Here is a 288,358-nt window from a genome sequence, read left to right as displayed (position 1 = left end):
GGACTGCTTTTATAAGCAATGTTCCCTTTCAGAGCAGGTACCATACAGTGCAGAATTTTAAATGTGTTTTCTTCTTTCTCTTGGCACAAGGAAAATTTGACTCCAGGCACCTACAGAGGTCTTGATCTGCTTTCTTTGCAGTGCATAAAATAACAAACCTTTCAAAATTTCTTTTCAAGCTGTGCAAGACCTACTGCAAAATCCAGCTCCATTGTTGAAGCAGGGGGAATTTATAATAAATAAACAAGGGAGTTGAGAAATTTGGCTGAAGAGGGAGAATTCATGAGCACAAGCATTGGATAGAGCTCTTATCATTTCTGAAATGTGCTGACCTTTGAACTCTCTCAGCAGGGGAGCAAAGGTGGACATGTGGAGTACACTTCTTTAGAAAGGTGTCTCAGAGAGTCGACAGGTGATTGTCACCTGTGAAAGACAAGTGTAAAAACCCTCACCCATCCCTAAGACATGAGCTGAATATTGGAATTGAGCACTGTCAAGAGACCAGGCCAAGTGTGGTTCTGTTTATGAGCATAGACAAATAGAAATCAGAGACATAAAGCTGTGAAAATGCAAAGAAGAGACTCAGTCTCCATGTGTGATGTAGTAGCTGCAAGGCAGTGAGATCTCTGAGCTTTTCACCCTCAAATTGTTTGGAGCCAACACGGTGCAGATTCTGCAAAGTCACAAGGTTTGACAAAGGTAGCTGAAATCACACCTGTGTTTGAGTCCTTTCCAATGACTGAGATGGATGTCCTGGAGGCAGAGATTCTAATTTGACTGTGCCTGCCTGTGGGCAGCTCAGGAGCCTGCTGAGGAACACAACAGGGATACAACATCTCGCTGTGTCCTAATGGCAGGACAGGTTCATCTGAAGAGGGCAAGCTATAAAATGCTGCTGTTGTAGGTAAAGAACGCCAAAAACTTATGTCCACTGCTCCTGGAGCCTTAAGCTCCAAGATAAAATTATTTGGCCTCCATGAAAGTTATCTAAAACTGCCAAGTGGTAAAGTAACTGTTTGTAGAGGACTGGAAGCATTTGCTGAATGCTGACTCATGGCTTCAGTCCCCTGTTGACAAACACACAACTCTGATTCCTGCTGTGTGAGATGAAAGGAGCAGAGAGATTTACACTCTGGCTACTTCTTTGACAGAGTCAACTAAATATTTGACTGAGTCAACTAAATAATCTAGTACATCTGTGTCTTCTCCTGTGGATACACCCAAATCATATTAATAAGCCATTATTTTTTGAGTAATCAAAACCAGCTAGCGTCTTCTGTCCCTCGCTGACCTCTGCATGAGCACTGATTCCAAATATATGCCCAAATCTCATATAACAAACATGACCAGGCAGTCTTTTGATGTCATTCCTGGCTTATGTAGAGCACAGCACCACAGCAATCCATTTCTAACCAGTTTTCATATGATCTATATGCTTTATCTCCATTGCTAATTCTTCTTTGAAATGACCATGTGTGCGTGCAACAAATAATCATGTGGCAGTGACAGCAATATGTTTGCAGACCTGCCCCAAAGAATCTGATAAATTCTTTTTTTTTTAATTGTGCTTTCAAAGTAAATCTACCCCAAGCTCCAATAAGTGGAACAGAAAATATCCTGCGTTATAGGTAACTTCTCCAGTCATCTGGAGACATATGCAGCAACCCATTGAAACTCATGGAGTGGATGATGGAACAAAATGACTCACTCTTGGGCTTTGACTAGTCTAGCAGAGATAATGTCATTATTCAAACATGACCAGCACTCCTGTCTAGCAGACGAGGCCTGCGGCATTGGAGTCAGAAGGGCTGGGTTGCTCTCCCAGTTCTGGTGTTGGCTTGCTGCTGGATTCTGGACAAGTCCTTCTTCTCCATTTGGAAAGAAAAGGGAAAAGGAAAATAATTGCATGGGTATGGAGAGTTTGGAAATCATATAAAGTAAGAGGAGCCGAGTGCAAGTGCTACAAAACAGTGTCTATGGCAGCGCTGTGGTATGTTTGCATGGGCCCAGGCCCACGCGTGGGCACGGACACAGGCTGCCTGCCAGGGAAGGAACTTGCTCATTGCCTTAAATTGGGCCCAAGCTCTTGTCCACGTGCATCTGCACAAGTGGGAATTGTAGATGATGCCTTAGGCTACGGTCCATCCCATCAAGAGTTATTCCAAGTTTCGCCTGTCCCAAACCCAAGCACAGGCATTTTAAGTTTGAGCTGCAGCCAACAGAGTGATGGGGTTATAAGCTATAGGTGCTTAATTGTGCTCTCAAACTGTTCTTTGCCCTTTGGTGTGAACTAACTTCCTTGGAGCCTCAGAACAACTGCAGGGGACTCCCTCACACTGGTGGGTTGAAGAAATTGCAGAGCACAAGGGAGAAGTGTGTCCTTGGTGGGAGAGCAGCCAAGGAGCCTCAGCCAGCCTGGTGCTTCCTGCAGGTGAGCGTGGAGAATGTGACTGCAATGTGGGCTGGAGACTCATCATTTGGGCTGCCAGGGGTCAGAGGATCAGTGCAATGTTAGCCACCCTGCCCCACCGTGGGGCTGCTGGCCATAGAAACAGCCAGCCTTAGGCAGGGTCATCCAGCTGGCTGTGCAGCAGAGCCAGCTCTTGGAGCAGAGGTTTCCTCGGAGAACAGCCCTGGCTGAGGAAATTTATCTGATTTTTTTTTCCTCTGGATAAACACTGAACCTGGGTTTCACTTGAAGGGCTTGCTTCCCGTTGAATTTGTTCTATCTTGTGCTTTCCTACAGGAATGACATTGCAAAAGATACCTCCTTCTCCTTTCTCTTAAATGCCTTTCCAGATTTGCACCATCCCAGCCCTACAGGCAGGCTGCCTATTCATACTTAAAGACACAGTACACAGAAACCAGAATTACAGCTGTGCAGCCCACGCACTCATGTCTGCAGGACAAACATGTGCATCAGTGGAGTCCAGGAGGCAATGAAGTTTTTTCCTTCCTTTTTTTTTTTCCTTTCAGGTGCTATATGATGAAATGGAGATATGTAACAACCACAGGAAGCATTTATTTTAAGTACAAGCTAATGCCATGAATGTTATTTGCATTACATGACAGCCCAATGAACCACAATATGAATAAGGAAAGGAAAAACTAGTGTTTTCATGACGGGTAAATCTCTCTGTTGCTTTCTCATGTTTCCTATCAATACCAATTTGCATTCCCTTGCAGACCATTAAGGATGTCAATAGGTAACAGAGAGCATCAGGGAGGGTCCAGAATTGCAAGAGGGCTTGTGAGGAGATGCTGACATATTTCTGGGAGGCAGGAAATGGGTGGGTACAGGAGTTGAAAAAGTAGGTGTTGGTCTGGCTGATATATATTTCCCTTGATGTATAGCTGGTAACTTAAGCCCATCAAAGTTAAATCAGTTTTGATATCATGAAAACAATGGTCTCTTTGTTCAGCTGCAAAAGAAAGACAAGCAGGCAGGCAAAAGCAAAATATTCTAGCACAAATATCCTGCTGGTTATCAGGCAGATAGAGAGAATCAGTCAGAGGATAACCTCTGTTTCAAATGGTCAGTGTCCTGGCAAATATCAGCATGAGTAACTGGAGTTCATCAACCTGTATTTACAATTGGATACAGAATGCTCTACCCCGACATGGAGTATTATCTTGCATTAAACTCTCAACCACCTGAGCACCTCAAGTGAAGTGTGATTAAGTGTCCTGCTGACCAGCTGCTCCTTCCAGCTGAGAGTAGCCTGCTTTTCAGCAGTGGGTAAAAATCACTTCTATGTAATGTCAAGTTGGCATCCTGCCAGGAAATAACCTTTCCCTCCTTTTACTCAGTGAGTCACAGACCTTCTCACGGCATCTATGACTGGGAGGCTCCCTTGGTCTCATCTGAAACTTGCTGCCTCCCAGACACGGTCCGGGAATATCACCAGTTTGGTCATAATCTCCTACTCTCACCTCCAAGGATTTCTGTGGGAGATTGCCTTGATTGTCTGCTCAGACTTTTCTTCAGCGTCACTCAGGCAGTGCGTGCAGAGGGGATGAGGAGATCTGAAGCTGGAGATCTGTAAGGAGCATGGAGAAGGTGAGCTAAGAGTAGCCACCAACTTTGCTATCTAGCCCACAGCAGGAGGCAATTTGGAAGGCCCAAAGGTACCTTCATGATGTCATGAAAAAACCCCGGAAGGTGTCCTTGTTGTATACAGGACAGGCAAGTAAAAAGTGACGTCTCAAAAGATGCATTGAACAACAATCCCTTGTTCACTCCCTATAAATAGAAGACCACCCACAGAGAAAGAGAAGTCATAATTTTCATTAACCAGAGGGCTAGTTTAGTCTCTACTGCTCAAATTGGATGACAATTTCTCCTGCACCCTAAATTACAGAGAGGCTGTAACTTCTGGATTAACTGGGTTTTGACATCCCCACCCCATTGCTCACCCCTTCCCTCCTGGCAAGGATGAGAGCAACAAGCACCACCCAACTCCTGTGTGAGGGTTATCCGACACAGGGAGCTTCGGTGGCTGTGTCAACGTGGTTTCTCTGCTCTGAGAGAAGAGGCCCATTTAGATCCAAGCCAGAGTCAACATGACTCATTGGCTCATACATCCTTCACTGCAGGGCTCAGGAGGTCACTGCAGGTTCAAGTCTCACACTGGGACTTGGAATGGTACTTCACACTGTGGGGAAGGGAGGGGAGATGCTGCGCTCCTGGAGGTGCTTCCTACTGCAGGAGAGAGAGATTTTAATCTGAGATCCCTGCTGGCAACTCTTCCAAAAGGGAATTAATTACACCAGGGCAAATACATCCCTGTTGGGGGCTCCTTTATCTTCAATGCGTCCGTCATGGGGCTGAATCTGTTGTTATTTTGGAGGAGCATTGTATGCAATTTCTTGGTTTTTTTGTTGTTGTTGGTTTGGGGTTCTTTATTATTTTTGGGCTTTTTTTGGGTGACCTGGTCTTCTGGCTCATGTCCACTCTGGCAGCCAAACAGGTTCCAGCAGCCAAAGGTGTGTGCGTTTGCATGAGCCCTTGCAGAGTTGCTGCACAAGTTTCTGGCCTTGCTAAATCACAACTTTGTTGCTTTGCGGACCTCTTTCTTTCACCTTCCTCCTAGGACTGGAGGAGTGGGGAAAGGGCTATACAAACCGTGTCTCTGCATTTCCCAACCATACAAAACCCTAACACAGAATAGGTGATGGGGGAGCTACACCGGTGTCCCCTTCCCTGCAACTCTAGCTCTTTGCTGCTTTTCCACTACCTGTCCTGATTTTAACACTGCTCCCTCTTTCCAAAGAAATGCATGAAGGTGCAGCAGCTCTGGGGCAGCTGCTCCCAAACAGCTACAGGCTCAGCAGGGGACAAGGGTACATCAGGTAGACTCTTTCCTGCTGTTATTTCAAAGGTCTTGCTGAACCTTGGTTAAATGGTCTCCTGCAGAGCTGAAGACAGCTGAGAAACACACAGAAAAGAGGGAGAATTTTCTCAGCAAGTTCTGATGGTTAAAGCCCCTTTTTCTTGATGAAGGAGAAGGAAGCATTCATCCCTCTAGATCAGCTTGGCTGACAGTGAAATACAGTCAAGTATGGGTGAAACCCAGGACTGTGTACAGGGAAGGGATGAAAGTCCTCATTTCTGAGCAAAAGGGATGACAAACTGAATGGTGAAGGTGAATGTCAGTGTTGTCTCATCACAGCTGGAATAACTCTGCTTTGGGAAAGGGGTCTCCATGGAGGTAATTCCAGCACCTGGTCTTAGAGCAACATCTAAAAATGAGAAAAAAACGGAGGCTGTCAGAATCTCTATTTGTAGAAATATGCTGAAATATGAAACAATTTTCCTTTCAGGCACAACATCTGGGTGTAGAGTAACCAGTAAAAAGTATCCAAACCTCAGCTCCTGCAGCTTCTCCCTCCCAAGTGGCCCCTTTTATCTGTCCTCTCAAAATGAATCCCAGAGAGGTTCTTCCATGACCACTTTGAATTTCCTTACATACTCTTTTTCAAGCACACCGGAGTTACCATTCACTCTAGTTGTCAATTATCCACTAATAATATTGAATCTATCCACTGATCAAAATTGACAGAGGGCGGAAAGAAGTATTGTGTTCCTACTATTATTGGGAAAATAGGCAACTAGGGTAGAGGGAAAATAAACCTTCTGAAGGGAAAAATTACAGCAGGGAAAACATTATTTTTAAACACCAGAAACTCCAGCCAAATAACATTATGTCTCAGAGTCCATGCTCAGTCGTTTCTGCTCTTCACACGACTGATAGTTTCTGAAGCAGTTTCACAGCAGATTTGTCTGGCTGCTGCCTGACTCTCTCAATCCTCATTTTCCTCTTAAGAATCATTGTTGCAGGACCATGGGAACAGAAATAGTTCAAGAGAACAATCCAAGGGACTACCACTTTGGGACAGACCTCATGGTAACTGGACTGCCAGTTCATTTCAAAGGGCAACAAAGTGGGTCAAAGTCATCATTTATATGAGGAGGACTAAAGATGGGTCAAATCAAGTTTGCATTGTTTGTCAGTGCACACAGATGACGCTGACTGGAGATTTTTATTTTATTTATTTATTTATACGCCATTACAGCTGAGGCCAGAGGTGAAACATGATGGTGTTAGTGCAATAAGAGCCATTGGCAGGATTTTGCCAGACTTGTTTTCCTGTCTGATTCACCACAGGATGGATGAAGGGGGATCTTCATTGAGACTTGCTCTGACAGAGTTAATGTATTTTACAAGGACAGCTGCCATCTCTCAAGGTCATTTTATCTCTTCGTTACATGAATTCTAGGAAAGCAAAGATTCTTTCCAAGTAAGTTGCTGGTTTATCCAAGTGATGGTGTTACAGAAATTGTTGTATAGGATCCAGGTTTTTCCAGGGTATAAGTGAGTATGTGTGGTGTTTAGATTTAGGCTGTGTGCTGCCAAGCTACTGACTCCTTTTTTCTTCCTTTTTTTCCTCATCCCACCCTCTCTCCCCTAAATCACAAGCCTAAGAAAAACAAATAAGAATAATAAATAAACAGATGAAAGTGGAAACATTCCCAAACCTGTTATCACAGAAGCAGTTTCTGTCCAGACCATGCTAGTTTCACAGCAAGCCTTGGAATTGTCAATTCTCATTACTTTCCAGGGTTGAGTGCAGGAGCAGAGAATTTCAATATCTGCTTTCCAGAATCAAACCCTCTGTTTAATGCGGTAGGGAAAGTTGAGATGAAATATAGGTCTCAGGGGACTTCTCCTGTGTGAAAGCTTATTACAGCTGTAACAAAACCTTCTAATCGGAACAGATTCTGTTACATGCATGATATTCTGGTGTTGGGCAGGGTGGGGGGACATGAGAAAAAGAAGACAAAAAGCTTTAAAAGCAATTAAATGACAACTGCATTCATTCCCTGCCTCCTCCTCACTGCTTTCATTTGCTGTTTACATAGGACGTTTTCTTTTCTGCATTTTCTGGGAGTCTTGTAATATTTTTAGGAGTTTTGCTGGGTCAGGTTGTTGAATGGTATTTTGCATTTACAAACTTGGAATCACCTGCCCAAATGGAAAACTGTTTAGTGGTGTTTGAAATACAGAATCCGTATTACCATAGCAGGAGAGCCTAGTGGGCTATCTAAACACAATATTCAGTTACAGCTGAAGACAGGGAACCACTTAAAATGTGTCACAATGTCCGATGTAATAATAAAGTTGTAGACAGAATAAACCCAAAGGCACAATTCCCGCCCAAAGCAAAGTGTCTCTGGGCCTGTGTTGGTGATATAAATGGCTTCGCTAAGCAATTAAGAAAAAAATTAGTGCCAGCCTCTAATGTAGACACATCCAAGTTGTTTTCCTCTGGTTTGCTTCAATGAATTATACAGGCTGTAAAAGAGACACAGAGAAATTGTGAAGGGGAAAAGAAAAATATGTAAGAAGATGAAGTACCTTGCTATTCTGCATTGTACTACCTCAGTTTCTTGTTCCTTGTGGTGTTCCAACAGGACAAGTCCACCTCACCATTTCCTTTGGGCATTTTTGGGCATGCTATGGGGGCTCTGAAGCAGGGGGGTTCACAGATCAGAAATAACATCTCTTCAGTTAGGAAAGCATGGAAATGAACTCTATCATGCAGAGACTTGAGAAAAGTCATCATTTTATGACTTGAGAAAAGAGTTGTGAGTAATACCCTTGGGTTCTGTGTACCTCCCTGGCCATGACTTGCTGGAGAAGGCTGGGCATACTTTTGCTTGATAGTGGTGAAGTATCTACACTTACCTGGGACAAACACACTGCAGTACTCAACACCAGTGAAGTCAAACCATGCTGAACTGTACCTAGATGAGGAACAATGAAAAGATGCTTCTGGCCTCTTAAGATTTGGATTCCTACCAGACTCTACTCCTTTGTCTGTTGTAGGGTCTTCTGAGTATGGATCATGTCTTGTTTCATATGTCTATTAGTTGGCATGACTTGAAGAAAGATTAGGAAGCTCCCTCTCCAAGGGCTACTGTGATACTACTAAAATAAAAGCAGCAAATGCCCTGGTGTTCTGAGGCAAATCTGAAATGGTGATTATGATCCAGGAAAGAGATCAAAAATCATCTGATCCCCTCTGCTCTTCTTGTGAAACACTGTCTGTGCACTGGGGTTTGAAGGGAGCAATCTCATTTTCCTTCATCTCTCCCATGGATAGATGCCTTTTTCCTCTCCTCTCCTTCCCCTTAAGAAATACAGGGTAGGGGCAGTAAAACTATAAAGCAGCCTATAAAGGTGCTTCATGCTGTAAAATGCAACTCAGATAATGAATGTTTCCAGCCCAGCCAGAGCACTCTCTGAGGGATATTTTTATCTCCACAGTGCCTGAGATTAACTGTACATTTGTCTTAATGGTATCACCCTTTAGTGTTAATGGAAGCTATGTGTGTAAATCCCTGACCATCCAAATGAGAATACACATTGAATGATCACAATAAATCAAAGTAAATGGAAGACCCCTGTAGAACAAATTCATCTCCAGAGTAGCTCCTGAGGCTTTTAGGAAGCTTGTGCCAAGCAGGCACAGCAAGAACAAACAGAGTAGATCATGTCACCTGCTTTATGATTTCAGAGTGCTCATAATGATGATACTTCCAGTTTGAACACAGCAATTTACTCTTTTGAAATGATTTTCAAAGGAAAAACACCACTGGGTTTGGTAACGTTGGGTTCTCTATAGTATTTGGAGAAATGAACTCAGCAGTTCTTTCCACTCTACTTTCATCTCAAAAATGAGATTGAAGGCCTGAAAAAAAATGATCACTACTGGAAAAGGGAAAATACATTTATTTTCAACAGCTTAGACCACTTTGAACTGATGAAATTTTGTGAAAATGGGTCTATTTTAAATACAACAGCTATTAAATTCTCAGCAACAAATCCAATTCCCTTTTCCAAGAAATACAGGCAAGAGAGACATTAGAAGAATAAAGAGACATAATGTTCTTCTGTGTGTAAAGTAGAAACAAATATCACACAGTATAATATATTAGTCTTTTGTGCTTCACTTAGGCACTATGGAAATGAAAGACAGACAAATCATTGTCCTTTTATAATTTGCAGATTTTTTTTTAGGTGAGGAACAATAACTTAAAGGGCACTGATGACAACAGGGATAAGTATGAGACAGGAATGGAGTTTCTTCTTCTGAAAGAATCTGCAACTATCCATATGCAGAGACAACCTAGAATTATATTTCAAACTTCATCAGCAACTCAGTGTTTGTTGAAAAATACATTAATTCCCACTGCCTGTATTTCTGAAGAACTGCTTGAGCAGAAAAATGAGAAGAGGGAAGGTGATTAATTTTGATGGTTTTCATCGTGAAAAAAGCATAATACAGAAGGGACGACAGAGAAGATTATTAACTATAAAGTAGAAATATTAGTATTTAGGTTGTTTGATGAGGGCACAGAAAATGTCCTCTTATGAAAAAATTACTCTGAAGTTCTCCTTCATGCTGGCTGCTCCCCTTCAGTCTTGCTACTTTGAGGACTGCTGTGCCTTATGGGTGACAAAGTCAATGCCAATCAATATCTTTCCCCTGTTAGGTGGAAGCAACCTTAAAAATTGCTCATCACAGCTTTGCAAGGAAGTATGAGAAAAATTCACCTCTCAATGTCTCCATCCAAGGTCTCTTGAATCTCAGATATAGCACAGACTACTGGGGAGTTAGGAAATCACCAGTCAAGTACCTGTCATTTTAAGAATATAGCATTTTTATGCTGGGTAAGTCTCATCTGGAATAATACACTAGGAAATAGAAGTTTGTTAAAGGCAACAAAGAACACTCAGGCTATAGCCCACTACACAGATTCTCTTTCCAGCTCTAGATGTGAATTGGAGATTTGCAGGCTGATGAAGGTGAATACCTCCCTCCCAGACATTCACTTTCCCTGTATGCATACTTTCTTTCAAAGCCTTCTCTTTTGATTGATGGGAAGAGGGCTTAGAAAAAAATTTTCTAGTTTCATGTCTAGCTTTTTCTTCAGCTGTCCTCCAACGTAACTCTAAAATTAATTCTTTGGCTGCTAACGGCTCTTAGAAAGATTTTGGCCATTTTCCATTCCTGGGGTTTCTCCATTCTTATTTCTTTGAGAACTTCTATGGGCTTTATACATTTAAATCCCTCCAGTTTTGTGTAGAAACTGTTTATGCATTTCCTTATTTACCTAGACAAATCTCGGCCACCAAGTGGTCCATGACTCCCTGATTCCTGAAGAAATGTAAAGGTGCTATCAAGAGCAAGAGGAAACACTTCTGCACTTTCAAACAATACTCCCTGCATTGTATCACTGCAGAAGTGAAACAGGCCAATGAGTTAAGATCTACATCTTAAACACACCCATGTTGCAAGCTGTTAAAATTTGACCCACTACTCTGAGTTAAATAGAAGTATCTGGAACTCAAAATATTTTGATATTTTGTAGTTGTTTCCATCCTCTTTCTCTGCTCTCTGGAAGCAACCAAGGATGAAAGCTCAAGAGCCAGCAGCCACAAAGGGCAGCTCTTGGCCCAAGAGACAATCAGGAAGCACTGAATTTGTTGAGATAAATTAAATTTCCGACCTGTTCCTGTAGCAGTGAGAGGATCACATAAGTCAGCTGGGAATTTGATGGAGGCCTGCATCTAAACAGAAAGAGTTTGTGCTGGAAATTCAGCTAGGCAAGTGCTGTTCATGTCCATCCATTGGCTCCAGTGGTTTTGCACTTAAAAAAACGGACTTACACAAAGATCTTTTCTGAAAACCTCAACACCATGGGGACTTAGCTGGGGGAGTAAACAAATGGGGCTTTTTGTTTCCTGAGGAGGAGGAGGAGGGCCTGCAGCTAAAAGGCAGCTCTCCCATGCTGCCCTCCCCCTTTGAGCTGCCAGCCCCACCTGTCAGGAGCAGGGTAACCAGAGAGATGAACAGCACAGCGGTATTTTTGCAGGATGAACGCACCGGGTCAGCTGGAGGCCTGCTGAAACCCAATATCAAGTTGTGGCTGCAGACAGGCACCGTGCGAGGCCTGCGGGAGGAGGGTGCTGAAGGATGGGTGGAGGGAAAGCAGGGCAGTCCCAAAGGAGGCAGAACTTTGCTTGGGAGACTTCTGTTTCCCTTTGGTGCCCCTGAAACTGAATAGTGGGGATTGTTGATTAAATGTGTGACATGGGCTGGTTGCAGGGGGAGGATGAGGGGAAGTGGAGGGGCAGGGACGGGGGCAGTAGGAACAGCACTCACAGGAACAAAGAGCACATGTGTGCACAAGCACTGTGTGCCAGTTCCCAGGGGAAGGGGGTCACTCAGAGGTATCTATTTCGTTCATTCACCTGCTTCTCTCCTTTTGTGCATAGTAAGCAGAAAACCATGTCACTTCAGCCTTCCGCCTTCTCAGCTCTCCTGGTACTGCCAGCACTGGACCAGCACGTTTATTCCAGAGAAACTTATTGTCCAGCCATGACAGAGTTTTCCCCATGCCTCTCATGCAGTCAGAAACTTGCTGCTGAAGGGGCTGCTTGGGGAATAAACACCTGCAAAGAGCCACAGCTGTGGCGTGAGCTGCTCTCCTAATGCTCTGTTTAGGATTACAGCACTCCGGAGTATCACATTACCCCAGTGGCTGCACTGAAACCTGGTATTAATTCACATTAGCAAGGATCAGATTTAGCATGTTGGGAGGGGGAGGACTGTTATTATTGTTTCTAAAACTGCTGGAGCAAACTCCTAGGATTGGTCTTTCATTAATACTGGCAATGGCCAGAGAAGCTTCTTTGTTCTTCCACACCCCTGGCCACTCACCCTATCTCCTCTTGCATGAATGCCTCTAAACACAGCTGCTTGTTTCCATGATGGGGTTACTTGCTTATTTTTATTTTTGGTGTACCAAAGTTAGTAACTTTCAAAGCAAATTTCTGGGTTTTGTGGAATTTATTTAGATTGCAGAGGTCTTCCAATACTAGGAGGAGAGTTCCAGTGGGGTGTGGGATCACCTCTTGTCAATACCCATGATGAATTATCCAAAGATTGGAAAAAGGGAAAGATGTTCTAAGCACTAAGAACAGTGAAATGCTGGGATGGATTTGTTAAAAGAGGGCATGAAGCCTTCATTGCCGGGTAATTTTGAGCATATCTGTTGAGTTGATCAGATTTTGTCTTTGTGTAGGGACATTCCACTTGCCCTTCAACGTGTCTTTCAACCTGCTTTTTTAATGCAGCCATTATAAGGGTGTGGTGGAGTTACTTTTCTTCCTTGCTTTCCCTACCCACACTGTCCCTTCTTTACTGAGTGTTGCTGAGGCTGCTTCTGTCTGAGGAGTGCAGGCATTCCCCAGGCTTATGGGTGGCACCTGGAGTGCTGTTTGCTGGAAGGCCTCATGATATAATCCTGGTGTTATTCCAAACCAAGGGCTATTTCATGTATGTATAATTGGCCCCTGATTTCAGATGTTGCTTCTTGAAGCCAAGGGAACATAATCATCAGTAGCAATAACCACTGTTCAGTACAGATAGGATTAAATATCACTGGAATGCCCACAGAGAGCTTTGGGACAAATTTGAAAAAGGAAGTGAAAAAAGAGTTTGACCTGAAGCTTTCCTTCAGAGGCTACAAATCTCACTCATGTTTGTTAATTTTATTTGCAGTTTCAGAGTTATCTTGAAATGTCATTATTATTAGCTGTGCTACCAAATTCAGAAAGTACCCATGTTTAGCTAGAGAGGGGTGGACCCAGATAATAAGGCCAGAGATGGGGCATGTGCTGTATACAATGCCGGGGTGAAGAACGAAGACTAGTACATCATCTACTGACTACTGTGTGATGTTTCTTTGTGGAGAGCACAGAATAGTTCTGGCAGTTGTTAGAGTGTCAGCCTCCTGCACAGAAATCTTGTACAGATCATCCAGATTTGTAAAGCCAGAAGAGGACATCTGAATATCAGGTTTCACTTCCTGTGTACAAACACAGATCTTCAAATTTCAGTTTATTACATGTCTATTGAATTTTTTGTTCCAGAAAAACAGTCAGGAGATAGGAAATCACATGCTTTTTGTGGTATTTTATTCCAGTTAAGCTGGTGAGTTCTGATTCTCTTCCCCTGCTCCCCCAGTGTGATCCCATGCCATCCTCATGGGAATGGTATACACTGCAGAGGATAGTCCATCTTCAGAGAACTTGCTGGCATCTCAAGATTAGCACCCTGCAAGACTGACCATCCATCTCATATACACCCCAGTGTCCCTCTCAGATGGCAAACTTTGTAGGCATTTTAGTCATCAATGAGCTTGGGATTATATTTAGTGAGTTCCAGTGCTGGCCTGTCAGACCCTGGTTCCTTCTGCTATCATAAAGTAGCTGCTCCTGTATGCTAGGGCAACTATCACGGCCAGTGTGGATATAGCTCTTGGTTTTTATTCCTCTGCTGGGTTTCCTGAGCCATACACGTCTCCTGCCGATGCTGTGTTTTTAGGATTATTGCTTTCTCCTGTGCTCTGACACCCAAGTTTATTAAAGTTCATTTTGTTTTCCCTGGAGGAAAAAGAAAGAGGAAAAAGAAAATCCTGTCTTCTATGTACACGTGTTTTTCTGAGGGCTTTCAGCATTACTGCACTGTTGTGTGTAAGTTGAAGGCAAGGCTCTGCTGAACAGGTTTATCTCTCCAGCATGTTATCACTCTCTAGACAACATGACTTCATACAGGGTGGAATTAATGGGCTTGTGATGGAGTCATAGTGCAGCTCCTCAAAGGCCAGTCTGTCTGGGAAACTCCAGGTATTTCTGACAAACCCTTGAAGTAATTAGGTGACTCCAGGAAAATCCAAGGACTTAGAGAACTCTGTTGGTGTGTTCTTCTAACCTGTGTTTGGATACATCCAAAAATTCATGCCTACCTCTTGTCTCTGCAGATCTAGGAGTCTGAGCACAATGAGTGTTTGGATGGCAAGGATGAAGCAACACAGGAGGCTTAGTCATTAGTGGGGACTATTTTCTTTCAGACAACATCAAACAGAGCAGGGTGTTGAGCTGTCCTGCCTGTGGATCTCGATGTGTTTATGAGAACAGAAAGTATCCCCATGGCAGGTGGGGAGGCTCCACGGAGAGAGCTGAGGGAGCTTTTCTGACCAGACATAACTACAGCTCTAGTTACTTCTGATCATTTAGGATCACTTGGCATTTTCCACAAGAAGAGAAGATGTCCAGTGTCTGGGGAGCATTCTTGTTAGATCAGTTATTTCGCTTCTGCTTGGATTTTCTGCTTTCACCTTCAGCTGCAGGCATACTTCTTTTGTTTTTCCTCTCCTGAGCTTTTGCAAACACCGTTCTGTGAAACAGCTACTTCCACTCATCTCTACATTTCATCGGGTAGCAAATATCTCTGCAATACAGTTCTTGGCTGAATTTGCTCAGAATGAAAGGTGTTGATGCATTGTCTCACACAGAGAAATACTGACAAACCAAACAAAAAAAGCTTTTCTAAAGATAGTACAGAAAGCAAGCTGCTGCAGAAAAGGTGAGAATCATCTAAAAATGAAAAACAGTCAAAATGAAGTAAATTTGTTCTTTTCATCAGAACATACACAACTGAGTAAGTTGCCTGTCATTACGGCATAGAAAATCTAACATCTGTGTAAGTGATGAAATTTCATAACCTCCCCTATATAACCTTGCTTGATTTTGACACTTGTGACTTATGACAGGTTTAGAGGTCAACCCTGAAGCGTGAGTATTGTTTCAATCGTGCTGCTCCCTCTCATGAATTACGTTAGCAAGGGCTTGGTCACAGTTATCTGTGCAACAAAGAAATATTGTAGTAGAAGTTGTAGCATGGTAGGATAGTTACTGTGGTGATGTAGTTAAAATGCCTGGGAGAGAGATTTTCATTGTTGAAAAGTCTACATAATAAAGTTTAATGTAGTCCATGGGACATGTTTTTTTCCTTAGGATTTATGAGTGGAGCTTGGTGAGTGCTATGTATTTTGGTCTGATCACCAAAATGGAAAATCAGAGAGGAAGAAAAGGCTCAACCAACACGATAATCTTTTGAGGTTTTGGATGAAAGGAAAAGGTTGATTTTGGACCTAAATGAAGTGTTTCATTGGGCTGAAATTGAAAGGCTTTTGCACTTACTAGTTACTTAGATAATTTAGAAACCTTTTCCCCCTTGCTTTTAAGTGCAATGTCTATTTTTAATTGTAAAATTTATTTTGCAAATACCTGAGAGATTTTGAAAAGTGTCAACACTGATATATTCTTTGGCCAAAAATATTCACCACATTCTGCTCAGTTTGGTGATCTCTTTTAGTCCTACTCTAACAACAGCTTTTGGCACACTAACTATTATTATTATTAATAATAACCATAATATCATCACCCAGCTGTGCTTAGAAGGCTTGGGCACCAGTCCCAGATCTGCTATGACAAATCTTTTCAGCTCTCTGGGCTTCTGTTTCACCTCCCACTCTTTGGCTCTCTTATCTAGTCAGATTTAAAGTCACAGGGTCAGGAGCTCTCATATATGGAGCCTGTTACGTACACACCAATGCTTGTGCTGCTGCTCCTGCTACACCCGCGTGAATGGTGGATTTTCTGCTCCATCCTCCCCCATCTATCAGCCCACTACAGAGATTTCTGAAGTGTCTCAGCCTCCTAAGACAGCTAGCTCCATGAGAGAAGGGAAAATGAGGGAGCAAAACCAATAAGGAAATTATTTTTGTTTGCATTCTCCGTGCAGAGCCCGAGTGGTTAGTCTGGGGAGTGGGTGAAACTGAACTGTGACCATGAGCATTGCAGCCACTCTTTGCTCAGCTGTGATTAACTTCTGTGTGAAGCAGAATAGTGTACACCCAAAATACTGTTTGCTTTGAAGACCAGCAAGGAGCTGAGGAGACTGAATGCAAATATGAAATAAAACTGAGAGAAAGGGAGTGAAAACTTGGCTTTTTTGGTTTTTTAACCAGGATACCTGTTTTGAGAGCCTCATTCCCTGTCAGTCTGTTACCAGGTAGAGGGGGGACCAAGTGCTCCCCTTCCTCCCTGCATCTGTAGCTATGTTCCTGTCTAGAGAGTAGGTTGGGGAATTAGATATATTGGAGAAGGAATCAGCAGTAAGCAAGACACAGAGCATTGAGCCAGTTTGAAAACTAGCACTTGCAGAGCTGCTGGTACAAAATCAGCACACCTTGGAGGCAAAATATTGGGAAAATAATTATCAGAAAGGACTCAAAGAACCTATATCATATTGTTTAATTTTCTCCTGTATCTGGGCCATCAGGTCTTCATGTATGTCTTTAGTAAATCCATTAGGATAGCATCAAAGATACCTGACTGCCTCATTTTCTTCTTCCATAGGATTTGACTGCCTAGCAACATGATTGTTGAACCTGTTGCATAACATATTTTGGAGGAAGAACTTGCAAGAATGTTGTGCAGAGCAGGAGACAGGGTTTGATAACAGACAGAAGGGCTGATCTGCTCTGTATTTCAGGTATTTTTTTTCTTGAATGTGCTTCCCAGAAAACAGGATTAAAAACTTGGGGATTTTGCTGCCACATGACACATGGAGTGTCCATTTTTATGACTTCTGTGAATAGATAGTGCTGCATCTGCCAAACAAGCATAGCCTCACTGCTGCCCTCTCCACCCCACTTTCTGCAGACCCAAGATCTGGTTATCCACACTTTCATGTGTGACAGCATTGCTGAATGCCATTCCCAGCACATCAGAGAAACACCTTGACAGGAAGAGCAGCTGCTGCTGGTGGCTCTGTTGACAGTGACGTGGAAACAGATTCAGAAGCTGTTTCTAGCATAGGGCTGCATTGTCAGCTTTCAGAATTTGGCCCCAACAAAGAGGTTCAAACTGAGCTTGGTTAAAGCTCCCTTATTTATGCTAAAGTCCAGAACTAAATCCTAATGTGTCAGAGGGTGGCTGTTTCTTACCTGTTGAAAAATTTCTCCAGGGACAAGTCACTAGGCCTGGCATCAAAAGAGTGATTTTTGAGCCTTAGAAATCTCTTTTGTGGGTTTTGTGCTAAGAGTGACTGAAACTTGCTACTGGTTCATTTCAACTACATCCACCGAACCGTAACTCACTACTGCATACAAGTTCAGCAGGAACATTCCCAAAACCCCCGTAGAAGAAATTTACGGTTGCTCAACGCTCTGTTACTGGCGGCCACAACTGTGTGTGCTCCACATGTCTTTGTAATCACTTAATGACTCATTTCCTTAATCTCTCATTTCCTATAGCCTTATTACAAGCAATTCATAAACCCAGATCCATAGCTGTTCTCTGGCTGTAGTCAGGAAGCACTGAACTGACTGCATCTGGTTGGTTGGCTGAAGTACCCCTCTCTATTCTCCTCTGAAACTTTCCACTGGACCCTGTCTTTTGCTGCAGTGACACCTACTGATGAGGTAAGACTGTATTAACTACACGGTCCCTTGATGCCAAATGCAGCCAGAGACCACTTCCTGGTACTAACCAGATGTTTCTGCTCTTTTGGAGCAAATTTCACACTGCATTGGAAGAAGTTTTGCGCAGTCTTGACTGTAACACACCAGTGGCCAGCAGACCTGAACAGAGATCAGTGCAGCAGGAGGAAATGGCACTTTGTGTCCAGGCTTCTCATTCAGCCATCAACCAACTAATGGCCTTGGGAAGCAAATCTTGCAACGCAACATCCCTGGGGATGCTATATGGCGCTGAGGAAGCAGCCAAACAGCCACCATGCCTTTGCTTTCCTCTGCAGATCCTTTTATTTTTCTGGAGAAATAACTACTGCCAGGAAGTTGTAACCCTGATACCTCCCCAAAACACCCCATGGTGACTGGGAGAAGGGGAGTCAAAGCCTGAGCTCCATTGCTTGGTGCTGCCAGGCCATGGGTTTCTCTTCTTGTGAAGTGTTTCCCTTTCAAAGATCAGTCTTTTCCCTATACAATTATTTGGAAAATTTCAGCTTCAGTTAAAACACTATAAACCAACCTGCAGCACCTCAAGAAGAGAAGAAATGGGGTTAGCACTCCAGAAGGGCAAGAGGAGAGTCAAAGAACAGGTGAAGGAAATAAGGACACTTTCTGATTGGAGACCTTGGCTTTAGCCCAGTTTGGCATGAATGTTATCTGTTCTCTAGTATACCTAAACTTTGATTCATGTGGGAGACATCATGATAAAGGAATGAGCATAGGATAGGATTAGATAGCATGGGATAGGTTAGGAATTGTCAAAACATTCCTCAATCTCCCCCTCTGCTTTGAGATCCTGTCTGGCTGGCACTGCAGGTTAACATCTTAAATCTGAGGCGAGCGACCCAGAGCCAATGGATAAGCACTGTAAAAACAGGGCTGGAAATCCATGATCCCTAAGCCTATCTGTCCTGTGAGGGAAAGGTCTTCAATAATTGCACAGAAGGTTTGGGACATAACAGGTCTGCACAACAGGAGGAGTACTGAAGAGGCTCTCTCTCACACTAGAAAACCTGGCTGCATTTTCGCCATTGTTTTGTAGGACTGCAATGCCTGAACATGAATTCCCCATGTGATTTTGGTGCAGAAGCAATGCATCTTCATCGTCCATCTTCCACTTCACCATCACCACACCACAAATGGGGCAAACACACTAAGAAGGTAAATGACCTACCCAATGTGTAAAAGAGGAGCTTCCTGAGATGTGACAAAGTAAAGCAGAATCCACCTACAGCCTGCAATAAGGCTTTTGCCAAAAGGTAAAGGACCTCAAATAGAGGTCAATTTTGTCAAATAGAAAGGATCTCAGGTACATGTTATTAACTACTGGCTGCATTATGTCAGGTACTATATGTTGTACCACCTCCTTCTGGATGGATTCTACTCACCTCTGCTGTCCACTTTTCATGTAAATTCAAGGTCTTCTGGGCAAGAATCTGAAATCGCAGTTTTGTTTCTGTGACTTCTCCTGTAGCACCCTCCAGAAAAGAGGCCCTGCCTTGAAAACTTGAGTCTTTCTGAGGATGGCAGGTGCTACAAAAAGAGAGAAATGGTGGATGCAAATCATCTCATCTTCGATGAAGCTCCATGGTGAGATGATTTGGGTCAGCAGTTTGAAAAGGTCTTCAGCTTTTAAAGAATTTCTGTCATGGCTGATGGGGACATAGACAAGGGGCACCAAACCACAGGGTTTCCACAGAGCCCACAAACATAAACAGCAAGATCCTTCATGGATACCAAGTAAATCACAGCTGATAGAGTTCAGGGGAAGAGAAAAATGTCATGGTGGTGCAGACAGATAGAAAGACAGACAGTAGAGTGGCTTTGTAGTGTCTAATTTGTTAGAATAATGCAACAAGACAGATCACATAACATGAAAGCCTTATCTAACTAGCCCTGTTCAGAACCTGACCTGGTGCTACAAAGAGCTCCAGTGTTGTCAGCTGAGAAACCACAGTGTTTGCCCTGAGATCTCACAGTACCCCAGCACAAGAAGCCATGGCATTGCAGCAGATTATCTGTGATTTCCAGTTTTTGCAGGCACAAGAGGTCAGTGCCACAGCGCCTGCAGGGAATGTGACTTTTCAGCTGTCTTGCTCTCTCCAGTAAACTTTGACCTTTGCTCAATCTAATATCAAAGAACCAATTATTCTCAACACTCATATATTTTTCTCCACAGACTCAATGCCACATGGTTGCTGGGGGCAAGGCATCATGCTAATCAAGGCAATAATTCAGGGGAAGGCAGTGGGGGGCTGTCATGATCAGGAGCCTGGGGTTCCACTTCTGCCTCTCAGCCACAAATATGGATTCAGTCATGCCTGCTTGTTACTTCCCTCTCCCCCAAGTCTGTGCCATGATCCTGTCCTGGCGTAGGCTATATAAAGAAATTAAAGGAGATACACCAGTGTATCCCACTATCTCTTGTCATACTCAAGTTTCCCTGTCACCTATAGGTCTCCTCTTAGAAGAGGCACTGTTGTCCAGTGCTTATTTATCTTTTCATTCCTCAGCACCCAGAATTAGCTCTCCTCTGTCCTTGTGCCTGCAGCAACTGGTGCCATTGGAAAAGTGACACTAGGAAAGTATCACTGCCTCGGTGGGATGGGGAAGAAAAGAGGAGGCTGCAGACCCATCCAAATATCCCACTGCTCACTCAGCGTCCACAGCCTCCTTTGGCCCTCACCTGCCACCACTGCATACCGTGAGCTCACAGCATCAGGATCAATGAAAAATCAAAGACCCGTCCAGGAAAGGTTCTTGCTTCCAGCAGCAGGCATATGGAGCTGACTATAATTTTCCCACCCAAAGGTGCTAATGTGCAAGAAAATGCATTAAATGTCACAAAGTGCTGACAACTTGGCTCACTGTGACCAGCAAAATCCTGAAGCTAAGGAGTGAACTCATTTCCCAGTTGTGTTGGGTATTAGCCCCAGCCCAGGATGTCAATGTAGATAAATATATCTTAGGCTTTAACTGAGCCCAGATGGGTCAGAAATTCAGTTTCAAGGGCATTAAACCAGCGACTTTCCCAGGTTAATGTGGTATCACACTAACCTAGGATAGATAGAGTAAAATGGCCTCAGATAGAGTAAAATGAGGAGAACTCATTTGGTCAACTTCTAGGAGGGAGATGTTTTACTGATATTGTATATGTTTTAATAGTGTTGTTGACTGTTCTGTCACTAAGTGTCAATGTCTTTTAAAGTGGAAAGTGTGGAGTGCCAAGTGAGTGTGCTGGAAATTCATTCATCCCCTGGAGACAGGTGGGGTTAATTCTGACTAGCACAAACCTAGTGGGGAGATGGAGAAAGAAGATAAACACATAGAAGAATTAGAAGTTGATAGATGTCTGCACAGTTAAACCTGACAGGTAGGATTGTGCTTCAGCTTAGTTTGTTTCCCTGTAGTTGTTCCAGATTTCTTTCTTGCAAACTAAAAAATCTACAAAGGGCCTGCAAGCCTCATATCCCACTTGTACTGCACGAAGGTGTTGACTGCACTTTAAAAGAGCTCAGGATTATTCAGCGGCACATCCTGGAGTGTAAATCCAGCTCAAATTTAACCTTAATCACTATGGGTAATCAATGGAAAGGGTTCAGTTCAGACGGCAAGGGTAAAAACAGCCAAGGCTGAAAGTGCTCAAGGCTTCTGAAGGAGCAAAACTTTGAGGCAGGGATGTTGGCTTAGACAAAACCATCGTATTTCAGGAAAAAATACTAAATGCTCAGATTATAAAGCATTCCAAAATGTATATGTGAGCAGTCTTTCTCTTTAATAGCAGGATATAAATGCTTCCTTTCTTTCCTTTTGTAAATATAGGAGAAAATGTCAACCTGGATTAATTTGATTTTGAATGAATAAAAAGTCAATAATCCCAATCCCAAAAGGAACTGCAAAACATGAGAGCAGAATATAAGAGCAGAAATGCAAAACACTACAACTGAAATGCTTGGTTGTCTCCTTCAACATAAGAGCCCTTAGAGAATCAGAGCTGTTCTACACCAAAAGCAAAAGTATTACATACCAGTGCTCTTAAAAAACAGAAAAACAAAAGGAGAAATTTAGAGGCTGAGAGACCTGAAAAGATAGAAAACAAATGTTCTGCCTTGTTGATATGTTTTTGGTGGGTTTTTTTGTTTGTTTGTTTTTTTTGTTGGGTTTTTTTTAAGGAAAGAAGCTACTGGAGAAACGGAAGAGGATGACCCCTGGTACCCAAATGGAAGATGGAAGTTAAACTCCATCTAATAAAGGCCCTGTGGAATGTGTATATTGGGGAAGAAATGAGGAAGAGAAACTTTTTCTTACCAGGACACACACATCTGAGCAGCTCCTAGGCGGGAAACATTCCTGTGGTGTGGTCCTGTTGTACGGGTGCTGTTGGGTAATAGGATCCTCCAGCCAATAAAGACAATGTGCTGCTGGTCCTGGCCCCCAACACCTTATCTCTCTGGGTCCATGGCCTTGCTTCTCCAAGGAATGATGCATCCCTGTGGATTTCTGGCCATGTTTGCCCAGTGTCACCATCACTGATGCTCCCCAGTCTTCAACTTTCTGGTCTAAATGGTGCATGCATTGAGGCTCCTGCATGTGTGAGTGTTTTAATTGAGTGTTTAGTGTTGGCTTGGAAGGTCAGGAAAGTTAGTCCCACAGGATTTATATTGAAAGCCTTCAATTCCTACAATTTTCTGCATCTGTCTCATACTTCTCTGTCTTTCATTTATTACACTTCATTAATTGTTTTTCTTTTCATTGGAGGCGTAGGTGAGAAAAAAGCAAGTGAACCACTTCCCACGGAAGCAAAAAGTGTCTCAAAGTTGCCCCATGAAATGGATCATTCCCTGATTTAGGAAGAGGCTGTGAACATATCCTGGCAAGTGCTGAGAGTGTTGCAGGGGCCAAGTCTCTCCCAATTATTTTGCCTCCCAAGATCTTGTCTCCTGGCTGGATCAGACCATGCGAGAAGGAAAATGATGAAAAGAGGAGGTGGGTGAGAGGAATGTATTTCTTACTTTGCTTCAGAGGCAACTCCATAAATCTCCACACATTAAGGTCTTCCATATGCGGATTTTCAGTATCAGCTTGTCACTCCAGGCTGTCTGACATGAACTGTTGGATAGGGCTGCTGTCTTCTCCAGGCCTCACTCACATCCCACCCAGATGCCAGAAAAGGTTGAAAAAAACACTGAAAAATGCAAAAGGTGACCATTCAGAGCATAGATGTTTTCCAAAGTTGCAACCTATTGACCTATTTTCATCAGGCTCAGTTGCATCGACTATATATCAGGTCTAGGGAACATCAACAGAAGAAGGAAAAGGATAGTCTAAAAAACAAAAATTATAATGGGGAATTTAAAGTGACCAAATACTACCTTCCTCAGTTCTCCCAGATCTTCCTGTAGATCTAGCTGCTACCTCAGGTTGGAGATTCCTGACTCATGTCACAAAAAGGTGCTTTAGAGTTCAGCAGGTGACTGCCTTCTATTTTCTTTGTCGGAGAAAAATATAAATGAATATGGGTTTATAAACCATTCTCTTCCTACTATTATATTCGTTATTATACTGTGCTTAAGTGCAAAAGTTACAGAAGCAGGTAGGAACAGAATGGGAGAAAAGCAGCATTGAAAACCTGAAGTGGGCTTTGAGATCTGCTCAAATCCCAGTAGCATAGGTCTCAGAAAGTTCACAAGTTTGCATCTGAAGCTCAGTTTTGCAGCTGCTTCTGCTCTTTATTGGATGCAAAAAATTGCTAAATCCTGGATCCTAGAACAGAGCATTAATTATCTTTCTGGATGCCAGTCCATAGCTTGTGTTCACCTAAGCTCTTGCTGATTAGGGGATGAGTAGGACCACTGGAGGTGCAACTACTGGATTGTTTATAAGCACTGGAGAGAAAGAAATGTATTATTTTTTCCTAAACTTCTGGATTTGTGGAAACAGATGTTTAAATGAATGTTGTAGGATTCATAGCCACAGGTTACTTTAGAAAACAAAGGCAGAGGTGGATTAAAACCCAGATATTTTTCAGGAGAACAGTCCTTCCATTGGTAAATAATGCAATGGCTTAAATCCGGCCTCCAGTTTAAGAAGTTCCTAAACAAGTGATTGTTGAGACGATATGATGGGGAAATGCTATCTTATATGTGACCTTTGAGCTCTCCTTTTAGACATACAATATGACTATGGGTCATATTGCAGAAAGTGTGTCCTGGTAGAGATGGCTGATCTCACATGAAATTTGGAGAAAGGTGAGGATGAAAAGTAAAATATGTCTTCTTTTTTACCATGTAAAGAACCTTGATTCAAACTAGGAGGTGGTCAAGTTTAAACTGGAAAGTTAGGGAAAGCTCTTAACTTCCTCCAAATAGCTGTATGTAGGGTTAGGCAAACACCCCAAACGAACATGGCCTTCCTCAGGGTTTTGTTGTCTCGGTACTCCCCTGGGAGCATGGCTGTGATATTTGAGAACCTATAGCTGCTGCAGCTAAGATCCAGCTGTGAAAGTGATGATATGCAGTAGTGACTAGGAATAGCAGGGAACCAAATTTCAGTGACCCAAATGCCTCTTGTAATTCTCTAAAAAATTCTTTCTTTGACTGCATTTAACAGCCAGACTTCCATTCAAAACCAATGGGGTGCACTGAGGGTGGCTTGTACCTGGGGATGCATGTGTCTTTCAAATTGATTTCCGGGGTGATGCAGGTTCTTTTGGGCTCTTCTCAGGCTTTGAATTCTGCCAACTACTATTAGTTAATACTTAAAAAAAAAAACAACCAGAAAAACAATTTACTTTGCTCCAATTGGCCTTAGCCCACCAACCAGTTGTACACAGAGTCAAATACAACTGTCAAGCGGTAATGTGTTTTGGTTTTTTTTCTTCTCCCTGATTATTCCTGGGCTGAAGCTGAGCTGATAACCTCAGAGACTGTCTTTTTGGGCTGGCTGCAGACCAAGAATGTAATTTCACAAAGAGGTGCTGAGTTTTCAGAAGCAAGGTTTCACTGCAATGTGGAATGAAGCTGGGAAGTTTTAAACACTGTCAAGGGACAGTGAATGCCCTCAACAGCTCCTGCCTCTCACTGAATTTCCCCACCTTTCTCCTGGACTGCAGAGTACCAATATGCTTTGTGGAAAACATGGGTTCAACTCAGGAAAACATGGGTTTCCTATTCACTTTTAAAGCTTTCCTGTCCAGAAATTCATTGAGTTGTGGGGCATAGCAAGTAAAATGGCTTATTTCTTGCATACCAGGACAGATCAGAGGAGCAACTATCCAACACAGTTTCCCTTTGGCAGGAGGGTGAGACTCCTTGGGCCAGCGGCATGAAATTTCCAGCTGAGTTCCTCTGAGGCTTGGGTGTCCATAGGAGCCCATAGCGCCTCTTGTTTCCTCTTGAAATCTTTGAGATAGTTCCCAAAATGCCCTATTTTTTTTGGCAGGGCACCAAGTTGCAGCAGCAGATAGTCCATGCCTCCCCATCCTCCCTTCCTGGGGTCAAAAGGCATGAGGGAGAAGCTGAACGTGGCAGATTTCCAGCCTAATCAGAGAGGCATGTTCCTGTCTTTGCTGACAGCTTTTCTATCCTCCCAAGTATGGTGTGGCCAAAGTGGAGACTGGGGCTGCTGGAGAGCCAGGTGCTAAAGGCTTTCCCTATCTATCTGGGTGCACAGCAGACTGGCTTGCATATGATGCAGATGATAATCTGCTCTCCATTAGCCTGCTTGGTGGATCTGCACCACAACTGCCCGCCTTGCGTGGTATTGCCACATTTCCAGACAAGTAAAAATGCAGCTAAAACTTTGAAGGTTTGTTTATAGCTCGAATTTTTCCTCAGCACATTTGCTCCTCTTCTTGTCTGCATGCAAATGTGTGTCAAGGGGGAAGGGAATGCTTCCTAAAAGAAATTAAAAAGTTCATGGAATGGTGTCTGCTGTCTTATCTGACAGTAGCTCACCACTCCAATGGAGAAAACCAGGTCTAGACATCAGTGTGTATGTGGAGGTGGGGGGTGAAGGAGAGGGAGAAAGGAGAAAAAAATTGCAATATTGTACTTTAAGTGGCTGATTTCCTTCCTCTCAAATACCAAACAATTTTTTTATGATGAAACCTGCTAACAGCTGGGGCTAATTTGGAGGTTATTTTTACGGCAAGAGCAGCAAGACAATAAAAGGTCAGTCCCAACTGCGGCTCAGTTCAAGCGTTTATTTCAGCAGACCCTCTGCAATAGTTGCGCTCTGAACTCTTCCATCCCCATTGCATCACCTCTGCCTGGTAGCTGCCTGTCATGGGGATGGGATCACAGGCCACATATCTCCTCCAAAGGATGTGGAGGCTGCTGTAGCTCCTTGCGTAGCAAATCACAAGGCAGGGCCAAGGCCTGCAGGGTTCACTTGGGGACTGTCTGGAAATGTCGTCAGTGCTTACACTTATATGTCACTGGATTTTCAAAACTTTTCTGCTTTGCTGTTGGCTGGTCCCTGTCTATCCAGGATCTTCCTCATCTGCTGTGGAGAAAGACTGTTGTCCCAAGGTTTCTCAGGCTTCATAGAAATTTAAGAACTTTTTACTGCTGCAAGATGCATGGCTCTGTCTATGTAATGAGACAGAAAGCAGCTCACTCCCAGGACTAGGAGGAGAGCTGGACTGCAGGACCTGAGCCTGGGGGCTTGACAAGGATTGAGGTTTTTGGGAAAGCCAGTTTTCCAGCCCTGAGCCCGGTGTACCCCTGTTCCCCAAGGAGCACCCATGGTGAGGCCTGGGGTGGAGCAGGAGTCCCACCAGCCATCAAGGGAGTCCCTCAGCCCGAGGCCCACGTTTGGCAGGGCGGAAGGAACGTGACAGACACAAGCTTAGACTCCTGGCACTGGCTGGAGCTTAAATAACCGCCATAGGCTGTTAAACCAAAGCCACTGGCTCTGGGGATGGAGGAGGGTACCAGCCTAAGGGCAAAGAAAGCCTCCTTTCACGAGTGAGAACCAGCACCTCTCGTGACGCTGCCATATAAAATCATGCAGCACCTGTTAGATCTTTTCTCGCTCTGCTCTCAAGACGCAGGAACAGCTTGGCTCTATAAAAGCCTCAATGTGTTTGTTTTCATTCTGAAGAGCTAATCCAAACCCCTCTCTTCCCAAAGGACAGGGAAGGAGGGGCTGGAGGGGGTATTTTTATTTTTTTCCTTCTGCTGGGGAAACAGGTTGGAGCTGTTAAAATAATTGGCAGCAGTAGATTCCTGCAGGTTTTGGCTGCATTTTAAAATAGAGAGGTTTTCTTCTTCTCCCTCTCTTCCCTTGTTTTTTGTCTTCTGATTTAGCCATAAAATTGCCACTTATTACATTAGCAGTTGCAGAAAGCAGGAGTTTTCCTCATTAGAGTGGCTCCTGCTCACAGTCTCTGGTAATATCATTTGGTTGGAAGGACCTTGCCAAAAGGCTATAAAACCAGCTGAGGACTCACACAGCAGTGTCAGGAGGTTGCTTTCTTGGTTACTTTGGTAACACAAAAGCAAAGCTTCCCTCTCTTTTCAGGACAGGGAGATAGGTTTAGTTTTGGGTCTATTTCTACCTCCTCTGTCTTGTGAAGGACTTTGCAAACAAGCAGCAGTGGGGGACATGGGAGGGCAGGAGAAGGCCCACAGCATGTGTCAGGTCTGTCACTGAGTGTTGTGGCTTCCAGGGAAGCCAGCTCAGCTATGTGCATCCCCACCTGCATCCTCCTGAAAACCATCAAGGGCCAGCAGCATGCAAGCCCACACCCTTCCCAATCCTTAGAGCACAAATGTCACTTACTGGTACCCACCTAAGGCAGGTGGTGAGTGCCGCCTTCCAGCTGGAACCAGACCCTTCCAGTGGTGGGCAGATGGCAGGGTCTATAGCCTTTGAAGCCCTGGAGCAGCATTGGTGGGAATAGGGAGCACTCCCTACCTCCTCACAGGTGTAATCAGACAGGCAGCTCACAAAAAAAAACCAAAACCTCTGCAGCTCACCAAGTTGTACCTGCAGCCCTTTTACCTAGATTAGAGTCTCAGCAGAGACCCAGTCTTCAGGGCTGTTTCTCCAGCAGCTCTATTGCTCTTTTTCTTAAATCCATTAAATTTGAAAGAGTGCTTCAGTCTTCAACAAAGTGGAAGCTGTTTTACCAGAGCAGATGAGATCATGTTCTGAGTTGAGTCCTACTACAACACCCTCATCCAAACCTACAGAATAATTCAGAAAAGAGGGGCAAAAGGGAGTCTTGCCCATATGCCCCACCAGTCTGCTAAAACTCCTCTTGATGACACAAACACACCTTGCAAAGCTCGGGAGAAAATATATCTGGAAGATTTTGTAACATTGCAACTCCTGCAGAGATGTGTCCTTATCAAAACTGTCTGGTCAGGCATACATTTAGACTCTTGGGGCCACAATGCATCTCTGGCATAGTCAGAATTACTGGCATTTCTGCCTTGCTTTTTACCTCCATGGACTTCAATCCAGCCAGCCAAACATATGCTGTATTGCAGTTGAACAAACCTTCCTCTGAAATGGGCCTAAATTTTACTGTGAGAGCTGGATACCTCCCACTTTGGGGCCAAGCTTGGATGGAATGCTGTGTTCCTTAGCAGGCTCCCCTCCTCTCTGAGCCAACAAGTGGCAAAGCCCAAGAGTTGCAGGTGGCCAGAGCTACAAAGCCCAGAAATACATCTGCTTCATTCCTTGCTGTGAAATTCTAGGAAATTCTTCAGTTTCTGAGAGTCCTGATTTAAAGAGCAGTTAGATACTGGCTCGTCATTAGACATGGTGCAGTTTCTTCAGTGGCTGTGTCTGGAAATGGAGCACAACAAGCAGGCAAAGGACAGACACTTGGCTGTACACCTACAGAATCCAGTCCTCTCTATCCCAAACTGGCAAAACTGACTGAAGCTTTCATTCTGGTATTCTACCCAATGCATGCCCATTGTAAACCTCCATTTGTTACAGCCCTGTCAGGAACAGTCCTCCCAGCACCTCCACACAATCAACCATCCAGTCAATCTTGTAAAAAACAGGCTGTCAGCACAAAGTTTCAGCAAAGGGGTCAGGAAGATTGTAGAGTCCTCTGCCCTTTCCTTTGTCAGCTCCTCCTACCCTTCCCTGAACTTTTCTTCTCTTTGGCAAGAAAATTTAGAAGTCAGTTCCATGACTTTATGGACAGATCTATATAAAACAGTGACTCAGTCTGCACTCACTTACTGGCAGAGATGTATCAGCTGCAAACAACTTTAAAATGGTGAAATAGAAAAATTACAATTAAACAGAAAAAGAAAACATTCTGGGCCAAATGTTTGGGGTGTAAAGTCTTCCTTATGTGTCAGCAGTTTCTGTTATTTAATATTAGAGATGGACCCAAAAAGTTTCTTTATGAGTCTCTTCTCTTTCAAAGCTCAAATATTGACTCTCATTTCTGTGTCTTTGTGCAGAACTCATTTCTACCTACTTTCAGTGGAAATCTCATATTAAAATAACACAATAGCAGTGGCTGGCAGTGTGGAGAAGGTGTAATTTACTCATTAGATATTTCTTAGCACCAAAATCCCAGCTGCAAGCAGGGATCTTAGTTGAGGATGGTCCAGAAAGGTTCTTGTTCTGAACACCTGGAGGATATTGTGCTGCTCATTGTCAAAAAATGCAATCATTTTTGGTCACTTTAAGTTACAAGTCTCAGGGAAGAAAAAACACTGGTAGTGATTTCAGATGCTTTTTTTCTCCTCCCAGAAATTAAAACCAGTGCCTGGACTGGTGCCTTTGAATGTATTTATCTTTTTTTAAATTAAAACAACCACTTAAAAAAAAAAAAAAAAAAAAAAAAGCACCAGTTACTGGCTTTTACTTTAGCTGAAATTTTCTGGCAAGTGTCATGCCAGGATTTTTTTTTTCTAATTTTTTTTTTTTTTTTTTTGTATGGGAACTTGAGGGGCAAGTTGGTGTGAGAAACTTTCCCAAATAATCTGTGTAAACCACACCAAAACCCAACAAACTCCACCAGTCTGGAAAGGTCTGGGAGTGAGAGGAAGGCACATCTGCAGACAGGCTGGGGACATCAGCAGTTTTCAGCTGGCTGCCAGCGGCAGCAACGGCTTCTGCATTCCCCCGGGCGACAGGGAGTTGGATTTGGTGGTTCTGGAACCAGCAGAACACCTGGTCTGGGCAGCTTTGGCTTCTTCACGGAGGATTTGAAGGGAGCCTGAGGAACTGGGGCACTCCTCGCTTGTGGGCAGTCTGGGCACCTGACGGCTGTGGGCTGCTGGGGAAATCCCGGCCAGCGCCTCCCAGCGCTGCAGGCAGGTGTCCAAACCTCTGGGCCAGAGGGCAGGTGAGTCCTTGAAACTTCACTGCGGACGCAGGAGAAATCCCCGGGGAAGGCAGGACTCCAGAGGGAAGTGAAAGAACTGAGATGCATCAGTACAAGCATCTTTGGTGACATGAATCAGGATGGAGCAGGCTCAGGGCTCAGGGCTGGACAGCACAACCTTCATGTTAAAATGGGCCTTTTTAGTGGGTTAGGAGGCATTTAGAAAAATTGGCAATTCTCATTGAAGGTCCACTTCCTGCATGACTTGGACAAAACAGCACACTGCCATCTACTCTGAGATTCTGTATCCCCATCACAAGAAAAGCAGCATTCTGTGCCAGTGCTTACGGAAGAGCCTCCTTCAAGCTTGGGCAAGGTACCAAGTGCTTCCACCTGCCCCCAGAGAGAGTTTGAAGCCTAAATACGCCCAGCATCAGCCTCAGAGGCACCATCATGTCTTTTCTCCCAGCTCCAGTCTGGAGAGGAAAACATGGTCCTACCTGTTCACCACCTTTCTCTTGGAGGTTGTGGTATCTCAGCCTGAAGCCAAGCCTCTTTCCTGCCGCTTCTTTTCTCCCCCTCTCCTTCCCAGTTTAACTTGTTTCCTGTTCTGACATTTGCAGCAAATGTGTGTCTCTTGCTTTGTCGTGTAAACTCCGTGTGACCATGGGAACAGTTCCTGACCCAGCTGGCAGCCTGCGTGCTCTCCTCATTAAACTTTGGCTCTCACCTCAACTGGATCTTAAGGAAACATCCAGGTGAGCACAGCTGGGAAAGCACTTCCATTCACCTTGAGGATGCACACAGCATTGCTTCCCAGTCTGCCTTTCACTGAGGGAGGCTTTATCCCATGTATCTGCTGAAACACCAACCTGCTCCCCATCACACTGCCTCTTCTCAGATCAATCCCATTCACAACTGCCTCCCCAAATCCTTTTTTCAGGGCACACAACCGGAAGAAAACCAGTAGAGTTCTGCAAGATGACTGGTACAGGGAAAGCTGTGCCAAATTAGAGAAGGCCAGAATTTATGGGCAATGGTATTTTGTGAAGCCTGAAACTTCTTATTGAAACTGTCAGAGCATCTGAAATCCTTTTGCCAGTCAAAACCAGTGGTGCACAGGGCCCTGGTCCCCAAATTTCTGCAGAAAACTTCAAAGCACTGTCATGTGGCTTGAAGGCCCACATGGATCCCGCCTGTTTGTTAGCCCAGACAGGTGATTTAGTGTTCCTCAGACACCTCCCTCACACCAGCTCACAAACCAGGCAGGCAAACAGCACTGACTGCAGTCAGCACCCACCTCTTGTGCTTGCACCTTCCTGGTGCACCAGGAGAGGAATGGGGAGGGAGACAGCAGGGCTTGCAAGCAGGAGCTGTGTTAGGGCTGTGTGCAGTGCTTGACAGAGGAGCAGAGCAGCTTTCAGCCCTTCCTGAGAGCTTGTGCAAAGCCAGGGAGCCCACCTGAGGGGATCAGCATCAGGTCACCTTGCATCCAGCTCCACCCTGCTGAGAAGCCAGGGTCATCCATGAATTTTCCCAAATCCCTATGTCATCCAGACCCCTGGAGTGCCTGGTGGGGGTGGCCTGTTAAGTCAAAAGGGCAGACCATTAGGGAATCACCACCTTCTGACCAAAGCATGCAAATCTTCCCTTAAGTACTTGGGAGAGGAGGTGAGTTGTGTTACTGGCCCTCCCAGCTGACTTGCTATGTCCAGCTGGGAGCTGCAATGAGCAAACTGGGGAAGGTTTTTGACCAAGGACATTAGTATCTCTTGCTGCTTTTGGAGGGCGCTGGCATTAGTCCAGAAGGAGGATCCAATGCCTGAGAGGGTCTGGGAGAGCCATTTTGTAACCACCAGCGTGAGAGTTACTGTGAAATAAACTCTCAGGGCTCCCCCCGGGAGGGCTGAGCAGCAGAGCGCTCTGTGCGTGTGCACGCACGGGCATGAACAGAGCGCTTTGCTGCACAGTGTCAGCGGCGTTCTGAAGAACATGGTTTTAGGCCATTCTGGGGATTTCCCAGCCCTGACAAAGAATTTAATTTCCCTCCACAGGATGGGAAAATTCAGCAGGGGATTGGTTGCTCAGGCCACTGAAGCAGAGCAGCTACGATGTGGAGGCAGGGTCTCCTGCCATCAGCAGCTGCACTGGGTCCAGTCACAGCAAGGAATGTGGGTTCATGGAGAGCACTTAGGTTCCTGACTTCTATGGGTTTGGGATTTAATTCCAATACCCCACCATGAATCCATCATAACAGACCTGCGGCTAGGCCTGCCTGCTTTATGTGCAGTAACAGCCCCCAGAACTGACACTAAAGGAAGGAGAGGGTGGCAGAAGGTCGTCTCCGTGGCTTAAGCTGGAGCGCAAGAGCTTCCACTGACAGGGCAGATGGCAAGGCCAAGCCTGCCAGACCACTACCCATTCCTAACAGAAGAGAAAATCTGCTTTTCAAATGAGAAATCTTCCAGATATGCACTGAAAAAAAGCAGAAACTGAAAATATGTGGGGGAGGGGAGAGGGAGGGAAAGTATGTGTGAAAGATAATTTCCCAGAAAAGAAAAAAGAAAGAAAGAAAGAAAAAAAATCCTTGGCACCGATTATGATAGTCCAGTTTCTTTGGGTAGGTTCTGAAAAGAATTTCACTTGCCTTGCAGAGTGAAAAGATCTTTGGAGAAAGCTTTGAAATGAACGTAAGTCCCAGTTCATGCTCCTTTCTGCAGCACCCCAGGACTGAGGGAACTCCATGCAGCTCTCTGTCACCAGTGCCCTGTGTGACCTTCAGCCACAAGCTTAGTTGATATAATGGGTGATAACAGGATGAAAAAATGTTTTGATTTAAAAGCCAAGATACAGTAAAAATATGTAGACTGGGGTTCATCTGAAACATATCCAGTAAAGCATCAATAACAAAAAGCTGTTTGTTTTATTGGGAAGTCAAATATAAATGCTCCAGCTAGTCCAAAAAAAGCCTTCTTGTTTAATATTCATGGCTCAAAAAGGTGGGGAGAAAAGTATTATCTCTATTTTTAAAAAGTTAAATATAGATATATATATGTAATGTTTCAAAACAAAAACATGAATAATTTTTTGAGATGTCAGACCAATTTAGTTCTTAACCTAAGAAATTCAATATGAGTGATGTTAGTTGAAATTGGTAAGTATTTTTGAAGGAAATTAATATATATATATATATATGTGCATATATATATAGGGAAGAATTAATCGGTTCAAAAAGCCAGCAGTACCTCCCAGCCTTGCAGGAGTTTGGGGATAGTTAAATCAGACATACGAAATCCACAGAAACTATGTGACAAGATGCCAGATAAGTGTCTCAGAAAGACAGGATTTGATTGTCATGGGCCTGTTCTCATGAAAAATAAAAGGCTCCAGTTTCTGTACAATTATGTACAGACAAGACATGTGTTTTCACTGCATGGCACCAAGCCTGGAGTATATTTTTTGCTCCTGAATTACAAGGAAAACTTGGCATGAGGATGACCCACACAGCAAGAAGTGGGCAGATTTAATACAGATGCATGGGATATTCTTTCAAATTCAAAAAACTTTTAGTGTCATAGCTGTTTTTCCTTTGACCCATCTACAGAATACCCTCATAGGGACCTTCAGAAACTGGGCTGGGATTTTTAGGTGTTACCACCATAGATTTATAATGGAAAAAAAAATTTCTTAGTGCCCTTCCACCTGTACCTGGGATTCTGCAGCAGCAGGGCTTTTGAACTACCACAGTCTGCAAGAGAAGGCAAGATTGAGCTGGACAAGGAGAGGATTTTCTGCCTCTGCCTGTAGCAGCTTTTGAGGTGCTCTTTGAGTGCTCCTTCACATGTGTTGCCTCCATTTCATTTCTTTCAAGCCTGCAAAAACAGGCGGGTGAAGGTGCTTTTGCATCATGATCTTGTTCAGGACAGTGGGAATCTATAGACACGAGGATGTAATTCTAATTCTAAGCTTCTCAGCAGCACCCACATGTCTGTGCAGCTCCTGCAACCATTAGGAGTAGCCACCAGGTTCGGAGAGTGTCAAAAATAGAGGTTTTGAACTTCTCTCTGCTAGTCCTCCCTTTCCTGCCTTCCACAGTGATTCCCTCAGGACCATTTTCCAGCTGAGGTATCCAGATCATGGTCAGCCCATGGCCAGCAGCACCACAAAGCCCTGATGGCTCTTCACTTCTCCAGGACATGCTGCTGAGTGTTTGCACCAGCAGCCTTCCCTGCCTGTGGACCTTTGCTGGCAAACAGCCCATTCACCATCTTTCATGAGTGGCAACATAACCAACACGGAGAATTAATTTTGCTCATTTAGAGAGGAGGTTGGCAGTTAGTACCAGGAACAGCCGTGCTTCTTTCAAGTTTAATCAAGGTCTACAAACAAGCCAGAGGAAGAGACAACAGGCATCACATAACAAGCTGACTTGTCTGACTCTGACATTTTCCTTCTGTATTCCCAAGGAACAGCCACTCCCAGGGAGAGCAGACAGCACAGTTACGCAGTGTTAGAAATATAACCTGAAACTGTAAAATAGAAGAGCCTCCCGTTTGGTGCAGGTCTCTGGATGATCTTTCCTTTTGAATGTCACACAAAGCAACCACAGAGACATGTGTCCTTTGAGAGTTAAAAACACCTAACCTGTCTCACTGAGGACAAAAATTCTAATTTAATTTGTGTTCAAAAACATCACTAACAGTAGTATGATCCTGTCCTGTCATATGAAGTTTCCAAGGACAGCATGAAAAGTTTGCTTGAATGCATTCAGAGTGGCCATGGGTGTGAAGTGTCACACACATAAGCACGTATCTATGTATGTATATATATGTACACACATACATATATATATATATATATATATATATATACACACACCACACTGCAACTGTGATGGACTGAAAAATCAGGCCCTCAATATTTATAACTTTGGCTCATATCCCAAGCAAAGCAGCCCTAGTGCAGAAGCTCTATTTGTGGCAATGGGATCTACACACTCCATTTTAGTTCTAATCCTAGGCAAGCTGGCAGACATAAGGTTTTATGGGAAGTAGAACAACTAATCCATGCTGAAGTGCACCACAGAAAGTTTCCTAAGTATAGCATCCCCTCAGAAATATGAGGGCTCAAATTAACCCCCTAAATCCTCTTTATCAAAGTCAGCCAAGCCCGGGGATGGTAAATTGATTATGTGGCCAGCTCCAGCAGATGAAGTACTTATGGGAGAGAGCTCTGAGGAAAGTGTAGAAAAAGGACTGAATTAGCAAAACTACTGACATGGAAATCTCCTGGAGCTTGAAGTATGAGCAGAGTTATGCTGAATCCACAGCTTCACACCAGAATTTGGGGACACTCGTGTCTTACTTGGACACCCTGATTGATTTGTGAGGAGCAGCAAGAGAAGTCCCTGGTTGAAGCAGAACCTTGGGAATGTGGATAATTATGACTCTGCAGTGTTATTTGCTGCCCCTTGGCATTATTGCACAGTGTGGGGTGTACTCTTTGTCCCCTAATATTCCCATCCAAATCCATGGCTGTGATCAGCTTTGCTCTAGTTTCTGGGCTGTACTAAATAATCAAAGAGAGGTTTCATTCCACTTTGTGAGTACTGGCTTCAGGCCAACAGTAAAGTGGAGGTCTGGTTACAAACTTTTTTAAACACAGAAATGTGGCCAGGTCCAGGCTTTCTGTTTGGACACATTGCTCCAAGTCAAGGAGAAATTTCCAGTTGTCTGGATGCTGAGTCAGCAGAAACATTGGGAATTAGCACAGAAGTTTTTTTATTTTATTTTTGTTTTGCTTCCCCTTCAAACCTTGAAACGGGCTCAAAGTTTTTTGCAGCTTTGGCCAGTGGTTCTCATGTCTTCCCAGATGAGATGTCCAACAGGAGATTGCCAAGTGCCCTGGGAGTTTTCTGTGACCCTGACCATTGGCCCAGAAAGGAGGGAGCTGGGCAGGGAGATGACACCTATCATGCTCATTTCATGTGGGATCCTGGAGGGACTGTCAAGCAAAGGTCTTTCTTATCAAAGTGCAACTCACAAAGGAGCAAAGAAGGGAGAGGAATGCAATGAAAACATCTGATATAGAAGAGCTTTTGATTAATATTTCTTTGCTGAACAATAGTTGCTTGTGGGAAATATTTTTATATTTTTAGTGAGTAATTATGAAGAATTAATGTTATCCAGAGGAAAATTTTCTGATAATGAAAAACCACAGATTTTGCCACACAAATTCAACCTCATGAATTCCTAAAGCAGGATCAAGTTCACCAGCTTCTCCCTTCCTAGTTCCCATGGAGTAAATAAGAAAGACTATAGAGCTGGGAATTGAAAATTAATTTTTTTCAGTACTGATGGCTGCCACAGAGACTTCTGCTTATACAACACTGATCCAAATCTGAAGGTCTGACCCAGAGAACAGCCATGGACTGAAAAATACCCCCACTTATCTTCAGATTTGAGATCTCAGTGAAGACTCTGAGTAGTCCCAAATTCACACAAGAAGGATTGGTACCATTTGAAAATTAAAGAAAAGATACTTCAAACAAATTAAAGGTGTGATTTGAGGCTACAAATAATAATAATTAAAAAAAACAAACAAAAAAACCAAAACAAAATATATCATGTAGAAAGGTCTCCTTGAAACCATTTATCAAGGATCTCAAACAAAATCTCTCATCTCCTTGACACTAAGAGCTAAGGACCTAAATAACTAGGAAGACTTGGCTGTAACTTCCTCTAAGCTCAGATCACCAGATTAAAAAAAGGGACAAAAATATGTGTCCCTTTTAGATTATTTTTGCCCTTCTTTTTCCTTTCTCTTTTTGTGTGTAGAACTTTTCAAGCCTCATGTGAACAGAGGAATAGTTGGGACAAAAAAGTGATGAATTTCCCAAGTCTCTGTTGGGGCAGAAGTTCTATGAACTACAGCCTGAACAGTTTTCATGCACCCTCAGAAACCTATAAATGTTTTCAAAGAATATTTACTAGCAACCTTTTCACTAACATTTGCCAAACTCATTTGAAAAGGGAAGCAAAGTTTGTGTCAGAGGAGCAATTCCTAGCAAGGGAGCCACAACCTCCTTTGAGCTGCCTTGAGGGGGGAGGGAGGGTGGAGTGGGTAGGGAAATGAAAAAGCAAGAAAAAAAGCAAAAGGAAGAGGAGGCAGAGAGGGAAAGAGGGGAATAGCATCTGTAAACCATAGTCTGCAACTTTGGCTCTGGAGCTCTAGATAATAAGACCACGGACTGACAAATTCCAAGAGTTTTTTTCTATTTATATTAGCTTATATTTATTTATTCAATATGTGAGGATGTGATTCCTTGCATTAATCATTACCTTGGTAGAGCTTTCCCTGATTCCTTTCCAAGAATAAAAGAAAAAAAAAATAGACCCAGAAAAATTTAGTGTAGATTGTAGTCTTTCATGGAATAAGCCCCCCTTGTAAGAAAGGGCAGGACAAGTTGTCGGGACAGCCCTGTAGTCTAGGGTTTTATTTATATCATTGTTGCTGGGAGATTTGCAAAAAGGCGTGCAGATGCTCTCCTCATGGAAACAAACAGGCCAAGTTTGTGTCAGATTTCAGAGAAGGCCTGGATAAACCTCTCTGAGCCATGTCACCCTTGAACTCAGTCCTGCATGTGGAATACCCCAGATTCCCACTTTGGTTTCTGTTCAAGGATAGGGTGTTTGAGAGCCCAGCCTTCCAGCCTGCCCTGCAACAGCCCTGCCCTGACTGCCCTGCCTTCCCTACCCATGGCAGATTCTCTGGAGATGCCCACTGGCCTAACAAGGTGTTCAGTGCCTTACCAGGGTCCTACACTCTGGTGTAAAGCAGAGCACGTTCCAATGTAAGTGCACCCTGATCTCGTTCAGACCCCAAAGGGGTAACTGAGATGAGTGATTGGAATCAGGCCCATTTTCCGAAAGAATGTGCAATTTCTGTGTTTAGAGCTGGAATTAATAAGAGCGTCCACTCAGTGCAAGCATGAGCAATTGTTTCCATTGGTTACCAGCAGCAGAGGAGGAAGGCAGCAGCTGGAGAGATGCCCTCCAAAAAACTGTTAGTGAAAAGGAAAGGTGAAAGTGAGGGTCCTGTACTGGCATCCATTTTCATACTGGCTGAGTTATAGCAGAGCCTTCAAAGAAAAGGAGGCTCTGCTCTGCACCAGGAAAATGTCTCAGGGGAGGAGTAGAATCAGGCTTGGATCAAATAGACAAGAGAAGTTCTGTGAGCTACCAGCTTAAGGGTAGATAGGATTCACCTAAGCTGGAGAAAATTCCTCTCTAGAACAACACAAATGGCAACTACAAGGAGAGAGAAAGGGAGAGCTGCAGGTGTGACTCAGTTTCCTGAATGGAGAAGCTTTTTGAAATGCTTACGGTTCTGTATGGGACTGTTAAAAGTTGCACCCCCAGTCTTTCCAGGCACTGAACCCTCTTCTTCTCCTCCATTCCTATAAAATTTATGTCTTCAAACAAACAATCTCTTCTACACCATAAACATTCATCAGCTGCCAGGATTGTAGGAAGGGAAGATAATGTATTCTGTGCTTCTTTTGTGCTGACGGGTGAAGATGGCTTAACTGATGATTTCTGGTATGCTTTTGGAGCAGGTGAAACTTTAGCACTATCTAAGCAATGAAGTCTTCCCCTCCTAGCAGAGACATGTATCCTGGCCAGCATTGCTCAGTTTAACCCATCAGCTTAAAATTCATCCTGCACTTTGAAGTGAGTCATCCAAGTGGGGAACAGAAATCTCCAAGGTACGCAGGCTTCTCCCTGCCCATGCAGAACAGCTCACCACAGCAGTCCTTCAGACACAGGGCCAGCGCAGGGCTGCGTGACTCAAAAAATCAGGTTTCCATCTCCTGCCTTGGGAGGCTAGTCCACTTTTAGGAAAGTTTTCCTCAAGCTAATTTTTCCTTTGCTTAGCCTTAACCCACTGCTCTTAAATCTCTGTGTCTTGCGTTAGCCCCCCTCCACCCTGGACCTCCCTGAATGACTGATGTTTCTTCTTGGATGATCTTCAGATATTTGCACATCATTATTTTTCTCTCCTGCTAAGAGGTCTTGTAGCCCATAGTAATGCTTTTGTGTCATAGTGCCTTGGGTTTTGTGTTTATCTGAAGCAATTTTCTTGTTTTCTTTTTAAGAAAAAAAATGTCAGAAAATATAAATGGAAATCAAAATCAACTGGAGTCACTCACGAGTCAGGATGCCATCTGCCAAAAAGTCTTCCAGGGTGCTTTTGTTTATGGCTGACTTTCAAAACTGCAAATGAAGCAGCATAATGAAAATATTGGCACCACCTTATCTTTTTTCTACACTAATGTAAAGACACGTGAACACACCAGGGATTAATGGGTGTGATACTTTGACCCTGTGGGAGCTCAGCTGGGAATAAGCAAACACCCTTTCGTCGTAACTTTCTTTCCTAGAACTTCCTCTGGTTCATTAGTAATCATCCTCACCATCATTTTATATGTCTAGAATGCCAGGCATCCCAAAGGATACTTATGTCCTTAACACAGTATCCATTTGTTTTTATACTAGGAAATACTATTGCAAAGGATTCCCACATCTCATTTAGGAAATATCGACTCCTTGAACAGGAGGATACGTTAACAAGAAGACCTAAAAATCATGACAGGGCCAATGGGGGAATGCCCAGGGAAAAGGTTAAACACCTATGGTTAGACAAGGGAATCACATTCTAATATTGATTTCTCTCCAGTCCTTCCAAACAAGTTTGGATACCTAGTATCTTGGATACCTCTGATATCTTGGACTTCATATGTCCCTTGTAGATATCTAAAATTAGGGTAGGAAGAAACACCAAAATATGAGAGCTGTACTTTAACTGTCCTCTGTAAAATGGGCAATTAACAGCAATGAGTACTAAGAGGAGAAATATCCTACAAACATTAAAAAATGCTCATATACTTCTGACATCAAGGCCACAGAACTAGCTGTGTTAGATGGACTGAATTGTAGTTAATGTCCTCTTTTTTTTCTCTTTTGTTGGTTCTGTGTCTTAAATCCTTTGTACAGAAAAGATGAAATTCCTGTATTAAATATTCCAGTCCTTCCTATAGAGTGGCTCATGATGGCTATTTTGCCAGCAACACTGAGAAGCTCTGAAGCCTGGTACCTCTACAGCAACTACAGGTTCATGATTTCCAGACATGGTTCTGTGGATTTCTCCTAAGAGGAGCATGAATCGTGACGGCAGTAAAATAGTTCACCTCTGACAAGGCCTCTTGGACATTTCTAATAATCAGTGCCTTGGCTGGAACACCCATAAAATAACCCACAAACTGAAAGGGACGTCACTACTGTAGGAGGGGTGGGGAGGTGGCCGTGAGATGGAAATTGGCCAGGATCTGAGAGTTAATGATGCTGACAACTTGGAATTTTCAGGAAGAAATTTTATCTCCATTTATCCCCATCAGCTGCAATGGCCATACCCATAGCATGACACTCCAGGCCCCAACTGTTTAGACATTATTGCTTGCTGACTTTTTTTCCCCTGCAACATATTGCATTCTTTCTAAACATCTGTTTGCACAGAGAGATGTGTTGAAAAGACTGTGGTTATTCATTTAATCACATTTTGACATGGCATCACTGAGTGATTATATTAGCAAAGCCGATGAGTTTTCTTTACAAAGGGAAGCCCCATGGAACAACATGAAACAGTCATTGTTGTAATTTTGCTGGAACGAAAGAGGGGAAAAACTCAAACCCAAAAAAAGCCCTTGCTCACGGCATGTCTCCACCCAGCAACGAGAGGCAAGTCAGAGATTTCTGAACAAGTCCTAATTAAGGCAGTAAGTTCACAGAGCAACAGACTGCCTGGTCTCGAAGTAGCTGGATTGGCTGGATTCGTGTGCCTGACAGTGTAAAACCCCATTGTTCCTTCGGAACAGAAGTGGCTGGGGCACAGCACTGCATGATTGCAGCTGGACTTGTGCACTCACATCAGATGTGGGGAGAAGCTGAGAGTTATGTCGTGATCTGGACTTCAGGAAACCTGTGCTGTGCTCCAGATCTGGAGCAACCGATTTGCTGTTTGTAAAAAACTCCACAATGCAGCTGTGCACAGTTCCAGCATGAATTCAGTACTTCAGCCTCCTCTCCCATGTAGAGGCAAGGAGGGTGATTTGAGGCAAACCCCTGAAGGTCCTGAACTGTGAGGAACTTCCAGCTAAAATAAACGTGAATGACTGCCATTAACAGCTCGTTTGATTGTATAATCTGCTATTCTTTTGGGTCTGCAGCCTTTCTGTGGACTCCAAGCTCTGCATCTCTAGGAAGCATGATTTCAGAGCATTTTCCTATCCTTACAGAGAAGATCCAGAAGAAATCCTTAAGCTAACCCTCCTCTTTCTTTTTCTCTCTTTTTTTAGATTGAAAAGTAGAACAGATTTAGGAGAGCTTTGTTTCTGCTGCTTTCACTGTGAATTTATTGCTCATGAAAGGAACTAGGCTGATAGCTCCAGCAGTTTCGTTTCATTCTCAGAGAACAGCTACAGAGGAAGACACTGGCGGATCCCCCAGGGCCAGGCTCCAGCACTCGTGCAGAGAGTCAGCAGATGCCCATCTTCACCACAAACCCAGTTCTCCTTCTGAGCTGGCAGGCTGGGCCGGGACAGCCACGTCAATGCTACGTGCCATGGCACAGACAGATCCCCTCTCCTGCAGCTGTCACCGGGAGGGTTGAGGCAGGGGGCAGGGGGCAACGTTTTATATGTGCTGAAATCTACTTTAAATCCAGTTCCAGGAGGGCAGATGGCCCTCCAAGGCCAAAATCTGAGACTCCATGAAGTTAAGACTATCTTAAAAGCTTGTCCTCAATTCAACCATAAGTCCACAAATTCTTTTGTGTTCTCTTCTTCTGAAGGAGAGGTAAATATGTTCTATGAGAGAATTTCAGGCTAAAAATTACACCTTGTATAGTACTACACTAGAAGACACATTAGATAATGTGCTAGTTTCTGGTTTTCAGAGTGCACTGCTTCCTCCCCACAGCATCCCACTGACAATCCCAATAGAGACTAATGGTACAGACATATGTCCCCTCTGCCAGCAGCTGTGCTGATGGGAGAAATCTCTACCCCTTGTACTTGTCACACCTCTCCTGCTAACAGCTTCTTCCACTGCATGTTCCCTTACTCATTTCAGCCACAAGGAGCTAGTTTAGAAAACTACTTAAATAACGAGGTCTTCATTTTTTGTTGGAACGAAAGACCTCATTTTTGTTTTAATCAAAGAAGTTTGGAGAATTTTTACTCAAGCAGCTCTGCTGCTGGGTGGTTCAACATCAAGAATATGTGTCCACAGCCTGGACCCCTTTTCTCCTCCAAGGGGCTCATGCTTAAATAGTGCAATGGATGCAGGTCCCTGGGAAATGCATTGGGGACAGGTGCTCTGCTGCTCATTGCTTTGTTTCTTCTTCCTCACTTCCCTGGACTGCTAATCCCAGTTCTTCTCCCTTTTTGAGGTTGAATGGAAAGGTTTCCCATGAAGATGGGGATGCTAACTTGATGTCCTTCAGAAGGTGGTTTCATAGTAATCCTGGATTTCTATTTATTTATTAGATTTCCAGCAATGGAAGAGCTTTCAGGAGCAAGGATCATCAGGAGATCACAAACTTGCAGCAGAATATCTGTGCAGTTGTTTTCTTTCTGGTGGAGTATCTATCCTGTGTGTGGAAGACACACTGAGCAGGAGGGATCCTGTGTGCACACAAGGGTGGCCCAGGCTGCCTCGTGCTTCACGCAGCTGTGACAGCAGGGGAGCATCTGTGAGCCAGTGGACAACGCTCATGGCAGGAAAATCCACCTGTCTGTATCTGACACAATGGTATTTCCTGTTCCTTTAGTCTGTGGGTCAAGCAGAGGTGTGACTATGCAGAGTCCCCCACAGGGAGAGAAGCCATGTAAGCGAGCCAACATGTGCTGGCTCATGGGATCTATTAAAATGCATTTCTTTCTACTTTTCTTAGCAGCCCAGTCCTTCTTCTGTCACATGCCTTGACAAAATGCTGTTTCATGTGTCAAAGTGGAGCAATTATTCTACACATATATTCATCTTCAAGGACAGTTTGAGTCATTTGAGGTTTTCTCAAGGCTTTGAGGTAGCAACTGATATCTCACAGAAGAGCTCCAGCTTGCAAATACAGCACTGGGCAAGTCAATATGCTTGAAACTCTTGGATGCATGTCAGGAGCTCACTTCTTTGTGAGGCTTGGCTATAGCTCCCAGGCTCTCTCCCAGGGAAATCATCAGGATCTCTCTCCTATGTGTCTGCAAGTTTGTATTTTGCTTTGGCCTGAGCATCCATACTGATATCATACTTGTAAATCAACCGCCCCCCCTCTCTGTAGGTGAATGGAGGAATCAGCAGGAAGCTAATTGCATCATTTAACTCCTCATCCTCCTCAGATGTCAATCAGCTTTCTGCTTTTGTGACCCAGAGTTCAGTTGTCTTCAGGTTTATTTTCATTTTAATTTTTGTGCTAATTAAATTTGGATTCCAGGTTTTAAAAAAGCACAAATGGTACTGCTGAGGCTGGGAATCAGGAGTTGTATTGTTGTTATCTGAGTCCAGCCAGAGGGTAAATGATACCAACTTTGCTGTAAGCTTAAAAGGCCAAAAAACAAAAAGGGAGAGAAAACACAAGATACCTCCCAGCTTGCAGTTTTCCTAGCTTGTCAGTTCAATTTTTGGAGGGGGTTCTCCCTGTGCTCTGGCACTCTGCAAGGTTTATGTAAATCAGCATATGTTTCCCCACATCTGTGTATCTTACCATACACGTGCCAGCACAGCATATGTTCACATCACTGCTTACATGTGTGTGAATGCTGCATGTGTAAGACACGGAAAAGAAATGGGGGAGTATGGCCAAGCTGCTCTGCTCTGCTATACCATGGAAGCTGTTAAAGGTGCTGAATAAGGTTTGGTCCAGCTGTGACATGTTCTACATGCACAAGATAAAGGTTAACTCCAAGTGACCTCTCTGCAGAAGTGCCTGCTCACCTTCCTTTTAGCTGGACAGTTTTAGTCAGGAATAGATATACAGGTGGTCTTCCATTGTGTTAGAAGCTGCACAAGTCAAAAACCAGGGCACAAGAATTGCCAGCCAGAGTAAAAAAGGAGAGGGAAGAAATAATGTTAGAGGAGCTCAGAAACAAAATCTCCTGGCCACCTGTTCTAGCTTTTTGTCACACAACCTTCTTTCTGAGCACACAAAAAATGGACATGCCTTTCCAAAGGCACACGGAGGTCAGACCAAGGCACCCTCCTCCACACCTTGTTGTGTGACCTGGACCATGTTGGGCCTCTGGTTGCTACCAAGCAAAAGAATGATGTGAGCAGTCCCTAATCTGCCCCGGGGCAGAGTCAGCCGGCACTGCTCAAGCAGCTGACCCAGGTGCTATGAGCTAATCCACATGACTTTTGCTTGCAGCAGAGCTGACTGCCAGCAGAGCTCCAGGAGAGGTAATCTTTGGCTGGAGGGCTGTGCCGAGCATCTGCAAGCTGTAATGGCTTCAACCAGCACAGCCACTTGCTGGCTGAACATCTGCTGGTAGCTATTTATAAAAGGCAACACATGCATACACACATACATACACACATACACACACACACACACACACATACATACATACACATACATACATACACACACATACATACATACATACACACACACACACACACATACATACACACACACACACACACACACACACACATACATACATACACATACATACATACATACACACATACATACACACACATACATACACACATACATACATACACATACATACATACACACACACACACACACACACACACACACATACATACATACACATACATACACACATACATACATACATACATACATACATTGACACTGTCATGTGCCTGGCTGAGCATGACACCAGGCTCCACCTGCTCCCTGGAACTGGGCTTGTCTTTCTCCTTCTTCCCTTTATTCTCCCCAACCGTCTCAGTCAGCTGTGCTGTAGGAAAACCACTGGTTCATCTCAAGGTGGGATGGTGGAGAGTAGAGAGGGGAGCAAGGAGAGGCTTGCACTGGGGCATTTCTCACCCTGTTGTCTCTCTCCTCATGTGGTTCACGTGTACTCACATGGTCTATTGTGAGGCCACAGGCCAGGGGCAGGGAGAGCCTCAGATGGATCTGATCACTGGAGCAGGATTCTGTGGGAAGCTTTGTGTTCAGTTGCAGGATGCTCATCTTAGGTAATTGCTCAAGCTCCAGCCAAGTCCCTATCTGCAGGGAGCTGCACTTCCATTCCATAACACCTTGGCATTATCCTGCTCTCATGAGTCAAACCATTGAGCAAGTCAGGACTGAAGAAACATGGAAGGAATTATCTTTATAGATCAGCTTGTTCAATAGCTCCAGCTTCCCTGACTTTTCCTTGTGGGATGTTTTCCTTTCAAAGTGATGAAGATTATTAGGCCTGTGGGCAAGTCATGATGGCTCTCTTTAGAAAGGGCTGGGAGTGACGGATGACTTTTCTCTGTCTTCCTCCACCTCCAAATTAATAACGGTACACCATAATTTGTCTCCCTGGATCCTTTTCCCAGTCTTAGCTAGATCTCAAGAAATGTATTTGAACTAGGAAAAAAGGCAAGCTCTTTCTGAGAAGAGGGAATCTAAGGAATAATGATAATAAAATATTATCTGTTACTATTCCAGGCAGAATAACTCACCACAGTTGGGGTCCAAACTCTTCAGGAAGGAGTTAATCAGAACAGTGTCTTGGAACCTTGGGATATTTTAGAAGAAAAAGACTGTTCATGCAAGGAGACTGGACAGGAGCTGGTTGTTGGATGGTAGCAACACATGGATCACATAGCGTTAAGCTTGCATCACTCTTTCCATTATAAATCCTGAGCCAGTCTGGGCTCCAAACTATCAGCTCAAAGATGAGCAATATTTATTTTCAAATATTGTGCAAAATACTTTGAGTCTTTTTGGAATCCCAGGGTGATGGGGAGGGGGAAGGCAAAGCATGCTGGATGCTTTCCTCTTTTGCAGAGTGTCCAAACTGTTTTGTTGCTGAAGTTCCAGACCAAAATGGGCTTAATTTTAAGCAAATATTTATTCTTTCTTCAGTCGGGAGGGGTGAGGCAGAAATAAAAGCATCAGTGTTTGACCTCTAGCAAGCAAGTTCAGGCTGTGCAAAAACTGCATGTGGTAGATGAACCAGACTCCAGAATTAAGCAGAGAGAGAAAGCTAGGGGAGTACCCTGCAGTGGCCTGGAGTTCAAACTAACAGAAGTATTATTTTGTAAGAGCTTTTAAAGGACACCTTCAGATGGTGCCTGTCTTTGTAAGGGTCCAGCAAATGACAGCTTCTCTTCCAAAGCCACCATCTAATTCTGATTTTATTGAACTGGACAGTTTAAATGAGTCTCAGTTTTTCCAGCAGGACAAAGAGTCAGTAGAAGTCCAAAGCTGACAGGCTGATGAAGAGCATGAAGGAAAGGAATTCCTCACTCCTTCTATTTTCTTTCACAAGAACAATCATTAGGAGCAAATAATTACCCAGCAGCGCCCAAGGAAGGTGGTTCCTTGCAAGTATTTGTAATGTAAGTATTAAATCTATGATTACTTCTGAAGATTCAGGCTTCTTTAGACTCTTCAGTGAGGACACCCACCTTCTAACGAAGTGGTTGCTGATGCTAACTCAGACTTGGAATTGTGTTACTCATGTTACTATCCTGCTTTCTAAAATTCCCCACTCACTTCTGATTTGAATATGCCATTTTATATCCCTGTTTGCTGTGGAAGACCAGGAGAAAAGCCGGTCCTACACACCACAGAATAGAATTTCTCTTGAAGCTATCATTGGTTCCGGAAGGTTTCCCATAGTTGGTGGTGTTTGCATGTAAAAGATCAAACCACAGAATTATTTGAAGTCTGTGGGACTATCCTCATGTTCCTCTGAGTAATTGTTGCTTCTGATGACCAGTTTGAGTGGGAGCAGCAGGCAATATTTATCCTTACTCTTATTCAATCCCTCTGCTACCTGGTAGTGTACAGCTGTTAATTGCTACTACAGCTGGGTCCCCAGCCTCTGGAACTCATTTTGGGCCCATGTACCTCAAGTTTTGTACTAACACCTGGCTGCAGTGAGCAGCCAGCTGATTTTTACTCAGCAGCTGAGCAGCAACAGTTTACACAAATGTAACAGAAATGCACAATTTATTTTCAATTCAGAAGGCTTCTCTTTGGAGTCAAGGTGGGATTATGGCCATTTTCCAAGGAGCCACAAAGAATTGAAGACACTGCCCAGGTCTGTATCCATTTCCCAGGAAAAATGGGACAATCTGAAGGCATTAGAGTCTGGGTCAAGGTCATTAGGCCCAATCTGGGAGCACTAGCTCTTCTTACTAGCTGAGGCAACATTAAGGTTTTACACTTAAGCAAAATTCTTCACTGTCATTACACCCTGGACCTACACAAACAATTCTGCTGTCTGACTCCATTCAGCTTTGGAAACTTTCTACAGACTAGAACAGATTTGGATCACACCTACAAAGCCTTCCACTGGAGCTTGATTCAAGTCCATAGGTTCAGATTTCAGAGTTCAGCTGAGATATTACACCTCAGGCAGTGTCTTACACATGGACAGCAGCAGGTCTGGCAGGCAGCAGCTGGCCTGTGCTAATCATCAGAATCTACTGACACAAACCTCAGTGTACTCCCTTTGCTGATGTGATCTATCTGCCTTTAATGCAGTGGTGATAAAAACAAAGGCATTGTCTTTCGGGGAACCTCTTGATGGTAGTTCCAGCTCTTGATTGCATGATTCATGTGATCTCAGAAAGAAATGTAAATTAAATATATCAAATGATAAATTTGTAAATAGTAATATATTTTAGAGACTGTATTTATAGAGAAAGCATCCATTCCATTAAGAGGAAAAAACCCTCATTCATTTCTGCCCTCTTTTCTGCAAAAGTAAACTGTTTACTGTTTGCTTTCATTTACTGAATTGCTTTCATTTACAACAAGGATCTTTGACATCCCAAGCCCCTTATCTGTCTCTCTTCCTTTTTCCTTAGAAACACAAATATTCTTTTCTGCACTAAAAGCTATTGTACAACACTAAAGGCACATAGTAGAGCTAGCAATTTTTTACCCAAGCTTTCTGTGGCACCACATGTCCTTATTGCAGTCTGTACTACAGGACCACTGAATAGAAACCACATATTTCTTTGGTGGGAAGTGTGAGCTGGAGTGTTGCAGTAGGCAGCTGACATGGGACAGATCTGCAGAAACGATAAAGTCACTGCAGTTCTACTCAATGCTGCAGCTTGTGTTTAACCTCTGCACTCCCTGCAGGCTTTTGTTCTGTTGCTATCAGTTAGCGTGATTCATTTGGGTTTTCAACTTGGATTCAGCAGACCAAGTTTAATCAAACAGCTTTTTCCTCCTTGATTAGAGAAGCAAAGTGTATTTGACACTTTGCAGGAGATACTGTGCTACCAGAGAGTTAAAAAAAGACTCTGAATCTGGGGTATTTATCATGTCAAAGGGAAGATGAATTACTCTAATTTATGCCTTAGGAATTACTGCCTATCTTTATGAGGCAGAGAGGTGGTGGCAGCACACAAGTGTGCCCTGATACCACTTTCTCCTCACTTACAGTGTTAGACAGTATTTTTTTGAGAGGGTGGTGTTTTAATTTTTAGGAGTAAGAATATTTTGGAAGAATGTAGACTTCACTTTTGGAAGAATCTAGATCTTTCTCTTTAAGATACCAGTATCAGAGTTCCAGTCTCTTACTGAACAATTTCTCATAATCCCACTGGGAAAGAACAATGTCCTTAGTGGGAAGTTTTCCCCTTACAATTCCTTCTCCTTTCCTAGACCATCTTCTCTTCCAAGCTGAGAAGTCAGCAGCAAAATCTTTGGGGACATAGAGTGCAATACTCATGATTCCAGCTTCTTATTTCTCGCCACTGCAGGAGCTGGGACAACAGCCTGCAATGTCCAGCAATTAAAGAAAAATAAATGTGGGATCAGTCTTAAAATGGTCACATACTCTGTGTTACACAGACTACTGCCAGGATCTGCAAATATTTGTGTGATCAGGCTCCACAGGGTTTAGAGCAGTAAGGACTGAGTTGCTTTCCCACAACCCCCCTTCTCCCTCCCTCTCTATTACTCCTCCACCCCTGCTGTTTCCCAGTCCTCCCAGGTTTCAGGACAAGATACAAAAAAATTTATTATTCAGTCAAAACTCTTGGGTGACCTTGGAGGTATAAACGTCTGGCCAAATGACATCCTAGCATTTGCTCAAGCACACCCTTCCCTATTCCACATCTCCTGTAGATCCTGTGGGTTGCAGTTATGTTTTTAATATTATTCTTTTCTCTCCCCCTCCACCCTAGAGCAATTAAGTTAATTTTTTTTCCCTTTCAAGGCTCGTGTCAATGAACAGTCAAAGAGTGAGACATGAACCTGCGTAGAGGAACCTCTGGCAAAACCTTTGAATGCTGTGTGAGAAGAGAAATGTCAGGAGCAGTTAGCAAAAAATGAACAGCCCTGATCCAGCTCTGTGACTCTTCTCCTGCCAAGTTCTCCAGTGCTCACTGGATGATCCAGCACAGCTTTGACAAGGCTCTCTGTTAAAGATTTCTTCCTCCTGTTTACCTGCTCTCTGGCTTAATTGGGAAACTTTGAGTTCAATAGGAAATGGTCAGTAAGTCTCCAGGCACGCTAGCAACAGCAGGCTAGAGTCAAAACAAATCCAGGCCCACCACCACAACAAGGTGGTGGCCCTGATCCAGGAGAGACTGGGGAGGCAGGAGGAGAGTCACTGCTCTGAGCTTTCTCTGAGCTGCACTGTGTGTTGGACGTGGAGCTGTGCCTCCCTACAGCAAGGACGGCAGCTGGCACTGGGAATGGTGAAAGCAGCCTGCTTCCAGTGTGCAGTGACCGCTTTCCTGTCTCCCTGCCTGAAGCTGTCATATCCATGGGCAGTGTCAGCACTGTTCAGCCCCATTGCAGGAAGCCAAGCAGCTTTGCCAAGGCAAGCCTTGCTTCATCTGTAATATCCCTTCTTTGTCCATCTTGTCCCGTGACCTGAGTTTTGCCAGTTGTTCCCAGCTAACTGGATGCAATGCCATCAGTGTACATTCAGCTGCCATTGCCTTCCATGTCTGAGAGCCCAGGTGCTGATTTACTAATGCCAGCTAAAAGATGAGGTTTTCGGGAAGAAAGGACATGTATGTAGATACACATTTTAGGTGAACTGATTGTCCTGGGTCTGTTTCAGACACCTAACAGTACATGTCTTTTATTTCCTCCAAGAGACTCATGCTGGCCTTCCACTCCAAAAAGGAGCACATTGCTGATTTTAGTTGAGATGGAGCAATGGCAGACAAGCCAAAGTGTAACAAGGATTTCACATGTGGAAAGAAAGGTGCTGCTCAGTCTGTGATGACTTTCTGGTGCAGGAGAAACAGACCAGGTCATAAAATTTCCCTCTGTCTTCCACCTCCACTCGAATGCTCCTACTTCCCTTTGTCACTTCAAGCCACAGCTGCAGAGGGAGGCAGCAATGGCCACGGGGCAGCATTTTACCAGCACTTTATTCAAAGTTCTACTCCTATTTTACAAAGTATTTAGGCACTCCAGGATTACCTCGAGACCTGATTCAGTCTTCCAAGTTACCTCAGCTCCAGGGAATAAATTCAGTTTCTAAATTGGGTAGACAGATTGACTTTAATAGGTAGCAGAGATATAGAACTGAATTTAACCCCTCACTTACTGGAGATGAGGCAAATTCTGGATATTTTCTCCTTCATCCTATGTTCTGCCTGGAAAGGCAGAGCACAGCTAGGAGAAGATCTGCAATAAAGTGAAAGGCTTATTATACATCATTTTTTTTTTGTACATTTCCATTTTTATTCATTTTCCTTCTCTTCTCCTCTGGGTTGCAAGAACCAGCCTTGTCTGCTATCTTTGGAACATGCCTAATGCATTCCAGATCCTACAGCCACCTTAAACACACACTGGGAGAATGTGTGTATGTGGGGGAGACTTTTCTAAGCTGGTCAGCAAAGGCAGGAGATCCAGTGGCCGCAAGGTGAAGTCAGAAAATAAACTTGAAAATGAGCTGCAAATCTGACTTTTAGCATGAAGATAATTAACCACTGCAAGAGATTCACTAAACACTTGGTGAAATCAAGGCAGGGAGTTGTCTTAAAATTTGCATGCTGGTTCAACCACAAAATTGCAAGTATAAAAGTGGGAATTACTGAGTTTTTCTAGTCTATGAGAGGGAACATAACAATTAGAGGATTTTTTTCCCCTTGCTATAGAATACCTAAATATTCTCAAGAAATAGAAATAAAATATATTTAAAATATAATTTGGAAAAAAAATTAATTTAAAGCAACAATTCTAGAATATCTCTGGCTTTCGAAATGAATAGGGGACAGGGTATGAAAGGACATCTTAGAAAAGTCCTAGGTCAAAAAATATGAAGGTGGAAAAAGAGGCTGAGGTGGGGAGAGTGAATTGGAGACTCTTCTTTCTTCTTCAACATCATATTAATTGTTCACCTAGACTCACCTTTTCACTAATGCCCATTTAAAAAAATAAGGAAGGAAAGGAAAGGAAAGGAAAGGAAAGGAAAGGAAAGGAAAGGAAAGGAAAGGAAAGGAAAGGAAAGGAAAGGAAAGGAAAGGAAAGGAAAGGAAAGGAAAGGAAAGGAAAGGAAAGGAAAGGAAAGGAAAGGAAAGGAAAGGAAAGGAAAGGAAAGGAAAGGAAAGGAAAGGAAAGGAAAGGAAAGGAAAGGAAAGGAAAGGAAAGGAAAGGAAAGGAAAGGAAAGGAAAGGAAAGGAAAGGAAAGGAAAGGAAAGGAAAGGAAAGGAAAGGAAAGGAAAGGAAAGGAAAGGAAAGGAAAGGAAAGGAAAGGAAAGGAAAGGAAAGGAAAGGAAAATCAACAGAGCCTTGCAAATTCCTTTTACTGTTAAATTTTCTTTTGTTTCACCCAGACAGACAGCAAATTGACTGGAAATTGAATAATCATCCAGTTATTCCCTTCAGCACTCAGATGATATTCCTTATGCCCTTTCCCAGGAGCCATACTTTCTGGAGTTCCTTCTGAAGAGACCAAACTTCAGATCCATTAATCTGTTCCAGCTCCTGCATGCCTGCTCTAATTTTGTGGCTTTGTACTTGTGGATGCAAATGCAGCTTTGCAGGGCTCAAGGCCTGTCAGGGTGCAGGGAAGTCAGCATGGTCTGACCTAGGGAGAGGAATGACTTTGTGCTGCTCAGTTCTGGGGCAGGAATTAGATCAGCTGCACAGTAAGAATGCAATTCCCCCCAGGTCCTGCAGCAGCAAGGACTGGCTGTCTTTAGGAGTGACTGCTATTACTACCTAGTTTCTTGCCAGATAATTTGGCTGCACCTCCAGATTTCTGTAGGGGATAAGCTGAAGGTGTTCACACTGCTGTACTGGGAGTATCAGCTAGATTGCACCAAGATTAGCTCCAAGGTCTTCCCACAGACAAGTAATGTGGACAAACTGCATATTTGACCTCAGAATCTCTTCTACACCTGAGTATAAACACAATCACTATGCCCTTGAAAATGTCCTTCAAGAGGCCTGTTACACAGGCTCCTCAGATCTCAGGGATATGGTTCACCTGAAGTTCTGCTCCACACTGCATTCACACCATTGGAGGCACACCACCCTGTACTGTACGCTGTGTTTTGTAGCAAAACCCTGCAGAAGCACTTTAGTGCCTGAGTTAAAGTCTTGAACCAGTCAAATTCACACTGCAGAGGTTTCAGGCCACCCTGTGGAGCATCCACTGAACCCTGATAGGAGACAGGAGTGTGAATCATCAACAGACCACTCCCTACCTGAATTTACCAAGAGGCAACTGGGGAGTAATTTCAGGGCAGAGATAGGAGGATGAAGAGAGTCCATAGGGAGCCAGGGGAAATACCTGCCAACAGCTGTGCCAGCACTGTGCCTTGGGACTGCCAGGAAAAAAAGACAACCTATAGAGCTGCGAACAATGTCAGCACAACCATCAGGTTTAAAACGGCAATAAATTGCAGAGGGATATTCAAGCTTAGTTTCAAGATCAGGACAGTTTTAGGGAGCACTGAACTGCTCAGAAGCACAGAATTAAGTTTTTCTTACAGAAGTTACAAAATCAAGGTGGGAGACTGAAAATCAATGTGAACTAAAATTAATTCTCCTTAAGTGAGCAGTGGGAGAGATCAGTTTCCCCAGCAAACAGCCTTGCAAACAAAGTAATAATAATAACTGAAAAATGAAAAAAAAAAAGACAGAAATAAAATGGAGACAATATGAGAGGAAAACAAACCCAGAGGATTTGATTTATAAAAGGCAGGCTGTGTGTCTGCAAGTGTGTCTGAAGTGCAGGACCAGCCAAGAATGTGTTTCCTGGAGCAGAAGAATAGCTAGGAAAAGTGGAAGTCTTTGCTATTGCTATAGAGGGTCTTGAGCAGAACAACAGCAAAGGCGTGGAGTGATAGATCCGAAAAGGAGGCAAACATGCACAAGCCCTGGAGGTGTTGTGACTGCACCAGAACAAGAGTTGCAGACCCAGTTTGGCAGTGACTGAAAGGGGGAACATGACCTATGAATGCTGTAGGTGCTGAAGTTTCTCTTTACGGCCTCATTTCAGAGTTACACTTTTGAGGTTCATTTGCAAAGGAAATGGTTACATTTGAATCCACCAAGGCACAGAGGAGGTGGTGAGAAACAGGGAGTGGATGGAGCTGTTCTACAAAGCAGTTCATGTGTCACCACCCTCCTAGGAGTGCTTGGCTTCCTACATTTTACTGGAAGTTATCCTCATAATGCCCCGATGAAGTAGGGAAGCATTTGTTGTGTTTTTGCAGACAAACAAAGCATTGGGTAGATTCATTAATTACCCTGGGGAATTTCCTTTGTCACTACCCACACGTGTTTTCAACATGATGTTGGTTTCTGGCTGGCCCTGGTTTTACTTTGATCCATCAGACCATCTCCTTCAGCTTGCACTAACCAAGAACTGGGATCTTACTTCAATGGGTTGCTGCAAGTTACTGGTGGAGTGAAGCGTTTATTACTGGATGTTAGCGGTTCATTCTGTGAAATTCTGAGTAAGGGGAAGGAAATTCCAAACCAATTATGCAGCAGAGAAAAGGAGTAAAATTCATCAAAGAAACAAAGCCATGTAAATTAATCACTCAACTGATGATTTTTTTTTTTCTCCACTCACATGGACAGGACCCTATGTGGCTAGAGGAAAAAAAAAATAAAACCAGTAAAAAGCTTTGGGTTTGGCTTCACAGCATAGACTGATTAAAGACCTTCTGCTGGGTTCTTAACCTTTTATTAGCACGAATCTAATAATAATAATATCACCACAAGTATATTTACTTTGCTGATGCCAGAGGGCCTTCAGGCAACTCAATAAAATGCAGTTCAAATAGTGCTTGATCATTAATAGGACAATGTGCTGAAATAAAACAGAGAGCAGGGATGAACTAAAAGCCTAGGATCTTTCTCCAGTGCATGTAGGCTGATAATAAGCCAGATAAAATGTCTGTTCTCTTTTAGCAGCAGCTTCAGACCACTGTGTACATTGAACACAATGAATATATTAGCTATTGGCATCTGCAAAATAAGCATATCCATATATCCCATTCTTAGGCTTCTGAAAAGAAGATGGTAATCTAGGTCTACTCAGAACTCTCTGGCTCTGGGATTTATCATGAGACTAAGCCCGCAAATGGACAAAAAGAAGACCAATCCAGAGCTGTAGGAGGCATCAGAAAGACTCCCAAGTTTTCAGGTGGGTTTTGGTCAAACCTATTTTCTCTTGCCTTTCCCTCTGACTCCAGCACAAAAGGAAATCTTTGCCATAGGATGCTTTTGAAGGCAATCCAGGTTCCTTAATGACATTGAGAGGTTTCTTCTAACAGCCCCAGAGACTGAAGGTTACTGTTGTTACTGCATAACACTTACAGTTCCATGTTCCCTCTTTTTTAGCCCTTGGTCACTGCTGTTTACACTACATAACCCCTGAAAAAATCCTGCTTAGGCATGGAGGAGGAGCTGCATGGACTGAACTCTCAAGCTGCATCTCGTTGGTATCTGCTACCAGACAAATGAAAGAAATGTCTCAATCCTAGCGGTTTGAGCAGGATGTGCCATTTTTCCCCTCTGCACCTTTTCTGCTGTGTCTGTTGGGATGTGCTCCCAGTGATCCATGTGGGTAGCACAACCTGCTGTGTAAGTCTGTATCCAAAAAGAGCTTATTCAGAGGTAAAGGAGGCAGAGGAGGCAGTGTACATTTTCAGAAATAATAAAGAAGGGGATAGAAAAGACATGATGAAGAGTCAGACAACCACAGAGCTGAGTGGAAAGAAGAAATAAGGACATTATTTCTGTAGAAGATTTGGTTGTCTTAACCTTCACCTGCTGTGGATGTTCCCAGCTTGTCCTCCATTTCCCCTTGCCTTTTGGATCCCGTCCCTATCCTCTGTGGGAAAGCACTGGCAGCAGACAGCTGCCAGGGATCAGATCCAAGAAGTGGGTCCATGCTCAAAGCCAGATGTGTGGCAGCAGAACGGGGATGAGGAGGCGAAGACGAAAGAAGCTGGGAAGGATAACCTTGAACAGATGGGAGAGAAAGAGCAAATGGAGCTGTTTGTCTCATGCCCATGACACAACTAGTGGAAGGAGGGGAGCCCTCTGAAGCTGAGCTCTGACACCAGGAAGAGCCTCCCCGTGTGCTGCCTGGTTAGATGTGATGGCTGTCCAGGATCTGGATGGGCATTTCACTCAAACCTCTCATATTATATGCGTAAAAGGCAGGGGAAGTGGGAGGTTGCATTTCTTAAATGGCATTTTTCCAAAGCAGGAGAACAATACAAATCCATAAACATTCTCATGTGCTGCCACAAGCAGAGTTGGTAACTGGATCATGTCCCTGGTCCTGTAACACTGCAGCGTATGGAGCAGGGCAGAGGGATCCCACTGCAGAAGTGCTTGTTCTGGACAGGATGCGGGGGAATGTTGCTCAAACTCAAACGCATTTGCCTTCACATTGTTTTTCAGAAGCTGTTTTTGCAACATGTCATGGCAGAAATCACTGCTAAAACATCCTGTCTGTACATCCAGTCAGATGTTTGGGGTGGAGGAGGTTAAACAGCCTTTACTTGGTACCAGGCTAATTATTTGAGGTTGCTGTCAAACACAGAGAGCTCCCACCACCAGGTTCGAAAAACAATAGAGGGTTTTTTTTTTTCAATAAGTGAATTGATTCCTAATTAAATCATGTGTAATTACAAAATGGCTGGTGAGCTTCTTTTATTAATTTCTCCTTGGCTTCAAGAGTCTAAAGCTCCTAGCTCAAAAAGCACAAACTGTGCGTGGAAACACAGTACATGTAATTAGATTACAGATTAAAAGGAATTATATCAAACCGTGAGAACCAAATAAAAAGTTGAAATTTGGAAAAAGTAAAAATAAATACAATAAAAAGTAAATCCAAATAGTAGTGGTGAAATGTTGACCATTTGGACCGTGCACAAATGCATGGTGGGGAATTGCTATGTGAACTCTAGAGGTAACAAATTTAGAGCACACTATACTTACATATGTATATTAAGATGAAGCCAGACTCTTTAGCTATTTATTTTAAGATACAATCACATGATGAAAAAGGGCAGAGCTAAGGCTGAACTTTTTTGTCATCTTTCTAAACTACCTTAAGATTACTGCTATGTAGACAATGGCTCTTTTGCACAGGATGTTTTATTTTAGCAATAATCTCAACTCTCTCCCACCCCTTCACCTCTCTGGATCTCTGGGAATGAGAGTGGTTCTCACAGGAGTGCTTTCCTGTGACCCAATTATCTAAACAAATTAAAAAACATAAAAGTGTCCCCACCTAAGTCATGTCATGCTAGCTTAGACTATTTTTTATCTTCCCTGAAAGAAGTAGCTAAAAATACACATTGTTTGTTTGGGACCGATGATGAATGGACCATGGCTCCTGCTGTCAGGCGTAAGAAGCCACATCACAAATGAACTAAATATCACTGCATAAATTCCTGTTATGGAATTTAGCACTCTCAGCAGAAAGTCTGTTGTTTTTTTAATTAATAAGAGGTGTGCTTCTTTCCCCCCAGACTGTATATGCACTTACCTATAGAGAGATAAGGCCTCTGTGTTGTGAAAAAAAAATGTCTGAGGGGAGGCCAGTTTTAGAGAAAAATAACCTAAGTACTTATAGGGGATCCAGGTCATGGCAAGGGACATTGGTATCAGTGTCTTGTACTTCATATCATTCAGTAGATGTACGGAAGGAAGGAAAACTGAGTTTTTTTCAGGTTTGTTTGCTGGTTTGTTTTTTCTCTGCCTAGAGAGTTATCTCTCTGCCTTGTACACTTATGAAGAATAGCTGAACTCCATTTACCCCATTTGTTCTTTACCCCACCCATTAGCTCTGGCCCCTATTTGCAGTTGGTATCTCCAAACTTCAGAGGATAGAAATGAAGACACAATGTCCTCAGCAAAGCACAGGGGCTTCAGCAGCTCCTGCGTCTGTGACACGGAAAAGATGCAGTAACATGGAATATTACCTGATCACTGCTGAAAATTTCAAGCTAAGATTTGATTCCATATAAGATTTTGTATATTGCTATTTGCCTCGTGGCAAAATGAGATGAATTTCAGAGTCAATTCACAAAGAAGAGCATGAGTGTCAGGTGTTTAGAACTCTCCTCATGTCATCTAATCCATTGTTCATTTGGAGAGTGTGACGTATTGTATTTGTTATTCCTTTTCAGATATTCTTTACTTTTGAAAACTGTGGCTGACCAGGCAGGAAAGGGTTGTAACATGCTGTAACTCTGGGTCTGGGTTGGCATCATAGCCAATCCCCTGCCAGTCTGTCAGCCACATGTTGCCAGGTCATTATTCATAAAAATTGGGTTGAAAGGATTAAAGATAGAAAACAGTCTGAGTTCTGAGATTGCAGAAGGGGATTTATGGAACTGTTCTGCAGTGATCTAGAAATAAAATACATTTGCTCATAACTTCATTCATTTCCCCCATTGTATAAAAATTCCTCTCCCTCACTGCAGAACAGTTATTACTATAGTTTTCCCTGGAAACAAGCAACATCCAAATCAAGTCTTTGTGTAACTACCAACCACTCTGAACTCCATCAGCTCTTTACCCCACCTGCCTTTTTAATCCTCCTGGTGGAAAGACTTTCACATTAGCCAAAATAAGTTTTTTTCCCTTTGTTTTCGTATGTCAGCGTAAGGAATAAAGTGCAACAGGAGACTCTGTCATGTTAAAGGTCAGTTGCATAAGTTCTCTTAAATGGCAATTAAATGATTCTATGACAAACAGGATGCACTTGGAGTGCAGACATCAGCTCCGACCTTGGGACCTGGGAGAGTCTGGGAAAGAAAAAAAAACCACTTTGGGAAAATAAACATAACACCCAAAACTGTATTCATCTGCTGATGAATCAGCAGAGAAACTCTATCATTTCCCCTGTGTGTCTAGGGAAATGCAAAATGTAGTAACACTTTAATTTCTTGCTCAAAGAAACTGACTGTCTTAAGATCAGCTGTTCATCCTACAGTGTTAGAAACAACCTGTTGAATTACTCAGTGCCAGCGTAGGTATTTCAGTAGTTTGAGGGTAGAAGAGTCATATTGAGACCACATCTGGTCAATGGTACACAGCTCTGTGGTGTAAGTTTGGGAAAGGGGTGATGCATGATTACAGAGTGCTCTGTGAATGAGAGAAGAGAGAGCAACACTTCCTTGGAGGAAGCCTGGCCAGTAGCTGGACAGAAGCCTCACAAAGGAATGTTCAGGCACACAAGACAGCCCCATGACGAGAATTGGTACAAGCCACAGCCTCTTGCAGGATACACTCATTACCCACCCCATCCAGCTGTCCTGTATGTATCTCAACAGAAGGTTAATTAGCCTGGAGGGTTCATCTAATGCTGAACTTTTTTCCTAAATAGGTTTTTAACCATTGGAGAAGGTTAAGGCCTTCATTTGGAAAGGGCCAGGGTGGGTGGTAGGGTGGATACACGAGGATGAGATCTCCTGGATGTCTCATATATTCAGCTTGGTAAAACCATGCACAAAGCAAAGCAAGCATGAGTAGGAGAACCCCAAAGAAGGCTTCAGTCAGACCAGGAATAACCTGATTACCAGCACAAGTACAAGCCAAGTGTTTTTCTGATGAACAATGAGAAGATGATCTGCCTTTAAAACTCACTGGGCACAATATGATGAGGAAAGGAAGGAAGCAATAAAAACCCTCGTGAATGAGGATGGATAAAACCTCCCATGCTCACCAGATAGTTCCGGATCTGCCAGAGCTGGACTGGATTTCAGTGAGGAGAAATGCAAGTAAAGAGTTATTCTCTTGAGGGCCATTTTCCTGATAAAGCTTGTGAGCTATATAGATAAATTTATTAGCAGTGGAAATCAGGGAAATGCAATACAGTTTGGTCTGGGATGTGTCTCCTGGGAAGATAGTTCTGAGTTTGGGACGAGAATAGGGCAGAAAGCAGTAAGGGGAAAGCAGGTTCAGTTGAGGAAAAAAAAAATTAAAAAGGAAAAAAATACAGAGGAAAGGTTCCTTGGTTTTAAGTGTTCCTCCCTAAATAATTAAAAAAATCTTGAAACAAATAAATAAAAATTCATTTTTTATGAAGGGCAAGAAAAACTTGGAGACAACTCAACATACTGGCCTGGGGAGCGCCAACAGCTTGGGATGTAGCACAGCATAGTGCACTGAGAAAATGATCTCAGGGATGAGAGGGGGAGACTGAAATTACAGAGGGAAAGAGGCAATCCAGGCCTGGACTCTCCCCTCTGTCTCTCCTCTCCAAATCTTTCCTTGCCAGTGAGAGGTGACTTTGGAAAATATGAAGAATGGGATGGGCAAGCAAAATTCACTTGGCAACATCCAGTTTCAGGGGCTAGAAAAGAGAACTGAAGAGGATCCAGAGGCTGAGTTCCTGACCTCAAGGAGAATCCTGAGGGATATTTAAGCCACATTAATTCCAGCAGGCAGCGGGACATCCTGGCAGGAGCTGCGTCAGGGAGGGAAAACTGAAGTGAAGGGAAATGCTCTTGTCTGAGCTAGGGTTGATTAATGCCTTAGGAACCAAGAGCCTGCTCTTGTTTCACAGTGCTCAGTTATTCACCAGTCTGTCCATGGCAACAGGTGAAAAAAAGCAGTAGACAACAGACTCTAAGATCCTTCAAGGAAAACCCAGACTTTGCATTAATCACTAATTCCAAAGTTTCAAGGAATAATATGTAAAAACTCTTCTGTATTCCCTTCTCTGGTCTTATTTTTTAGGTCCCAGCTTGAGAACAGAAACAGAAAGAAAGCTTCTTTAGAGAGGAGATTTATCCTGTGTTTTTCACAGAGACATCACATTCCTCATTTGCCACCAGAGCTGGGAGACTCTGCATGCAAGCCTGAGGAGGGAGCAGAACCAAGCCTGCAGACGATAACCGTATCTGAGCCCATCAGAGGCTGCTTTGATCCTGACACCTGGCTCTGCACTTGAGCTCCTTGGCTGGCTGGAGCATCCTGGCAGCAGCACGTGTTCACCTGAGGCTCCATACCCTGGGGATCTCAGTCCACTGTCAAGATTCTGCAGCACAGGAATTCAGAGTTTGCCTGGCACGAAAGAAGTGAGGACCCAGCAGGAACAAACACCACATTCACCTTTCCGTGGCTCCATTCATCAAAAACATCCTAGAATGAATGCAAGACTCACTTTATTTTGGCTAAAGAGAAACAGTGTTTACCTGCTCTGAACTGAAGAAGAACACAGCATCCTACTGGAACAGAACCGAGAGTTTGAGTCAGAAGAGTGTAAATCAGCAGAGGTGGAGCAGAGCCAGGACACTGACATTTGCACCAGAGCTGCAATCAAATTACCAGAGAATTTCTAAAGACCAGAGCTGGTCAGGAGCTCAGATTTATATCTATCAGCCCACAACAGCCTTGAATACCAGGCAAGGGTGTTGGCTGACAGTTGCTTCAAGGAATAAAAATGCCACCTTTGGTTCCATTGCCTATAGCAACCAGGCAGTGCTCCTCAGGTCTCCCACCCAAGCAGCTATCCAGTATTCTTCATGGGCTTTGACAGGATTACAAGATATGAGGATAAGGGTAAAGATTTTGCCTGAATCATGTTGGTGAAGTGGCAGAGTTCTTGGTCCTAAACCCTCTCTGAAATGATCAGGCTGTCCAGAAAATAAATTAAACATGTTTCAGGGATAAGGCTTTCTTCAGATTGGACAGAGATTCTGCAGCCTCCAGACTAGTTAAAAATTCAGACTAGGAAATGGAAATCCCTGTTTTAGTTATTTTCTGATTGGTAGTTTTGAATAGTATGTGTTTTGTAATGGCAAGTGTTAGTTTCAAAAATTATTATAATAGTTCAGCTTCACAGTTATAGGAAGGGAGGATTCAGAGGCAGAGACTATTAGTTCTGAGGCAGCTACAAGATTATCACTAACAATTTTGTACATACCTAAATAATCTCCTTGGGTGAATTAGTAATTAATAATCTCTGCTTTGTTAATGAATTTTAACTGCCCAGCATCAGTGTCAGACAGAAAAACTCACTATACAGATGGGAAACTGAGGTAAAGGGCAAATCTAAGTAGCATTTTGAAGTGCTGCCTGAAATGAGGAAAATATGTGGATTCATTTTGAAGCTCCTCTTCTTAGTAGAGTTATTGCTCTCCTGTAAGATCTCACCCTGTGAGCTGCTGCAGTTTCTCCTGAGTCTATGAAACAGTGACAACAGCAGAACAAGAATTATCTCTCTGTAAGAGGGAGGGAGAGTGCTGTATTTACTGTATTTGCTGATACATATCAAGAGAAGAGAAGTGCAGGGTGGGAAGAAAGAGAAAGAGGTGGCTTTGTTCTTGCAGCAGTTTGCTCAACAAAGCCCAGACTGTTTCAGTGATAGTGGATGCTTCATGTTTATTCCGAAAATTTATGGTTTAATTAATTTTGGGGTGAGATAGCGAGCATGGTTCAGTGCCAGATCAGGTGAAATATGATCCTAGCATTTCAAGAATTTAAGCATCTGAGGGGGCTGACTGAATGGCACCTGAAATCCAATAAAAGCCAGCACAATGGGAAGCCCTGATATCTTAAAGGAAGATCTTTGGAGATTTTAAATACATCGAGCAGGGTGGTAGTGAGGAGGGGAGTGGGCTAGATTCATCCAGCAGCTACATCCATCACAATGCCTACTGAAAACCTGCTGGTTTTTTCTGTTGTTTGCAGTTCTGAAACAGAGATCGTGCTTCAGGGAAAAACTTTGGAAAAGCACAAACCCCATAGAGTATAATAGCCACCAAAACAGTAAATCGCAGGACAAGTGTTTAAGGGGAAAAAAAAAGATTTGAAGCTTCTTTTTATTTTCTTTCCAGTTTGAGGAGCAGTCATACACAATCATTGTTCACAACTTTCTTTCTTCTGCCAGGAATGTTGGGAACATAACTCTAGCTTTTCTTTTTAAAATATGGATATATGCTTTTAAATGCCAGACGTTCAGTCAGGGAATACCAGAATCCTGAGGTTTACCCAACTATAGAAATTCTCACATCCCTTGTGCAAGTAACATTGTATGAATGTATTTTGTGTGTGAACGTGGCACACACAAATATTTCACAGCTGAAGTACTCCGTGGTTTCCACAGTTCAATTGGGGCATCCATAGTACTTGCTGTACATCTTCTCCAGAACATGGGAGTGATATTTTTCACTCTTTATTGATGAGCAACCATGTCACAGGACACAGAGGATTTGAACAGTAAAAATAAAGACTGTAGCCTGCAACTTCTGTGGTGTAAGATACTGCTCTAAATATAGCACAGCTCTCCCACTTGACAGAGCATGAGGAACCTGCAGGGATGGTACTGACACGGGAGTGACATCCCTGAGTCAAGACCCCCAGATTTTACAGTGTGAATGTAGAGGAGCCAAGAGCAGGACTTGAAATCTCTTTCCAGAAATGCTCAGCTCTCCTGGGGAAAGTGGGAGGAAATTAAGAGTGTGGGATAACCTAGAACATCTCCCTTTACACTGGGAGGGAATGGGTGGATCACTTAGGCCAGTCCCAGTATCTCATCTCACTTGCACCCTGCTGCCTTAATTTTTATAACCACCCACTCTCACAGAAGCAGGCACTGTAGTCAGGCATCCCAGACCTGTCCTATAGGGAATTCTGATTTCTGTAGATGCTGTGACTGTCTGAGATATCTCAGCTGTAGCTGGCAGCTCAGAGCAGGGATTTAAGAATTTGGTCTCTGGAGAGTCCTTTCTGTTATCCACAGAGCTTGTCCCAGCTAATGACCCGCAGTATTTGGCAAAAGAGGGGAAAAAAGTAAATAAAAAAATATTTCCTTTCCCATCTTTTTGTGGATTTTCCCATAAGTCGGTTAAGTTACAGCTTCTGCTGCATCACACATGCACCTCTTCATTTTAGTGTCTGGTTTTGACCTTTGCTCATGGCATTCAGTCTCCCATGCACACCCTGCTTACTTTCTTTTTGTAATTTATGACACACACTGTACACCCATTTCCTTCTGCCCTTAACTCTCCTGCGTGTGTTCTTGTTATCTCAGCTGCTCGAAAGATTTGCCATATTCTAGCCAGCTTCCAAGCCTGCTCTCATAACAGCCTTTCTTCCAGACAATATCCCACTATTTATGAGGGCCAATCTGTGAATTCATGTGGCTTGCTATGGCTTCTTAGCCTGTCCTACAGCCTTTCCTCTTGAGCAGTGGGGTGTGATATTCATTCAGTATTTGGGCCTTACTTGACTTTCGGGGTGTATAGGATTCATACACTTCTTGAGAATGTGAGTCAGATGTCAGTGTTTACCCTTTCCAAACTGAGAAATCAGCACTGAACATGACTTTTTTTCAGAGATCTGCTCCTCCACTGGAGACAGGTAACATTTGGCTTTCTTTGGTTAATGTTTTTCCTATTACTTGGGGTTATAAATGGGAACACTGCAGAAAATGCAGACTCTAGCCAGCCTGTGAATCTTACGTGAGAATTTATTCCTCCTCCATGCTGGCTTTGTGGAAAATTATCACAATGCTCCAATTATTTCTACTGAACTTCAGTTTCTCACTCTTCCATCAAATTCTTCCTTTGCTTCCTTGAGCCAACAAACACCTCAGACTACTTTCTTCCCCATGGGAGAGACATGACATGCAGGAGCTCCTGCTGGAGGGCTGGCGTGCAGGTTAAGGGGCAGCCAGGAGAGATGCGGGGACACGGGGCTGATGTGTGAGGAGAGGTAATGCAAGGTGGTCAGCCAATAACTCCAGCAGGTCTTAGCTGAGCAGCAGCAGGGTTGAGCTGTAGTTAGGAGGTGGGTCCTGCAGTAACTCCTCATGTTGGCTTGTTTAGCCATGACAAAGCTGGAGAAAGTGGAAGTCCACAAATGAACTTCTGAGAATCCCATTTCCCCTTTTCTCTTTGTTTTATGTCTCCTGGTAACATAACTGTGTTGGTCTGAGTACTCCACTGACCAACTTCCAGTTAAAAGTCTTGTGAAGGATTCAAAGGATTTGAATCCTCTTTTTGCTACTGACCTCAGAAATCCCAGCCTTCCCTCATGGTCTGCTTCTCTCTCTACCTGCAGACAAAACCCTGTGTTACACATCTGCCTTTTTACAACTGGCCAGGAAGGAATGAGGATCTGCACAATGGTTGTGTAACTCTGTCCTTGTTTATCCAGATGGCTTTTCTGTGGCAGAAGTTATCTGAATGATGAATGCATTTTCCGCTTAGGACAGGATCCATTTCCTGGGATGCATCACCTGACTCTTTCTTCTCAGGTCATTCCTCTGAGCATCTGGACAACTGTCTCATATTTCTGATGTCTTTTGATATTCAACTGAGGTCAACTGCAAGCTTGGAGGTGTGGGGGAGGAGTGAGAGAGGAAGAGGAGGGAACTCCCAGAAGCAAATCAAGGTGTAAATACGTCTCCACTTCAACCATAGGTGTAACTGGAACCTACAGAGTGGTACCCAAGGGAGCTTTGATCTTTCTGCCTTAAGTCCCTAGATGAACAAAGTGATATTGGTATCAGGTGATAGATGACTGAGCATATAAGGTGGGCTGAAGAAGAAAATGGTGAAGAGAAAACTACTGTAGCCTGCTACAGCCTTGTAGCAATGCATAATTATCCCCGGCTTCCTTCAAGCCACCTTCCTCCTAATGTAGCTGAGCAGGCAATTGGCCTTACTTGGGGTGATAGTGCACTGCTGGCACATCTTCAACTTAGTACATATCCCAACCCCCAAAGTCCCTTTGGGGAAGGCTGCTGCTCAGGCAGCTGCTTTCCAGAGAGTATCAGTGTGTGGGGTTACTCTGCTTTATGGGTACTTCTCCTTCCTTAGTCTTGTAAGGTTTCTCCCAGTTCATCCCTCAGATTTCTCTCTCTTACCTAAAAGTTCTCGGCCATGAAACATCAACCATTCATCCTAATCTATCCCCATCATGTGCAAATATGATGGGGATACATTCCGTATAAGCATGCAGATGAAAATATTGACCACGGTTCAGATTCCAGGGATGCTCCTTTAGTTACCAGCCTAAACTGGAGGACACAAAGTCATTGAATGTTCTTCTTTGAACTCAGCACTCCAGATATTTTTTTTTATTCTAACAGCTTGACCAGCTAGCTCATATTTCATGAGCTTCATGACATGAATGCTGTGTCAGACTGTCTCCAAAGCCTTAATAAGTCAATGCCATATCCACTGTTCTCCCCTTGTTCACACAGTCATTTCATCACAAAGGGCAGTCAGGGTGGTTGAACCTGGTTTGTGTATGGTAAATCCATGCTGGTTATTCTGACTTCTTAAAGCAGAAATTATTAGAACTGATACCAGCTTTAGGCCCTCCAATAAAGTAGTTCTTAGGGACAGTAAATTTAATCATTGTCACATCTCAAGGAGAACTTCTGGAAAACTCACTTCTCCTCCCCCAAAACAGTTGGAGCATCTAGGTTTTACTTGTGTTTCTTCCTACCCCATGTGGGTGTCATTGGAACAAATTAAGATAGTTTGCCTCTCTGAGGCCAGTTCAATTGTCTGTGTAGCACACAATAGGCACCACTGAATGAAACCTTTCAAACTCCTTAGGAGGCTATAGACAAAGGTGCTTACTTCAATATTGTTAAAATAAAACACTGTAATCCCTTCAAGAATATAATTCCCCAACTGCCTAAATACATTCACAGGGTCAGAGCGTAGGCAAACTGGGATTAAATGAATTTCACTGAAAGCAGTGAAATGGGCCTTTTCTAACCCATTTCCTGGACGGATGTGTTATTGTCAGGATTTTACTTCAGTGCCTGAGAGCATCATAAGATGAATCACATGGAAGAGGAAAACTTCTTCCTTCCCCACCTCTCTCTGGCAGTGGGATTCAGGTCCTCAAGCACTGACTGCTGGAGCACTAGTTCTCCATTCAGTGAAACACAGCTAGCATCATGGCAACTGTTTCAGTGACCTTAAGCACTCTGCAATCAATGGAGAAGTTGACATTTCTTGTAAACGCTTGGCACAAATAGAAAGATTATTTCAAATTCACAAATACAGAAAGGATTAACTCAGAATTACTTTTGGAGGCAAATCAAAATGGAGAAGAGAATATATGTCAATACTCAAAGAGACCATCACTTCCCAGATGGAGTAAGCTGGAAAGGTATCTGTCTGGTGGGATGCTTATGGGGAATCTTGCCTTAAGTCTCATTATTTTTCTAAGAAATAAAATAAAGTCATACAGAAACTGATACACATCCCACCATTACTAAGTTTATTGCTTACCTTCTCTTACCAATGGCTCAGGGCTGTTTTTTCTGTAGGCTTTCAAGCTATAAAGTAATTTAGAAAAAGCTGCTCTGATTAGCAAAGTGGTCATGGACTGGAAATTACTGGTGCCTTCATATTTACTCACTAAGAGAAGACTTGTTACCTTTACACAAATGTATTATTTGACTATATTTGCATTTGTTACAGTTAGTTTTAGTCAAGGCAGGAAAATCCAAGATGACTCACAGAACTTATGACTTGAAAATCTTAGAGGAAACCACATTGCAAGCAAAGTTGTGTGATCAAAAAATTGCTCTCTGCAGAAGCTGTAGACTGGATCACCAAACCTTCTACTGCATGGGTGGTCACCCATGCAGGCTCCCACTAAAACCAGATGGAGATAAAAAGACCACCCTAGAAATGAGATGTTAACTTCTCACCATAAACTCATATTTCCTCCGGGTGCTTCTTGCGCAGGGAGAGGCAGAAATGGATTCAGTATCTTGTACTTGGACCACAAGGCAGCACACTGTTGGTGAGCCAGGAGACTGCATCCAGGCCTTGCTTCACGATTAAAACCAGACATATGTCAGAAATAACAGGGCCTGTACCTGAGCAGCCTCTCGGGGAGGAGCTCATGTTCTGGATCCGGTTTGCAGAGCCAAGTCCCTGGAACCAGTTTCATCTGCAGTGTCTGCAGGGGCAGAGCACAGATGGGAACCAGCCCTTCCTGCCCTCTGCCCAAGTTTTCTAATCCAAACAGACAGCTCCAGACCAGAGCCAAAGGAGCAGCCATCACGTGGGCAGTGCTGACAGTCAGCAAGCTAAACTCTCATTTAAATTTCTAGTCTCATCCACTCAAGAGATTACAGGCAAAGCCAAAATCCTCCATGATATTCTTGCCAGGGGTGAAGGAAATCAATAGGCTGTAGTATAGGCTTATACATGGAGACACACAAAGTTTGCTTGGATGCATGGCTCCCAAATTAAACAGGGGAAACAAACAGGTCTCTGTTGCAAGCCTGAAAGCTGTTTGCAACATGTTCTGTGGCTGTCAAATTGCCCAGGAACAGCAGTCCCTTGGCCTGATCCTTGCCATCCTCTTCTTCTCAGGGAAGGCAGGACAAATAAATGTGTCCTGCTTTGGACTGCTTTTCTCTATATTGCAGAAAGGACATTTCTTGCAGCCTGTCTCCAATTCCCTCCCTTCCAGAGAGGAATGAAGCTGATCCTCTGGGCTCAAGTAAGACTTCAGAGGTCTTCATGGTGGTGGTGAAGGGAAGCTGGGGCATCCTTCTTTCTATGGACCCATAGCAAATGTAGATGCTTTCTACCACAGGAGAAACCCAGCCCAAAGCAGGCAGGTTAGGAGAGTAAAACCAATTAATTATGCTTCCACAGCAGAACAGAAGCAGTCAGTAAACTCCTTCTTACCAGGAGAAAAACTGCAACAAGAATAATTTCCTGATGACAGTTGGAGAAAAGAAAAAAAAAAAAAAAAAGCCAAAATGAAATAAATCCCCCAAAATTAAACCCCTTAAAGAAACAGAGGGGAAGACGAGGAAAAACCTGTTACTTTTTGCAGCTTCCCACTCAGAAAAGGAGCTGACATATTAGAACTGGCAACATTTCAGTGTCCCCTTAAAAGGCTACATTATCATTCCAGGATAGGAAAAAATGTAAAAGGCTATGTGTAATAGCACCCTCTGGTGAATCCTGTCACAAGAGTATCCCTGTCCCTATAGATGGAAAACAGGATATTGCTGCAAACCATCCCAGAGCAAGGCCATAAGTGTAGGTCACCCTTTGGAGATGGGGAGGAAACATAGAAAAGCAGAGACTCCCCTGTCTAGAAGGAAAGAGGACAGATCCATTTGATCCTGCCAAGAATCCCCAGCTGTGATGGCCTTCTGTGAAATGGCTGTTGAGGCATCTCCTATTCAAACCACTCAGTCTCCTGCCTTGAGAGAGAGGATAGGCTAATATTTCCAAATAAATGGCTCATTCCCTCTTTCCTTCTTGGCCCTTTGCTTCTTTGAACTTAAGAGACTACCCAGGTAGAGGGAGGAGAGCATGCAGCATGATGCATTCAGCTGGAGAATCCTTTCCACAGACTGAGACATTGCTGGAATTACCCAGAGCTAATTTAAGCTCTGGTGAATGCAAAGTGTGTGCCAGCAGGCGAAGAGCTCATGGAGTTTGCCACCCAAGGTGGATTAAACCAGCTTGGAAAGTTTCACGAGAAAAAGTATTTCTTTGAGGCAGAATGAGTGGCTGGCTAGTAATTCAACCACGAGAAGATCTGGCCTCTGTGCAAGTCTGCAAATAATACATACGCTTACTCGTGCATTTCCATCTCAGAGGGGAGAAGAAAGTGGAGAATGAGGGCAGCTCAGCACAGGAACAACATTTCCAGAAGCAGAAAAATGTTCTGACTGCATATCCTGCACTTTCAAAAGGTATTTTAAGGCCACCAGAAATGTGTAGTATGGGAAACGGAAACCAGCCCAATCCCTCATTTACAGAACCTCTCCCAGTTGCTTCTGCTGAGGCACCATTTCCAGAAGCAGCAGGAGAGTCAGCCTGCAAATGCAGGCCTGCTCTGCCACTGCTGGAGCATTGTCACAGTGCTTGACTTGGCTGCTCCATGCCCCTTGCAGGCTGCACAAGGGCTCTGCCCATCTCCTGCCACATACAGCAGTACCACACTGCTTGGACTGCTCAGGATAGGGCCACAAGGGCACACATTAGGCCAATAAGCCTGAGTTTATGCTGTCTTTTCCTGAGCCTTTTGCTGGCAGTGCGCATGATCAATGAGTCCACGGGCTCAGCTGTGCCCTTAATCCCTGTTGCTGACATGTCTTTAGAACCACCACTCTTGAAATTTTCTTGTTTTTTCTGCCCACTGTTGCTTCTGGAATTTCTCCTCTGCCCGGACAAATTTTCTGTGCTTGAAGACAACTGCTTAGGAAAGCAGGACAGAAAAAGATAGCACTTACCCTAGTAGGTAATAATCTGGTGTCTCACAGAGGTGCACAGAAACCTGGGTATCTTAGTGGCTAACAGATCAAGATTTGGATCTGACAAACTGGCTCTCCTGGTAGATGTACAGCAAGGTGTACAGGGAGAGAGGTCCATGAGCACCAGGAGGCCCAGGGCGTGGAAGTTCCCAGTGATCTGCTTCCTGCCTCCTCCTCTGCCAGCCTTCAGCTGCAGCACAGCTCACACTGTGTGTCAGGAGCTCTCCTGGAGCAGTGTAAGGGGGGGTCTTTCAGAGACCCTTCCTCCTCAAGTTTCTTCTGCTCCTCAACCTATGTGGTTTTCCCAGGTCTGCAGCTCTTTTACTTTCTCTGAGGATGGGCTTAGTCTTGTATGTACTGAAGGAGACAGAAGGGTCAGTAGCCAGAGTAGATGCTTCAGAGGAAGACACCCAAACTTACCTAGGAGAGAAATTTATTTCCAGTCCAAAGGAATAGGGAGAATACAAGGGTTGTCTTTTATTTTGGGGGGCTTTCAGAGACTAAATCAGTGAAAATCAAAAGGTCACTTGTGAGCACTGGACACACAGAGAAGGTTCTTCCACTGAAAGTTAGAACCAAATAGGAAACAAGTTCAGAAGGAAAAAGTCTTATGCAGAGCCCTCCACGAGGTCAAGGAAAGAAGCAGAAAAAGCAGCTTGCTTCCTTGATTCTCAGTGTGATTTATCTCAGAGGTCATCTCTTCCATAATATCTCATTTTTCCCCGATGCATATTCCTAACTGTAAATGTTTCTGTTACTTGCTGAAAGATTCATGCTTTCTCAAAAGCTTGTTGTGCTTGGCAAAAAATATCTAATGGCAGAAAACTCATCACTTACTTCTGATTGCTGTAAAAGCTGCTTGTGTGTGTACATCTGTCAACAGAGTCAAGGAACAAGCAGCACATTCAATTTCCCACTTTTTTTTTTTTTCAGTTTCTCCTCACAAACAGATCTTCCAGATCAGATCATATTGCCATCTTTTTCCAGTCTCTGTCTTTCAAAACATGAGAGGAGGCATATTAGTAGCATATTGCTCAGCCTCAGTGGCTGGGGGCTTGGAATTACATGATCTTTAAGGTCCCTTCTAACCCAAACCATTATGTAATTCAAGGGTTTTTCCTTGATTCACTGCACAGGACAGCAAGTAGAGCCACAGGAGTTTACTTAATTTTTTTTAGCATTTTCCTCTCTTCTACCTGCAGAAAGAGTAGGTGTGTCCAACTGAGATACCTACAACGATGCTGAGGTGGTTTGCAAAATCCTGTGGTTGGCTTGATAACTGTTCTCTATTCAACTGAGTACACCGGTGAGCCATTCAGAAATGCCCAAGGGGAGATAATATGGAGCCTAAATTTGTGCTTTGAAGAGCCTGACTCCATCAGCGAGCAGAGGACTAGCTGAAGCCAAGCCCCTCCCATACCCAACAAAGAAAGTTCCCCACTGAGCTGTATCTAAAAGTAGGTGGTATACACCACTAACAAAGCTTCTCTCATCTCCTGCTAACTCCAGCCAGCTGCCAGATGAGCTCAGCTGAAAGGAAAGCTTGCTTTCTAACCTTGCCTGCTTTTATAGATTCTGCAGTTGCCTAGCCTCACCTCCCTCACCTCCCTGTTCCCCTCTGGCTTTAATCAGCCTGCCATTTAAATCACCTGTGAGGTAATTAACAGGAAAGTCCACTAAAAAATTCATTACAGAGAGAAGTTCCCTATCTCCAGTTTTCATCTTACCAAATCACAATACTGAAGCTCCAACCCAAATGTCCTTCCAGCTACAGAACTGCTTGTCCTGGGAAACTATGAGCCTGAGGTTTGGGTTAACAGCACTTTCCCAAGTGGGAGAAACCCTCTGTCCTAGATGAAATGAGACATGATCAATGACTGCATGTTCCAGCTCTCAGTGGAGTAATTCACGGGCACAGAGATCCAATTCAATCTGAGAACCAAAGTGAAAAGCTCCATTATAAATTAATAGAAAGTTAACTAGTGCTCTGCATTTTGCACAGCACAATTTCTAACTGAACACTTGAGTATTTAGTATTCCAAACCAGCTACATCCTTTTAAGCTTAGAATTCTCAACAGAGGTGCAGAGCTCGTAAACTTTTCTACTCTCTTTTAATTCATGAAGGGGGAAGGTAAGGGACAAAGAGGAGAGAAACAGATCTAGGAACAGATCTCCACGAATGTGTTACCCAGCATACAAATTATCAGACAATGTTCTTTCCTCTATTTGTTTTCCTTTAGGTAAAATAAAATGTTTTTTACAAGTAATCCACGGGAGGGAAAAACTAAATCCCCCAACCTAAGAGGGCACAGCCTCAAACTCCACCATGTTACAATAATTAGGATGGTTCCTTCCACCAAGGAAGGGTTTTATTGAAACTGGCATAAATCTGCTAGTGCTGTGCAGGAGGAGCCTTTTTCTGGGCTGTTTGCCTCCATTTGGTAGGAGTGAATTACATCAGTGTCAGTCACCCACATCCATTTCCATGCTCCACACGGCAGAGCTACATGCCATTTTCTTCCTTATGATTGTGCTTTATTATTCCTATTACATCAGTGCCTGGAGGCCTTGGGATAGACCAGGTCTTATTGTATTCATTGCTGAATTTACACAATGACATACAATCATGGCAGCAAAGAAGTTCCTGGAGCACTGAATGCTGTGATCTGGAAAGGTATTTGGGATATTAAGAAAAGGAAGGTAATGATAACATGTTCTCAACCAAAGCACAGTGAAATCATTGTACATTCCATGATGGGTAGGTGATTTAGCTTCAATGATGCATTGCTGCAGAGACCAGCCTTGATGTAAGTGTCATAAAGCTTGTCACAGCATCAAACCCGCACACAATAAAGCTATAGGGCCAAAGTGTTCTGGCAGATCCTCTCCAGGCCTTTCCTTCTCCTTCCAAGGCTTTTCCTCATCAACTGCTTATTGTGTAAACTGTGTTTGAACATAATAGCTGTGCTGGAGGTGGGACACTACAGGGTTAGGACAAAGTTTGTTGTAAATTTTTCCTCTTCTTTTCTGGGTTTGGTTTGGTTTTTTTTTCAGCGTTCTCTGTTTCCTGGCTCTTGTGCTCTCGTGTCTTGAAATCACACCCTTGATGTAACTTCATTGTGGTTCATTTTTCTTGTGGTCTAATTAAATCTGGCTCCAGACAGAGCTGTGTGTTAGCAACAACAGAAGGAGGAGGTAGGAATCCAGAGATCTAGGAATCAGCAGGAATGTCATGGCCTGAAAAGTGAAAAATCAAAGGCAAGGGAGCCCAGGGAAAATGAAGGAAGAAAATATGAGTAGATAAATTCCTTAACCCGTCTAAAGTCAGTTGAGTTGCTTATCAGAGTATTGATAACCCAGGGCAGATTTGGGTGTGGTGGAGGAATGTGAATTCCTCCAGCCTGGAACACAACAGCTGTACACAAGATCCCAGATGAGTCCTTGCCATAATGTCTTTGACGTTAACAGAATCACATCAAAGATGTACATCCCCAGGGATGGAAAGCAAATTAAGGGCTGTCTGCTTATGAAGTGAAGGCTTGGTTAGCTATGGAGAGGGGGGGAGAGTCCAAAAGAGTGAATTTGAGGTTCATCCAAGGACTGAGTCTTTCTAAAGCAGTGCAGTGGTAGTTTAAGCAGCTGCTGAGGGGAAAGGAGATTATTCTGAGACAAAGCCTCCAGTTGATTTTGGACCCTGGTATATAATCCTCTTGTTGCTGGCTGTGAAAGTTCCAAACCACACCTCTAGAGTGTTGTAAAAAGGTCATTATTTGGGAGAATTTTAATGCAGAAAATTGGTTTTCTTCATCATGAATATTTCTATTTCATTAAGTCTTTTTAATTTATTAAATGGTCAGAGCTTTTCTCCAGTGTCAATGACCAGGTGACTTCCAAAAACTGGACTCCTAAGAGAACATAGCATTTAGATACAGTAAAGCAGGAGAGAGGAAGAAAAGCAATATATTATGTTGTGTGTATGGCTGAACCTCTTTGAAGCAAAAGCTGGTTATTCAAGATGCTATTAAGATGCAAATCCATGTATCAACTGCTGCTGGACATGCCTGCAGTGTGCAGACTCCCATTTGCAGTACTCCTAGCATGGTGCAACATTTTTTGACCTGAGAGATGTAGGACCCATGGTGGCCAAGAGCAGAGAAGTCAAAAGTCTCTGTTTTCTTCCCTGTGTGAAGGGAATATAGGATGATGAAGTGATTTAAATGTTGAAGTGGGGATTGAGACATTTTTTTCTATGCAATTCTGTCTTCAGTGTCTGATAGTGGTAAGGACTCCAATGAGACATTTCTCACATGGGTGAACATTTCTGCTTCTCCATGCCTATCATTATTAATACATATTTATATCCCATTAGCCTCTAGGTGAGCTATTACAAGAAGGTAAAAAGGTAATAATCACAGAGTCAGATGTTCAAACAACCTTCAATCCCTGGTCCTGCCTCCTGTCTCAGAGAGTGGAAGGAAAAGAGTGAGAAAGTCTATCTGAGTGATCTGTTCCTTGGGATCTCCTCTCAGATACCATAGCTGGTAGGTCAGGGATTTCCTGAGCTGCATCTTGAGACTGTTGACTACACCACTTGTTTTCCACAGATATCTCTTCCATCAGCCAGAGGAGTAACAGCACAGTTGTAAAAACATGGTACTTTTCTTGGTCTGTGCTGTTACCTGTGATCCTGTGATGTCTGTCACAGACACTTGGTACTTGCAGGGGAAATTCACCTCAGCCTGAATATTAATTTTAGTTTTCTAAAAGCTGAGCTAGACACCCTAGACTGCTTTTACAGGGAGGAGGGAGGAGGTGAAAGGTGGCAACAGAAATAGGTGTCTTCAGCCTTTCACCTGTGTCTGAGACACGCAGCCCGGGATGAGATTAATTGCTCCCTCAGGCTACATATCTATCTTTACAGACAATAAATGGAGTCTAGAATCCTACAGTCAGCCTTCAAGGGCAATGCCAGCGAAGCCAGGTTATTCGGCACTAATGAAAATAGATATTTCTTCACCATGCTTAGCTAAGCCAACTTCACTGCCACAGGTTGCTTACCTGGCTTCAAAGCCTTACTAGAAAGATTTTAGGAAGAAAATACCTTTTCTGGAACACCCCCTCTGACTCAGCAAGAGCCACAGAGGACTTGAGTCAGGAAGGGTGCTCTGAGGAAGGTTTAAAACATGTTTGTGGTGTCCTTAATGTCCCTTGAAATCTGCTGGTTATGGATGCCAACACAGCTGAACTTGTGCTCTGACCCAGACACTCCTTTGCTCATATCTGGAAGGTTAAGGAGAAATATAAGGATTCTGTTCCATAGCTCCTGGCAGGAATGACTTCCTAATCAATTCCAATATATTAAAAATGGATTTATTTTATAATTTTGTAGGAAAAGGGCAATCATAATTTTGCATGTAGTAGAGTCTGCTGTTTGATTTCCTTTTCTTTTTGTTTTTTAGAGGGTAGGACAGGAGGAATGCAAAGAATTTAGTCTGTTTTCTGAAGAAAAAAAGGGAAAACAAAGGAAAAAAAATATCACCCAACTGTTCTGAATTCTGGGAATTCCAGAGCTACTGTCATGGATGTTGGATTGGGAAAATGTGGGGAATCCTTTTCATTCAGGAAAATGCCCTACTTCAAAGCTATTTCCTGGTGCCACTGAGGATGCCTGGAGCATCAGAGCTGCCAAGAGCTCAGCTGCTTCCTGGCAAAACATTGATGAGGCCAGGGAGACAGAAGTGTTTTCACCAGCAGGTCTTCCGGCTGCTCAGAGGACTTCTGTTCAAGTAAGACACTCCCAGAATGTTCTCAGCTTTGGAACATTGTCTTCTTACCTGCCCCAGAGGTCACGGGTACACTGGAGAAGGCAGGCAAACAGTAGGAGGAAAGATGAGTTCCAGGAAAGGGGAGGAACTTGCCTTGGGTTACACAGTGTAACTCGGTATTTGAGTCATGAGTAGAACCCTGAGCCCAGCTGAGTTTGAATACAGCACCTTGTCCACTGTCCATCAAAACAGCCTTGTGGTTGACTTAAGGCGAAAAGGGACAACAGTTCCCCTTTGAAAACATTTCAGCTCCCAACACCTTTAGTTAATTCTCTGTTTTTATTTTTAAGATATGTTTTATTATCACTGTTCTTCCATCACTGTTATCCTTTATTTTTTCCATGCTACCTTTCATGACTCCATTCACTGAGGCAGATTCCAAATCTCTCCTCTAACGTTAGCACATAAAATAATTTCCCTTGTGAGGAGGCTGGGAACATTCAGTTATTCTAGCTAAAAAAAAAAAAAAAAAAAAAAGCAGTGGGAACTGCATGGACTTTTTTCTTTTTCTTCCTTTTGTTGTTTTCTTTCCCCTCAGGCTGGTTAGTTCTGCTGACGTCGAATTGCCCAGTGTTTACTTTTTTAGTGGAAAATTGGTTGTTTGCTCTTCATCAGCATCAGTTTGGAATCCATCTCTCCCAATGCCATGGATCCTGAGCCATTGCAGTGACAGGTTTGTTCTGGTGATGCTTGCACCTTGCAATGCAGTCTGGCACTGGAGCTACACAAGGCTTGCTGGGAGATGCAAAATGTCGTGAAGGCTGTTGGGCAGCATTGTGCTGAATTGAAGCAACACATGTTAGAAGATAGAAACTCCTTCAGAGTCAGAATCGACAACTCTTAGGAAAAGAAAGGGTAAAGTCTGACCCAGACATCTAATTGTTGCCTTAGTAATGAGATATGAAAATCATTTGCATCCTTGGAAGTCATTTGTGTTCCAGATGGGAAAGGGGAATGTAACTGGTTTTTTTTATTAGGCAAAGGACTGACATCTTGGATATAAGACAGATTCTCTTCATATGCAAGGTAGTGGCTCAGCCATGTTTCACTGAGTATTTTTCTTAGCCTACAGGAAAAGGACCTTGCAGGCTTGGTAGCATGTGTTATTTTTGGCTTCCATACTGAGATGGCCTCCTACCTTGGGTCAATGTCTTCAGAGCTGTCATTCCTTACATTTTTAATTTGGTTTTCTGGACATGTCTTTCCTATCTGCTAACAGTGGCCTCAAGACTGTGCTTGCCTCCTGCCCACATGCTCAGGTTTTGGCCATGGCCTCTTGCATAGCTGGAGAGCATGCCTGCAGGTAGGCCTGGCTCTGCCAGCGGGGTGGGACAGGAGCCGGCCTGCCCGCGGAGGCATCTGCAGGCAGCCCAGGGACGCAGAGCACACCTGGCACTCAGGGCAGAACAGGCACGGTGGCCAGTTTCTCTCTTCAGGGGCTGAGGAGCCTGAAAAGGCCATGGTTTTGTCCCAGAGTGAGAGTGGCATTCACGCTAAGTAATAAAAACTTGTAGAATGTCTCATGACAGAGAGTTTGCTTGTCAGGCCGTTCCTGAGAAATGTGATAGCTTTTATAAAATAGTGGTCTAGACCACATACTGTTAAATTGATGCAGTTGAGGGACCATCTTTAAAAGGTCAGCTTCCCAATGAACTCAAGGTGGAGGAAAAGACAGGTTCCTCTGTTTCTGAAAGTCCCACTAACCTTCATCTTTTACCTAGAGTGCAAATGGGCTCATGATCTTTTAGCTAGAAAACTCTTCTCATTTCTTTCTTGACAACACACCTGAAGCCAGAACAACCTTTTGGTCTAAGTTGCTGATATCTTTTGGTGACAAAGCACAATACTGTGGAGGTGAAGGAATGTTGGCCTTTTTCCATGCCCAGCTGAGATAAATCACCTATTCCTTGAGGAAACCAGTGTCTCATGGCAAAAATTTGTGCGTTATATGAATACAAAAATCTTTTTGTGGCAAAAACATGGTTTTTGTACTGCAAGGATACTACATTTAACTCAGAGATTGGGAAATAAATAATAGAGGTAATTCTAGCAGCCTTGATATGATTTTTTAGCACTCATACCTTGTCTAGCATCTTCATTGCACTGTGAAATATACCCTTCACAAATTACTCAAATAACTGCATGTTCCCTGTGCACTCAAAGTGATCTCCTCTGGCAGCTCACTGTTTGAGATTTTGTGAAAAACCTCCACCTGGGATTTTGAAAATACCTCGTTCCATCTTTCTGGACTGCATGCAATGTCTGTATCCCTCTGACCATTTTTGATTGTACATGTTAGAAACTCCTTTATTAGATTGTTCAGATCTTTTCAGATCTGTTAACCCAGTTACATCATAAATTTAGAATAGGACGTGAAAGTTTTCCCTTCTTGTTCAGCAAAAATTCAACATCTCTCCAAGGCACAGGGCCATGAACCTGCTGATTCAAAGAATTCTGTACAATGGAAAAACAAAACAACTTTATTTATCTGATGGGACAAAGGGATTTCTTAATTTAGGGAAGGTCAAGTGAGTGTCTCTTGGCTAGTTCCAGATTGTAGAAATGACTATATGAAGTGTTCCACCTTTGTGTGGGTTGGGAGGGACAGTGGCTGCTAGGAGGTGTGTGCAGCCCAGCAATCCCTGTGGCCAAAAGGGTGAGGATAATTCCTGAAGGAGTTATCCTAAGGATAATCCTGAAGGTCCGCTTCAGGATGAAGCTTCCAAGTGGTGATTATCAGACTTGGTGGCTTCCAAGTGTGATAATCAGATCAGAGCTTCCCACTGCTGATGACTGGATGTCCAGAGGAAAAAGGAAGAGTTTCACTGTATGTGCTACATTTCCTGTAGTCCTGAACTAATATTTACCTTAGCCCTCTTGTAGGTAGGGTACTGGGCTGACTGAAAAATTCTCTTTTGTACACCAACCCTGTGCTGTTCTGCACCTAAACACAGCCTGGCCTTTGGGGCTGTGACGTGTACTACCACCTCTAGGTGTTCACGTGTGGCATTCCAAAATAGGTATTGATGTTCTGCTGCTGGAATGATTGGATTATCCAGAGACAACAGAAAACCTTTTCCAATTCTTCTGTATTTCTTTATAGTTTTAGTCTGCATTTCTTTCTGCATTTCTTTATATTTTTATTTTTGTGTTTGGCTATGTAAAGGGTAGTGTTCTAAGAAATCCATGAAGGCAGTAAAGGTGTAAATACTTCTGTCAATGTGTCTATTCCCCATAAAGCAGTATCCACACATAATCCTGTTGTAGCTGATTCCCACCAATGTATTGTTCAACGCTGGTAGAACCAAATCCCTCTAAGGATATTTGTACACAGTGAATTGTGGCTGTAGTCCAGATTATGCTCTTTAAATACTTACACCCAATAGGGCATATGACACATTTGCCATGCTTGCTGAGATATCTCCAAAGCTCACATTGGGCCATGACATCCAAGGTTGACTTGGCTTTTCTTTTCTTCCTCCTTCCTCACTCAGGCATCATTCCCAATCACTTCAAGACAAGATCTGCTCATTGTTCCTGATTTTCATTAATCAAGCTAAAATCAGATACAGACCTAAGGCAGTTTCCTCACTTATAGAAGGAGTGAAATCCAAGTAAATAGACAAGAATTTCTATGCTGATTGGTGCTATCTTTCAGTTTATTTGCATCCACTACCTGTTAACTGCAATCTTTAAATGGTCCAAAACATCACAGGAACACCAAGGTGTCTAGGTTCTGATGAACATATGATACTCTTTTACAAAATCCCTTCCACCCTCTGAGCATCCACCCATACTTCAAAGTAAGATGTAAATTCTGGGGCCAAGGCATTACACCAAAAATTTGGCAAAATTCATCCTGCAGCAAATCCTGACATTTCAATGTTTGTTTTCATCCCACTTTGGAACAAAGAGCTGAAATGTCAAGACTTTTTCTCTGGGTGGAAATTTTGGGAAAATAAAAAAAACCCCAAAAACTATTTCTTTTTCTGGCAAAGTCACAGCATTTTGCCTGACATTTTCAAGCAAAACAAAATATTTCACCATTCCTGAAATCAAAATGTTTTCTTGTGGTGTGTCAAAATGACCCCAAAATGCTCTATTTCAGGTCACTTCTGAGATTTTCACTTGTGTTACAGCCTTCTGGGACATGTAGTTTGGAAGTTTTTTCTTTGCAGGCTAAATGTCTGGATTGTGTGAAAACTCTGAAAATCCATATAGATAATCATCCTTGCACAGGGCAAAGAGAGAAACATCTGCATAGCATTATAGGATAACAAAGACTGTCCCATCTACTGAGAAAATGTCCTGAACTGTAACCCTGCACTGTAACTGGAAAGTAACTCATTATTGCATTGAACTCATCTGACTCAAAATATTTTGAGCCAATTCAGAAATAAAACCTTCTGTCTCAGGTCAGTAGGGGGTTTTTTTTAATTTTTTTTTTTTTCTGGTGTATAGGGATTTTCCTCTGATTCACCTAGCATTGTGAAAAAGTAGCAATATGTCTGTCCCCCCTTTTCTCTAGCATCAGTTCTGAAACACGACAGGGGTACTGCAAAACATTTTATGTGTTTGCAGCAAACGTGGCACTGATTTCCAGAGTCCAAAATACAATACACTGCTACTGCAAAGGGATTCATATGTACCTATTCAGCAGGAAACATTCCTGGACATCCTTTTTTTTTTTGGTCAAATATGCTGTAATTTTGGTAGGATTTCAGTTCTGTTTCCAGTGAAATAAATAGATGGTAATTGCCAGGAGAGCTGCTCCTGAATGCAACATGTCCAAGACCTTAAAGTGCCCATAGTATATGAAGTCAATGAATCTTCATGAATCTTGTGGCTTTTTCAGATCTGTCAGCCATGTGGAATAAATATTAACAAATTCTTGAAAATGAAAAAAACCCCCAATAAATATCAAATATTTAAAAGTACTGAATGTTTCCTGGCAAAAATATGCCTCTATCCTACAGACAATATTGTCAGAACACATTCATCTGCCTAACTGGCTCTCACTGCTTGTTCTATGTGGGACAGGCAGACACTAAATTCATCACTGTAAAATAATGTCAAATCCAAGGAAATCATAAAGGTGCTCTTGCAAGTTGATCTGTCACTCTGGTCATCAGGAAATCTTGTTCCAAGCCTCCAGAAAAGAGGAATGATTTCTAAGAACTGTCAAGATTTCTTTCCAGTATCGTGGCTGAGATTTTATTCCCTGGGGACAACATCAGCCTTCATGAGCAAATCAGGTCCAGGATTTTACCTAAAGGGAAAGAGGAGTGTTGTTCCTAATTCCTGTAAGTGATACAGTTATATCCTGACACAGGAGTTCATAACAAGTGTCAAACTGGAGGGAAAGTATTAGGATGTACTCACAGATCTTTATGCATTATCTTCACAACAGAGAAGAGAAATAACATGGATAGAGGATATGTTATAAAATAAACCCCTGTTTCTTTAGCCCTGAGTTTCTTTATGACCCTCTGAAAACAGAACTTCTTTTTAAGATCCATTTGTCTTGCCATAAAGAATCTGGCTTTCCTAAAACTTTTGGAACTACTGTATAACTAGTAGTTCTAATTATGCAGACCATAAGGATTTAATTAAAAAGTCAAGTTGCACTACTTGCTCCAAAGAGCTTTCTTTCTTCAACCCAGAGGATGCAAATTCTCCATCCCATTGTTTTCCCTTCCCTAGCATCCATTAAACAAGAGAAACACAGTGGGGATGACCCCACAGCAGCACCACGTTACCTAGGGAGGGGTTGGCTGAGGTCTCTTTATTTCTTAATAACTTTGTGGAAAATTGACAGAGAATGTTGTTATAATTCTTCCAGGCTTCCAAGATGAAGTGTGGTTGTCTTAACATATCCACCTTCTGTAATTAGCTCTCTTGCACATTTGACTTAAAAGACACTTATTTAAGAGAAACTAGCAAAGAAAGAATGGAAGCATGGGGAGCAGAAGGGTTTTATCATCAATTTTTTCCCTATCTCTTTATCTAAGGCTAGCTTTGATTCTTTTTATAGCTGATAGCTGCACTCTGAGCTACCCAAATGGCAACTGGAATCAGGGTTGTCAGATGACCACTTGTCTGCCTTAAATTCAGAGGTGCTTAATTATATTGTGTAGCCAAAGTTGAGAGGGCTGCCTCCTGCCACACTGGTATCCTTTGCATTAGGACAAGTGTGTCTTTCTGCAAGGGCATTCAACTTAATTCATTATTGAAATGGCATATTAATGAGGACAGAAATGTAAATGATATCCACCCTAGGGCCTTTCTCACATGTTATTTTGTGCAAACTAACATGTTCCCTGCTGACTTTCATTCTGTGGTTAGGAACAAGTGTGTGAGCTGCTCTAAAGAGGATTCTGGGGAAGTAGCCATCATTACTGGATTCAGAGGGTTGGAAGCTGACTGATGTTGCGGTCACTTTGGTATCACTTGAGGAATTGTTGTATGCAGAGATGAGTCATATTATTGGTGGAGCAGAACCTGACCCTAGGGCCTGCAAGCAGTGGGAAGAACAACCATTGCACCACCCTCTAATAGCACACAGACCCAGGCAAGAGGACTGGCCAGCCAAAATAAATTAATTGCATCATCTAGTGGATATTGGGCTATATCAAAGCCTCTTGCTCCCTTTAATAAGTGTAGTAAAAATGTCTCCGTTAATTGCTTTCACTTCAATTAGACAGCTTGTGCCTTCCAAGCCTGCTGAGGACAAGGGATGGTGTGAAGAGATATTTCAGAAGCACTAGCAGAGTGAAATCCTTGCACCCTGAAGTTGCAGGAACTTTGTGCTTATCAGAGATGGCTAAAATGTACCCAAGGTATTCAAAGTCTCTTGTGATTTGCTTTCTTTATCAATGTCAATCTAGGTACTGCTGTTCAGTAACAGGAGAATCATGTGAATATGATGGAGATTTGGACATGACAGAGATCCCTCTCCACTTCCAACACATATATATTTCAGGATGGAGAGCCCACAGCATCATTTAATCTCCCAAGGAGAGAAAAGTAACACACAAAAATGAACTCTTGGAATTCAGGACATTTGGCCCTCAGCCAGATGATTTTGAGCAAAAAAGTAAGGAACAAGAGGGAGAGAACCTGCCTAGGGTGAACTGAGGAATTAGCACTAAGCCATCTTGGCATCAGTAGGAGCATGCAGCAAGGCAAGAAAGCTAAAAGCACTGAAAGGCAAAAGGCTGCAAGATGAAGTGAAGATGGAGGATCTGGTGCAGGGACAAATGTAGAGCTCTTGAGAAATTCAGAGGTAAAGGAGCAGGGCTGACAATCTTCTCCTGGGAAATATGTCTAATACTCCACTCCAAGACCTTCAGAATATGGTCAAATTGTGTCACTGCTGATGGTATTTACCCTACAGATTTCTTGTATGCCTCTCATAAATCCTTGTTTAGACTTTGATCCACCCAGCAGCTTTATCCATTTTTACTTCATCATCCCTTTCCCAGCTGTCCTCCACCCCACCCAGTCTACTGGCTTGTCCTGCAGCTTCCACACATCCCTATACTTTCTTCAGAAGGCTTTGTGTCTGGCTTGAATGAAGATCTCTGATCCTCTCTTTCCAGTCCTGAGACCCAGCTTATTCCACTTACATCTCTGGTGGCTTCTTTCTTACTCACAAGTTAGAAGCTCACAAAGCTTTGTTCTTAAGAGATGAGACATTAGGGTGTGAGATGAGCACATCTGAATTCATATTTAAGGCCATATTTTTATGCCCACTAGGGAATATGATATTGCTGGCCATGTATAATGATGTCACAGAGGTAAACAGCACACCTGAAGTTCACACTGGACTGTGACTGGCACAGCTGGAGAGTTCAAGTATCAATGACTTGAAGAGCAGCCAATTCTATCAGTGCTGGCTACAATTAAAAGAATTCCTTGCTTTGGGAACAAGGGACTCCCTTGGGCCAAGGGACTGAGAGACCTTCTTTCTGTCAAATCACTGTCATGTATGAGGCTAGAGGCTAAACTCTCTCATTATTTTGGCATATTGGTATCCTCCTCCCTGACTAAGTTCTCATTCTCTTTATATCTTGAAACAATGTTCTCCTTCTGTTGGGCCAAATAAGATGCTCCTCCAACTTCTTTCTTCAAGACCTTTCAGCATTTGGTTATTTTAGATCCCTGTGCAATCTCAGCTGGGATGCCTTTTGAATACAATAGGATGTACCAGGTGCACGCATTCGGTTTCCATTAACACAGTGCCAGTAGCAAGTCTCTTCTTGCATGGTTCCAGTGGGAAACAGATGTAAGATGAACTGCAGAAGAATCCTACAGTGATGGAATCAGCTAGGTCAGACACCCAGGACAATACCATCTGCCTCACTCAGAGACCAACAGTTGTGGGCATCAGCATGTGAATCCCGGGGAGCACAAAAGAGCAGATGCTTCAAACCCTTTGAGGTTGACCCATTGCTGAGCAACGTTCCTAGTGTTTGGCTCTGCCTCAAGACAAGCCTTGAGTTTCATGCATTTATAAGGGCAGAAGTCAGCTCTGATAGAATCAGAATGGGTCGCCTGAAATGAAAGCTCAGCATTGGGTGTGTAGTAAAAAACATGCCAGATGTCCAACTGGGCAAAACATGAAAGAGGTGTGAGTGGGTAAGAGGCATGAAACAAGCCTTTCCTCGTTGCTTGCTACACAGCTGGTTTAAATGTGTCAATACAGGTATTGCAGGGATTTTGCAACTCTCCTCTTATCCTGGTAGGGGCCCTGAGTTTTGGATACACCTGATTCCCATCCAGATGTATGTGTGTGAACCCATATTGGAGCTGGGACCATATGGTTGCAATGGGAATTAGATTGTCTCAAAACTTCTCAATTAGATTGTCTCAATACTTCTTATTGCAGAAGCAAAGGGAAGGGCCCCTGATCATGGCTGGCTGGCAGACCCAAATTTCCCCATTTGCTTCTGTGACCATGATAAGTGCGAGCAGTTTTTTGCAAGTAGAACACGAATTATATAGCACACTAGCAGATACAGACAAGTAAATGTCATTTTATATAACTTATTTCCGCATGTCATGAAATGATAGTGTCATACCAAAGGGCAAGACTCTTCAAAATGGAAGTTACACTTATAGAAGCTGGTGAAACCAAAGACCAAACCTGATACACAGGCCTGGGCAGAGTATATTCAATCAGAGCTATTTGCTTTGTTTGTCTTCTCAGAGCAGTCAGGTAGGGTTCAGCAGGAGAATGATGTTAAAACTGGACTTGAAGAACAGGCCCAACAATCCTCCTTCCCCCATCCCCCAAAAAGAAGCCTTTCTCTCCATGGTGCAGAGTCTTTCTCTCAAGTGGACAGAGACTCTGCGACGCCAAATGAAATGAATTGCATAATTTGATGGATTTTATCTTCAATCAAAGTGCACCTCTCTCTTTAGCAGAAAAGCTGTAAAAATGTCTTGATTAAACATGAAATCTCCAAGGTGATTCTTTGGACTGAGTACTGAAATTGTTAGAAAGTGACCTCCAGGTCAACTCCTTTTAGGTTCCTGGCCTTGAAGCTGATAAAAAAATCCTTCATGAGAGCATAGCATTGTTGTTTGAAACCCAGTAAAAAAGAAGATAACACAGATGCTTCCAAATGTCAGGAGGGAGATGGCAGGTCAGGTGGAGATTGCATGCATGATTTTGAGAGTGGGCGGGTGTTAGTCTTGGAATGGCATTTTCTTATCAGAAAGAAAAAAAGGACATGAGAAATACAGTCCAAGAGGGTTTTCCCCTAGATGGTTCAGGAGTAAACCACTGCCTTGGTTTACTCACCACAGCTGCTGCTTTTGATACAGCAGGCCTTGAAACATACCAAGCAGATTTCGCCTGGCAGGCTTGGCCAAACCCAAGCACATGAATGAGCCCAAAAGAATTAACTCTGCTTATCCAACACTCATTTTAGAAACATCCAGTCTCCTTCTGCCTTGGAGAGATCCCAGACCTCGGGTATGTTTTAATGGGTCAGAGAGAGGAATCATGGTCACATCACAACCTCGTGGGCTTGGTCTGAGTGTAGGCAGAGAGGCTCATTCCCTATGGCTGTGAGGTGAGCATTTTAAAATTCATATAAGTACATTGTATATAGCAAAAGAACACTACAGAAGCTCTTTGCTGAGCTGGACTGGGTTCATTCCAAGCCAGGGAATCCTTCTCCCCAGGGTGGTGGTTCACATCAAATGGAAGAACCACAGCTAGCAGAGCACGCAGTGGAATGAAGTGCCCTGACATAGTGCTCCAGCTGGTCCTTCCATTCTGCACAACCTTTGCTGGCACCTGAACTGCCTTGTCATCATCCAGCAGAAGCATGGTCAACTGAGGGAGTTACTCAGGCTGGAAAAGTTACTGCTCATCCTCCACACCCGATCTGAGCACGGGAACACTCCTTGCTCACCCTACTTGTGAGACAGTCACTCCACTCACCTTCTCGTGAGAGATGTGGGAAGCAGACAGCCTCCAACCAGTGGCTGGGTAAACCTTTGTGTTTGTCTTTTCTCTTTCTATGCTTTTGTCTGGCTTGTATCTGTAAACCATAACTCCTCAGTGTGGGAAGTCTCTCCTGCTAAACACAGATCCCAACACAACAGAGCAGAGTGTAGATATTACTAGAACAGTAATGCTGGTGGTAAAAGCCTGATGACCCCTTTCAAAAAAGTCTAAGTACCATATCTTTCATCTTAATGGTATTCCTGTCATGCAAGTCTTCAAATTACTCTGTAATTTCATATAATGGAATTCTACACTTTTGGCCTTAAACTGTGAGAATTATGTTGTCACCTGGCACTTACAGGGTGATCCCCTCCTGCAGATGGGCAGACAAATGGCCAAGGCCAAAGGTTTGGTTCCTCACCGGCTCTCCAGGGAGTGGTGCAAGAAAGGCTGCATCCATGCCTGCAGTCTTTACAGCACAGGGAGATCATCTTCTCTGGAGACCACCCAGGGTGGGGATACAGGTACAGATGCTGAACGCTGCCAGTGGCCACATGCAAAGGAGACCCTAATCCTGACTGCCATCTCTCCTCTGGGTTGCAGACAGCTTTCCCTCATCAGGCTGTTGCTCATCACAGATGGTAGTTCAAACATGTAGCTTAATCCTGAAGAAAAAAACACAACTCTCCCACCTTAAAGAGTAGGGAAAAAGCATGGCAAGGGTCTGCCTACATGTATTCACAGTTTGCATAGAGCACACAATGTCTTTCCCATTTCCAGTGATTGATGGAATGTGGCATTTTTCTCTGCCAGTGTCCAGACAAACAGACCTAGCCCCTTGCTTCACTCACCATCTTCCTCCATGAAGAGGCAGCAGCACTGTCTGACGTAAAATCCTGTAAAGACAAAAGAAAGAACTGAATTCTGCCTCTCCCAGGCTGTGGTTGAGGGGGCGAGACAGGTAAAATGCATCAGGCCACAGCATCTTTTAGATTAAATTCCAGCTCTCATCTGCCTTGTAAAGGCTGACCCTGACAATTTCTCTCTGTGCTGGGCTCTCTCTGTGGTTTCTTTATGTGACCAAGCTTTGTTCTACTGTATTTTATTTTAGTGTATTCTCTCTCCCATGTTTGCAAATGTTCCCAATGAATTGAAGACAGTTCTCCAGCTCAGATTTACAGCTGCACGGAAAGACTGTTGCTATTTATAGTCATCTCAAATTTGTTTCATCTGCCTACACAATCAATTAGCTTCAGCTCCAGCTAATTTTGCAATCAGCCCAAGAAAAATGTCTCTGGCATAGTATCTTGTTTTCTCCTTCTTTACCCTGGAGCTATAAAATTTCTGTACCCCTTCCTTATCCAAGTTCTACACCTTAATACAGCACTAGCCGGACTCATCCTCCATGTCTTTTGCCTTTTAGAAGCTTCTTCCTGGCTGACTTGACAGAAGAGTATTTACTTTACATGATGGAGACCTTTTTTCCTCTCCAATGGAGGTTTGGAAAGAATACTCCACCGTTTATTTTTCCATCAGCTAATTGCAAATATTGAAAGCGTCTAGACATGGGGAAAATAGCTTTATAAATCATCAGCAAAAGGAATTTCAATGTTATCTTAAATCCCACACAAATAATTTTTAAAGATGTTCAGTAAATATATATTTGTGTATAGAAAAATCAAGCTAACCTGGAACTCAGGTTGAGTTCACATAAGGAATTTAAATGTTCAGGGAAGGGAATCACAGAAAAAGGAGTTTGTAACTGTACCACAAACAAGCAATAAATCACAGCAGAATAAAAGGGAGGGTGTAGTGAAGAGCAATGTTGAAGATAGTAACTTGGGGCAACTTTTCAGTTCCTCTTTACTGGAGTCTGGGACTTCAGCAAGTCTTTGTCAATCTCACCTGAGCTTGTGGTTCAAGTGGCATAAACTGTGTGCAGCCATTAGGAGTCTTTGAATACAAACAGAAATATGTGCTGATCCTGGCATTAGAGCATCTGTTAGAGTCACAAAGTCAAGGGATGTCTCCTCAAGCCCCAGTGGTGACAAGACACTCTGAGGGCAAGCTCACAATTCTACTGAGCACAAAACAACCAGCAGGACTCACCAGGTGTCCTGCAGTGCATCTTCTCCTGTATGGTAGGATCAGAAAAGTTTAAATCAGTCCTGGCAGGTGCTACATAAATCTTTACTGTAAAACCTCCAGCTTTTAATATATTACTCATTCTTATTCTGAGCACTAAAACATATCCTGTGGTTACAGATTTAAGTTGAACTGTAAGCCCAGGACTTTGCACATTTACATCTGTAAATTGGCTTCCAGAGGGTCATGGACTGAAAGCATTGCCCTTTGGGAGTCCAGTCTCAAAGGATCTCTCAGCTCAGACATGAGATTCCTGTGGGTTTTCAGTAATTTTACATGTCCAAGACAACTTATTTAGAGAAACAAAAATATTGTTTGTACTTGTGGGTAAACTATTTACTCAGTTCCTTTTAAACTGTCACATATCTTTCAAAATTTTAGAGGTTTGTTTTGGTTTGGTTTGGTTATGGGTTTTTTAGCTCCTTGCTTAGCAGAAGAGAGACTTTCTTGAAGAGAAAGGCAGGCATGGGTTCTGTACTCACTGAGGATTTAGGGAAAGGGTTTTTCCCTTAGAAGGGCAGGAGTCTCAGGATACCCCCTTTCCCTCTGGGTTACTGTTTGAGCTTGGACAAACCTGGGGACAATACACCCAGATAAGGATGGAAAAGAGAATGTGAGAGTATGGAGTACAGGGAACAGAAGGTGGGGGTGTTAACAGCATACAAGAAAAGGTTTAAAACAATGAAACTTTTCATTGATGGTCTAATGCAGTCCCCAGTAATCCATCCAGGATGCATCCCTGCCTGTTTTGGCATCTTGTCTCTCAGTTCCTGCCAGTGAACTGTGAGACAAGACACTGAACTGTGGTCCACATGTGAATGATATTTTTTCCCTAAAATTTTGATAGTTGCAGCCTGCAAATGTTTTATGAATTGTTTAGTTTGTTTGTCTAAAAAACATATTTGCCTTTCCTTTCCCTGACAGAAATGCTCTGACACTTTATGGAACTGGCAAATTGTTCAACTTCCCTGGAATCAGGATCACATTCTTTCCACATCCTGCAAAGCTCTGCTTTTACTAAGTATCACTGCTAAATACTGCTGTAGGAACTATGATTTCTTCTTCTTCTTCCTTCTTCTTTTTCATGATAACCAGGAGCAAACAGCCCTCAAAACACTTGATTTCTGGTGAAAGTTGATATTCACCCCCATACCTATAACGAACGAGATGTGAATTTCTAGCAATTGAGAAAAGTCATATTAGAATGCAGGTTATGCCTGAAGACGTGTCTGTGGAATGTCTTGTGCTGTTGGGGTATTTTCTGTCTGCATGGAGAAAGAAGGAATTGTGCTGAAATTTGAGGATCACTCCTAGCCCAGTTTGGGCTGCTGCTAGATTTGGAATTTAAGACCACATGTGAATGAATGGAAGAAATCATTCAGGCTGAAGGAAGCAACAGGAGTCAGTGGGGACTTTGTGACATTTTTGTAGGAGGACAAGAGGTGTTGGCTGTTGCTTTCCTGATGGTGAGCTGGTAATTTGGCTGCTGGTCCCACTTGTGTGACATTGTGTTTACAGAGGTTGCTATAGGAGTACAGCAAGTTCCTTTGAGCTACAATTGCTTCAGATCTGCCACTAAGGCAGATTAGAAAGGGTGTGGTAGATAGACTCCCTGGCTAACATCTGTGGAGGGTGGAAGAAGTTAGAAGCAACATTTTCTGCTTTGCATCTCAAAGTTGTTTCCAAGCACCATTCCACTGAATCTGGGCGTCTCCCACCCCCTCAATCCCAGCCATTCACTCCCTTGAACTTCTCCATGATAGGAAAGAAATACATCCTAAAGAAGAAGACAAAGGGCTCAGATCAGGGCTTCAAAAGCAGTGCTTGTAAGACATAGGAGCAATGTGCTGTGGTTCAGAGGCTGGGCTGAGCCACCAAGGTTGTGTGGCGCCACAGAGGTTCTTACAGCTGATGTGTCCAATACCAAATGTCTTATCAAACTGCAGGCTTAGCCTCTAGTAGCCTCTGAACCCCATTTTTCCTCTACCTCCCACTTAATCTTGCATTTGCAGTTAAATAAATTCAGCTGAAGTCAGCTGTAAAAGCTGGGGACAAGATGTACGACCTTCATTTTATTGTCCCAGGATAATTGTCTTGCTCACAGACATCAGAGCTTTTCTAACTATTTGTATGGCCATGGACATTATCAGACACAAACCATTTGGGATTGCTCCATTGGCTTTAACCAAGACACCAATCTGGTTAAACATCTTTCTAATCCACAAGGCCAAATGAAGTAGCTCCTGGCCCAGTGGTAGAAGAAGTTGATGAAAAGGCTCCCCATGACTCTGTACATAATCCTTGCTGGTTTGCAATAAAAATCTTTGGTGTTGGTTTTCCTTGATGATTCCCCAAGCTCAGTCCAGCTCAGAGAAATCTGCCATATCTGGAATCTGTCTTCTGAAGCAACCCCAATTTCTGGGTTTAGTAAATTTCAAAACCTACACATTAATTTTGTGAGATTGCATTATTTCAAAATATGTTGTGTGGCTTTCCACTGTCTAAACCAGTCAGTCACTTTCTTTCAAGAGGAGGAGGGGGAAAAAAAGTCAGGTTAAGTGATGTTAAGTCACCTGAGACCAAGATTTCTTTGGCTGATGAGTCTTCATTGACCTTGGCTTGCATAATGAAAGATTTTACTTTACTTTACTTACTTCTGTAAAGAATTAGGCTGAGGTTTCTGAACTACCTTTGTGTTTGTGTAATACATTTTAAAATATATTAGGAAACTAAAGCATGCTTACCACAAGGGTTGAAGATCTGCTTTAAAGTCCTGGCTAGCTTGCTAAAGTGGTACCTTCTTTGTCCTTCAATTTCCCACAGAGATTGATCTTGACTGAACATTCTGCTTCACTTCCTGCTCTGCAGTATGATGAGCGTTTGTCTCTGCTGGACAAGAGGAATTGCTTCCCACCCCGAGGATAACTGCATGATCCTTACAGACAATGTTTCAGGATGAAGTTGCTGCTACCTCCACAGAACTTCATATCTGCCTAACTTCACCCATGTTCAGGACACAGAACAGAGTGGTTTGGAAGACAGTAAGAGTGCTTTGGTGGAAAAGTTACAAAGGGTCATGGCTAATTCTTCTTCCACTCCCACAGCCTGCTCATTTTGTTGTGTGCCTTGTAGAAGTGCTGGTCTTAGGTGAGATAGTGGCCCCTAAGTGCAGGGATTTGTTTCTGGCATTTCTGTATTTCCCTCTATTTCAAATGCCACCACAATCAGCTTGAGATATCTGCCTTATGAGAGAAATTTCCATGTGATGGCAATCCAGAAAGGAAGAAAGGAGGCAGTCAGACCTTTTCCAACTATGCTCACAAAAGTGGGTGGATCAGCTCTCAGCTCAGTCATGTGCCTGAGGAAGACCATGTGACAGAATTTTAATAATAATATATAACAATAATAATAATTATAATGAATAATCCTGTAAAAATTAGAAAATCTATGACCTACCACAGACTGTGGCAAGGTGAGAGAAACTTTACACAAAGGCCTCAAGACCATTGGGGATTCTGTCAGCTCTTCAACAACAGGCTGAGCAGGAAAGAAGGATAATGAACTCAGTTTTCCCAGAAGGGATTTTTTACATACCTCCATCATTTCTTTCAAAGCTTTCTTTGCCCTGCCTGGTGAAGGCACTGGAGATGGGCCAGGTGCCCTCTGTGTCCCTGGATGCAAATCAATGGGGGGGAGACGAAACTGCAGCACAAGCAAAGCTGCCAATGCACTAGCCTGAGCTGCTGGTGCCAGCCCTGAGGACGAAGGTTATCCTTCCAGTGTTTGATGCCAACTGGCACAGCCTCCCTCTTCTTCCTTCACACAAGTGTTGCCTCCTTCCCCCTCCCTCTCCACAATATTTTGCCTTTGAAGTCACTTCATCAAGAAATTCTTCCTCAGTCAGAATTAATCTTCCACCTGCCAGGCCATGAATAGTCACCTTTTTGTATGTCTGCAGCATGTTGCCAAAGAAAGGGAGCAGAAAATAACGGGTAAGCCTGGAAGAGATAAATGGCACCAAGTAACACAAAGAAATCCTACCAATAAATTTAACCCCAAAGCAACACAAGGTATTTGTCCCTCCTGGTCCCACAGTCCCACACAGAGCTTCCTTTAACTTGGTTAGACTTCAGAAAGGTCTCCAAGCTGTAATCCTATGTGGCCAGAAGCCTACAGAGGAATTTTCCACTGTCTAAATCCATGGTGAGAGCAAATGCCCAGGTTCCTGACACTCAAAGAAACCTGAATATATATTTTCTAAAAATAAAAAAATGGGGTCCTGGTGTGAACCAGGACCTTGGCTGTCCAATGAGGGAAGCCTTCTCAGTCCTCTGTGGGGGAGCTGGTCTAGCATTCCTAGACATCTCTGACACTCATTAGGATTCAGACTAATGATTATTGACTTGAAAAATCTGTTCCCATGATGCTGAACAGTCTGAATACAAATTCTGAAGACTATCTGGATATCTGATTGCCCTAGAACTGTGCAAGTAATAGAGTACCCCAACATTTAGCTGGAGACCTTGATAAAATCAAAGCAGACCAAATTAAATCTAATGATACGGAATATCTGCTAGGATGTGTGGATCCAAGATGCTTTGCAAGAAGTAGTAGTTGAATTAATACTTTTGATTCTTTCAGTGAGTATCCCAGAGAAAAGGCTATTGACTTTTGTGCGAACAAACTACCATGGCTCCTAGTACAAAGAGCCTTTCATGGCTGCACTCCCCAAATAGGACAAGACATTTTCTTTGCACCTGGTCAGATGCCAAATTTCCTACACAGGTGAGATCAAATGGCTGCGTAAAATATTTCAAATGTAAACTTTTCTAGAGTAAAATTGGAATAGGATGCACAGCAATCTTGAATCAGGTTTACTAAGGTGAATACATAAAAAATTCCAAGATAAGTCTCTTCTGACCTGACACTGGTGTCATGCCTCCTGCTCTCCTTGCAGACAACAAGCAATGATGCATCATTTAAAAGCTGGAGGATTTCAAATCACAAAGCAACACTGGTGATTAGAACACAGGGCTGCGACACAGGGAATTTAGATCCTATTCCTACCTACAGAATCACAGAGTATTCTGGTTTGGAAGGGACCTGCAAGGATCATCGAAGTCCAATCCATGGCCCTGCACAGGACAGCCTGAAGAAACATATCTTATAATCATATGCCTGAAGATGCTGTCCAAACACTTCTTGAACTCTGGCAGGCTTGTTGCTGTGACTACTCAGACTGAGAGTTTTGACCCTGAAAAACTGATACTGCTTTTATTGTTCATATACATCCTTGCTCTCTTCATCCTTTAGAGAGCTGGAGAAAAAGCCTTGTTTTCACACACCTGTGACCACTGGATTAGGAAGACTGAACAAATTTTCATGTGATTTGGTTGCTGGCTTGTTGTTTTTTGGGGTTTTTTTTTTGTCAGAACTGTCTCAAGATTCCTGTAAGATTAGTCAGGTCCCTTAACAATCCTTACCTTTGAGGTTCAAGTGCAGCTAATACCACCCCAGGCAGGGACAGTAATAAAGCATTAGACACCTAAATGTCAGACTGAATCCCTTTTCTCTTCTTTCTCTTACACAGCTCCTGTATGAAGTCAGACTGCATAATGGCAACCCTACCCTGGAAGTCTGTTTCCTGCTCCATTTTGCATTCCTGCAGCTCTAAATAAAGCCAAAACAATTCCATTGTATTGTTAAAAAATTATCTAATTCCAGCACTGTTCCTCTGTTGTATAAACACAAAGACTTGTGCCTCCACTTTTCCCTTTCTTTGAGAGGCAAATAAGTATTTTTAATGGTGCTCAGTGCTGCAAAATCAGGGTGGAGTACAGGTCTGAATCACATGTGTGTACTCCCCAGGCTTCAGACTGGAGTGGGGCAGAACCTGAGGACTATTATGGCAAGCTGAACTCAGAAAAAGGCTTTTATTACTGAGTAATAAACTCATGAAAATTGGGGGTTTATTAACAAAAATGTTGACAGACCTTTAACTTTAGTGGTGCTACTGAGCACCGCTATATGTAAAGACAAACCTTTCTGCACTTTACAAATTTATTAGCTGTAATTTCATTTATTTATTATTTTGTTCCACATATAGAAAATGTGCTAGGAAAACAAGAGCACTTTATGCCCTGTGAAACCTGAGTTGTTGTGAGATTTTTTCCTAGAGGATTTAAGGGTATGCACGAAGGGTATTTGTTTCTCAAGCACTGGCATGTCTGGAAGTCCAACCCACTCCTGCAAAATTCAGTGGGATTGTTGTCTAATTTCAGTGCAGCTCTCTGGCCAGATTAGAAAGTCATTTGCTGACAAAGGCACACACCAGAACAAGTGGCTTACGAAGGGGAGAGCCTTATTTCCTTTTCTTTGAAACTCAGCTTACCCCATCCTTTCCATCAGCTTGTGTGTTTTCCCAAATCAGACCAAATCCTGCCAGCAAAAATGACAAAGATTGACTGAGTTTTATCCACTTAAGAACCAAGAAGTTTGCCTTGACAAGCTGTTCCCCAGGACTGACTCCATAACGTTTCCTGTTGTTTCTGCAAACCCTCTCTGCCCTGTGGCTCTCCCAGTAGACTGTGACACTTCTCAGGGGTTTGCAGCAGAGATCCAAGCACTTGCTCCTACTCCAGGAGGTAACACCATCCTCTCCAAAAGCTTTCTCCTATAAACACGTCTACTTTGATAATTTTTCTGGAGTAGGAAGTTCCCTGAGTGAATTGCCTCTCTGAAACCTTCCTCCTGCACAACCCAGTCTGAACCTTTCTCTCCTTCCCTGGCTGTGACCATGGAGAGGGTGAGGGATGCAGGGCAGCCTGCCCACAGCTGGGAAAGCCAACTATGTTTCTGAGCAGTGGTAAAAAGGAAGACCACGGGGGAAAATAGTTCCCCATGTTATGACCAGGACCTACCTCATGCATGGTATTTTACCCTTGCTCACCACGAAACCTTTTGATCTGCAGGCAGGAGCTCACAGTGCAGCCAGGGAATCATCACCACTTGCTCACAGCAACTTTTTGCTTCAGACTCCAAGAAGAACCTGAAACACATGAAAGCACATGTCTTGTGTCTCTCAGGCTCGCTCAGGTCGTGGTATGGAACAAATCAGCCTGAAGTAACACAGGCAACACTGAAAATCTGCAAGTCATTACCCATAATGATAATTCAGAAAGGGAGCTGGCATCAAAATAATTCTCCTCCTCCTCTAATCTAAATCATTCCCCCTCCCTTTTTCTCTCACTCCTTGGTGCTTTCAAGAGCAACAAAGAGTATCTGAGTATTTTTTCTCTCCTTTTGCAAGTCATCAAAAATCCACCCAGGAGCAAGGCATGGCAGGAGACAGAGAGCAGGGAGCTGGTCCCATTCAGCTGTTCCCGTCCTCATCCTTGTAGAAACATGCACCCAGTTGGGAAGGGAAAGCCTGAAGGCACATGGGGAGCAAGGCTGTGAAAGCATCTCTGTTCTGCCTTTCTGACAAAAGAAAGAGAGAAGGTGAGTACTCACTGAAAAATGAGTAAAATAATTTCTCCTCTAAGGGAAAAACTAACTAAGAAAGCAATGTGTGGTGTGTTTTCCAAGGTCTTTCCATTATCTTCTGGCTTGAAAACATCTTAGACCTCTCTCTCCCCCTACCCAGGTGGGAAGCACTCACTCGGAGGCACCTGCAAACATGCACATACACAAAGCCCTATCATTCCTTGCATTTGGAATAGCAAATTTATTCATTTTCTTTACCATTAAAGCAGGAACGTGGATGAATGCATTTGGAAACCTTTACTTCTCCTATTGTAATGCCAGATGCACAAAGATATGCAAGAATAAAAGCAGCAAAGAGCTTGGGGGAGCAGAAATTTTGGCTGAGGGTAATGCAGAGTACAGAAAAGCCTGCAGAAATGGTTGACTGCACCTTTGACTGAGAGAATGAAGAAGTCTTCTCTGGGGCTTGTTAGAACTGTAACTGTCTAATTTAGAGGAGCAGGATAGGATGAATATTTTATGAGGGTTTTTCCACAGGGCTGTTAACATTTAGCAAACAAAAGACAGCCGTGATTCATTTTCCTTCTCACAGGGGGCAAATGAGTTAACAGCTGTAACGAGGGAATTAAAAAAGGATGCTCCCAGCACTGAGAACAGCTGTTGCCTTTTCAGGTGCTTGGGAAACTGGGAGCACTGAGGTTTGTGCAGCACCTATTGGACAAAATGAGTCTAGGGTAGAGTTTGCAAACTAATTCAAACTTGTTTTCTGCTCCAGTGCCCCAAGGTAAGTGCTGCTGGTCCCAATCCTGGGACTTTGGTGTCTACATGCCTTTGATAATCTTTAGCTATGCTCCCTTTCTCCAAAATGGTGCAGGAAAAATGCAATCTGTCTCCTGATCTACAAAGACAGTAATTCCTCAGCTGTGGTCAGCACAGTGCAGCTAGTCATGACCTGACTCCAGGTACTTCCCCAGGTGCTCATCCTGCAGAGGAGGCATCAGATTGTGTTTCAAGGAGGGCCCTGGCCAGAGCAAGAGAAGGAGCAGACAGCCCTGTCCGCAGCAGCTGTGAGCTATCTGCAGGGCTCTGGGGCAGGGTGTTAGGCCCAGAGGGGATGTAAAGAGATGCTGCCCCTCCCTTCTCCTGCTTCCATGAATCAGTCCATCCTGCCATCCCTGTGGTAGGTCAGTTGGGGAAAGAAATGCTTCCTTTCCACAGGGAGGTGTCCTGCTCTCAAGCAGATGGCCTTGGGCACCTTGCCCCATCCTGCCAATTCCACCAGCCTGCGTAGTGTCTTGAAATTAGCCCAAACCTTTGAATAGGTTGGTCCACTTTGGGCCTATGCCTGCTGCATTTTTAATGAATGACTGAGCATGGCATGCTCTGTCTTGCTTCTGGCTGCTCAGGTGCCTTGCACAGAGCCTGCAGACAGCCTTCTCAGGCTTTTTCTTGTAATGTTTGCTCCTGAGGATGCTCTCCAGCAGCCTCTGTTGCAGAGGAGTGTTAAGCTACATTTCACAAAGTACAGTTTACAAAAAAAAAATCCATCTAGATATATCCTTAGAAATTGCTTCTTTTACGTACATGCAAGTACCCTTAACACGCACATTTCTTGTGCAGACACATAGATGTGCATGTCAATAAAACAGAGTGCCATAAAAACAATCCTAGCTCTCCAGGTGAGGCATATCACCAGCTCCATCACTAGACTAATGAGAAGCATTTCAAGCCTTGTCTTTGCTAAGCTATATCATGCAAGGCGTGTTTTCAGGAGAATGTGCCCATTGCTATAGTACCAGGACTTTTATAAATCTAAATAGGAGCCAGATGCACAAAAGAATTCCAAGAGACAAAACGTTGGATTTTTCTTAGTCCTTCCTCCGCATTTTGCCTCCTAATTCAGAAGTTCACGTCTAGCAAAAGCTGCTAAACCTGTTCTTGCAGTCTTTTCTAAGAGAACCACATCAAAGGAAAGCAGCAAGATGATGACCAGATATACTAGTGCAACCCTAATCCTTCCCAACTCTAGGCTTCCCCTCCCTCCCACTAACTCTGACCACAGCTCTCTGCTGTGGGGCCAACATTGCTTAGGCCTATTTTGGAAATCTATTACTACTGGTTCTTACACAAACAGCAGGGACTAAACACAGATTGCAGGCATGATGGAGCTTTTCTCAGTTGCAAGCAGGAGACAGACATGATGCAGAGCCCAGGTCTAAAGCAAGGCAAGTCCTTCTTTCGATTGTGCTCTGTCCCTGAAGTGCACTTCATATTCCAGCAAGGCTCGCACACCTGTCTGTGCTGGCCTCTGTTTTGTTTTTCTCCTTGAGAAAGTACAGTATTCATACTCAGTCTCTGTTCTGACATGATTCTCTGCAGTGATTTTCTGCAAAGAGCTCTCTTCTGACACTGGAGGTCCAAGGCTGGGCTCATTCCAGGCTTTAGGGCCTAAAATCACAGCAGAAGTGTCCTCACACCATGTTATAACACCAGTGTCCGCCAACAGCCACTCTTACTGACTAATCTGGGTGCCTCTATCTGAAAACCACAATAATGCCAGCTTAGCAGATAACTGTCCCAAATTTGCTCAGAGCTCTTACTTCTTCAGAGAGCAAGATTATCCTTGACTTCTCCTCACTTGCAGCCACCTCCTTGTGGCACCTTCTGTGTCCCTCTTGGACAGAAAACTCTGCCCACAAACAGATTTTAGTTATGTTCTGGAGTATGATGGTGAGAGAGTCTGGGCCCACTTCATCCCTTACACAGGTCCCAGCTACTCCTCTATCTGCACAGGACATCCCCTACCTCCTCACAGTTTTAGGAAACCAAAATCAAAAAGGAAAGTTTTCTTGGCCACTTCCTAAGGCCTGGAGCAGAGTAGAAGAGGTAGAAAGGCCTGGCAGAAGCCATGCTGCTGGAGATCTGCTCAGACCAAGAAGGTGCCACCTGAGCCAGCTGCCTGGCACACACTCCTGCAGAAGACACAGAAGCAGCTTACAAGTCCTTGTGCTAGGATTGCGCTGGTGGAAGGCACGCAGTCTGCTTCTACATCCTGTGGAAGCAAACGTGGGAAAACACCACCTTTCTTGGATTTAGAGTCTCTCAAATATTTATTAATTAGGCAAGTGATGAAGGTGCAAAGGAGAAGAGGACCCAATACATACCATAGAAAAACACAAAGAAAGCCTGACAGTTGATTAATTTTGTGGTTTTGAACCAAATACAAATCTATTTCTTTCTCCACTGACCCATCTGTGAAGGGAGAATAAAAATATTGGGTTATGGCTGATTATTTTATTTAATGGAAAAAGTAACAATGTGGCACAGAAAGGCCATGTTTATATTCATATTTGAACTGGTATTTGTACTGATAGGAGAATGCATTATCACATATTGATGATCAGGAAGCTGTATGGCATGCATTGGAATAAATTTAGAGGCTCAGAAAGGGGTGTTTCAACAAGATCTAACACAAAAGGCTAAATGACATACAATAGCAGTTTACTGAAGACAAAGGTGAGTGGCTCCATTTGGGTTGGAATGCATTCAGCCTTTTCCCAAAGATACACCTAAAATGAAATTACTATCAAATTTCAGCTTCTGTTCCACTCCTTTTCATAGGGTGATATCCTTTTTATTATTTAGCCTTGGGACATGATCACCATTGAAAAAGTTATTGAGTGACACTTGTGAAAATGAGAGGGCATGAAGATTTTTAAAGGAAGGTCTAATGGAGTGGCAAGCACTTTTTCCTGAAGCCAGTTCTGCTGAAGCAGCTCACTTCTGACTCACAAAATGTATCATTCACAGTGGTAAATCACCCTCAGCTCCCTCAGGTTTCCCTGCCATGATTTAACACTCTCCCTAGTATTCTGCGGTTGAGTGTGAAGGCCACTAATGCATAAACAGCTTCTTCAGCCCTGAACTTCCCCGGAATGCAGTCTGATGTTTACTTAGATATACAAAGAGATATATGTGTGTTTATATACATGTATATATGTACCTATAAATATGTATATATGCAGCATATACCTTTCCAAAGGTCTCACATTAGTTAATTAACTGTACAGCACAATTAATTCATTCATTGTTCGGAAATTCCAGGAGCATTACTTGTCTGACTCCAGCAGGAACTTAGCCAGACAAATTTCAGAAACTTCTCTCCATGGCTTTGTCATTCTGGGAAGCAGGATTTTTAGCAAAAATCTTTTACTGAACAGATGGCTCATGTGAAATGCTCGAAATTCCACCGAATCAGAGCTGATAAAACCAGATAGTTTCATTGGAACTGGTGGGTGCTAGGTAACTCACAGGGGAAAGAAATCATGTGTGAAGCTGACACTGCCAGTGATTATGGCTTGGGATTTTTGCTGTGTGCCTTGTTGGTATGCTTTACTTTTTAATTAAGCTAAAGCATCTGCACTGTGCTGGGCACAACACAGAGCACGTGAGTCCTTGTACCTCATTGCACTAACACAAGCCTCACTAACCAACACGAGCTTCCTTTTCTGTGCTGTGATCAAACAGCACAAGGTGACACAGCAAGCACTGTGGTAAAATGGGATGCCTTACCACTTCCTATGACTGAGAAACAGGAGAGAGCATGACATACTCCTTTGATTCTGTGGCTGTGCAGGGTTTGGGAGAGAAGAAGGAAGAAATTGTCTTCAAGGGTCTTCTTTCTGTGACCAAGTGGAAAAGCAAGTCTGTGGATCAAGACTGACATTTTATTGATTTTCTTTTAACTAAAATTTTTCTGGGAAATTTTAACAGTCTAATCTCTTCACTTTCAGTTTGAAATCAACTTTTACTACTTCTCAAATCCAAATGGAAGGAAAATGTTTACTTTTTTTTAAACAACATTTTCAAACTAATATCTTAAAATCGTTAATGTATAAAAAGGAGAGGGAGAGAAAAAGAAAATCTGAACGTTTGTTTCAGTATTAAACTGGTATGAAGCTGTGGAATTTTCCTTTTGTTTTGAATTCTAAATTTGAAATTATCTTAAAAATCATATTCCAGTAACAATCTTGTTTGTTATTCACTCACCCATGCTGGACTGGTAACAAGAAGAACAGATACCTTATAGGTGGAGAATCAATAATATCAGGTTTTGCTTTGGTGGAGTTCAAGGATTAGTTCTGCTTTTAGGGAGTATTTATCTTTTAGAAATATCCCACAAAGACACCAAGCAGAGAATTGTCCTAGGATGGGTAACCAGTGCCAGATAATTTTGCCTCAATTACACACATTAACTTCTAACCTTTGATCTGGTAAATGTAAATCTCATCAGTATTGGTACACTAAATACCTGTAGGTATGAGCACTTGTGGGCACCTACATATAAACTTTAAATGTCACTGTCCAAACAAACAAACTCGTTTCTCTGAAGGAGAAAATTCAGAAGCACAACCAAGGATTTGTAGATGGCTTTTTCTCTCTTCCTTTAATGCTACTAATTATAACAAATTACATGTGTGCATTTCTGGTCCCTTAATACCTCCCTTGGTCCCCATGAACTTCCTTCCAAAATTCCTCCACAAAGTCCTGTTCACTCCCAGGCTGTAAATGGAGTCTGGAGGGACAGAAAAATCATCCTCACAGAAGAGGAAGCTGAGCCTATCACCCAGACATCACCAAATGACTTCTGAGTAACCTGAAGATGAGTTCTCTTGCGAAAAGGATACCCACTTAGTTAAATGCCTCCTAAAGGGCTTCAGTATGGAAAGGTTGTGATGTGCTCAGTTGTTAAGGGAATTAATGAGGAAATGGACAAAGACAGGTTCTGCAGTTGTGCCATGCTACAGGAACATAACATTTCCGTCTGCTCTGAAAAATAATATAAATGGGATAGACAGGCAGTTTTCCTAGCCTGGATTTTACTCAACAAAATATTTTCAGATGAAAAACAAGCACATTCACTGGGTAGCAGTAGGTATTATGGAGGTTTCCACTGCCAGTCTCTTGCCAAAACCACATGAAATACCCTTTACCTCAGTAGATGGTGACATGTGGACAACTCTTCAGGCACTCTGAATTGCACAAAGTATCTTGGAATTCCCTTTTGCCTGGCTCAGCAGGAAGGAAGGCACTAGAAGGGTAAAAGACTTCAGAAAAGTATGAAGATATCTTCAGGACAGCAGGGCTACTTTTTTGCCAGGGTACCAGGTACGAGGATTAGGAATAACTAGGTCAGGAGATTTTACTGTTGCCAGAGAGCCTGGCCAGAGGAGCTGGGAAATGCACCAATTTAATGATGAATCTAGAGGCTGACAGAGGGTAAGTACAGAAAACATTAATATTGTTCAAGGCCTCTTTACAGGAGACTTGAGCTAGCAAAAGCAGCTGCCAAGGTCCTGACTGAGCAGATGGGCCTGCTGCTGGGCACATATGTTGAGTGAAGACTTACAGAAGGATCTGTAAAAAGTTTTTGTTTTCCTTTAACTACTCACGGACTATGCCTACAGAGCAGGTTTTCGTATGGTTCTGCTGGAGGACACCTTACTTCTAGATCATATGCATATGATTAGGTCCACTTTCCTTGTAATCCTTTTTTATGGAGTAACTCTCAATGAATTCCAGATGAATGCATCGTTTGGGTTTGGTTTTTGTTTTGTTTTGTATTGACCAAGTGGTCTCTACTGGAGTTCAAAAGCTGAGCTGATAGATTTTTCTTGTATTATCAGCCTTTGGAATGTATCACTCTCATTGTTTCAGCTCTCATCCTTCACATTCAGCAGTGAAATGTGTAAATTGCACATATTTCTAGAACAGTTTTAACCCTCTGATATCATGCAAGACCTTCGATTAAAGGGAAAGTGTCCCACTCTCTCCTGCTCTAATTAGTTACAATTTTTAGTATTTTTACTATGGTGTTAGGATTCTTGCAGACATATCAGGATGCACCCTTATATAGCCATTTCCAGTTCAAGAATAGGAAACAGGAATTTAGAGCAGGTACAAGTAGAATTATCAAGACCTTAACACGTTGAACATCGCTTTCCTGACTACAGTGTTAAGAAGCAGACCAAAAAGGCATATACAAACCAAAAAGACATTTAGAAAACTAAAACTCTGAACTCTTCTGTGCCAATATGCTTTACAGACTAAGCCTTCAGTTATTACACACCTGATTTGCAAATTTCATTTTGATGCCTAATGTTCAGTGACTGAAGCCTGAGTCTGAGTGGATGTTTTGAGTATCTAAAGTTTTTGTTGACTTCACTTGAGGATGTAGGTGTCTCTCACCTCTCAAAACAAAATTTTTAATGGCTTCCTCCAGTGAGTTTCTGTAAGGAAAAGGAATTTTTATTATTTTAATGTACTGATTATATTTATTATTTTATTATTTGAATTTGATTCAGAGCCTATTGGTACAGTCTGGGGATGTTTGGTCATCCATTTCATAGGCTTCCCAGTTCACAGGGACTTTCCCCTCTGAATACATGCATCTGTCAGTGCTCAAACTACCAGAAATAACTGGTCTGTTTCCCAGGAAGGGACCTGCCTCTGCTAGTTCCAGCTGAAGAGCTGAGTTTTAAAAATGTAATTAATACCGATGGAAAATAAATAGATACATAGGTTCCCTGTGGCCTGTGATGGCCATTTCTGAGAATGCTTGTTCATACTTAAGTGCAGCAAAAAGTGTCTGGTTTTCAAATGAACAGTCACTTGAGGCTGGCAGGAAAGGACAGGATGTCTGAGATGTCCCCAGCAGAAGGCTGAGCACCAACAAGGTCACAGCCCATCCTTGGTAAAGCTTATAACACAAAGGATGTCTCAGCACTGTCTCACCCATACCAGACCCTCTCCAATCATCTCTATTCAAATGTTGGCATGAAGCTGGCTCTGCCCCTGCCACCCATCTGAGCTCAACTGCAACTCGGCCACCAGCAAGGTCTGGTTTTGATTAACCTTCTTACTCATGCAGCATCAACTGGTTTACTTTTTTTATTATTGCTGTGAGAGAGAAAATTAAAGACGGAGTTGCCTGGCGTGGTGCATCCTGCAGCTGCCTCACCTGGATTTCAGAAAGCGAGAGTGGAAGTATGGTGAGACTTGGCTAAAATAGAAAATGCTAAATGGGGATCGGGTACATAAAACACAGCTGCTACTGGGCAAGGGTCTGACTCCTGGACCAGAAATCTGGATTGCAGTACCCTCTTGGAAGCTTGGAAATAATGTCTGTATTGATTGATGTTTGTCCTTTTTCCTTTGGCCAAATCCCGTTTCCAGCTGCTTGGATGTTTTGACAGAGGCTGACATTCAGATTTTCTTTCTTCCCCCCTCATTTCCAGTCTACTTTCTTCTTGACACAAGCAAAACCCACCAACAACTCAACAACCTCTTGCCTTGATCCTCATATGCTGAGGTCCTGCACATGGGAGCAAAACCCCTTTGTTCTGAGCAATATTCCCTCCTGCACTGAGAAGGATCCACTCTCATTTAGAGTACCTTGAGCTTAATGGTGCTGCCCTCCAAGGAGTTGAAAGTCTAAAATCACTGTAAAATGAGGGTCATTTTTGTGTCTCCTGGTTTATGCTCATATCTATCTAGCTTGCAGCAGCCAGTTGTGCCACTACACAAAGCAATTTTAGAAGAAAGGCCAATGCATTCCCTCAGAAGACTCTTTGTAATGTTGATTGAGCTGGTCCCAGAGCCCAGGCTTGGTGAGTGATGTAATCCCTCACCTCCAAGTTCAACCTGGAAAATTGCTTTCCGGGCTATTACTCTGCCATTTTTTATGTGTTTGAAATTCCAAAATGATGAAAATAAGGAAAATAAATAGATATATATGTTAGAAATAAAAACTTAAAAATTAAAAGGAAGACTTTTTAAAAAGGGGCAGAAAGAGAAGAGGAGAGAGAGAGAGAAAATGGACAAAAAAGCAACATTATGATTCTTGTTCTGACTGTTGTTTCCTGAGTAATTGCAAGAAACAAAAAAGGGCCAATTTCCCAGGTGAATGCAGTACATGGACTTTATTAGTTTCCCAGAGGTTTAAACTGAGCTTGACATTTCACTGAACATTACACTCATACAATGGGTTGGGTAGTGTATTTTTGAGCCAAAAGTTCTCACACAAGGGCGTCTAATTCTGTGAAGCCAAATTCCTGTTTGGGCACCTAAAATTTCTGAACACCCACAGCTTTTTCTGATTTTGATTAGATTTGTTTGTGCTCAGCACTTCTGAAAAATCCCTCCAATTTTATTTAGGTGCCTGTTGGCAAGGATGTCTACACTTCAAAGAAAGGGAAAAATAGAGAGAGGAAGAAAGTGGAAAATAAGCACTGTTCTTAACTTTGTTTGACTTATAGCCGAGGTTCAAATTTAAGTTTAGATTCTTTATTGGACTAACCAAGAGCACTGTGAATTGTTTTGGCTCCACTAGTTCTCTAAATGGTGTTGGCAAACTGAGGCTGACTATGCCAAATTAGGAACTTTTCTAAATTTTTTTCAGTATAGATTTACTCTTTTGCTTTCTGCAGGTTACCTTCAGGGCCACAGCTGAAACATTTTGCACCAGGACCTTATGCATGGCACTCCAGCAGAAATATTGCCAGGAACCTGGAACTTTGTCCTCTCAAATCTTACCTCCTTTGCGCACCGAAGGCAAATTCCCAGCACACTCTGCATACAGGACAGCAGGCAGCAAGCAGAACCAGAAACCTCTTACAGCAGCAAGCAGAACCAGAAACCCCTTACAGTAGGGCTCATGCTCTGTCTTCCAGTACCTGTAATAACAGCAACAGGCAACTAAATTCATCTAGTGGAGGTCTAAGAATTGAGTTCAAAATCAGGTCTACAGAAGAGGGGCCACATCAAGATAAGAAACAACAGGAAATTACCTGGTGGCCTGCAAGGGTTGCCCAAGGTGCAAAGCCGCTGGGACAGGTCATCATGGGCCATGAACAGGGAAAGAGATCATTTGTCCTTCCAATTTCTATGCCTCCTTTCCTTATATCTCCTGCCATTTCACTCAATCCCTAGTCCTCCTTCAGGCAAATTTCCATTGGTTTTGCCAGAGGAATTACTGAGTAACAGCTGAGTCAGGTTATGATGACTTGAGTGTGTGATCTTATACGAGATGCACTGCACAAATATTCTTCACTGAGTAATGGGTTTGGGAGCAGGAGGAAGGAAAACTCCAGCTGCAGGTATACCCCCTTTCCCCCAAAACCAAAGGCCTGGAGAACTTTTTAATCTCTCATAATATTTTGGTTAATTCTTTTCAAGGAGGAGGGGGAAATCTGAGCATCAGATTATGTAACTCTAAAAAATATGTTTCTACTTAAAAGCTAATCAACACCTCCCACATCAGACAGTAAACGTGGTGCTGTTGAACAGGATTATTCCTGATCTCTGCTTTGTCTCAGCTGTGGATTAAAAACTGTAATGTTATCCTGCTTAATATTTTAACCGTATGGGCTGCAATTTCATGGGCAATTATATGACAAGGGAGGTGCTCAGCAAGCCAGTCACAACCCAAAAGATCAGTATTCCCCTAAAAGCTACACTGAAACCTTTGGCAGTGGTAATGGTAGTCTGTCTCACTGCTTCTTTTCTTCCACAAAATTATTTTAATTTTATTTTTTACAATTTAATAATTTACACCTTTATTAAGCCACTTTTTTTCACTGAATCAGGAAATGCTAGAACTGGATTTGTTCCTGCAGAGTGGGTGCTTCGTGCCAGTTGCACACAGTTGAATGTGAGAAACAATTCTCAGCATATCAAGATAACAACTACATCCCACCCCACAGCCCTAGCCAAAGTTCTCTATCTGAATTGGATACTGCAGTGTGCTCTTTCCTATTTGGTATGTCTTGCACTCACACAGCAATAAAGATGAATACGAAGGGAAAACTAGGGTGAGAGTTTATTTGGGTGTCAAGAAATAGTCCTGTAAAGAGCGTATGGATGGATTCTCTAAGATCCTTACATGTAATATGAGGGAAGAGAACAGAATACTGGAGTTGGAAGAGATGCACAGCAATAACCTGGTTCAACTGTCTGACCAATTCAGGGCAGTGATCAATATTGAGATGCTGTAGTTTCCATCCTAACCCTAAAGAATGCTGCAAAGCTGAAGTCTATCCTGTGAAATTATTTCCAAGCTCATACTGAACATTCTCTCCTTCCATCAGTGGCATGCTCTGAGCAACTTTGGTGCATTTTGTAAAGCTGTGTGCTTGAGTGTCATGGTGAAACGTTACTGAACCCTTCACTGAATTTTCTTTCTGACAAGGTAACTCGATTCATTTTACCCAAACTTTCACTGAAGGTGTAATGTCATTCATTTCTTGTCATATCTCACAGTGAAATGTTGCTTGCAGTCTGAAATGACATGTAGCTCATGAAACTCATAATGGCATTTCACCTGTAATTGTATGCCTACTAGGTAGATGTAACTAGTTGTTAAAATATTTTGCAATGATTTACATGAAATCTGGAGTTATACAAGAGGCAAAATCTGATGTCTTCAGTCAGACAAAACTCACATACAAGCCAGTAAAAATTTGGCTTGAGGAAAATATTCAGAATCTGACTCAAGAGTAAATGATTTTAATATCACTGATACATTACTGCAGTTCATGCAAAATACAATTCAAATTGCCATTCTTTCAGAAAGACTCAGAAGATTTGTATAAGCAAATAAATTAAAAGTCTTCATCCTAAATGGTAAATCTATTGGGCAACAGAACACTCCTCATTTATATATATATATATATTTATATGTAGTTGTGAAATTGAAGATAAGAAGATTTTGAACTTTTTTTCTGGCATGTGCAAACTCAGAAAGCAGTGCAGATAAAGTAGCACATATGCTGACTGTGTTTGAGCTCCTAGGGATTCTCTGTGATCAAGGCCAAGGAAAATGAGCTGTACTGAAAAAAAGGGAAAGTACAATGGTAGAGCAGGTGAAAAAAACCTAATTGTATAGGTTTTATAACTGATAGGTATCAAAGCAGATAGCTAAACCAAGTCCTAGCCTTGGTTGTCCAAGCTGGCTCTTTTCTAAAGTCCAAATGGTTTAGAAATGTGATTAGCTTCCTCTGTCATGTCTAATGTTGCTAAATACATGTAAATAGAGTTGCATAAAGTATAATCTATGGTGTGATATATTTGAGCTTATAAATTCCACATGGCTACAGCAATCTATTTTGTTCCCCATAAAAAGCTAACAGTCTGTGGATCATCTTTGTTTCATTATTGCTTTTCTGGGCGCAATGAAGTTGTGCTTCTCTGGGTGTGAAGACAAAATTCAGTGAGGGCTCAAGTGAAATGGATTTGCTCCTATGAAGGATGCACAACAGGATATTGCCCAAGTTTCTGCATAATATGTGTTTCCACTGAGTGAGATGTGGGGACATTCATGTGATATCTCTCCACCACAGTTTTGGAGATGGGTGACCTGTTTTCTGGTACATGCAAACATTCCTATGGTTACTGCCCAGAGCTGGTCCCAAAGCCTTGTCTTCTCACTAGAAGTATCAAAGTGCTAGGTGGGAAAAACTGATCACCAAAACCAGAAGCATCTGCACAAAGAAGACCTGTCATATATGGCAGGGCAGTTATTTTTCTGATGGCTGCAGAAAACTGAAGTATAGGGAAGGGGAAAACATGTTTTCTCTAATGGCTTAGAATTAGGACTTTCATTCCATGACTCAGGCTATTGAAGAACATTTCATGGACTTTTAGGGACTTTTTAACTACACATATGCTTTTGCAAACGAAGATTACCAAGAAAGGAAGGTTAAATCAAACCAACCAACTCTATCCAGTCTTACCAGGAAAGGGAGGAGATATTACAAGTCAGAAACCCTATTGTCATTTATACCAGAATACAGGCATGTGTTCTGGTGTAAACACATGTGAGCATATGTTGTAGAAAGGTACTGAAATCTTTGTTGGAATGGCTAAGTACCCTGCAAGCTAAAATATGTACCAGCATCCAACCTTCCCATTTTCAAATTTTTGGCAACATGAGATCTGCAACAATTATCTGATAATTGCAAGGAACTCACCACAAAAGGGCTGTCTTGCAAAAGCAGGCAGAATATGCTGATTTTTCAGTTTGCATAGATTTGCCTAGTGAGTCCCACATAGATAGGTCTCAGTCTGAACTGATGGCAATGCAGCTTAGATGTCTTTCTAGAACAGGCAGGAGTTACAGGTAGAATCCAGGACTCACTGCATACTTCATCATGCCAGTTTAAAGAACAAAGGAAGAAAAATGAAGGTGGAGAGAGAACTGATAAATTGTCTTTCAATATGTGGAAAGTAGTTATAAAGAGGTTGTTAGTGACCCTTTTACTCAAGCAATTGAGTAAAGGAGGAAGGGAAAATTTCCAATTTACAGCAAAGAAAATTTGGGTTAGAAATAAGGAACATAACGATAATGGGATCAAGAAATATAGTAAGATATATAGTCTCTTATTTTTTTTCTCTGTAGCTTTTTGAGGCTTAACTGCTGTTTATGTAGTAATTTCTGCACATACATCTGTCTCATTGAGAGGCGATAAAATTTCATTTTCCTTGAGACCCCTCGCTGTTACACAAAGCTGTAATCTGGTATTTTGCAGAAAATAAATAATTATATCCAACTATTTGGATATCTAAACTGGGGTCTGGATTTGGCCCCAAAAATGCCAGACAAAAAGGAGTAATTGTGCACATTAAGTCCAGGACAAAACCTCCCAGGAGTTTAGATTAATTCAGATATGGGATTTTGATTCCGCAGGTATTTTGGCTGGTTAGGAAATTAGGTCATTAACTATCATTATAATTTTAAAAGTTGTTTATGGAAGCTCCCTAGGTGCTTTCCAGGGATTCAGCAACTCCTGCACACTGCTGAAATGCTGGGATGCAGTCTTCCCAAAGTCTGGGGAGGTCTATCTCTGTGGATTTGACTATATTGTGAGTAACAACTGTTCAAAAAATGCAAAATTTAGAATTTTTACAGCCTCTCCGTCCCTGTAACAGTCTGGATGAAGGACCCAGGACTCCACTCCCTATTCTCCACAACCCCACAACATTCAAGGTTTCTGGAGTGTTGACCAGGAAGGAAGCAAAGCCGTGCCAAGACTCACCTCAACAGTAGATGCACCTCAGCAAAATTAAGGGAAAGAACTTGAGTTGGGTATGAAAATTTCAGATGTGAGAGCAAGCCTTTGTCTCAGGTAGAATTTGTCTTACCTTTTACACACTTCCGATAACTGCTCTTACCACATTAGGTAATTACCTGATCTTTCTGTGTTTCAGCTAGTTGTGGGCAAAGCTGCCAAAACCTTGGAGGTTATCTTTGCTTAAGCATCCAAGTATTAAAAGGCTTAGTCAAAGCTTATCTCAGATTCTGGAGGCTTCTGCACTGGCCTCTGCATCACCTTCCTCTGCAGGATCCAAAACCTTTTCTCTCCTCAGTCAAAGGCAACCATGGGCTTCGAGGAAATCCAGAAACCTCCTACCCTTAACCAAATATTTTCACAACACTGTTGACTGCAATAGCAGTACTATTACTAGAGATGGGCTTTACTTCTGCATCTGAGGACTGGGTTGAGCCTTCCTCCAATGGGGATCCTGATTTTTGATTTAAACAGATTACATAGTAGTGCCTCAACAACATTCACGCTTGTACCTGAACCCTGCAAGAGTTCAGAACTGTTAATTTCTGGCTCTCTTCTGAACACTTGTGTTCCTGCCCCAGCCACCAAATCACAGAGTATTTATTTTTTTGCTGTCTTTATCTTCTTAGTTAACTGATAAAATAGTCAAAATGGAACTCTAAAAACTTCCTGGCTTTAAATCATCTTTAATATGAGAATGAGCCAGGCACTTATCTTCAGCTATGAACAGTTTTGGAATTGTTTAAGAAGAAAAATGAAGCTGCCTGAGGATAATGGGAGGTGAGCCAATGTGAGCTGAATTTAGGTGGGAAAAAGAAATAATCAGCAGGGTACCAGTAAAGAGAGGCACGTCCAAATTTGTTTCTGAGCCTTCAGTCCTGCACTCATTCCTGCTTGAAATTTGATATCGAAAAGTCCAAAAAATACAGAGCTGAAATTCCTCCTATCACTGCAAATATTTCCTGTTTTCTAACTGTCACAGATTCCACTTTTCAGTATATATCTCTTGTGTAGAGGGATGAAGCCATAGAAATCCACAAAAGCTAGGCTGGATTCCTTAAAACATTTGAGTAATACAAGTCTGAAAGTACTGGAGAAGCAGTTAAAATCCTTGTGAGGGTGGGTTTATTTGGTTGGTTTCCTTTTTCTTCTTTTGTTTTTTTTTTTTTCCCTCCCTGGACTTCTTTGGTTTCCTTTTCAATGTTATCTTAAGCTTTCAGGTTCCCTTTCCTAACCATCTTCTTGGAAAATGGGCTGTCATTTCTAGGCCATCTCCCCAATGATCAGTGGTTTAGAAATGTTTGTTTTTCAAATGCCTTAATTGTATGGTCTACCCAGCAGTGATCAGCACCAAAAATTATATTTCAGAGCTAAACACAACCACATGGAGAGAGAACAGCCAGCCATTTGAGAAAGGCTAAAAACTCCTCCTGAGCTCCCTGTGTGGTTTGGTTGATCACTGGTTAATTTCATAATGATTTCTATTTCAGAGGGGTGAAAATAATCTGGGGTTATATTTATCTATCAGAAGAAAGAACCAGGCTTTCAAAGACAACTCAAGGCATATCAATATCAGACAGGCTGTGGAGCTGGTAGAAATGCAGCTACTCCTTGCTTCAGGGAAACATAAAACCCTTTTCAGAGGCAAAGTTTTTCTTTGGAACACACTCACATTAGCACTCACTCGTCCTATTTGAAGACAGACATTCCTTGCACCTTGTTTTTGCTCTCAGGTGAGTTGAATTACTTGGTTTTTTTTTTTAAATTCAGAGGGAAATGGAACAGAATAAAATATCATAGAAGATATTAATTATATTGAGGAGAAATAGCCTGTGCCACTTACTGTATTCACAGGAACTTTATACTGAAATATATACACCCTGGACAGTGCCAGATTCATCCTCAGGAATCCTTTTACTGGCATAGGTGAGTTTGTTCTTTTCTCTCAAAGCTCTTCTGAACAATTTATGTCCCACTTTACTCAAGGAGTGTCCCACTTCATTGTCAAATTTCCTGTAAAGTCCTTTGATGATTCAACAGGGTGATGGAGTACAAGTGGTTGAAGTGCTCTTCCAGGGGTCCAAAACTGTCTCTATTCTCTGTGGTTGAGAGTGGCACACATCTTCTAGAACACAGTGCTGATGGCAGGAAATAACCTTGATGATCTGATAACCAGTCCCTTCTACTCTCTCCAGTCAAAGGTGTTTGCTCACTGTTGCTGTCTAGAAGGGAGAGAAGCTTCAGGGACCAATATCTTTATCAGGAGGCCAAAAAACCTCACTATGTGGAAAAAACATGCATCAAGAAGAAGTCAGGAGAGGGGATGAAGAGCAAAAAATGTCACCGGGATTATAGGTTCTTGCATGTATTTGGAGAGGAGTGTCATCTGCATCCCCATTGGCCATCAAAACAGGACAATTCCATGCCCTGAACTTGAAGGAGTCGGCTCTCGAAAGCTCCCTGGGCTGAACCTCAAAGTGGGCTTGTTGTGAAAAGCCTTCAAAATTGTATCTTTTCCATAACTTGCTGAGACTAAAATGAGTTGTGGTAGTTGAATGAACAGGTCAAAGAATTACAACTGCTGAATAGTTTAAAGACAAATGTTTTAATTTCCCCTGTCTGTAGCAGGGAAGCCATGTCCAATAAGCACTGGAGGAGGAATGTTTGCCTTACAGATTTGATTAGCTTTCTTTGCTTAGGAGGTACAGAGAATTTTTTTTAATACTCCTGTTTCTGTTTAGGCTAGTATGATATCTAGAAAAGCACAGGGTATTGTTCTGATCAACTTTATACTGGTTTGATTGCCCTACTGCTTCCCAGCTGGTGTCAATGACGCCTGGTGCTGGCAAGACCTAATTCAGTTGATATTTTATGTGTTGCCTGAGAGAAGATAGGCACTTGTACTTCAAAAAAACCAAAAATAAATCAACTGCTATGAAGTTGCCTCAAGCAGGAGCCCTATTTAAGGCTCAGGTTTAAAGGAACAAGTGAGCTACTGTAGAAGTAAAATAGGCCCCCAGATACAAAGGCAACACCCTGCAGGGTTCCTTACCAGAAAGTGACCCTCAGGAGTCTCTGCAGCTGTTGGGCAGTTTCTGATACCCTCACTTCAAAAGCAGTTCTTGCCTGAACAACAGCAGCCCCTGTGACTGAGGGAGGAAAGTCTGGTATCTCTTCATGGACAAGTTTGACTGAGAAGGGAGTTGGGAAGGTGTAAATTGGTGAGGGGAGGGATAGAGGAGAGGGGGCTCAACCCCTCCCACACAAACTCCATGAGCATCACTGATTTAAGTATAAAGAACAGGCTGTGGAGCAAGTGGATTGGACTTGTCAGAAAAGGATGTGGAAGGGACCTGGGTGAGGCTGATTTTGCTTCTCATTGAAGGATTAGAGTAACACAAACCAGATTAAGTACACTTGATAGGCAGTAACATCCACAAGAAGTGTATGACAGAAGAGAAGGAAAAAATGAAAAGAATATGCTGGCAAATCATAGACCAGTCATCTTGAGATTTAAGGAAATTACTGGCATGCTTCCTAGGTATCAAAGATCACTACACTTTGTCTGCCACTTCCTTTATTGGACCATCAATGTCCTTGTTTCCATTTTTTGACAAACTTTCATTGTTTTTTATGCCTCTATATGATATTAAGCTTAAAGAATATGGTAACTTCCTTCCTGGCTGCTGCAAATTAACTGAAAGAGAGAGAGAAAGGCTACAGTCCAATGGAGAGACAGTATTCTTAATCAAGACTGCTGAGAGAAGTAGTTGAAATGGGCTGCTATGCAGCAAGACTCACATAGGCCTCAAAAGGTTTAACAAATACAACTAGAGAATAACTAACATTTTCTGTTCCATCACCAAACAAAATATTGCTAAAGAAAAACCCACTTCATTTTGTACTGAGATGTTGTTTTTGAGAAAAAAAAATCACAAAGTTAATTCTAGTTCAAAGAAAATTATTAGGCTTCATTTTGAAGTAATTCAACACTTTTAAACTCTTCTGTGAAACTTTTATCTTTAAAAATATCAAATTTAATATAAAATACAATTTCAAAGCAAGAAATAAAATATATTTATTTGATAATATCAAACCAAAATTTTTCATTAGTATAAATAATATTCCCACTTCCTTTGACTGAAGCTATTGCCTAAAGGAAAACCAAATTTACATATATTTTACATTGTCCCTGCAAACCTTAAGTCTCAAAGAAATGGTTTCTGCATCATTATTTACATCATTCTGCTGAAAAAATCAAGAGCAGTGACAGAGGATACAAAACACATCTCTGTATAAGAGTCAAAGCTCTACTTCTAATTAACATTCCTTCCTGTACTAACATCTATTCAATTGTTTCTTTCACTAAAATGTTCATAAATTAGAGTGACTTTAAGATTCCTTTCCAGCCTACCTCTCTACCCAAATTCAGGATCACTTCCAGCTGTTTTATCCCTACAGATGTTTCTCTAATTTGTTCTTAAAGACCTCCAATAATCCTCCCAGGGGAACAACACCCCAGGCAATGCACTGGAGTGATTCACTGCCTTCTGCTTAGAAAGCTTTTTACCCTCATTCCTCTCTGGGATCCTCTCCTGTCTTTAAAGCCATGACTTTGCCTTGCCATAACCATGAAGAAATGGAGCATCCATTTCCTTTCTGCAGCATCCTTTTACACACCTACAGTCTAGGGTAAACAACACCTCCTTCTCTAGATCTCCGACCTTATCACTCACCTCTCAATTTCCTCCAGTTCATTTGCATCTCGTTTTGCATCAGAGGTCTAAAGTTGCCCCCAGGACTTTGGAAGAGCCTCCAACCAGGGCTTTATCAACACTGAGCTCCAGGAAAGGATTACTGCACGTATTTTGCAGGCGACACTTGTGTTTATACATCTCCCACACTGTTTGTCTTTTTTGCAATATTAAGATGCTGTTGACTCATGTTCAGATCATGTTCTAGTGCAATCCAAGATCCTCACTACCCATAGAGCCCTATTCATCCTGTGTCTGGGAAAATTAGAGTTGCTGCCTAAGGAATGAGTATTTATAACCAGTCCTACTGAAGATCATCTTATTCTTTTCAGATCATTTCTCCAATTTGCTATAATCATACTAAATACACATTCTCCTACCTTCTAGCATCTCCAGATACTCCCAGGTTGGTGTCATCTACAAATTTATTACCAAAAGTCCATCATTGGGTCATTAATGAAAATTTTGAATAGCAGAGGAAACAGGAACAAATCCCTGTAGAACTTTATTCCAATATCCTTCCATTTTGTTAGTGAAACATTGATAACTCCTCTGTGAATGCAATTTTCCCACATGTTCAATCACTTGCCCACTATGACCCTTTCAGAGCCACCACTTTTCAGAAAACAGTTCTCTTTATTGAGGGTATCTCCAAAATTATTTGTCTGTTCCCATGTATGTATTTCATTTAAACAGGCTTGGTTTATCAAGCATCTTGATCTTTCTAATCAATGTCTCTCTTCACTTAAGAGAGAGAAAAATTTTGATCACAGTAACTCATGAGGGGCGGAAATACTGGATTTGTTCTCAATCAAGTTAAAATTAGGCTAAGATTCAGATTTTTAAATTCTTTTCCATTGCTTCCTTGCACAGCAGGAAAGTTTCTGTGTAGGAGGATTGTTCTGTGCTTTTAAAAAACAAAAATAAAAATATAAGTGAATACTCCTGCAAGTTCTTGCAGTTTTATTTGATCAACACATTGGATAACACAGGGAAAAGATTTGATTTCTTCATCTCCTCATCTAACTTCTCCAGAAAACCCTCATTTGTAAAAGTGCCCTAATTCATAAGGTTTTTTGTATAGCAGTTTAATCAACTCCAATTTAGTGCAGAATTTATGGGAATGAGACAAAACAACTTGCTTTTGAAATGAGGAAATTGGGAAAGACAAAATCCTTTAAAGTCTGTTATCTTTTTACCATGGCATTTGCTAACAAAATTAGTGATCTCAACAGAGAATGAAATTGTATTGGCTCTACATGGCTCATTGCTATTAAACCATATTAACTGACAGTAAGTACAACTGTTCTCTAATTTTTAATTATTTCACTCCTGGTTTTGTGGTTTGGGCTTTTTTTTATTTCAGTTTTTATTTTTGCCTAAGACTGGTGTCAAGCTAACTGGCTTACTATTTTTTGGGTCATCTTTCTTGGCCTTTTGCATATTGGCCCAAAATTAGCTTCTATGATCTACTGGAATTTACTGGGTAGGCCAAGATTTATTCAAAACTAAAATAAGTTGGCTAGAGAGATCTTCAGACAACATTTTTAGGAGTCTTGGGTGCAAGTTATCCAGGCCTACTGATTTCAAAATGTTTATCTGTTACTGAAGTTGTTTAAAACCATACTTGGTTACTAATAGACTGGGATCTGAGTTTACTATTCTTGTAAGAATGCAACATCCCATTTCTTTCTAAATGTAGAAATATTTATAAAAATGTTTGATTTTTCCACATTATTGATTGCAAGAATTTTACTACTCTAATCCATCGACCTCTATCACTGTGATGAATCAGATATGATGTTGTGAAATCCCTGCAATTCTCAATGCACAGGAAATGAAGAAAAAATGTTTGCTGTTTTGTTCAATAAGCATAATTTATGTGTACTGGATCCCATTTTCTTATCTCCATTGCCTTGCCACTTGTTCTTTCTTAAATGGAGAGAGCTGTTGGATCCACACAGTGTAAACATGCCACCTGCCTAAAAGAGACTTTTTCTACTCAGCCAAGATGTAATAACAGAGAGCAATATGGTGCTAACACTCCCTGCAGTGCCTTTCATAAAGAGATACACATGATCAGTCATACCCAAGATCCACATAATTTCTGGATACAGCAGTTCCTGTAGGGACCAAATTTCTTCTCTCTTCTGCCAGCTTGACCTCATAAAGACACACAATTCCCTTCCATCTTTCAACAACCGAACTGCTGGGACAAATGTTTTTGTGGACAGATGTCTCTTGCCATGTTGCAAGATACAGATCAAAGCAAATCTTCTCACAGAGACTGTTCTATGTTTATTTGTGTTTTCCTCTCTGACCATTATAATCCAAACCAAAAACCTTAGGGAAAAAAGGAGATTATGCTGAGGAAAATCAAAAAGTGGAGACATTAAGCTGGCCTCCATGTGTTGAGGGCCTTGGAAAAATCTGATGGTGCAACAATTCAGTGGAGACTAAATAAAGTCATGTAACCAGATTAAAAGTGATCTGCTGATAAATTTGCATAGTCAGACTAACTCATGTAAAATCAGTAGCTTCAGTATCCATGGCCATAGCAAACATTAAGAAGGTGTGTGTAACCCTTTGGTCAGCCCATACAGGGAAAAGTGGATGCCCAGAACAGCATGTCCAGAACTGATTTTACACATCCCTTAGTCCTGGGAGATGCTTTACTACCAGTTACTGTCACCCAGAATACAAACCATTCTTCAACTTTACAAAGATACCCTAGATCATAAGTCTTTCTAGGGGCCTGACGTTACTGAAAGTAGATCAGAATAAAATGTCTTGTGTTCCATCTGTGTCTTGCATATCCATATGCTCTAGTATGCTCAGGGTATTCCTCTGTATCAGGAGCAATTCCAGGTGCTTTTTTAGGGCAAACTGCCAGGTGTTTTGTGCTACCTTGACCCTACAGACAGGGCTGGAGATTTAGTCCAAGAATTGTTACTCTCCATGGGGAAAAGAGGAGGTCTCTCTGGGTTTGGACTTCACATTAAAGCTGCTGCTGAAGGCTCACCTGGCATTGTTCAGCCAGACACAGTGTTTTTGCAGGTGCAGAGTGATGAGCCCTGAAGGGTAATGGCTTTAAGCAGGGAAGTTGCTGCTTCACAGGGATGAAAGGGTTAAACTAAGTCAATTCCCACGGGGAGGAGGGAAAGAAAAAGGAAGCTGCACGCAGTGAAAGTTTCTCTTGGTGTTTTATACATGAATAATGGTTTCCCCAGGGGTTAGCTCCTGGGTTCAGAGAAGGATGTTATCTTGTCTAGACATACGATCTGAACATCCCCAAAGAGCTGGCGCCTGAATCTCACAGGAGTCACCCCACTGACTCCCATGGGATGCATCCAAAAGATTTCTATTTCAGAAGCACCTGCAGGTAGATGAGAGGAGAAAGGGGAGATGGGAACAAGAATTTAGTCTATTTTCTGTTGGTGTTGCTGCTTTTTAACGTAAGTAATATCTGAACTCCTCCTGGCTCCCTGCATGCAGGAACTGTGAAGTTGCAGTGGCCTCACAGGTGACTAATAAAAGGAAACAGAAAAGGAAATCAGATGCATTTTAGGTAACCTGGTGCCAGTTTCATATGTGATCAGTTCATGTTTTATGTGAGCTTGTGACAATGGAAAGAGTCCCTGGTGCAGTGGGGGTCACGGGGTCCAAGGACTTTACCACTGGCCCTGACTTTGTTTTACCACCAGCATCCTAGATCTCTCCAGAGGACAATTACTCTGGGTTTGGTGGATATTCAGTTCTCCAGTCACACCACCATCAAATCTTTTTTACAGATACTTGCAAAAGGTTGATTGATACTTGAAGTAGAATTCTGATTAAATCAACTAGGACCATGAAAGGCATCTCTGTATGTATATCTTTATACGCCATGTTTCACCTCAAAAATTGCACATAGGTAAAATGCTTTATGAGAAAAAATCTGCAGAAGACAAAAGGCTAAAATAAGGTAAGGAGTCTACAATCATCATATCAGAAGTTAACATAAGGGAGCACCAGCCACAAGTTTTTTTTTTTTCAGTGATTTGCTGAATAGAAGGGAATCTCAGTGTTTGGGTTTAATGTATCCTGTGACTCCACAGACCAGAGCTTGATGCTCTGTGGTCTTTACGTGACTCACGTGGACAATTCCTCTCTCATTCTTTCCCTTGCTCTGCCTCAGTTTCCTAAAATGGGCATTATAACACCTCCTTGGCTTTTTCTTGCTTTGTTGCCAGATACACAGACTATCAAAAAAGGCCAACAAAAAAGACCAAAGTATTTTCTCTAAAATAAAAACAAGTCAGACAAATTCTCTATATTCAGCCAATGGAACCACATCAGAAAAGTCAAAAAGGACCTTTTGATACTGGGATCAGAATAAAGTTCCAGTGTATGTGACAGAAGGATGGAACATGGATATAAAACAGCAAGAAACTCAAGTGAAAGGCATGGTACAACAGAGTTAGAATACAGTGAACAAATCTTAGAAGTAAGGAACCAAGGAGGATACTAAAGAGATGTTAGCTGAGTTAGAACCTGAAGAATAATGCTCTAAGATATGATGGGAAAATAGCATAGTGCTTAGAAGGTTCAGGAGGTCTCACTCCCTCTGAAATGAGTACAACTTGGCTACCTAAATATATCTCAAAAAGTCTGGGTCATCATGTGTATAATTTCTGCATCCTTCTGCTAAAGCAGTTTATGAACAAGGTACTCTTGCTGCAACAATTGCTTTTAGCAAAAAAAAATACAACTGAAAAGTCTGTGATTGTAACTCATCATCCCCAAAATCTTTTCACAACAATGACTAAAAAAAACCATCTGCATGCACATGGCCTGGACTTTGTTACACATGATTTCCTACCAGTGATGCTGTGAAATGAATTAGTGAGCTCAGCATAGTTCTCACTGAGCAGGTGTCCACATCAGAAGAAGCACCATTACGATAAAATGACCTTAAGGGCAGCGAGAAAGTGACCTGACAAAGAAATTTTCTCTTTTTATTGTTTTTTTTTTTCTTTTGTCTTTTTGCTTCTTTTTTGATTGTGAAAACAGATTTAAATTTTTCTAAGCTGACAGCAAGTTCAAGTCTGACCTTCCATGGTTTTTCTCTCATTTTAGGTAACTCCAAAATGTCTATATTTTCACCCTCCACGAAAAACACAGACTGTAGTTTTTTAGCAGTGTTTTCTCCACTGGGTTAAAACCCAGTATTTAAAACATTCAAACAGTATTTAAAATTTATTCCTGTCAAGTCTCCTTTTAGTCTTCTTTTTGGTGATCAAAGCAGCTCTTTGGGGAGAAGGGCATTCACAAAGCTTATCTGCTGGAAATATTTTGTATAGACTCCTGAACCAACATAAGGGTTATGCTCTGCTTTACAGTAGATCTTTTTTCTTGTATCTATAATATATATAACTTCTACATAACCCTGCATTTATATTTGTGACTCTGTACCATTTATCCCTGAATCTGTTGACTTTTCTTCTCTTTTCCCTTTTTTCTTTTATTCTCTTCTTTTCTTTTTCTTCTTTTCTTTTTCTTCTTTTCTTTTTCTTCTTTTTTCTTTCTCTTCTTATCTTTTTCTTCTTACACTTGTAGGCTCCCTTTAAAGACATTGTTTTCAGTTACACAGGTATAGCAATTTTCCCCAGTCCTACATCTTACACCTCCATAAGGCATATTCATGAAGCTCAGATCTTTATGTGTTTGAAAGATAGGGACACAAAAGTAACTAGTGAGGCTGCACCTTGTGTATTACAGACCATTCTTGCTCTATCTGCCATTCTCCTGGCTAGCAAAACCAGTCCCAGGTGAGAAACACAGCTCCAAGTTCTATGTTTTTTCTTATACTATTTCCTCTAGTTTTTCATCACTTTGTCTGTTTGTCTGTTACAAGTATATTTTTATTTTCTAATAATGTGGCTGGGGAGAAATCTCTGATAGCAGAGAAGAATATGTAAACAATCCATGACTTCCAGATCTGTAGAAACATATATAAGCCATTTTGGTGAGAAAAAGCCCAAACAAACCCAAATCAAATACTGCCATTTATCTGTTTCCCAGAAAATATCTCTGTTTAGATACTTTCTTTTTCTCCTCCCTTCTTTGTTTGATCAAGCAAAGCACTGCATTGCAACAATATTCCAACCCTACCACGAGTTTTGGAGATTTTACAGCACAAATGCAGATAGGATTTAAGTAAGGGAAAAATTCACTGGAATGAGGCTATTTTGCAGAAGTGGATTTTCTTAATCTATTTATGGTTTACAAATGCAATCCCTGGAGAAGCTGTTCATGAAACCCATGGCCCCTGTCTAACTTTGGAATCTGAAAAGATATTGAATTTTCTGTCTTTGTTCCAAGAGGGATTATTACTGAACAGCTATTTTACTTCTGCATTGCAGGAGGAGTTTCTAAATTTGCCAATTAGTGCTTGCCAATTAGTGTTGTCATACAGTCCACAAAACCTTAAAGCTTAGTTGCTTAGTCGGAAAATAAATGTCTTTGTATTTTGCAAAGACGTCTTCCCATACTTTTTATCCTTTCTAGGTTCTCTGGGTGATGGTTTACATTTTAAATCTGTAAAAGGTCAAAATCTGGGCTGGATCAATTTATTTACTGAAAAAAATAAAAACAGCCCCAGTAAATTTGTCTTTCTGGTGAGAATAGAAATGCTCTGGAGGTCTAATAAACCTCAATAAGAGGTTCATTAGAAGACAGTGTAAGTGTCCACATCATTGTGCCAGCCCAGCCCTGCCTATAAATTATCACACACATCAGCCCCTTTGTGATCCAAGCCTGTCTCTGATCCAAGCCTATGGGACTCCGTGGATTCATCTCGTGGACACAGCTTAGAAGCACCCTGGGGAAAATTTTCCACTGGGATTTATAAAAGGAGATTATCTCCACAGTCGACCCCAGCCCCAGGGGAGATTTGAGATTTTTTTTTTTGGCTACGTGCAACTCATGCTGGGAAGGAGAGACTGGGCAGGTATCAAGTTAAACTAGTAGGATGCAGGATCAAAACAAAAAAAGGGGTGGCTGCTCTCACTACAGGTAACTCAGCTGTGCCCAGCCTCAGGACAGCACGTTCATCAAGTGATTGGATCAGCTGCTGAGGGAACAATCAAGGGAAAGACATTACATACAAAGTAATCCATGTGACTTGAAACTGCAAGAACAGAGGAAAGACCACTACAGGATTGCCTTCTGTCATGCTCTTCTCTAGGCTTGCACTGGTGCTGGTATCAGGGAAGGGTTTCTCTGGATGGGGACAGTTGTGACAATAATTGTTCTTATTGTTTGCTGCTTATTCCCTTGACAGAGAGATCAAAATACCACCAGCAGCAATCCTGATCCTACAAGACACAAATCCTCCACCAGTTTATAATCAGTTGGTAAAGATCAAAGTGGAAAAGGTTGTAGCATCCTTGTAGCAGTCCAGTTTCATGGTAATGGCACAGGAGAAAATCTCCTTTTTTCACATAGACTTTTGTCCTCAGGAGGGTGGACTTCTGTCCAGGAGAATGATTGAAAGTATCAAAGTACTACAAGTGGCCATGTCTCATAGATGGTTTTCAGTAGATTCTGTCTACCATCAACTTTCTTTTCTTCAAATGATCCTTGAAGCAATCTCTGCAAAGGCATAAAACAAGGAGCATCCTAGCTAGCAAGCATAAAATTAAAATTTAAATTTAAATTAATCTTCAACAAATGAGGCAAGACAGAGCAGTTCTTGTTTTTCATGTTTTGCCAGAGCTGCACTAGTGTTCAAGCCTCACCCCTGACTACCCAGTCTTCCAAATCTTCTTCCCGAAAGGTTGCAAGAGGCACTGTCACAAAGCACAGAACCAGTCACAATATTAACCAGCCACGACCTTCACTGTTGGTTTGTTCAAACAGAAAATCGAGCTATAGCTGGAAAAGAATTCAAACCTGCGGGGCCTTTAGCAAAATTTTACTCCAAAGCTGTAATATCCTCAGTGGGCCAGGAAGTTTCAGTTTAGCAATTTATCTCAGCCCCCTTACTAAAATAAACGTGAATTTGGGAAATTATAATCTTGATTGAAATCTAAAGGTGACCTTTATTCTTTTTTGTTTTCTCCCTCCAGCTGGGGCTGAATTTGGGTACCCTAGCTCTGAATCAGCCTGCAGCTTCCTTTGCCTTGGTAGGCAGTTTGTCCTTTTCAAGACAGGCTGGACATTTGCTCTCCAAGGGAGGGATGGGAGTTGCTCAGTGTGCTCAGGAAGGATGGAATGTCTCATTGAGAAGGAAATAAAGGCACCAGATCTGATATAAAAATGGGGAGGGCCTTCCCACTGCGGGGGGGGGGGGGGGGGAAGGAGGAAAATTTTAAAAATTAGAGAAGAGGAGATAATTAATATTCAAACAGTGTACTTCGCAGGTATTTCCCTGCATCCCCCTCCACAGCTAATCTGTGTGTGCGAATAAGTTGTATTTTCTCCCTTGGGCCTAGTGTGTCTTTTGCTGAATTCTGCACCAAAGTTTGACTATGAGAGGGGCCCAAGCTCAACCCCACCACTCCTGAGCTTTGGATGCAGATTCTGCTCTTGTGGCTCAGGCCCCATCTCTCACTGTAATCCTGGGCTAATGATTTCACCATCACTGTCATCACGCCTGTGCCTGGAGCTGTCTCTCTCTCTCTCTCTCTCTCTCTCAGCGTGCCAGACACACGTACTCCTCCCTGTCACAGCCCTCCGGCCATAAAGCCCACACAGGCAAAGGAGTGACACCAACATCACTGTCACCTACACCCGTACCCTGTGCTGGGGCTGGAAGGGATGGGGGTTTTATTGCACTGGACCAGCAAATCGAGCCAGCATCTCTGGAGGCAGGAAGGTCCCACCAGCTCTCCGTGGCACAGGCCTGCCGCTTGCCGAGCTCCTGCCTGCCTGCAGCTACAAGGAGGGGCAGGATTAGGGCACAGAGGGTGTGATCAGGCCTTCCATGTGCCCCAGGATCTCAGATTACTTTAGCGTCTCCTGGTGGATATTGCTAGCCACTATAATTTAAAGTTCAAGCAGGAAAAAGCACCAGGGAAGGGACTGAAGGTTATGCTACTACTGACTATTGGGATATATAACGTGTTTCCCACATATGGTTGAAGATCAGACTTAAATGCAAAATCTGTGCCGTCCTTCTGTACCAGAATCATGCCTTTTATGGATGTTCCTGTACAAGAACATTTAAGCTAGGTAAGAAAATATATGCCACGCCACGGCTGCTCTTTGGAGCTTAGAAAATAGACCCCAGCTGAAAATTGGAATTTTTCTAATAATAGAGGCAGTCTCATCACAGAAAATTATCACAATTATATCATTTTGCTGTTCAAGGTTTTTCTCCTCACTCCAAAGCAGATAGAGGATGATGCCCTCACTTTAATACTGGCAAGGCATCACAGGAAGGAAAACCATGAAGACAACAGCTCTCTGACCACCTTGTGAAGAACATCTCTGCCTGTTGTTGGGGTCAGTGCTGGAAGAGATGAAGAAGACATAGATGAGTCCCAAATATATGTCTTCCCAGAGGATAGACTTGAGCTCTTGAGGGACAAGGCACTTTCGTCCCTCTAATCTTTGTCACTTCATGCTTTGCTGGTCTAATTCTGCCCTTTACTGTTGTCCCCACAGAAAGGTCTGTTTCCTGCTCCACCTTGAATCTGGCATCATGTGGTGCCTTTTTGTCAAGAACATCCACTAACTGCTAAAAGAGAGTGGAAAGGGCTCTGCTCTTCATGTCACTGCCTGATCTTACTTTTCTATTAATTTTGTGCAACCTGCCTATGCAGAAGTCTCTGGTCCTGTGAGGACTAAATCTCCAACACTCAGTGCACCAAATACTGTAGGAGGGATGTTTTTTGCCAACAAAGGATGAGCTGAGTAACCTCCTGGGAAACTGGGCCTCACTGAGTTGTATTTACAGAAGTGGCCATGGAGTTGAACAGCAGAATCATGGTATCTTATCATATTACAGTAAACTGGTGACTACAGTAAAATACACAACAGCCAAGCAAGAGATGCCCAAGGAAATTTCTCCTCCTTGCTTGTGATAAACACAGGGCTGCATGTAAAACATCAGATCCTGCAAAGTTTATAGGACCCATTATCTCAACGACTCCCTCTTCAGTATGAGGTCAGAATGGTCTCCAGAAGGGTCCTTCTAATGTGCTGCATTAAAAATCCTTCATGTGGAGACTTCTTCACTGGTTGGATATTCTGAAAATCATTGTTCAGTACTAGGACACCAGTTCAGCTCCTCTCTGGGCCAGAGTGAATCAAATTTCTCATAACTGAAACACATATGAACTGGAATCACAGCCTGGTTCTGAGAGTACAAATATTCATTATCTCAGCCATCCCTAGGTTGACAGGCCAAGGAAGATGATTTCTCTAGGTTTTAGCCTGGAACATGAAGACAGTTCCCATTGTTTTGTTCTGCAGACAAAATTGGCCAAATCTGCAGGATCTGGGATAAGATTCGCCAGAGACCAGATGTGCTGTGCCTGACAAAGAAATGCTCAGAGGTCTGGACTGTCATTCTGTGCATGTTTTGCCTCCATGGGCAACCCCTCCACAAACATTCCCCAGGTACAAAGTGAGCTGCTTTCAGATGCTAGAACAATTCTAGGGGTAGGCAACACTGCTGTGAATTTCTTGCTGACATTTGGAAACCAGAGAACAGGAAAACCCTCCAGGAATCCCACCAGTCTCATGAGTTCTACAGGCTTAGCTGAAATCCTACATTAGCCTTATCTGTCTGGACTGAGATCCTATTAAAATGCAGGGAAAGGAGGTGTTGAGAACCAGAGAACTGTTCTAAAAAACTCTGTAAATAGTATCAAGCTTATTAAACCAGGAAATACAGCCAAAAAGGGGACATACAGAAACTGCTTATTCTAATTCTAGCTTTGCAATTCTGCTCTGAGGATATGTATAGGCACACTTTTATACTTATATATTTACTTGTGAGATACATTTGTATACCTGGGTGGACAGGGATCCCACAGTCTCTTTGGTTGCCATTCAACAGGCTACCAGCATCAAATATCTTCCTAAATCTGCTCTTCCAATAGAAGAGGTTTCAGAGAATGCCTTGCCTAATGCACACATGTTTGCATCTGTTTCTCATGCCTTTCCAAAATGGAATTCCATTCATTTCTGTCTTTGTTAAGGAGGTGGTAGAAAGACAGTAAAAAGAATAAAATAAAAATAAATGTAGAAAGCCATTCAAAGATAGTGCTGAATATTTTGATTTGTCCTTATGTGTATTTTAGAATGGAAATAAAAAATTCCTGAAAAAGGTCAATAATAAAAAATAAATCCTGCAGATCCTATCACCTGCTGATTTCTGCCTCCTCCATGAAAAGGAAAAGGGAAAGGTAGAGAGATTGCAAATCAGCTCTCAAACATTGTTAAGAATAACAGCAATAGTCATGATATTGTCCAGCTCTAAAACAGTGTGCTGTGTCAGCAGACTTGCAAAGGAGATTCCAAAATAATTTCATTTATTTTCCAAAGGAGGAAACAGCTTGGCACAATATCACCAGCCTGGTGGGAGAGATAGGAATAAAATGACAGCTTTTGAAGGCTGAGCTAGCCAGGATGGCACAGTGTCACATTAGCCATCTCTAGCCCTGAATGATTATAGGAAAATTACTGTAAATGAGGAAAGATTAGACGGTAAAAAGCATTATTGTAGCTATAAGTGGTTTGACAGTTTGTGGGGAAAGGCTGAAAGTTGATAAGAAACATAATGCCAGGGGCATTGCTATCACAAAGTAGTGCAACTACCCCTTTCGTTCCTTTATCCCTTCTCCAAAAATACACTGGGCTAGCTCTTTTCATGACAGCAGTAACATTATCCTGTAAAACATCCTTTCCTCATATGTTAAAATCAAGTGCTTGTGCAAACCAACACCAAATGGGGCAGTCCCTTATGAAGAATTTCAATGTCTGCAGAAAGTATGTCCGTATGAGGAAGCAATTCAACAAGGGGCAGCCAGAACAGTTTGTACTTGTTTTAATACCCACTTCTATAGAGGAATGCTTTGCAGACACACAGTCAGTGATCCCGATTTTCAGAAGAATATTTGGAAGAAGTGGTGATTCCATGAATGTGGATGTATGTTTAAAAGAGGCATAAAAAGGGAAGAGGCTAAAGATGTATTGACAATTGCAAAGACCTTCTCAACTTTCTAAATCTGGAGATGCCCATTGCTGCTGGGAAAAAAAATTGAAGACAGATTCTCCTGGCAATTTCAATCCTTTGCTTTTTTTGAGGAGACTGCCCACATTGCCAGAGCACTGCTGCTACCATCTGGATGTGAAATTGGCCTTGGTTCAATCGTAAAACATCCACGTTATGCTACCACATGCCTGGCAAATAAATGCCTGATTCAAATGAAAGCAGAGGTGTAATATTACCTTAGTCATACCTGTAAAATGAAGTTGTAGACTGCTATATCAATCTATTATTAACCACTAATCTGTTTGGGTGACAACAATCCTGGCTGTGGTTAAGGAGGCTTTCTGCTACCAGATAAACTGCTTCTTTGCTATGTTACTAATGAAACCTAGTGATCAGGGATTTCAATTCCACAAACACAGCTCTGATAAATGCAAAGCAAGGCACATGGGGATGGGACCTTTAGTACTGGATGAGTTTAAATCGCACAGATGTCAAGGCAGGACTATTAAGAGGAGGATCATGCTATATCTGCCTTGTTTTCCATACTTCTCCCCCAGATACACCCTATGTCCCTTTCCCAGAGGTAAGGCACTGGGCTGGATTGTGATTTAATTTTATATGACTGTTGCTCTGTGTTGTGTTCAATATATGCTGTCGGTTCCAGGTGGCACCTTGGCAAGAACCCAAGACCTGTGCCAAAGTTATGTCAGTGCAAAAATATTAATGCACATGACCCACGTTATTTTCTGTCTCTCCAGGAAGAGAAGCCAGTGGGGTTTTCTTAAGTTCATCAGCAATGGGTGCTTACAATTAGTTAACTTTATGTTTTTGTCAGAAAACACAATTGTTGATGACATTTCAGAGACCTCTTGGCAGGAGTTAAACTTGGTATCCAAGTGGAAGATTGCTTTAGAAGAAGGGATCATATAATTAACATGGCAGCCACTCAGCAGTGCCCAAGGTATGGAAATGCTTTCAATTAGAACTCCCTTTTGCTTACAGCTTACTGTAGATCAACTTCTGGCTTGATGTTTCCTATCCATTATCTATTCTGGAAGGTACCCACTACTGGAAAATATGTAGCTAGATCATTTTGACAGGTTCAAATCTGTCCATGAAATGATATCAAATTTATCCTAATTTTAAATGTCTCACACTGCTTTTACTTCTAACCTATGCAATTGTAAGTGCTCCTTAATCATATAGCTAGCCTGAATTTAGTGTGGCTGTAGCTTTGTTATTTGTACTTGAAGTTGAGTTTGAAATGGTCATTCCAAATCAGGTTCCATTTCTTGCTCATTAAAGAAATGCTTTTGAACAAATGTGGCTGTGACTGCTCAAAAAATAATTAACAAACTGGTGCAGTAGAATGTATTTTTTTAGTCACATTATAAAGAGGCTTTTGTGGACACGTGTGTCTGTTTAACACTACACTTTCTGGAGAGGCAAAACCTTTGAGGATTTTTTGGGTCCCTGCTTTTGTAGGCAAAGATGATCAGCACTGCACTATTGGAACTATAAAGCAGCACTTGTTTATGATCTAACAGACAGCATCTGGAAATCCACAAGATACTCCTTGCCTGCATGAGATTTAGAATGAAGTCCTTTTGCTCACTTGCATTGGTCTGTCTTTAGAGATACCACCTAGACAGGGTGAAGAAAGGAACTTTTTAGCCTCAGGTAAACAGAGTGAGACAAATAGTTGTTCCAAGGCAAAGATCCAGCAAAAAATCTTTGTTTCTTTTTATCTGCTTAAATACATACAAAATTAAAAACAAATTATTAGAATTCCAGCAATCAAGAACGTTGATCTCCTTTATTGCTGGAGGTGTTTCCCTGCAGTTGATGTAATTATCAAGGTTGATGTGAGATTTTGGCTTTGGAAGTCTCACACATTCGTAATGTTGACAACTAAAGGAACAGCTGTGCCATGAGTTTTCCCTGACTGCACATGCTTCGTTTTTCTTGTGTGTTTTTCTTTAACTTACTGCTTTTCATTAGAGATGCAAACAGCAAAACAAATGGAAGAGGCAATGCACAATGCTTCATATTACCAAAGGAACCTTTGGTTTGGGAATTGGACTTCAGAGCCAAGACCTTATGAAGCTGACATTGCATCAAATATGGTTCAAACTTACTGAGACCAAAAAAAAGAGAGAATTGCACTCAGAATTTTTGGTCTCAAGTTTTGGAACCTCTTCCCATCCGTTCCTGTATGTTCCCCTAATGGAGCAGTTAAACTAGTAATCTGGGAGTGACAAGACCAATTCTACTAAATCTGAATGTGAACCAGGGAGCTCTTGTCCAGCAAGAAAAGATGAGCCAAGAATAACCAGGCTTGTGCTCTCTCTGACCAAGGGAAGCCTCTGTGATAGATGATGAGGAAATAGCACATGTTGTTTATGACTGTACTGGTTATAGGGCAGAAGCCATCTGGGCAAGTTCTTTTAAACCCACATGGTCTTAACACCAATGGCTCTAGGCCAGTACCTTAATGCCAGGCAGTCATTTCTTGGTTCCAGGCTTTCCTCTGAGCAATGTGTCTCATGGCTCTGTATAAGATAGGTCATCCTTTGCCGTGCTTGCTGGTATTTTAGCAGCTGTTACTCTCTTATCAGTTATGCTTGAATGCTATGCATCAGCTAGCGTATTGTTTCCAAACTCCATCCTCCCTTCTCCATGCTGTTTCTCCTACACCTTTTGGAACAGTTCACCTGATGATTATGCAGTGGGATGCATTCCCTCCTAGATGAATCATTCAAATCCAGCCTAGTTTATTAATAAATGCAATCAGATAAGGCTTTTCAGTAGCTTCCCTAGTGGGGCCTCCTTTGCTGGCACTTATCAGTGAGATCAAAGAATGAACAGTGCCATTCAGAATGAACTCCTGGTAGATTCCTCCAGGCTGGAGCAGAAGTACACTTGTAAGTGGCTCTGTGTGTGTGTGCATGTGTTTCACTAGGTTGCTGTTCTAGCTATGAGGACAAATAGCACCCTCCAGGCCCCATATCAGCTCCAACTCAAAGACAACATCAAATATTAAGACAGATAAAAAAAAATACCAATCGTTCCACCTTCCGACTGGGAGAACTTCTTAAGGAAGGTTGTGCCCAGAAATTACTCTCTACAACCTAATTTAACATTGGTTGAAATGACTGTTAAAACAAAGTAGTTTACTAGACTAAGTTCATCTGATGTGTAACTACTGATAGCACACCAGGGAAGGAGTCTGGACCAGTTTTGCTTTTGTATCTTCAGCTGCAAAAGGGAGGGCTCGTGCTGGGGGCATTGTGAACATGATTGTCCTGGAGGATGATCCAGTGAAGCAAGGTGGCTGATTAAGGGATATCGGAGAGTACAGCAATGGGAAAGAGAGTTTGAATGATATCATAAAACATCTCCTCTCCTTGCAGGAAATCCATCCAGCACCAGTTTCTCTTGGCATTTGTCTCTCAAGGAACCAAAGTTTTCAGGGAATCAGCACTCTTTCTGCCTCAGCAGAAGCTGCTTTTTCTAAAAAGGAGTCTGGGTTGGCCAGCTTTTGCTGAAAAGGCTTCACTCAAGAAGAATATTTTGGTTTCCCAAGGCAGGTGCTCTTTTGTTGGTAGTTCATTGGTGGACAGCACTTCCAGCTACACGGAAAAGAGGCAACAGTGCAGTCCATGAAAACAGACCCTTAAAGAATGTCCCCAGAGTTTCTTCGTGATAGTTCATCACTACCAGATTAACTTCAGCACCCTTAGAGGTCCTTTCCAAAGTGCTTTGGTTGCTCTTTCAGAGCTTTGGAGCATGGCACACCACCTGCTTCATTTTCTATTCCTCCTGACACAGTGATGGAGACCCCCAGCTGACTCCCTCTTGGCCAGACCATCTCCTGGCTTCCTTCCATTAAAGGCAGGATGGTTCCCAGTAACAGCTGTTGCAGTAATGTCTGGGTGAGACAAATCCAAGTTTAGTGACAAGTGTCTGAAAGCCCTTTACAACAGCCACATACTTGCCCACATTATAGCACAGTGGTCTGTGATCCCTAGTATATACACATAAAAATATAAATATATACCATTATTCCAAACTGTCACTCATCCCAAAATGCTCGTGAAAAATTCCTGATGCCCATATGAGTGGCTGCTGCAAAGGAAATTAATTTTGTTTGACAAAGGTACTCTGATGCAGCAGATATTTCTTGCTGATCTAGATAGAGCTTCTCAGGGTTCACAGGCTGTTCTCCAGCCCTGCTCCCTCAGCCAGTCCCATACTTTTGGGTACTGGCTTATTTAAGCCTATTCTCGTGGCACCTCTCCCAGCTATGCCCTCCAGGTCAGACAACCACCCTGACGCCAACCAAATGGCCTGAAATCCCTCCAGTCTGGATTCCTGTCTGGAGCTACACTCTTCTACTACATCAATCTTTAAGGACATTCACCATGCCCGGCCCAGCTGCCTCCGCATTTCCCAGCTGCTCTTTTGGCAACCAGTGTTGGACAAACAAGCCCACCCCAGAATCCACTTTAGAAGAGGCTTGAGATCATGTGCCCCAGAGGCAGATGGGATTTGTGGGCTGGGTAAGCCCAGACTACACTTCTACAGTCACAGGCTATCTATCAGCCAGAGGATGGATATCTAGACATGTATCAGAGGGGAGCACTAGAACTCAACCCACTCCTTGGCTTAGTCTCCCTGGAGAAAGTGCTAATGCAACTTTACTTCTTCCAGTCATATCTTGTGGTGCTCCTCTGTTTTGTGTCTGCTCTTTGCCACCTGAGAAGGCACCATGCTGACAAATGATCCACTATGACTCTGCCAGAGGGGAGCAAGAGGGACTGAGCAAAAACCAACCTTCCCATTTCATTCTGGACAGAAGAACAACAGGAGGCATATATGCCAAAACTGGAAAAAAAAAAAAAGTATGTTTTTCTGTAAGGTTTACATTTGCACAGCTGAACTTTCAATGGAATATGAGCTGCAAATCCCCACTTTTCCCACTCTCTCTGCAAAATTGTTTCTTCTACTTTTCCTCCTATATTTTTTCTATTTTTTCTCTATGTCTTCTTTAACATCCTAAAGCAAGTGGGTTTGGATTTAACATGAGGGTGTGGATGTAGCTGCTGCCTTTGATCCCCTACCCACCCTTTCCTTTCCCCTCCCCAGAAATCAAAGCTGGAGAGTATCAAATGAAAAATTTCACAGCACAGGCCCTGATCTGTCAGCATTTAGGTTCGGATCAAACTTGTCCAAAGCCATAGATGCAGCTGGAGATTGCTGGTGGTTTCAGCCACTTTTTCTCTTCTCCTCTGAGATCACTGGGTCAAAGCATTTTACAGGATACAGTTCAGGTGTGAAACATCTGTGACCAGCAATCATTAAAAAAATATTATTCCAAATAACTTTTTAAAAATAGAGGAAAAAAAATAACAGAGGGGACTATAAAAACTCTTGCTGAACTGTACTTGACTCCTTGTCTACTATACCTTTGCTAAGATAGGTAGTTCTTGTCCAGCTCACCAAAATGGTAGACCATGAGAGTCTGCTGTTTTACTTGAGTTATTATTTGTTAGTACAATAAAAGGCAATGTGAAACCAGAACTTGTTGGAGAACAGTTTTCATAACAGTGGCAGATAAAACTTGAAGGACACCTGTGCCAATGCTTAAACAGACATGGAAACAAAACACAGGAGGAAGAGTTTATTCTTGCCAGACTCAGTCCTGCAAGAAAATTGTGGTGACCAATCCCTTGGTCACCACAAATTTTCCATAATCGCCTGTGTTATTAAACACTTTCAAGTTAGAGGACCATTCCTGAAGTCCTCTGTCATCCCCTGTCCCAGAATTTATGGAGTCCCCAAAGGGTGCATGTTTCTTGTGTGCTCATGTAACCAGCTTGTGCATGCAGCTGCAACATGGGCTCCTCATCTGCAGGCCTCTGAATGGTATCCTTTTTGCTTGGAAAAAGAGGGGCAAGGGGACATGATCCCTTGAGGAGATCTCAGACTCTTGAAGCCTGAGAACATTTGTAATCTGGGCTCCTAGGTGGAGTTGAATTTGGAAAAGATCCCCTCACCAAGCCAGCAAGCCAGGCTCCACACTCGAGCTCCCTTCCCAGGGCCTGTTCAAAGCCTGCACCAGGCCAATGCTACTCTCACTCCTGCTCTATTTCCATTCATTATTTCACGTGTGCAAATTAAACCACAAGAGGAGAGAGAAAGGTCCCTGCCAGTAGGGAAATTATTTAGGATTTGGGAGATAATGCTTCAAATCACAACTTTCTTTGGTGATCTTCCTCACAGCCTCAGGCAGAACTCTTTGGACTCCATCCAGCCTCTACACCACAGGGATTATGGCAAGCTCAGGTGGCTGCAAAGGGTGTATGCATTGAACAGAGGAGTGTCAAGGGACCCCAAGACTGCCAGATAAAATCACTGGACACAGACAAGTGTGGAGTTTCAGATAAATACCTATATGAGGTGGCCTAGACCCAGCCCCTTCCCTCCATTATTGCTTATTGAACAGTCAGTACCCAGGATATACCACACTTGGAAGAACACACTTACATCCCAGATGCAGGTGTGAGTCTGAAATTGTCAAGTCTCAATTGCTTTGCCTGCCCCAGGCTATGCAGTCAGCACTTAATAAACAAACACAAACATGTGTGGGTGTGATTAAAGGAACTGCTGGCATGAATTTGGGAAGTGCAACTACATGACAACAAATACAAGGGAGGCTTGAAGATCATATGAAGGGAGTTCTGGATAAAGTTCACTTTCCCCTGTAGCTCTCAGGTGTCCCATACTAGCCTCACTTGCTCCAAGAGTAAAGATAAATGTGCACACAATATTCATACTCATAGATAGCTATAGGCAAGTCTTTCTGGGAGGGCTTGTTTCAGAAAGAGATACTCTGAATTTTTATGACTATCATGATGACATTCTCATTTGCTGAAAAGAAACTTTGAACTCTTGGAAAGAAAATTATGAGAAACCATTTGATTTTGCTCTGTCTTGGATCTTATGCATTTTCAATGCCATTGTTTTTGAGCCCCTGCCAGTAGGGCAGAAAACAACACAGCTGCCATCTGCCTGGTGTTGTTTGTGCCTTGTCTTATTCTCTAGGGGAAATGCACATAGAGAAGAAGTCTTTGTTTGGGGTCAGTCTGTTTTGCTCTGGGTTTGTTTTTTTGGAAAGCTGGGAGAAGGGTTGTCCAGTCCTTCTCTCACCCTGGTTGTTTGGACAGCTTAGGTCACAAGCAGCCATCATAAGGGAAGGGTGGATAGACAGAGCTCAAATAATTTAATCAAAGAGAGTTGCTAATTGCTAATGCTGTCCACCCTTGGGGCTATAGTGCCTTGTGTGGTGTCCTGGCTGTAAGTGGTTCCTTAAGATATTCACAAACCAAGTAACACCTAATTGTGTGGCACAAAACTGAAGCTGGGGCAGAGAAACAGTCCTAGCTGTGGCCTTTAACACTCCACAATAACAGCACTTGCTAATACCACAATATCACTGAGAAATATAAATCTGAGTGGATGATACATTTTTGGCTTTTCCAAAATTATTTCCTGAGATTCTACTCCAAAAATCATTGTGGCTGGCTTAACTGTAAACATTGTTTCATGGAGACAGATGTGCCTACTTGGATTCTCCAAGAGTCTCATTTAACATCTTCGTTAATCTCTGGAAATGGAAATAATCAAGCGCTTGATGAAATTTACAAACAGCAATAATTTGGGAGGATTTGAAAACAACCCCAGCAGAAAAGTAGAAGAAAGGCAATTTGGGGAGCATAATTTGGGAGTAAATAGCATAGAGGAAGGTTGCAGTCTAATTGTATTCATTGGTGCCGTAACAAAAGAAAACTCCACAAAGAACTAATGGGAAAGTACATTATAGGAGACAGATAAAGAAAAAAGAGCTGAAGGTTTATGGCACAATTTTTAGGGGCATAAACTGGCAACAAGCAGGTCAGTGGGAATTGCATGAAGGGATAAAGTCTGTGAGCCACAAAATCTAGAAAGATCAAAACCCAGAACAATTAATTTGATTCTTGAAAGGAAGACAATGACAAGATCGTGAAATTCAAAGAAAACATCTTTAAATGATGAAAGAACTGGAACACATGCAGAAAGGATAAAGATCTGAAGATGAAAAAAATAAAAAAAACCTGAAAACCAGGCATTGAGTTAGCAGGGAGGAGAGATAATCATCCAGACTTCAGAAAGTTGGAAGAGATTTGCTACTAATAATGTAAGAAAACATAAAAAAAGTTGAAATTTGGAGCCAGTTTTTTTCCTGACAGTGAGACCAGTGGCACTAGCATAGGAGTGCTTTGGGAAACCTGGGATGAAGGGCTGTCAGACCCCATCCTGAGAAAAAGCATGGATAATATCTATGTGCCAAACAGTCTCCTGAAGGCAAGAAATCTGCCAGACATCCAGCGCTGGTTTTCCAATTTCTGTGACTTCATATTTGATGAATCATCCCCCATCTCAATCTTTGAACAACTTGCAGCAGATATTTCCTTCTCATTATATTCAAGAGTAAAGAAGGACCATATCAAGATGTTTTAGGGGCATGGTAGGGACAAGCTGGTATTCACACTCATGTAACTAACCAGTGACAGACCTAGTCCTGCTGGTCTTATCTAAAAATGACTTGTCGACATTTCTAATTTTTTGGCAACACCTTTGTCACTGCACCTTGTATGATAAACCATGCATTGAACTAAAAGCTTTCATTAAAGATTCAATTCACACCTTTGTGCAATTTATGGCCGGAGGAGACCATGCTAATAACCTGTCTGTTGTGCTGTACAGTAGTGTTCAATTCATTTCTCCCATTTATTCAAGCCTGCATTTCCAGCTTGAGCCATCTCTTCTTTGTCTGTATTAAATAATGACATGGTAGATGCAACATTGCTAAGTGAAAAGGATATTAGGTAGATGGTATTCAGAATTGCCAGAATTAAGGCATTTATATTATCATGAACTCTTCTGTAAACACTGTGCTTGGTGCTATCTTTCTGTCAAGGGCATACAATAAACTCAGCTTTGGCTTGAAAGCTGTTAGATAAATAGCAAGTCATTTCCTCTTGAATGTCTCTAATTCTTGATTATGTGTGTGTGTCATTGAGAGTCTCTGAGCATGCATTTTATTTTTTGGGGCTTTTTATGCTCTAAACTTCCAGAGTTCTTCCCCCCTCCTCTTTTTGCTTTTGAATGGAGGCTCAACATTTCAGTTGCTTGTTTTATAAGGCAATGCATCATCTCTTCTCATTGCCATTAATTAGCCAGTGTAATATTTTCCACATGAAGTCACAGGACTTGAAATGAACATATTTCGGCATCAATTAGGTCTCTGCTCATGTGAGGGCCCAGCTGCATTTTAAATACTATTTATATAATGGTAATGAGCCAGTCATCACCACTGCTGGCTTCCAGCAGGTTTTGTACAGTGCCTACTTGAATATGATTAGAAGTGTGTGGATCCTTCCCCCAGCTTTTATTTTTTTTTTTGCCTTCCCAGAAACTATGCTGAATAAAACTGACTGGTTTTTAAAGTCATAAAAAGGGCTGGCAACAGAAAATCGGATGTTATTCTTGGTGTCTTTTATATTTTCTTCTATTTTCCTTGGAAAATGCACCCATTAAAAGCAGGAATTTCTCTTTTTAACATTCCTCAGTCTTCCCCCTCATCACCCTCTCGCCTTTTTTCAGGGTGTAGGGATGGTTTGTATTTGGCATCTTTCCTCTCACATACCTATTATTTCAGGGAAAAGAACCTAAACACATCTAAGTAACCATGGTAGATGGTGTTATCAGAGGGATCCAAAGTTAAAAAATTAGGTTAAAGGAGCTCTGGCAGCACTCAGTGAGGATTAGGTAAAATCCACAGAAATAAAACAAGATCTGACCCAGATCCCAAGCCCTAGACTCAGACACAGACTGAGCATTCAGAAAAGTTTCTTTTGAAACAAAACTCTCTGTTGTGGTGTCCACAAAAATCCTTTCCTGGTGCAGCTGGAATTAAGGGTAATCATTTGTAGGTAATGCAGTCAGACTGAACCCTGTGCTCCATGTGTGTGTCCTGCAGTCTCAAAAAAAGGAAAAAAATCTTTTGCAGATATACTTCAACAGTCCTAACTCCTCTCTCACTTGTCTTCTAAGTAGATTCCCCCATAACATGATACTCTCATCCGTCCCAAGAGCTCCCAAGGAGATGCAGTGTTAGCAGCTGTTCCATCTGCCTTTTCATGGTGCAGGAGAATGACCTGACCTGCTTGCCTGTGTCTTTGTGTGGGTGAACAACATATTAGGGGAAAGTCAAGTCATAAACTGTAGTTTTCTTTCCTGGCATAGTGAGGTTCCCAGTCTCAGTTGAGTAGCAAGAAGTTCCAGAATCTCAGTTCAGTTTTCAGGAAGGCTTTGCCTTCAGAGGCCCTTTCCTGTGAAGTGGCAATATCATAGTCCTGGTGAATATCACTGTGCAAGTGGGATGAACAATTAGACTGCAACAGCTCAAGAGCCCTGGGCAATTTTAAATCCAGGCAAGACATAAATAGGTTCATCATCTCAGCCATTGCCTCTTCTGGCTGGGTCCTAGGAGTCCTACCATCCTGGCAATCCCTTGTATATCACTAGCTCTCACAAAATAAGCCTTGCTCCTGTAGCAGACCATATCAAGTTCTTTTCTTCATGAAAAAGACAACAGGACCTTCATAAGAAAAAAGAGGCACTTCATATTTTCTAATTAATGTAATCAGAAGTAAATGGTCTATCCAGATGCTGCATGTCAAATGGGTACTGTCATCCTTTTGTGGGAGCGATGGAAAAGTGATTGCTGTGCTATGAGGTATCTCCTGTGAATATTAGCAGGATCCTAGGAAGTCTCCCCTCAAATGCAAAGTCTCCAGGCTAGCAAATAGATGTCATCACTACAGATATCCAGGGTATACTTTTTTAGAAACACAGAAAATCTGTAGCCCAGGTCAGGTCTGGAAGTCACTACCAGACTGTCTGGGCTCTGGAGCAGGAGAGGACAGGAATAATGCGGTTTTATTCTGCTCTGATCAGAGCATTTCCAGAGGAAATCTGCTGTCAAGTCTCCCAGTCAGTATCTCCAGTTGCGGAGATCCAGGCAGGCACTGAGGCCAAGAGGAAATAACATCTAAATGTGTCCTCCCAACATCTTGTTCGTTATTCCCTCCAAGTGTTTCATTCGCCTGTAGTGAAAACAAATAAACAAACAAAAATTGCTTCCTATATCCCAGCCATCAGCCATCAAAATCCAAGTGGAAGGGCAGGGTTTAGGACACTTAGGTTTCGGTTTCTGATGAGTTTTTTCCCTCTGATCTCACACATTGCTATTTTCATTTTCATGCATCTTCCCTAATTTCAGTGAAGACTGCTTTTTAGCAAGGGAGACATTTAAAGCCTGGGATGTGCATGGAACATGGACAATACAGAACAACAAAGACAGCTAAAAACATGGGGGTTAGAGAGGGAAACCTCAGCTTGTAGTGCATCAGAAATAGCTGCTAGTTTTGATTCCCATAGAGGAAAGTGAAGTCTGTGCTATTTTATCAGGTTACACTTCCCAAACTGCAATTCCAGCTTAATCTGTTCTCGAGGCTTTAATCACAAATTCTGAACAGCAAGAGTATCAAGCTCTTCTTCCTCATTCTCCTTGTCTGTCAGCCAAACTCCGAGGAAAAAAAACATAGAGGCCAATGTGAGATACAGAAAAAGAACATCTCAAAGATGGAACAGGCCCAGTGCAAATTCTTAGAAAGCATAAGAGAGCTTTAAAAAAATAAAGTTGTTTTATCCAGCTCTAACTGAACAGATTTCTAAGCAGATGTTAGCACTGGTGAAACCAACCCACGTCACTGACTAACAAAACTGGTGACTGTCTCCATACCCCCCAAAAAGAAGAAAAACAGAGGGCAGCAACACAAAGGAGGCCAATCTGGCAATCATTTTGTGGCTCCGCTCAGAGGAAAGAACTCAAAAGGAAAGCCAACATTTTGGGATGGGTTTGACCAACGTCCAAAATATGATGTGGACCATGCTCTACCAACAGCCCATCTGAATAATCTGGGTTTTTTGCTGTCAGAATTCTCTAGCCTTTTCAGGGTCTGTCTCAGAGAAAGACCACAGCGGGGAAGGGTGGGGAGTTTAATTGTCTATGAACAACTCCTGGAAGGAAGATATTTACATTAGTCTGGCTGTGATTCTATTGCTCTTTCCTTTCCCCCCATTCCGCAGTCTTTCCATCTGTAAACAATATTTTACATCTCTACAAGTTACACAGATTTGTGTGCAATGCTTAGGAGACCTTCAGTGCATGAAAAAGGTCCTAAGCAGAAATTAAAAAATATTTTTATGCATCCCTATGAAAACTAGGGGAACTCCATCCTGTGGTGGTGCAGGTCAGTAGGGTATTAGACTCAGCAGTAACAAAACATAGTGCCTTAACTTCTCAGCTGGAGGAAAAACCCCAAACCAGCTAAATCGAGAACAGCTGTTTCATACACCCCACCTCCTTTTCACATTGTGGTATAATCTGTGTTGATCTCACAAAGAAGATGGTCACATTCCTGACAACACAGTGCGATGTGGAATTTGTAGTGGGGAACACAGAAAGATGATGTAATTTCATTTCTCACCCAAAACAATCATGAAATGGGTAATAATATTAATGAACAGTATTAAGTCTCCAAAGCTGCTCACTTCGCAAGGTAAGACAACTAAAAGGAGACAGTATGGAAGTATAAGGAATGCATGACGGGAAACTCAGTGCCTCTTATGACAATTTTGTTCCTTTACTTGAATGAACAGAGGAGCTTATCTGAGTAGCTGTACTGTTTAAAAACCTAGGAAGGAAACACCCATCTCAAATACACCCTGACATGGCCTTTAAACACTGAACAAAATTAAATGTCCCAAATGAAAAAACATATCTTCTATGAAAATATAATTTAGAGTTCTATTTTCCTCCTATAGGCCTGCTCTATCTGTAGTTTACTGTAGAGGATAATCAGATATTTATATGATTTAAGTTTCTTCTATGCACAATCAAAGCTGTATTTAACTTGGGCAGCACACTTAAGGATGAGTCCAACATTTTGGTTACCATGAGAATAACAAAATTCAGTTTTTAAAGTAGGGTGGAACCATTATAAGCTCCAAGGATTCTTAACTTGTGACTTCAGGAAAGCTTCAGTTATCTTTCTTCTCCATACAGCTAAGTGGGAAAGAGATCACAGAACCACAGAATCTTAATTTGAAGTTGGAAGAGACCTTAATGTTCATCAAGTTCAAACCCCCATGCCATGTACAGGGATACTAGACCATGTTAGTCAGAGCTCCATCTGATCTGGCATTAATTCTGGGGATGGGGCATCCACAGCTTCTCTGGGGGATATGTTCCAGTGCTTCACCATCCTCACAGTAAAGAATTTCTTCCTAATATCTAACTTAAACCTACACCCAATCAGTTTAAAGCCATTCCCCCTGGTCCTATCACTACCCGCTCTAGTAAAAGGTCCCTCTCCATCTTTCTTGTAGGCTCCCTTCAGGTTCTGGAAGGCCACAATTAGGTGAGAAGAATACCTGAAAACAGGCTGAGTGTGTCTGGATTATGCTGAGCTGTAGAGGTCTGCAGTAAAATGGGGGGCATGTGCATGTGTGCATTTGTGCTTATGTGTTCATACATACGGAGGGAGCGAATGTGAGAGTATATAAACAAACATTTTATATATTTAATGCTTCAAATGAGCCAGTTCCATCAAACCAAAAGTAATTATTAGCCAAGTCAGTAGAGAAGGGGAATTTAAAGCAGTGGCAAAAGTATGAATGGTAATCAGGAAACTCTAAAAGAAATCTTACTAAATTCCCCCAAATTGAAATGATGAAACTCTAGATGCTGGTTATAAAACAGCACTGCCTTAGCAGGGGTTTTGGAAGTCTCACACAGTCACTTATAAATGTAGGTACACACTGGCATGTTCATACTTTATAAAGCAAATGAAATCTAGCAAGGTGAGGAGAAAGCTGCAAAGAAAAACATGTGGCAAAGAGCACTATGGACAACACAAATAGCTTGTTTCAAAATAAGTGGCACTAAAGGAAAACTGTTACTGGATAGGATGTGACAATTCAGTGTAGAACAAAAGTATTCAGAAAATCTGTCTCTCTCAAATACTTGACAAAAGGTATTGTATGAGGTCTGTACACTACATTCTATCAAGACTGAGAAGGTTACTAAAGAGCAAGGCTAAAAGGTAGATATTATGATCAGGTGACATACACCCATAGGGTCTGAAGACAGTAGACTGGGCACGCTCTCTTTCAGTGGGATGATTCTCACCAAATTTCACGTTCCAAATTTAGGATTCTTGTTTAAACCTGATTTTAAGACTGTCTCTGAGACAGTGAACATTAAGGTACAGCTAAAATTATTTATCCTATCCAAACATATGTGAAAAATGCCCTCCTCAAAGATATTTCCCAATCTTCATTTACAGTAGGGAGTGTAGATGAAGCAGGAGTGGGATGCATTCCCAGTTATTAAAGTACCAAGGTATGTATAATCAACAACAATTTTTAGCCTTGAAGTTTTCAGTGAGTTTGGTGCTTCAGTGAGCTTTCAGGGGCTCAGTACATAACGTACAGTGGGAAGCAGAGCAAGATGGATTTCTTCATCCTGGAGATGGGAAGGCAAAGGGGAACATATTTCTGTCTTCAGCTGTCTAACGGAGTCTTACAGAGAAGATGGATCTAGAAAACTCTCAGAGATTCAGAGGAAATGGAAGAAAAGCAATGCGCCCAGTTCACCTCTTGGGAAATTCATCTTGCCAATCAAGGGCAAAATTTGTACAATGACTGTATTAAAGCACTGGGAGTGCTTCCCAGAAAGGCTGTGGAATCTCTGCCCTCATAAAGACTCAAAATTGGACTGGACAAGGGCCTGAGCAGTTGGGCCTCCTTTGAGTTGTGGGTATTGGAGAAAATGACGTTCAGAGGTTCCTTCCAAACAAAATTTCATGGTTCTGTGTTTTCCCATTATAGCTGTAAGTCTGACAGCTTGACATAGATCCCGAGAGAAATCATGACATGACATGGGTTCAGCTAATAAACAATTACATTAGGAAATATAAATTAGTCAAATCAACAGGGTTTTATGGGAAACAGATCCTGTCAAACTGACTTGATATCTTCATTTGATAAAATTACCAGTTTGGTGTCTAAAGATAATCTTGGTGATGTAACAGGCTTCTGTAAGACATCTGACTTTGAACTACAGGATGTTTTAATAAAGAAACTAAAAAGACACAGAATTCATTTGGCTTTCATTGAACAGCTCAGAAATGGCTGACTTGTGGGACTCAAATTAAGCCGTAAAAGAGAGAACTCTTATAAAGCAAAAGCATTTATGGAAAGGCCCAGCTGGCATCCATTCCTGTCCCACTGCTCCTCAAGAAACCTGGGAGGAACTGTAATGCAATACCTAGGGAGTTTTCGTAGTGTCTAAAGTCTCAATAAGAAATGGGATGGGGAACAAAAGATAGTAAATAGTGAAGACTGGCACAGAATGCCCTGGGTCAGCCAGCGAGCTCAGGGCTAGAAACCACAATGCAACAGAGGATAGATGCATCCAGCTGCAGTCATCCATCCAGGCAAAAGGGTAATGGAGTTTATGTATAGGATAAAGAGCTCCACAAATGCCAGCTCCAATTTAGATTATTATTTGAGGGCCTCTGCATCAAGAAGAGAAAACGTTATTTCTGGAAAAAGATACACTAAGAAGAAACAGTAGAGGCAATATGCAATGCCTTTGTCACTGGTGTGACCTCTGCTGAAGGACAGCATTCAGATCTGGCATCAAGGATTCAGGCAGCACATAGACAATTAGCAGAGGATTAATAGTAGATCTGCTTGATTAGTTACATTGGAAAACATTCCTCAGAAGGAAATAATTAAGATTAACACATCAAGAGACTTCCAGAATCCCATTGAAGGGGTGGCACGATCCTTCAGAAACATCCTCATCTGTTCCCTGCTCACTGTGAAATCAACAACAGTCATGTCACTTCTGACAGATGCTGCATAATCTGCTTTTAAAAACCTTGCATTGATCATGTTACAATATTTATACATAAAAGGCAACTGCAGTGAAGAAAGAAATCATCTGTGCTATTTATTTGCTGAGGCAAAACAAGAGATCATGGTTTAAAGACATTTATTCAGCCTTTCCTCAGACTTCTCTTAACTAGGGTGCAAACTCCCAAAATTTTCTCCTTCTTTTTCCTATAACTCTGGTTTTAGAAGACTCTGACAACCCTCAGCACCAATCTCTGGATTGTCTAAACATTATTCACTTCTTAAAAGTGCGATGCCTAAGAGAGGAGACAAAGACATCTTGTGGCTTTACCAATTAAGTAGAACAGAACTTTTATTCCACACATTTGTAGGTAATAATCTTCTCTATACAGCCTAATATAGTGCTCACATTTTTCTTCATGGTCTCTCATTGACTTATGATGACTAAAAACTGTGGTGTCACATCTGTCAGTGACATCAGGAAAAAAGCTCATCAAGAATGGACTCTCCTTCCTTCCTTCCTTCCTTCCTTCCTTCCTTCCTTCCTTCCTTCCTTCCTTCCTTCCTTCCTTCCTTCCTTCCTTCCTTCCTTCCTTCCTTCCTTCCTTCCTTCCTTCCTTCCTTCCTTCCTTCCTTCCTTCCTTCCTTCCTTCCTTCCTTCCTTCCTTCCTTCCTTCCTTCCTTCCTTCCTTCCTTCCTTCCTTCCTTCCTTCCTTCCTTCCTTCCTTCCTTCCTTCCTTCCTTCCTCTCTCTGTCTCTCTTTCTCTCTCTCTCTTTCTTCCTCAGTGACATTGTTTAATACAAATGAGGAGTAAGTCAGAGAACTCAATGATATATATTAACTAACATGTAGATAGTAACATGATAGTACAAGAAGTGCAACCACTTAACAGTCATGGCCAAAATACCACCCATTTGCTTAACCATTGACAACACAAACCTCAGGGCTGCATCTCTAACCATGAACAGGAGGAGCAGTACGAAATTATCGTGACCTCATTATTGTTCACATTGCTCCGAGCAGCCAGATAGAGAACCAAAGGCTGCACAGTCAGCCCTTCACTGAGCTGCTCTCCTTTAATGCACTTTTCATGAGGAAATCCTTTTCTCTATGCTTCCTGTGCTCTCTTGGCCATAGGTGTGATACAATACAAATCAGAATGGAAAATTCATATGAGAAGATATACAGGCCTTTCTGCTTCCAACAGTCCACCCAAAAATACAACTCAGGGACAGGAAAGGGATGATATAATGCAAATGAAAGGCTGATACTTATGAAGACATGGAAAAAAATAAAAACTTGTTATTTTTTCTGATCAAAATATATGGTGCATGCTCAGAAACCAGAAAGCAAATAAAAAGAAGGAAAAAGCCCAAACATTTCTAGCTATATACATCTCTTTTTCTTTATTTCCCCTCCTTTGTCTTAATCCTGTCAGGAAATTGAGACAAGCTGGAACCATTCTCTCCTCTCCTGCTTTTACAACACTTTAATCTGCCTGATAGAGTCTGTTTCAGAGTTGCTTAACCTATGAGCTCTTCCTAAGGGGCCCAGTCACCCCTATTTCTCTGAGTTCTCATCACCTTACTGTTAGATGTGCACATGTCCCCCTCCACACAGGCCTGCTTCCTTTGGCAGAATCTTCCTCCTTGCACATCTCTCAGGGGGAGAATTAATACCATGCCTCTGACACTGCCTCGGTTCTCCCCAGCAGCACCAGCCTGGAAACCACACAGGCAGGCATAAGGCAGCAAAGGTTATTTTGGATGTGAATTCAGCGTGGAGGAAATGTGGTCAAGGTGATTCAGTGAGGAGTAAGCCATGATGAGTGTCTGCTGTCTGTGTGACTGATCCTGAAGAGATCTGTGGACATCAGGAAGGTTGTTCAACAGCTCCCACTGTGGAAATCTGCTTGCAACTTTGCCAGATTTTCATCATTTGATGTTGCAATTGCCAATGGACATCATCTCAAGCTTATTACCTGTATAAGTCTGCCTAAGTGTGTACCTATGTGAGTGTGTGTATATGTGTATGTATGTAAATGCTTATGCATGCATATGTGTGTGAGTGTGTGTGTGTGTGTGTGTGTGTGTGTGTGTGTGTGTGTGTGTGTGTGTGTGTTGGCCAAAATATCTTACTCACCTTGCAAGACTTCAAGACTTGGATGGGCTAAATGCTTTGATTCACAGCATTGATCTGTAATGTGTCTTTTTCTCTAAGTTACAGAACTCTAAGCTATTCCAAGGGTCTCCCTTAAAAGGATTAAAGGCACTACTGACAATAACTAATGATGGGGAGGTGCTGATAAGCAACACTCTATCTCTGACAACTTTAGTGCCAAACACAAAATGGCAATTGTTCTTTTGAAAGACCTCGTTTTCTGTGCTACCCATCAGGCTTTTGATGTGTAGAGCTACAGATGACTGTTGTGTCAGCCAAGACCCATGTAATTTTTTATACCTGTGAACATCCACTCAAATTTGCCACATTATTTTAACAAGACCCCTGGAGATTATCAGCAGTCTGTCAAGATTTTTGTGATTTTATGATCCAAAGTCTCCAAAGCACTCCCTGAGCTCTGGTCTCTCACCATCTAGAATGACTGTGCTTTCCACATGCCATCCCCATAAATCAGTGATATGTTTCACCTCCCTTCCGCATTCTCCCCATCCATAGCTGAACTGCACATGTGCTGTGCTCATGGGGAGCACAGACTAAGAAAGACATTCCTGGAAAATGACCACTCAAATGCATCTGTTCAGGGAAAGACTACGAAGCAAGTAAGAGAGGGTTTGGACGGCATGCAGTCAGTATGGCATGCAGTATTATTGACTAATAAAGTAAAAAAGGAAAAGAAAAATCTCTATACTGAGCTGTTCTTTGCATAGAAGCATGGTGTGCCAGAAGGCAAGCATTGTACTATAAAAGACTGTGTCTGTAAGGCAAGACTGTTAAACAAGGACTAAAGATGGTCATTCACTCCTGTCAAGTGAAGAAGTTTAAACACTACTCACTATAGCTGGTATGACAAGAATGAGGGGTGTCATTTGTCTAAATACAAAGCCTAAAAGACAATTCTCCCTGGTTCTAGTTTCTGCTTACCTCAAGCAGTAAAATCTTAGCTCTTGTAGGCTTACTAGAAATGAAAATGTAGTCCTAGTGGATGAATTAAGCAGTTATTAATAACTTGGGTAACTCTTTCCGAACACTGATTTATATTTATAAAACCCAGATTCACTACTGGAACTCTGCATTGGATTATTTCCCTTGTCCTAAAACCTCCCTCAGTGGTGCAGGTTTTGAGCCCTCTGCAGTTCTAGTCGTGAGAGAGGATTCTTGCCACCCACCATCTGCTGAATTTAGGAAAGGTGCATTATTCCAGTTGGTGAAATGGTCCAGCTGGACTTAGCTCCCCTCCCGAAGCCACAAGTTTAAGTATCATCTAAGCTAGAATTGAAGACCTATATTTCATCTGGCTCGGGTTTGGAGACTTTGTTCAAATCTGAGCAGCTACAGAGCAGAGAGAGGGGAATGTCCACCAAAATCAGCATGGAGGAGAAGGAGCCTATTCAAGAGAAGCACAGAAACGCCCAGTACAAAAGCAGACCAGAACAGCTAATTTGACCAAATCAACTTCAGACAAGTCCAGATTTTAACATATTTCTTGAAAATGTGACCAATAGGCATCGGAAAGCCATAAGGACAGAAGAACTGTATTTGTGATTCACTTGAATCTGCTTTTGTAAGATTTCTTCACACTACAGCTCCCAGTGCACTAATATGACCAGCTAAAATTCTGATAACTGTCTCCAAACAGACACTGCCTTCTCTAAGGCTAATTCTCTGAATTAGTCTGTGTCCCACTAGCTCCAGAAAGAAGACAAGGATTCTTCACACACCATCCCAGAAGCTGGGCTGGGTTTTTGGTGTTAATAGCCCTGCCACTGGGTTTGTTATCCCCTAGCTCAGACTGGCTGCTTCTGGTGATTCGTCATTGAGTGACACAGATTTTTGTGACAGACTCTATGCTACCTCCTTAATCTCAGCAGAAAGCATCTCAGTTGCTGGAAATCACAAATATTAGTTTTACAAACCTCTCTGCCTGCAGACCAGACCAGAGATACCGACCATTGCTTAAACAATGCACAAAGGATTTAAATTCCTTGCTAAGAAATCCACAACCTTCCCCCCTCAAAAAAGTCATACCTTTTCCATATGTGTGTTACGTGTTTCATATAATTTATTGCACACATGGTAAAAATATATCTGACAATATATAAAATGCAATTTTTAAAAGAAGAAGAAAAAAAATAGAATTGGCCTATTGTTCTGCTGCTTAAAATATGGGACACCACACAATATACATTAAAATTATAAGAATATGTTGAAAATATTTTATGTCATTCCATGTAATATATTTGAAATATCATGACAGCTGCTATAGGCTGTAATATGTTCCATATTGTCTGTTATATTCTAAATGTCTGTGTAATACATTTCATGAAATACATGGTGCTTGAAAAAAATGAATCAAACTTTTCCCTTTGCTTCATCAGAGTGCATGTAATAAATAAATTTGTATGTATATTCATGAAAGAAATAAACAAAACAACTTGTTTATTCCTAACACCTTTTATGTTCCTATTAATTGACATATGGGTAAACAAGCACTTATTTATAGTAAACAAGGATTTCATAGAAACCATAAATTTACTCCAGTACACAAATTCTTCAATTACGGGTTTGAAATTATCAAATGCAGAGTATACACAATACTCAGTGATTTACATAAACCAATGAAAACAGAGTATAGAATAAAACTCGACAATCAGTCACACTTGCAGAAGCCACTTTACAAATATTTCATTGAAGCCATAAAGCTGTTTGATGAAAATCATCCTTCACACAGATGCCACAAATGAGCGTCGCCCACCCAAAAGTCCAACGCATTGTTACCAATTGCCTGACATATTGTTGTGCTGAAGGACTCAGAATATTATGTTCCATTCCAGTGCAAAAATAGAAAACCATAGAGACGGAAAAGATTTATTAACTTCCCTTTCTTCTTTTTCCTAGCAGCCTGATCAGGATGACTTCCCATTGTATGTGACACTGAAAATATTCCCTGTGTTCTCGTGCTTGTGGTGCTTTACAGGGGAGGGGGAAGAGGAGGACAGCTTCAGACACAGAGAAGGTGGCACCACAGGAAGGCAGCCACATGTTCTCTATATACACTGGTGACAGGAGAATTCAGGAGCTCACCTTTCCACAGAGCTAGACACTAGGAAACTTTGGAGGGGCAGGGTATCACACCTCACAGGGACACTACCCAGGAGTTTGGGGCATCCCTTTCATTGGAGGTTTCCCACACCAGATAGAAAAACACCCATCAGAAGAAGTGATACGAGGCAGTGGGCTGTGGTATCACTGAAGCCACTTTTCCCTCTGGCCTGTTCACTGATTACATGATTGTATAAATGCAGTCAGTGATTGCTATGTCAGGAGAATACCTTAGGCAGCTTAATATGCAGAAAGCCATTTTTACAGCATGGTCTCCAGACAGGCATGCTACAAACTCTTTTGAATCTAGACATGATGCAGAAAAGATGCTGGATATGAAAGGAAATAACTGCTCCAATCCAGAGGATAATTTTAAGGTTTATGCATTTGGCCAAAATTCAGGCAATCTTCACCCACTCCACCAGTTTGCTTTCTGTTTGCTTGCTCACTTGGTCGTTAAATCTCAGTTTCACTGTTGACCTACCCCCAGCCTTTCCCTTGTTTCATCATCAGCACAAGGATTTTTCATTGCCATGCTAACACACTGGAGCAGCCAGCAGGGCTGTGGATCTCACAGGCTGTTCTCACACTCCATTGCAACACAGCTCTCCATTTGACCACTCCTCTAGCCCAGCATTTTCCCAGTCCCCAGACCTCCAGTTTTGTTTGGTTTTTTTTTTTAATTTACGTTACAAATCTGCTGCTCATGTGTCTACACATAGTAGGTAAACCCACCTGTATCCTCCTGAGAAAATATGCCTTGTGGATGCTGGAAATGGACTGCTGTGGAACTATGTGCACCTACATCTCTGCAACCAGAGTTTGAAAAAGATGTATCAAAATGTCTTTGTGCCTCAGTTTCCCTACACATGGCAGAAAATAAGAACACCTATAATTCAGGTGGCAAGTGAAATCATAGAATAATTTCTTTTTTCACGGTCTAAGATAGAACCATGACCAGCTCGGCACTTATATGCAAAATACTCTAAATGTCTGAACAGAGCTAATATCCCAATTCTTTTTGCAATGCAGTCAAAATCCAGTGTTGAATTCTGTCCAGATTTAGCACACTTTTATGTGTTTATAGCTCATAAAAAGTAACAGGGTTTATGCACACATTTAAGTGCTTTGTAAGATAAGGATGGGTTATGTACATGTGGTGATACTTCTGTGATAGACCTTCCCTGTGTGTGCTATGATAGAATAGTCAGGGTTAAGCAACTTTGAACCAGTTCGCATTTTAGGGGCTGGGATACACTTATCTTCCCAGTGAGTCATTATTTCCTTGCTGCTAGCTATTAATAACCCTTAGAGGAACTTTTCAAGCTGATAACCATTTCCTATCATTTTTGGCATTTTGAACGTGTTTTTATTTTGTTTTCCCATTTCTCCCAGTCTCCCAAAGGCAGCCAGATTCCCAGAACCCTTGTGGAGTAAAGAGATCACTTCCTGCCCATCCCATCCTCCTGCTTCCTCCACCCTTTCCAGGCCAATAAAAGGACTTTAAGTTATTTAGATCATCATTTTCAGTTCTGTTCTGATTTGTTATTTTTAATGTGGTTTTATTACTGAGTACTTTCTCATTTTCTGGCCCAGACCTTCCTCTCCTCAATAGTCTAGATTTAACATGAATCAGTGAACTTTAACACTTGGGGCCAGCAAGAGATCTTAAAGCAAGGTATATTTAATGAAGCGATGTATATTTAATTATATTTAACCTCCCGCCTGCTAAGGGTTAAAGTTCAAACACTGGCTGACAAGGAAGGTTCCCCTCTAGCTTACTAAATTGATGTTTTTATTATGTCTTGTGATGTTCTTGATTCTTTAGCTCAGAAAGGAAATATAGGCAGTAACTGGAAGGGCCAGTCAATGAATGGGGCAGAATTGAGAGTGATTTCACTTTGCAGTTCCACTTCTAAATTAAGCATGTAAGATGGGGGCTAGGGTAATCCTCAATACACTTTGTTCCTGCTCAGGCTCAGCTTGCTTCCTGGAGTTAAGTCTTTTTTACAAAAGGGAATTTCAGCATGAGGACGTGTGCAGGGTAAGATAAAATCTCCGTTATTTTGTAGTCTTGAGGAAAGCAGTGATGTCTCATTTGTCTAGAGCAAAAGTGGGAAACGTGTTAGCACAGATGCCCCCAAAAAGATGCAAACAGGGGAGAAGAAGGTCTAGAGGGATTATCAGGGTTGTGCTTTAAACACATTCCACCTCACAGATGTACAAGAGAGAGAATGGGGGAAAAGACCAGGAAAGTTAAAGATAAAATAACTTCCAGATGCAGCTTTTGCCCTGATGCAGCCAGATCCCTGCTGCCTCTCCAACACAACATTTCAGCCTCTCAGAGCTCATTAGGATCTAAAAGAGGGTCATAGACAATAACTGCGTGCCTTAAATCTTGTCCATCTTACAGGCATCTTGTCTCAAGCAATCAAAGGCAGCCTATGCTGGCACAGCCCAGTAATTAGCCGGCTGTGCTTCCAGCTGGTTTGCAGGCACATGACAGGTTAAACAATAAATAAATCAGATTAGGCTGAAATCTGTTAAGCAAGAGTGGTCCTGGCATTCAAAGCCATTTCTTCAAAGCATTGCAGATCAGTGCTCGGGTTTTATATTCCAAAGCCTGTTATCATGGGTGTGGCTACACGGTACTTTGCAGACAGACACAAGTTCATTTTGGCTGAGCTTTGAGTAGGAGCTAGGGATTGTCTTTACACCAGATGCAGTATAACCTCCTGATAGGGCAGGTATAGAACTCTCGTTGGCTTGTGGCCAATCCAAAGCCTGGATAGAGAAATCTTCTATCTGATGTGGAAGGATTTTTCCCCTGCATATCCTGGGGTAATGCTCGTGTTCATTTGCAAACCTCACAGCTACCATCCAAATGAACATTACCAGTTCTGACTGCTCCATGGGCTTTCCTGTGTGCTGCAAAAATGAGGAGCTCAAGGTCTGTGCATAAAAAAGTATAGGTTATTTCTTTGTTAAAGTCAAAGACTCATTGCAATTTATGGGAAGATAAAACTTTTTTTTTTTTTTAAATAAATAAAATAAGGGTTACCTATTGCTCTGGGATATAGGGATTTAGGAGCAAGTGGACAGGAATATTTGACTGCATTCCAATGGAGATGACTGTACTCTCAGATCTCTCGTATGGCCCTACTAGTCATGGGGAAAATGCTTCTTGAGAAGAGCCCCAAACCACCTCCAACAGTTCCTCCAAAAGTCTCTGCCTTGGTCCCTTCTGTCTGCATCTTCACCCCAGGAGTCTGAGGTGTCCCAGGTGGGCACATCAGTGAACAACAAGTGACAGGCCAAACTCTTTCAAGTCCTTGGGGCTTCTGGAGAATGTGTACAAAGAAGCTCGTGGGGAAACCCAGGGGTCACATTGAGGGGAAAGGGAGCGTTTTATCTCTGGAAACACTTTAAAAAGTCTAAGTCACAAAAAATGTCTTTTTACTCTGCTTCTACATAGTTTCAACTGTGGTAACATCAGCCAGTCCGTTTTTGACTTTTTGTGTTCAAAAAAAGCTGATGAAACTGTTCCCTGGTCACAGAACATACAGTGCCATGCCATCACAGAAAAAGGGACAAGCCGTTCTGAAGTGACAGGGACTCTTTCCTGATGCAGTTCATGAAGAATTGTTTCTGTAGCAGTCAATATTCTATTGGTCTTATCTCATATCTGTCATTTTCCTCATGTTCCCTCATGTTCTTTTCCACCCAGGCTTTAGTGAAATTCTCACAAAAAATGACTAATTCTCAGAAAGACCAAATGACAATGCCATAAAGCAAATATTTTCAATGCCCAGGTTGCAGGTGGCTTCTGAACCATTCAATTTCTTTTCCCATACCTCCAGGCTGTGCCTTTGCTCTGGGGGATGAAGTCAAAGATCTGCCCAAATTAAAATATGCAGCTTTTTTCCCCCAGAGTAAATACATAGATCACAGCTAGTAGGTTGCTCATAGAAGTACTTTCGAACATTTTCAGGCTGTGTTTTGCCTCCTGGAGTGGAGGGGTCTTCTTTCCCTCTTCACAGTACCTCACTGGCCAGGCACATTGCTTTAGTTAGGAGTTGTTCTAACCAGTGGAATAAATATCTCTTTTAAAATTATTTTCAGATGGAAATAACAGGTTCTCTTTCAATCTCCCATCTTCCTCCCTCCCCCATCCCCCTGTGGAACATTCACCATGGGCTGTAGCTAGAGATGGTGAAAATTTTTCATGTTTTTATCTTGTTGGAAATCTGTCAGAAATCCCAGCTCCAGGACTTTTTTTCCCCATAAAGCCTCTCCAGATTTCTCCCCCCCTCACTTCAAAAAACAAACAAAGCAGCTTCCTTGGAGGAGAGAAGGTGAGAGATCGGCTGCTCTGAGAGCTCACGCCCTGCCTGTGCCAGGGTGCTGCAGTTTTGCCCCTCTTGCCCAGTGAGCGCAGGAGAGGCTGGCTGTCAGCAGGGACATGCCCAAAGACACAAGGCCATCCTGCTGTCGCGGGTGCTTGGCAGCTGGAGGGCTGGTGCCTTGCTGCTCTGATAACTGGTGACAGCCTGGGATCCCGCCCTTCCTTCCTATCTCTGGCCGGCTCTGCGCTTATCTGACTGCGTTCAGGACAGCTCCTTCAGCTGTCTTTATCAATGACAGATCTAACAGGGCTTGATGGAGACATTTCATGGGTTTGGCAGTTACAGCTGTGGCGGTGATACCTATCTTCTCACTCAGCTGACCCCAAGAAATAAAAATATTTAAAAAACTGGTGAAGCGCACACTTACAAATCCCTTAACTAGCTGATGCTGACATTGTGAATATTAAGAGGAAGACATTAAATAAGGTTGATTTTCATCTGAAGCTAAGACAATGCCCAAATTTTCAATTTACTTTTACTCTTAGACATTAAGTTAATTTCCCAGAAGTATATGAAAACATGTATTCATCCATCTAACCTTTAGATGAATGTTTTGTTTACCTTTAGGTATTATTTTAAATCTGTGACATAATCCTATATTTCTCTGATTTAATTTTGTTTTCCCAAGTCCTTCAAGAGAATAAACTAACTTCGGGTTGTATTTGGCTGGCAGGTCTACTTGCAAGAAAACAGATTTGCTGTCCAGACAATTGGGCCAAAGATTAAGGACAGATATCTTACCAATGTCACATCAGATCAGTTGTTTCTCATTTCCCACTTCACCCTCTTCTCTGACCTCTCAAACCAAAATCAAAATCAGCTCCTCATCCTGACTTGAGGTAGGTAAAAATGGGATGGAATCCTTTCTCAACACCCAACTGCTTATGTGCAGCAGGAATGGTGGAGGATATATTTCCCTTGCCTGTGCTGGCTCTCGTCTCTGCCATTTTTTCCAGCTGTTTCTCTCATGCCTGCTTTTGGAAGGACTCAAGCAGGGTGGTAGGAAACTCTGTAGCAGAAAGAGCACTTCACTATGGCATTCTTATTGTGTCATATAAATGTTCTCCCATGGATATCCCCCAGGTTTATTGCCAGGAGTTACAGACCACTAGGGCTTCCTTCCTCTCTAAGCTGTGTGTCAGCTTTTGCTGTGGCCATGATTCTACATTCACGACAGAGACAGTTCCCAATAAGTCTGACTGATAAGGGAATGAGGAGACAGTTTTGAGTTTAATTCCTTACTCAGAAAATTTCAGGATGAAAGGCCAAGCTCTTTTGGGAAGGTGGCTCAAAATACTTGCATTTTTCTCCTCCACATCATGAAGTGAACCCCCAGATCTCAGTACAGCATGTGTAGCAATGAATTTTAAGGAGCTTTGTGTCAGAATTCATTAACAGAGACAATTAAAATCCCTAGTAATTTTTGACACCCATGGCTAGAGCACACTTCTAGAGAGCACACACAGTGACCGACTTAGCATGATCTTCGTGTTCTTTTGGCAACTTGGAATATTGCTACAGCGGCTAGAAATAAATGAATCCCTCCTTTTGTTTTCTCTTTTTTTTTTTTTTTTTTTTTTTTAATTTTTCTTCTTTACCTTTTAAAGAACAAATAATATTTGGAGATTTTGCCAGTGTCTAAACTCTTCTTTCCAGTGGCTCTTTGCATTTTCTCAGCCTGCAGCTGAAGAGTACACCATTGTTTAGAGCTTGTTAGTGATGGAAATAAATAAATAATTGTCACTGCAACAAGCGTGTATCTCCCCATGTATGCTGCTCCACTCACTCATTGCTGAGAACAAAACCTTAGTTGTTCTGTGTCATCTGACTGATCCTCTCCTTTTGCCTCCCTCTCTCTTGAATGCATGTGCAACGTGGCTTTATTTGCAATTCTGTCAGCCTAAGCAAGATTAATGTTTGCATGGGGGTGCAAAGCTGGCTCAGAACAATATCTGCTTTGAGAGCCTTGCTCTAGAGATGGGTGCAGGAGCCACTTGGTATATTATTCCTTATTTATTTATTTATTTATTTATTTATTTATTTATTTATTTATATTTGAATGTCTTAGTTCTTCTGCAGCAAGCGTTGGCTGCAGGCCCACAGCCAGATGGAACTGAACTGCTTTCTAAGAAAAACATGAGGAGGGAATTGCATTTTGATGTTGTAATTTCTTCATAGGGGTATTTATTTCCAGTGGGTTTTTTTTCACCTCTCACTCCTCCCCCACCTCTGGAATTTGATGTACAAAAGTCAAGGAAGCTATCAAACTGCTGCTGTTGTTGCTGGTTGTGTTTGCATCTGGTTTTAATATTGAAAGGTTTGGGGCAGACAGCTCCAGAAAGGGAAATCCACACATTGGACAGCGAAAGCAGTGACAGATTGCCTCATGGTGCTCTGGTCCAGTGAGGAAGAGGAGTCTTTAGAGTGGCTCTTTTCTCACAGCCTCACAGTCCTTTTGCTGGTGGTGAGTCTGCAGAGATCCTGCAGGCACTGAGAGGGACTGGTCGAGATCCATTAACTCATTTCATCCATCTAAACTGACAAGGAGCCATCAAGTGGTAACTTCATGTCATTACGGTGTGGGCTAAATTAGAAGTGGGTGTTGAACGCTCTACATGGAGTCTTTACATCCCAAAGAGCCAATTCCAATTTAGTACAGGGATCAGCTCCATTCACACCAGCAGTACCAGCCTGTTTTTCACCCAATGTCTCTGTTCTTCTCTTTCAGTAAAAATATTTCAAATGCCCAAGCAAACCAGACATGTTTTCTGAGCGTCAGATGTTCCTTTTTCTGGTTGAAACAGAGCAGTCCCAAATGCCTGCTACTCAGTTCCCTCTGCACAACAGCTGGCTGAGGCAACATGCAGTTAAGTATTCTGCCTTTTCAGAGTATAAATGTAATATTTTGTTCAGAATCAGCTTGAAGACATGTCTTCTTTCTGACAGAAAAGAAACCCAAAACCTGAAGATCAAGTATCTCTGGTTTTGTCGCATATTTGATTATGAAGTATACCTTTTCACTCCTTGGTGCTTCTTGGAAAGGCATTATTGGTGAAATAAAATACTGTGCCTTTAAGGTGTATTTTCTCTAAACTTAATACGTGAGCAGGCATTTCTTCACAATCTCAATGTGTGTCCTGACTTTTTAGCACCCATAAGTCCTGAGCATTAAAAAAAATCATCCTCTTGCTCATTTTGCATCTCTCTGGACATTGGGGAGGAAAGATTAAACAAGAATTATGGGCTGATTTATCTGATTTTCATCATGAGATGGATCTCTTTCACAGAGAATGAGAAGGAGCAACTTTGCCTCTAAAAGCAATATATTGTATTTATCACCACTACAAAGTGCTTTCTGCCCATCTCACGGAGGAGGAGCAGAGAATGACAGAGCAGTGAATTTCTTTGCAAAAAAAAAAGATTAAACTGACTTAAATTATATTTTTTTCTGCAGTTCTTTCTGAGGCTGAGCTAGTCAAAATGATGAGCTGAGCTGAGCTGAAGAGGCAATGGACCACCAGAGCTTGCACAATATTACAAGTAGAATCAAGACATTTTCCTTACTGAAAAGAGTTGAGCAATACATGAACTTCACAGTCAGATTAGCTGACTAACCTCTAATTACCCAGAGACTGTAAAAGAAAGACTTGAGAGTGCTCCCTTCACATCTTCAAAGGCACTGACCTTAAAAACTCATCCCCTACTGATTTTGAGAGAGCTCAGAGGCTGCAGTGTTATAGGATGCTACAGCTCCAGCCAGGCTGCTGTCTCCCAAGCTTCTGCTTCACTTCCCTAGTCATGAGGTTGCAGGAATAAATGTACAAGAGGTGGCTTTAGGATTTATTTTGGTTTTGCTTCAGGCATGAGGTATTTTCTGTTGCAAAGTGCATGACCCCAAGGAATGCTCCTCACCACTGCTGTCAAATTCTGTGTTAGAGAGTGACAATACAGTCTGTAAACACATTGGAAGTTAGATGCCTTGTCAGAAGAGAGCAGGAGGCATTCATTTTGTAAAGGTTCTTCATTTCCAAAGGTCACTTTTTGCATAGCATTTGTTTCCAATCTCTCGGTTGCTGGTTTAGAAACAAACAAGCGGCAGGAAAGAGCAAGGAGGCAGAGCGGTTTGAAGGTAAAAGGGCAGAATGAGCTCATGAACCTGGGTTGATGATGGTTTCTGGTGCTTTGGGATTGGGGTTCATCCAAGTGCAGCATACACTCAGTTACCTGTGCCTGTTCTTTCCTCAGCAGTAAATAAGAATCTGACACATCAGGGAAAAAAAGAATCTAAAATACTTTTTCAGCATTGTTTCCTTTGGCTCTTCAAAAAGAGGTGTTGCTTTCCTCTCCCCTTTGTCTTTCCAGCCATCTGATTCATGTGGAATTTTAGACAGAAAAGTAACCTTTCTTTGACACATTATTTAGGGATGCTTAAGCAGTCCGGGGATCAATGGTGCTGCTTCTCCAACAAAGAGCTTGCTTATCCCCAGGTCTCCAGCTTGGGGAAAATAACTCACGGAAATTAAAACCAAGGGCAAAAGACATTACAACATTGCTAATGAAACACTTTCCTTGTGAGAGATTAGGGAAAATCAAGTATCCTCAGCACTGGGCATTAATTTCACTGTGTAAGAAGGATTGAAAAGCAGGTTCCAGAAATTCTTTTTGGGCATAAAGAGAAAAGTTTGGAAAGTGGGTTGGACAGTGGATTATGCCAGTATAAGGCATTAAGGATGGTGATGATCTGTTCTAGGTACATCTTGGTGTCTTATTTTCTGCCTGTGTACCAAGAAGTGAATGACAGCATTATCAGAATATAATCTGTATATAATACTAATTAATTATATGCACAATTTTTTTTCCCAGCAGATTACATGTAATTACATAAAGTAGAAACAATTGCATATGAGCAACAGTCCTGTGAAAACAACAGGGGACATAGGATTAGCTAGAATTTCTGACAAAACCAAGAAAAAACTCCTCCTAGAACAATTCAAAGTTTACAGATGTCCTTTCTGAGACACATTCTCAGTGATTAGGACTAGCAAGGTGAGACTTTACACCTGGAGTCTTGCGGACCTTTCCTGCTGTTTTACTTCTGGGAATAGAATGGTGCTTTATTACCTCCTCCCAAATGAACTGCATGAGACTTATCTGTTGCCTGCCAGGAACCTGAGCAGTGCAGTGTTCCATGTGCCATGGCCACTGCACCACAGCCCCTTTCCAGCAGATTTAACCCCTCACTGCACTTGTGAAGCCAGCTGCCACCTCCTCCTGCTCTTTCCTGCCCTGCAGCTGTGGTGGCCATTCACCTGACAGCCTGCCCAAGAGTGAGCACTTTTCTGCCCACAACAGACAGCAAATAAACCACCTTCATTGTCTCTTTCTTCCGATGGTGGGGCACCATTTCTGTGAGAGAAGTCAGTGATGGAGCCATTGGGTTAGAGACTGTTTCTGATGGAGATGCAGAGTCTCATTTTCTTGTTCACATGGGAGGAGTGCTTCTCCACCTTCTGAGAGCTTCAGGACTCAAATGGGCCTGTCTGCAAACTGCACACCCATCTCTGCACTGAACAAAAGTGAACAACTGAATGTGAATACCTTCACTTGTGCTTACAGGAAATTTGCTTTCTGCATGTCCGCACAGTTGTATCTCCAACATGAATTTCCTCAGGCATTATAAGGTACTAATTGCACTGTGGTGGATTAGATAGCCAGGCCATCCAAGCCTCCTTTTTCATATATCTGTAGAAATCTCCAGCAATGAGGTTTGAGGCAGTTACTGTTCCTTCTTGTATCAAGTCTGTAACCACAAGATGCCACATTCATTCATTTCCTGTGATCTGTCTGTATATCACATCCAGGAAACAGCTTCCAGCATCCTCGTGTGAGTGTACAGACCACACTTCCTTGGGTTTTCTATATCTTTCTGTCAAGGAGAAGGATCCCTCGATTCATGTTTCTGTTTTGATTTATTGCCCTTAAGATGAGAAGTGGCAAAAGAGCTAGAGCTGAAAAATTACTCTATAGTGAATTGACCATATCAGCTTTTTTCTATCAAGTTACATCAGACTGTGCATAAAGTTTTTTCACATTTGTGCTGCATTTTTTGAGCAAGTTCTGAAGGATTCAACCATGTAGTTGAATGAGTCTTTTCCCATCTATGGCAGAAGAAGCTGTGGGAAACATAGGCAGGAAAGTCTGCTGGAAAAGGCAGCGAGTGGGCAGGAGAAGTTCAGGGATCAAGGGAAGAATAACCTCTTCCATGTGGAGAAGAACCCCAGAAATAGCCATCCTTGGGGCCACGTGCCATCATTTCTTTTTTTCTACAAGGCAAAGTAGTTTTTTATGGATGGCAATCCAATAAATCCAGTGGATGGTCCTTTCAATGATGGTGTATATTAAGGCTGATCATTCCTGAGCTTATTATTACAGATATTATTTTATCTCATATAAATTCTGACACCTTAGATGTATTTTCAATAAAAAATAGAATTTGCACATTTCCAGAAAACCAAAAAAACAAACAAAAAAACCCCCCTAAAAACAAACAAAAGAAACCTCACAAAAAACTCCCCCCTCCCAAACTTTTATTGATCAAGTCAGGGAGTATGTGGTATTACTCCATTAGGCAAGACGTTTCACATGCTGGCTTTCTGAAGACACAAAGGTAAAATGCCAGACCAGAACTCCCAAAAAATACTATTTACCCTGATAAAGAGTGAGAGAGATTCATATATTGCATGCAAAGTGACTCTTATAAATTGTCATTCCTTCCTAGGAACAGTCAATTAAAGAGAAACACAAGCAAGAGAAACTCCTATATTTTAATTATCAAAGCAGATCTTGCAACTTTGTGGCCTCAGGGAAGATTTAATATTCAAAATTCAGAATATATCTTAAGACAACAATCTTTATTATTATTATTTTTAATATTAACATTACTACTGTTTTGGGGTGATGCTGCATGGTTTTTTTAATGTTTGAAACTGTCAGAGCTCTATTTTCTATGGAATGCATTGTTCTGAGACAAAGAATAAAAGCTTCTATGTTTATAATTTAAAGTAATCAGAACAATAGCCAGAAAATTATCCTGACCTGCAAATCAGGAAGGAAATGTACCATATAAAGTGCTCTATTTTAAACCTCTAGAGCAGGTAAGATATACAAGAGAAAACCCATTTTGTGAAAAGCTAATACAAATGCAATAATTGCTCTAAATTGCTTCCTTATTGCTTTTCCAGAGTTGTTACTAAAACAGGAAAGGATTTTTCAGTGCAGTATGTTCATCCCGAGTGTCCTTCTTAATCTCATTCACAAAACCCATAGCTTTCAGCTCCAACCAAACTCACTCATATAGTTATTTCAATTTTAGTGCTCTTCATAGAAAGAGCATGTGCTCCCAGCATCACAGCCACCAAACATCAAGAGCAATCCAGATTCACTTTTATAATGGGAAAAATATAAATAAGTTGAGAATCATTTTATTACAAGTGTCCTCTGCATTCCACTGCCAGGTCTAAGGTCTAGAACTAGTTTGTAGAATAAAATAGGAGAGAAAATTAAAACTAGAGACGTTTGTTACAGTTGTCTGGTACCAGTCACTGTTCCAAACGTGAGCTGTCTCTGCCTGCAGCAACCAGGAGAAAAGAAATGAAAGTCACCATAAAGGTCTTCAATCTGCTTAAATTGTTCCCCTTCAATATTTGGGTATGACATTATCCATTCACATTATTTCTTTCTTGAGAGTAAACTTCTGGATGTGATTTGAGTTCATTTAAGAAAGATTTAGATACAGATTCATGATTCTGGCCAAACCTGTTGCACTTCTAAATGTTATCATTAAGAACACAAAAGAAGACAAATCTATCATTTAGCACAATAAATCATTTCAGTGCCTACACTGCAGAACAGAAGTTTCAGAGCAGTTTTCAGTTTCTACCTTGTCTGTCAGTTCCATACCACTCTCACATCAATGCATTTGCTCTCACCCTGTGGGTGAAGCGATGGGCATTTGGTACTGAGATAACTGTGGCTTTCTAACCACACACTGCATGAAAGAGAAACAGTGGGGTCTATTGCCCAGAGGCAGTCACGCTATTTTGACAAACATAAACTCACAATCTCAGACAAACTAATTTGAAGGCAGATCTTTGTCAGTTTTTCCCTCTTCTCCACCTATTTTTGACCAGCTGTGCTACTGATCCAGCCTCCCTGGAGCTGTCCACAGCTGTTTTTTCCGCACAGCCTTTACCTGATGATATGCCTTGGGACCACAGAGGGAGTTATTTGGCCAAATGATTGTGGCAGGACTCTAGACCACAGCAGGTGCATTCAACACAAGGTGGCTTTCTGACCAGAGCTGATTTACTGCTGAGTTCATGACTCTTCAATGAATTTATTTAAAGGTGTCTTTCTCACGTTGTTGCACAAGTGCAGCCTTGGACAAAGAAACGGGTGGCTGAAGCCTTTCTGAGGGGAGAATTCTTTGTTACATGAGGGGCAAAGCCAGTATCACGAGCCTTGACCTGTGCTCTCAGGAGAAAGGTGGTTTGCAAATGTTCAGTAATACCCTTCTGTTAGGGCTACATTTCTGCTATTCCCACCAGTCATTCACAGGTCAAAAAACAACTAATTTTCTCTGGATGATTCCCAGACACCAAGTCCACCTTGACAAGGACAGCCTAAAAATAAATTTATAGATTGAAGGAAACCAAAGACTAGCAGAGCTGACTTCAGAAACATAGCAACCACCCAAAACACTCCCTGAAATGTGTAATATCCAGCCAAGCCCCCAGACACTATCAGATTGGCAGTGAAGAGAATACTCTTGATAACCACAGTACCAGCCCCTAAACATTCAGCAAACAAGGTAACTCCTCCACAGACAGAGATCACAAATGAAAATGAGCCTCCTGAAGAACATATGTAAAATGCACTACAATATAATAAAGAAAAACCCTATTAACAGCACATTTGGTTATCACATTTCACACTAGATTGGAGTCTGTCCAGAATATCCTGAAACTACAGTCTTTGCTAGCTGACAATCATTTGAGAGAAATTGTCCTCAAACTTTCCCTTTGAACTTTCCAAATTGCCCTTGCCTCGCAAAATACTTTATTAGAAGCAAAATTTCTCATGGCAATCATATCCCAAGCAGAGCTGGGCCATGCCAAAGCAATAGATTTAAAACTTGCTGACACATGTACATACCCCATACAATAGGAGCCCCATTCCCATCCAAAAGAAACCATCAAAGCCTTGCATCCTACATGTACTCATTCCAGAACGTGATCTATTCTATCCAAAGCACCAAATGCCCTTGTGGAAAGTATGTGGGGGAAACCCATCAACCACTGAGCAGCACAGCATTTTCACCCAGACACTCAGTGAAAGACAGAAACAGCCGGTGGGAGAACTTTTCTCGCAATGTAACCACGCTCTGTTTGACTTCTTAGTCTTGATCTTCAAAGGCATTCCACAATACACCTTCAAAAGATGAGCTTTGGATGTCAAATTCCTAACTCTACTTCATTCTCAAAATTACAGCACAATGGAGATGCTGATTTTATGTCACAACTTTTCTATGCTACAGTTAAAGCAATTTCCATCTGCCTCTGTGACACAAAAATTATTAACTTGCCACTTCTGTTAACATCTCTTTCATTATTTTAGGTACCATATACCCTTGTCTCACCAAACATCAAGCTGATAATCACAATTCAGCCCTAGCTGCAAAGCAAGTTTTACCCATCTTTGTTAGCTGGAATGTTGCTTCTTCAGTTTCAGGCCCAAGAAATTCCTGGTTTTTGCTTCTTATCAGTTGCTCTAACCAGGGTTGTCATCTCTCCCTACAAATCTCTCCTTGATTGCTTCATTAGTGATGGTGTTGTTGTAGATGGGGGCCAGTCCCACCACCTACACAAACAAAAAGCAGACAGAAAATAGGCTGGAGTCAGTCTGTTTCTCCACAAAACATATGTATCAGAGACCGCTCATATTTTCTCAGAGCCGCTGGTTCAAGCCTTTGTATCCTTCATGGGTTTGCTAGGAAGAATGCAACTTTTCCCAGAAATCCACACCTCCAGTACGTTAAAATGCCCATGAGAATGGTCAAGAAGTTATCCTTCCTCATAGATAACAAAGTGCAGATTGGAACAAGGGAAGAAGCAAGAACCAGTGTTGTGTCAATCTGACCCTTCAGCAATGCTATACCATGAAGAAACACCTCTTGCTTAACACACATGTTAATCAATGACAACATAAGCTTTTGTTTTGTAGCTGTTTCCAGCCCCTGTGAGCATCACCTCAAACTGCTGGCAGTTTTAATAAGACAAAGTAAGGGACCATAACTAACTGCACTGACCCTGATCCATTTATCCACATAGAATAAACAAGGCTGAGAGCAATTCTTGTGAGCTTCAGCTTGCCTGGACTAATGAGTCCTCTATAGACTGAAAGACCCAACATGACTAGACATAGGAAAAGATGCATTAATTGATACTATTTTGTCATGAAATCAGAGAGCAGTCTGCATGTGTGGAGGAATTACTATGAGATAATTCTTGGAAGCTTTCTAATCATGTCATTGCTTTTCAGAATTCAGCTTATGCTCTAAACTTTCTGGAATTTATTAAGATGGACTCTGAGATGCTTCAGGTTCCTCCACTCCAACACATAGAAATTGTTACACCAGGGAACAACCTCTCTCTCTTGACAGCTTTGCTTTAAGAGTGGCTGGATGATTCAAGAGAAAGGATGAGCCCCTCAGTGCAACACTAACTGTAGAAAAGAAATATTTTGCCATCATACATGCTATGTATGCTGCAGCATTGGGCTGTGACTCATTTATAAGTTTTCTAAACCATAGAAAATATAAAGCCTAGAGTTTCAGACTATAAAAGCTGACGGTGGTTCTTCTGCGTGGACCAGCTGGGACCCATGAAGGTTTCTCAATGTGAAAGATGGGTCAGCCTCAACTCCGTGTGAATGTCAGGACCCTCACTAGGACACCTGACTCATTGGCTATTTCAGGCACTTCATAAGCCTACAGCATGGGTGGCTGCATAAGAGAGTGTACCTTTCCAAAAACAGAATCCTCAAAACAAGTTTGATTAGTCCATGATCTGTTGTACATCCTCAAAAAGGTTCTCTAGAGTATCCAGAAATAGTTTTGAATCTACATATTTATACAGTTGGCAGGCACAAACCTCTCCTCTCTCCATTCTACATGGATAAGGTATGTTGTTCCCATTTTAGAGCTGGGTGAAATGAGAAAGAAGAGATTATTTGCCCCAGGGAACCCAGAATTTCCAACTAAATATAATTTGTCCCCTTGAGTTGCAGAACTCCGCTTTTCTTTTTTTTTTTTCCCCTCCAGGCTTGGCAATATGACAGAAAGACTCCTACATTGAGCAGAGCAGAGAGAACAACACTGTTCTTCATCCATCGCCTGCAATAAAGATAACCACTCAAGCAGAGCTGTCTGCAGAGAGAGAGGGATTTTATGGTCTCAAGGTCTCTCTTTCTGACAGGTGCAGCCCAGGCTGCTAGGAAGGGTTAAAACAGCACTTGGTTCTGGAAGATGTACAGCAATTGGAAAAGACAGAGGAATTTGCTGGATCCTGGAGTGCGTGAATTTAATAACTTAAATTATTCTATTCTACCTAGAGAGGACAGGGCCTGAACTATGCACGCCATAGAAGAGGGAAGAGATGACTTAACCCAGGCTTAAGTGGACAAAGGTGCTCTGGAGAATTGCAGCTGATCTGGGGAAGTGAAATAAGCTTTTCCTAAGCTCAAATTCACCCTTGACAAAGAAATATCTGAAAAATATTCCACATGGAAACAAAACATTTTCTTCCTCTGCTGCAAAGGGAAAGTGAAGAGAGCAGGAGAATGTTTTTCACCCTGTCCCTTTCTTTCACTCTGAAGGTTTGTGTGACTTCAGTCTCACCCAGCCTGGACTATGCAGAAATAAAGTTAACCTTTTTCTGTTTCCTGCACACTGAAATGAGTGACATAACGTTGCAGAGAGAAGCCCCATGAGGCAACAAGATTTTTGGTATTATTACTTACTGTTTAGTAATCTTCTGCTGGGAACAGAAAAAAAAATAGACAACAGCAACAGGCCCTCACTTGCGAGTCAAGAAAACACAAAGGAATGGATCAACTGAATTAGTTTGGGAGTTTTGTTAATTATCTACAAAGCTTTTAGCTTAAACTCATGCTCAGCTAATCCGTGTCAGCTGCATCTTCCCTTGTCAGCTGCATCTTCCCTTGCCAATACAGAGGTGAGTGTGAGGAATTTCTGCATGTTACTTATTTAGCTATTACCTTTTATGGGTTTCTCTGTCTCCCACTGATTTTCTGGCTGCAGACAGGTTGGCAAAAGGAAAACTTCAAACAATACTTTTCTGAAAACTTTAAAACTTAGGCAGAGGGAAAGAAAAGAGCCTGACAAAAGAGGCAGACACCTGTGAAGTCTGTGCATGGACCTGGACTGCTACTTTTAGGGCTGGAACCACAAACACAAGTATTGTCTCTGTTTAAAGCAGTGTCTACTTACCTCATTGAAATTTGGGAATTCATTGATCCCTTTTTTTTTAATGTGACCTTTTTTTCAGTAATTTTCAACCCTCACTTGCACATTTATTATAAAGCTTATGTGCAGACAATGAAAAAAATGTCATTTTTTCACGTAGTGTTCAAAACCAAAGGTGGAAACAGGCCTGCTTCTTGTGGAGGCTGTCTAAGCAGATGAAGAATAGCTATGAGTGGGGGAGAAGGAGATTCCCATTTGACAATAAACAGTGATCCTCCAGAGAGAGGCAGGCAGTGAGGTGGTCAGTGGTCAATTTACAGGCAAGATAAGGATTGCAGAGGCAAGACAGGACCTGGGAGGGTAGTGCTGAAGTGAACATGCTCTGAGGGACCTGAATGGAGCAAGGAATCCTATTACCCAGCACAGGGCATGGAGAATCCAAAATCAAGTTCTCCAAGTGCCTGAAGCACCTGACTATGGCTGGGGCACGTGCTGGCTCACTGTACAGCCTCCTGCCCAAGAACATCAGAGAGTTTATGTTGAGATCTCTTCCTCCAGGAAATTAAGTAATTCTCACAGATTCCAGTTGTGTTTGTGAAGTTACTACAAAAGTGCTATTGCTGTGCTGTGAATGCTTCTTTTTTGGTGTTTATTAACCTTTATTAATCCAAGAACCATCCTTCAATGCGGGAAAAACGAGGAGCATTTAAATTTAATGATGGCAATGAATGTCCAAGGAGATGATTACACCCAGAAGAGCCTGATTTTTTACATACCTGAAGGAGAAAGGTTGGGAGCAATGGAAAGAATGAAAGGTGACAGGTTTTAGGTAATGTGCCCATGGCAGGAAGGGAGGAAGGAACTTCAGAGAGAGCCGTGTCAGAAGGAAGAGGTGGGAGGCAGCATTATTTTGTCATGGAGAACCTGGACTAGCTGTGAGAAAAGCCAAGCCCAGAAAAGAAACCAGAGGAGACTAACAACAGATGAAAACATGGAGGATGACCTTGAATGGGTCAGGGACTGCCAGGAAAGACACTGGTCAGGAAGTTCATTGTCATAGAAATGTCAAACAATTGATGGTCCTTGGAAGTAAAGTTTTGTTCTAAAGTTATGAAATCTTGGAAGTTCAGTTCTGAAATTACATTCAACCAATTTCCACTAGTCTGCTCTTTGCAATCTCCAACAGAAAGGCAAAACACAGATTTATAATTCCAGCAGCAAGGTGGGATTCTGCAAAAATGCAGGTTTCAACAACAGGAAAACCGAAGGCTGTTAATGGGACAGAGAGCCCCAAAAAATGAACCTCAAGATAAAAAAAAAAAATAAAAAAAAAAATAAAAAAGGATTAATTAAGATGGAGATCATCAGCACCTGTTAGGCATCCTAAAACACTAGAATTGCTGGAGACTGCTCAGATTCCAGAGGTATAAAGATACTTCTGTAGCCCACCAGCAGGACAGCAAGGACTGTGAAGGAAACTCCTGCAAAATACATTGATTCTTTCACTCTGTCTTGCCTGGCTGCAATGTAGACCTCTGAAAAGTTTTCTTGCAGCCCTCATTCGCAATGTTGACTCCAGAAGAAACATCCACACACCAGATCTGTGATGTTTCAGAGCCATTTTTACAGTCTGAGCTATTTCAGTATTTTAGGATGAGTTGTCTGAGGCGTGAAGATTGTATCCAGCACAATGATTCATGGGGGTTACAACCAACACATCCTCCATGTGGGCCAGAAAATGCCATGTGTTTTCTCCATTGACAACAGCTTGTCAGCACAACTGACACTTCAGTTACCAATTCCAGCACAAAGTGAATAGGCCAGAGACTGAAACTTCAGATGCCTGTCTGCATGGGTCTGGAATGTGATGTGTATCCTTGGGGAACAGGGCCAGATCATGTTTTTCCAAGGAAGACAGAACACAGTTGTTTTTTTCCCCATCAGCACCATCCTGCCCAACCCTTACACACCTCCCAAAAGGCAAGAATGTCTTAGAAAGTTCAGGATATATAGACTTTCACTGCTGTTTCCGTGCTAAGCAGTAAGAGCAAGCTTTGTTTGGTACAGCATTCATTGATCTGACGCCATGGCTGCACATTTCTAGAAAAGACTGCACCACTCCTGAATTTGTATCTTGACTCAATGTACTTGCAGCAGGAACTTCTGGTTATTTCTATTTTTCCTGGAGGCTCCAAGCAGTGAGGAAATTCAAATGTGTGGAAGCACACCCAAGAGCTGACGATCTCTTGAACCAGAGATTGGCTAGAAAACTGGAGGCTCAGTTTGGCCAAACCTCATCAGTCAGACTTTGTTTTTGCCAAACCAAATCCCACACCAGAAATGGGTTTGGAATCAGCTTCCATTTTCTTGAAGCCACCAAAGTCCTGAGGTTATTCAAAGGTCTCTCTATCAGCCCTCTGCAATCTAAAACTTTTTTCTGGAACATGTTTTCTGCAGATTGACTTGATATACAAACAAAGGGTGAGAGGCCAAGGTTGTCTGCAAGATTTTCAGTGTTCCCCAGTTCTGGACGGGCCCCGGATACTTCAGGAATAGCCTTTCAAGTAGTGGTTTGGCCCTTGTAGGCACACACGGTTCTGGGAGGAAGAGAGTCTCATGTTCATAGAAAATAAGATTAAGAAACAAAAATATTGAACAAATGGCTTTGAATCTGGAAAAATATGCTCAGGTTGGGGTGAAAATTCCAGTTGGTTTTAAATGAGCTAATTTGTTCTTTCCTGTACATCAAATGTGGGAAGAAAAGAGGAAAAAGAGAATAAAAGCAAAACAAAAAACTATACTTTTTAATCTGCCAGTTGTTCCTTCTGGAAAAACTATGTTTCTGTGCTTACAGTGTTAGACTGGGACATAAAGAGGACTGGGTTCAGCTTGCTGATGTGCCAAAAAATCCCTGCATGACCTCGGGCAAGTCACTTAGCCTTTCCCAGTACGCTTTGCTAATACTGGGCCTAAGACAACTTCCCTTCTCCTGTTCACCAACTCTCACTGCAAGGTCTGTGGGACAGGCCTGACTCTTTCACTAAATTTGCACAACAGAGCATAAAATATTGCTATTCTACTCGTTTGGAGCTTGGGAGCAAGTCTGTGATCCAAGTCATGTTACCATCCATTATAAATCCCTCAAAGTCCAATCCTGGACTGGTTTCCAGCCCAGACCAGTCTCAAGGCAAGAGGAGATTATATCTTATAAAGAAGTCTGTAGATGTCACTCTCCCCAAAGAGGCTTTCCCCCTCTCACAGCCTTAAGCTATGTTGTTGATTTAGGCTATTGTTGGAATGCTCTTGCTCACACTTGTGGGATGTTTAGTTTAAGAAAACCCACAGGTGGCCCCAGGTTATTTTGCATTCACAGTATTTTGCACAAAATCCCAGGGATGTGAAAGGGACTGTCTACCAAGCATCACTGTGATTTCACATGAGGTGCAGGTCAAGCCATTACCTGGAATTCAAGATTTACAAAAAGTTTTTTGTGTTGTTTGTGGGGTTTTGTTTGGTGAAACACTTGAGTGTGAAGCGGGAGGACCACACACATGCAGCAGTTTCTCACCGCCCATGATCTGACAAGCCACTTAACCCTGGTGGTTTGCAACCAGCTCTCACCACACTGCTCATTGAGAGCCCAGAGTCTCTGCTCCTGCTGGGGGAAAAAAATCCCCAGGGGATTCCCCAGCTCATCAGATCTTGCCCATCAAAATTCAACTGAAGGACCTGAGTATTAGGTCTTAGGAATGGGCAGACTTCAGGTGGGAAAGAGAGGGCCCATTCCCTCTCCCTGACCCAGAAGACCTGTATTTTCCAGGGCTGTCTTCCAAACCCAGCACAGCCTGAAGAAAGAAGCAGAAAGGGCCACAGAAGAGAGCCAGCCAAGCTCCTCAGGCACTGGTGATTTTGACAATTCAGGACCAAGGAATTCAAGATGAGACAGAGTTTCTTCAGTCTTCACAACTATTCCTTTACAAACACAGACAGCCCAGGGAGGAATTTTATTCTACATCCTCTGTGAATAGACATTTTAAAGTACCCTTTGACAAACTGCAGGAACTGTGATTAAAAGCCAAAAAACCAGAGTGTACCTGCAGAGAGAGGGAATGATGGTGAAGATTGCTAAACATGCCTGCAACTGCAAGGAACTTTACAAATAACTTATAACAGCAGATAAGGCTGCAAGTTTCTCTCTGGGCCATTGCTGCTAATGTCATTGGGATTCTCTTTTCCAAAATCCATATTGATGTCTCCTCAGATGAAGGTTGGAATAAACATGAAGAGACTTCCTTTCTCCATGAAAGGTCTCTTAGAACTGCTGGTCCAGAAGCTGCTTTTGTTTTCCAAGCTGCTATACAGACCAAGGAGAAATCCATAATGCTTTGGACCTGATGACCAGCAGTGCTCACAGACAGGATTTACATTTTAGTCCTTGGAGACAAGAGTCTCATGATTGTGGACATAGATGGACCCTTCATTGATGTTGTTGGTGACAGCCATGCTGGATCTAACATGTGCATAAGTGAATATTAACACAATTAATACAATTAAAAGTGACTACCTAACACAATTAAATAGCTCTCAGATTCAGCTAGCTTTGTGTCAGGTCATGGGGAAATACAAATGCCCCTATGCCCGAGTTCCTTTGGAGAAGTTAGCTGGTCAGTATCTGCAGCACCAGATTGACTCATGCCTTGGAGATATTTGAATGTCCCATGCACAGCTAGTAGGGAATAAAATATTCTTATCCTTCTTCTGTTTCAGCCTTTTCTCCTCTGTGTGTCTACCCAGTGCAGAAAGACTTGCAAAGAGAGGCAATGTGTTTTTTGAAGCCAACCAACATAGCTGGAAAAAAAAATCCACTCTTCTTTTAGGCTGGCTGGCCCTTTGTCATCTCCAGCAAGGAGGATCAGCCTAAGCCTCTCGAAGTTGAGAAACAGTGAAACAATGATGAGTTCACTGAGCTCTGTGGAGATGCAAAGATCACACACTGATGTCAGCCAGGGGTGTTTGGGACTGGAAAATGACCCTTCTTACCTCCCTGCCTGGTTTTACACAGAGTGGCTAAATTAGCAATGGCTCAGGGCTGTTACCATGAGATCATTTAGCAGTTAATCTTTTATTTGGAAAGCTGTTCCTTCCCACAGAAGTAAACACCCACCTTATCAGGCTTGCCATGGCAAAGGATGTTGTCCAGCTCCCCACCTGCTGTCCTTCCTCTCATTAGTGGTTTCCCTCCCCTGGCAGCCAATCCCACCCACCATCTGTCAGAACATGCTGCACACCCACAGCCCCACCAGCGATGCTCATGGACACGGGCTGGTCACAGCAGCCCAGCCTCTATCGGGAAACAGCCTGTTCCAAGCAGGGATGGGAACATGCCTGGCAGGCATGAGAGTGTCAGTGCAGTGCCTGGCCACCTCCCAGAGCCCCTTGCTGCTCTGAAAGGCCATCAGTGAAACCACAGGTGATGCCTGTCTATCCTGCAAGGAAATAGAGAGCCTCAAGGATGGGGATAGGCTTTCATTGCCACAGGCAGAGAACATTTTGCATGTCCCTATACATTGCGTCTCCACCATCACGCCCTTTTCACCATCCTCCATTAAGTCCTACAGGAGCCTGCTGGGAGGAATGCACCTGACTCAACTGTAATTCCTCTTCCCTGCTGGCAAAAATCTAGTGTCTGTTGCCGTTTTTAATACTGAGGTTTCATTAGAGGGCCCAGATGCACTGGTTGTGTAAAGTCACATAAGTCCCATTGAAATGGCTTCCTGTTTAGCTCCAGAGAATGCACAGAACATGCCATGATGCTGGGCTTCCTTTCCTGCTGATTGCTGCAGATATACAGCAGGGAGATTGTGTGGTGAAAAAACATTCTTTCTGACACTGAGGTCCAGAAATTTTCATTTTCTGAGGATCTGCCCCAAAAATTGCAGAACAAAAAACTCTGGCAGTGACTGCACTGAAAAAGACAACAGATCTGCTCCATGCACAGCAAAGGGTATGTGAGTTATTAGTTTTAATATCAGTCATATAGTCCTGTGCATAATCTCAAAGCCTCCTCAAACAACAGTCCTGTGCTTGTCTCACGGAGGGTCTGCTACTACATTAAGCATAGCGCTCAATTCCTATTTTTGTTTACAGTCAGTGCTTCAGCCATGACAGCATTCCTCTCCCTCACTACCTGACAGTCCCATCTCTCCAACCAGGCGTGTGGAGATGACTCAGTTTCTTCCTCCAATATCAGTCAAAGCCACTCAAACCTTTTACTGTTAGAATTTCATGTTACTTTCCTGAGATTTGCACCCAACTATTATAATTTTTTCTAAGGCAGAGGTGGAGGCAGGGAATCCCTCTGAGGGCTCACAGACTCCCTGCCACCACGCAGGTCTTGAGGTCTTACAGAGAAGTAAAACTGCTTTTTCCAGTCTCATTTCTCCATATATGCCCCATATTTTTATGTGTAATTGTTAATTTGTTCTCCCCCTCTTGATTTTCTCTCTGTTTTCCAAAGTCCTGCTCAGATCATTGTATGTTTTCTACCAGGCAGCATACAAAATCCCCTTTCATCCTTGATTCGCCCCAACACAGAGGGAGCATCTGAGCAGTGGAAAAATATTCCCTGACTCATTAAAAACCTTCACAGGATTATCAGGTGCATTTGACACCACTGTCATTGCTGTCCCACCAACAGAGAGGGCTGTACTGTGTGTGACCTACAGCTTGTTACTTGCTCAGAGCTGCTGTTGGTGGCCAGCAAGGGCTGAGGGCTCATAGGACAGCAACCAGCTCGTGGCAGCAACATGCAGAATGCAAGAAGGAGTAACAGATTTTCAGCTCCTTCTTCCCCCATCACATTCCCACATGGGACTACTTGGATGTTGTATCCCATGCTCTGTTCTTAACACATTCCTGTTTCCCAAAAATATTAAGGTTTTGGGTTTTGAGGGGGTTTTTGTATTGTTTTTTTTTTTTTTTATTTGTGGGGTTTTGTTTTGGTTTGCCTTCTGGTGGGTTTCTAGGTTTGTTTGGATTTGGAGGGTTTTGTGTGTATGTGCCCTATCACCACTCCCCGTGGTAGAAAAGGCTGCAAATCTCACAGGCTGCTTTTTCTATCCTTGATAAAATCAGTGCTGCAAGTCCTGGACATCTTCTGCAAGTCAATTAGTCATTTAAATTATACATCTCTGCTCTAAAGCAAAGGTGGCTGCAGTTTTAGGAAAACAGGTCTTTTAGGAAAGCAAATATTCACGCTTCATCCTCTCATCTAGTCTCCAAATAGTTAAATTATCTGGCAAATTCCTAGGAAGCAATTCAACCAAAATCAATCAGCCTTTAAAAATCATTGAGACATCTCATCTGTCAATCCTGCAAATAAAAAAAAAAATTTGGTTGCTTTTATAGAAAAATCAACAATGTGTTTCACAAGAAGTTATTGCTCCAGAAGAAATATCAAGAATTGTTTTGAATATATTAGGCTAGATGGGTTACATGACATAAATTCTTCTGCTATTTGGAAGAGTTCTCTTACATAAAACATATATCAGAAAGCAAACAGCAGTACTGTGTGTGTCTCCTTTTTTCATCTTTTGAGATATTACATCTCACTGTGCAGTTTTGCAGCTCCATTGTAAACACTCATGGTCTTTTCTACAACACAGGGAAAATCTCTCTCAGGTAACCAGTACCACACTGCCAGAGGTAGCAGTGCCAAAGCAAGTAGAAGTAAATTTTTCCCAAGAACACCTTGATGTCTAAAGGACACCAACACCAAGTCCTGGAAAAAGGACAGCCAGGAAGAAACAGACAAGACAGACAGGAAAAAAAAACCAAAGCACTGTGGTTAGTAACACTCCGACTGTTTATGGGTGAAATCACTCTCATCAGCACTTTTAAGAATTGTCTGGAACCTGTTATGATATTTGGACTTTTGTATCATGGTGATTACCCAGAAATAAGCAGCTAAATTATATGAAATGAAAGGATTTATGGCCCTACATCTTTAGTTTTATACTTGGGTTTTGGCTATATTTTCCCTTGAGCAGTGATTATGGGTCTTTATCATTTGTATAGCTGAAGGCTTTGTGGGAGAATCTCAAAGATAACCAGAGCACTCACCACTACTTCTGAAGTCCCCATATCCCATTCCTGCATCCTGCTGACACCCATGTACCCTTTTATTCTGCTCTTTAATCTCTATGAATCCCAAACACTCATGAGCCCACTGAACCAATACTGAGATTTAATCTGTCAATCTGGATAACCCAGGGGCTGAATTGAACCATAATTGGTTGGGGACATCTGCAGGCAAAACACCTAGCACTACAGATTTCACAGACACACACACACACATACACACACACACACACACACACACACACACACATGTTCATTGAAAAAGAGCCTAAATTACAAAAAAATCAATTTTTCAAGCCTTTAATTAAGCAGACAAATACAATAACCAACCCATTTCTCCCCATTTCTTCCTGAGATTTCAAAAGTACTATCCTAAAGGATAGTCACAGCAGGAACTACATCTAAAGCAATAATTAATATACTGCAAAAATCCCTTCTCAAACATCCCAGCCTGCCCATTTCCATTGGTGAGCAGAGCTATGTCAATGAGTTTGTGATGTGATGTCAGTTCCATGGCTGAAGTGGCAACTTTTGTATTTACATCCATTGGTCAATAAGCTGCTCACATCTCTTCTCTAACCCAAACTTTATTAAAATCAGAAAGATGCACTCAAGTGTTTTTCCAGAGAAGAAAGGCTATTCAGATTTGATACTGAAAAGTGATTCCCTGTGGTAAGGAAATGAAGAACTGCAAAATGCTTAAAGAGACATATTTAATACCTTAAGCCCTCATATTGAGTTAACAACTAGCATGGTCTAGGCTTTAAGGATATAAATTGATTCTCAGGCTCCCTTATTTCAACAATCTCATGAAAGAAACTCAGCTACAACTCTTGTTCTCTGCAGCAGATGATACAGGGATGATTATTTGCTTTAATTATTTTATTTCTTTTAATGAGATGACACAATGGCTAAAAGGCACCAAGATGTTTTACAGAGCAATGTGTAGAAGAGTATCACAGTCCTCAGGAGAGCACACAGGTGTGCACTGTACCACGAGGAGAAATCAAAAGGATGTAAGGAGGTTATTGCTCCCATAAAGGAGCAGTCATGATGCTCAGGCAAGGAGAGGTGGCAGAGAAACAGGCAGCCCCAGTGACACAATAAAGGAACCGGAACTGGACAGGGCTGGACATTAACAAAATTGGGGTGGAGTGGACACTAACAAAAAGATTATCTTATTGCCAGGAGCTCTGAGTAGATGTTAATGAGGAGGAAGGTGACAATTAGACTGATACCTGTCAGGAGCAGGCTAGGGAGTGGAAATCTGGCCATGAGCCAATGAGATACTCTATATCTTTTTAGGTCCCTGTCAGCCCTGTTTCCCATTTCATTCTCAGAGTGTGAAGTTGCTTAGCTGTGCATGGAACAGCAGGAAGGCATCACAGAGCCTTTTTTTTTTTTTTTTTTTTTTTTTTTATCAAGCTCCTTCCTGCTTCCAACCATCTGTAGACCCACTCAGGGACACCTAAGTGAACTGTGCAAAGCTCAACCCTAAAGTTATGCTTATTACAGATGAGGATACTTTGAGAAATAACTTGTGTAGGACAGAGACAAAACCAGTCACCTTTACCGGAAAAAGATTTCGGGGAAAACTTTGACCCTCCATTTCTGACTGCAACATGTCTGATCTTTTTCTCACTACAAATACAATCCACTCTTCTAGAAAAATCAGAGACAGAGATAAAACACGGAATACTTGCTCCAACTTGTTCTATTTACCTTGCTCAGTTTGAGAAAGTGTTCAGATATCTGAACAGAATATATAAAGGACAACACTGGCAATAGATATAGAGTTAAACTCACCCACAGATATTCATCTAGAAGGTACTTGGGGAGTTCATAAATAAATAACAATAAGCTTCATACTCTGCATAGATGCAGATTTTATATCAGAAGTGGAAACATAAGCAAGCAGTCATAATCTAAATCCAACAAAGGCTTAGATGAACTGAATAATTGTGAATTTTAAAATCAGAAGGACACCTATGAGCTCTCATCTGATCTCCTGCATATAAAAACCAAAGAATTCAAAAGAAGCTTTTAGCCTTCAGCTAGTAAGTTTTATTGAAACTAAAGCAGGAATTTTAAGAAGATATTCATAAAATATGCCAAGTTTGGGAAATCCCAATACAAGTCCAGAGAGTTTGTTGGAATGATTAAACACCTTCCATTGTTTAAAAAAGTAGTAATCTGAAATTTATTTCTAGACTAAATTCGTGTCAAGTTTACTTCCAGCTGCTAAATCTCATCATGCCTTTTCTGTTAGACCAGGATTATCCTGAGTCAATTGTGGTCAAGAAAGCACTCAACAGCTTAATGGGGCTATACTGTAAAGAAAAAAAAGAGGTAAAGCTAAGATAAAAATAACACATCTTATCCCACCCACTTGCTGTGCTGTCTGTGGTTGCAAGCCATCCCTGGGGTCTTGATCAGCTGGGTGAAATACCTTGCACAGCCAAGTGGGAGCTGCCCCAGAATGATTTATAAATGACAATTGTTTCAACAACACTGCATGTGATGATGTCCCAGCAGGTTGCCAGGGGTCTGCACTTTGCTGGTCTGGTGTACAGCTCCTCACATCCAGCAGAGCCTTTGGGAGGAATCACCACCACAGTTCCTAATGGCTTTAGAAATGCTATTTACCTTTTTTCCAACCAAGGGAAAATGACTGTTCGGCTGCAGTGATAACATTATCAGGTACTCCTTTTCAAACCTGCTGCAGTCATCTCTTGGACAAAACTGCCTTGGAAGCACTTGACAAACTAGAGGTAAGAAATGACAGCTGGGTGTAGAACATAGTGAACAATCATTAGCAGTAGCGAACAATCACCATAACAAGCACCATAACAATCACCATAACAAGCACCATAACAGTTCCTTTAGAACTGGGGAAGCATTTTCCCAGCACTGAGGATGTCTGATCCTCACCTGTGTCAGAAGTGTGCCTGTTCTGGGCTCCCTCACAGCACTGTCACCACCTGCCCCAGTTTCCCCTGCAGGGAGATGTCCAGCCAGCCACCATCCAAAAGAACCAGCTGATTCCCTGAGATGAGTAACTTCTTTGTCTCATCAGGAGGCAAAGGAATAAGGAACAAAGCAAGAAGGCCAGGAGAAAAGACAAAGGCTGTTGACTACCAGTATTTAGGGAAGGACATACAAGCAACTAAGACTGAAGATTATGTCAAAATTTTGATTTAAAAAGAAAAGTGCTGGGAAAGAGATGAGTTTTTCTTTTAAATCACATGGAAAATTCATCTTCTCTGTGTGTCTCATGGGGTAAGAGACCAGCAAAAGAGATCTATCCTGCTCCAGAGTTTGGCATGTGTCTGAATACAGATTTGGACTGCGCTGATCCCTGCCAATGACACTTGAGTCAGACCAGACTTAGCTCAATCTGTGTCTCTGCAAACATAGTTCTCTGCAAAGCCTATGAGCACTCATACTCTGACTTGTAAATGGAACAAATTTCCTTTAATATCACGAAGAAAGAAGAGCTGGGGGTTGTGCCTGCCTGCATCCCCTTCATGTCATTTTAACAGAGTGGCTTTTAAGAGCATAAACACCCACTCAAAATTAGTACAAATGTTTCCTTCATCGTCTTGCTCTGACACTAATGGGTAAAACATATTTCCACAGTGCACATCCAGCATTCTCACTGCACGGCTCTCCTGTCACTAACAGCAGCCGATGCGTTCAAATGAACAATTGGCAATAAATAAAACTGACAAGAGCAAATTACAAAAGCAGGAGCTGTGGCATGGGGAATACTCACAAGCCAGAGAGGCATTACAGTCCTTTCACCTTTAGGTCACTACTATCCACTAACACCCAGTTTGTCAAGTTAGGCTGACTCTTTCTTGTCCTTGGGCCTGGAAGATTCCTACAGAAATGCAGGGCTTATGGCCAGCAGGAGATCCCCCTCCCCTTTCCGTGGGCTGGTGTTTATTTCTCTCCTACAAGTCTACTCCCCACTCACATACTTTTTTCCTCACAGTTTTCTCATCTGACCTAATTTGTGAAAAACAGAATTATATTCAGTGCAATCAGTTCTTGAGCTATCTGAATAAGCAACTTCACAGGGCACTGAGGATTATGCATATCTGTTTGGGAACATTTTTATTTGTGTTTGGCTTTACACATTAATAAATGTATCTTTCAGTACTCTGGTTAGAATATTCATCAGGAGAAACTTCCAATCAGTCCTTCTTATCTCCATGTAAAAACTACCCAAAACAGAGGTAAATTGAATGTTTCCATACCAGGACTTTTTAGTCTCAATGGATGTTTTGAGTGCTAAGGTATGTGGAAGATTAGAGCAGAAGTATTTGTTAACAAGTTTGGGCTCAATTTCTTAAAGACAGTTTGCCACTCTGGGCCTGAGCTCAAGAACCACGGTGCTCCCACCCATCCCTCCATTGTGGCCAAATGTTCCCTGAGAAACAAATAGTTTGTGTCATCTCCAAACAATTGACTTTCACCTGCATATCCCAGACTCTGCTTTCTCTCTAGCTGTCTTTGGAGAAGGAACCTCTCTGTTGAGACAGGCTGTCTGCACTCCCATCTTTTTGGGTATCATATAGGTGACAATATCAATTGCCATTATGCCAGAGATAAGGTGAGCACTCCATGTATGACTCCACAAGATCATAGCTCCCTCCAGGTTTATTATGAAAATCTCCCTTTTCATAATGCATGCACAAATGTGAATAGCTAGCTGATGCACAAGGGATTATTATCCATATTAAAGGACCAATATCATCTTTGTATCCTTTCTCTTTTCAGAAGATTCAGTTGTCTCTTTTAGAAATTTGTAAGGTTGGGAGCATATGAGCTGATTTGTTCTGCTTCCCTGGGACAAAAACAACCCAAGGCTCCACATAGCACCCAGAGACTGTGGTGTGTTATCTGCCACTGACAGCAGAAATAGGCAATAAAAACAAGCTACTAAGATCCAGGCTCACACAGACATATGAGTACACCCTTTTTTAGATGCTCATGTCAACTAACATTAAGTACCTAATGCTAACCAGAACAGTTTTAAGAAGAACTGATATGTGGAGGCAGTTTGTTAAGTCAGTGCTTGCCATTAGTGGGAAAACAAACAAACAAAAAAAGATAACCAAGAACCAGATGAACCAGTCTTAATCTTCTCAATAAAAAATTCATTACATTATTCTGCATATATATTGGGTAAGCAGTTACTTATCAAGATCCCAGTGAAGATCAGCTTTTCAATCCTATTTCTGTGTAAATTACTTGATTGTTGTATTCTACTAAGGCAGTGCTGAAGTAATTTTTACTTGTCAAATTTTGACATAGCATTTCAACAAAATTAAGCAAGATTCTTTGAAGGCTAATGTGCCTTAGTGTGTCTTCTGCACCCAAGATTTGTGGTATTTTATTATACCATATGCAGCCAAATCTCCCAAAAGAAGTGTGAAAATGTACTAATTAATAGGAGGGTGGAGGGAGAAAGACAAACAGCTAGTCAGAGGATAATACCTCTATGCATCAGTATGTTCCAGGGTAAATTAGCTCCTGTTAAGCTTGAGAAGTCTTTATAGGGGTTCATTTCCCATCTAGGAGATGTCAGTGAGGCCTCAATGAAAGCTGCCAAGGGATGAAGTGAAGAAGTGTCCTACAAGACTAGACTGTGCTTCATGTCCTGGAATTCTGCCTGGTTTGAACAACTCTTCCTTCACTCCTTTCTGGGAAAGGGTTAAGAAGAAAGATTGAGTTTGGACAGATTTATTATCATACCTTGAAAGTGAACTCACCAAGCAAAAAGCAGGAAGAAGGGAAGACTAATTTGTTCTCAAAGAGTCTTGATTAGAACAGATATTTTCAATTATGTATGATTGTTTTATCTGAATATTATAAGGATCAAAGTCATTTAATCTGTCAGTCAGATCAGGTCTCCGTCTCACATCTGGAAGAGGAAAAACAAACAATTGAATGCAAGGTGCTGTTCTCAATTATAGTCATCTAGGTAAATAATAATTATATGGTTTGCTCTTGTTAAGGGATAAACCTCAGGATGATCCACAGAAATGGTCCATTAGAAACACTGGTTTGTGAATTTAAGTTTAGACATCAATAAGTAACATTTCCTAGGAGAAACACCCTGTCAGAAATGCTTGTGTTATCTTTTCTTTTAACAATTTGCTTCAGTCCTAAATTTTTTTTTTTAAATCTCATATTATTCTTTTACTCTCTTTCTATTTTTATTTTTTAGAGAAGAACTAAATGTTTCTACAAGAAATTAGCTTTGTGATTGTCAAGTTTTTGGCAGTAATTAATTTACAATTTTTGGTTCTGCCTAATAAGTATCTTGAGCCATGGACCTTCAGTGTACCAGAGGAACCTTTATGGCTAAGCTTCAGACTTCTGGTTTGTAACTTATATTCAGCTTTGCCCCTGATCAGGTGTTAGGATAATAAGACGTGACTGTTGGCAGTCAGAGAAGGTGCCAACTTAGAAACTGTCTCCTGCTCTATTGCATAAGAGTGAAAGCTGGCAAGAGTTGTCAGCTAGCAAGCACATACCAGATGAGTTACAGCACAGAACTCTGCCGGAGGAGAGGTTTTTATGTTACTTTCATAGCACTTAGAACCAGAATTTAATGAAACGGAGATTTGCAGGGCTCCAGGAGTTTTCAACCAACCAGTAGGTTCAATGGTCGACTCTTAAGGAATTAACAAAACAGAATTAAGAAAAATGACCCATTATCATCAGGTTTAGGTAGCTATGATGTACTAGAAAGGGAAAGTATGCATGGGTCCACAAACTCATGAGGCTGAGGATCTGAGCAACAGGCTCTTGAGTCAGAGTAGAAGAAAGAGTGCAACCACCCAAAGCTACATCAATCACAGCCTCACACAACCAAAGTCTTCTCCCTCCTCTTCCATATTCCATATTCTCTGGACTGCTGTCAGACAATCAGATACCTTGCCATTAAATTCTTTCTACCATGGCAGAGGTCTAATCAACAGCCTCTTCAACTGGGGCTGGCAAAGCAGCTCCAACAACCTCATTCATCTGACCAGGAATCCATCTCAAGATCTTGCTCTACCCTTGGGTCACAGATATGAACAAGCAGCCCTTGCTTCTGCAAAAATTACCAGGGTATTATGCAGGCTCTTGGGAACACCCCTTCTTCACATCACACAGTCCTGCTAAGGACGGCAGCCTAGTGGAAAAGAAAACAAAATCAAACACTCCACCGTTTAGTGAAACTCAAAGGTTTCAATGTGCCCACCCACAATGAGGCCAATCCCAACTTGTCTGAATTCAGGATTGATGTTGGACTCACACACAATGAGTAGGTAAACTTGGCACCTTGCTGCTTTCCAAAGACTTAAGGCAATCAGCTGGATGCTCTTCTTGGGAGATCATGCAGCATCTTTAAATACGTCTTTTGGAGCAGAGGTCACCTTGATGTGTAAATAGCCTTTCACTGCCTTTCAGAGTTTCTCTGTCCCAACCTATTTAAACAGGAGTTAAAGGTTCATTCTTATCAGTTGCTGTATCTTGCAGCAGAACATGGACTGTCCAGCTTCTCCACTGCTACTTCTGCTAAGCCCAGTAACTTCAAAACTGGGTTGGTAGTTACTAACACATTCTGTGCAGATGACAAGTGATGTGGATTTACTACTTACTAAAACTAATTACTTTATTAAACTTTCTAAGGAAAGAAAAAAATTGAAATAAACCCCAAACCAACAAAACCCCAAAACTGAACCTACAGCAACAAGAAAAACTCAACAACAACTAAAAGACCCTCTGCAATTTAATATTCACAGATTTCTGGCTTCTGTGTCAGGGACTAGGTCCTGCAATTTCTTCAACTACTCAGTTAAACATCCAATTTTTCTGCCTGCACATCTGTTTATTGGCAGTACTTAAGTCACCCCTTAATCCTTTTTGTCATAAAGAAAGTTTACCTAGCTCCTGTATTATCTGCCTGCAAGGCATATTTACCATATGTGAAACTGAAACCAACTTTAAACTGTAGGTATAATGGTCAATGTCATCAGAAATTAAGCTGTTCATATGTGAGATGCTTCTAATGGTTTAAAATTGTGCCAGACAAAAAGAAAAAGAAAAAAAAAAAAAGAAAATAGAAAAAAAAAAAAAGAAAAAAAAAGAAAGGTACCAAAAAACCCACCTGCCTAGCCATGTAGATTTGTTCCTGCGGCAAAGTTTGTAGGAAGAGGTAAGGTTTTTAATTAGACTAACTGATATGCCTGGAAAATAGCAGGCACGTGCTTCCAGGCACATGAGCCCTTTGTCGGGTCTGAAATACAAGAGAAACACTTCAGGCTATATACAGGTTGAGAACAAGCAGCTTTGAGTCTAACTTTATTATGTTAATCAGTCAATTTGAGAGAAAGGTGTGCGTTGTGTTGTAATTCCTCAGTTCATTGCATGTGGAAGAGTTCTCAAATTCCAATGTGCTGATATGCTTAGGACACATTTTATTGTACAATTGGCTCATCATTCAGCCTAATAAGGAAAACACCCAGGAAATGAAACCCAGTAAGAGCAAAGGGCACTCGATTCCTATCTGTGTCTGGTGGCTGACACTGCATTTGGGAATGTGGACCACTTCAGTGACTCCAAATACCTCCCTTCCCCTCCCATAACAACATTGCCTTTATTGGAAATAAAAGAGAGGTTAAGGAAACTATTTCGCCAAATATCGGCTTGCAATAATCTAAATGGACAAGGCTACATTCACTACACTGGCTCCACCGACATTAATTGCACAGCAACAGAGTTCGTGTATTTCAAGGGCAGGAAGACCCATTAGATCATCTGCTCTGCCCTCCTGCAGAGCTGCACGTTTTTATTTAATAAAAAACAACTGTACTGAGCCGGTGCTCCAAGCCAGACCCCTTCATTCCTCATTCAGTTTTTAAGCTTCCTATTCTTTTACAGAGTAACTTAAATCTTTGCATGTTGCAATGCTATACAATAGGCAAACAATGTCCTGACCTGAACTCCTTCAGGGTGTCAGTATCAGAAAAGCAAATATTTAGACAAATGGTTGTGATAGTTAGTGTAAATAATGAAGCAGTAACAGTGAAGTAAAGATATTTCCTGGAGGTTTAATGCCCAGCTAGGAGGAGCTGATGCTCTGAATTGATTTTGGCCAGTTAATAAATGTCTTGTCATTGTCTTTAAATAGATTATTGTTGCTATTTTTATAGCATGAAAACAGAAAATTAGGTGTACATTTAGAGTCCTGTGGCATTTGGCTTTCTTTCTGGATCACAATTACCACATAAATCATGCAGAATAAATGTTTGCACCCTAACTGGTTGAATCATTTCTCCAGAATCCATCATTTCATGTCAAAATTCCTCATTGGCTCATGAGTCTCTTGTTTTGCATGACCTGTTGCTTTCCTGAAAATAGGAATAAAGACAGCTGAAGGAAGGCCTTTGTCTTGAGGTCCCATTTCTGTCTGTCTGAGTAATGTTACTGTGGGACCTACAGGTCATCTGGCAACATTATGGGAATATTCAATTATCCCTGGGAAATGCCATGTCCCATTGCTGTGGCACTGATGAGCAAACCACATAAAACTAAAGAATGAATTTGAAAAGCAAACCCTTAAAGGCTTGGACATTTCTGTGAATATAGTCTTGAGAATCTTTTAGTGCCTCTGCCAGGAAAACTGTTTTACAAATTTTCAGTGTTCTGCCGATCGTTTTGATGTCTTCTTTTTTCCCCATCCTTGCCTAATCTTGCTGGTTACAGGAAGCAATGAAACAAACAAACAAAAACCCCCATTGTATATTAAAGAGGCACAAACTGCAATCATTATAAATCCCTGCCATGTTTTTGGAACTGGTGAATTCTTGCACTTGAGAAGCGGTCCTGGAAAATTTGGCAACTTCAGGTAATTTTGGATTAAGAGTAGGCAGAGCTCTTCTACACCTTGACCTGACCCAATACTGCCCATCACAAATTGGAAGGACCAGAGTCCTTTTTCTGCTTAGCTTCCCTTCTTTAGTGTCAGACTAAATGAATGATCTGTGACAAAACAGGACAACTTTGAGACTATTTCTTGTCCTTTTCCTCAGAACTGACCAGTTCAGTGCAGTGATTTAACAGTAGCTGGCAACTCAATATCTCACCACCTGGTGAAATGGGGAGAATTGGAAAAGAGAGAAGGTAAAACCCTTGGGTAGAGATAAGAACAGTTTTAATAATTTAAATAAGTTAAAATATATAATAATAATTGCAGTGAAAATGGAGGCACCAAAATGAAAGGGAACTAAAACTGAAGAAATGCAAGTGGTGACCAATGCCCAGCCAGGCCCTGAGCAGTTACCAGCACCTCCTGACCAATTTTCCCCAGTTTATATCCTGAGCATGGCATTCTGTGGTATGGAATATCCCTTAGGTCAGTTCAGGTCAGCTGTCCTGGCCACACTTCCTCCCAGATCATTGTGCACCTGCTCACTGGCAGAGCCTGGGAAATTGAAAAGTCCTTCCCTGAGAGTAAGAACTGCTTAGCAACAACTAAAACATCAGTGTGTTATCAACATTATTCTCATACTGAATCCAAAGAGACAGCACTGCACCAGCTACTAGGAAGAAAATTAACTCTATCCCAACTGAAACCAGAGCATCCAGCTCCAAAGCTCAAAGGCAGAAGGGATGGAAAAGAGCTGCAGTCAACACTTGTCTCTCAACATTAAGTTCTCAGTTTAATTTCAGGATAGCACAACTGAGCTCTTGGAAACATATATGTTCCTATCCTGTGGGCACAGAAATATTTGTCATTTTTTATAGATGGCTGAAATATATTTGGAAGCTCTAAGGCTGTGGCCATCCTATATCAAAGGCTGTTTCATAACAAAACACTGTAGCAGTCCATTTATAGAAACAGCATACTGCACTCTGGCTGCTCTGGGTAAAACCAAACACCCTCCCTGCCTTCCTAAAACAGTAGAAACAAGAAGACCTTCCTCCAGAAGGACCATTTCCATAAAAGAAATAAAATTAAAGAGGAAAACGTAGTGAAGGAAGAGGTTGGGGACACAGAAGCAATGTTTTCAACCCAAAATTGTCATGTGAGCAGGTGGTGGATGGCAGAAGGCAGCAACCAGGGGAATACTCTGTGGCTATGTAATTTGCTAAACTGAGGTGGACACAAGGAAGAAAGCTAAGGGAGGACAGGCATTTATTTTAGAAGGGAAATTTGAATCCCATTAGAATGACCACAGTGGAATGAATCCAGCCAAGAGAAGTGAAATGGGGGTCATAAATAACAGGAATCACAGGTCAAGCAGCAAAGTACTGCTGCAAAACCCATCTGAGTAGTAGATGGAGGCTTCCAAAAGCACATAACTGTGAGCTCTCAAGGACTCCAGGCTCCCAGGACCACCAAGGATGTCTGTAAGTATCTAACTTACACTCAAGACACCACTCAGCATCTCTTCCAGCTCTTTCTTCTGGTCTTCTCATTTGATCTGTGGCTGGCAGGAGTGTCCAGATCTGCCTGTTCAGTGTTTTACAGAGCTGATAACACACATTTCCCACCTCTGCAGGATACAAACTCGTCATTGCACCACTTCTTTCCACTGTGATCATTCCATTCCCAATAACACTCTCATAACAGTTTTGAGTACACTTAAATATGACTATTTCATTCTCCACATGATACCTAGAGAGAAAACTTCTTTATTCTCTGGTTCAATATCCCCTGATACAGGAAAGCATTTCTTTATTGACAAGCATTAAATATTAAAACATCATAAGGAAACTTATCTAACTTTACAACACAGACAGGAGAAAGTATGCTGAGTAACTGCCCAAATATGTAAAGTTTAAACAGAATTAGTTTTCCCAGGTGTAATCATACAAGTTTATTACTTCCATACCAATCCATTAGAAACTTGGTGGATACACAGTTGACCAATCAGTTTCAAGAAGTTTGATTCAACAAGATGCCTGTGGCATCAATTTGCTGTAGTGCCTTCATGTTTACATGAGTGGGTCTGCTGAGTGCCCTGCAGGACAGGTCCCCTTCAGAGTGTCACTGACAGCAGCGTCAAACATTTGTATATAAATATGAACACATACACTATGTGCTTCTTTTTCCAAATTTCTCTTTCACATTAATAAATAATGTAAGAAAGCTAGTGCTGTCATAATGCTACCTCTCCTGTATGATCAGAAAAAAATGTAAACATAATAGATATATAAATAGGTTTGACTGCAAAAACATGTTGATTTCAGGGGCAAATAGTGGATGGGTCTGTTGACTGCCAGCTGTTTTTTTTTTAATGGTCCATTCTTCATCTGTACCAAAGTCATAAGAAATATCACTCAGATCATATTTGTCTATAAGCAGATTTGCCAAGAATAAAATTAAACAAAACATATAGGTTTTCTATGGCATCTTTTACGGAGAGATGTTCCCTCTTGAAGGAAACCTAAACTGCTAAGGGCCTGAAAGGCATTATTATTCTTACAAGAACTTTCAATCTGAGAAGCCATCCTTCATCTTGGGAATTTATTTCAGATGGGGACCAAGCAATAATTGCCATCCTCCTCCCCAGACTTATCTCGTAATAAGGAACATGTGCACAGCTGGAGGGGTGTGAGGTTGGGATGGGACTGGCAGTGGAGATGTGCACGTTCAAGAGCAGATGGAGCACTGCTTTTTATTAAGAGAGAAGAAGTAGATTCAAAACACCTGGCAGAGAGGTGCTTGCTTTTCCCTTTGGTCTTATGAAAGCCATTGTGAGAGTGAAGGCATTTACATGTAAAACAACTCAAAAGTAAGGGGAAAGAACGTAAATAACAAAAAAAGAAAAAAAAGAAAAAACATAGAAACTGAAGAACTTTCCATAATAACCGCTTTTCATAATAACTATGCTTTCCATAATAACTGATAGACTGGGTAGTTTCAAAGCAGAACTGATTTTTCTCAACAGCACTGCAAATATATAATTTTAAAATACAAAGTTAAGATTAGGTTTCTTTGGAAAAGGTGCATCAGATTAGTGTTTTAGAAGTAATCTAACATAAATTTAGAAAAATCCATTAGTCACTGTGGAGGCTACCTCTTACCAATGACCACACCTACAGAGTGACCCTGTGTTTATCATTCCATACACCAAGAGACACCTCAAAAAAACCAGAGCGAATATAAAACAGGCAAAGGTTTTGAGAAGCATACCAGTGGTTTTGAGAAGCTGTGCACCAGTTTCCTGAGGTTGAATATAGCTTATCATTGGAAAACAGAACAGATTTTTATCAAGTATTGAAAACAACTGGGAAGCAGTGGTAACAGAGATAATGAGTTCCATTCAAGAAAAAAGGCAGTTTCAGAAATTCTCACTTTTACAGAAAGTTCTGTCATACAAAGATTTCCATAAAATGGCAAACACCATCCTCAGAGGAAGTGCTGAGCAGAGCGCATATGATGAAAAAGCAAATGATAGAAATGAAAAAAAAAAATACAAATTCTGAGGTTTTACCCCAAGTTTTTAATCAGATTACCTTGGTTTTTTAACGATCTATTCAAAACCACCATAGTTTGCAAGGTGATCCCCAAGTACTGGAGAAAGCAAGAGCATTACAAAAAGAAAATATTCAGCATGTTTTGATCTTACCCCTTTCCTAGCCTGGCTGAAAAGACACACACCATAAAGAAGTGATGACAGTAATGACAAAGATTGTTTTAGGGACAGGTGGGAAGAATAAAAGGACGTTGCTCCCACACCAATACTCCGTAACCTCTGAGCCAGTTCCCAGAGCTAACTCTAGTTCACGTACTCATAACTTCCTGTGATTGATATTGCACATTTCTTTGTCCTTATTACTGACCAAGGCCATAAATCCCAATTATGGAAGACAGCTGAGTTCAAGCTGCTGCCATATTTCAGAGCAACACTAACGCTGAGGTTACCAGAGGTCACCTTGGCCAGAGAGCAGGACCATAGCACAGTAAGTTTATATCTTCACCAGTCAGCTGCAATGTCTTTCAGGCTGATTGAGCTTTGATTACCCCCTATCAGACCCATAAGCCACATTCTTCTCTCACAGCCAGGGACAGAACCAAGATACATGATCTCCTGTCTTGTGACTTGTGAAATGCACTGGCAAAGTACGTGTCAGGCCCTTCTTCAGAGGCTAAATGGAGTAGCAGCCACTCATGCAGCTGAAGGGAAAGATGTGGTAGGGGAAGAGAGAGCCCTCTGAAGAGAGAGCCTTCTGAGAGCCCAGAACTTGCCTTGCACAAACTACAGATTTTTACTACTACTCACAACTTTTAAACAGTTGTTGCCAAAATACGAAAAGAACACGGCTTAAAAGAAAAGAAAAACAACTTGAATTCTTCTACATCTTTGCCTTTCAGGGCATTATCTTCATTGTGACACAGTTTCAGAATTTAGAGTCCACTGGAAGGAGATACCAAAAAGTTTAGCATGCCCCAGCTTATTCATAGCAGCCTGAGAAGGCAGTTTCTCTGGGGAGAAGATGGAATCCCTCCATTTGACCTGCATTTTCTGGCATGTGCTCACCTTAAAGGGATGCTAACAATTCTTTTATATTTTCCAAACTCCTCAGCGATGGTCATTCAGTGTGCACAGGAGACTGGGGCTGGCAGTCTGGACAGGCTTCGTCCATCAGGACTGGACACTGCAAGGAGCTCCCTGCAGGAGCGTGCCTCACACAGGCACATTCCATAGGCACTGGCTGCAGGATGAGTCACGTTTCTGCCTGGGAATTCTGATCAGAAATATGGGATGTGCAAGTTTGGGTTTCACATCACGTGACGCTTTCAATGAATCTCAAATGTGAAGAAGTACCTCCTTACTAGACAGAGTCCGGCCCAGAACTGAATGTCTCAGATGAAAAAACCCTTATAACAGACTAACAGCAGTGCAGGGGATTAAAAAATCATCTTGCTCTCATCTCCAAGCACACAGAGCATATATGATCTAAAAAGGCTTTTAGCCTTATATTGAGGAGTTGGAATTAATCATCAAACAAATATATAGGCATGTTACACACCTTGGATGCAGGATAAATACAGTTATTTACCAGGATATCTAGAGTTCCTTAAGTGAAAGGCTATAGAGGACAGTGCCCCTGCCCTGTAGATTTGACTGGTATTTGAACTATGTATCCCACCTCATTTCATCCCATTTGCTCTATTTATACTCCTTGAAACAGAAAGCTCAGCATGCCCTACAGTCACTAGAGATCTGGAGACAGGAGGGAATATTCCCTTAATTATCCTATATCCCAGTGGTATATGTCACAAGCCAAAGTGCATAAAGCTCCTGGCCTGATTACCATTCACATGCTGTGTGGAATTTATTAAATTCCTTATCCCACAGCCATTTAATCAGTGGTATTATTGGAATGAGATATTTACCCCACTGGGTGGTATGGACTGGAGCAGGAAAGCATGCCAGGAACAGCTTTGCTGATGCCTATTTATAAAGACTGTAATTTTCTTTCCCCCTCCCTTTCCTCACTAGAACCAGTTAGTCAGAGCTCCAGCAACAGAGCGGGACTTATTCCACGTCTAGTTTTCTGCAATAAATCTTTACTCCTGATGTGTTTTGATCCATAGCCAGTTTAATCTGCCTATTGAGTGTTAAACTCTATTTATTGTTTTCATGGGATCTTTAAGAATTAAGCCTTTCTTTCTTTCTCTTCTCCCAGATCCAGGTTGGATTTTTTTGAAAGAGATTTGGAGCTGGGCTGAATACCTGAGAAAGCCATTTCTTCCTCAAAACAAAGCTCTCATGGCATTACCCATGGCCACTGCCCCCAGCCTGTCTGGCTGTATCTGCTTTAGACAGAGCTTATCATTCAGTCTTCTTGCTTGGACAATCTCCAGATTCCCCATTCAGTCTCCTCACTTGGACAGTCTTCAGATTCCTTGCTGGGATTGCAAATTGTAACCAGCTATTGTTCTCATTTACATTTCAACCATGGCCTTAACTGTGACTTGAACTCCAGAGCAGTGCAAATTGTGCATGTGCACAAGGAGTGACGGTCTCCTTTGCTAATACTGAAGGACAGTGTTCGTCCCTATCAACCAAACACCAAAAATAGAGGGGCAAGACACATGAATCAGTAGGTCCTCCCCACTGATGTGCAGGGAGCTTAAACTGCTACCTTGCATGTGACTTTACAGAAAAACATCCCAGCCTCTATTCCCGTTTATTCTAGTCTAAATTTAGTGTCTATAAGTAAGTAGCATTTTTGCTCTTTTTCCATGACTATTCAGCTTTCTGCAATACATTAAATATGCCTTCATCCAGAATAATCCCTGGAACATAGCTACGTTCTGTCCTGAGTTCGTTTACCTTCATAAAACCATGAAGGAACAGGATGGAGAAACATCTGGTTAGCCAACATGTGGGATACAGGAGTAATGAACCTTGCATTTTAATAGGTAAGTCTCCACTTGCACAACATTTCCAGCTTCTGCACCAGCAACAGCTCCAGAGAAGGATAAATAATTAAGACAAGAAGGCTGAGGTGGAAAATGGCTGTGATATTTGCTTTCTTTAAGAGCACATTAGGGAGGGACATGCATAAAAATCAGACACGGTTGGGTTTGCTTTAACTGAACTTTGACTGACCCCAAAAGCCCTTTTAGCTGAACAGGCTGGTGAACCCACCTTCTGTTATCTGAAAAAGCACTGATTACTCTTTGGCTTCGCCTAGGACTGTGACTCTCTCTTGTTTGAAACACAAGAACCCTAAACCCCTGCGATTCCATGACTCCGAGCTTCAGGGGGCCATGGCCCCTGTGTTACACAGCCATCCCACAAGAGCCTGCATGCTCCCATGGATACTGCCACACCAAGGCATTTGCCACTCCAGCAGGAGTGTGGTGAAATGATAACTTGGATCTAGAATTTGGAAAAGCTCAACCATTGCAACAAATCAGGCATGATTCTTATTGCTGTTCCATATTTTTGGGGGGAAAACACATAATGAGTTTTTCATTGAAATAGCCTCCTCCATGTAAAAAAATTACATGTTTGACACTGATCAACAGTTTCTTCAATTCCAAAGGAAAGCAATTTTGAAGACAGTCAGATCTAGAGATCTTGAAGGTTAGACAGAACTACTTGCTGAAATGTACACTAAGATTATTTGAGTTTCCCCAAGAATACAGTATGTGGCATTCCGTTATCCCTCAATGATAAGCTGGTCACAGGAAATATTAATACTTATTATTGCAGCTTTTTGACAATATTTGCTGAGAAAATAATTGTGAACATCTGTCCTGACTGTGACTGACAGATCCACAGTAAACCTCAGACATATTTACAGCTAAGGAGGTTTCCAAATGTAGAATGGTGTTCTGGGAGTGAACAGGCTGGCTGGTTCCTCGTGAGTCACAGCTGAGAAATGCACTCCAGGTACAAGCTTATAAAACCTTGGGTGACCTGCAGAACACAGACATGGAAACCATATCACAGGAAAACCCCAGTGCCACATAAATGCTGTCTGAATAAGTTTACCTAATTGCAAATCAGAGCTGGACACTAAAAGAGGAAGGGTCTTTGTATGGTAATACTGCGTGGAAATTAAATAGAAAAGAGCAAGCTGTGAGGCTGAATGACCTGCATACAGAGTCACTGTGGGAATACTGCTCCTGCCAAGCAAGGACAGGAAAGGAAAAGTGGCCTTGCTGGCCACTTGGAATTTGGAAATCCATGTTTGGGTCCTGGTTTTGCTGAAGCACTTCCTAAGTCTGAGCAAATTCTTCTGAGAGGACAAGGGGGTACAGTCAAAAATGAAGCTTTAGCATTTTTCTCCCTCTGGGATATACCACTGCTGAGGCTAGAGAGTTGCTTGAGTGTCAGGCAGTGAGACCAGAGAAATCTTATCACATTCAGGCAATCCATTTGTTCCAAAACTGAGTCAAAACTCTTGGCTCTTAAGCGAACAAATGTTCTTGCCAGACAGCTTCAGCACAATGGAAACCTTCAGAGTGAGGCAGAGCTGGAACCACTCAGAGAGGTGTGAAGAGAGTTTGTAAACATGTCTCCCAATTACATTGCCATTTATAGAGAGCCAGAGTGACCAGGGTAGCTGGGCAGCATAAACATGTATCACACATATTATAAAGCACAACACTACACTATGAAATGCCAGTTAGGATTAGGAAACCCAAATTAGTTTCATGAATCCTTTTAGAAGACTTTGTGATCTAGCATTCAGCTCCAATACCCATATTTTAATAATGGATAGGAATTATCTGAAATCTGGAAAACCTGCTTAAAGGTGAAAGAAATGCAGGTTTCTTTTCCTGCATTATTGCTTGATCTCATATGATGCAGGGGAGAACATGGGGCACAGGGACAATATCAGAAGACTCCTTACTTCAGTTATTAGTCACAGGCACAGCCTGGATGTTTACCACCTTCCTCCTCCTCCCTCCCCTGCTTTGTCCAATCTAGAGATGAAGTTCCCTGGTTTTGTTTTGTTTTTCCATCAGGGAGGGTCAAGAATTTTGTAGTTACGAGGCGGTTGATTCGCGACCCCTGGAAACCACTGCACTGAGGTTAACTGCCTCTGTGACAGAGGTTTCCCAACTTGTGCATTGCAAAACCAGGGGAGATAGGGGAGGAGAAGGGAGTGAGGGGTCAGAAAGGCAATCAGGGGTGTTTTTAAGGCATTGAAATGTTATTACAATCCAAGGCCAAGAAAATCTTGCTATTCTCCTCCCTGTACCACCTTCAACTCCAAGGTCAAATACTCCCTGCCAAGATCTCAGAAAACCTGAGCACAAACATGTTAGAGAGACTTCACCATGCTATCACCAGCAGATTTTTCACTCTTACTTTTATGGGGAGTCACAAAAATGATTGACTTCTAGAAAGGGGTTATGACCTAAGAAGGCTGAGAAATCTTATACTTACGGAACCAGAAATTAGGGGCTAGTCTGAGCCCTAATTCAGTGGAATGCTATTAAATAAGCCATGGAGATATTACAGCTGAGGAATTAATTCCATATTTAAACACTCACATAACTTTTTAACAGGAGTAAAAATTGAGATGAAATTGCACAGACGATTAAGCAATTTTCTGAATCAGAGTTTATTTGTTTATTGTTGGTTGTTTGTTTTGGTTGGTTTTTGTTTTTAATTTATTCAGTCCATTTTTAGTCAATGTGAGAACATGGACAAACATCTCCTAAATGTAAAAAGAACTAAAAGAAAGTATACACCTCCATTTTCTAAGAGCTGAATGCAGGGACAGAGTAGTATAAAAACTCATATATTCTAATTTAGTATAACTCACAAACAGATGTTGCTTGATGGCATCATCCCATTCTGACTTCTAAGAAGTCTTGAAAAGAGGTGTCTAAGATACCTCCACGATTGTGACAGATGTATCATATCAAATGCAAATGGCACTGGAAGATCTGCAACCCCATTTGAGCACCGTTCTCAGGAGCAGCGAGTGAAGAAATTAAATGCAATGTGTGAGGGATTGCTGCCCCTTCTCACAGGGAAATTTCTGTGAAGATCATCATCTTCCTAGATGGAGGCTTGGCTCTGGCAGGTCTCCATGAAGCACCTCAAGGGTCTTTCCACAGCTATCCAAGGAGCACTCTGGGTCATGCAATTTAACCCTGGAAGTGGCCTTATGTAGAAAAGGTAGGAATTTTCAAAGGCTTTTTCTTCCTTACTTGCATCTTCTCCTCCCCTGAGTGTCAGCTGAGAAAATTTTGCATGCTGCTCTGTTATTCCTTTCACAAGGGCTTAAAATAGTCTAAAGTGCTTGCATTCAAAAATGGGAAGAGCGCTGTAGAATCCCCACCTCAAAGAGCCTAAACCAGCAGTTTAAATTAATTAAGACTATGACCCTCTTCTATAACCCCTTCCCATTCTTCACTCACCTCACTACCCTGGAGCCAGTCCATTCCCCTGCCCTTCATTCTGGTTCATTTCAACCCTGGAAGAAAGAGAGGGGATTTCAGGCATGGGAAACATCACCACTTCCATGAATGGACAGCTGGCACTTTCAAAGAGTGAGCTGGAGACACAGAGGAACACGGTGTCATTTGTTGTGGCCTCTGCTTCAGCTGCCTTTAGATTGGCCCAGATTTGGCAAAAAAAATCTCACCCTGGGCCAGGATGTGGCAAGGCGTTTGCTTCTCCATCTGCTGGAACAAGGATGCCTGTGTGCTGCCCAATCTGCTGGTCCTTTTGCACAATTCCTTTAGAAACCTGCTGCACATCTGTGTGGGGATGCACTGAAGTCATTACCAGCAGACTGGAAAATGTGCAAAGGCTGGTATTGTCTTCTGGGCCGCTGCTCCATTTTGAGTGATTTGCACTTTAAAGAGATTGGAGGCTTCTTGAATGTGCTCATCTTCGTAAAATTATAAAGACTGACAGTGCAAAGACAGGCAGAATGATTTCATTAGGGCAACACACATACTAATTTCTAGCTGCATCCAGCAAGTTCCAGGGATTGGTAAGAGTATCAGAAGAGTCCTTTTAGTCACTATTTCAGTACCTGCAGATTCTAGTGATACGAGTGCTAAAGCACAGACCAGATTTTTCCTCCTCAATTTCCCTGAACTGATGAGAGTGCAGCAGACCTTCCTTGTCCCACCTGTAAATTGCATCCTTCCCCTCTCAGTCTAGCTCGTAAATTCTGTGCTAACTCTTCCCCTTCTCTTCACATCTTGTGACCCTCTGGGAGAGCAGCTTTGGGTATCTGTCCAGAAACTACAAACCTGTGTGAATGTGCTTGTAAAACTGAGCAGCACATTATCTCTGCAGCAGTTACTATCAGAGTGTGTGACTCCTCAGGTAAACATGGGAATCCAGGCCCTTCATCTTCTGTGCTGGAGGTAATTTTCAAAGAAGGGCTCTCAGAAACTCACTGTCAGTCTTTGAAGCTGGGATGGAGCCAAGGGCAGGAAAATTTGGTGCAATGAGAGTGCTTGGCAAGCAGAAGAAATGTTGCTACACACCAAATATCAGCATCATGAGCATTAGCATTTGTCTTTTAGGCAGAAATGGGCTGCAGAAAGAAACACAGAATTTCTATCTTCTGATTCAATCTACTTGCTGTATCTGCAGCCTGAGGAGAACAAGCTGGTGCCACTGTCTTTGCCTCACCTCATGGATTACTGGTCTGCCTTAGGGTCAGTCTCACCTCATCTATTGATATTCCTAAAAGGCAAAACTTCAATCACGAAGAAGTGTCCATCTCTGACCCTCAAGTACAACAGAATAAACATCAGTAGAAAATTATTAAGACATCCAGCAGCACTGGGAACTGCCCAGTAAAAGTAATTTCTGAGAAATTAAATAACAATCTGCCAACAAAAAGGAACATGACCACTAAAATGGGATTTAACACTGAGGAGAGAATCAGACAGCTACAAGCACCTTATAAACATCCAATTGCAGAGCAAAAGAAAAGGGGGAATTTCTTCTTGCCCTGGGAAATTTGACCACATCCTTTAATAGTATCTTCACATTTCAGAAGTCTTAATAACAGAACTTGTGTTCAATGCCTTTCATCTTGGAGGAACCCAAAGAACTTTACAAGTGACTTAGCAAACTATTCAACAATATTCACCCCCTCATTCCCCTCAAGGCTGAAAATTGACTGGAATTGCAAGCTTTCCCTTTCCCAGTGTTCCATGGCTATTTCTCTAGGCCATTGCTTTTGTATCTTTGTTTTGCTTTAATAGCAAATTTGATAGCATGGGAAAAAAGGCAGCTCTTTTCTCAAGGACAGCTGCATGAATATAATCAATTTTGGGGGGTCAAGAAAGAAAAAAAAAATATGTTTCTTGTCACTCCAATACAAAAAATATCAGTTTTGCTTTCCAAAACAGGGCAAGGGGGAGTGGCTCTAACATCAAAACAAAAAACCCCACTTGAAGAAAACACAGAATATTTCATTTGCTGTGAATTAAAGCCTTTTCTTGATGTTTTCTGAAGACTGAAGTTGACTCAGCTGTTAAACAAATCAGATTTAATTTGGCAAATGGAAAGGAAACTTTTTAAATTTCAAAATGCAGTTTTTCTTTTAGACACATCTTTAAAATAATAAGAAAATCCATGTCACCTGGTGCTTTTCTTTGCCCAGAACTCAAAGCAGTGCCTAGACACAGCCTAAGGAGAGGAGAAGTACTTCAGTTCCTGCTATCTGTTCTTCTCTGCCCACCCAAACTAGCAGCAGCACCTTCAACAGACCACAATGGACTTTCTCCTCCGTGAATTAATTCAGTTCAGCCCTCATTGGAGCTGCATAAATTTGACTGTTCACAGCATCCTGTGGCCAGGGGTTGCGGAGCTTCTGCATTGAACACAAAAGTACTTTGTTTTCATTGTTTCAGTTTGCCTCTTGGTAATTTTCTAGAAGCAGAAGGCATTGAACCAAAGAGTGCACAATCATTCTTTTTTCACCACCGCCATGCCAATAACTGCTTTTCTCTTTCCATGGGGAAAACCTGTGTGTGCATGGTCTCTGCTCTGGCAGAGGTGTTGAGCAATGCTTTGGCTCCCTCCTTGCTCTTGTGAAACTATAGTTTCTATACTATTACTGGAGCAGGAGGCTGAACTTTATAACCAAATGTGTACAGGGGATCTGTGATTGAATATATTTTGGTTTTGCATCCCAAACTGACCTTCCCACACCACTGTAGAAATAGCTCAGATACCTAAGACACAGACATGGGACAGACAAGGACCTTGTTGTGCCTCCTGCAGTAGGAAACACAGCCTCTTGGGGATCGTGGGTATGATGAAGGACAGCAGAAGACATGCACTTCACAGAAAATAGCATCCAAATTGTACTGTATGCACACTATTCATGCAGGAACATATTTTGATCTCTGACAGTTTCCTCTTAGTACAACATCTGAGGTTAAAATGAAGTGCCCATTTTGCCCCCTTGCTACAAACAGGACTGATGGAAATCAGACGAACTCTTCAGAAGAATTCCTCTGGTGAACTTACAAGAGACTGCAATATACCTTAAAGGCCTGTAGGATCACCAGATACCAAGCTCAAGAGATGCTCCTCACACTTCTGGAGCACAGCTGATGAAAGGTAACTGACACATGAAATGGAAAGGAAAATCCTGTCCCTGTTCCTCCCTTAAAAAAAAAAATTGAATTCAGAGGTATTGAGAAACACATTAAGCAGAGTGGAGGAAAAAAAACAGCCTGCTCATCCAGCCTTTACAAGCAGCTGGGCTTGAGCTGAATGGGCTTCTACTGTGCTCTTTGTGTAATGGCATATTATAAGAACTTTATTAGAACGGCAAATTTAGGCATGGCAGGAGAAGAGGGAACAACATCCTGAAAACTTGAAAGATAAATCAGCTTTTTTAGGAGGGAGATTTTAAGCCTTCCCTTACATATTTCTTTATAGTTTTGGATCTTTCCCTCTACTGATTGGGCAGTTGAGAGCAACAGGATAAAGAAATACAAAACAAGCAAAAAACTCACCCTAGAGTGCAACATCCTTTTCTGAACTCAGCCTGGGACAGACCTCAGTCTGTTCCAGTTGGAGCAGGAGAGGACTATGTGCTCAAAGAGATTCTTCACAAAAAGATCTTACTCAGACTTTGTTCATGTTTTCTATTGACACAGAGGTAACAAGAAGAGATTCAATTTTAAGTGGGATCACCAACAAAAGGCATAAGCTGAGAATATAGAAAATGTACATCAACTGCTGAAAAACACATAGGGACGCCTTCTTACTTCAAACATCGTTCCTTCTTTTCAAATCTAATGCAAAGACCAGGGAAGATCCACTATTTAAAACTTTAGGTAGCCAACTTCAGACACCTGCCTTTGTTTTCACAGATGGCAAGTATCAAAAGGCAAATCAGCAGCTATGGTGGTTAGAGGATTAAACACAAATTTTAAGACACTGAGTAATCGCTGAAATCCCAAATCACAGGTAATTCAGAAAAATCAGAGTTTCATTTCATTAGTCCCTGTATTTATCATCTCAAAAATAACAGTTATGCTAATTGATTGCTTTCAGCTGCAAAATGTGTTAAGTGAACTTTTCCCAAAGTGCGGCATTTCAGAAATTAGGATGTCTACTGTACATAGGGGCAAACCTGGTCTGGTTACAAAGCACGGTGTTACACAAAACCTCTTGCTTCCCTTGAGCTTTTGTCTTGGTAGCAAAGAGACTTTGGTGTGTGTTTCAAGTTGACTTGTTAACGGAATTAAGCCTGTCTTTTTTGAACTACTGCGACTTGAAGCAAAACAGATCATTATTTTTTTCCCCCTGAAGTTAGGAACAGAGAACTTGGGTGGATTGCCTGGGTTACCATGCCCTGCCTCCACAATTGCAGCAGCTCTTCAATAGCTTTTTTCTTAGGGGGACTACAAATCTTCTGATGTTCCCACACAGCACGGGCTGCAGGATTCTCCCAGTGCACAGCAAAGGGGAGACTGTAGGGAAGGCTGGGAAGTTGCAACAACAGCTAACAAAAGCTGTTAGCTGTCCATGAAGGACATTGCAAAAGTCCTGTTCTAAAAAAGAAATTTGTCATATGATACTTGGAAAGTAGGACTTGTCCTTTTCTACAGAGGAGAGTAAAAGCAGATTTGAGCTGGGGAAAAATTCACCTCTCTTCCCAGTCCCAGCAACTTGATTAACTGTAAGCATCTGAGCCAGACACACCCAAAGCACAATGAGACTGATACAAATAGAGCATGTACATGTGCCCAGGAATGTTCTCTGGCACTGAAATCAGCTGGCACTGAAATCAGCTGGCACCACATAACTGGACTGCCGCGTCTCTCAGACCCCCAGAATAGGCTGGCTACCCAAAAACTGCCTTCTGTGAAAGGTTCCCAGATCAGCCTCTGAACAACACCTGGGAGTAAATTTTGGGGAATATTAGCTGGCATGGGCAGAATGCTGACAGGGATACCATGTAATGTGTTGTATCCGCGAGCAGAAGAATATGAGAATCGTGTGTAAGAATATGAGCAATCACATTCCTGTGCCTGAAAATATTTCTAATCATTCTTCACTTTTCTGGTATAAATGTGGTGTAAGTCTCTTGGAAACATTTGAATGGCTGTAGTTATGCACCTTATTTAATTTTGAGCAACTTATTAGTAGAATCTTTTTTCATTAAACCTGCTCACCATCAGTACTTGAGGTTAGAGATCCAAGCTGTTATTACTCAGTATATAGGTTTTGTGGCAGTGCTTGTGTGTGGCCCACAGTATTAGCCTCCAAACATAAACACAAGTAATCATAACAAATTTTCACTCAGTGGCTATTTTGTAATATTTATGTAAAATTTCATTGACCTATAAAATGCTTCCCAGTAAGTAAAATTAATACCCTTGAATAGGCAGGAAGTAGAGCCCAAACAGATTTGAAGAAAAAAACCAGCCAAGTCATTCAGGCACCTCTCTCTAGTAAACACCAATCAGTTCCATGTGATTTGGCCAACTTCAAATACTTAACATGGCTCAAATGAGACAGCTATGAATTTGGCATTCCTTTGTTAATCCCATGCACAGAAGACTTCAGCAAAGCCATTTTCAGACTCTGTACTATGCTCCCTATGTCTTATCTTCATTTTGACTCAAAGACTTTGGTACCTTTGGACTTTTAGTATACACCACAGCTAGCAAAAGAATTCTTGCCTAGAGGCTTGACATTGTCAGAGTACCAATAGCAGTAGCTGCCAAAAAAGCCTGGAGGTTCCAGGATGGGAGTTCCCCGAGAAATGAAACAAATAGTCTGGTGGGTTCCAGACTCAAATAAATGACATTTGATTCCTTCCAGGTGTGTGCCCTCTACCAGCAAATTCTCCTAATAACAATTCCATTCCCCCATCTCAAGCCCTCACAGTACCTTCACATTGTCACATCCTTGAAGCCCACCACTCCTGAAAGTTCACCCTTATGTTTGTTAACTCTTCCATACGCCTTCATCTTCCTTCCATGGTCTTCTAATAGCAGTGAGAAAAGCATCGATATATCTTTTAGCTGTACACAACAACAGTTTTTCACTAAACTTTATGTAACTTTTCTCTGAAATCTCCACCTCTGACAAACTTCATACAGCTAGGCTAATGGCTTAAAACTATTGTGAGAGTATAAAGGTGAACAGGCAGACAAGCAGAGCAAAATCATTAAAAATTTGCTCCTTCATAGTTTTATATTCCAGAGCTTTTTGAGATTCTAAATACCATTTATTTGTCAGAAATTCAGCAAGTAATTAGGAAATGATTAGAGGAACAGTTATTACCAGATATTGTTCATGAGGTCTCCAGAGAGTGAGAGAGAGAGAGTGTGTGTGTGTGTGTGTGTGTGTCTTGTGTGCATTCCCACCCACGAAGGGACACCTATCTGACAAGCTGTATTAGATCCCGTGTCCAATGAAAATTGCAGATGCACTGAGAAGAGCCGAGCCCCAGCAGATCTCTCTCTTCCCTGCTGCTCTCTCTGTCTTCAGTTAACTCTGGATGCTGCCTCCTGTTGCATATTTCTGGTTATCAATTACAAACAGAAGTCCATTTATTTTCTGGAAAGAAAAATATTTTAGATGCAACAAGGAAGCTGCTGGTTGGGGTTAAACCACAGAGTTGTCTCTTATGAAGTTGTGTATGTAAGCTGCCAGAACAGTCAGTTCTGCAAATCTAATGCTTGTAAACTAGGGTTACAATAAATTTTGGTTTAAATCTGGGAAGGAGATTGAGGTTGTAACTCTAACTCTGGAAGACATTCATGGAGTCATCTTTGCCTGAGGTTCAGTCTGAGGTCTTGAAGATACCCTGTGATGCATGAACTAGTCCAATGTCCTTCATGATCACCCAGGAGGCAGTGAGTTATTCCTCAATAGTAATTCCAATTTAATTCAAATGTATTTATATCTAGATATCTTGGCCTTTGTCCTTAGGACTCTTTACAAATGTTGTACTCCATAGAATTTCCTTGAAGAAACTGCTCTGGAAATCAAGAAAAAAAATGACCCTTCACTACTGAAATGTGCACTGTCTTCTTAATTGCATTTTAATTAAAAAAAATTACAGTGAAAATCTTAGTCAAAATGAAAGGTAGTAAGAGAGAAAGAAACAAATGGAAACAAAAGCTTCCTTTACTTTGATCTAGAAACAAGCAACCTTGGGAAACCTTAATAATAAATGTATTTTGTTTTCAAAGACCTCCAGAGTATGGACTGCATCAGAAGTTATTTTGTCCAGAAGAAAAAGAAAATGCTAAAGCCAATGTATGTCAAGGGAGCAAGCCTGTCACTCATAACCTGCATCCCAGAGAGCACAGCTGATCACATCTTCTGCCTAAAATAAATAACTCACTGTACATTATGTTCTGACAAAAGAGGTCCAATTGTAATGTAATCCACCCATTTAAAGATTTATTTTCATAGGGCCTTCACAGATTTTCCTAGCAGTTAGAAGACAACATAACTGGGAAAACTTGTCCTGAACTCATAGCCCAGTTATGACAGTGCAGCACACAAACTAGTCATCAAAGTGATGTAACAGAAGAGACAAAACTGACATCTGCACACCAATTACCATACAGTTTATCACTTTGCCCAGACTATTGTTTAGTTTTGCACAAGAGGTACCACTATTCTCTCCCTCTGGTGCTAGAAGAGCTCTGTAATAAAGAAAGCTGGAGTCTGCTGTTTTGGGAGTTACATAACTGCTTTTCACACCGAGGCACAGCACAGCAATTGTCTTGCAGCCTCAGAATGAGAAACTTAGTTTTCCTTTGCCTTTTTTCAGCCTATTTCAAGATGATAACACAAACTTGAAGCTCCTTTTAGGACTAAATACCCCCTGTCTTCTCTAGGGCAAACTGGGATGGTATCCTATCTGTCCTTCAGCCTGGTCCAAAAGAGTTCATCACCACTGATGGCTTGTTCCTCCTGTGTGCAAACACAACAAGGAACACATAAAACAGCAATCCTTGGAAAATATTTTGTATTTTCCCAGTGAGCAGTAGCAGAGTACAGTAAAGTCAGGAGCTTCCCACCATCCCAGCTTTCTGCAGGGGTCTTTCAGCAGTGTTGAGATTCAGACTGAGCTGGAACCCGCTTGCTACAGAGCAGCCACACACAGACTGATCAGCTGTGCTTCATACAGCAGAGCTGCTTGTGAGATAGGGTTATATTCCTTCCATCAAAACTGTTCTTGTTTGCTCTGCAAGAAAATTGAAGGTTTGCCTCAACAGAAAACTGGATTGTGAAGGAATCATTTGCTTTCCATCTAGAATACCAATTTTTGTCAGTCATTGCAAGTCTGCCATAAGGACATTTTCAGTGGACAGCCACAGCTTCCAACAAAAACAACATATTTCCACATTACTTAAATGAAACATTTAATTTCATTTGCTTTATTAAATTCAGCCACTGCCTCTTCAGGTGCCACGGTGTCTTGTGAAAATTGTGGTTTGACAGTTTCACACCCCACTCTCCCTTTTCCAATAGACTCTCTGCCTATGGACAAAGCTGTGCCAAAACAAAAAACTGCACACCCCCTTGGAGAGACAAGGCATTAATAAAGAGCCTCACCCTGAAGAACACCAAGTTCAGTTTCTAAAATATTGCCTATTTTGTGAATGCATCCAAACGAGCTACTGATGTGACCTCATCAGCAACAAAGTTGAGGTGAAGGCTCTGTCTTGTTATCTGCCAAGTCCCAAACTGCTCAGAAATGTCCTGATTTTAGATCACAGATGGAAATCTCTCTGGAGGAGTTTCAGCAGGCAATACCCTCCCAGCCCAAAGATGTCGCAGTTGTTGCTCTGTCTGAAAAACTGGGAGAGGAAGGGAAACTGATACTGAAAACTAGAGGAAAAAAAAACAATGCTTCTGGTAAAATGTTCACAGCTTTACAATCCAAATATCTCTTCCTTCTTTGACAAAAGCCAAGCTCATGGGACTTGCCATTGGTGGGCGTTGCTTTCTTTCAACTTACTGCTCTACTGATTAGATGCTAATAAAATGAGTGACGATGTGCATCTTTATTGAGTGGCTCAATTACAATCTCCCTTACCACAACCCTCCCACAAGAAGACAGCAGGATGTGCCAAGGGTTTGAATTTGTTTTTCAGGTTCATAGGGGGTAGGAGGGTTCCTTCTCTGAAAACAAAATTCTGCTCACTCCTCTGAAAAGAAAATAATCCCCCTTTTCTGAGCCAATTTTCTGCTGATTTTTGGCTCAGTTCCTTGTTCCATTTGGAAGCCATATTGCAGTGTGAGCAAGGAAACAGCCAATAAACAGGGCCTCTGGTATTTGCTTTTCTGGAAGTCCCAGGCAAGACCCGTAGCTAAAGCATTGTGATCAGGATCCCAGAAACATCTGCTTTCTTTTCAAAGCTGAAGTATTCTTTTTATTTGTTTTTTTTGCCCCTCTCTTGCCCCCATAAGCACCTTTGTGCTGTGGAGGGAACAAGGGAGGAAGGGGAGCTCTCAACTATAGAGGCAGAGCAGAGAGAAAACGGAACTCTGCAATCTCTAGATAATTATGCCTGGCACCTAAAGGCTAGGGCAGTAATCCTTACATTTCTTTCACACTCCATTGATGGATGGTGTGTTGGGGGTGTGAAGTCAATTTCCCGTTTCCCATTGCTGTCCAAGTGCTGGAAATGGAGGATGAGCTTATTAAAGCTCAATCCCACTTAGCAGATGTTGTACTGTTTTTCTGGGGTTGGTTTTGATTTGGTTGGTTGGTTTTAGTTTTTTGGTGGGTTGGTTGGTTTGGTTTGGGAGGGTTTTTTTGCTAGTATTAGCATCTGGCTTTAAAAGAACAGGCTACCACATGGGTATGAAGTGAAGTTCTCAGGCTGTGTCCAAAGCCTCTTCCATACATTGACCTGGCAAAAAGCAGCTACAAGCTTAAGATTAGAAACATTTTAGGAGCCCAAAGAGATCTGTTGTGTTGATAAGTTCTAATGGTTTACTGAGCTGTTGTTTTAAGGCACTTATGTGAGTGCGCTATTTAAACACAGTTATATCTATATACATGAGTACCTGGACACACCTTGCAAAAAACAGGGCTTGGTGAAGGCTTCCTCACCTTTTGAAGGTTAGTTTTGAAGGTCAGTTTTGAACTGATTTTTAAAATGCGTATTATATTCTTGTTCTAGTTCAAACAAAAGTTTAGAGCACTCTTGATTCGTGTGAAGGCCACATGGATTGTACAGTCAATCACAAGGGTCTCTTCTGGCTCTGCAATTTATGATTCTAAGGAAACATGTATTTGTGCATCAGTACATATATGCATCTATCTACAACTTTTGTTCAAGTCATATATGAAAACATGAAGTTTGAAAAGGGATTTGGGCTTCACTACATTCCCTTGCAGAGAAGTAGGAGAAGCTTCTAATTCATCTAGTTTTAGGAATCAGGGACAATAAGGCATTGAGATGGGTATTTTGTATATAAAGAAATAAGATTTCCTCTAAGGAACATTGTAGAGATGACCCTTTGAAAGCAACAAATATGCACAGCAGTCATTTGTGCTGACCATGAAGTGACAGAAGGTTTCCTCCCAACACTTGCCCACACCATGTCAAACCACAGGTATGATATTGTCAATTCATGTTAATTGAAACCTTAAGGGTACCATCCCTTACCCCACTCCAAAATTTATTTTTATGCTATTAACAGATTGAACATTTGTCCTGCTGACTGGTGAACCTGCTGGATTGTTCCTGAACCTGTCTTGTGGAAGAGATCACAGTATTATGCGATGGATTTCTGAAGCACAGAAATAATTCAGTATGCTAGAAGTAGATTCAAAAATGGAATTCTCCACTTCAGCTTAAATAAGCTTTTGAACTCAAGTTTCAAGGACTGCTTTATTACTACTACTATTATTATTATTATTATTATTATTATTATTATTATTATTATTATTATTATTATTTCTCAAAATACATTCTGGGAGTTTTAAGAGGAAAGCAGAAAGAATTTCTTCATAGCATTTTTTTTCTCTTTTAGACCAGAATTTCCAAATTTTCCAGTGAAAAATCAAGTTTCAATATTTAAAAAATATATTTATCATAGAATTATAGAAGGTTTGGGTTGGAAGGGAACTTTTTTTCAGTTAGAGAGGATTCATATGATTCCTTGAAAGAAGCACATGGGCAAAGAATTAATGGAATGAAGTTTTACAGAACACTATATCAGTGATTTCAGCCAAAACTTGGAACCTCCTTTCCAGATGGGAAGCAGGAAGATTTACTCAAAAACTTTAATAGGTTACATGCAATGTTCAAACACTTACACACTACATTGGTAATAAATACAGAAATGAAACCAAAGTTACAATTCATTGCTCTGGGTAAACTCAGACTATACTAAAAACAAAAAACAAACCCCTTAAACTAAACAAACAAACAAACAAAAAAACCCACCATAACTTAAATCCTAAATTTAAAACCCATGGGGTACAGGAAGCACAATGACAAGGGAGAATCCCAGCACTCCTTCTCCTTCAAAGTGCCCTGACATTGCTGTTCTTCTTTGGATATCACCACTAAAATGAAGCTCAATGGCATTGCAGAGCTCTGAAGCTCAAGAAATACAGGTTTTGGTCCGATTAGAGGTTATGCCCACCAAGACCACCTCTCTTACTTCAAGTGTGAGTCCCATATTGGAAGGATGTAGCTGAAGCTGTGTCTCTGAACACACAGCCTTCAGTGACTATTCTCAAGACCTTCAAAGGGTGGGAAAGATGAAGATCAGCCTTCTGTGAGATGTTTTGCCATGGTCTCCATCTCAGGGTTATATCAGAAAAAATGAAGTTAGATTGGCTTTACTGGTTCGTTTTCAATCAATTCCCAGTTGCTTTTATTAACTACCACTCCTCCCTGCTAGAAACCCAATGTTTATAGTATTATTTTTCTGATGAAATATTTTCTGCTTTTGGATTATAATTATAGCTAGTCAGAAACCAGAATTTCCTTTCCTTAGGATACTCTGGCATTTGAAAGAGAAGAGCTTGTATTCCAAATTGGAACAGAAATCCAACATCGTGACATTTCTGGTGAAAAGAACACAGTAAAAATTTCTACAGGGGACCACTGAAATTTTCATTGTCATAAAATCCAAATATGTTGTCTCCAAATGAGAACATATTTCAAGAATGTAAAAATAAAAGTTGTGCTTCAGACAAATCATTTGATTCATTGTACATTCATTTAAATATGTTTGATTACGATCAGATAGCCAAAATCTCACATTAACACTTTATATGAGCAAAATGAAAAGGAACAGCACAGGGAAGAGCAGTTATCAAATTGTCATTTATAACCAACTCAACAGAAAGAGCTATCTTCTTTTCCCATGGCAATTTGCTTTATGAGCAATCATTTCCCCAAGACTGAGTGGAATGCAGAGATCATATCATTCTGACTTTCTCAAGGCACACTGGATTAGCCCCAGTGCACATCATCTCTTGCCAGGTGGAAAGGACATAAGAAACATGATGTTATTACGGAGGAGGTAGAAGAAAGGAACATCTGGAAAAGAGGACACAATTCCACAGGAAATCTGGCTTCAATAGTTCAGCTGCTCATGCAACAAGTTATTATTTCTGGAGATATTGGCTTAGCATGAGAAGCCCTGTCTGGGATGTTCTGATCCTCTGAAAGGTGATGAAGAGGGTAGGAACAGGTGTCTTTAAGGCTAACACCTGAAGTTTTCATGCCAATAAAGTAGGAAGATTGAAGGAGACCTGGAAACTGCATTAATGCAACCTTGGGCAGGAAATTTCACCTTCATGATGAGCCTGTCCTATGCTCTGGTAACTTGTGGCCAATTTAAGCTTGCTCTGGAGGCAACCAAGCAACACAAACCTGTTATGAGTTCCCAGACACTATCAAATATAGACCCCAGCTGTTTTGGGGGATTGGGGTAGCGGGGAGGGAGGGGCAGTTGTTAGAATAGAACTGGATAAAAAACTCTGGTTCTGAGCTTCTGTTCACATTTGATTCTGGCTGCAGTGAAAGCAATCCCGATGCTCTCTATCATAGGCACAAGGACAGCTAGTACAGTTTATTAATACTGATCCCAGTACTTCATTTACAAGACTGGGCCAACCAGCAAATTGTGCTGTTGGGAAGTTGTCCTCACATCTGCAGTTCCCAGTTCCCAGAAACTTATGTATGTATGCTCTATTTCTCTGTGCCAGCAGGTCTGTGCTTCCTCTCAGCACAGCACAAGTCTGTGAAGATTTGAAGATCAGTATCTCTGTCCCTTCCACTGCCTGCTCTCACAGCTGATGTCTGGAGAGTTGCTGTGGATCCCACAGATTTGGACCAAGCTGAAGAGGCTCTGCACATCATGGGGTAAAACCTTTTTGCTCACAAACCATCAAAAATCGAAGTTGAACAGAAAAGGGAAAGAATTAAAGATTATGCTCCAGGTCAGCATGTGCACTGAGACCAGCCTCAAGTCTCCAAACACCAGCTCCTCCTCATCCTTCTCTGCAGGCAGTGTGCACATGCTGCAGATGTAACCCTTCCTCAGGCCCCAGAAAAATGGCCAGACCTCAAATGTTGAGTGGGCTCATGCATTTTGAGGCAGGATACATTCAAACAACTGTATGTACAGCTCCCTTGCTGGACCAGTAGGTTTGATGGAAAGTGTAGCTGATGGAAGGAGCTGGTTTTCTTCATGTGGAGGTGTTAAAGACAGATGTCAGGTAACTACCAAAGGGACGTGAGGAAAGAGATGGGGAAATAAATCTCAGTGTCCTTTGGTGCTGTATAAGCCTCAAGCAACTCCAGTGACTTTGCCTGACTGCTGAGGGGTTAATTCAGAGTGTAAGAGCACAACTGAGATCACATCCTGGGCCTTAAGGGCAGAAATGAAATGCCTGCTAGTCTGACCAGGAAAGGACACAGAAACTACATTGCACATTATTTCCTTACGGCTGCATTCACAAACTTTTTTTTCTTTTGCATTCCTGACACTTTTACCTCAAAACATCACTTTTTATTAATGATTTCTTTCTCCCTCCTTTTGTCAGCTGTCCCAGCAGAGCTCTTGTAAGGGCCTGGTCAGAACAAAGTAAATACTGTTCCACTCACACCAGAGGTGTGTCTGTATATGCTGATCTCGTTGTTATCCAACAGGCTGCAGGAGGAAACTCTGCTAATCATCGTGACTTGCAGCATCAAGTGCAGGGTGGGCAGGCTGCCCAGCTGCTGAGGTGTGTGTGTGTGTGTCTGTGTGTGTGTGTCTGTGTGTGTGTGTCTGTGTGTCTCTGTGTGTGTGTGCGCTCCCTCATGCACGCACTCCTCTGCCTGCTCCAGATCACGTCGCAAGTCGCCATGCTAAAGATCCCACACATTCCAGAAAAGTACAGCCTGTTTCCATACATCCACCAGGGAACGAAAGCTAAAATCACACTCCCTCTTCCTTGTCTCCCAAACCAGGGAAATATTGTCCTGTTAAATTGGACCCAGTCCTCGGGTGGTGTGCAGCGGCGTGGCTGCCTGGGCTGCTGCGCTGAGCTCAGTCACTGTCTCAGTGTATCCACTCAGCTTCTGATGCTGTATGTGTACCACACCTCTGTCTTTCTAAATAAATTCTGATTGAAACCAAAAATTAAAAAAAATGTGCACAGTGCTGAGCAAAGAACTGTTGTGAAAAGCTCATTCTGGATAGCTGGGGCCAGATGGAGGTGAAATGCCATTACACTGGAAAGCAAATTTGCACAGAATTTTCACTCATGCTCATTTAACCCACCTCAGCTTCCAGACTGGGAGTGTAATTGTCCCATATTCCTTCTTTATGGAGAAGAGAGACACTTGCAGTGGATGATCAAGTCTAGTTGGAATTGAAATCTCTTTGGCTCTGCCAGTCTCCCTGTCACAGACATTGATGAAAGTTGCCCTTGGTGGGTCCCTGAATAAAAGGTTCCACTGTTCCACTTTGCCTCACTACATTTGAATGTCACATAATTAGAAGAAAGGCCCAAGGCCAGATTCCAGTTAGACGTGTAGACCAGCATATTCCCTTTGGCTGTACTTTCCTCTGTTATCTCTCTGCAAGTGGAAGCAGATTTCAGGACTGTGTAAGCCAGGTTCACATGATGCAGAACACCACTGATGTGGAATCACAAATTGTTGCAATTTGTTCATTTCCTAAGTACACACTAACCCTGTTTCCTGGAACAGGAGTTGTTATAAGCTGTATGTGAGCACGTAATTCACTGTACCAGGAGCTATCAGTGAGAAGAAATGTCCTCTCTTTCCACCATGCTAGTGTTCAGTCAACTTTTAAAATAGCCCAACCAATACCTCATACACCACTTATCTCCAGAGACTGTTCTGCAGCCTGGCATCTCTCACCGTTAGGAAATGATGCAACATAAATGTCCTTTTCCAGCTTACACTTTTTCCACATCATGGCCCTTCACAGGTTCAATTTTTCTTTAATTCTCTTCAATTATTTAACTAACACACATCACTAGATACTGGCCTGGAACTTCAAAACCTGGCTCTGATCTTTGCATCAGGATATCAGAGATGTGCTCTTTTCACTTGCTATAGATATGATCAAAAAATACAGGGTAGATGCAATTTTCAGGGTAAGTTCAAAAATTTGACTCAAAGACCACAATCTATCCTTTGCTGTTCCAATACCTCCTGCATGTCTGCAGTGAAAAAAAACCCAAAAATTTGGATAAGACTCTATCTGAAGCTCATATTTTAAATGGTTTGCAGTTTGGTGGCAAAGTTGGAAAGGTTAACGTAGCTTCAATTAAAGCAGTTTCTCTCCAGGATTTTTTTCTTTTGGCAGAGACCAGGGAATATCTACAAAATAATAGTAATGGCCTGAGTCAACACTGTGTCCCTCAGTAAATTGTAAATCATGTTCAATGAAAGCTTTTGCCTGGATCAGGACATGGTGCAAATTGAGAGACTCCAACACAGATATGCTGGTAGTCCCATAATAACTGTTCTATATGTACACAGATGCTGATCTGTTCAAAAGGACAGTGTGTTTTTCATTTTCCAGCATTTGGCAAAGGAAATCATGTAGTAGTTATGGATTGGGTGACTATCACCCTGGTCAGCGAGGCAGGTATGATTTATTTATCAGCTTTCCAGCTTTCCACGGAGGATAAGGGGGAGGGAGAGCTCTGGAGGGGGCTGCAGGGGGAGAAGATGAGGAGAGTGGGGGAAGGGGACAGGGAAAAGCAAGATTTATATCCAGATGGGAATGTTGAGACAAGGGTGGGAGCCACAGCAGGGAAGGAGCGTCCACAATGAAGGCTATTCATCAACTCTTGCAGCAACACAGCTCTGAAATGGAAAGGGCTAGAAGCTATTCCTTCAGCTCCATCCCTGGGGTGCCTGGGGTTCCAGCAAGGAAGCAGCTACAAACTGATAGCTGCACAGTTTTGGGCTCAAATGTCTCCTACTGCAATTGCATCTGACTTTGAGGATCACAGAGAGGCGTTTTTTCCTCTCTTCAATTCCTTGTACTTCAGTAAGAAAGTACATTCAGCATCTCTTTCATCATCAGTCTCTGAGCAAGGTGGACTGCAGCAAGAGCAACAGAGCAATGAAATAAAAGTACAGGAGCTACAAAGGATTCATGGTACTTGAATTTTTAGGATCACAGAAACACAGAACAATTTAGGCTCAGAAAGATCTTGCAAGGGCTCTGTTCCAACTCACCCTCAGTCATGACATCTCCCTGCTTTAATATCACAGACTCTTGTGACTCTTGTCCTGTTCCCAGCACGACAAATTACCTTGTTTTCTGATATCCTGACTCATTTAGGCTGTTTGCAATCACTAGTGGAAAGTTTGTCCTAGAAACTTTGAGGATTCAGATGTTTCTTAATTATAAAATCATAAAAAGATTTGCAGTACAAGTAAACAAAACCAATTGATAAGATTATGATATATAATATGATATATGATATGATATTAATTGGTACTTGTACTTTTTCTAGAGTAAATCTCCTAGCTTTCAGAGGAAGATACAATTCATCTGGAAAGTCTCCCAATTTATTGTCACTGTTCCCATGTGTATTTGTGATGCAGGAACCTGTGGGTGCTGAGACACGTGATGGTGTAAGTTGCCAGATTTGCATTTTGCCAAGTGCCAGTAAATTCACTCATTTCAGTGGGATAAGGCCAGTTTCATAATCAACCAAACAGCAGGTCCAAATTTTCTTTTTCTCCTGTTTTCTTTTTCTCACATAATTCATTTATAATATTGCCAGGCTATCAAGAATCAACTGATTCCAAAGCAAATTGCAATACAGAACAATGGCCTGGCATTTGAAGAACTCAAAGGCTCATCATTTCTTATAGAACCCAAGTGCCAGTACCTATTTCTAATCAGAATCTTTCCTGTTTTCATTGACTGGGGTTTCCTTACCCATACAGTGATATAACAAATGGGTGAGTTGTGTGCAGTGCTGGAGATTTCTTTGATCCCATACTGCTTGCTAACGTTCATGCTTCCATTGTAAATTTGATTCTTCAACAAGAAAATCTTGCCTGTGCTCCTATTAAAGTTTCTCACTAAGTCATTCCTCGGTTTATTTCACTTTAGTTCTATGTCTGATAAAAGCCAAAATTATCCATCTAGGCCAAAATCTTCCAGCAACATTTATGAGGTTTCCCACAGGTATCCCAGTGGCACTGAAAGAAAACAGCACAGGTGGCTGCATCATCTGGTGTGGTCAGAGTACTATAACCATGCAGGTCTTACCACTTATTTTGGCACAGCCTCCACCTCCACTGCCTTTTTAATACAAGGTGATGAGCACCCTGCTCACAAGTGTCCTTCTGCAGCCCCACAGGGTTGTGAATGGAAGTTACAAAGACTGTGAAACCTTATTTCTTCTTTCCTTTAAGAAAAAGTCCAGTCTGAACCCCCAAATGGGAAATTGATGTTTCAGTATCATTTCTACTATGATAATACCATTTCCCCTTTTCCTTGGATTTTGTATTTATCTCCATCAGAATCTAAGCTATTTGACCACAAAGACCCTAACACAGATGTGGTGGCAACAAATCTCTGATAATTTCTCTGAAAGGCACAACTTTCCAGGATGTTATCCCTGTGGACAGATATCTTTTCTCCCCATGGCCAAGGCTTTGGTTTCCCTGTTGCAGTTAATGATAAATTTCTCCTTCCTCTAAGGAGGGAGATTCAACCCCAAAGTCTCAGTTCAGTTAGAATAGCCAGGACATGTGTTTCTCCCAAAGCATGGACAGTTCTCTGGAGTTTTGTAGCATTCAGTATGATATGACATTGTCAGACTGAGCCTACATGTTTCTAGAGAGCTCTCTGAGGAGAGGTGAAAAAAGAACGTAACAGAAAGACTGGCTGAACAGAGCCCTTTGATGGCAGCATGGCTGAAAAAGGTTTATGTTGTTCAGCTTTATTTCATAATACACTAATGGATCCAAGGTTAGGCATGAAGGCTCAGTCCCTCAGGTGGGCTCCCTGAAAAGCCATAGTAAGAGATTATTATCTTGTTGATGTCTCATCCCAGCCTAGAACAGGCAGGTTTTCATCCTGCTGTGATACCCCAGAGACCAGAGAAAGAGAAAAATTGCCTGGAGCAAAAGCCCGGGGAGTGCAGTCTCCCTTTTACAAAGGTGTCCTTGCTCTTCCATCTGTCCAGGCTGGTCTAGAAAAAGCAACTTCTCTGCTTCAACTGTCTGGGCTCAGTGCATTAATTCACAGTGCTACAGATGTTGGGTAGCTCTGGCATGACCTTGCACAAAATCCTAAGGGCCTCTGTCAGGGGACTGGGAGGGTGTTGTGGGAACAGGACTAAAATCCTCACTAGATGCATTGTTAAGACTCCCTGAACTGCTGCCATAAAGTCTCTAAAATAAAATCTCAATAAATTCGAATAAAAGACTTGAGTTGAAGGCATCTGGAGAGCACTGTGCTGTGACTCAGAAATTGGAGGCATTGCTTGTCCAGGGCAGTGATCCCAACAGAAGAGGAGGTGGAAAAGTCACCCAAAGCATACCTTGTACCCTCACCTGTTGTTTACAGATTGCTCATGTGAACACTCTCACAAATAATGGCAGCAAATGGTTTTCTGTCATTGAATAAATGGCCGCTGTTTATCCAGACACCGATGGAGTATTTTGATCTAAAAGTAAATTAAATATTAGTAACTTAACTACTTTTAGTATTGTTTACTATCTGGGCAAGCTGCTTCAGCATCACACTAAGGCTTTTATAGGTTGAATGCTATACAAAAATCCAGTATGTATTTCTCCAGTGGTGGTCTGTGTTTTTAAAGCAATGTTTGATCATTTTTGACCATTTTGCAAGACAGATTTTAGAAGCATTTCATTTCCATGCTGTCTGTAAGCAGAGTACATATGGAATTTTCTTTCCTCAAAACTCTCAAGATTTCTAATTTTTTCCCTCCCACTCTAAATAAGGACAAAGCCAAAATTCTCATGTTCAAAATACTATTATTTAAGAAATATTCACATGGAATCGGTTGAAACATTTTGAAGTTGGTTCTACTCCAATTTAAACCTTGTTTTTCTTTAATATATAAAAACAGCTTAGCCAGAGAGTAGTTTTGAATCAAAAAACCTCCCACCTCCTTTTCATTTTGAAAATGCTGGAATGAGATATTTCAACACAATCCCAAAAGTATTTTTCACTTTCAAATGCAGAACATAGTCAAAACCAGCTCTTTTTCTCCAAATTTATTAATTTGGATAAATCTACATATTAAAATAATAATTATCGCTTTTTGGGAAATTCTCCAAGCAGCTTTTCCTGAATTCATAAAAAGCTTTATAATATGTGCCTCTGTCTCTGCATTTGTAGCTTAGCCCTGCACAAGGCTATTTAGTCCTTGTGTCTCAGGCTCAACTCTGGTGTTAATTCATAGCAATTTTCATTTTAAAATGCTTTCTCGCTGCTGGACAGAGTGTGATAATGGTGTCTCCTGCAGTTGCACCTCAGGTGGAGTCTTCGTATGGTGTTGCTTCTCTGGAGTTTGCTGCTGAAGGCCATGCATTCAGCAGTGGTGCAGGAGGTGATGAACTATGGTTTCTCTGTCTCTATAGGGCTGAAAAAGGTGCTACTAGAAAAACAAAAGACTGTGTTATCTCTAATTAACCCCCATGTGCATCTTTCCCATACAAAATTGTAATTCAGTACATTTCTCTGAGGACTGAACTTCCTGATTCCTAAAGAACTCCCATAAGGGAAGAAAATGAGGCCAGAAATAGACTGATTTGGGCAAACACAAGTAAAATAACTCATTCCTGGTATTTGTAAGACTGTGCATTTCCCCATAACTGCTTTTGATACTGCAGCAAGTTATGCACAGGGAGAAATAGATATGAAATCTAATCACCTCCTGGTATTTCCAGCATCCAAATATTAGAATGCAAGGAAAAAGCTGACTCCTCCAGCTCCGTGACTAATTCTCTGAGTTCATTTAGGCATGAGCTCTAAATACAGTTCATACAGAAAACAGAGCAAAAAAGTAAAAGGAGTTGTGTGCTAGCACCCTCTCTTTGAAATGAGAAACCAGGTGCCACAAGAGCATTCCAACAGATCCAATAGGACTGGATTCAATCCACTTGGCTGTGGATCAAAAGGCACCCTGATAATGACACCAAAAAGGGTCCATTCCTTACAATCATTTATAGAGTAACTATTACACATGAGGGATTATGATTCTGACATGTAAATGAAACCATAACTCTCTGAGGAGCCCTACTGGCAATGTTTTTTTTTGTCCTCAGAGGTCTCATACCACATTTCATGGTGCCAGCAGACAGTAATGCTCCAGGTACTACTGAAAGCTGGGAGGGGCATGGTGCATGCTTCCACGCCAAGAATACGAGGGGTTCTTCCACTGCTAGTCGCCTGGTTTGTCTCCATCCATCCATCCATCCATCCATGCATCCATCCATCCATCCATCCATCCATCCATCCATCCATCCATCCATCCATCTCCTCTTTTCTCCTGGACAAATGGCTGGTAATAGCAGCCATCATTAGCCCTGTAGGACTCTTTCAAATATCCCTTGAAAAGGAAGGGAGGTTCACCTCCAGAGTTGTTGCCAGCTTGAAGATGCTTGGCTGGACATTGATTACATTTACATTGTGCCTTACCTCTGGCAAGAGGCAGGGACTCAAGCCAAAGCCCCTCATGTGTCCAAGTGCCTGTAGCTCCAGGTGCTTTAGCATGACATGGACATCCAGAAAAAAAAAAGGAAGGAAACATCAGGCTCAGTGCTATATTTTCCCCTTTTAAATGCTACCTATTGAACAGGAAACTTCAGGGTGCATCCAGCTGCAGCAGGTAGCTGGATCAAGAAGATAAATCATGGAAAGCAGATGGAAAATTAGACAGGAGTGCTGTGTGTAACAGGTCAGGTTTAAGCAAGACCTTGTGATGGAGCTGAGCAGATAATAAATCTGCAGATGGAAGCTGATTCCCAGACTGTTAGTAACTTTCCAGGTCATGCTAAGTGATCTGAAGATCCACGGGATCCTGTTGCCCTTAGTATGCAGTGAGAAGTTTGAAAAGATGGTTCATGACAGGCCAAATGAAACTTTGAGCACTAACAAGGATCCACAGCCAGCAGCTGGGAAGCTGGAATCATGTTTCTTTCCACTGACCCACTTAGTGATTATTTCTGAATTTTACATTACCTTCATATAAAATGTTCAATTAAGAAGTTTATTGGAGGGAAAAATATCTCACCATATTTGGAGAGATAAAACTAATAATTCTACACATTTGTGGTGATCATTTCAATGTTTTTTCTTTAGCACTAAGATAAATGAAAATCCAGTCTCTGCCTTGAAGAGTTTATAAATAGCACTACACTAATCTTGTGAAGGGCATGAAAGGGTCAAGGAAAGAAAGGAATTACTTAGGGTAGCCCAGGGAAGCAGAGCTCTTAGTGAAGAGGTAAAGCTAAGAAGTGGAATTTGGGGCTTAAACATTATCATAGTGCTTCTTGATATGTATTTGACCTGTAAGTGGTCTCCCAAGAGATAAGACGAGATCTTAAATGCTTGGAACATTTCAGTTAGATTGGACTGAATTCCTAAAATTTGGCAAGGAGTTAGCCTTCAAAAGAGATAGATGAGCTAATTAGCTTCTTTTCCATCTCCAGCTACCGTGGCTTTGTGTGTTGCCAATGCTGACCTTAGAAAGGAAAGTGTGGGACATATCTGTGGAGATGTACTATACATAGTGGTGTATTTTCATGCACAGCCTCAGAACCTCTGGCATGGAGCTAGATATATAAAAAAAAAAAAAAGGTACTCAAAATAAAGTACTTAAGAATAGCAAGACTAACCTTTTCAAAGGGATCTGATGCAACTATCATTCCTCAGTCACCAGTATGTCTGATTTCTGGAACACCATTAAAAAATAGCAACACATTTTCACCCTGCTAGCTACTACTGGTTAACAGAATGATCCCAGCACATAAGCACTTGGTAGCCTAAGAAAATATGGAAACACTTCACATGCAATGTCTCACTGCTGATTCCTCGCTGTTTGTGTCACAACGCTCTTCGCACGATAAATCATCTTGCCTGAAGTGAGTCACTTACCAAAATGATGGCTCTGTGCTCCTTGCCCCTTGATATGTTTGTCCTTAAATTTCTGAATGGATCCAGGATTAGAACTGTAGACATGGCCATGATCATAAAAGAATTAATAACCCAAAAAAATGATACTGCATGACTTGATTTATTTCTTTGTTCTGAGTCCTGATCTTCCCAGCTCACATATCAAAAAGAAGGATGTTGTCCTCTCCTAATCTTACAAAAAATTGAGTTAGTCTTCATCTGTCCTGCCTTCTTTCTAGTTGAGAAAAGGCATGAGAATTTTGCTATTCCACTTCTTTCTTGTATAACTTGCAAATCTCTTTAAACAAAAATTTTAAGACCTTCATCAAAACTTTCTCAGTCCAAATCACACCTGAACCCACCATTTCAATGTCTCTGAACTGGGGATGAATGTATCCCAGAAAACAGAATTAATTCAAGACCAAGCTGAGGGCAGGGAACAAGAAATAACTGCTGTTTGCAGCCTCCATGTTGATTTTCTGCACCTGAACCTTGCACTGACCAATAATCAACTAATTAGAAACAATTTGGACATACAGACTGCAAGCCTTATGCAGCACTAAACACTAGTAAGATTTTCAATTTTTGATAGTCATTCAGGAGATGCAAGCTGCTGGCAGAAAACAACCAGGTGTTAGTTAATCATTCCTGCACCATATGTCAGATGGGTTGTTGCACAGCAATATACATGGATATGGCTTCATAGTTTTGGAAATTTCAAATTAAAGTAGTTCATCTTGGGGATGTGCTAGCCATTATCCTTTGGGAAACACTGGCACAAAGTAGCCATTGACCTGAACAGATGGGAATAAAAACTGTGACCATCCCCTCAGAAATGCCAATGATTTCCCAATCACCAGTGGGGCATGCAGCTTTTCTGAACCCTTGCCACATGTTAGTCAGGTTTCCCTCTCTCAGGAAAAGGAACCTTCATGTCCTGAGGAAAAGATGATGTTTGTAAAATGAACACTGATTAGGTTGGCACTGGTCATAGTGTGTCAGTACTAGCACACAATTATTGCCTTTGAGATACAAAAGGCTTAATATTGGCAGTGTGCGTGTTAAAATACGATTTTATGCATACATACTATGTGACACACCAAGAACCCCTTCTGGAGTCACCATTTTTGATATACAGTAGAATTATGGATTTTTGCTTTCAGCAGAGATTTCTAGGGTATTTTGTAAGTCTCCCTGGAGGATTGGGGCTGAGAAGTCAGACATGTAGCATCAGGAATTAGTTATAGCTGGAAAACCTCTCCCTCTCCGGACAAATCTTGTCTCAGTGATCTTCTTTTGCCATCACAGCCATAGCAACGCTACTAGCAAAAGATGAAAGATATCTGACAACTTTGTTTCTCTGGAACCACAGAGCTTTCTACTATAAGGATAACTTTCATGTGGAAGAGACACAGAACTTTTTCCGGGACCGGGTCCAACACTTTGAAACAAATCCTCATAGGACAGGAGAACCCTCCAAAACCTCACCACCTTCAAGTCCTTTGCACATCAAGTGATTTCCTTCTTGCCTCCTGCAGTGTAAACATGCAGAACTGCTTGCATATTTGCTTAAGCCTACCCAACTAAGATGTTCCACTGCTCCCACCCCTCTTCCTGCTCTTTGCAATGCTTAATCATAACTGGAAAATGTGCCAGCATCTATGAACTTTATTATGAGTATAAGAATAAAGAATAGACAACAGAAATATGTTTTCTTAGCTCAACTGACAGTAGAAATATGGGGAGGGAGAGTGGAAAGAAGGGAGGAAAGGAGGCAAACTCCAAGGCACATTAACCCACAAATGAAAAAAAAAAAAAAAAAAAAAAAACAAAGAGAAAAGTAGGCACTGAAGAAAAGTAGACACTGAAGATCTAGTTTGGTACAGGAGATTTATGCACAGATCAGGCACTTAGAACTTACACCACCATGAAAGCTCAGAAAGGACAAATTTGACAATTTATAGCAAACCAAAGCCCAAAAAGAGAAAAAGCTCCTTCCCCCTTCTACAAAAAAAAAAAAAAAAAAAAAAACAAAAAAAAAAAAAAAAAGGAAATAAAATTATCAGTAGATCTTTGGAATCAATGAGAAATTAGTGAATTAGTGTTTTTTACTTCCTTGTAATCAGGCTGTATTCCACAGGAGCAAGAAATCCTTGGGTGTTAAGAAAATAGGGCATTGGGCCTGAAACCAGGGAAAATGTAGCTGTGCAAGATTAAATCAGCACCTACTCTTCTCTTGACCAAAGAAACACAGATGTCTTCAAGAATTTTCAACTACATGGAGAAATTGGAGAAATTTTCAACTACATGGAGTATGTCTGACTCTGACTCTCTTTCTTTATTTTTTTCTTTTTCTCTTTATGGAGTGTTTGACAGCCTTTTTGACCATTATAAAAAATGATCCAGACACTTTTTGCCTGTATAGTCCAGCAGTCCAGTCCCTGATACCTGTGACCTGCTTTCCCTGATTACAGCCCTATTCACAATTTCAAAGCTATGCTGTGTCTTCTTTTCCTCCCCTCATGGATTTACCAAGAGGATCTTCAGAGGATTAACAAAAGTAACCTTTCAGAAAAGCCTTTCCCACAGACATGGGAAACTCTGCTAGCTGTGAGAACCCTGGCTTGCAGCAACACTGGTATCAGGAACCATGGGGAAACTCATCTGGGATGACCACCATTAGGGGTGGTTTCAGTCCTGCCAGACTCACTCTGCATCAGAGTTGGGCTGAAGAACCACGTCAGGCTTTTCTTTCCAGTTTCTGTTCTCCAGCCAGCTCTGCACATATCCTGCCCAGTTCAGCGTATACCTGGACCTTTTCTTTCCCCAGAAGTTTACAGTTCTACCTCATAGGATTAAACTTGCCCGTCCTTGGCAATGGTTCCCTCCAGCAGTGCCAGTGACAGCAGGAGGGAGGTGTACATCAGCCCTGGGATCTGAGCAGGCTTTAATCGATGTCAGGGCAGGGGGAGCTGCTGGTTCAGTCAGGAGCTCCCTGTTCTGCACTTATCCTAAGGAGCTGAGAGCTGGGGTGCTGCAGATAAGAGCTGGGGAAGTGCTGAGTGACTGTGCAGCTGAGAGAGAACAGTTCCTGCCTTATCCTGAAGTGGGAAGTTCAACCAGAATGGATTTTGCTGTTTCAAATTACAGGCTGGTGGCTCCAGGCAAATGTAGAGGGGGCTGCCGTCTCCTGAAATAGCAGCAGCGGCAGCAAGAGCAGCATGTTGAGATCAGGAGCACTGGCGTGACATTTGGGAGTGAGGGTTGCTGCAAGATGGCCTTTGAGCGCCAAGGTCACGGCCCATCAAAATGCTGCTCATCACTGCCTGACCCTGCACTCCATCCTCTCCCCACCTTTACCAGGAGCTGGGGGAAAGCAGGCAAGGGCCAAGCCCCATCGCATCAGGAGCCAAGTCAAATCTTGCAGACAGAAGCCCTTCCCTCCCAACAGCTCCCCTTTTTTCTCACTGAATCCAAAGCCTTTGGCTACATGGGAGCTTAAATATTTTGTTGCACCCTCATCACTTACAAGAATGTAGCAACTGACCCTAACGCTTTAATCCTCCCATTGTCTTTAAAAGCTTTTTATATCGTCACCAATAAAGATTGCCTGTCTCAAGGGTTTTCCTGCTTCTCTGGCTGGGTTACAGCAGTGGGGTGGAGGTAGAGGAAGGGGGGTACAGGGAAGGGAAGAGAGCTGGATCATTGCCAGGCTTTAAAAGGCTGCTTAAGCATTTTTCTGTGGCTTGCAGGGTTTTACTCAGCAAAGTCTCCCAAGCCACAGAATATGCCTCTACTTGTATAACATTACAAAGTCAAGATGATTAGAGTGTAAGCCTCTGTCTTCTGGAAGCTGCCCTTTTGTCTCTGGGGTGTAACGATACATTATTTGTCCTTGTCTAGTTCTTATCTTATTAATGCACTGTGTTATTTCTGCTCTCCCTCCCATCCCTGCTCCTGCACACACACCTCCCTCTCCTGTACTTCAATTAATGGAACAATCATGAGTCTCTAACCCTTTCAAAGCTCTGGGCTGTGACTCTGTGTGAGTGTGAGTTTGAGTGTGAGTGTGTGTGTGCGCACTGCACGCGTGTGCTGGAGTGAAGCCTTCCTCCTCATCACCCTGCCTTCCCTGAGCAGCTCAGCACACTGTCACCCCAGTCACACCAGTGGCAGAATCCCCCAGCAGTACAGGTCTGTGCCCCACTGGACTGTGTGTTGTTAGCTCAGGGCTCAAACCCTGCCTGTTCACAGCGCACAAATCCTCATCACTACATTTATTTGCTCATTTTCATCTTCTTGCCTCCCTCTCACAACATGCTATTTTCCTACTGTCCCAGGAATTGCCTACATCTTGCAATGTGTTCTAACATGGACGGAGGGATTCCCTCTCATGCCTGTGGCTACCAGAAAGCCCAGTAGAGAACCTGGCTCATGGGGTGCCTGTATGTTTTCATGTACATGGGGATCAATTGCAAACATTTGGGAAAAGGATGCTTTGTCACCCTAGGAGCCACCGGAATGGGCCAGGAATATTCCACAAGATGTTGACATAGGGAAATGGCTCCAGTTGAACTGAAAATCCCCGTGGTTTCAGATAAGCCAATCAGCATGGGTGACAGAAATTCTAGGATGTAAGAAAGGGAGGAAATTCACTTTGGAATTAAAGCAAAAGAAGGAGTGAGGGTATCCAGACTCCACTTTTAGCTCTTCAAATGGCTTTTGTTTTATCCTTGTGAGTATCACATCCTCCCAAGTAGGACGTTGACCAACATCCAACATGTAGCTCTCTGGTTTGTGCTTACTCCCCATCTATCTATAGAACATCTTAGCCCTGTTTTTTACTTCAGCCATAAACCCCTTGAGGCCTGCTCTGTCTTTTTTCCTCTAGCATTTCTCCAGCATCTGGGACACAATGGTCCAGGACTGAGCACCCTCTGGGCTCTCTACAAATTCAAACCAGCCACTGCAATAAATAGCACTGCAGCAAAACAACAGGGGCTAGGATCTGCATTTTCCTCATCATGCTGCAGGTCCTGGCCACTAAACTGGAAAAGAAAGGGTTGAGGCTGTCTGCTGGTGGGCAGTGATGTAGGGATGTCAGTGGAGTCTGCTGACAAGGTGAAATGCTCCAGCATCACTTACTAGAAGTGCTGGAAGTCAGAGCACTCAGGGACTACAAAGAGAGAGCTACATGGATCATGCTGCTGTCCTCACTGCAGCCCCTCCCAGATGCTTCTTCTGATCTTTAGCGGTGGCATCTCTATTATTTGACTCCCAGAATTTCCAGGGCTCAGTGTGGGGCCTGAAAACAAGGCTTTGATTGGTATCATTAACATTTCTGAGGAAGTGCTGCCGCTTCCTGGCAATATACCCCACAGAGCACCTCAGCAGGGAGAGAAAAGGGGACAGGAGGGCGTTTCATTCCACAGGCGTGCAATAGGGGACAGAGTGTTCTGTTTGTGACAGAACAGCTTTAAAATCCACGGTAGAAGCACGTTTCAGAGCAAGAAAGTGAAAAAATTTGTCGCCCAATGAGAAAACAAAATCCAATCAGATTAAGCCAAAGGAATCTGTCCCACAAAGTGCTTTCCTTGGGCTGTTCACTGCTCTCTCTGTAGTAACAGAACACCATTGGCAGGGATCTCCTCACAATCTCTCTCTTCCTCTTCCAGGAACTATTACCCCCTTCCTGATTTCATTAGAAATTATAGTCTGCATTTTGTCCTGACTGGGGAGAAGGGAGAAGAGGAAGAAGAATTTTACCCAGTAAGCAAAAGGGGTTTTTTCTCTTTTTCCCTTCACTTCCATATAAGTTAACCCTCAAAGCTTTTCCTCCCATGAGCAATGGTTACAGACTGGAACAGTTAGAAACTCCAAACAAGCACAGAAATTCACTCACTCAAAAAATCTCAGAGTCTGCTCTTTTTTACTGCTCCTTTTCCTGTAAGACCCTTGGGACTGGTTTTAATAGCACTTGAGTGTCACCAGGACTTAACTAAAATAAGGAAGAAAAGCTTTACCCAAGTTCTGTCCCTTGGCTTTATTGGATGACCAATTTCTAATATTCCTGGTTTGCCCAGAGACCAAATGCTGCACAAAGCAGCAATCACTATTATGTTCAGTATTTTGGATATTGCCATATTGCACAAAGGAAAATAGCGCAGAGAAGAAGTCAAGAGAAAAAAAAAAAAAAAGCCTGAAATTGATCCTCAGTATCAACTTAAAGAAAAGAGGCATTTTTCCTCCATAAAATCCCTGTAAACAGCAATGCTAATTTTAATACCATTTTCACACTTGTTGAGAGTCCACAAAACCCAGACTAAGTCTAGATGCTCACATCTGGTTTTAAAGGGAATTAATACTTTCAGACAGGTAATTAATGCTGCAATTACTATAGTATTTTGCATATAGTTAAATGTTTAGCAGAAATAAACTAGTTTTTTTTTTTTCTTTTACCATTCATGGAAAAAATGTAGCTTGTGAAATTCAAATATATTATTTTTGAACATATACAAATATTTGAGTTGAATATATCACTTGGGAGTGAAAATATTGCTGGTACTAAATTAAGCTGTAGTGCTTGCCATGGGTAGATCTTAGAGGGCTTTACAAGGAGGTGAGGAACAGAGTTCTGATGTCCCAGATGAGGAAACTGCGGTCAGAAGTCAGAAGAACTTCAGGCACTAGTAGACTTAGGAGTGGAGTAATTATTTTTGAGGGCCAGGTCTCTGCTTTGCTCATGACCTTGATAGATTGGGACTGTTCCCAGCAACTTCACAATAAAAAACAATTTCTCACCTGCAAGTCCCATTGCAATTTCAAGCATTTCCTCACTTTTCTAGTGAGAGAAGCTCTGAAATCTCAGCAACACATCTTGACCCATAAAGCCTCTTGTAGCAGCCTCCACTGCTTATATGCCAGAAAGCAAATTGCATCATCAATGGCTTAATGCGATTACTAGTTTCTCTGCTGAATATTTATATGCATTAATTACTTTTTCATCCAAAATGTGAGCATTGGAATGAAGGATTGGAGCTGCATGACAGCAAAGATAGCCCAATGGCTGGGCACAAACTGGGATACTGGGGCCTGTGTCTTTACCTTACAGGTCTAAATATTTGTCCAGACACTGTGTACTGTGGTATCCAAACTGAAGGCAGGTGACTCAGACCTAGAAACAGTTTGTTTGCAAAAAGAAACATAGCCACACGAAAGTATGATGCAAACATGGGCTGATAACATCATGTCTTTTTGTTTGCCCAAGGTAAAAAGTCCTTGAACTTTTTCATAGAAGCAAAGAAACAAACACATAAATTAATATCTCAGAAAACACCACAGAAGTCTACTGGGCACAAAGATTCTGCACCAAGCATTCAGACCTGTCATCAAGAGCAGTCCTCCCAAAGAACTTGTGTGTTTGTGTGTGTGTGTGTGTGTGTGTGTGCATTTGGCTGCTCAGACAATAAGGGACAGATTTCCTGGCACTTACTAGGAGGGGCAATGCTGAGCTATGCTAATTGGCATCATCTGGTGAGCCTACCCTTCCTGGCCACTTGAATGCAATCCCAGAGGACTCGGGGAGTGCTGCACTCTGTGTGGGACAGTCTGGTTTCAAACTGGTCACCTTGCTGCAGCCCAGATTCTGGTTGGCAGCCAGTTGCAGATCTTGCCAAGAATTCTCTTTTCCTTCAGTGCATTTTTCCCTAGCTCTAAAAAGAAAATCTCAGAAGGGGAGGGAGGGAGGGGGTTTATTTGCAGCAAGGCTGAACAAACTGTTTCAGGTCCTTTGCTAACTGCACTTCAGCTGCAGGGTAGAGCTGTAGCTTGCAACTTGCAGTGCTTGAAGCATCCCAAACTATTCCCTAGCTTCTCAGGCAGGTGTAGAAAGGGGTTCTTGTCTGTTTCACAGGCAGCAGGGGAAGCCAAAACCTTCTGATAGCTGTAAAACACATCTTTCCTGCTGGATGTGTTAAATATTGCTCTGGCTTCTCAGTGCACATGAGTGGCACTTACTCAGCGGCATAACACCCTTATGCTCACCAGAGAGACCAGTAATGAGGCACAAGGCCTTAATTAACCACTTGTCAGATGTTAGGGTTAATTCCCTTGCAAGGCAGTTATGGGAAACCCAGAACTTCTGGGATCAGAAAGCAAAAATCAGTCCTTCTACAGCAGAGGGAGGGTTCTGTTTTGCCAGCCTGGCCTGTTGACATCTGTTTGAGACCAATCTCCAGCTTCTGGGAAGGCCAGAATGGAGGGTATTTGTAGGAGAGATTGGCTTCCCTCTCGAGCTCCCTTGAGAGCAGGACTGCAGCATGTGCCGTGGGGGCTCATCACGGCACGTTGGAGAGGAGCTGTGGGGGCTCATGGATGGCATCTGTTCCCTCCCTTTTTCCTCCTTTGTGCTCCTTCCTCCTTGCTCTAGGCAGACTTTGTATCTCCATTCCCTCCCATTTTCCTGCTGGAAGCTGTTGGCATATGCACAGGGAGAAGCTCTCTTGGGGGAGGATGGCTGCCTGGCTCCACAGGAGACACTGCTGAGCTCCATGCTGAGCTAAATCTAAATGCTCTCATGCATCCTGGAGACAAAGAAAGCGGCAATCTAAGACTGCATTAATACCACACCTAAAAGTTGTCCTTAAAAGTTTCTGCCTTGTCAGCAGCAGACAGCCAGGGTTGGGCTGCAGACGTGTGGTTACATCCTCCTTCCTTGCCATGCTCCTGCAGATGCATGGATGAGCTGCAGGAGCCATGGCAAGGCTGATGACATTTGACTGTATTGTGAGCACGTCCTCGTCGTCTCTCTAATCACAAAGGTTGTGTGGGCAGCAGCACAGGAAGACCTTGTGTAACTGCAGGCAGTGCTGGGATTTATCAATCCTCACATGCACACTCCGCCTTGCCCCCAGAATGTGACAGCAAATTGCAAAGGAAGGATCCAGCTGGAAGATAATGCCCATTTGTTCTGGGGTCAGAAAAGTGACAGGATGGGTGGTGAAAAAGGAGGATTTCTTGGACTGACCTCTTCTGGCAGAAATCCCCTCTTCTGGTCAGCTGAAAGGCTAGGAGGGGATGCATCTAGGGCAGTAGGCTGACAGTATTGTCAGTGGTGAGAAAGAGATCTCCCAGACTAGTCTGGGACAAAGGCAGGTGAGAAAACCCCAACACCAAAAGCTCTCTCTGCCTCTCCTGAGTGTGGGGCTCAAGTTTGCCTAAGCTACATCACCCCATCCTTTCCCACCCCAGGGCTTTTTCAGGTACCAATCTCTTGTGGCAACTGGTGAACCAAACTGACATGAAGCAGTGAGGGAGCCCCTGCTCCAGCAATGGGGATGAGTAAGGATTTTGGAGTGTTGTAATCTGTAGTCCTGAAATAGCCCTCACACTTCCACAGCTGCCTTGAAGAACCAGGACACGTCCATAAGCACTAGGACCTGTCCCAGCTCCAGCACAGGGCCAGGTCAGGCCAGGCCAGCTTGGAAACAAATGAGCCACAGAGACAGAAGTTTCCCACTTGACCCTGGGGAGAAACTCTTCTCAGCCATCAAGTGGAAAACCTCTGGCTTGCCTTTCACCTGAATCTCAGAAATCAATGAGAATTGCAGCAGAACTGGGTGTATTCCTTTGTTTTCCTTTTTAAACTTGTGTCACTGGATAATGCCAACTTTTCTCTCAGAGGAGGGAACCCTTCAAATTAAAATGAAAGATGCAAATCTACTGGCAATGGGTGCCAAGCCCTCCTTTCCAGAATCCTTCCAAGGGGTGACAAGAGGAGGAAAGTGAATGAGAAGCAGATGGCAGAGATACACCCCAGAGGAACGATGGATATTTCTGCTGTGACCCACCAGGGGAAGGTTTGGAAGCGCTGACACTTTTATGGCATTCTGTTTTATTGTGCAGAGCATTTTTTTCTTGTTAGTTATATTTTGGCTTCTCTGGGCAACATATTTCTAAAGGGCAAGAGACATGTACCCTACGTGCCCATCTGCAGCAGCAGAGCCACAGAGAGCTGGCAAGAACTAAGCTGGACATTACCTGGCCTAAATCTCTCTCAAAAGAGAAAATATCAATCTTATGCTAGAAGAATCACCAAAATGAAGGCCCAAGGCTCTCCATTTTCCCAGCACAGGCATGTCTATGATAGAAGACTGGCGTGCCCACCTGCTGTCTGTTGTCCTGCTCTTCTATTAACATCTTCCTTCTGAGCACTGGAAGATCATTCTTTATTCATCTGATGTGGAATTTGCCTCAGTTTCCTCACTGATGGATTATGTGAATGAACCAAAAGTCACTTCCTACACTTCTGCAAAAGACTCTCAAGACTTTGATTTCTTCCTTATCCCTTTTCTCAGGCCACTCCAAGGACATCCTATGCCACTTATCTGAAGATATCCAACAAATGGCTGTGCTCTTCTTCTTCAAACTGTCACAAGGGAAAAAAATCCCACAAGCTAAACCCACATGTTTCTTTTGGTGTATCTAAGGCACCTCTTCTCTTGCCTTAGTCTCCTCCAGAAGCCCTTGGATTGTTTAGATCTCTACCTGAAGCCACAACTTATATTAAAACCTGACATAATATTCAGATATCAGAGGTGCAAATCTGACAAGAGAGATAAAAAAAACCTCTCCAACTTAGGGTGCAGAGCACCTGGGGAGCACAGCACAGCAGTGGAGAGGTCGGGACAGAGGAGGAGTTTTGGTGTTTACCTCACAGCCAGCATCTGCCAGTGACTTCGCTAATTCATCAAAATAGCCAGATGAAAGCCTAAGGGACTAACCTCTCTGGGCATGGAGATTTAACAGCTCTCTGAAGAGAATGAAATAAACAATTGCTGCCTTTCAAAGCTGTTCTGGTTTTTCTCCTTACAGAGATGATAAGGCTTCCAGGATACCAAAAGAGATACTCACCTCTCTTTTTCTTTTAAATACAAAGAGTTTCCCATAATACAGACAACTGGATAAAGGGTTTAAGGACAGTCTGACTTTCTAACCATCCTTTTTGACCACAGAATACTTTTGGCTTTGCTGCATACTCATATAGGATCCTGCATGTTACCCATTAGGTGAATGTGGAGATGCTAGCAAAGAACTCAATCCAGTTCTCATCAGCAGCTTGTATACTCTCGCAGTATGGACATGCTACCAGTCTCCTCTGCTGCTGTGAAGAGTCAAATTCTCTGGGAAAGACCCTTCAGGGTGCCTGTTGCTGCAGGCAACAGCACACTGAGAAACTGTGGATCTGGGTGTGCATCACATGCTCAGGAGGCAAACTCACAAAGGGCCAGGCTCAGAGCAAGCGTGTCAGGAATGTGTGTCTACCAAGAGCATCGAACCATCTGCTTTTCTCAGTACTCGAGTGATGAGCTGTCACCAATGGTTTAAAGCAGTATTTTAACCAAGTTGTGCAAAAGAGAAGAAGAAGAAGAAAAAAAAAGCCAACAAAGTTTTCCCCACTGCCCAATTGCAAAACATTTCCACTCATGGGTTCCAACTGCTGAATACAGACATCAGGTTTCTATGGTTTTTAAACTAAAGTGACTCTGGAATAAAGCAGAGCCAGTTGCAGAGGCTTCATTCACGTGGGTAGATGATGGCACCTGATAAACTTACTGAGATCTTCTCCAACCTGCAGTTCATGCACCTTTCCTCTGGTGTCATTGAGGGCACCTTCAAGTCTGGAGCTTGTTCCTTCCTACCCTGATGACCCAGAGGCTTTCTGGCATGACAGCCTTGTCACCACTGACAGGCACCTTGAGAGTTCCCTTCACTGCTGGGAGAGCCTTGCCTTATTCCAGGCCTCCCCAAGATCTATCAGAAAAGCACATTGGTATCTGTTGAACCCAACCATAATAAATAAGATCTGTAAATAATCTTGAGGGCAGAAGTGTGACTTCCAGTCAGTTACTGCAGGTCAACCAGTTACATTTTCTATTATTATCTTTGACAAAGAACATAACCATGAACACGTCACTTTTGTGTTGGCATCCAGTGCATGGGGTTTAGTGCTCTCTGATGAAGAACAATGTGAACTTTGAAAAAAGATATAGCTACAGCAAAACAAGCCTGTGGGATACAGATTTGACCTTTTCAATCTCACCACTATTCCTTTCCAGAGGAGCAAAGTTACTGCACTATTTGTACATGAAATCCAGCCCCCGAGAGCAAAGTAGGATAGAGCAAACACTAAAATTGCACAACATAAAAAGTATGGAATTATACAGCAACCAGGATGAGAACTTGGAGAAAAAGGTGCCAGCAGATATGTATCTCTACTCCACTAAATATAGTTTATTTGAAAGTATTTTACATTTAATTAAAGTAAAGCAGACGGGATATAAGCATTATAAACTTTCCCCTAAAATTAAGCATTGCTGGCATTCCACTTGTTTAAATTATTGCTTTTTCAAGTGCCAATTAATCCTTGCCCCTCTTAGTTAAGAGAGGAAACAGTGTGTTGAGGGTTTTCCTTCCCAGGACAAAGTGAAATGATGCTTCTGCAGGACTAACTCAGTCTTTCACTGTTTGTTTTTCTTTACCTTTGGGATTCTATCTCTGTATTCCTAGCACATGACTGCATTTTTTTCATGGGTGATATCTCTTGCTTGAAATCTCTTCTGAAAAGTCCCATTTTGCATGAAATACATGACTAAAGAGACTTTACAAGAGACTTTACATTTTACTACAGAAAGTTAATTGCCACCTGTCTCCAACAGACTGTAAGGAAGAAAACTTCCCTTAGAGAGAAATTTATGATTTGAGATTAAAAATGAGCAGGTCAACAAGCAGAAAAGATAAAATAGTGAAAAATATGAGTGTTGTTTCATTAGGAAATGCCATTTTATCAAAAGAGACATGCTTTGCTGGAATATGTTTCAGAGAGAGTAAATAATTCTGAAATCCGACTTTCATTTGGACTTCATTGGAACATTTAATGGAGATAGTAATTTATTTGAACTACATTCTTTTTACAAGCTAAAGCATTTAAATAGTACTGACATGAATTTCTGAACCTTTTTTATGTCTTTATACAGAATGTGTAGTATTAAGTTTGAACTATACCAAAACAGAAGATTCCCACCTAGTTACTTTGATATTTCAGAAGTCCAGAAATTCAGAAGTTGTATTCTACAAATCATCTGAGTTTTTAATAATTTGCATCAATCTAAGATAGTTGATTTAAATCCTCTCTGTAAATCTGACAGGATGAGAATTGCATTCTTGATATCTTTACCTGCAAAGTTCAATATTGATTATGAACCCGGACTCAACTAAAACTTTACTCCTGTTCCAGACCCCAGCTTGCTCCTTTTGTTCCATCATTGCATCCAATGGCATTGTGGAAAGCTTTTTAGCTGTGTTCTTCACAGAGAGAAAAACCTGCTCCACTGATAAGGACTTTTCTCCTATAGGTTGATATTTTGGGCTCCTTTTTCTCTCTAGCAGGAAATCCCTCCAAGCGAAAGGTATTGGCACAGACAGTGAGTCTTGGGTTCCCACATCAGGTGTAGGGAGCAGGTATGGGCACAGGCAGAGGAAGAGAGGTGCAAGAGGTCTGGTAGGGAAAAGACACAGGTCAGATCCTCTCTCCTGCAGAACTGAGACTTGTTTAGTGAGGCTGAAGGAACTGGGGCACCACAGTCAAATTCCTTTTTCTCATCCCTTCTAAGTCACATTTCCAGCCTACAAACCAGGTATTATCAATTAAAGGCAGTGCCAAAAAAATACACACTAGCTGCTGTACCTCAGTGTAGTCACAACAGGTTTTAATTTGGCCATTTAAAGAATCTTTGGGCCACCAGAATGAATTCTATTGGCTAGCTCTAAGTGAAAAATAATTTAAAAAATCCTTCTCCCTGTCTCCTTTACTGCCTGTAGGGCAGGTGCAAGCTGACAGCTCCATGACTATAAATTGCTGCTGGAGCCACTGAAGCCTTCTCTTCAAACCAGATGCTCCTCTTTTCTGCATGAGTAGCAGAACACATGCCCTGACCGTCTCCATCTATTTTTAAAATATGGATTTCTTCATCGCTTGTTTATAGCTTTATGTGCTGCGGGAAAAAAGAGGCAGAATTAACTTAAAAGAGGAAAAAAATGTCTGTGAGTCAACATGCATCCTCTGGAGGCACTGGAGAGATCTGGAGAGTTAAAAAATATATCTGGTTTGTTGCATGAAACCATAAAGCCAAAATAAGAGTTAAAATTAAAAACAAAAAAAAAAATCTTAAGAAGGTTTTTGAGTTAAAAGTAAAGAAGAATGTTAACAGAGAAGAATCTGCCCCAGTAAAACATTTCAGGCCATTATCCTGCAGCTGCAGTTTTCCCAACAAAAATCATATCACGTGTTCATCAGCTATGAGGGAGCTCAGTCCCTGCCAGGTCACCCAAGGATAACAGCCTGAGTCTTTGGAGTCCATTTTAAGAAACCATTCTGCAGGCACCATCCCTCCCACCGCAGACTCATTCCTCAGGCTTGCCTGTGAAGGCGCCCCAAGTTCTGCATCCGTAAGGAAGCAAATGAAAACCAGAGGAAGCCCCCATTGATGGCATGTCACGAATCTGGGAGCTCTGATACAAACAGCAGCTCCCCAAAGAAAGAATGACAAAAATATGGTTCTCAGAGCCGGAGAACTTCCTGTTGCTTTTTAGCTCTACCACTGAAGAGGGAGGAAATATGTGACATTGCAATATAATTATTCTTTTTCCACTGTCAGGGACCCAGGACAACCACATTACTCATGTGGAGGAGCCATGAAAAAGCTGCACAGGTCCTCCCAAACAAGTGGTAATAAAACTTTGCTCCTGACGGTGCCATCTCCAGAGTTGATGACACATCTTTGTTTGCTTTCCTTCAGATTTATGTGGGTTTCCTAGGCCTCCCTTCCCTTCCTTTGATGTTGATCGCAGACAAAATGATGTCACTCTTGGCCAGAGGCTGGCACCAGGCACAAGTGCAACAGCAAATGAATTTTATCAGTAATTCATGACATGCTGGCAGTGGATGGTTGGCCCTGGGAATCTCTTTGCCCAGGCCTGTGGCCAGGCTGGAGAGAGCAAGAACTCACACCCAGTGCAAATCTGCTTCATTCATGTGTCTCATTCCTATTCAGTCCTGTGTTGCCACCTGTCTTCCTGATCAATCCTGTACAGCACTGAACTCCTCATGCAAGAGCACAAAAGCCCTCTAAGTACCTCTCTGCTCCACAGCACCAGGTATCTGAACCACTGCTGGTCTATAGCGTCATGCTTATCTGCCCTGATAGGACAGACAAAATAGATTGGTTTAGAATTTTCCAAAATGTGGAAATATTTTGTATTTTCAGATCAATCAAGGGCAACTGTCAGTATACAACTGCTCATCTCCATCAAATTCTGTATTAACACCCATTGTTTCCATATTTCTTAAGACAGCTATTATAGTATCTAATATAACCCTTTTGAAAAACTCTGAGTTTCATCTACTATTGGTATAGAAAAGATCCCAGCATTACTGTCTCACAAAGGAACTTTAATTTTTCATTACTTTTGCACCCAGCTTTGAATTCCTGGGCATTTGCCCAGAAGTTTGCACTTTAAAAATAAATAGGAACAGTACTGGGTGCTTCCTTGCCCCACTGGGGTGCTCAGCGGCTCAGTGGGCTTGCCCCAAGGCTGTGTGTGTGAAATGCACATGTTCTGCAGGCAAAGGGTCTCCCCACCTCCTGCAGTCACTGCAGCAGGTCCCTGTCAGGACCAAACAGCTCAGTTCAGCTTCAGGCCTGAGTCTTGGTTGCTTCAGCTCACTGGATGGGATCCAAGTGCTTGTCACACTGCCACAGCTCTGCTGGGGAAGTTGCATGTTTTTCCCTGTGCCAGCTTTATCTCAAAGCGTTTTTTCTGTATATAGTTCAGTGATTTAAGTGGATGACGTGGAGGCACAGGAGTTGGAGTCCTCACATGTTGTGCGCGGCACCAGTGGATAAAGAGAGCGTGAAGGAAGTGAGTTATCCACCCACACACAATCAACACAAGGATTTGATCTCACTGGAGATTTTTTATCTTTTATTTGCCATCATAATTAAACATTTTTGCACTACCTTGTTCTCCAAGCCCTTCTTGATCTCCAAGTCCCTCTACCTCTTTCTCTGTGTGTGTCTGTGTGGCTGGGTCTCTTGAATGTTTATTCTGCTGCAAAGTGCAGTGATTTCTGGGCAGGATGTCCAAAGATAAATCTGGCTTGTGGCAAGAGTTAAAAAGATTACAGTAAGGCCTTGTTTACAAAAGAGAAGGATCAGCTGCTGTTCTTGGAGTTTGTTTAAAAATTCTTTTTTTAACCATCCTTCTTTGTGTTTAGGTTTGTTTCCCTTGTTAAATAAATAACTGGTAAGGTCTCCATTGATCACCTCCGTCCTGTGCGTGTGCCTGAGGAGAGAAGGAAGTAAGAGGATTTCGTGACTTTCTGGAGAGGCCAGAAAATTTCTAGGAAAATTTTGTTAAGCATCAGGGAGTGGCAGAGTTAAACGTAGCCCAAAGCCAACAACAAGCTGGAACAAGTGGGAGAAGGGTCACTTACGATAAGCCACATATTCATGAATATATTCACTCACAAATCTTTCATCTTTCTGCCTTCCCTTCTTCCACAAGGTGGCCTGAGCAGTGACAGCTACTGGCCTGACCTGCCTGAGGAGCTGTCTGCCTCCCTCCCGCAGCAGGAACCCCAGAAGGACTGAACAACCAGAAGAGCAGCAAGGTCCCTGGTAGATAAAACAGCCTGGCCAAACTCGAGGGGTTTCCCAGCCTTTTCAGCCTTTTTACCATAAAGGGCTGATGAAGAGAAAGCAGGGATTAAGAGGAAGCTAATGCTGACCTCTGTTGACAAACCAATGGAAGAAAAATTCAAAGACAACTTCTGGCTCAATCAGTCCTGAGATCACTTCCCAGTGTGACTTTCCATCCTCCTACATGTTTGCCCCTCCCTAGGTTCACACTTTGCAGGGGCCAACAGCAATGCCTGGTGTTTCCTCAGCTCACAGAGTGCTCAGCAGTGTTGCCTCCGCAGGCACATGAGCACAGCTCTCCCCTCATTGCCTTGGCTCTGTGGTGAAGACAAACTCATATTATAGGGTTCAGTACAGTCCTTTGGGACCACTTTGAAATACAGCACATGGGACCATAAATCCCTTCCCAATGATGGAAACCATTTTCTTATACAAGGAAACTGTTCAGGAAGGTAGACCTGTGATTTTACATAGATGAGAACAAACTTCATCTCAGTGCTACCCTGTTTAGGGAATAAAAGCAGTGATTTGCTTAGTTTGGATTTCCTTAATATAAATATTATTTTTCCTTAAATAAAATAAAAGCAAGGTATGAGGGAATAGGTGAAAAGAATTCATTTTAGGAGCACAGCATGAATGCATTTGAAGGTGAAGTAGGTGCTGTTTTTCAAGAAAGCAGTGATGCATTCAGGACCTTGAAGGCTGGTTCGTTGTTAGAGCCATAATTAACTGCAGAGGGCTGAATGCATTCATCAGCATAGATGACCTCTTTGCCAATGCTTCCAATACCAGGAAATAATAAGCAACATTTAGGTGTAGCTCCTAAATGAAACAGAAGCTGCCAGGGTTGAAATTCCTCTGTGGAACGAGAGCTCCACCTTCAAAGCAGGACTTCATCCTGCAGTGCCTCTATCCTAAAAAAAGAACATTGCAAAATAGAGACCAACCCACCTGGTCCAGACTTGCACTACATTTCTTTCAAGCTAAGAAAAACATCTGACAAGACCGGGAAGTCTTCTATAAAATCATCTGGTCACATAACAAGACAAGATCTTTAATGCTAACAGTTTAAACCACTAGAGTTAATGTGCTTTGGTCAAGACCTTGTTTAATTCTAAGTTAATAATTTGTTTGATCAATTATTCAGTCGTTCAGAGCCTGCAATAGTTATATACATTTTAAATTTATACAGATAATTGTAGCAGCTTCAAGTTGAGGAATAGAAGAATATGTTGAATATCCAAATATGTTGTTATTCATTCCTCATGTAACCTATAGACATTTTTTTATCCTGTTCTATAATGTCCTTGGAATGGCAAAGGGATCAAAGCAAGACATACCTACAGTGCTACTTAAAAATCATTGCACTTCAGACCAAATTTTGCAATAACAGAAAAGAAATTTTCCCAGAAAGCCTTATTCTCACTTTCCATGCCACCAGACCTGAATCTTTGCAAAGGCTTTAAAAGGACTGAAGCAATGTTTGCCTCATGCCAGCCCTTCACCTGGGGTTAATATCAATGCCTAGATTTTCTCACTCGGTGCCAGAATGAACAATATCAAATTACTACCAATAATTTTTTGCACCAGTACTCATGATGTCCATTAGAAATATGGCAGCCCAAGTTTTCCAGCTCCTGCCCACCCTTTTCCCCCTTGGTTTAGGACAAGCAAGGCAGGGAGTCAGATGCCCAGAGCACTTTCTAGTTTCTATCTCTAATGGCACCATAATGAGGCTGACAGAACCGTTAGGATTAGTTTAGTAGAGGAATTAAGCATCTGGACAAAAATTGGATATGATGGATTTTCCCCATTAGGGTTTTTGGTCTGAGCCCAAGATAAATGATTATCGGTGTAATTACAGAGCGATTATGCTAAGTTAATTAATGGCATGTAGCTTTATTTACAACATATTCTCTTTCCCCAAAGATTCAGAGAGTGCCTCCCCCTCCCAGCCCTCCCCTCCTTTAGCAGAATACTTCCACACAGACATTGGCAAGCTCCAGAGGATTTAACCACTTGCTTACTTATGGAAGCTATAAGCAGATGCATGGGCTTGAGGACTCACTTATTTGGCTTCTGATCAGGAAACCACTGGGGCTGTATCTGCTCACAGCACCTGAGCATGTGTCACTGAGGTATTTATCAAGGTTCAGAGCTGATCAGCATACAGAGCTCAGTGCAGGGGCAGTGCTGATGGGGACAAAGATATGTCATGGCCTGAGGAACTCTTTCCCTTTCACAAGAGATAACAGGGACAGTCCCAGGCTGACAGGGAAGACCTGAAGGCTGGGTGTCACAATGATACCCCGTTCCCCAGTAAATCTGTTTTGTGTATAAATATGAAGAAGTAATAAACCAGGCACATATAAGACAAAGTGCTCAAGAGGGAAGAAAAAGAAAACCAAACAAGTTTCCCAATAATTTGGGAAAACCAAATAAGAAATCAACCACAAAAGCCCTGCTGCAGTCACATTTGAAAACTCCCTGGGAATTCAGGCCAGCAATTTAATGCAAATTAAGTCTGGAAGATAGTTGCTTGCTTTTCTCACTCCTGCCTCTTCCCAGCAAAGCATATCCTACCCACCAGGGAATCTCATACAAAATGAGGGTTGATAAGGCAGCAGGTGTAAAGGCACCTCCTATACAAACACACCTGTGTTCAGAGGAGGCACCAAGAACTCCGTGTGTCCTGCTTCCCTGCAGAGTGAATTCAGGGTGCATTGTGCCCCTGTGATTCACACTTGGGAAGGAAGTCAGAGACTGGGCTGTGCAGGTAACCTCTAAATCATGCAGCAGCCTTCAGACTACTGCTTTCAGGACAGGCAATGCAGAGGGACGAGAAAGGGCCTCTCTTGTTAAGCACTCTTCTTCCCCCTTTCTTCAGTGGCTCATACCACTGATGTGAGTACCCAGACCATACTTACAGGCTCTGACTCATAACAGGAGCTCCAAGTTTGACCTTTTTGAGGCACTGACTTTACCCTTCTGCAGGTCTTAGTGGACGTCTCACTTCTTTTCAGATCCTAATGACTAAAAGCACTCAAACACATACATAAATATTTACCTCATTTTGCTAAGGAGAAAAGACTAACAGGATTAAATGGTGTCTCCTTGAGTCAATTACAAGAGAAACTGAGCAACAGAAACTGGTTAGCAGAGGTCTCAAAGCACTCTAAGCTGAAAACAAATAGGTGACCCATTAGAGAAGAGGTACTTAGTCAATGCTAAGATATGTGAGTGCAACACTGTATTCGGCATCAGAAAAGTCACTTTCACAAACAGCATTCAAGTTTGCGAAAGAGATTATATCATGAGTCATGACTTCTTCACCATGCGTATTTCCTGGTATCTAGCAAGGGGGTTGTCAGCCTGTGATTACTTAGCTGTTATGGAAAAACAAGCATCAGATAAAAAGTATTAAAAAATAAACCTTGCCAGAGGTTCGTCAAAGGACCCTCTATTTTTAAAGGCCACTGAGATGGTTTCAAGCCATCTGTCATCCCAGTCCATCATACTTCCCCAGCAAAAGTGTGAAGCCTTTATTTAGAAAGCCTTTTCATACCTTGTTACCCCTGGGCTTCTTTGCAAACTCTTTCCGTCATCTGTCCTCAAAGCAAGCCAGCTCCCATTTTAAATGGGTAGGGACATAGCCATTTTGAGCTACTTTCTTTCCTCCTTCATTAGTTGCTTTTGAAAGTCTTGGCCTAGGTGATTTGCATTTGTGGCAAAGCTTGAAGAGAGTCCCAAGTGTCCCAACCAAATGCCTGCCCTATAGAATGATCCTCCTTCTATGTAGGTCAGAAAATCACTTTCCTGGATGCCAAAAATGATGGGGTATTCCATCAGCCTTTGCATTGCCCAGAAGCCTGGCTTCATTAGGAAAAAATGCTTATTAAAATTATAATCCTGAATCTAGTTCAGACCTGAAACCACAGGCCTTCATCAGCTGCTCAGTCAGCTTTCTCATGAGTGTGTGATCTGACATCCCTGTTCGGACACTGCTCACTCTCTAGCCTGCAGACATTCACCCATGTCTCATTTCTCCTGTTCCTGGGAGACTTCCAGATTTCCCATGTAGAGTGAAGGGAAAACACAGCCCATAGGCAAGGGAGAAATGAGTTGCTGCATCTTTGGATCTTGCAGGTCTCTAGCTGCTGGGAACTTGCAGGGGAATTATACTTCTTGTCACCTTGGATTTGGGTCAGAAGAACAGCAAACATGTGATTCTTCCAGAAATTACTGGAAATTGTGTCCAGTGGTGTTGAATGCAAGGAAGGAGCACAAATCTCTGAGACAGGAATTGTGGCATTAAAGGTGGAAGATTTTATGTGGGAAGAAAGAAGCAGATCAAATTCATAGACATATCCCAAGCCTATATCTAAAGTGTCCCTAACTCAAGGCAGGAGGAAAGAAGCAGTTCTCTGTGTGACTTAGATGAACTAACCATTTCCAGTGCATGAGAATCTTGTTTGATTTTGTATATTCAATTCAGACTCCAGAAGTTAGGTCTGTATTGTTCCCATCTTTCAGGGAACATCCAGAAACCATTACACCGCTGTGACCGAGGGGCACAACACCAAGGTAGAGAGCAAGCAGAACAGGTGTGGGTAGGTGAATTGGAACCACCAGGGCTTTGGATGGAGAGCCATGCTTCATGCAATATTGATTTGCACATGGCAGGTTCCCTAAGGGGAATGATGGGGATGATAGAGAGATTGGCACAAAAAAAAATCAGTGTCTATCAAAGGACTGTGTGAGCCATGCCACCTCTTAGGATAACTAAATATCCAATACTGAGCATATCTTGGATTATAATGTTGAGCCATCTCTGGAGCAAATGGCAAGGTCCTTCTCAGGTTCTTCTGGAGTCAGAAACTGGAAAAATTGGACTTGTTACTCTGTGGGTGTGAATTAGGCCCCAAGAAGGCCAAACACATCTTAAAAGTATTTGGCAAGTCTTTCTATAGAGAAACTATAAAAGTTTGAATGGTACGTAATATTCTGATCTTTAGGATGTTCATGCAAATCAGGAAAAGTACTACATCACATCTTAAAACCCTCGAAGAACCTGGCTAGATATGTGGATAAGTAAGTAAACAAGACAAGTATACCAATTTTATCTGTGGCTTTTTCAATTTTCAGTCAATACCTCTACAAGTAATTTCTGCTGACGTGATTTTTCAGAAATCTCCCTTGTTCATGGGCAGAAATGGCACATTTGTCTAGAGGCAGGAAAGGCAAGCTATCTGATTTCAAATGAGGATGTATCTTAAGGTCTGGACCTAATGGATTTCCTAACAGCAGGTTCACCACGAGCCATGGTTTTGAACTTACTTGTCCTGTTTCCAGGCTGTCAATCTCACCGATAAAGTCCTTTCTCTCCCAGGGTTCAGGAGTATAATTATTACCAAAGTTCAAATTATCATGCGTCAATAGAGCTGTGGTGAGGAATCGCATGAGCGCTGCTTGGAGCAGAGGAATTAGGACTGGAATGGACCTCAGGAGGTCACTACGGCCAGCATTCTTCAGTCTGTGGTCCATGGTCTGGTAGGCATCAGGCAGTAGCCAGGAAACTTTGGAACAAGTTAATTTTCCAGTATATACACTCATTTCCACATGTGGGAGCAAGCAAGGAAGTGGAGGTGGGGGCCCGAGGGGACAGGGATGACGACAGTAACACGGTTCAATGTTTGAAACAGGCTGGAAGTGCAATCCAGGGTAGAAGCATTGCACTAGGTGAACTGTAGTTCCTCCCGGATCAGAAAGGTGAAGTCATCCTTGGATGAATTGGTAGAGGAGAAGCAAGGGCTAAGGAACACCAGTTGAGTCCAATCCCCTGTCCTAAGGCAGAATTCAGCTATATTAAAACATTTCTGCCAAATATTTTTCTAACTTCTTCTTAAAAATTTCTCTTAACATAGATTCCACCCCTTCCCTAGGCAATGTATTCCAGCATTTAACTGTTCTGACTGTGAAAAAGTGTTTCCTGATGTCTAACCTGAATCTTTCTCAGTGCAATTTAATCCCATTATGCCTTGTCCAATCCATAGGAGACCCAGAAAGCAATTTATTCCCTTTCATAGCCCCAGGCAGCACAAGGTAAAACATGTTAGCATAAACCTCACTAAAAAGCATACAGTATGCAATGTAGAGAAGCTCAGAGCACTTAAGGAAATTTGTGTTGTTGGGAATATAAAACAATATCCTTCTCCTCCTCAGCAAAAACAAGGTAATTGGTGCATGGTAAAAAGGGGTAAACTGCAAGTTCCAAGACATCCTTGAGCTATTCCCTTAAGTCCTCCTTTAGGGAAAAAAACCCACCTACTTGCCCCCAAAATGTCATACATTAAAAAAAGAGGCACTGAAAGCAAGGTGTTTCTAAAAGGATCCTACTGTCTCTAGAGTTCTCTTATTCCTCTGCTGTGCCAAGAAATCAGAAGGACCAATAAAGAGGGGGAAAAAAGAGTTAAGAAAAGAACCTTTGTGGGCAGCTGTTAAAAGAAGGTTGAATGCTTATTTATTTATTTTTCTATGGGGGAACATTGATGCGAAGAGAGAAAAACAAAGAATTGCTTTTGGAGAAGTCCAAAAGCTCCCTGCTGACAGGTTGGCCCCACCCTCCCCTCTCCAGTGCACAAGGACCCTTTTCAAAGAGAATCACCTGGCCCACAAATTCCAATTTATGGTAATTTAAGAAAATAAATTATGAACTTCAGCCTCCAACAGTGTTTAGAAAAGGCAGGATTAAGCACAGCGATTAAAAAAGAAAAGCATTTCCTTGCCACTTGACTTTGCAGGTGGGATTTCCTCCAATCCTCCCAGGTTTGTGGCTTCACTCTGCAGAGGCTTCAAGGGGTTAAACTGGCACAGATGGGGTGGGGGTTGCAAACACTGTGAAGGCTGGAGGAAGGGCAAGAGGAAATTAAGTGGCTTCTTTCTTTTCACCTTCCTTTTTCCAGTTATCTGTAGCAAGCCCTCAGAGCACCTATATTTAGACTAGGATATATAAAGAGGCACAGATGGACACTTGACACAGGAACATTTCCCATTTTCTATTAAATTGACTAATTTTTAGCTTCTGCACTGCTTTCTTCAGTGATCTGGGATTTGGCCAAGGACAAAAGAAAGCCTTTTAGGGCCACTTACTGAATAAAGATCTCACCCGAGACTTAATTACAAATGTGGTGTTCCAAATAAGATAGGCAATGATGTTGGATTCAGCAGGGAGATGCTTCAGAAACCAGGGCCAAATACTTTGGCTTTGTGGGGAGAAGAACAGAAAACATGGGCACGTCACATCCCTGTCTATCCTCCTGGGACCACATGTCTTCTTCTAATAAGCATGTTGTCCTCTTCTCATACAGGGGAAAGCTCCACCAGAGGGCAAGTTGGATTCTTCATCCCTACTCCTCTTCTGGGGAGGCCAGAAGTTTAGTCCTCAAATGGTCAGAAATTCTCTCCTTTCCAATTTTAGTTTATTCCTGGCCACATTTATCTTTTTGCCTTCTGGTATGAAACATTTTTACTCCAGCTTAAATAGCTCTTCCCCTTCTGGCATCTTACTTTCTCCAACCTCAGCAGAGGCACAGAAACTTTCTTGACCCTTGTTTTCCTAAAAAAAAAAAAAAAAAAAAAAAAAAGTAAGCAAAGTTCCCTCTCCTCTTAGGAAACAGGGTCTCTCCAATGCTCTTTTGCTTCCCAAACTCCTATTTTATTCCTGTGCTAGCATCAGTGTTCTGTGTATAAAGAAACAGGCTGTAAGTTTGGTCATGAAACAGAAACTGGCCGCAGGATCCTGCTCAAGACCACAGCACTGAGGCTGAGGTACCATGGATGATATGGTGAAAGTCCTGGAGGAGAAGCTCAGAAGGGGTTTCTGTCTGTGCCCAGTGTTTTATGGTCTGCACCAAAGAATGGCTGCCAACACTTGCCGTCCTGGGATAGCATTTCTTCCAAAGCTCCATGGTGTATACCAGGACTCCACGCCTCACCGAGCCATGTCAGCATGTCTTCCCCAGCAAGGAAATCTCTTGGGAGACCCTCTCTTCAGACACACAGAGTGTGGGCCCGGAGTCAGACTGCATTCACCTCGTGTGGGGATGGCCAAAGCTCCCCACACCAGCCAGTATGATTTTGACATCTGCATCTTCCTACCCCGACCCCCACTCTGGACACCTGCTCCTACACTGCCACCCAAGCCCTGACACCGTCTCAAAGCCCAGGGGTTTGTTCCTCTGGCTGCATTTGTGCCCTCAGCACTCCTGACCCAGGCTGCAATCGAATTCCTACCAGTGCAGCCCGCCTGGTTCCAGACCATGCAGTGTCCAGAGCCCGGGCAGACGGAGCAGGGTAGGGGAAGGCCCTGGGGAGCGGCGGAGGGGCAGGGCGAGGGCAGCAGGGAGGGTGCACTGACCACAGCCATGAGGGAAAGGTGTGGGCTCCTCTGAGTTCAGAAAGACCGGACACTGGTGATGATACATGGTGGAAAGTGTGCTCTGGCCAGGGCTGATCTTGGCCAGAATATTACCCTGACATCAAGTTTCCATTATGTTTTTGTTGCCATTTCCAAGTACAATTGTCTTTTTCCTGGGAGAGAGGAAGTGTTGAAACCATAACATTTTCATTTCCCACCTGGAATTTCTGTGGATTTTTCTAAAAGCTGAAGGTGGGGGATGGTGTGTGGAGCAGAGGGGAGAGATATCTCTGTGCTTGCTTCCTTGACTTACTTTCTCTTCTTTCTTTTCTCTCTCTCATTCTTTCAAATAAAATTATCTTCTTTCACTGACACAACTCTCTCTCCTCCCTTTCACTTCCTAACCAGATTTGACCTGTATTTTCTTAGGCATAAATTAATAGTTTAAGATGCCCAATTTAGCACGCTGGACTGAGTCTATTTTCCAGAAGACAAATGTACCGCATTTTATTAAAACCTAGTTCCTGGATTCTCTCTCTTTCAAGATGTCCAACAGTTATTCCATCAATGCTACTCCTCCAAAACACAAAGAGTCAAAATCTCCAATAATTTCAGAAAGCATTATCTTTGTATAGTGAAGACGGTAATCTGAACTCTAAAAAAAATGAAATTTATTCGTTAAAACAGCCCCAAAAACTCAAGAGATGCCAGCATATTTATTCATAAACAAAACTTCTCCAGCACAACCCTCAACTTCCCAACAAGCAGTTTTGTGAGTGAACTTTATAGTATGACATCAGTGAACAGATGGCAGGCATAGCTGTTGGCAGAGTGATGAGAAAGCTGGCCATTTATAATGGAAAATGTCCTGATAAAATGGAATGCGCTTATTTTATTCCACGGTAATGTTTATAAAATTCCTTTCCTGAGGCTTCTTCGAAGATCTTTTCATCGTTATTGCATTATTATTAATAATAAAACATATAAAGGAAAAAATGTGCATAACAAATGACATTTTAAATACCCCAGAGAGAAAAGGAAAGGTTTTCAGCACTGTTAGGGTTGATTGCATTGTGATGATTTGCTACAACCTTTACAGTTACAATCCGTGATGGCACGGACATTTCTCCCAACAGGGTTAATTGTAGAATAACACTCAATAACTGGCTGGCCTTCCCCTTCAAGGGACAACACTGGAGTGTGAAGGCATGCACAGATGCTGCCAAATCTCTGTACCTTGAGACTCTCTGAATGCTGATGTGCCTCAAGTCGTTCAAAGGCAGAATTTCAGCTGGATTTAATTCAGGATAGGTCCATTATGTAAGCAGTGGGGAACAAAGCTGGGCCTTCAAAAAATTGTACTGTTGAGGAGTAGTTTTTGCCTTGAAAAGCCAAATCCAGGTAGTGCAATCTAATTTAAATTAAATTAATTCTAGTAATATTTTCTGGAAATTTCCAGTAATGGCACTGACACAAAGCTGGGAAGGACAAGATTCCTGTCACAGATAACCACTGGAAATTCTGCACTAGTGCCTGACAGGATGAATTGAGGGTGGGATTCCTCAACCCACCACAGTGCTGAGTCACAGCACAGAGAAAGGAGACCTCCTCCCACTCCTCCACATTCTACCCTATTTGTCTTAATTCCAGGAGCTCAAAACCAAATAAGCTTTGCTGAACTTAAAATGTCTTACAAAGTGATTTCACTTTGATAAGACAGGATGAAGATGTGTGGTTTGACTTAATTCCAACACATTTCCTTCATACACAGCCCCAACAAACCAAGAGAGAAATCAGTGACAAGGTTTAAGATAGCATAAAACGGAATTAAGCAGGGGAGCAATTCATAACAATAATTGAAGGATTATCATCAGATAGTTCTTATCAGTCCTTATCTTCCAGCTTTTTATAAAAGCAGCTGATATCATTATTGTCATTGTACAGACAGTGAAGCTGAGGTCAAGAGAGATCAAACAGCTGATGAATGGTTGCCTTGCCAGACAATGATAGAGCTACAAAGCTGCTCATTCTTTACCTGTTGCATTCTGATGCACTGCATCCATCAGAATAATAGTCTGACAAAGTAGACTTTGTCCCAGGACAAAAAGATAGGAGTCAAAAAGTTTGTCATCTTTCAGAGAAAAACCACCTCAGCAGACAGACTCCCTTTCCAATCTATTTAGCAATATAAAACAGAGAGGGCAGCTACGATCCCATGCTATCCACTTACAACCAACAGGCAGTGACCTTCTGGTGTGTTACAGCAACATGGTTAAACAAACAACTTGCTGTTCCAGCCCCCCTTGGGTCAGATTCCTTGGTGGGGACAATCTATTTCCAGCATTTCCATATCCGGATCTGGAAGTCATTATATCCACCTATTCCTACAGTGAGCCACCCTGAGTATATCTGAAGTTTCTATCTCATCCTGAGCAACATGCCAGAGACCAGCTGTGCTGGAGGAAACTTGTTTTCTAGTAGATTCTCAGACTCAAATCTTCTTAGGCACGGAACACCAGCTAGTCTGGGTGAACTGGATGCTGAATTCACAACAAGTTCCAGGGTCATGCCTGAAATCCAGCATATTACAATTTTGTGCTGCTTCCTGCTTCCCTCTTTTCGCAATTCTGAGATGTCCTCAATTTACCTGCAGATATATTAAGAAAGTTCTTATCTTTTGGACAAAACCTCAACTTGGAAAAGCCACAGGAACTATAAACTATACTTCAGTAAATTGCCTTAAGCTCTCCAGCTCACTGTGGTTTGATACCCTGCCTAGTGGACCATTCCTAGTCCTCAAATTAATCCACAAAATATTTTTTTAAATTTCTTTCCATCTGCAGCATTTTCTGTTCCACCTCCTCTATACAGCTCTGCTTCTCTGAGACAACAATTGTAACAACAACAACAAAATCTAACAGCAACAGCAGTGTGCCTCATTTCAGGCTCCACTGTGGTCACTTCCCTGCTCAACATGGTAGAGAGACATGGACATGGGCACCAGGTTCCATCTCTCTCCTGCCAAGGATCCAATATCCTGTTCTCAGCTCACACATTTTGGATCTGCCACTGTTTCTGCCAAAAAAAAAAAAAAATAAAGAGAGAGCTTCATTTTACAGGAGAGGAATGAGAAAAAATAAGAATGGAAGAATATGAGGAAGAAAGATTTTTTAAAGGGCAGCCAAGATAATTCCTCCTGGATATTTTGATCTTTTTAAATAATTTGTTCTTGAAGAAACTATATTCTGGTGGCCCTCTGCAGGAGAGTGCCTAGTGGAACATAATCCTATCACCTGGGAAGAAAAAAAGTGCAAGATAATATTATTCTTTTCTAACTCTAAGAAAAGAGGCACTTTTGGATGAGAAAACCCTATTAGGAACAAGAAGAGATTAACCCTCTCTCAGGTCTATTGCAAAGCATCCTCTCAGATATGGACAGATGTGCAGAGATAAAAACTAATTTCAGAAATTTGTTCAGGTGAGACAAATCCCATCAGGATCCAGAACCAGTGACTGAAAACCATTTCCCAGAAACTCCTTTTTGCTTTTATCCCCACTGCCAGAAATCATGTCACCAATTCAGGGCACTGCAGTGGCTCCACCTCTGTCCTCTGTTTGCTCAGATCTACTTCCAGCCATCCTGAGCTCATACCTAAAAGCTCCTTTGTGCATCATCCAAAATCAGGTACTTGTCCCCTAGAGGTATGGTCCTCTCCTGTCTCCTTTTTGGCTGAGATGGGCATGCAGCTCTACAGCTCAGTAAACAAGACTTACAACTTCAAGATGAAAAGCTGTCAAGACCACTCCTTCCACTTTGTTTGCCAGGGTATTCCTAACCTGAGCCCTCCCAATTTGTGTGAGTGTCTGAGACCTGCTCTGGTATGCAAGGAGGTAGCACTGAGATGCTGCATCCTGAAGATCCAAGTGAAAGTCATAAAGGCTCTTTGACTCCACAGCTTTCATGGAAAAACTCCAGGTTTACACCAGGTTTGGCGAGAGCAAATAGAGTGACTCTTTTATTTTATTTCCTGAATTTAGTACTGCTTCCAATTCATGTTCCCAGTCTGTACCCTACTAAAACTCCAGACCTTAAAGTTCTGTTTTCTGTAGAGCTGTATTATTTTCTCCATGCTAGATGGGACAGTCCTGTAAAGGTCTGACTTGGTCTGTTGCCATTGTCTTAGCTCCAGTTTATTTTGGAAGTAGGTCTCAAATAGTGAAATTCATTCAGGGTTATAGAAAGCTCAAAAAATTCTCTTTTTAATGATAGATTTTTAGAATAGATACAGGTCTTATACCTAGTTTTCCAGCTGAAGTGATTAGACTCATGGTTTAGGTCCTACAGCTGGCTTGAATTTGACCTCCATTGTAATGACAACCTACAAGAAGAATGGAATGAAATAACAATTACGAAACACCCTGATTTTTTTATCTTTGCTGAACAATTCAAGCAAGGTTCTGTTTAACAGATTGCAGTGAGATTCTGCAGCAGTCTCAGCATCCATAGGCACTTGTCGCCTGTTCCCAGGTATTATGTTTAGAAGATCTCATCTGGCCTTCTTATATGGTATCAGAGTACATTTAATACATCTCTTGATCACTCTGAGACTGCTTTATTTATTGGCAAGAAATTTTTAAATGTTCATTAAAGAAAACAAATTCATTCTAAAATACCATCCTTACTGAGGGAGCAGCTGAAGAGCTTGCAGTCTGAACAGCATCTCTTGAAGCTCAAAAAGCAGAAGAGCTGTGATTTTGGTCACATTACTACGACAGCTGAGCCAATAACCAAAAATTCAGAAATTAGCATAAAATGATGCCACTAGACTATGAAATTCAACTATTGTGCTGTTGACATTTTCTTGCCATTGTGAGCTCAAATAGAATCAAAATGTCTTTAGTAATTTAGACTTTACTTCAGACACAGCCTTATTTTCGTTTCAATGTTGTTGATGTATGAAGTTGTAATATTGTCCACACATGTTTCTTGTCAATAGCATTAAGAAAAAACCTATTTATAGATCTTCCCTGTTAAAAAATACTCCATAAAACCCAAGTAGTTTGTTTACAATGATAATACAAATGGCTCCACTCTCCAGCTCAGTTCTAGCCCTTTAAATTCAGAAGCCTAACTCTGCAAAGTTCAGTTTCCTAGCAATAATATTCTGCTCCATGCTTCTGAGCATGCAGCCAGCACTGGCAATGCCTGACATAGCCTTATTTAGGCAGAGCACAGGAACAGCCTCGAGTCACTCGTGCCCCCAAGGCTCAGACCAGATTAAAGGTTCTGATATGGAACTTTGCTACCCTTGGGAGCCCAAGTAACACAGCAGTGACTGCATTTGGGGAGGACTTGTATGCCTTGCATGACAGATTAACATTCTGTCTCTCTAACACAGGGGTCTCCACACTATTGTGCTATTCCTTGGTAGGTAAATGAGCTGTACACCAGGACTTTATATCTTTATATACACAGTCTTTGACCACTGGGCCAGAGTGTGTTTGTTATTTGTAAGCAGACGTGCAGAAGCTTCTCAAAAAGATTTAGCACAAGACCTGGTGCTCTGCGTCTCTGATTTGTTGGAACTGAGAGCGGATCATCCACCAAATCATACAAAAAAAAAAAATTTCTTTTGCATCTTGTGGGGGTGTCAAAAAACCATAATTTTTTTTTATAACAGTGATTGCCTCTTTCTCCACGTGACATTGCAAAATGCATTACCACAGATAAAAGCACAATCTATCATATCTCACTTCCTTCAAAGTTCCTTCTACCACTTTTCCCTACTTCTATATTTTCCCTGCCCTGGCTCCAATGATGACTTCATTAGATTCACATTCACACCTTATATGATTCAGCCAGGTGTCACCTGCATCAGAGCTACACAGGAAAGGAGAGAAATCCCTGCTTCTCCAGAGAGTGTTTTCATGCCCCTTCCACCAAATTAGCACTGACAGAAAGGAGAAGGGGAAGGGAGTGACACATTTGTCCATACTGCTCTCTGCTAAGTGAACACATGTCTAAACTCCCATTACAGGATTTTGCCCTGTAATTAAACAATGGCTCAGTCCAGCATTAGAAAGCTAATGTGGCTGAAATTAAGACAAGAACCTTTTCAACCCTCGCTCAGCATTTATTCTAGCAAAGTCAGTCCACAAGGATTTTATCAATCCACGAGTTTTCTTAGGTCTTTCTCAGGGAGGTCAAAAACAAAGAAACAAATCCATCACTGGAACTGAATATTTATCCCACCTGGATGCTGTAGAAACCATTTCTGTATACCACCATTCCCCTATTACCCCCTGTCTAGTAACGATATATTCAGGTAATATAGCCTTCATTTCCAAGCAGGACTCTTCTTTGCACATTTTTCTCTCTAATTTCAATATTTCTGATTTTACACCAGACTGTATAGGTGTGGTAGATAATTTATTTTGGATCCCATTGAGTCTGAGAGCTCCCTGTAATCTCCAAGCAATGCTTTTATCCCTGCATTCCCCTTTCTAAGACACTAGTATAACCTAGCAGAGTGGGGTAATTTGGGACTCCCACAACACTGTATTGTCTTTTTCTGTTATCAGTGCTCAAGGTGAAACTTGGACAATCTCCAGCCTTCTCCCCTTTAAATTAATTAGAATAAAATGGGTACTCTGCTCCATTGTTCTTGCTAATGCTTCAAGTGTTCCTCCATCCCTCAAACAGCTTTGATGTCATCTAGTTCCACTTGAAGGGGAAAGAATGTGTTTGGGAATAATTAACAGGCTAAAAATTACTTTGTCAGAACATTTGTGTTATTGAATTACTTGCAGCTACCAGCTTTAGAGAGCTGAGACAGTGGTTGGGCACAACTAGAGCCCTTTAAAGGGAAAAAAAGAATGGTCTTTTGGTGCAGCACAAAGTTGTCCTGAAGAGGGGCATGTTAATCTCCTGATCCTGCCTCAAAACTCTCATGTTACCTCAGGAACATCACATAGTCTACCTACACTTCAGCCCCTCACACAAAATCCCCCTGGTGACTCTTGACTCATTATAGCATAAGCAAATATTAACATTACAACAGAGCTGTCTCTTAACCTGCATTCCTACCTCATCCAGCATAAGAGTCCTGGATTTTGTCAGTGCCTCTGGGCACTGCTTTAATACAAATAATTCTCAAGTCAGAAGTCTCTCTTTCTTCCCTCTCATATAGAGCATTGCTATTTTGAGGAGATGCAATAATAAATCTGCCAGCCTTTATAACAAGGACTGTGAGCAATCAATACAAAAAAGTCAACTAAGATATGGCTCTTTCTTCTGCCACTACAAAGCAGAAATAAAGACACTTCTGTTGCCCCTCTACAGCTGATTTAGAAACTCAGATCACTTAGTCTCTTGTTTCATTGTGAGAACAAGCATATATATATAGAGGATTGCTTTAAAAGTACACTTTGGTATGGGATAATTTTACAGAAAAGAAAAAGTTCTGGCCTGAATAAATTGCATTTCATGCCTGGATTTTCAAGCATTTGAGCTATCTCACCCCTGCAACTAAGATAGCTGTTCCATCAGCTGTGCCAGGATCTAGCCCGAGGCTCTTGGAGATTTAACCTTTTCAAGCCACGGTGAAGAACCTAAGATCAGATTTAGAAACCCAGTTTACCCTCTGCACTCCTTTAAACTTATGCTGTGGTGTATCAGATGAGCTGTTCTGTGCCTGAGCAATTGCACAGACAAGAATGTGCACACACAACACATTTATTCAATGGGAAACCAGACTTGACAGCAAAAGAGGAGAGCCTAGAGAAACAAACAAAAAAAGTCTTTTAACACAGCCCCATATTCTAGAGCCTCCATTTTCTCTTCAAGCCCCTAAAGCTCCCTACTTCCTCCTTCCTCCCTTCTAAATCAAAGCTGGGCCTGGCAATGTCTACAGCTCAATGTTATCTCCAGTGCCTGTGGTTCATTGCTCTCATATACACCTTCAGCTTAGGCCAGCTTGTAGCCTGTGGGAGTTTGTTAGAGAAGGGTTGGTAGTACTTTTGAGGAAGGGGCAGTGCTTCCTTTGGGAAGAAAATAAACAAAATAATGTCTTTTCTTTCTACAGAGCTGTGTCAAAGGTCTGTTGTAGCAAAAGGAACTGTTTCTGTAAGGAAGCAGAAGAAAATCTGGTCTGTCCTAGATGCCTGAAAGCCTTGTAGGCAAATTTTGTCTGCTGCTGTTTTATTGCTAACTTAGTCTCTGCTGTATGACTCCTAAGAGGGACTTGGGCATTTATTAGTCAGAATGCTCTCTTAGGCTGGTTCTTATTTCTTCACTAATATGTTTCATTATAAACTCTTTACTGTATCTGTTCATCGTATGCCTGTTTCATATCTCTGTACCTGCAGTTGAAGGGAAGGGCAGAGTACTCAATGTGAAGGAGCAGCAAAGATGAAAAATCCACAATTTTCGGAGTGAGCCGAAGAGATTTTGGCTGCAGCGGATGGGGAAGGATGGGTTGTCCTTGACAACTAACGTAGCCAAGCCTGGTATGTGTGAAAGCTACTTGCTTGTCTTTCAGCTCCACAAAGGAAATACCTGGTGTTTGAACTGAGAGGCACCCAAAGCCATGCACCATGATTCAGCACCCTTTTATTTTTCTGTCTCTGAAGAGAACTGTAAGCTCTGAGCACGGATCATGCTGCTAAATGAGTTTGCTGTATGTGTATTATATCCGGTAGTGAACACACTTCTATTAAGTTCAGCTGTGTTGTATTTATTCTGTTGAAAAACAAAGGAATGCTGTGCCTTCCTAAGGAGTTAATCCCCTGCCTGTGACCCTGTGGTCTGCCTCAGAAGCAATAGTTAAAGCTCTGCTTTTAACCACATCCTCTGCGTGTTGTGTGTTGAGTTTGTGCTGGTTTGTGTTTCCTTCTCTCCTGATTGTTAGGAGAATAAAAGGTGAGAAGGAAGCCATTGGGAAGTGTGGCTAAGGAAAGGAAAGTACAACATATCAGCCAGACCACCCAGGTGTCACTAACTTGGAAGGTGTCAAAATGTAAGCTGAGGTTGCCATCATGGCAGACTTTAAAAAAATTGGAAATTCAATTCAGTGTGTAGGGGAAAAACAATCTGAATGGTTAAAGTGAGTGATGGGATTGGAAAACTCTGAGGGTCAGACATCATAGCAGGGCACATAAACATGAATTTCTAAATAACGTCTGTCAAGTGCTGATGTCCTGATTTGAACCCTTGCTGGTGGCTGAGAGGCAGCACAAAGTGTTTGCTGTGTGCCCCCCCAGCACACAGGCACCCCCATGCCCCCACGGCCTGCGTATTGCTGTTCTCTCCTTCTACTTTGCTTTGGAATTCTTCTTTGAACTTTAGTTCTCATTATTTTTGGACTTGTCACTTTGTTTGGAAAGATTTATTTCCACTGTTCCTTCTCTGTTCTTTCCTTGCCTCTTCTCCTCTGGATGCTTTTTTGGCAAAGCCTATTGCTATTTTTTATGACTTTGTGTACTGTTTCAAAACAGTAAAATGTTTTTGAAGCAAGATGATCCTGTGTTGCTATGCTCATGCAGTAGCTCGTCCACCTCTGCTCCTCTTTGAAAGACTTGTGCTGTACTTCTGGTTTTCAGTGCTCATTAAGAAAACAAGACACTCCAAATTGTAAAACTAAAAAAAAATCCACTCTTCCATGTATCATGATGTTTCTGAGTGTTTTACTTCCCTTCATGACAGCAAGCCAGATGTCATTTTGTGATCACATGCATTTACTCACAGACATGAGTAAAAAGGAGCCTTCCTGATACTTCTGCCAGGTGAAATTGAATTTAGCTGAAGTTGGTGGTGTAAGAGGGACAGCTGCCCAGTGTGATTTCTGAATTGCCACTTCTTTTGGACACCAGGACTAAGACTAAAATGTTTGTCTTTGTGTATTTTAGATCATGTTGTACCATCCTAGAAAAAAGTGAACCAATTTCGCTTGGAAGTCGAAGGCAAAGATCTAAATCTAATTTTAGTAGCTCAAAAATCATGTCAATTTATAAACAGACATGTAAATAGATTTGACTGGCTGAAATGCTTTTCCTTTAGTACTCTGGGGTGAGTCTTGTCCTGTGTCTGCAGGCTCCTACAAAAAGCACTTGAAAACTCTTCACTTTATTCAGTACACTAAATGATAGCAATAGACATTTATATCAAGATTATTTGAAGAAGGGTCTCTGTGTACTTAACCAGTATAGCTTGAATGTTAATTTTATATGGAGATGGGCCGCAAAGCTGAGTTTGGTGCTTATAATGGCAATAAAAACAACTATTTTAGTTGTGTTTATAGAGCTAATACTTGTGCTTCTCAATTATTTTTTTTTCTGAAATTGAGATATTTTTAGAAATAATCTGTTTCTCTTTTCTGCCAGTCAATTTTTTTTGTTTTTTTGGAGAAATGCTTTCTGAGGTGCTGAGGTTGCTTCTCAATACTGGTCTGTCTTAAGGGCTTAATGGTTTGGATGGCTATAGAAAAGCTCTTACAAATACATGTAGGTGCAGTCTGGCTGGCTGATGGAGTGACAAGATGCTGGAAATACATATTCACAGCTTTCAGGAGATGTGGAATGGAAGGGTCACTGTGACTCTTTGAGGAGAATTGCAACAGCATTGTCCAGAAGGAGAGCAGCTTCCTGATTTGGACTTGTAGTGAATGTCAATAAAGGACAGCTGAATGTCAAATTTCAGAACCAAGATATTAGGTCGTAACATGTAGTTACCTACAGAAAGCATCATACAATCCAGTCTGGGAAGATCTAATGCTTCTTTCAAAGGTAACAATTTCTTGCATCTTTTCAATTTGAAAGTTTTAAAAGAACTTTATTCCTCCACCTGACATTCTCTTGTAACACATTTTATCCCTATACCTTTCTCTGACTCAGTGCTGGCCGAAATACCTCTTTTTCCCTCCTATGGATGACTTAAATCTATTACTAAATAAAAGCTTAACTCCACTTTTAGTAGGCTATCTCCTGCACCTGCTTCATCTTTCTTGAAGAGCACGAGCCAGAACACTCTACACTCAGGTGTGACAAATATACAATCTAAGAAAAGAGGATTGTGGACAACTCAGGAGAAAATGATGAATTCATCCCCTTTTGGTGGAAAGGGACATCCCAAAATGAGAGCAACTCTGTCAACAATTGTAGTGCTGTAGCAATTTGAACCAGACCCATGTACACCTGCAAAAATAATTTGTGCAGCAGCCACTGGAGGGGTAATAAAGATTTTTTTTTTAATCCAGTCATTGGTAGAATGAATGGATATTGTCAAAAGAATCCCTTTCCTGTATTAAAAATAAGCATGTCTTGCTTCAGCTTCTGCAAGACACAAATGCCCCAATCATTTCCCCTTCCTTTCTGGAACTCAGAACAGGCTTTCAAGGGCAAAACAAAGAAGTTCAAATTCTAGTGAGACCTGTGGAATGCAGCTCACAGTGAGTATTATACAGAGGGTCTTCAGGCAACCAGGAATTTCCTCTGGAAAGTGAAAAACAACTCTCATCTGAAGAAATAAATTTAAATAAGGTGAAGGTGAAAATGTTGGAGTTTGAAATGGGCTTTGTTAATGGTCTACAGGGAGAGAAGCTGTGAGAGAGGAATGGCTGTCCATCACAGCTGTTAAGGGATTCTCCTGTTATTTTGCCTTGTGGTGTGGAGTTTGTGGCTCAACCAGTTCCAAACCCAATGAAATGTCTCTATTCCCTGCATCAAATAGGACTACTTATGTTTGAGAGAATATTTGCAGGCCTCAGAGTGCATGAGACCAGGCAGAGGCACAGTCTGCTATGCCATGTGCTTCCCACATAGGAATAATGGATGTTTCTTGGGCACAAAGGACCCACAGACAGAAGGGAACCTGTGTGACTTTAGCGTCTCCACTGTACGAGCTAGAAACCTTGAGGCTAAATGCCCTCTCTAAGAACTTTAGAGATTAGGTTTGTGGTCTCATCCAAGGTTTCCACTGGAGAAGAGGTGAGCCTGGTCCTGAGGAAAGCTTGCACTTGTTTGTACGTGGTGGTTTGCCTCTGAACACCATGCAGATTGTCCTGATAGAATTGGCTTTCACCTGTCTGTGTATCCTACAAGGAAGGAAGGGGATGGCACAGTCTGGGATCCAACATCATCAGTCTCAAGTCTTTAAACATTCTCATATGCTTGCAGCCTGGAAACATTCTTAACTTAATAAGCCCCAAAATAGCAAGACAGTGGGTGATTAGTGCAAATACATTAGAGGCTGCTATTTTATCAAAGATGCTTTGGAGAAGAAGAGGGTTTCCTGGGAAAAATGTTTTCTTGAGAATCAAATGCAAGTTATTCCCCATTGTAGTGTTTTGAGCTCTGTAAATTAAGTGTGGGTTTGCCCTTTGCCCAAACAACCCTCAGCTGTGTGTTTGCCCTCCATGCCCACCCTCTCCTCCAGTGTCCAGCACAGCATCCCCCACCTAATCACTGATCCTGCTTTAGACACCCAGCCTTTGGTTCATTTCTAATCAGTTGCAGGGATGAGGGAATCCTGTGTTTGGCAGTGCTTGTTTCAATTCTGTTTGATTTTGCTTAGCTCTCATAAAGTTGATCCCGAAGGGTCATTGCATCAGCTTGCTGCTTGCTTTCAGCTTCCATGCCTTTGCTTGCTTGCAGGCAGTCACCCAAGAGCAAAGTCAAACAAACTAGGCTACCAGGAGGCCAGCCAGAGGCTGTTCTTGCAAAAGAAATTTCACCCATCTTACCCAGAAAAGGGTGGGGAAAGAGACAAATTCTCCATTAAACTGCTGGCCAAGGGACATCCTGAATACTACTGTCTCCCTTTTGAAACAAATATAAATAATTTATTTTTGTTATAGGGGTGGAGGGACCTGTTATGAACACAAAAATTTTACTGCTTGTAGTTTCAATCTAAACTTCAGCTGCCAGCATTTCAGGGCTATGTAACAGCCAAAACAGAGGAAAAATAAATAAATAAATTAAATAACCACAAATCTAACAGTAAAGCTACAAATCTGAAACATTCTTATGTTAAAGAAAGACAGATGTAAAGGAGTTAAAGGAGTTATGGTCAAGTTATGTTTTCTGGTTTTTTGGTTTGTTTGGGGACTTTTCGGTGGCTTTTTTTTTTTTTTTTTTTTTTTGTGCTACTGTTATACATGATCACAGTCTTCACTTAATGAAATAAGGCACACTATCTCATTTGTATTTCTTTAACTTGTGGAGTCTGCTCCTGTTCCAGTCTGGCTAGATATTAATAAGGGAAGAAATGGGAGAAGAGAAGAAGAGAAGGTGCTGTCTACCTGCACCAATGGAGTGCCACAATGTTCTCCAGGAGCTGATGCCAGCAAGCCCCGCTCAGCTCTGTCGCACAAAGCAGCACCACGGTGCACACTGAGAGCAGGGAGGGGATTGGAGCAGGCTCCTTGCGTGTTGAAGCTGCTTGAGAATTTAGTTGCCAAACACTGGTAAATTTTCTATTAAGCCTGTGTGATTTTTTTAACTTTACAACTTGACCATATTTATATATATTTTTGTTTTTCACATTGATGGTATAAGTGCCATCTGTGAGACCACAGCAGTCCTTCTGTCAAACTTTACATTCCTATTCTAAGCAAAGGCGTTACAGTTTTTCAATGGAACTGTTGTTTATTTCTTTTTTCACTTGGACAAAAAGATGTCTTCAATTTTCCTTGGGAGTGGAACTGTTTTAGCTGAAACTTCAAATAAAATAATTCTGAAGCAGTATCATGGAAAACTTCAGGTTAAGCCACTTCAGTATGATAGTTTTAAAAGCAATGATAAAACAGACCTTTCTTCAAGAAGAAAAAAGTTAAATTCTATCTTTATTGCCTATGTTTACAGAACATGGGGTGACAGGGCATTTTAGGCAACCCCATGCAAACATTCTCCCTGTGGGAATAACACCAATCCTGCCACTGATTGGTATGGAAGGTGAAGATCTCCAGAGCCCCCAACTTCTTCAGGGGTATTGAGTATACTTAAATACAGACAACCTTGCCTGATGCCAAGTGATGCCAAGACTAAGGTCTGTATTCATCCCTCAGTTCCCAGGTGACACCAAAGGATGAGATCACTCAGGTGCTCTCCACTGACCTCAGCTGTGGCTTGGTGACCTTCATCAAGCCCTGTGAAAGCACTGAGCCTGAGCAATCCCTGTCAGCAACCCAGAGCTCTACACAGTCTGCCATCTCTGCTTGGAAAATTCCCTTGGCTTTGCTTCCTCAGAAACTTTTATAAGCTCCACAGAGACTGTAACTCCAATGGCTCAAGTCAGCAAACCCACGCTGTTCATCCATCCCCAAACACATTGCTCATTTTGAAAAAGAAAATGGAATTAAGAGCTTCCTTTAATATATGAATATACTTTTTAAAAGCAAAAATAAGGAAACAAGCATTGGAGGCAAGCTGAAAATATTTTTTGAGTTTTATTGCCTCTGCTTGAATCAAACCATTTAGACTAATATTACTCTTTCCAATATATTTATGAGTGTGTTCCTGCCACGGCCCATTTATGACATGGGAAGCGTGTGAGGCACATGTGCCTCAGGGCCCATTGCCTGTGGGGTCTCTGCTGTTTGGCCCAAAGAACAGGCGAATAGCCATATTTTCTTTGTCTTCATTCTTATGGAAGCAGAAATTGGATTTGAGGTGAAACATCTGACCTGCTTTGGGTAAAAGTTATCTCTCCTTTCCCATCGGTTTTTGAATTTTTTTGCTTTAATTTCCTAAACTATTGCCCCTTTTTAGAGTAAAGGCCTTATTTGAAGCCACTTGGATTTTTCTATCTGCTTCAACAAGACCTTGGACCAGGCTCTAGATACCAATACAGATTTCTTTCCTTTGTAACTGTTCTTTAGTGATCCCTGGTGAAAATGCATTTCCTGAAATGTTTGTTATAGCCCTTCCTACTGCATGTGAACATGTGCTTCCTTCATGAGTCTTCCATTCATGAAAGCAGCATCCTAGATAATACACCAACATTCTTGGGAGTTTGTATGGGTCATTTCTCCAGGAGACAAAGATTGGACTGAGGGAAAAGGGCTGTGACGTTGATTTTAATGCCTTGCAGCACTGCCAGGGACATGTCAGTTGTATACAGAAATAAAAAGGAGCCTGCATTCTATTAAAGTCTCTACCAGATCATTAAGAGCTCAAAATATGCAAGAAATTATGTCTTCCAAACCTGCATGTGATCTACTGCTTGAACAAGTTCCCCAAGGATGTGCTCATGGCCCAAGTGACCAGGACAGCAGCATTACAGACTGAACTTCTTCCCTCCTAAACAGCAGGCTTTGGACAGAAATTTAATGTTTAATACCAGTTCTACTGCCTGACAGTCTCTGGCACGTAATCTCCCTACAAACCTAGGGCTGAAGAAATTTTTCTTTTGCTTCAAAAAATGGCATCCTCTACATATTATCAAAAAAATAAATCTTGCATGTCTGGTATTCAGAATGACTTTCTACATCCAGTATTTCTACTGGAAGACACTGATTCTACTTGAACACTAACCTCTAGCCAAATTTTATTTAAATTTTACTTGGCATTCAGTCAATAGTAAGGTGGATGGACACACTCAGGCATGTATTGCTCTGACCATACAAGGATTCCTTTCTCTGGGGGAGGAAGGAGAGCCAGAGAACCTTGAAATACAGGTATTTCACTGGATATATTTGAAACTCAGTGCTGCTGAGCCCACTTTGCATCTTGCCCAAGTTTCCCATCAGCCATGTGTACACACACTCCAACAACTCACATACTGGGGCAGCTTTGAGAATGGTTCAGCTGCAGGGCCTTTCACCTCTGCCCACCTGCCCTTCCTTCTTCATTTATGAACCTGCAAAGTTGTCAATGCTATTTTTTAAAAATCTTGTTTTTATTTACACTAGTTCTTTCACTGTCTCAGAACTGAGCTTAGGGTATAACCCTGCACTTATACACTTATTTTGCTTCATCTGTGCACACTTTCATTTCTCTCATCTTAACCATTGCTCATATCCTCCTTGTCTCCTCCTCTTGAACACCAAAGTGGAGGGACAATATGGTTTCTGGCTTCTCCCTACCTTCAATTATCCTACCTTCAAGCTGAAGACAATTTGGTCTAAATTAGTAGAACTAACAATCAAAATCAGACTTGGTTTCTAAATTAGTTGTTAAAATTCTGTTCCAGGAGGCTTTGCTCTCTGTGCTGGTTCTCTCATGGTCTCTTTCTACCTACAAAGAGTAGCTCTGAAGCCTTGAACCCCAGTCCTCCAGCTCCAGCTTTTAGCCTTTATTCCTGTATTCCACACCCTCCTGCTGAGCCAGTGGATACTTCTCTGATGTTATAAATCCATGCAGGCCCTCCACTCATCTGAACATGAAGCATCCTTTCTTGTTCCTCTCTATGGAGTTAAGGAACCATTTCCTACCTGTGCTAGCCTTATTCAGGGGTGTAGCTTACATGACTTCTCTAGGGGTTTAAAGAACCAGAACAATCCTTTATAACCTGTAAAGATTTACTCCTATAACAGACACATTCCTGAAAGCTGCACTAGAACAAATAGCCAGTAGGAATACCTGCAGGTTTTGCTACTGTTCTCTATTGCCAGGCTTCCAATGTACAAAGAAAAGAAAATCATTATGCACTTCAAAGTGAGTCAATTCAGTGGGAGTAAATGTTTGAAGAATATTCCATCCCTTCTTCCTTGCCTGCCAGCATAACTGAAGCCTGGAGAAAATTTCTAAAGCACATGGAAATCTAGAAATCGGGTCTATGTGGAAAGATCAGTTACATTTCCACATAAGCCTTTGGTTTATTCACTAATTTCTTTGTGCAGACTGTAGAATTTCCCTGTCTTTCTTGGTTTTGACCCAGGTGTACCAGATGGCAAGAATTTGAACCCTGGGTTGTGAAAATTCTTACATTTTTGTAGAAGGAGCAATCAGCAGAAAACAATGGCTGGAGCTGCCTTGCCATCACTGTGATAGGAAAACCCTTTCTCTGCACAATGCTATTTGATTTCCTAGAATAAGGCACTGAGGTAGGGCATCCTCAGGAGGGCTCATGATCATCTGGTGTTAGGAAAATAGCAATTACCATCTTATTTCTCCCAATTAAGACATTTATTTTTAAATAACTTCCCTGTTTCTTGGCTTTGAGTCCATCTGGTTTTGTTTCCTATGTTCAGAGAATCTTATAGGAGGAAGTGGGTGGTCATCCAGCTAGAAATAACACCATGCTGTCACACCATCTGACTGTTTTCTGAGATCCTCCCAAGCATATTGCCCAAAAGTGACCTCCAGACTACTTATGTGCTAGTGGGGATTAAATGTTCAGACAAAACGTGTGAGCAACAGATGAAGCTGCATTGTAAGGAGCTGTTCTCCAAGGACATTCCTCCACTTGTCTCTTGAACAAGATCTGAAACAACATCTGGACTAGGATTTTTGTCACATGACTTAAACATGCTGACATTTGACTTCAGTTAATCAGTGACACATTCTGATAGCTCCTACAGGCTGAGGATTTTATTTATATTTTAGATCGCATTTATTGTCCATTAATAAAGTACTGCATAATAACTCAAACCACATTTATTGAGGCTGTTGCAATTATGTAACAGGCTATTATGCTTCTAATACGTAGCTGGAACCACTCAATTACATATGAATTAAAGTTTTCTAGTTTACTAAGAAGCCAGGAGTTGCTAGCATGGATTTGTTGTTGGTTACCAGAACAAACTCATGCTCTGGAAATTATGTTTTTCCTAGCTGCCCACAATTTTGGGCAATTTTTACCTTCTCCTTCATGACTTGTACAGATCACCTGAAAAAGGAAAATGAGGGGAGGTAGGGAGTAGAGGGACAGGAGGCTGAAGAGACTGGCCCAAGATAACACAGCAGAAGGATCAGTCTGAGGCGGATCAAGGTGTGAACGGGGATCTCCTGAAGTCATACTCTCATTTCACATTGCCCTTACTGAAGGTGGAAATCCTGCCCCTGCTGCTATTCCACACCCCAGGGAATCTCTTAACTGCCTGGCAAGTGCTCCCCTGTGGTGAGGGAGTCTGTACAAAAAAATCAAAAAATTTGAACGGTCTTTTTTTTCCCACCTTAATGAGGAAAGGGAACATTTATGAAATCTCAGTTTCATGGAGTGAAAAATAGCTTCTCTCTTTACTCTAGAGCAGATTGATAAAAGACTCATGATAGCAATTGAATGCTGAGGGAGAGGGGGGTGGTGATCTATGCAGCTGTGCATAACACTTATTATTTTTACAAGTCACTGGAGGTATTTGGTAGGGTCAATATGGTAAGAAATCTGGACCTGAAAGTGAAACACAGTGTCTGTCAGAGGGGCCAGATTTTAATTGGAAACTAAATTTCATTTTGGAGAAAGAGGAAAATACCACACTTCTAATGAGATCCAGGGCGCTCCAAAGAGCAGCCTGCAAGAAATATTTAAATAAAAAAGTTCTGTTTAGAAAGACCTTTTGTAAATGATTCCTTGATACTGTAGGTAGATAAATGCGCTTGAGCTCATTCCTCACAAATGAGAAACTACATACAAAAAACATGCTGATGACTTAAAGTAAGATTTTGAGAGTTGTTTTAAGTTTAACCAAGAAAAGTTGATTATTATTTTTCAAACTGCTCAGAGAAGCTAAGCTTTTCTTTTCTTAAATATTCAGAAGGGATTTTTTTATATGAAAGTGGAGAGCAAGGGCCAAATTAATTGTACATGAAAAAACTGAGTTTTCATTAGATGCTTTCAATTAAGAGACTAATTGAGGGGATGCTTTTCTGTTTGGATTTCTTTTTCCTTTTTTAAGTTCAGATTTCTGCACCTTGAAATAATTCAGGCTGTTCAAAACATAGTACAAATGTTGGTACTTAGAAATGAGCTCTTAGAAGTGGGAGCGAGGATTTCATTTAGGCATTCTGCACAAACCAGGTGAAAATGTGAGGTTTTGATCCTTCAATAGTCATTTGATGAGGATAGAGATTTTGTGCATTGTGCATTGTGCATTACAACAGCCAGAGGATGAGGGCCTAGGAAAAAAGGATGGTGGGTTCCTGCCCCTTCAAAAATGTAAAACTCTTGGTGCAACCTGGGAAAAGGAGAATATAGTGACCCTAAGAGCAACAAAGCCCGAGCTCACTATCTAAATGACAAAAAGAGGCAGAGATGAGATTTTGCTTTTCCGTTTCACCATAGGATGAGGATGACATTCTTCCTTGTTCCCCCTCTGTTATTCCTAACCTGTAGCCTCAGTGGATTTGCTCAATAGCAGAGCCTTGAACTCAGAGATCTCGGAAGAGAAATGATGGTATGTGAAAGGATTGCAGGCACCCCTGTGGTGTCCTCATGTGGTAATTAAAACTAAGTCAGGGCTAAAGAGATTAGTAACCAAGTCCAAGAGGAAAAATTGGGTGAGGAAGAGTTAAAAATGTCTCTTTCTCTTGTGTGAAAGTGCAAGGCTGATAAAATAAACAAATCTGTTGAAATCAGGGATTTCAAGCCAGAGACTGGTTATTCCAAACTCTATAGGGAATAGGGGCAATACCTGTCTCCATACCACACATCAAATCACACTTGGCTGTTTTTCAATTGGACTGTCCCTAAGTCCAGTTTGAGTGGGTTACCACTATGTGAAGGAGCACGCCACAACTCCAAACCCCCTGAACTGACAGGTTCACAGGAACTTCTTTTGCACCTGGGTTGACTTTGTCTGCCCTCTGGGTGTGGGGACAGAAGGTCAAATAGTGGAGAGGAGAGGAGAGAAGAGAAAAAGAAATTATACATGAAGAAACTATATTTTTGCCTTTTCTCCAGCGTGTATCAGTGGATAATGAAATTTTTCAACTGATTAGATGCCCCATTGGTTGGAAAATTTGGAAGCAATCATGCAATTATATCGCAAAACCTCAGAGTCATGTACATTCAGCCAAGTAGAGAAACCAACTATTAGCAAAAATAGAGAGAGAGAGAAGAAAAGAAAAAAAGACTATTTATATTGCAATACTGGTCCTAAAAAATGGAAAAGAAAACACAATGGAAAATTTTCTGCAAACAATTAAAGGAGGGGGAGAAGGCTCAGGATGGGTCTGGTGTTTCAGGATAAATATAGAATTTATAACATAGTAAGAGCTGTTTTTAGTGGGCCTTAATTGAAACTACATTGCTCGCCCCTCTACTGCTGAAAACCGGTGCTGCAGTCCGTGAGAAAAAGAGGGACTGGGTGACTTTCCTAGTAAGGGACTGATGCATCTCACCAGAGAAAACAATGATTGGCAATGCTCGTTGCAAGAACTTGGAGCACTTTTCTAAACAGGGGCATGGACTTGTGCTCTGCTCCACGCCACAACGTCTCTGCTTGTGACAGGCACTGCTCAGCCCCCATCCAGGAGCCATCTGACACACAGAGTTTTGCTAAATGAAGTCAATTGCCTGAACTAACACATTTGTCTTTTTCTTTTACTGAGAGGGTTTCTTGCTCGTCTTGTGCACGCCACCTAGACAAGGACTTAAAAACTCAATGTTTTCATTGGTAGGAAGATGGAGTAATTTGGGAGGTGAAATCTGACTCCACTGAAGTCTCAATAACATTGTTTTGGTCTTGGGGATTAGTAACTGACTTCAGCATTTGCAGGCTCTGTCAGCAGCCTCCTTCCTTTCCAGCTGCCCACCCTCTCCCCAGGGTCTCTGGGCTGACCTTGCAGTGAAGGCTGGGGTGACATCTACAGGGGAGCTGTGCACCAGGGCTGGAATGGTGTGAGTGCCACTGATCAGAGCAGGATCAGCAGCAACTGAAGAAGGGGCAGGTGTCTCCAGCTTGTTCTGAGGACCACATCAACTTCTCAGAGTCCAGGGTCTTGGCTTAACTTATTAGCCAATGATGGACCCAGTCACTGATAAATACCTGGGATCCAGAATCTGGTCCAAGTCCCCCTTTTTAGTCTTCTTTATCCCCTTTTAATGGACTTCAATGCAACTTTAAATTCTTTTCCACTGAGGGACTAAAAGGAAGAGATAGGCCAGGATGGAGTGGTAGAGGAATTAAAAGAAGTATTAGCATATAGTTGGCACACACAAATAGGGGGAAATTGTTGAGGTGAGCCAAATCATAAATTGAATCTGAACTGGCTACTTGTCTGACTGCTTTACCTTGTCCCCATTCTGAATGTGGCAACTGGTTTCTCCCCACAGAGGGATTTCATCCCATACTCCCTGCTGGGATTGGAAATGCTCCACAAGGTTTTATGTCTCGGTACTATTCTATTAATGGGAGAAAAGAGTCCCTTCCCCTTGGGATTACAGATATCTGACATTCATGAAAAAACTAAAAGTGTTTTTATTATTTAATACTATTATTTTCCAAGATAAAAAGAAAATATTTGGCAATTCCATGCTTGCTGGTGCTGTGGTTTGATCTGTTTCCTCAGAAAAGTGGGAGCTGTTCCTTGGATTCTGCAAAGCCTCCTGGGGTGAGGGGAAATTGGTGGCTCTTTGGGAGCTTCCTGGAATGTGAAATGCTATTTAACACTGGCTTTATGTCTTCAGAGGCTTGGGAACTCCGGTGTCTCAAAGGCCTAGGGAATGCCAGGAAAGGATGGACAATTAGATGGGTTTAAAAGGGGAATTCATTAGAAGCATATTCAGATCAGAAACTGCAAGAGAACAGTTACATTCTTTGCCTTATTCTTTACATGAATGTTGAGAGCCAGTGGAAAAAACAGACCATCTCAGGGCTGGATCCAGGCCTAGCAGAGTCAGGGTTATGTTTTTGTTTTGTTTTCCACCAAATACTCAATACCCCTATTTTCTCTTCTTCTCTTGCAGGGAAAGAAATTGAGCTCAACAAAGAGCTCTTCACCCACCAGCTCTGACTGTCCCACTGAGTCTTTTAAAAAGTCTAGGTGCCAGCAGGAACAGAGCTTCTTTTACAAGAATTATTTGCCTGGTCTCTGGATGTTTGTACATCAAATCTGTCCCACAACATGGGAAATGAATGCTGATCTCTAATCTGTTCACACTGAAGAAAAAAAGACCCTACCCTAGGCAATCAATTTGTAGCAGAGCAAGGCTTATGGTGGGAAGAGTTGTGATAAATCTCAGGTGCAGGGTGCAGGGAGGCCTGTAGCCATCAAGACTGAGCAAAGATTGAAGGGAGATCAAATGACAGTGCTTTTCCCATATGTGAGGTTGAAGGACCTGACATTGTCCTCTGCAACACTATGAGGCTGATTTTAAAACAACCTGTTGAAAAAGAAAAGGAGAATATATTTATTTGAGACTTTCACCGACATGTACTTCTTGAGTAAAACGTGGACATCTGTCTTGAATCTGTCCAATTTATGATGAAAGCACCAACAAGTATGCTTCCTGGTTTGAGAAGAAGTAATGGTTTTTCGTATACAAAAATCCATCTGTTTTTTTCAGAAAGGAGAAGAAAGTTTATATTCTCTCCACTTTTTTCGGGTGGATGATCTCCTGTGTTTGCTGTAGGCTGATCATTGCCTTTGTCCCCACTAAGACATGAAGCACCAACTTGAGCCAGATTCTTTTTAGGGACCTCATGAGAATCACTGAATTGTGTTCTCTCTTTACATCATGAACTGAGAATAAACTTTGGCCTCCACTTTCTGGGTCTAGAAGTTTCACCTCTGTGCAGACAACTGCATGACATCTTAAACACATTATAGTCTTGGTTACTGCCTTTTCATCCAAAAGAATCCTCATGTCTTTTAATCTGGATAGTTTTTTGGAGTGTTTTTCTTTTCCTATTCTTAGTACAGTGACTACTCACAGTATCCCAACAGCAGCTGTGAAGGGGAGCCCTTGCACAGTCCTTTAAGTCCAGATGAAGGTGTGTAAAATAATTGATTGTGGGTCAGTGCCCCTGTTCAACTGTTTCACCACTTAGTCCTCAGTGTCTTCTAAATTGTGATTGTTATCAGAGAACTTTCTTATCTTACTAATTTCTCAATCATTTAATTCTATTTGCATGATTTAAATTGTCGATTGGAGCTGGAAGGCTGATCAGCTCCTACACCTCCAAAAGTCCTTTAATTCCCCTTGTAGAAAAGGAGGAACTCATAGGTAGATCATCTACTGTCCTGAAATTTGTGTCCATTGCTGCATTTCTGAAGGTCTCCTCCCTCTCCAGAGGGCTGATCTGAAATCAAGGTTATTTCACATGAAATGAAATCTGCAGTTGAGCTCCTATTAAGCAAAATGGGAATCCATTTCCAAGGCTGTTTGAACTCTCTGGAGCCTTTTTGGTGATCAAGGGAGTCACTTTTGCCATATGGAAACAGATCTGTTGAGGGGAAACTAAAACAATGCTTGCAAAAGAGAGAAAAAGTCTGACAACACTGCACACACAAAATGTTCTTCTTTATATATAAAATATTTAGTCATGAAACTAGTTTGAACTGACAATTTTGCATGAGAAGCCAGTGCCACTAATCACTTGCAGCATAAAACTAAAAAAATTTGTAGAGGAGTCCAAACTCTGTTCCGTTACAGAGTTTGGTGGTTCTTTTGTCCACTTACATTGCTTTTTGTGGGATCACTTCAGCACAATTAAGAACACTTCCATTGACCTATGCAATTTATATCAAAATTTTTTTGGTTATAAAACCAAACTGAGCACAATTCCACTTTTAAGAATTAATCCTTCAAGTACCCATGTACAAATCCTCAGTAAAGGTTTTGGCTTTACTGCTAAAGCCTTTATAACCCACAGAGGAGAGCCTGCACATAAAAACCCATGAAAATTAATGAACATGGACTTGCAGCAGTGAGAAATTTGGAATTCCTGTTCCTTGGGAACTTCCAGCGTGTCAAAACTTATTATTCTAAGCTGAAGCAAGTACTTTCAACATAATAAATTTGCACCAAAAAAAAGAAAGGAATATTTTATAATTTCTGTAAAGAATTGCCAATACTTCAATTATTCTTGAACAGAAACTATATGAACTACCTATATTGAAATGTTTCCTTTTATTTGTTAGATTTGACACACATGCTCCATTAGCCTGAAATCTGAAATTCACTTAATTCTGGACTTCACATTTTGTGAGGGTCTCTATTTTGACTTTGTAGTTAAAAAGCCAGAACCCCCAGGCTTCCCTACAGACAAAACTTTTCTGTCCAAATTACATTTTTCTCATGCAGCACTAGAGTCACATGAGTACCAAACACAGCACACAATTCTGGCCAAGCCAAGTCCATGTTATTTCTTGCGAGGTGAGTCCTTCAAAGGACTATGGGTCCATAGCAGAGAGAACAAAGTTGCCAATTAAAACTTCCACAAAACAATGCTCAAATAATGAAACTAAGCTGAATACCATGGTGAACCAAGACAAAAAACTCTACTAATTGTTTTGTATAAATAAAAGGAAAAAATATTCTTTTATGAACCTGGGTTGTGTTTCATTTGGATTGCAACAGTTCATTTTACATCATTCCCACTGTGATTTTTAAAATTCTTCACTTTGGAAAATCAGTCTGGTGAAAATTGCCATTCCTGTTGGAGCCTTGCACCATCTCTGCTGTTGGTAGATGCCTCCTCCTCTCCAACAAGAACGATCCAGACTCTGGTGAATCAACATAGGTAGGAACAAAGAAGCCAGAGGAAGTTAGGTGATATAGCCAAATGCCACCAGTAAAAGTACCTAGGGCTGTTAGTCATCTGGAATGGCTTCTCTTTCTCACCCTCTCCCTGCAAGCCCTATGTCTTTTCTGCTGACGGAAAACTGCTAAATGTTGTGTTACTCCACAGCACATTAGCAGGAGTTCCACTGATGTAAGGGGATGATTGTCTCATACAAAGAGAGAGGAGACTGAAACCAAAGACATTTCTGAGAAAGAACTGCTCTTCCCAGTGTACTTGCTCTGTTACAGAGCAAGAGATTGCCGTTTCAGTAGACACATGTTCCTATTTCAGCCAGAATTTGAGCTTCCTGTTGTAGTTCAATGATCATATCGGGGCCAGGTCCCAAGGGGGTACAAAACAAAGTAGATCCTGCTGTTTAAACAGTCTGAAATGAGAAAGAGTCTCCCCTTCTTTGGTATTCACTGCACTTGTTCCTGTTATATATTGTACCCGCCGTGCATTCAGCATTGCCCTAAACACCACCCGTAAGGCTCCCTGTCCTAATCCAGCCCACAAAGTCAAGAGCTTGGGAATTGAATAAAAGCCCACTGTGCAAATGCATTTTGTAAGTCACAGGAAAGAAAAAAGAAAGAGCACATAGAGCACATTTCAGTTTTCATTGGTGCTTCTGGCAACCTTCTTCCTCTACACATCATCATCGAAGAGACAAAACCCAGGCTCCCCGTTGAGTACACAAGAAAGGGAGACTTCCCTTGTGCTTCACTCTGCTGCAAGCTGTAAATTTCTAAAGAGCTCTGCTATAATCTTTTACAGTCTGCAATCCCACCCTTCAGCTTAATGAAATGGAATGGTACAAATGCTCTCTGGACATTTCACTGCTGACAGTTACCCAAGGTTTGTTTCAGCTGTTACAATATGGCTATTTTGTTGTATTTTTTTTTCTCTTGTACAATTTCATGACTAACTGTGTGTAAAATGGAAGGAATTTGACTATCCTTTCTTCATCCAGTTGGACACAAACTGGACTGCTTCCTTTAACTCACTTTTCAGCTGGCAGGGCTTGCTTTCTGTTTTCTTTTAAATGTCAGAAAAGGTTAAATAGGCTCTTCAAATCTGCAATAGATTTGGAAGACCTCTGGGGGTAAAACCTTCACAAGAGAAACAGTTTATATTAGTTCAAACAACAAACTCTAGTTCTGAACCTGGAAGGCAAGTAAAACAAACCCCATGCACATCTCACATTAAAAAATCACAGGATTTGTTTTTGCCCAATATCATAATATAATGAAATACTTGGAATGGTTTTAATCTATTTAACTGTCTTGTTGTTTAGGGCTTTTTTACTGTTCTTGTTTGATTTGATTTGATTTATATTACACTTATATTTTACAGTTGGAAATACTCATGCAGACTGGGGAGCTGGACATGAGAAAGTGACTCCCACCATTTTCCTGTGCTTGCCTGGTATCCTGCTTGGCCACAGGGATTACAAAGGGGTCAAGGCTCTAGCTAGCCTGCCTCATCTCTTCCTCACTTGAAACAGAAAACAAACACAAACCCTGGGTTTAAAAACTTGAAGGAAAGTTGGCGAGGACTTCAGCTTTCACAACTCACTGAAAAATTCAGCATTCCTCATACCACTGAAACACTACCACCCCAGCTCAGCATTTGCCTGGCAGATAAAGCTTTACCTCAGGTAAAGGGCAAGGACAGAAGACAGTAAAATGGTGCCTGCATCCATAGAGCTGTCTATCTGACATAACATCTCAAGATACTTTAATTTTGAGGTAAGATGGAACAGAAAAACAATATGCAGGGATTTTGAAGAGCAGCATTGTGTGTTGGGTGAAGCTTTATGCTTTCTACATCCAAACACAGTCCACACTAGAGGACAGATACATTTATATTAAATTCCTGCTGATTCAAAAATAGCTTGTCTTCTACTGCCAGTTACATGCAAAGACCTTACAAATTCAGGCTGACCATTGTTTTAAGATTCTTTGGATGCATCTTGTCGAGTTTCTCACTGCCAATATTGTTCATGAGGAAAGAGAGAGAATTTGGCCTGTAAGTAAAAGTTCTGGATTTGTAGCACATGCCCTGGGGTACTTGGAGTCAGAGACTCAGAACATGACAAGCATCTCGTGAGGAAATGCTTCCCTGATAACTGGACCAACTGCAAGTGCACCCCAAAGCAGAAAGAACCTTGCTTCTGCTTCAGGTTTCCCACTGCAGATGGAAAAGCTCAGGTGAGACATTGAAACTGGAGAATCCCTCAATGAACTGGAGAATCCCATCAGAGCTGAGGTTACTGATAGCTGATAATCCCTGCCTGCTCTGTCCTCGCCTTGCTATGGAGAAGCCAAGCCTGTGTCCAGACCCCAGACAGGAGCTTGGGAAGGATGCAGTGGAAGGAGCACAGGCATGTCTGAGCAGAGAGATCACCTTACCGTGGTGCTGAGCCACTCACCTCAGCACTCTTGCCAGTGCCAGGATCCCTTCCCAGCACTCTCCTGCTTTGAGAAAAATGTGAAAAGTGGTTTAATTGGCCTCAGGCCTGCTATCACTTATGACAGCAATGATCAGAAACAGGGACCATTAACAGCCCTAGTATTTAACTCGTACGTTCACTTACATATAGAGAGGTGCCTGTCTGTATGATTAATGTCATCTCAACATGTTCCATTAACAAAAATATGAAGTGCTTTGATTTTTCCCCCACGTGACTGACAACATAAACACATTGTCAAAAGCACTGAACAGATGGTAAGGCACTTAGGAAAGTTTGCTACCTTTAAGAAGTCACTGGCCTTCAGCGAGCACTTAAACCACCATGGGTAGTAACTGAAAGAAGGCTGTCCTTCAATTCCAGAGTGAAATGGAGTGGAATTCGGTCACTGCACCCTTCATCCAACAGTAACTCTGCATTCCCATGATGAATCCTAATGGGAAGCCACCCTATTATCTGAAGCTGGTGGTCTATCAGTAGAGAATGGCACAGGGAGCAGAGGATGGGCAGAGTGTGGGACAGCAGCAGGCAGGGAGCAGAGCTCCAGTAGATGTAGGAAGGAAGCTTGCCACAGCATCAGCTTTCACCCTTGGATCACTTACAGCTGCCTTCTCCATCCTTCTTTGCAGGGAAGTATGCTCAATTTCCATTTTCTACGCAGTAAGCCTTACATTCTCACCTGACAGTATCCTTGGGTCTGGCTGTCTTGGCAATCAGACTACTCTTTCTCATAATTTACTAGAAATCATTACCAGTTTCAATCCTCCCCAGTGTCTATTTTCACTTTTGGGGTCTTTCAACAGCTTGAGTAATGAGTGCTGATCAACATCAGCTTAACTCCCACAACATGAACTAATTATTTCTGCAGAGACATCTTACCATGAAGACAAATCTGGAGGGGACTTTGTCTTCCCAGCTGCTACCTGAGGGAGTTTTAGATTTTGTTGTTCTCATCTATGACATGGATTGCCTTGAGCAGCCTCTCGTTCCAGCAGCTGGTACAGCTTGCAACACATCCAGGGTTAAAAGCTAGTAGGGTTTGCTAAAAACTGGAAGGGACTAAACTATTATGAGAAACCTGAAACACCCCTTTTTCCACTACTGTTTTTTACTGTGGAGGCTAAGTTATCCTAATTTCTCAGACTTTACAATCACTTTATGAAGTCATGCATCCAGAAGTGACTTTGTTCAATTTCCTCTGAATTATTTCCCACAAATATTCTTGTCATTTTCTGATTCTACTACTACAAAGTCTTCTAATACAAGGATTTTTTAAATTCTGAATAACATTTGCTTGAGAGCTTTCTAGCGCTAATATCTTACTATAACTTTTTTACTATGCATTTTTTTTAGGTAGATTCTTCATCCCCAATGGAGATAAGGTGACCTTTCATAAAGTAACTTGAATACACTAGCATTTTTTCATGTACAGGCACTGTCCTGATAGCTTTCTTCCTTGGATCCTACTAGTGACGAACTGCCTGAACCTGTTTCAACCCTTCTGTTTGCCCTCAGATGGCTATTAACACACTAAATAAATATTGATCAAAAAAGAGAAGTTTATATATAAAGTACTGTGATTAAAGAAACGTGGAAGAAATATCATTAAAGCAAACCTTGGACACACTTCGGACAATAGGTCTTGTCAAACAAATTTTACGCCATTCTGCAAGGTAAGCTATTTTTCAAGTCTCTAAGGCATAAATTAACAGAAAAAATATTAATATTCCCACCCACCTAAACTCTCATTGCCATCCTACACCCTTTTTTAGAGCATGGTGGCAAAGATTTATGATTTGGTATTTAACACAACTAAGAGCCAGGCATGATCATGGAGGCTAGGCTGTGGGACCTCCAAAACATAGGTATTGATGCAACACACTTCCCCATCCTGAGAAAGGAGCCATGTTTCCATTGAGGGCACAGAAATCCTTCAAAAATTTATCTGGACTTCTAAGTTAGTATGGCTTCCAAATTCAGCAATCACTCTCCAGTCACTGCTTAGCAACATTGATTAAACATTGCCCATTAGAGAGCTCATTAGAAATGTTGTATGTTTGGATTACTGTCATTAGTTTCACTGCATTGCTAGGGCTATATATTGTGATTTAAAGCAAATGATCACTGAACATTGTATAAAGCAGGAATTAATTAAAAACTGACAGACATCTCAAAATTTCTTTAAGAGGAAAAGCCTGAATGACTGTATTTTAGTGCTGCTGCTCTAGGATGAGGCTCATTTTGGATCTGCAAAATTTCCTCACAAATTTAGTAATGGGTACAAAATCCCTGCTGATAAAAGTTACTCTGTGAAATAATCATTGCTGGAGCAATGATCTGTAATCAAAACATTCAACTGATAAATTCAAATAAAATATTTCATTAAAATTTTCTAAGAGAATAGCAGTTCATCATACCTACAGAAAGACAGGTCCTCACCATAGATGTCTTAAGATAGAGTTTAGCAAAAAGACTGTTCATTCTGGTTATGAATACATGCTAAACAGGGCTGATGAATTCATAGGATATGTTGAAAGAGAAATAATAACCTAACAGATGACATTATTACCTCTGCAGATGACATTTATTGATGCCAGCTGGTTGCATCCTGTTCTGAATCCACACCTAAAAAAGGATACAAAACCACAATACTTAGCGTAACAGAACCACATGGTTGTTTGGGTCTGTAGAAATCCCCTCACCATGGGAGAGTTAAAGTCAATCTGTTTAACAAATCATAAAAGCAGCCAGGGAGACAAGAGGTGACTTGATCACTCTATAATTACCTTCCCAAGGAAAAAATAGCAGTTGTTAAAGACATCCTTATTTCAGCTGAGAAATGGAGAACAAGAACCAGTAGCTTGGAGTCAACTTAAAACTTGGCACATTATTTAACTGTGAAGGGATAAGAATCAGCTAATTAGAGTAATCTGCTTGTAGAAACAAAGAACATGCCTTGTTCTCTTGTTCTCGTGTTCCCATGCCTTGTCTTCTCCAAGTAAGATCTGAGCATCTCTCTAGAAAGCACAATTTCACTGAGCTTTGTTAATGGATTTTATTAGGTGGTGATCAGGAGAAAAACTGCTCCTAGGATTCATGAGCCAGTCAGATCAGATAACTCCAATGCTCTGGCCTAGATTCAGATGCTTTAGAAGTACGAACTGCCTGGTGCTGACCACGGCTGTGTGAGATGTTTCATAGTACAGTAACATTTCAAACAAATTGTATTCATCTTCTGTCTATTGCAGATAATCCTCTTGGGGAAATATGGTGTAAGAGGCATTTGTTGAAAGTTTGGTGGCCACTCTATTGGTTGGATTACTGGTAACAGGCTGAGACAAATCTTGCAAAGTTATTTAGTACAACTAATACTTATTTATATGTTCTTTTTACTTCTTTCTAGGTAAAAAAGAAGTCTGAAATGACATAAAGTCAGGTTCTCCTGTAACAGAATTCATGTGGCCACTGGAACACTGGACTGCAGTCATAAATCAAGCCAAACTGAACCTTTAATGACATTAGCTTTTATCGTGCTAGTAATGCAAATCCCTCATAGAAATTATTATTTTTTTCTCTGTTTTTACTTCTTTTGGGTTGATGAAAGCCAATACCAAATAATCAGTGGCAACTATCTAGACAATATTCGTTTGTCTGTCTTCTTTTCTTATTTAAATGTTTGTATGTATATCCCCACAGTAATCTCCTGCAATGGGGGAATATGACATTTTGTATTTATCTCATGTAGGAAAAGATGTAGACAGTGAATGGCCTTTTTGATACTCTTGCATTAAAATCACCGAGTTTGCTTGGCCCATGTCCACAGACACCCCTCTTTTCCAATACACTAATATTTTTGGAGAAGCCACATTAGATGGACTTATCTTTACCACTGAAAATTTTTGTTGTATTCTCTAGAGTTTCTTTAACTTTCATACCAAGATACGTGTTACGCCCCATCCCTAATATCCTCAAAGTGTTATTCATGACCTACTAATTTCCAAGGCATATGAGAGAAATAAAAAGACGGATTTCACTGATGTTGTTCCTTCCTAATCCATTCAGAACATTTTGAATTTGAGAGAGGACTTGTTTTCTTGAGCAATTTAGTTTTTTCTGGTTGTTTTCCAAAAACTAGGCAATGTTGGATAATCATTAATTTTCCAAGTACACCAGTACATGGTCAGACTGTGACCTGTCTGTCTGGAATAGTTTGCAGGATGCATTTTGCTATTTTATCCTGCAGATGTGACATTAAGACACATCTTCCATTAGCACTTGTTTATGCACTGTGATACACAGATAAAACTAACCAGTCAAATCTCCTTATTTTTATCATCCACAGCAATCAAATATGGACAAGTAGACTTCGGGATGTCTGGAGAAAAGAATACTTCTAATACACAAAAATCCCGAGTTGTGATTTCAGAAACTCTCATAGCTTACCGCCAGTGAACATACTTCAAAACATTGGGGCCTTTCCATGAATGTCAGAGCTTGTGATTTGGAGATGGACAAGATTTGTCCACCCAGATTAAGTCTCCTGATCTCTTCCTGTACCATATGCATCCTGCCAATGTCAAAGTTGTTTGAAAATACAGTACACTCTATACATACTAGAAGGATATTCAATGCATACGTCTTCTGCTATTAACACTAGTATCTTCACCCAGCTGTTAAAATTACATTTTCTTTCAGACAAATGTGTTAGATCTTGACATTCTCCTAAAAAAAACATATCCATTTTTTGGCCAACTTCTTGCAATTATCATTGGCTCTTTTGTTGTTGGTTTGGTACTTTAGATTGCCGGAGGAGAATGTTCCAAAGTAACATAGTGAAATTTTTTTGCTTTATTTCTCTGGAAAGGTCAATAAGGCAAGGTAAAATCCGCGCAGTTGTTTTGTGAAGAAACTATGAGATTTTGGCCCTGAAAGACATTGAACAGGACTGAAAACACCACAACAGTCTGTAGCCTCAGGTTTGAAAAATATGAGCAGTCAGTTGTGCTAGAAAATAATTCAGTGCCATGCTTTAAAAGGTAAAATCAAAGAATTCTCTGTGCCATATAAAGTTGAAAGGAAAGCAGAATCCAAGAGGGCTGGGTGACCAGTTTTGAAACACTGTTTGAATAAGATGGATGGATTGGAGCTTGCCGTACTTGGTTTGCAGCCAGGAATAATCTTTTCAAAGCTAGAAGTGCTTTTGATCTCTGCCTACTCCTCCTCATCACTGTGAATCTCCAGGGATACAACCCTACCGTGCAATACAAGGGAAAGAAAATGTGCTTCAGAAGAGGGAGAGGAAAAAGGACAAGGAAGCCAATGAAATAGTATCTGAGAACAACACCGTTGCCTATAATGACACTGACCTGCTGGTGCCAATGGAAGAGTTTTGTAATATTTTTCCAGGTCTGTTCTTGTTTTTGATACTAGGCTGTGGAGCTGGTTCTGTGACTCTATACCACCCTCAGCACATTTCCAGGGGTATTGGGAATGGTTCTTATGAACCTGTGACTTGGGAGTAGACCCGAAATGTTTACAGGCCAAAAGTCCCGTCAGGCAAAATTGAGCCAAATTTATCTGACGTCAGTGGGAGTAGATACACTGATGAGCAGGGGCCTCTGCATCACTATCCCTATGCAACTGGGAGCTGGCTGTGTTGGAGGTCAAATGCAATGTGTTTGCAGTGTGCAGCAAACCCAGGAAATAATTTAGGCAGAAATAAAGGGGTATAATCCATCAAATGAGTACAACAGAGGGCTCAAAGGGCACATGGTGTTGTTTGGAATGGAATGCACACAGCTCAGCTGGAATGATGTTGCAGCTCTAGTTTGAAAAATGTGTCTTGTCTTTCAAGGACCATCAGACCTCTTAGTTACACAGTACCACCAAAAGCACCTCAGCATTAATTTTGGTTTAGACTGTACTTCCTGAGAAGGATGTGTCCATGGAATTACTGAGGCTGCAGAGCTCTCCCTGGAGGTCTCTTGTTGTATCCTGTAAACACTAGAAAATGAGAATGTCCTGCTGGGAGCATAACAATCCGGTCCTGTTGGGATGTCTCTTCTCTACCACTCAGATGCTGCTAAGACTGAAACAGAATCACCATCTCCTGTTGGGTGGCATATCTTATGATGCATGGGAGATTTTAATAAGTTTTTTCTGTGAGTAATATAATCTCCTGGGGCTGTGGACACAGGCTTAAGCCATGGAATAAATGTGGCTTTTTGGGCTTGCACTCGTCCTGAGCAACATTCTCCACTCCAAACCGCACCCTGCGCTTGCTGGCGGGAGAGTATAAACAGTCAGTTGGAAACCTCCTCTGGTTTCTTCCCACTTGACTTAGAAATCCCTGGTATGGAGGTACCCAATGGCACCTCCAGCAGTGACCACCATGCTGACCATTTCTGAAAGTCATCACAGTCATGGTTCCAGAGAAGCCTGCTGACTGTTGGCATCCCTGAAGCGGTGCCAGGGAGCCAGGCCTTCCAGGGCTGTGGGGCTGGGCAAACCCAGGAAGGACACAGACCATACATCATGTCAGCAGAGATGGATCTCGGCCAGGTGGCTGAAGGACTGCCCAGCCTCCCTCAGAGCCCACATTCTGATCAGTTCTTTCACAAAGTTCTCTTCTGTTCACCACCCTGCCTCATGTGCATACTCACTCATGTACTTCTTGGAGTGTACAAGATAATGTGTATTGCTTGGTGTTCCCCTTGCTTGTCTCTGCATCACCCACAATTCCTGTCAATTCCCCTTCACCAGCTGTTTGCCAGAACATTATTAATTTTCCAGAAACGGTATCCCCTAGTGTTTGTCATCCTGTTGTGCACAGGGAAAAAAAAATGTAACCTTTTCTGAAAAAGAAATAAAGAAAGAAAAACAGAAAAATTGAAAGAGGGGAGCAGGGGAGGGAGAGAGAAGAAAAGATGAAAAATTTTTTTCTTTGCCCTCAAAGGCTTTTCTTTTAAAGGTTTTATGAGTTTGCTGACAATGTTAATTTACTGGCATCTCCTTCAACACCCTACCTACTCCATAGAAACAACTTTAGCCAACTTTTAAAGCCAAACTGAATTCTAGGGAAAACTCACAAGATGCACAGAGAAGTAAATTTCAGCTTGTCAAGTGTTACACTGATTAGTGGTAGAGTAAAACAAAATCTCAAAGAACAACTCACCTTCCCTCTCACTTCTTGTCAAAACCCACATCCTCCTGTTTTTCTGTCTCACCACCACCCTCACCTTAAAAATAAAAACAAAACAAAGGAAAATAAAATAGCCCCCTTTCTAACCACTTTGGAGAATGAAAGCTTTGAAAGCAAAACAATTCCATAAAATGATCCAACTGCAATTCAAAATAAACTGGTCTCACAGAATGAGTTTGGTTATAATATTTGGAAAACCACTGCATACGTTCCTCCCCAAGGTCTGGTAAAGGGCAGCCACAAATTGTCTGATCACAAAGAAGGAATTTCCCCCTCACTGGTTTGTGGCAAGCGTACATGAGGCTGAGAAGCTTGTCAAAGAAGACAGGCTGAGCACAACTTCTGCCGAGTGACTGACCCCTTCTCAGTCTCCACATTAACAATAAAAATGGAGTAAGGAGAGAGGAGGAGACACGGCTCCGTACAGCAGCTGTGGGGGGAGCCAGCAGAGACACAAGATGCTTAAGATCAGCACTGAGCAGGAGGGAATCCTTAAAAGATGTTTTCAGTGTATGGCTGATAGAAACAGAAAGACCAGACATTAACATGAAGAATTTTCTCACCCCTGCACCTCTGAAGAACTAACTCAGCAGAAGAATTCACAATATGTGGCCCCTTTTGTGTGGTCTCAGGTGCAGAAGATACTGGATATCTTCATTCCCTCTAAAAATTCACTGTGTCAAGGGCAGCTCAGCAGCAAATAAGAGACAATCATTTTCTCACTGAAATAGTTGGTGCTGTCAACATTTATTATCTTTCAGATTCATTCAGCACATGGAAAAAGGCAAAAAAGAGGAAAAATAAATAAAATAAGTTGGCTATCATCCTGCCTTACCAATCTCTGTGCAGCCCCAGAAGCCTTCTCCTAGAGCTTGTATAGGATTGACCGATAAAACAGAAATGAAATGAAGTGAAACAAAAGCTGAGGAGAAGCATCATCTGCATTGCATTTGGAATCCTCCACTGTTTTGACTGCTAAATGGGAGGTGCTGTGATTAATCTGTGATTATGTGACTCACCATAATTATGTCTTGTTGAAATTGAATTTATTGAAGCATGAATCATTCCACCCAAAGTAGAACCTAATTGCACGATTGCTGTGGCAGCCATTTAGGGTTTAGAGGAGAGGTTGCTATGTTGGGTGAAGACTTCCGCTCAATTCAGGCAATGAAAAATTCTGTCTTGTGACTTGCAGAAGGGTGAAACTTGTCTGTGGAATGACAGGAGAAGAACCAATCCCTTGAAGTTCCACTTGAAATGCTGGAAAATGACTAGCCAACCTGATAGGGAAGAGCTTCCTTAGACTGAGAAGGAATATTAAAGATCAGTTTGGGTCTGTGAGCCTGTTGTATTTGAATGTTGTATCATTCAAGCCAGAGACCTCCCACTGCTTCACTGTTATTTCTGTGCACATGCTCGCCAGGAGTGGTATATATTCACAGTAAACCTGTAATTTCATCAGTAAGACCAGACTAGAGAGAGATGAGCCTGGCACTCCTGCTTTAGATGACACATGCCGGAGGTTGAAGTATGTGGTGTGTCCGTGGAGTGTCTCCCAACCAGCAGCTCTGTATAACAGAGAGAAAACTAAGATAAACTTGGATTTTTTTCCCCCATTTTAAGGAAGAGATCCACATTTTCTATTCAGCTGTTTGAATTTTTGGATGGAAAAGACTTTATTTAAATGGGAATTTTTATGGGTAGACTTTTTGTTCCATTTTTTTACCAAAAAGCCACATGTAATGAAACAGTCTTTGTATTCAGTTTAGAAGAAAAAAAAATTTACATTTTCTCCTCTGATGTAAAATGGACCCTTTTTCCTGACAGACTTTAGTATAATTATTGCTAGCATATATGAAGGAGTATAAACAATGACTCTCCAGAGTAAGGAATTTTGTACAATTGTTAAATTTCCTGATCTATTTTTAAAACTCTTGCTGCTGCTGTTGTCTATACTACAACAGTAGCAAAGGCCCACAACAGCAGTTAAGGTTCAAAGGGGGATGAAAATTGCAATTAAAAACAAAAACAAAGTTAGGAAATATTTTGCAATGCATAATGCCCAACCGGGCAGAAGAATCAGACAGGGGGAAAAGGGTGAAATTTACACTTTTATTAATGGCTAGGTTCTAGGAAAAAGGAAACAATCCTGCCTCATATCACCCAAACTCAGTGTTCTGTGTACTATTGTTTCCCATCAATTATATTTAGCCAATGGGAAAGGGATGCAGGAGTCCCATCTGGTACAACAGAAGATGCCTCTTTGTCGGGATCACATCTGTTTTATGTTCACACTGAATCTTGGAAAGGAGATGTGGAGCCAGGGTATTGGCTTGTCTATTACAAATTTGTTACTTATTTCTAGCAATGCACCCTTGCAAAAAAATATTCTGTGCAAAATAGCTGGGCTTTATGGATAAGGAAAAGGAAATAAATATGACATTTTTTGAGAGATACCACATAACTGTGTTTTTGATAGGTGTTGCCTTAGTCATCAAGAAGCTCTCCCCTTCAAGAAGAGAAGCTGCATGAGGTGTCAGCTTTTTTTTTCTACATCCGCCTCTCCAGAGAAGGCTTTCACTGACCCTGTCAAAAAGCTTTCCAGTTTTCAGTCTGATACTAGAAACACTGGTTCTTGTGTAGGTCATCCCTGATCCCTTTTTTTTTTTGAGGCTAGACTTATTCATCTCTATGGCAGTAATTTTATTCTCAGGCTCCTGCAGTCTGGTCCATAAGATTCTTTTTCATCATGTTTTTTTGTGGAGACTGCTTTTGCTTGCTCTTAGGGTTTTTTTGGAATGGAGAGATAGAGTCACTTCTTGCTGTTACATTGCCAAATACAGATTTTTCAAAATAAAAGTTAATTGCAGTAGTTGTTCTTTTTGCATGCAAAGGTGACAAGAGGAAAACTTTAGCCTAGAACTGAAGTTACACTCAAGCCTTGGTCAATAACTCTCTACATCTTCTGAGGTCCATTCATTCATGGTACAAAAAACTTTTGAAACTAATCTTTAGTATGGTGCTAGACCAGTCCTGTTGCCACCTTCATGAGTCCATTTCTGGCTTGACATTGCTGAATGTTTAATGTTTAAAGGAAGGCATGGAAAAAACCTTTGTCCAGGATGACTTCTCTTCTGGGCTTGGAAACCAGACCCTGCAGTCTCATGCATGGAATGGCACACAGTCCCTGCAAAAACAGATAGGCGAGACTTGACAAGGGGAAGAAACAGAAATAAGTCGCCAAGGCTGGGAGAAATACATGTTCTTTGCCTTGAAGAGATCTTGATCTTCTTTTTGGCTCTCTGCATCTGCCATCTCTGGATGGACGTGTATGGACACACAGCAGTATTGCAGGCCACCAAGTCAAAGAGGCAAATATGGTAATAAAACAGAACTTTTAAAGTAATTCTGCTGCTTCATCTCCAAGCAAATTTGTGAATGCCTGCCCTTTCCAGAGTGAGAGGAATGGAATAAAAACAGTAACATTTCAAGATCAAGGTAGCTTCAACCATTTTGCCACAGTATTCAGTGATGGCTCTGACATCTTAGCTAAGACACTAGGGTAGGGGTCTTGTTGTTTTACTAGTAGTCTGTTCCTGATCCACACCAAAAGGTCAGAACACCAGCAGAGTCATCTTCTCATAGGGCATGGGGCCACTTTTGATTAGATGGACAAATGTCATCTGACCAAGAGCTGTCCACTGTCTCCACCTCCACAAGAGTCAATCTGCTGATCACCTAAGCAGGTTCAGTTATTGGCATAACTTTCATTCTTCCGGTCTGTATGTTAAAATTTTATCTCTCCTGTGTCCAGGAATAAGCTGCTGGGTTTATAGTTCTCAAGTTTCATGCTAAATGATACCTTTGGTCCCACAGAACAGTTGTCTGTTTGCTGGAATCAAATACTTACATCTTTCTTTCTTTCTTTTCTTTCTTTCTTTCTTTCTTTCTTTCTTTCTTTCTTTCTTTCTTTCTTTCTTTCTTTCTTTCTTTCTTTCTTTCTTTCTTTCTTTCTTTCTTTCTTTCTTTCTTTCTTTCTTTCTTTCTTTCTTTCTTTCTTTCTTTCTTTCTTTCTTTCTTTCTTTCTTCCTTCCTTCCTTCCTTCCTTCCTTCCTTCCTTCCTTCCTTCCTTCCTTCCTTCCTTCCTTCCTTCCTTCCTTCCTTCCTTCCTTCCTTCCTTCCTTCCTTCCTTCCTTCCTTCCTTCCTTTCTTCCTTTCTTCCTTCCTTTCTTTCTTTCTTATGTATTTGCTGAGAAATGCATAACCAGTCATTTTGATGAGTGTTTTGCTGATTTTATCTGCTTTGCCTTCTTCTTTTCCAATAAAACATTTTTAAAGTAAGGAAAACTCCCTTCAGAAGACATTTACAGACAGAGAAAAGAAACTTTATTTTCTCCTCAAACCCCTACTGTTATTCATCTGAAAGTTGCTACCTTCCTCCCCACCATCTCTGCAGATGTCTTCACCAAATCAAAACTTTTACTCTAGAGTGCTTTTCCTGGGAAACAGAGTTTAATGTGATCATGCTGTTTATGTGTCAGCCTGTACGACTTCCAGCTAACAGCTTTGTAACCTGACAGGAAAGAATGCCTAAAAATATTGTGACTATCATATTTCATCAAAATAAACAAGTGGAGAAAGGAGAAAGACTTCCTTACTCAGGGATCACACCTTTTATTGAACACTAGAGAATCCACATAAGCGAGAGTCTTTGGAATGAGCTTTTGTTTCTTCCTTTACTTATGGAATCACTTTGTCTGTGCGTTGTCATTGCTCCCCCTAATTACAGCCCCCTCCCCTGGGCTGTATCACTTTTTCAACAAGTGTGAAATATTGCCTTGGAACCTATCACCCCACGATCCACCTTGGGTCTGGCCTGGAGGATTGTGCAATTTCTGCAGTCTTCTCCAGTGCAAACAGGAAAGAGAACCCGATCCCCGGATTTTACAATGTGCAGCTTGCATGCAGGCAGCAGACCTGCTCAGCAGCATCTCTGGGATGTTTATTGCTCTGCTCTCCCTCCAGCCAGGCCGGGGCCGTGCGCGCTCTGCCGGGGCCTCAGCGTGCACCAGGCCTCTGGGGCCTGTCATCCTGCTGGAGGTCAGCTGGAGCAGGCCAGGAGAGGTTCTCAGGCACTGCCTGAGGAACAGGGGAAGGTTTCTTCCTTTTCCAGAGAGGTGATGTGAACAATTGCAATGCTCCCATTCCCCCAGCCCCAAAAGGAATGAGCTCCAAGTTACAAGCCAAATTTATTCACTTGTTTTCAACAGCAACCTTGTGTCAAGTGCTAGTGGCACAGTCATCTGCAGTGCAGTTGAGACCATTGATGAATCCATCTCTGCTCAAGGCATTTCCCACATTTTCTACCTAACTCAAGTGTTCTATGTTACTTTGGTTTTGGCACCTTCTGGGAATGAAGTTTCTCTCTCCAGAACACAGATGGACACTTGGGGAGCTGGGTTGAAATCTTCAGCCTTTTCATGAAATTCATCCCACTTTTATCCAGACAGGATGAAGCCCCAACCTCCATGCAGTGGTGTTTGTACAGTCATTACTACCGCACAAATCAATCCTACAGCTCACTAGTGAGTAGCTCGTGCCAGCTAAAACAGGCAAGCTCTAAAAAAGCCTTTCTCCCACGCTTTTTATGTTATCCAAATCCATCAAGGAATAATTTATTTTTCTGAATTAATTTTTATATCCATTGACATGATTCTTTCACAGTTAACATTACTCAAAGGAGGAAATGGCCTAGTCTCTGTTTTTTACTGCAGACAAAGAATTTGCATTCTCTCCTCTAATCTTTCACACCATGAAAACAGATGTGTAGAAGTGGCATGATATTTTGGGACTCCCTCTTCCAGCTTTATAGACTCCATGCCCTGTCACGAGGCTGCTGAACTGGGTCACTCCCTCTGCTAAGTCGCCTTCTCCCTCTATAGCTCTGGTTTTTGTGTTTTAGAAACTGCATTTGTGTTCCTGGGTGAGTAGAAGCCTTGGAGAACACAATACTAATAGCAGCACTAAGATCAGGTGTACACTAAAATTCAGGAGATTCTTAACTTTGCCTTGGTTAACTTTGTTTTTGTGGTTTCCACAAACAAAAGTTTCTTTTGACCCTTGAGCAGTGCTGGGATATCCACATGTGCTGGGGTAGAAAACTGCCTTCTGCATGCCTTGAGCATGCAATCCAGTCCTGGAGAGCAGAGGGAGTCACCACACATATCTGTGAAAATATAGCCAGTGGTTCTGGTGCAGCTGCAGATGTGCTCCTGCATGGGGGCAAGACCTGAAGCCCAGACATCACTGTCCCAGGGCTTTAGGCCACACAGCAAAACTGCATGTCAGCCAGACATGAGAGGCAATGAGCCCCCAGGAGGGGTTAGGAACTGAGGACGTTTGAGACACAGAGACCCTGTCCTCAAATAGGCACTGGAGATGTTAGAGGAGGACATGTAATCTCTGAAATATTGAGCTGTATCAATCCTGGACTCCCAGGACTATGGAGGTATTTAGAGCAATTGCTAGAAAAGCAGCAAGCTCTGCTGAAGGACAATAGAGGGGCAAGGTTTAGTATGTCACTGCAAGCTGCTTCATGTCACTGTTTCATTATTACTGAAATTATAGTGTTCACTCAAGGAATGAACTCAAGAGATCTTCTGCATTTCCCCTCTCCTGCCCCCAATTTACATAGTGGATGACCAGAAGCAGCTGAACAATAGCCCTGCTTTACTAGCACAAGGTATGACATGCTGCAGCAGAAGCTCACCTGTACTTGGTAAGATGATATTCCACTGGTATACAGGAATATCAAAACTTTCTGCAGAAAAATGTCATTTTAGAAATAGGGGGAAAACCTTATTGGATTTCAGTTGCCTAAACTCCAACCCAAATGTGTTTTCCTTACAAGATTTCAAAGTGCTTCATTTCTAAATCTGTATCATGGTGTGTATCTTTATGGTACTCTGCAAAGATCAGGCGCTCATTCTCGCTTGTAGGACTGCAGATTTCCTAGAAAACTACATATCCCCCAAGGCAAACAAAAGCTGGAACTTCTTTGGCACTTGATGCCGCTCCTGGTTTGGGTAGTTTAATGGGAGATGTAGTCAATCTGATTACTAGCTTATAGAAGACAACACAGGCTTGGACAACAGCTCCCAGGAGGCAACATAATAGTTGGTGAAGCTGAAACTAAGTGCTAAAATTACCTCAGAGGAAGGGATCCTCTGCAGGCTGTCTCAGATATGAAGTGCTTCTATTATTTACATTTTAAATGTCAAAACAAGATGTTTTGACATTTGCTACTAATAAAAAACACTTTTGACATTTTCTGCAGATTAGAAATTCTGGAATTTTTTTTCTTTTTTTTTTCTTTAACCTCATGTTTGGAACCTAAAACAAATTTTCAAATGTCAAATATCCCCTTGGGATGGAGATTTATAATTTCTTCTCAACTCTAGTTGTGATGCTTGGAATTACCTCTGAGAGCCAAGGGACCTACAGTCCAAAAAGTGAAACAGTCTGCAAGCTTAGGCAGAGGAGAATTTCCTCCCTTTGTTCTATATTTTGAAATGGTAGTCTTTCTTAATTTTATGCCTCCTTTATCTGATATAGTTTAGCAAAGTAGGCAATTCCATCTAATGACTTTCTTCTTTACTATAGAGCAATCCCCTTTTTATTTAACCCTGCCTAGATCATGTGTGTAAATTTCCTAGGAAAGAGAAAAGTGCTGCAGTTGGGACTTGTGATGATATTTCTCTTTCTACGGTTCAGGCTGAGGTTCTGTACACCCCATGGCCATTCCCTGGACAGCCAACAAAGGCCTGAATTCTTCAGATTGCCAACATCTTGTCTGGATATCCCACATCCAACCCCAGTAAAAGACCGGGAGTTGACCCTTACTATCTGCCCTGTCAGCAGGAAGTGCATTACACCTGGGAAAAACTGAAAAGCAGTGAAAATATGCTGACTATTGTACAGTAACCAAGACATGAGAAACACACATCTTTTTCCAAATATTCTGCTAATACAGTTAGGTGTCAAATCCCTGTTAAACAAGGTTTGGATGTGATACTGGAGGCCCAAAGGAGCTTTTATCTTGACCAAACTTTGTGCTTTTAAATAAGAGGAGGGTAGATGAGGGGAGCAGAGCATGCTTCTGGGGCAATATAAAAAAAGAGTCTATGAATAAAAAGTGGGAAGTGTGTTCCCTTGTGGTAGCAACCAAGGCACTGAGCTGACTGCCTTTGGACTTGGCAATGTACAGAAGGCATGTCTGAGCCTGTGATCAGACCCATGAGGGACTGCTCAAGTTCATTCATGTGCCTTTGCAAATAGGCCATTCCTCCAAGATGTGCCACATAAAGTGCTAGTGTACATAATTAAAATGTTAGCATTGAACATGAAATAAGACAGGCCACTCACCCACAACAAAAAGCTGCTGATACTGAGGACTGCTCTGTCTGATGATGCTAACCAGTGGCAGCTGCTCTAGGATAAGTGCAAGAAACCCCATGACAAAATTTATAGGTTATGTGAAGACTTTGGATAGTCAGAATAGCTTGTATCCTACAGTTGTGGGATGTCTTTTATTTTTTGTTTAGAACTAGCTGTTGCAATCCCAGATGCTCAAGCTCTGACTGAACATGTCAAATCTTGGACTGACTATATCAGTGTTCATGTTCATGAATCATGTTCTCTAGAATATACATCCTAAATAGATACCCTAAATAAATCTGTCAAGGCATATATATTCTAAAGAAAAAGTGATGAAAGGTAAAGCAGGTCTGATGGCATGCCAAAGAGTGAGCAAGGAATCATCAGAAAGGGTGAATAAAGAGAAAACTGTTGTCACCATCTTCCCTTTACAAAGAACTGTGGCTTCAAAAAGAATCTGAAGTAATCTTGATGACTACTTGAAAATTTACTAGTGTTGGCTCCAGAGCACATTCCTCACAGGGTGTTAGCATCAAAGGATGCTTTTGGACTTCAATAGACTGTCAGAAGCTCCTGTCACAGCTTTGCCTACACAGGGGTGTGCAGCATTGTTCAATGCAATTAACTGTGGGGCTGAATATAAAGCTGATGTTTAAACTAAACTGGATCCCTGGTTAGATTATCTCATCTGGTATTAATGTGGTTTCAGTCTGATTTACCTTAAGTCACTCTGGGAGTGAAGTTGATTACCTAAATCTTAGGAAAAGAAGTGCATTCAAGATAGAATTTCAGCTGTCTTAGGGACACATGAATTTGTCCAAGTTATTTTGAGTTAAATAATCTGCTTGGAAAAAAGCTAATTCAGATCCCTTTTTTTTTTTTTCTTAAATGTTTCTTTGCAAATAAATCTGTGCAGATAATGGTTTTTTCATCCTGTGAAGCTCTCTGAGACTTCAGAATTTTTTCATGTCCCACCACAGGATAAACCCAAACTCTTTTGTAGTGGTTTTGGTTCATTAAGTTGGGATTTTTGGGGCTTTTGCTCTCTCTTCCCTTCCTCTCCCTGAACAAACAAACAAAAACTATCTCTCTCTGGAAAAGAATCAGCTGACTAAAATAACAGAGATTGGCTGGGGAAGGAGCCATTGCTCTCATGAAATCAACACAAGCCTAAGACAATCTTTCAACTTTTTATGCTTATGAATGAGACCCCAAAACAACATCCTCGTTACTGAGACCAGGTCATACTTATTGCAAGACATGTATCCCCTATATTAGCAGTTATTCTGAGCTGAAACAATCTATATTTGATTAAAAATTTCACCATCAAGCTGGGAAACTCACCTTTATTGAATGTTTGGATTGAGTTTATTTTATAATGATGATTTCTTGCAAAATGAAATGTGGTGAGAAAGTTGGAACAGAAACATTTTCTATTGAAAACCCTTGCAGTCAACAGTCCTGTCTGTCTGCAAGCTATTTTTCCCTGGTCTGTAACCTTTGTGTGCTGCTACTGTCTATCTCATGGGCTGTGCTTTCATGTTTGATTTTTAAGTCCTTTCTTGTTGGACAGCCTACACAATGCTACTTTCTGAGGGGTTTAGAAAGTACCGTATCCAAGGGTACTACTGTCACACTCATCAACTGACCCAGACCTAAACAAAGAATGTAGCAAAAGTGTAAGGAAACTCAATATAAGGAACTAAATAATGATGAATGAGTCTAGACAAAGGTCATCTAAATCTTTGAGCTTGTTTTAGATTGTTGGGCTTAAGAATTGTATCTTATTCCTACATTGCCACTAATTTCTCCAGGACTGGTGTCCACAAAAGCATTTGGGCAATATATTTCTGATAGCAAAGTTCCTGTCAATGTCTATGTAGCCAAAAGAATAAATGCCTAGGATTTACATGAGTTTTATACCATGAATGAAAATAAGTAATATGGAGTCTAGTAATCAAAGCTTTCTTTTTAACTACAATGATGAAGGAAAAGAACTTGAGAGCATTTCCATGCAAAACTGGAATCTGCAAGTAACAGTTGCAAAAAATATATCCAATATAATTCGTGGCAATTTATGAAAAGTTGCTGATATAGCCTGGTGAATGAGGTTGTAGAAACTCCATTTCTCTCCTGAATGTGTGTAAGGAAGCAAAGATGCAAGCACACATCTAAGAAGTGGCTTCTTAATAAGGATGACCAAGGAGAGCTGCCTGCCAAAGCCACTTCACTTGCCAAAGCCAATAGCTTGAAGTCAGATGAGAGCAGTCAGCAGGATCAGCTCCTTGGGGTTTTGATTTTGGGTTGTTTGGATTTTTTATCTAGAGGAATTAGTATTACTTCAGCCTCACTGCTTTGAACTAGTGGATCTTCGTCAACAGGATTGAGAAATAAATAATCATTCCTCTGAAACTACTTTGGTGACAGAGTTACAAATGGTCCCAGTAAAGGAAATCAGTCAGAAATTTGATCATTTAATACTTCACTGGTTTTGAAGAAGATAACAAAGCCTTATATCCAGCCAACATCTAAACAGTGTTGATCAGAGCTCTGATTTTTATGGAGAGGAGGAGTTTGTGGAACAATGTCATTTTAACAAGGCACCTTAATGCTGTAGTCCTGATCAGGTCCAGCTCCAGATTTCTGATGGAGTGTGGTGTATCTTTACATATTATCCCTTGGTAGTCCAGATTAAAGTCCCTTCTCTGTCCTGAACTTCAAGAATATGGGTCAAAAAAGACCAAGACTGTTTTGCCAGGGTGGCTTAAGCAAAAACACTGACATCCCTGGTGATAAGCTCACTTGGCCAAGAACTCTTCAGGGATGCATTTATGTCACATTGCACCATGTCCTCATTCAGTCATCCTCTAAATTAGCCTATGACTACATCCAGCTGTCTGTTTTTCTCTGATTTTTCACTGGAAGAGACTTAGGGTCACTGAAAATTCAATCAGAATAGAACACAAGAGTGCCTGTACTCAGGGGGCAAACCCAAAGGCTCCCAGCATGGGCTGGGAAAGGGACAGCTTGTTTGGATAGCTGGCACAGTTGCTTATTCAATGTATTTCCCTCTGTCCATGGTCAGTTTGCAGTGTGCTATAAGACCCTTAGTAAACTTGATGAGGAAGCAGGAATAGAAACAAGACTGAAATTCCCAAGTAGGTCAGGGAGGGTAAAATTTCAATCTGCCTACTTTATTGGAAAACACATGAAGGGACAGGACAATATTCATGACACTGACTTGGAAATTCACAACCAAATTAAAAGTATTAACAACATAAAGTTTGGGTGGATTTGTATCTTTTTTTTGGCCTTTCTTTCTTTTTTTTTTTTTAAGAACATTTGGAGCCAAATTTCTCAGAAGAACAAGAGTGAATTAGCCTTGCAATTCCTCGTAATAGGAGTCTGGTGACCCTTCCACATATTCTGGAGGTTATCTGAATGCTGCCAACAGAAAGGCAGCTATACATTTGTCTTGCAGCAAGGACAGAAAGAAAAATGAAGAAGGATTTTTCTTCTCCTCCCCATAAAACTTGAGCATTCATACTGAAAGTAACTGCAGACAGCCCTGGGACCTGTACAAAAGATCAGCAACTGGCTGTAAGCACCATAACTTAGAGCACATTCCACACTAAAATGAGGGAAACTTAGGAAAAATAGAAAGAGAATAATAGAAAGTGCCTCATCAAGCAAATTCCCAGCACCCAGCTCAGAGAGAGGGGAAAAGTAAAGGAGAGAATGGATTGAGATTTCTGTGGCCAAATGAAGAGAAAACATAAGGGAAGAATAGGAGTGTATAAAAGTAGTTGATGCCTTCCTGTAAATCTTGTAAATCTCAATGTTTGCTTGTCAGGAGCAGTTCTGTTCTGCACTGCTGATGTCTGTAATATTCCCCTTTCTCTTGATGCTTCCTGCTAGGGATGCTCACTGAATGACCTCTTTTGTTTTCCAATGGCTTATGCTTAGGGAAGAAATCAAATATATCTTCTTAAATTCAGTTATTGTGGTGGGGAAAAAAAATATTTTGAGCTTTAAGGCAAAAGTAGCATATTTAGTATCCCATTCTGGAAG

This window comes from Melospiza georgiana, chromosome 7 (assembly GCF_028018845.1).
Source record: "Melospiza georgiana isolate bMelGeo1 chromosome 7, bMelGeo1.pri, whole genome shotgun sequence".
NCBI classification, from domain to species: Eukaryota; Metazoa; Chordata; class Aves; order Passeriformes; family Passerellidae; genus Melospiza; species Melospiza georgiana.
Note: the sequence above shows the minus strand (reverse complement) of the source record.